This window comes from Mesoplodon mirus (assembly GCF_964341445.2).
Source record: "Mesoplodon mirus genome assembly, chromosome: 3".
Lineage (NCBI taxonomy): Eukaryota > Metazoa > Chordata > Mammalia > Artiodactyla > Ziphiidae > Mesoplodon > Mesoplodon mirus.
In genome coordinates, this window is record NC_138978.1 from 158,100,486 (window position 1) to 158,308,010 (window position 207,525).

The window sequence follows — 207,525 nt, forward strand, 5'->3', positions numbered from 1 at the left end:
GTGCCAGTACCATATTGTCTTGACTACTGTAGCGTTGTAGTATAGTCGGAAGTCAGGGAGTCTGATTCCTCCAACTCCATTTTTTTCCCTCAAGGTTGCTTTGTCTATTTGGGGTCTTTTGTGTCTCCATACAAATGTTAAGATTTTTTGCTCTAGTACTGTACAAAATGCCATTGGTAGTTTGATAGGGATTGCACTGAATCTGTAGATTGCTTTGGGTAGTAGAATCATTTTCACAATATTGATTCTTCCAATCCAAGAACATGGTATATCTCTCCATCTGTTTGAGTCATCTTTGATTTCTTTCATCAGTGTCTTATAGTTTTCTGAGTACACGTCTTTTGTCTCCTTAGGTAGGTTTATTCCTAGGTATTTTATTGTTTTTGTTGCAATGGTGGATGGGATTGTTTCCTTAATTTCTCTTTCTGATCTTTCATTATTAGTGTATAGGAATGCGAGAGATTTCAGTGCATTAATTTAGTATCCTGCAACTTTACCACATTTGATTAGCTCTGGTAGTTTTCTGGTGGCATCTTTAGGATTCTCTATGTATAGTATCATGTCATCTGCAAACAGTGACATTTTTACTTCTTCTTTTCCAATTTGTATTCCTTTTATTTTTTTTTCTTCCTTCTCTGATTGACATGGCTAGGACTTCCAAAACTCTGTTGAATAATAGTGGTGACAGTGAACATCCTTGTCTTGTTCCTGATCTTAGAGAGGAAATGCTTTCAGTTTTTCACCATTGAGAATGATGTTTGCTGTGTGTTTGTCATATATGGCCTTTATTATGTTGAGGTAGTTTCCCTCTATGCCCACTTTTTGGAGAGTTATATCATAAATGGGTGTTGAATTTTGTCGCAATCTTTTTCTGCATCTATTGAGATGATCATATGGGGTTTTTTTGTTTTGTTTTGTTTTTTGTTTTTTTTTTTGCAGTACGCAGGCCTCTCACTGTTGTGGCCTCTCCTGTTGTGGAGCACAGGCTCCAGATGCGCAGGCTCAGCGGCCATGGCTCAAGGGCCCAGCCGCTCCGCAGCATGTGGGATCTTCCCGGACCGGATGACGGACCTGTGTCCCCTGCATCGGCAGGTGGACTCTCAACCACTGCGCCACCAGGGAAGCCCGATCATATGGTTTTTATTCTTCAGTTTGTTAATATGGTGTATCACATTGATTGATTTGTGTAGACTGAGGAATCCTTGCATCCCTGGGATAAATCCCACTTGATCATGGTGTATGATCCTTTTAATGTGTCATTGGATTCTGTTTGCTAGTATTTTGTTGAGGATTTTTGCATCTATATTCATCAGTGATATTGGTCTGTAATTTTTTTTTAGTAGTATCCTTATCTGGTATTGATATCAGGGTGATGGTGGCCTCATAGAATGAGTTTGGGAGTGTTCCTTCCTCTGCAATTTTTTGGAAGAGTTTGAGAAGGATGGGTGTTAGCTCTTCTCTTAATGTTTGATAGAATTCACCTGTGAAGCCATCTGGTCCTAGACTTTTGTTTGTTGAAAGATTTTTAATCACAGATTCAATTTCATTACTTGAGATTGGTCTGTTCATATTTTCTGTTTCTTTCTTTTTCAGTCTTGGAAGGATATACCTTTCTAAGAATTCGTCCATTTCTTCCAGATTGTCCGTTTTATTGGCATAGAGTTGCTTGTAGTAGTCTCTTATGATGCTTTGTATTTCTGTGGTGTCCATTGTAACTTCTCCTTTTTCATTTCTAATTTTATTGATTTGAGTCCTCTCCCTCTTTTTCTTGATGAGTCTGGCTAAAGGTTTATCAATTTTGTTTATCTTCTCAAAGAACCAGCTTTTAGTTTTATTGATCTTTGCTATTGTTTTCTTTGTTTCTATTTCATTTATTTCTGCTCTGATCTTTATGATTTCTTTTCTTCTGCTAACTTTGGGTTTTGTTTGTTCTTCTTTCTCTAGTTCCTTTGGATGTAAGGTTAGATTGTTTGAGATTTTTTTTTGTTTCTTGAGGTAGGCTTGTATTGCTATAAACTTCCCTCTGAGAACTGCTTTTGCTGCATCCCATAGGTTTTGGATCATCATGTTTTTGTTGACTTTTTTCTCTAAGTATTTTTTGATTTCCTCTTTAATTTCTTCAGTGATCTCTTGGTTATTTAGTAACGTATTGTTTAGCCTCTATGTGTTTGTGTTTTTTATGTTTTTTTCCCTGTAATTGATTTCTAATCTCATAGTGTTGTGGTCAGAAAAGATACTTGATACGATTTCAATTTTCTTAAATTTACTGAGGCTTGATTTGTGACCCAAGATGTGCTCTATCCTGGAGAATGTTCCATGAGCACTTGAGAAGTAAGTGTTTTCTGTTGTTTTTGGATGGAATGTTCTATAAATATCAATTAAATCTGTCTGGTCTATTGTGTCCTTTAAAGCTTGTGTTTTTTTGTTAATTTTCTGTCTGGATGATCTGCCCATTGGTGTAAGTGAGGTGTTAAGTCCCCACTATTATTGTGTTACTCTCAATTTCCTGTGTTATAACTGTTAACGGTTGCCTTCTGTATTGAGGTGCTCCTATGTTGGGTGTGTATATATATATAAAATTGTTATATGTTCTTCTTGGATTGATCCGTTGATCATTATGTAGTGTCCTTCCTTGCCTCTTGTAACATTTTTTATTTTAAAGTCTATTTTATCTGATATGAGTATTGCTACTCCAGCTTTCTTTTGATTTCCATTTGCATGGAATATCTTTTTCCATCCCCTCACTTTCAGTCTGTATGTGTCCCTAGGTCTGAAGTGGGTCTCTTGCAGATAGCATTTATATGGGTCTTGTTTTTGTATCCATTCAGCAAGCCTATGTCTTTTGGTTGGAGCATTTCATCTATTCACATTTAAGGTAGTTATTGATACGTATGTTCCTATTCCCATTTTCTTAATTGTTTTGGGTTTGTTTTTGTAGCTCCTTTTCTTCCCTTGTGTTTCCCACTTAGAGAACTTCCTTTAGCATTAGTTGTAGAGCTGCTTTCGTGGTTCTGAATTCTCTTAGCTTTTGCTTGTCTGTAAAGCTTTTGATTTCTCTATCGAATCTGAATGAGATCCTTGCTGGGTAGAGTAATGTTCATTGTAGATTCTTCCCTTTCGTCACTTTAAATATATTGTGCCACTCCCTTCTGGCTTGTAGAGTTTCTGCTGAGAAATCAGCTGTTAACCTTATGGGTGTTCCCTTGTATGTTATTTGTTGTTTTTACCTTGTTGCTTTTAATAATTTTTCTTTGTCTTTAATTTTTGTCAGATGGATTACTATGTGTCTCGGCATGTTTCTCCTTGGGTTTATCCTGCGTGGGACTCTCTGCACTTCCTGGACTTGGGTGGCTATTTCCTTTCCCATGTTAGAGAAGTTTTCAACTGTAATCTCTCAAATATTTTCTTGGGTCCTTTCTCTCTCTTTTCTCCTTCTGGGACCCCTATAATGCGAATTTGGTGCATTTAATGTTGTCCTAGAGGTCTCTTAGGCTGTCTTCATTTCTTTTCATTCTTTTTTCTTTATTCTGTTCCACAGCAGTGAATTCCACCAGTCTGTCTTCCAGGTCACTTATCTGTTATACTTCCTCAATTTTTCTGCTATTTATTCCTTCTAGGGTATTTTTCATTTCAGTTATTTTATTGTTCACCCTTGTTTGTTTTTTCTTTAATTCTTCTAGTTCTTCGTTAAACGTTTTTTACATCTTCTCGATCTTTGCCTCCATTCTTTTTCCGAGATCCTGGATCATCTTCACTATCATCATTCTGAATTCTTTTTCTGGAAGGTTGCCTATCTCCTCTTCATTTAGTTGTTTTTCTGGTGTTTTATCTTGTTCCTTCATCTGGTACATAGTCCTCTGCCATTTCATTTTGTCTGTTTTTCTGTGAATGTGGTTTTCATTCCACAGGCTGCTGAATTGTATTTCTTCTTGCTTCTGCTGTCTGCCCTCTGGTGGATGAGGCTATCTAAGAGGTTTGTACAAGCTTCCTGATGGGAGGGACTGGTCGTGGGTAGAGCTAGGTGTTGCTCTCATGGGCAGAGCTCACTAAAACTTTAATCCAATTATGTGCTGGTGGGTGGGGCTGGGTTCCTTCCCTGTTGGTTGTTTGGCCTGAGGTGACCCAGCAGTTCAGCCTAATGGCTCTTTGTTGGGACTAACGGCAGACTTTGGGAGGGATCATGCCAAGGAATTCTTCCTAGAACTTCTGCTGCCAGTGTCCCTGTCCCCTTGGTGAGCCACAGCCACCCCCTGCCTCAGCAGGAAACCCTCCAACACTAGCAAGCAGGTCTGGTTCAGTTTCCCATGGGGTCACCGCTCCCTGGGTCCTCATGTGCACACCTCCCTGTGTGCACCCTCCAGAGTGGAGCCTCCACATCCCCAGTCCTCTAAAACTCCTGCAGTCAAATCTTGCCAGCCTCCAAAGTCTGACTCTCTAGGAATTCCTCCTCCCATTGACAGACTCCCCGGTTGGGAAGCCTGACGTGGAGCTCAGAACCTTCATTCCAGTGGGTGGACTTCTGTGGTATAAGTGTTCTCCAGTTGTGAGTCACCCACCCACTTTTCGAGGGGACTTGCCTTCATTGTGATTGCGCCCCTCCCACTGTCCCACTGTGGCTTCTCCTTTGTCCTTGGATGTGGGGCATCTTTTCTGGTAAGTTCTGGTGTATTCCTGTTGATGATTGTTCAGCAGTTATTTGTGATTCCGCTGCTCTCGCAAGAGGGAGTGAGCGCATGTCCTTCTACTCCGCCATCTTGAACCAATCTCGTATGATTCTTTTTTTTTCTTTTTTTTTTTTTTTGCGGTATGCGGGCCTCTCACTGTTGTGGCCTCTCCCATTGCGGAGCACAGGTTCCAGACACACAGGCTCACGGGCCCAGCCGCTCCGCGGCACGTGGGATCTTCCCGGACCGGGGCACGAACCCATGTCCCCTGCATCAGCAGGTGGACTCTCAACCACTGCGCCACCAGGGAAGCCCTCGTATGATTCTTTTAATGTATTTTTTCTTTTAGTGTATTGTTTAATTCAGTTTGCTCATATTTCATTGATGAATTTTGCATCTATTATCATCAATGATATTGGCCTTTAATTTTCTTTTTTGTGATACATTTGTCTGGTTTTGGTATCAGGGTTATTCTGGCCTCATAGAATGTGTTTGGAAGCATACCTATCTCTCCAGAAAGTGCTATTCTTTAGCTTCTTTGTAAACATGAAGTCATCAGGGACTCTTGTGTTTGTGGTCCTGAGTATGTGCTTATGTGTGTATGGGCAGGAGCAAAAGATAGGTGACCTATTGTAAAATATGAATGAGATTTAGGAAAAGGAAGGAATAATGATGAAAAATGACATTTTTCTAGACTCATAGACATAGAAACCAGACTATGGTTACCAAAGGGGAAAGAGAATAGGGAGGGATAAATTAGGAATTTGGGATTAATAGATATACACTATTACATACAAAATAAACAAGGACTTACTGTGCAGCACAGGGAACTATACTCAGTATCTTATAAGAACCTATAATGGAAAAGAATCTGAAAAAGAATACATATATATTACATACATATATATATAACGGAATCACTTTTCTGTACACCTGAAACATTGCAAATTCACTATACTTCCAAAAAGTGACATTTTTCCTAATAATAATTGTTAAGAAATAAAATTTTAAAAATATTTTGTAGATTTCTGTATGTTTTTGGAGAAATAAAACCTGCCAGTGGCTTCCCTGGTGGCGCAGTGGTTGGGAGTCCGCCTGCCGATGCGGGAGGCGTGGGTTCGTGCCCCGGTCCGGGAGGATCTCACGTGCCGCGGAGCGGCTGGGCCCGTGAGCCATGGCCGCTGGGCCTGCATGTCCAGAGCCTGTGCTCCACAGCGGGAGAGTCCACAGCAGTGAGAGGCCCGCGTACCGCAAAAAAAAAAAAAAAAAACCTGCCAGGATTTTTTTAAGTAACGTCTAGAAAATAGGTGTAGCTCATCAGCTAAAACACAAGTAAGTTTATTATGTGAAAAGCAATTTAAATGTTTCTTGGAGGTATTAAAATTACTTAAAACAAGTGGCACATTTTTTGTAAACAGTGCAATGCTACCTTAATATCTGTTCAACAGACTGAGGCACAGTATCTACAGTGGAGCTAACTGAATTCCTAATTTTGGATAAAAATATCCATAGTGCAAATGCGTGTAGAATGTGAAAAGTAGCACATGACAAAATTTTATTGTATTAAGGGCATAGGCTTTTGAGTCAGAAAAAAATATTGAATTTATATCAAGTTCTGTCATGTCTTAGCTATTTAATTTGAGGGCAAGGGGCAGTTGCTTAACCTCCTTCACTGTCATTTCCTAAATTATAAAATCGGTATGCTTATACTCACCTGCCACCAGATTGTAAAACTTGAAAAGAATATGCATCTAAAATGACTAGACATAATAGATAGCTAATAAGTGTTACATTTATCATTCAGCGTGTTCTTGGTAGATAGAGTAGCCATTCCAGACTCATCATAATTTGCTTACTTATAGCAAGTTGTCATTCTCACTGAAGGTTCTACTAGGTGTGAAGTAAACAATCTGTAGTTTGTGGTTTTCAGCTAATAATAGTTATCCAAGCCAAATGAAAATGGAGACTAAAGGTCCATGGGCAATAGAATAAAAAATAGCTCTTGGAGGGTTTTGAGGAAATGGATTCATTCAAGGCTGACATTTATTTAAAAATGAGAAATAGCATTAGATACGTGTAGGGAATTTTGTACTTTGAGCGGACATAGGTTAGTGCTAAAGCCTTTCATGTATTACATTTAATAGACTCATAATGTGTTAAATAGCTACATGATTTTTATTTTTATGTATTTTATGCAGCAAAATAAATAGCTATTTAAATGCTTTTTGATGTGTGAAGTAATGGACTTTTTAATTGCCACTAGTAAGTGTCTTTAATTTAGTGAAATTTCTCCCCTGTGTGTTGATGGTTTTGCTTCTCTGATAAGGCAGAGAATACTTACTTGCTTCTTGGTACCTATAGGTATTACAATCATCTTTTATCAGCATGGTGATAAGGGATTCAATAATGATATGCAAATAGGTAAATATGAAGATTTATATGAATTGTATCAAGGTAAAAAATTCTCGTTATAAGTGGCGCTGGAATTTATCTTAGGGAGGGAATTGTCTTACTTTAGGAAATACTTCCATCAGATTCTTGGGGTGGAAGGTGAGAATCTCAGCAGAGTCAGCGGGAGACATGGGAACAAAAGAGGTAGCAGACTGCTTGGTACAAGAAAGGAATGGTGTCCAGAGAAGCTAGGAGAACAGGAGCTGAGGAAGGAGAGAAGATGGCCGAACAATATAGCAAAAAGGTAAAGGGCTCTGTAAAAGGATCTATGATACTCTGTTTTAAGCATTTACTTTTCTGTGATGTAAATTACCTCTTTCTCCATCATGTTTCAGTAAAACTGGCTGTTCACACTAATTACTTGTAGAAGTTTTGTTTTGTTTTTAAGGAAATTAGGGAGAGGTATTGGGTTTTGCAACAGGATCCACGTGGTATGTGAAAAAGAAATGGCATATGTGGGACAGTGAGACCTTCCTTTACCTAAATTAACTCAGCGGAAGCAAAAATTCAAAGCAAAAATGAAAGAAAAACTTTGTACTGAACACTTGTTAAAAACAGCAAGACTGATTTTATTTAGTACCACTGCAGTAGAGGAGAGACCTCGGTATATCCTGAGCTCAACTCCAGCAAAACAAAAGGTGGGAGGCTTTTAAGTGCTGGAATGTGTGAAAGAAAAAGTACTGGACAACATCAGTGGGGAGGAGGTTTAGTCAGTATGATGAGGTCATCAGTTTGCTAAGTGATGCTTATTGAACGTAGGCTTCTACCCTCCAGAAACTGGGAGACAGGGGTTGTTGTATCTTTCCTGATGACTACATTTCAAAGAGATGGCTCCCAGGTACATGAGAAACACATTCTTTTTTTTTTTTTTTTTTTTTTTTTTTTGCCTCAAGTGTTTTAAAAGAATTCAGCTTCCCCTGAAACTATCTTTCCATAGTCAAAACAAAACAACAAAAAAACAGCCAATGTTAAAATCACTTAATAAACGTACAAACTTGAAAAATTAGACACTTCAGATAGATAGGCAATAAACTTCATTATTATGAAAGCAATATATTCCAAGTTTCAAAGATTTGACAAATTCTGTAGAATGTCGAGAAACACATTCTTGAGTGTAGAAGATAGGTCTCAAAGGGACAGAGAAAGCATTTATGATTGCAAGTTTTTTTTTTTTAAAGTAAATGCTCTAAGAAAAAGGAGGTCAGGGCCCTATAGTCAGGTGTTGGCTGGAACAAGCAGTAAATTCTTTTGGCAGCATCGAGATTTATTAGGCAGGAACTTAAGGGTGCTGGGGTCATCGTCCTAGGGACAGAAACTCTAACTCAGAAACTATGCTAGCGTTTCTTCAAGTCTTTTGGTGAAGGGGACGGGTGTGGATGAAATTGTACTAAAAGTTGCAGTTCTTACAGGCCAAGATTGAGGCCTTGTTGAGAGGAGGACTCAGAGGTGCTTAACTAAAGTTTGGTCAAATTTTATCAGAGCCAGATAACAACATGAATATGATCTCCCTAGAAATTTTCAGGAATCTTGAGGAAGATATGGGACTTTCTTTCTTTTCTTTTTCTTTTTTTTTTTTTTTTAATTTATTTTTGGCTGCATTGGGTCTTCATTGCTGCGCCTGGGCTCTCTCTAGTTGTTGCAAGCAGGGGCTACTCTTTGTTGAGGCACACGGGCTTCTCATTGTGGTGGCTTCTCGTTGTGGAGCACGGGCTCTAGGTGAGCAGGCTTCACTAGTTGCAGCACACGGGCTCAGTAGTTGCAACATGAGGGCCTTAGAGCGCGTAGACTTCAGTAGTTGTGGCGCACGGGCTTAGTTGCTCTGTGGCATGTGGGATCTTCCCAGACTAGGGATTGAACCTGCGTCTCCTGCATTGGCAGGCAGATTCTTAACCACTGCACCACCAGGGAAGTCAGGTATGGGACTTCCTAATAGTGCAGTGAATATTCGAGCTGATCCAATCCATATTTCAGTGGACAGGATGATCCCAACTGACATATCCTGTGCATGTAAAGTATTCCTGGTTTTGATTAAGTTTATAGGTAATAAATACACTGCAACATATTTGAAGAGTTATTGGGAGAAATAATCCTCTTAAATTAGTATGCTTACATAGTTAAATTTTATTTGTCTTAATTCTCTGTAATATTTTATGAATTTGTCCATTTCATCTAAACTTTCAAATTTTTGGCATAATTTGTTCATAATATTATCTTATTTTTTATATTTCAAATTCACAAGTGGCCTTTATTTCACAAAGTTTATATCCTCTAAAATAGCTTTTTATACAACTTTTACTGTATGATGCTATTTTAATGGAAAATAGACAAATGCACAAATTATGTTCTTTAAGCTATTTCTTCTACTTTGAGGAAATGTAAATGTAAGAAAGTATTAGTTCCCAAGCCTGGGTCAGTAAATTTATATTGCCTGAACTTGGATTTTCACATTAGATTGGGTATATATTACACCAAGGGGAGCTTCTGAATTATCTGTTGCCTTGCTCTGGTAGAGTGATGTTGCATGTCTTTGTATGTACCTTTTCCCCGGCTCTTTACTAAATCAATAAGCCATTCCCGGGGCTTCCCTGGTGGCGCAGTGGTTGAGAGTCCGCCTGCCGATGCAGGGGACACGGGTTCGTGCCCTGGTCCGGGAAGATCCCACATGCCGCTGAGCGGCTGGGCCCGTGAGCCATGGCCGCTGAGCCTGTGTGTCCGGAGCCTGTGCTCCGCAACGGGAGAGGCCACAGCAGTGAGAGGCCCGTGTACCGCAAAAACAAACAAACAAACAAAAAATAAGCCATTCCCTGAAAACCAGAGCTAATATTAATGAGGTCTATTATCATGAGGAAGGATGGAAAAATAAAGAATCCAAGCAAGAATTTTAGGAAATAAGGTAAAAAAGAGGGAAATTTCTACGTGAGACCTAAATAGTTCTAATAGTTTGGAGAACTGAATACACAGTTTCTTTTAGGGGAGAACCAAGGATGTTTGGCAAAATACTTAAAAAAAAATCTTGATTGAGATATGTACAGTTTGCTAGGGATACCATAACAAAATACCACTGACTGAGTGGCTTAAATGACAGATATTTATTTTCTCACAGTTCTGGAGGCTAGAAGTCCAAGACCAAGGTGTCAGCAGGTTTGGTGTTTTTTTTTTTTTTTTCTGAGGCCTTTCTTCTTATTTTGCAGATGGCTAGCTTCTCATTGTTTTCTCACATGGTCTTTTTCTGTGCACATGCATCCCTGGTGCATCCAAATTTCCTCTTCTTATAAGAACAGCAGTCAGATTGTACTAGGGCCCATCCTAATGACCTCATTTAACTTAATCACTTATTTAAAGGCCCTGTCTTCATATCTAGTCACATTCTGAGGTGCTGGGGGCTAGGGCTTCAATATATGAATTTTGGAGAGATATAACGCAGCTCATGTGTAATTTCCATACCATAAAATGTATCCATTTAAAGCATGTAATTCAACATTTTTAGTATATTCACAGAACTGTGCAATCATACCACAATCTTACGTTTAGAACATTTTCATCACACCCCAAAGATTTTCTGTAACATTAGCAGTCACTCCTCATTGACTACCACCATCCCTCTACCCCACTTCTAGGCAACACAAATCTACTTCCTTCTTATAGATTTGTCTATTCTGGATTTTTCATGTAAATGGAATCGTATAATGTGTTGTCTTTTGTGATTGGCTTCTGTCACCCAGTGTAACATTTTAGTGGTTCATCCAGGTTTAGAAAGAATCAACACTTCATTCCTTTTTATTGAAAAATAATATTCCATTGTATGGATGTACCACATGTAGACATACGGTTTCATTTATCTTGGATACCTATGAGAAGAATTGCTGGACCATATGGTAACTCTGTGTCTAACATACTGAAGAACTGCCAGAGTGTTTTCCAAAGTGACTGTACCATTTTACATTCCCACAAGCAATAAACAAGGGTTCCCATTTCTCCAAATCCTCACCAACACTTGTTATTGTCTGTCGTTTTTGATTATAGCCATCTTACTGGGTGTGAATTGTATATCAATGGGGTTTTGATATCCGTTTCCCTACTGACTAATGATGTTGAGCATCCTTTGCTGTTCATTAGTCATTTGTATACTTTTTCTTGAGAAATGTCTATTCAAATCTTTATTAACTTTCTAATGTCTGTAGTAACTATAATTTTGTCCCCCTTTTCATCCTGATATGATTATTTGTTCTTTCTTTTCTTAATCCATATCAATAGAATTTTATCAATTTTTAATTTTTTCAAGGAAACATCTGGTTTTGTTGATACTCTACTATATTTTTATTTTGGAGTTCCTTTTTTTTTTGTTGTTACTTTATCATTTTCTTTCTTCTCCTTCTTTGGGTTTATTTTGTTGTAATTTTTCCCAACATCTTGAGAAGTCTGCTTAGCTCATACATTTTCAGCAATTTAGATTTTATAATTTTTGCAATTAAATCTGTAAATTTTCTTTTGGATACTTAGAAGCATCCTCTAAGTTTTGATTCATGGCATTTTAAAAATTCCATATTTATTTCTTTTTTGATCCATGGGTTATTTAGAAGTATATTTTTAAATTTCTAGTTACCTTTTTTTTTTTTTTTTTTTTTTTTGTGGTATGGGGGCCTCTCACTGTTGTGGCCTCTCCCGTTGCGGAGCACAGGCTCCAGACGCGCAGGCTCAGCGGCCATGGCTCACGGGCCCAGCCGCTCCGTGGCATGTGGGATCTTCCTGGACCGGGGCACAAACCCGTGTCCCCTGCATCGGCAGGCAGACTCTCAACCACTGCGCCCCAGGGAAACCTCTAGTTATCATTTTTAAATTATTGATTTCTAGCACAGCCATATATGATTTCAGTCCTTTGAAATTTGTCATGACTTGCTTTATGGCTCAGTATATGGAGAATTTTTATAAAGGTTTCTTGTGTCCTAGAAAATACCTTGTTGTCTATAGTTGTTTGATCCAGTGTTCTGTATATGTCTGTTACGTTTGTTACTGTTATTTAGATCTTCTATAGTCTTCTATAATTCTTTGGCTTCATTATTCAGCAAAATTGATAGATTTATGGATTCAGAAGCCCAGTGAACACATTCACTATATGACAAAATTACATTATTTGAAATAGATGCTATATAATGAGAAACTTAATTTTCTCAACCAATAATTTAATAATTTGAGTGAGGGAATATTTATAATGTTCATCTGTAAGAATTAAAAGCATTCAGAATACCTTTTCCGGGGGGTCACGAGTTGTACTGTTATCTTTTAAGCCTTGGGGGCAAAAATATTAACACGGGGGCAATCAGGAATGATACATAGGTGCCCCAACTCTCTGGCATAAATATTTGGAGAACATGGTCCTGTACATTCTGATTCCTTTTGATCCAATTACTTATTCCTTTTGAATTCACTGTATCTCTCCAGTCTTAACACTTCTAAATGAAGCTGCCCTGGTCACACAATGCTTATGTTAATAGAATTTAGCCTCTGATGTTAGCTTCTGAGTATTTCACCATTGCATCTGCATATTCCTCTTCCTCTTTCACCTGGGTTGAGCCTGCCCTTCAGCTCCTCTGTCTAACTTTGCTCCGTGACCTGTTTTCTGATGTGCTTCTCTGGCTCATGCTCTTACCCTCCTTCAGACAGTAACTGTAGGTCACAGCCCCTTCCCCACCCCTTACCCCCTCCATCCAGGGCCTGTGGAACTGTTCAGGCAGAACTATTTCCACCAGGACTTCCCATCAGAAGAGGGGAATGTTGTGTTGGGTTCAGTCATCCGTCCAAATACACTCTGCTATCTGGTTCTCAGATGAAGATTTGCCCAGCAACCTCCAACTCCCAGATGCCTGTCTGCTCTACCACAGAGTTCTTAGCTAAGGGATCATGGTTTCTGCACTTAGCTTTCAGTTCTGGCCTCCCAGTTGATTTATCTCCTTCCTTTCTCCCTCTGGCAAGCCCCAGCGTGTGAGCCTTAATAACAGTCCTATTACACCCATATTGACTATTCTCCCTGTTTCTATTTCCTGATTTTAGGAAGGCACAATATATAAAAAGGAATGATAAAACATGGATGAAACTTGAAGACACTAAGCTAAGTGAAATAAGCCAGACACAAAAGAATGATTCCACTTATATGCAGTACCTAGAGTAGTCCAATTTATAGAGACAGAAAGTAGATTAGAAGTTACCAGGGCTTGGGTTAGGGGCAATGGAGAATTATTGCTTCATGGTTACCGGGTTTCTGTTTGGAGTAATGAAAAAGTTTCAGAAATAAATAGTGCTAATGGTTGTACAACATGGTGGATGTAATTAATGCCACTGAATTGTGCACTTATCATTGGTTAAAACGATATGTTTCATGTCATGTATAATTTGCCACAATAAAACAAAAAGGCACAGTAATATTTCCTTGACCTTCTTCAGCGTTCTCCAGGGCTGCTCCCTTTTGGTCTGCCTCTTAAATATTAGGATTCAGCAGTTTTGTTCCTTGGTTCTCTCCTTTCATTGTCCTGCCCTCTTCCTCTGGGGAATCTCATTCAGTTTGCTAATGAGGACTGAACTTAAATTTTTAGCCTAAACTCTCTCCCAAGTGGCAGACCCAGGTTACTGCGATTACTTGAAATCTCCACGTGGATATTCCACTAGCTCTTCAATCTCATCATTCCCCCACTCAACTCATCCTCTTCCTCCCGGAGCAGTTTATCCTTCTGTCTGTTTTTAGCCTTCTGTTTTCTACAGCCACAGTTTCCCAAACCAGACATTCGGGCATCTCTCCCCTTTTCCCACCTCCGGTCTCTCACTAAGCCCTATTTTTCTCATTTTATCGTGTACAGTGTCCCCCCACGTACCCTACAGGAAGGCTAGGCTGCTAGCCTGGCCCTAAACTGAATTCTGTGCTTTGGAAATCTCCTGCCTGGACTATTTTAGAATGACTTTCCTTGCTTTGATCTCTTTTCTCTTCACCCTCAAATTCTCTGCTCCTTCTACTTCAAGACCTGAGTGAAAGTTCTCCTTCTATCGAAGGCTGTTCTCTTCCCTTTGCAGTCAGTTCCCTTCTCTCTAGCACAGTCATCTTTCTGTCCTTCTTGCCTGGGAAAAGTGTTCTCTCAAATCAGTGTAAATGAAATAGTTTTATAAAGCATGTTGCAATTCATTGCAATTGCTCGTTTACTTGTCTGACAGTCTCCTCCACTAGACTCTAATCTTTTTAGAGGTGGGGATTGTGTCCAGCTCCCAGCCAGCACCCTGGTCCACGGTAGGTGCTCCTTAAAGAGCTACAGTGTCTGCCTCTATAAACTTGAGAGAACTAGACATTTTTTCAACACTTGAGATTCAAACACTTTTCAGAAGAGTCGATCCATTTTATGTTTTATTCTCTCTTTGCTGTTAGATTCTGCTAAGTGACTCTCACCTAACCGCTCAGAGCCTTGTTCTAATTGTACTTCCCTCCAGTTTTTTTGTGGCTGCTCCAGATGCTTTCCTGATAGTTCTTATTTCATATTTTAGTGGTTTTAAACTTAGGAAAGTTTAAAAGTTTAGGGGCACATCTAAATATGGATATTGCAACACAACCTGGATACAACCTAAGGATTGAAAAAAAATCCTACGGGATCCCTAAAATTAGTGCTTCAGGGTGTTTAAAGTTGCATCACTTTTTCATTGTGTGATTTAATGATGACCTTAGCACTTTATCAAAGCAATAAATCATGTGTTTTAAAAATTAAAATGACCTGCAATTAATTTTATTTTTTTAAATCTTGGGTCTTTTTGTACTATAATTAGAGACTGTAGGATTCCAAAGCAGATTTGGAGTTAATGTTTCTGAATAAATGCTACCAAAAGAGAGACACAGACTCCTAATTACTTCAGTCTTCTTAATACTAGTTTATTTTTGATCTGTTGCAAATAGCATAGCTTCTTTATCAGTCACGGTTCTCCAGAGAAACACGACTAATATATATTTCAGAACTAATACATATGTATATTTATATAATGTTTGTGTGAGCAGAGCAGCTTCATTTAGAGTTGCTGAGACTGGAGAGACAACAGGAGTGAAGTGGAGCAAAGGGAGTCAGGATGTACAGGACCAAGGTCCCCCAATATTTGTGCCAGATAGTTGGGGCACCTGACTGTTATTTCTGATTGCCCCTAAAGAGCACTCTGGGACCCAGTTTCAATGTGGGCAGGGGTTCCCCCACACATCTTGGACACCAGCAGTGTGTCCTACAATTCAACTTAATTCTGACACTATCTACCTGGAGATAGAATCAGATTCCACAGGTTAAGGGCTCAAGTCTGACAAGACTGTCCCCATCCGCCACTTCAGATGCAGATGTCAAGCCCAGGTTGTTACCTGTAGTTCTGAATAACTTGTTAAAAATTAAAGGCTCCCTCTATTCCCTCTTTGAATTTTATTTATTTATTTATGGCTGTGTTGGGTCTTCGTTTCTGTGAGAGGGCTTTCTCTAGTTGTGGCAAGTGGGGGCCACTCCTCATCGCGGTGCGCGGGCCTCTCATTATCGCGGCCTCTCTTGTTGCGGAGCACAGGCTCCAGATGCGCAGGCTCAGTAGTTGTGGCCCACGGGCCTAGTTGCTCCGCGGTATATGGGATCTTCCCAGACCAGGGCTCGAACCCGTGTCCCCTGCATTGGCAGGCAGATTCTCAACCACTGCACCACCAGGGAAGCCCCTCTATTCCCTCTTTGGATTCAATTAGTTTGCCAGAGTGTCTCACAGAAACACTTTACTTACTAGATCACTGGTGTATTATAAAAGGATGTAAATCAGGAACAGCCAGGTGGAAGGCATGTGGTAAGGGTACAAAGCTTCCATGTCCTCTGACCACCATTCTCCCAGCACCTCCAAGCTCTCTGAACCCTGTCTATTTGGTTTTTTATGGAGGCTTCATTACCTAGGCATGACTGATTAAATCGTTGGCCATTGGCAATTGATTCAACCTCCAGCCCCTCTCCCCTCCCAGGGGTCAGAGGGGTGGGATTCAAAGTTTCAACCCTCTAATCACAGAGCTGGCTTCCCTGGCAACCAGCTCCCCACCCACCGCCCCCCCACCGCCCCCTCCCCTTCTTTGGTTACCTAGGGCTTTCCAAAAGTCACTTATTAACATAAAAAAGACAGCTTTATCATTCTCACTCTTAGGAAATTCCAGGGGTTTTAGGAGCTCTGTGCCAGAAATGGGGATGAAGGCCAAATATATATTTCTTATTATAAATCACGTCACAGCCCCCATATTAATATTTTTACCCCCAAAGCTTAAAAAATATGAGTGCGACTTCTGATCAAAAGAGAAAGTATTTAGGGAATTCCCTGGCGGTCCAATGGTTAGGACTCGCCACTCTCACTGCCGGGCCGGGCTCAATCCCTGGTCGGGGAACTAAGATCCCACAAGCCTCCAGGTGCGGCTAAAAACAAACAAACAAGATTTTTGAATGCTTTTAATTCTTACAGCTGAGTATTATGAATGCTCTTCTCCCAAATTATTTTATATATAAATATATATATACATAAGTATGTAAATAAATATAAAGAGATTCATTTTAAGGAATTGATTGTCGGGGCAGGTAAGTCTAAAATTCACAGGGCAGGGGCTTCCCTGGTGGCGCAGTGGTTAAGAATCTGCCTGCCAATGCAGGGGACACGGGTTCGAGCCCTGGGCCAGGAGGATCCCACATGCCGCAGAGCAACTAAGCCCGTGCACCACAACTACTGAGACCGCATGCCACAACTACTGAAGCCTGTGTGCCTAGAGCCCGTGCTCCGCAACAAGAGAAGTCACTGCAATGAGAAGCCCGCACACTGCAACAAAGAGTAGCCCCCGCTCGCCGCAACTAAGAGAAAAGCTCGCGTGCAGCAGCAACGAGACCCACCGCAGCCAAAAATAAATAAATTTATTTAAAAAAAATTCACAGGGCAGGCCAGCAAGCTGGTAACACCGAAAAGACTCCTATGTTACAGTCTTGAGGCAGAATTCCTTCCCTTCCAGAAATCCTCAAGTTTTGCTGTTAAGGCTTTCAGTTGAATGAGGCCCACTCACATCATTGAGGGTAATCTCCTTTACTTAAGTCTACTGATGTTAATCACATTTTCAGAATAACTTCACAGCAATATTTAGACTGTTTGACCAAACAGCTGGATACCATAGCCTAGCCAAATTGATCCATAAAATTTAACTGTCACGGCTACCCTAGTAGTTATATTCATTAGCATAGGATGACAAAAAGCCATAGTATAATCATTCATTGTGTCTCTAATTTCTCCCACAAAACAGCTGGATAGAAAGTCAAAGAGAAGTCTACCAAGGTAGTCCTAGTGGAACTTTGGACTACTTTGTTACAAGTACCCTTTGAGCAGCTACCTTGGAGCTGTATAATGTTTTTATTTTAAAAGGTATTGCTGTATTATTTTTATCTTACCCTACAATTTGGCTTCCAAGTTAGAACATTTGCTTGAGAAAGATAGTTAATTTTGAACTTAGGCAGAGTTCAGGGTATTGAGCTATAGATGGAATGTTTTAGGATTTGCTAATTTCCATGGTTGAATAGTTTGTGTACTTCCTTTAGATAACCCCTTCCTTATCTACAAAATAGGAATAACATTTACCTCGTATTATTGTTGAGAAGTTTAAACAATGTATTGATGTGTCTAGTACAGTGCCTCATATGCAGTCGGTGCTCCATAATTGTTTTCTTCACTCGTCCTACAATAGTTCTCATAACTGCCACCAGGGAGAACCTCTGAGCAACAGCTCCTTGAGCTCATGCACTAGCTAAGAAGAGGAAACCTCTTTCTTTGTTGCTGAACTTTCCATGAACCCTCAGCATCTCATTCTCTTTCTTTTGACTCTGCAAGACTGCAGAAGTAGAAAGGAGATTACTTTCCCTCCATTTTCTCTCATGCATGCATGTATGCATTCATTCATTTGTCCATTCACTCAACAAACCTTTACTGAATGCCTTCGTGCTCCAGGCATCATGACAGGTACTGGGGATACAACACTGATCACTTACTGTGGTCTTTGTTCTTCAGGGGCTCACAGAAGATGATAGGGTGACCAGGATTGCTGACACAAAAAACCAGAGAGGACAGAAAGAGGTAGGTTTAGGATCTACTGATAGTTTCATATTTAATTGTGGAAAGGATAATGATGTCACCTGTAAGCATCCAGTAAATAATATTTTATAGCTTAAGAAAAATACCACATACTAAAAGAGAGAAAAAGAAAACAATAGATGAAAAAATATCTTAATAACAAAGTATTTGTCAGTTATTAGTGTTAGCATTTATATTATCCATCCATTATGTTCTATTTGTTAAATGGACTGGTTTAAATTACTTAAGTATCACTTGGAATAACAAAATTAAGACTTAGGAGAACAGCTTTTGCTTTAAAATTTCTGCTGCTTTGATAATCACAGCAAATTAGGAATGGTGCTAGCTAACCTTTGGTGTGGCCTTATGATGGGTTTAGCATTGTGCTAAGCAGTGCAAGCATTCTGTCCTTCAGTCCTCAAAATGACTTTATGATCCCCATCTTGGGAAACGGGAAAGCTAAGGCACAGAGAGTTTGAGTAGCTTACTTAAGGTCGCTGGTAGGATCAGAGTTTGAACCCTGAAAGCCTGACTCCAGAACCCTTTGAACTACCATCTTATAGGGAATTTATTTTAACTGTCCTAAAATACTGAGACATCACTATGAGCATGCATGTAGTCACATTTTATTTTATTTAAAAAAGTAGGCAATGCTCTTATGTGGTTCAAAATTTTAAAGGTATAAAAGGATATGCAGTAAAAAAGCTTGCTCCAAACCTCATCTGCCAACTACTTACTCCCCCTTCTCACAGGCAACCAATAAGTCATGCATATATTCATTTTTCCCTCTTTTTACATAAATGGTAGGCTACTATGTGACCCATTTCATATCTTTCTTTCTTTTTAAAAAAAAATTATTTATTATTTATTTGACTGTGCCAGGTGTTAGCTGCGGCACTTAGGATCTTCCTTGTGGCATGAGGGATCTTTAGTTGCAGCATGCTAACTCTTAGTTGCGACATGTGAGTTCTACGGCATCCCTGTAGTTCCCTGACCAGGGATCGAACCCGGGCCCCCTGCATTGGGAGTATGGAGTCTTAGCCACTGGACCACCAGGGAAGTACCTCATATCTTTATTTTCCCCCTTAAAAATGTATCCTAGAGGGGCTTCCCTTTCCTGGTGTCCCAGTGGTTGGGAATCCACCTGTCAATGCAGGAAACACCGGTTTGAGCCCTAGTCTGGGAGGATCCCACATGCCACGGAGCAACTGGGCCTGTGCGCCATGGCTGCTGAGCCTGTGCTCTAGAGCCTTCGAGCCACAACTACTGAAGCCCGCGCGCCTGGAGCCCGTGCTCCGCAACGGTAGAGGCTGCTGCAATGAGAAGCCTGCATGCTGCGACAAAGAGTAGCCCCCCTCACTGCAGCTAGAGAAAGCCCGCACACAGCAACGAAGACCCAGTGCAGCCAAAAATAAATAAATGAATACATACATAAATTTATATTAAAAAAATGTGTCCTAGAGGTCTTTCTATATTTTTACATAAAGTGCTTTCTCTTTCTCTTTTAACGCTTGCCTAGTTTTCTATGGAATGAATGTCCCATAATTTATTTAATCTGTCTGCTATTGGACATTTAAGTTTTTTCCAAACATTTGTTTTAACAAAAATAATTTGTATTTCTCAAATCATGAGTATTTAATAACAGAGATTAATTTGTCTAATCTGCACGTCTTTAAATTTATTTTTAAAATATATAATACATTTATATGCTTTAAAATCCAATATGTATAAAAAATATTGTAAAAGGTCTTTTTCCCCTTCCTGTCTGTCTCCAACATTTCTGCCATAGGCAGTCTACGTTATTAGTTTCTTGTGTATTCTTCCAGATAGGTATATGCAAGCAAGTATGTACATATATTTCTCCCTCTTTTTATACAAATGGTAGCATACTATACATACTGTATCTTGTGCTTTTTTTTTTAACTTAACACTAAATCATGAAGATCTTTCCATACCAGAATTTAAAGGAAAATTTCATTCTTTTTTTACTCCCAGCTACAATAGTGTTCAATTTTACAATTGCTCCAAAATTTATTTAACTGGCTTCTTGATGGACCTTTACCTGGTCTTCAAATCTTTTGTTTTTACTAATAATGCTACAAAGAATAACCTTATCAAATATAATTTTACAAGTGTACAAATAACTCCGTAGGGCACATTCACCGGGTGGAATTGCTACCTCTGGGAGCATGCACATTTGTAATGCTGATGGACATTGCCAAATTACCCTTCAGCTGTATCAGTTTGCACACTGGCCGGCAACCTATGAAAGGGCCTGTTTCCCATACTTTCCTGAACAGAAGATACGACCTGGGAAATAGTATTTCAGTATAGTTTTAATGTGAAGTTATCTTTTATGAGTAAGTTGAGCATTTTTTCATATATATATATATATATATATATATACTTTTTTTTTTTTTTTTTGCGGTACGCGGGCCTCTCACTGCTGCGGCCTCTCCCGCTGCGGAGCACAGGCTCCGGATGCGCAGGCCCAGTGGCCATGGCTCACGGGTCCAGCCGCTCCGCGGCATGCGGGATCCTCCCGGACCGGGGCACGAACCCGCGCCCCCAGCATTGGCAGGCGGACTCTCAACCACTGCGCCAACCAGGGAAGCCCCGTCTTTTCCTACATTTAAGAACCATTTGTGTGGGGCTTCCCTGGTGGCACAGTGGCTAAGAATCCGACTGCCAATGCAGGGGACATGGGTTCAGTCCTGGTCCGGGAAGATCCCACATGCCACGGAGCAACTAAGTGTGCCACAATGACTGAGCCTGCGTTCTAGAGCCCACGCCACAACTACTGAGCCAGCAAGCCACAACTACTGAAGCCCGCACTCCTAGAGCCCGTGCTCTGCAACAAGAGAAGACACCTCACACCGCAATGAAGAGTAGCCCCTGCTCGCCACAACTAGAGAAAGCCCGCACACAGCAACGATGTGTGCAGCCAAAAATAAATAAATAAAATAAATTAAAAAAAAAAAAAAAAGAAAGGAAAGAACCATTTGTTTGACATACACTCCATCAATATCCTGTATCATTTTCTATTTTGGTGGTGGTGTTTTTCTAGTAGACTTAAAGGAACTTCTCATATGTTAGGGAAGTTAACCTTTCATCTCTGGTTCAAATTGCAAATTTTTCCAACTTTTCATTTGTCTTTTGACTTGTACTTTTTTTTTTAACATCTTTATTGGAGTATAATTGCTTTACAATGCTGTGTTAGTTTCTACTGTATAACAAAGTGAATCAGCTATACATACACATACATCCCCATATCCCCTCGCTCTTGTGTCTCTCCCCCACCCTCCCTATCCCACCCCTCTAGGTGGTCACAAAGCACCGATCTGATCTCCCTGTGCTATGTGGCTGCTTCCCACTAGCTATCTATTTTACATTTGGTAGTGTATATATGCCCATGCTACTCTCTCACTTCGTCCCAGCTTACCCTTCCCCCTCCCCGTGTCCTCAAGTCCATTCTGTACGTTTTCATCTTTATTCCTCTCCTGTCCCTAGTTTCATCAGAACCATTTTTTTTGTTTTTTTAGATTTGACTTGTGATTTTTTTAAATGAAGAATTTAAAATATTTATATGGACATTAATCTTTCCTTGTATGGACTCTAGATTTTTTTGGGGGGGCGGCATTATATTGATAATTAGATCGACATCTTTAAAACAAATCAGAAATCTGAGAAACTTTATAGTAAAATAAAAAAGAACCCAATGAACATAGAGCCATATTCTTATATAAGGTATATATAGTGTGTACATGTTCTGTACATGTTGTTTACTCTCTTTTTTGTTCAGATAAACATTGCAACATAAAGTATCATGGCTTATTGAATCATTATTACATCCATATGGAGCCTCTAGATTTTGTGTTATGCTTGGAAAGGCTTTTCCTAATCCAGGATTATAGAAGAGTTCCCTCATAGTTTTGTCCAGTACCTTTAAAATTATATTTTAATTTATCTGGAATCGATTTTGCATAAAGTTTGAGCTTTATTTTATTTTTTTCCAGATGGCTACCAGTGGTCCCAATAAAATACTATATCAGTTAAAATGCTTTCAGCTGTGATTGTAACCAGCAAAAAACAGCTTAAGCAGTTGGTACATTTACCAAGTCACACAACAAGAAATCTGGGGTAGGGTTTTTCCAGAGTTGGTGAATTCAGTGGTTCAACAGTGATTTCAAGGACCCAGATTCTTTCCACATTTTCAGTGCGTTGACTTCATTCCTTTATTCAGACTAAAAATTTGAATTTTTAGTTCAAAGGGCTTTGTCTCTTCTACATTGTCCTCAAAACAAGGTTAGTGCTATAAGAATTCCATTTATGTCGATAATGATGCTTTTGTAGCACTGAACATATTATTATCAGATTTGCAGAATATTTTTCACATTGCAAATTAATTGAAGTAGGAATCACATCTATCAAAAGCTTCAGCTATTGTGTCCAATACAAGAAATATGACATTGTCATTCTAACGGAGGCTATGTATGTGGCTTCCCTCTGGAGTGGGATTTGACAAAATTGGATACAACTTTGATGGAATTGGCCAAGAACTGCCTCAGCTCCTTACCCAATCCTGCAGCTCACGTGCCTCTGAACTTAGGCATCTGTTTTTCCCTTGAGTTACAGTGAAAGAAGCATCCCTGCTCCAGCCAAGGCCAAAGGCCAATGCTTCCACATGGCTGTGTATCTTCAGTTCTTCCCTTGCTCTCATTTATCATCAAATTCTTTCTCTCTACTGCACTGCTTCCATTAGCAGTCTAACATGTCTCTTGGTGCTCCAGTCTCCTGCAATCACCACTTCATTTCTCTTCCCCACTCCACAGAAAAATTTCTGAAAGCCAAGTTTAACTTGCTACCTTTTTGTACTTGCCTCCCATTCCACCTCAACACACTTCAGTCAGGCTTTCATTACTCCATTCTCCCATCCCCACATTGATAAGAGACAGTTCCTATTAAGGCTGCCAGTGTAGATGTCCATGCATTCGGACTCTTCTGATTTTCTTATGACTGGCCTGGTAGCTTTCTCAGCACCTTTTCTGGCTGCAGACCTCTAACAATGCTCCAGGCTCTCTACCTGCACTCTCTCCTACAGCCACGCTTTAAATATCATCTATTTATGGATGACTTCCAAATCCACACCTCTTCCCCTCTATCCTGAGGTCTAGACTTACTTACCTAATTACCTTTTGGCATTTCCACTTAAGTATTTAATAAAAATGTCAAACATAACATGTCTAAAGCAGAACCAATTATTTTTCCCTTCCTCCCAATTTATTCTTCCCAGAGTCTTTCCCATCACAGTAAACGACATCTTCATTTGCCCAACTGCCCACACGCAATTATCAGCAAGTCCTATAGGTACTTAACAAAATATGTCTTTAGTCTGGCTACTGCTCTCCCTTCTCCACTGCTACATCCTAGTCCAAGTGACCACCATCCAGCCTGGATTACTAGGACAGTCTAATCAGTCTCCAGCTTCATCTCTTTTTCACCTTGGTCCATTCTCCATACAGCAGTCTCAGTGATTTTTCTAAAATGAAAATTAAGTTATATGACTTCCCTCCTCAAAACTTTTTAAATGGTGTCTCATCACCCTCTGTGATGAAACTCAACTCCTTTTCCTGATACCCAGGGTTCTGCAGTGTGTGGTATTTGCCCACCTAACCTCATCTCTGTCCATTTTATCCCCTCTTCATTCCAGCTGAAGCACTATGGCTATTTTTCTTTCCATCAAGCATACCAAGCTTGTTCCCATTTCAGGACATTTGCACTTGCACTTGGAATATTCTTCCTCCTTACATTTGTGTGGGTGTGTCCTCATCATTCAGGGCTCAGCTCACATGAGAGTTCTTAGAGAGTCCTGTGCTGAGTACTCTACTAAATCACTTGTGTCTTTCCCCACCCTCTGTCATTCTCCACCACAATATTCTATTTTAGTATTTTCAAAGCATCATTTATCAGGAACTGAAATCTTATTTATTCATTGACATGTTAATCATCATTCTCCACTGGAATATAAATTATTTTGAAGGCAGAGACTTGGGCTGTCTTATGCTCTGCTGTATTCCCATTATTTGAAACAGTTCCAAATATTTATCAAGTAGTGGGTACTCGGTAAATGTTTGTTAACTGATTTATTACCCCATCTTTGTTCTGGGCAGTCACTTTACCTCTTCTGATCTCAGTTCTTTCAATATTAAGATGAGGAAGCTTGAAGAAAAGGATACCTGAAATTCCTTCTGGCTCAGTCTGCAATGACTATGTCTTAAAACCTACAGTAATTACAGGAAAAATCTTGTTGCATCAAAGATTTGTATCTACTGAAGAACATTCTTTTTTTAAAATTAAAAAAATTATTTATTTTGGCTGCTTCTGGTCTTAGTTGTGGCATGCGGGATCTTCGTTGTGGCACATGGACTTCTTAGTTGCGGCATGCGAACTCTTAGTTACAGCATGCATGCGGGATCTAGTTCCCCGACCAAGGATCTAACCCAGGCCCCCTGTATTGGGAGCGCAGAGTCTTACCCACTGGGCTACCAGGGAAGTCCCATGAAGAGCATTCATTTATTCATTCATTCATTCATTCAACAAGCTTCTTCTGAGTGCTGACCATAGCCTGGTACTGTTCTAGGCACTGGAGGACAAGTCATTGCCATCAAGATTATAGCGCATCAGTCTCAACAAACAGAAAAGCTAGAAGGTTAATGCTATCCTTGTTCTCCAGCTGATTTTCTACTGATACTTCACTTTCACAACAGTTTTCTCAATTTTGCTTAGTTTGTCTACACTGGGCTCCCTTTAAGTTAAAGTTATTATCACTATTACCATAGTTAATTTCCAAGAATTCTAGGATAAAGTGACATAATTTATGTGGCTATAACTTTAATAACACCATGTAAAACATAGCCATTAAGGCTGCAGATTTTCTGCCAGTCTGATTTAGTTTTTTTTTTTTAATTTTAATCCAAACTCTGCCATGCTTCCAAATTTAATTGCAGCTTGACTTAAACTAAAATTTTGAATTTTATGAATCTAATTTTTTAAAAAAGAGATTAATAAGGAACAAAATTTGTATATATTCAGGTCGAGATGTGCAGAGGACTGCTAATTCTCTTGACAAAATTTGAGCCAGCTGGTTTTAAATTTGAGTTAGAATTAGTGTATATGTAGAGCCAATCATTAATCAAATGTCTAGAATGAAAATAAATCACTTTCAAAACTGTAGAGAATGAAAAATGATTAAGAAAAGAAAAGCAAATTGTTATATATTGTGCTAACTGCCATTTGTTGGCACAGGCTACAAATCACTCATAGAAAGCAGTCTACTTATATTTGCTTTAATCAATTATATAAAGAGATATAGTATAGCTATATAATGTTTTAATATTGCATACAAGCACTATATTTAAAGCACTATATATTGGTCAAAATGCTTTTGGTTGGGAAGGAAGACAGAAATCCAATTCAAACTTACTTAAACAAAAATGGGGAATATTTATTGTTTCACGTAACTGGGAAAGCCAGAACTCAACTAATGTAATGTCATCAGAGAATTCTCTTTCAATCAGGGGCTCTCCTGGTAACTAATGTTCACTAGCAGCTCAGGATTCATATCCTACCAGTTTATCAACCCAAGGGGAAAGGACCGGTTCTTTTTCAATAGCTACAATAGAGAAATCCTGGGCAAGATTCTGACTGGCCCAGTTTGGAAACAAACTAACAAAATGTGTTTCAAAGGTCCTCACACTCCTAGATTACTCTTTTTCTCTTTCAAAACTGTTATTCATGCAGTGAGCTGATCTTAGCTAAATTTTAGGAGAATGTAATCTGATTAAATTGATTCACCTTAAGGTATTTAAAATGATAGCTTTATCATTTGCAACTTATCAATAAATGAACTGATAGTTGGTACAATGTCAAAATAAGAAAAGGACTTAAGGCAGTGTGGATAAAGACAGTTTTAATCAGGTTCACTAAATCATGCCAATATAGAAGGATACATTCTTTCATACACAAGGCATAGAAATCTGGACATCTCTGCCCTTCTCCTCACACTATTTGTGAGTGCAAATATTTGGCAGTGTATTGGGAAGATGCTGAGAGAGTGGTCTGTCCTTGGAAAAGAAATAATATAACTAAGTCAGCTTGTATATTTTTTTATCATCATGTACAGAAATTCTAAACAATATCAGTGATGTAATATCCATCCCCACCTTGATGGACCAGTCCCACTGTTCCTGCATCCCCCTGGGGTTCCTTGCCAATACTTCCTCCCATCTCCCCATTCAAGCATGCCAGAATAGAAGTCAGAGCCCTGGCATATTACTTTTCACAACTATTGATACATGACTAGGGGAATTAATGTATTGGTGACTTGCATTATAAAGAAAAGAGTGAACTGAGACTGCAAGAGGAAAAATTCAAGAGACAGTGCTTTACAAAATGGATTATAATTAAGGTCAAACTGTGTGTTATAAACAGTAAGTATAACCTTAAAATATAAAATAATTGAATTAGCCCCCCAAATAAATTCGACAGGAAAAATCTATTCTGGAAGAACAATTCATTTGTCAGATGAGCAAAAGAAGCTTATAAGGAATAGCTGAATAATGCCAAATGTCTGTTAAACTAATTTAAAGGCAAGCATATGAATTTGATTTGGATCAGAGTGTCTGTCTTCCTTGCCATGAAGCCCTGGCTCGGGAGGGAGTATCATTGCTGGTCCAGCAGGTGGCACTCTTTTCTTTGTGCACTAGTACTAAACTAACAACTAACTTGTCCAAGTACAAGGTAGTTTAGAGTCCCGCCTTCAGAAGAACCCTATAATCTGTTTATCTATGGCAATAATATGGTTATAGATTTCACAAAGGCAACTATGCTGGTCTGGTCTTTGTCAAATTTTTTTCTTAAATCAAAGACTTGTTTTGTTATGGTACACGGACTGGGACTGATGTGAGGGGGTGGATGTAGTGGGCAACCACTGCCCTGATTAGCATCAGATGTCCATCCCGATGGCCATGAATGTGCCAAAGGTGCTGCCGCTCTGCATCATGGTTTTCCTGACACCGCCCATTAAACCCCGACCCCGTATTCCGATCCTGAGACAGGAAAAGATGCTGAAGAGCGCCCCCGCCGCCATGCCCGCGGTGCAACCCATCACAAAACCTATCTTCACGAGGTGGAAGCAGCTTGGCTGGAACTGTGCATAGGGACTCGAGGCCACCAGCATCTCGCTTGTGGCCTTGGTCACTTTTGGTCTTTGTCAGATTTGAAGATTGGTCCATACACATCTAACTGCCCCACTGGGTCTAGAGTTTGTCATCCTTAGTTTTAAGCCTTTATCGGTTTCTGTTAAAATACTTTTGACTTCTACTCTATGTCTAAGGTCTTGCACAATGCTGGAGGTCTACATAAAATTGTGATGATTCATATTTGAAAAGTAGGTTGAGCAAAAGTAATGTTTCTCAATTAAAAAAATATTTTTCTAATAAAAATTCCACACATCCTTGGAGCTTCTGAAACTTCCCCTCAGGAATCACTGATGAGAAGAAGTTGGATTCCATCTTCTACATATTCTTTCTAGAAAAGATTTTATCCAGTTAATTTTCTACAGTTTGTTTACAAAAACAGATTTTTGTGTCTTTCAAATATACAATTAAAACATAATGGGCACATCTTTTCCCTTTCAAAATTGATCCTAATGTCCTGCCTCCTGGAAAGTATGATTTGCTGGTCACAAATTAAAGGTACTATAATAAGAACAAGAGTAAAAAGAGCTAACATTGATATGTTAATAAAAGCAAATAATAACCAAACAGTAAAACACCTTTTCATTTATTACCTCTTACCATGCTAGCGTTTAGAGAGTGCTAAATATGTGCTAGACATATTCATATGTAATAAGTGCATTACATATATGATCTCATTTAATTTTCAGATACCCAATTTGAAGAAAAGAAATATAAAGCTTACAAACTTTATTTCCCCAAGTCATGTGGCAAGTCAGTATCAGAATGAGGATTTCTAAAGCTTATACCCCTGAAAAAGACAGAACGTATTAGAGTATTGCAACAATCTTGTTAGTAAGTGAAGGAGCTTCATTTAAAAAAAAACAAAAACAGTTCATAAAATGACTTTCAATAGTTAACCCTATTTTGTACAACATCCTATAACAGATATTAAGATTAGGCCTTCTTTAGAAATTGTACAAAGAGGAGAGGGGAAGAGAGTGTTAAGTAAAGGTGGGAGAGGGTCAGAGACAAATTGATTTTATAATTTGCCTATGTTTAGCACAATCTTCAAAGAAGATTATTCAGTAAAGAACATAAGGAAATATGTTTTAATAAGCCAAATGTGTTTAATTTGCAGTGTGTGTTAAACAGGTAAATGTCTTTAATATATATAAAGCTCTTACAAATCAGTAAGAATAAGAAATCACTGTAATAAGAAATTACTGTAGCAATGTCATTGATTAGGTGAGAGGGAATGGAAATTAGAGACTAGATTGACTGCACAGTGGTGCGTAGGTACTTGTCTTTAGCAGCAAATGGGAAGGCAGAGTATGTGGGTTTTGATGCTGATTCTTATTGCCTCAGTTTTCTCAATAGGAAAGTAGGAAGCAAGGTCAAAAACAGCTAAACAGCTAAAAGTGAGGATGAGAGAGAAGGTACTGGTTGGTTGAAAGAGAGAGGATGTGAAATAATCATCTGAAAGACTAGGCAAAGGAAGAGATTAGGGAAATATGGTATGATTGCTATACTGAATGAATGGCTCACCTGAAGTTCATGGTCATGAACTATGAGTGTGGATGTTCTCCAGCCATGTTCAGTTGCATGAGTTTAGGTGCAGAGTAGGTGAAGGGTTTCTTTAGCCATGGCTGCGGTTTTGTGAAGCAAGTACGATAGGAGGGTTGTGGTTGTCAAAGGTATATGCAAGAGTGATTATAGTCTCTGACCTTTGATCTTATTTGTAGACATTTACTATAAATGTAGTATTGTTTTCAATTGTTAAATGCCAATCAGATATTGTAAGATATTATAAAAATGATCACATAAATAACTAATGAAGGAAAAAAAAAAGAAATCAATAGGAAAATGGAAAAGTATAACAATAGCCAATTCAGAAAGGAACACATATGGCCAGAAAATCCATGGAAAAAATAATTAACCTTCTTGTTAAGAATTTCAAAATTAAATAGAACATTATACCAATTTCAACTCCCCAAATTGCCAAATATTAAATGGGATAATGAAAATAATAATAATAATAAAAGATATGCCAATGTCCAATGTGATTGAGGAGTAGGGAAATAGGTATGCATCCATTGCTCGTAGATAGGTGAATTAATTTACATTTATACAATGAACTATCATGGACCTATATCTAAATATTTAGATGGAAATATTCCAGATGAAAAATTATGATACAGATTACAGAATACATATAGAACATCATTTCATTTTGATAAACAAGTAATTATAAATGAATGTATATATAGTTATAAATTATAATTGCATATACATTTGTATGTAAATTTGTAGGAATCTACATCAAACTGGTGATTGGGGTTATCTAAAGATATTGATGTTGGGATTTGGGTGAATTTTCCAGCTTTTTTCTTTTTGTTTATCAGTAGTGTCTAATTTTTCTATAGTAAAACCTGGTTACTTATGTAAATAAACAAAAGCAAGATTCAAAATAGAAGAAGCAGTATCGTGGTTAAGAGGATGAACTCTGGAGTCAGGTAAGCCCAGGTGACGGGTGACCTCGATAAATTCCTTAAACTTCTTAATCTTGGTTTCCTCACCTGTAAAATGGTGATAATAATAGTGCCTACCTCAGTGGGTTTTTGTGAAGATTAAATTAGACAGCTGATGTGACCTACTGTTTATACTTACCAGTCAATCAAGTCATTACAGAGTTTATACTCCGATATTACAGGGAAGTACAAGGTACTTGGGGAAATGCACAGTTTGAGCTTGTCCCTGCTCTGTAGGCAGTTAAATTCCCAAATAGACAGATGTCAGTAACTCAAATGAGAACATGGCAAACAAGGGGTTCAAAGTTCTATGACATGCAAGGGAATCCCAAGACACAGTCACATTTTCAATGTGCTAAATGTCTATTAAACTAGTTTGTTCCTTTAAAAAAAAGGTAATTTAAATGGGCAAATTATATCTCAATAAAGATGTTAAAAAAAGGTAATCATTTTAGTATGTGAAACTTACCTGAAAGAAATGGTCTCAAGAGTATTTTAAGACCAAAAACACTGATGCAATACAAAAACTAACATTGCAAAGGAAATTTTCTAAACTAGCTGATTTGAATCATATGAAGTTGAATCTGGTTCATAAAGTTATTGAACTGCTTGGAGACTCATTTTAGTGTGTGATTAATAAAATGATTCCCACATAGGATTTGCAAATATTAAATACTATGACTAAAATAATGAATTCCTTAGTTTTTCCTGTAAACCGATTGGGGAAAAAGAGTTTTATTTGGGGAAAAAGGGGAGCAGAATTTCTTGCTTAATGTAACATCAGTGATTTTCAAGGTCCAATTAAAATACACTTTCTCTAGAAAACTGCCTCTTTGACCACTTTGTCCTTACTGATAATAACAATCCTAGTTTCCATTTACTGAACACTTATTATGTTCCTCGGAATATGTTAAGTGCTTCACAGACCCAATCAAATTTAATTTTGACTGTACTATGAGGTAAGTGTTATTAGCTCCATTTAACAGATAAGGAGACTAAGACAGGTAAGTTAAGAAACTTGACCAGGTCACATGGCTATTAAGTTATCTATCAGGTTAGGATTCCAAGCTGGAACTGTCTGGTTACAAAGCTTGTTAATAAGTACACCATACAAAGTCCTTCCTTGTACCTTGTCCATTCTGTGAATGTTACAAATGAGCACAGAATGATAGATCAGTGTCATCAGTCTTTTCTCAGTGTATTCCCAAATAAGAGCTAAAGAGCTAAGACAAGCTTAAATTGTACTCTGGCAGGAGATCCAGACTAGTTTTCTTTAATAACAATAACAGTATTCTGAGGCATAATTATAACAATTTATATAATGAAAGGAATTATTACTCTGAGAAAATATACTTAATAGAGCCAACTAGAATATTGAGAAAAGAGTTGAACATTGAATTGTTTAAATCATTGAATAGTTATCTGGAAATGCTGATTATCCACTGAGATCACAGCTTTCATTGAGTGCAGATTCTTATATTTTATATTTCACGCATTCACTTATTCAATAGCTATCCACTGAGCACCTACTATGTGCTAGGTGTTGTTCTAAGTAGGCATTTAAGATATATCAGAGAACATAAAAATCCCTGCCCTTAAAGAAAAAAATAATAATAATAAAGAAAACAAATAATTTTTTTAAAACCCCAAGAAACAACAGTATCAACAAAGACAATCCCTGACCTCATGGAGTTTCCATCTCAGTGGGGAGAGACAGACAGTGAAATATATGTCAGATGATGCTAGGTGATATGAATAGAAATAAGAAAGGGTAAGAGGCAGAGAGATGAAGGCTGATGTTTAAATAGGGGGTTAAGAAAAGCCTCTCGGAGGTGTTAGCATTTAAGAAGAGCTATGAATGAAGTGAGAGAATTGGAGAGTAAGCCATGTGAATTACCTGAGGGAGGAGAAATCTAGGTGAAGAAAGAACATGTGCAAAAAAGGCCCTCAGCTTGGTGTGTCCTAGAAGAGGCAAAAAGGCCAGTAGGGCTGGAGTAGAGAGAGCAAGGGGGAGGGAGAGTGTGTGGTAGATGAGGGCAGAGAGGAAGTCCTGCTGAGTGTCTGTGATAGACTTTGTGGTTTTTTCTCTGAAGGAGGGAGACCAGTTAGGAGGCTATTGTAATCATCCAGGTGAGAAATGATGGGGTTGATAGCAGTGGAGGGGATGAGAAATGGTTGGATATTGGATGTATTTTGAAAGTAGATTTGAAAGGATTTGCTGATGGATTGGAACGTAAGGTGTGAGAAACTGGGTGTGAGGCATGAGAAATCTTTGTGCTAAAATGCTAGATAACCTTGGAGGGAAAAGCCTTCAAAGTCCTCCACATGCCTGGTTCTTGTGTGAACAGACCATTTGACTTTGGAGGTTAAGTCAACAGGAATCACTAAAATCTGACTGCTAAGAATAGGAAGAAATGAGTGGTGACCCTTCTACCAAGCTGGTTCTTGTCTGGGAGAAGCTGCCAAGCTAAACAGTGGCTGTGGGAAAAGAACAAGTGCACTTTCTAATGAACTATTTCTAGTTTGCGGAGGGGAGGAACCGAACCTAAAGATGTTAAGAGCAGACTCTGATCAACGCCCAGCCTTCGGTTCTCCCTAGCTTTTTCTATTTCTCTCTTTTTTTCCCTTCATCCTCCACTCCCTCCTTGGTCCAACCTCTTGGCTGCAGGAAGGGACAGTTTACCACTGGTTCTCAAACGTCAACAGGCATCAGAATTACCTGGAGTGCCTGTGAAAACAGATTGCTGGGCTCCACTGCCAGAGTTTCTAATTGGGGCGGTGTGTGGGGGGGGGGTGGGGGGGGTGTGGCGGTAGAGAGAGGAAGGGTGCCGAGATTTTTCTAACAAGTTCTTAGGTTATAACGCTTGAGAAGAACTGTTGCTTCCGTACCAGAGAGGAGGGCGTGCAAAGCAAGGAGCTCTGGAACTCCGCCTTGTGAGATGTGAGGGGGAAGGTTCCAGCTCACAGAGGTTTCCAGTCGCTAGGGAAATTGTCCTCTTACCCCAAGGTGAAAATAAGAAGCCAGCGAAGAGAAGAAGCGGGAAGTAGTCCTTCCAGACCAGACATCCCCTCGGAGCTCCCCAGTGAAACGAAGGCGGGAAGACAGCCCCGGGCCAGCCCACAGATCCTCAGAGGGTGCGGACCCGGAGGAGGCGCCCCAGAAGGCCGCGCCTCTTGGAGGAAGTTTGCCCTTTAATTGCAGCTCAGATCTCCGTCGCATCAACTTCCAGGAGCGGGCAGCGGGCGCCGACGGGAGTATCAGTCCCTCCCGCCCGGGTCAGGCAGCCGCGGCGTTCAGCGTTCTCCCGCACCGTCGCCATGGGCGGCTCGGCCTCCAGTCAGCTGGACGAGGGCAAGTGCGCCTACATCCGAGGTACGCCCGCCGTGGGCTTCCCGGGAGCGCGACGCCCGTCCGCCCGGAGCCTTGGGCCAGGCTGGGCCCCCGGGTACTGGTCCCAGAGGGGGCGACCCGAGCGGCGTCCGCAGCGCCCCTGCCCGCCACGGCCCGCCACGGCCCGCTCTCCACCGGCGTGCGCGGGGATGACAGGGGCGCACGGGACGCTCAGCCAGGGTTCCCGCAACCGGACGGCAGCTCGGCCCGCGCGCCCTGGCCCGGGTGGGGTGCGGGGCAGCCAGGGCGAAGGGGCTGGGGGTGCTTAGGGAAGCGCCGCCGGGCGGTTGGGAGACGCAGGTGCAGGTTGTGGAGAGGAGGACCACCCAGCTCCCTCCACTCGGGCCGCCTCGGTGTCTGTTCTGCACACCCCGCCCGCGGCCCAGCAACACCGCGCCGTCCTGTACCTGGCATTGGACTCAGTTCTGAGCTCTTTCTGAACTTGCCGCAGAGAGAACAGTGGGGATGTCCCCTCGCTTCAAGAGATTCCCCTGGGGATTCCCGGCATATAAGGCAGAATTTCCCTGGCCTGGTTTTGTAAGACGCAGCGTCAGCCACAGCTTTACTTGAGCTTCATAGTGTCACTTGTGGGATGATTTCATCAGAGGCAGAAAGGACAATGTATCAGGCCCCCAGGTTGTGCGGTTCCCTTCTCTTCCCGGGGGTGAGAGGTTGGGGGAAACCGAAAGAGGAACACTGGCATATTGGGTAACAGTTGCTAAAGTTGTTTATGGGGAGAAACTCATTCGAGATCCTTTCTGGGATATAGTGATACAGTAAAGAGTGTGAGGCAGAAGAAAACAAAACCCAAACTGAGCTGAAACTGCAGGAAATCATGATTCTTTATCTCCTGGGTGTAATTGGCCTCTTTCTCTTCCCTCCCCCGCAAACCTTGCCGACAACCACTACCTAACAGTTGGTTATCTTGTGAATTTAGTGTTTTTCTGGCTTTACCCTAATTCTGCAAAAAAAAAAAAAAAGTTCTTTCTGGTACCTCTTTCTGGCCCCTGAACCATTTCCTAAGAGGAAAGCATTTACTTAGTGTCCTTATTCCAAATTTGCTTTCAGTCGCCACAACATTTAAAACCATTTAAAAAGGATATCAAATTAGGGCACTTGAGAGCAATTTAACTGATTTTCCAGACTTCTGCTCTGGTGCTTTGAGAGGTAGAAGATCATCAACAACCCTTACTGTCGGGGAATAAAACTTGGTCAAGTATCCCTTTGCTGTTGTTTATTTAAAATGGGGGAAAGATGGATGATTTATTTATATTAGAAAAAGAGCTAAACCAAGTCTGCCTTAATCTTACAAATTTGGCTACATGCTTGTTATTTACACCAATGTGCAGGGGACTGAAAGAACAATGTACTAGAACGTTGTGAGAAGGGGCTTGCATTTAATTATTAGCAAAATATGTTTATGGCATTTATTTTATAAAACTTTGTTTCACTAGAAAGCATAGAAACACATCAAGTTGCAGCATGGCCTCTACGGTAATCAGTGGAAGTCCTGCAGTGTGAGGGGGTTAACTTGCTTCATGGTTATCATGGATGTTGCTGCTGATGCAAGCATTGTACTCATGTGATAAGAAAATGTGTTACCTTTTTCATTCTGAAATTAAATTATGACATACAAAAATATGAGCTATCTAGTACACAGTAAGGACTTGTAATAAATGCATTCCGAATGCATAAAACTATGAGCAGATTGTGTGACAGTCATTATATCCTCTAGTCTTGTTCAGTTATATCTCCTCATTATTTGTTTGGGAGGGCACTTTCAAGGTATGTAGGCGTGGAGGGAAGAGAAGAGTTAAAGTTAGAATACCTCCAGAGAAAATGAGAAGTTGCCTCATTTGAGAATACTAGTCTTGCCAAAAAGAGAAAAGAGCACTGGAAAAATGCATGGTGGTGTGAATTGTTAGTGCATGAGCAAAAGAAGTTCATGAGGCTGTGATTTCCTGATGGTTTTGAAGCCCCAGATCCCTGAAAAAAACCATAACCCTGTCTTCACTGCTTTGCCCATCCGTTAGCCCACAAATATTCTCAAGCTTTGATTTAATTGTAAGCAGAACAATTGAAAGTATGACAGTAAAGTTTAAGCACGATTTTATAACCTTTCTCATAAAGTAGCTGCCAGTGAAATATTATAGATTTGAAAGCTCCTGTAGCTGAGAAAATAACTTTCTTTCAAGCTTTATAAACTTTGCCAACATGGAGAATAACTAGTCAATACATTTGGAGTGAATTTTGCTAACTTAATCTTGTACGTGTTATGAGCAGCAGTATTTCTAGTAGGCTAATGATTCTGTATCAGCACTTACTTTTGGCCAAATCATTTAACAGCTGTCACTTGGTTTGTGTGCCTCAAAACTTTGTGTTAATAGTGATCTTTGTCCCATGGATATTTTGAAAGTACGTTATTTCTTAAGATTTGGTAAATCTCTAGGTAAAGGGGCATCAGAAGTGTTAAAGGAGTTACTTCATTTCTAAAGATGTTAGTTTTGAAAATTAGTACCACGCTCATGTTTCTTAACAACAGAATACATTTTGGGGATGTGTCTATAAGTCTTTCAGTAACTTCCCTTGATGAGATGTTGCTATTAATAAACAATACTAAGACCAGCTTGTAATCACATGGGTAGTGTCATCTGTTAGCCGTCAGGAATGCTTTTAGCAGTGACCTAAAAGGGTCTTGCTTTAATGAGAAAGAAAGTTCATAAAATCCGGGCATCAGTGGTCAATTTAGGGCACTTTTCTCTTTTTCTGCCCTGTGTTTTTTTCCTTTTAAACTTTTGGTATGCCTAAAAGTGAACTACAGCTTCAAAAAGCACAGTGTTTTCCTGTTAAAGCAATAATTTTATTTCCTTTAAAAAATTACCATTGAATTTTTGATGAATCAAAAGAAAACAGACTTGAAAACTCTCTCACATATGTCCTGTGGAGGGCCGGAAAAGTACTGGAAAATCAACGCCGCGGCTGAGAACTGAGGGATACTTGGGTTCTTGGGGGTGGGCTGGGGGAAGCTGGAGGACACCTGTAGGCCTGGTAGCAGCAAATAGCAGTCAGGAAAACTGTTCTTCTCCTAGACTTACTATCGCATTGTCAGCCACACCTAACCTGTAAAGCAGCTTCCTCTGAAATACTCATCAGTGATCTGATGCTTATAAAGTAAGAAATGAGTTTCAGCTTAAAAACAACATGTATTTCTCTCAGAGGAATTTTCTCATATTTATACCATAAGGGTTAACTTAGGTGGCTGTATGTGAAATTTATGCTGATTATAGTGTCTGGAGTGGTCTCCCTAGACCAGGTGAATGGAAGATAGGTGCAGTCTACTCAACCTAGGTGCGTAGTTATTAGTCCACACATTTGCTTGTTCTTCAGCTGTAATTTATTGGTAGGAGATGGGCAAAAGAACTGGTCTGATGTAATCTCAGAGTTCAATTTATCTCTAGTAAAAGTACAGTTGACCCTTGAACAATATGGGGGTTAGGGGTGCTGACCCTCTGTACTGTCGAAAATCTGTGTATAACTTATAGTAGGCCCTCCATAACTGCGGTTCCTTTCTATCCGTGGATCCACATCCACGGATTCAACCAACTGTGGATCATGTAGTGCTGTAGTACTTACTATTGAAAAAAAGTAAGTGGACCCACGGAGTTCAAAACCATATGTTGTTCAAGGGTCAACTGTATATTGTAATGGAATTTTAGGATACAGAGTGTGGTAGACACTATTAGATGCCAACCCAGCATCCTTTCCCCATTCCTCTTTCATAACAGAGCCCCAATCTTGTTAGGGCAGCCCTCTGTTTCAGAGAGGCTGGCCCCACTTATGGCTTCTGAGAGATGGGTGCGGGTTGGTCCATGCCTATCATGGTGGTGTGTTCTTGTCAGTGATTGCAGTTGACCCTTGAACAACATGGATTTGAACTGCATGGGTCCACTTATATGCAGGGTTTTTTCAGTAGTAAATTCTGCAGTACTATATGATCCACAGTTGGTTGAATCTGGGCATGTGGAGGAACTGCAGTTACTGAGGAACGCATATATGGAGGGCCAACTGTGCAGAGGGTGGGCGCCCCTCACACCCATCCCCCCTGATGTTCAAGGGTCAGCTGTATACAAGGCATGGGATTGTGATGAAATCTGGCCACTGACGTTTTTTTTTTTTTTTTGGCTGCATTGGGTCTTTGTTGCTGCATGTGAGCTTTTCTCTAGTTGCGTTGTGGTGCGTGGGCTTCTCATTGCAGTGGCTTCTCGTTGTGGAGCATGGGCTCTAGGCGCGCGGGCTTCAGTAGTTGTGGCACACGGGCTTAGTTGCTCTGCGGCACGTAGGATCTTCCTGGACAAGGGATCGAACCTGTGTCCCCTGCATTGGCAGGTGGATTCTTAACCACTGCGCCAACAGGGAAGTCCCTGTCCATTGAACCTTGAAGGGAACTTTGCAGGCTGCTTCTAAGAAAACTTTCTTCCCTTTTCAAAAGAAGACAAAGGGAAGAGATGTATTCTTTCTCTCCTTCTTTTGGATTTTGTTGCATCTGAAATGTGATGCCTGGAACTGCTGTTTTTATCTTGTTGAGCAGGAGAGGCACTAGCTTAAGACATAGGCAACACCTGGAGCAGTGCCAGGCTGAGGCAGTCTCCGAGAGGAGAAGCTGGAGCCCAACAAACCTTGCTGATTGCCTGCCCTACTCTTGAGTACTTCTTGTTATGATAGATACTAAGTCCTCTTTGAGTTGGGCTGGTAGAGACTTCTAGTTATCGCCTAGTATAATTCTCTCTTGCTTTTTAAAATAATAGAACCTCCAAATGTTAGCTGGCCACACGAACTCCTAGAATAAAGATATTTCCCAGTCTCCTTTGCAACTAGATAGGGTCATGTAACTGAGTTTTGGCTAATGGGATGTAGGTAGAAGTGCTGTATGCAGTCCCCAGAAAGTGACCTTAAAGGGAAAGGGTGTGCCTTTCTTTGTCCTGTCCTCCATACTGCTGGCTAGATTGCGAATGTGACTGGAGCAGCCATCTTGGACTATGGCTTGTCCTTTCAGAAGGAATTCATGCAAAGTGGAATAAGTGGACAAAGGAGCCTAGGTTCCTGAGGACTTAATGTAGTAGAACTTACATACCAGCTTTGGACTACTTACCTCTGGACCATAATAAGGGAGAAATAAACTTCTATCTTACTTAAGCTAGTGTTACCTGTGCGATTACTGTTATCCACAAACTTATCCTAACTAATATAATTTTCTTCTGTTATTTATGGCCCAAAGCATTCTAGCCAGTACACTAAGTGCTGCCTTACTAGGTCCCCCTCAAGAAAAATTAATCCAAAGAAAGGAGGAAGTGGGTAAGAATTATCCCATTAGTATTTGTCTCAGTTCCTAATTTGTAGAAATAAATGGGTTCTCCTAAGAAGTGAGGAATTGCAGTGCCTCAGGTGGGAAGAGCAGGGACGGGAGAAAAGAAGAAGGAGAGGGCCCTGTGTAAATAATGCACAAAGGTATATTGATCCCATTATGTTTTAATTTAAAAAATGACAATCTACTAATGAAGCTGGCAGGAGTTTTGCATTAGGAAAACTATTGCAGATTAGGAATTTCGGGTGGCAATGATTACTTTCTACTACCTTTAGTCTTTGCGAATGGAAGTCAAGACTTTGGGAATTTAATGTGAATTGAGGTTCTTAGATTCATCAAAAATAAAGACCCTAGGCTGAGACAAATCAATATTTTCTCCCGTGCTTTTGGAAGAAAGAGTGATCTTCCCTCTTTGGTCCCAATTCATGTTTTGATGAACGCACAGAGTCAGGTGCTAAATCAAGATCTGATTTTGATGAAACACTTTTTTTTTTTTGCCTATGGACATTGGCTACAAGAGGATCACTTCATCACGGGTGCTTTAGTAATAGTAACTCCTAGAATGACAATAGTGATTTTTATTTATTTTTGCTGTGGACTACTGAACTGATTATGGTTTTACTCTGTTGTTCTCTGGAAAGATCTGAACTGGGTTCCCAGGTAAGAAGTGCAACAGGAGGAGCACAATTTGTGACAGTAGTTTCTAATTTAATTAAAATAAATGTCCTGTGAAAGTTTTACAAAATATGCAACGTGCATTATGACAGTGAGTTTTAATCTCCTAATCAGAAAGCTAACTAACACCATTTTAAGAAAAAAGGTACAAACAGCAGTTTGCCTTGTGAAATGGAAAATGAAGTCAGAGGTGAGGATAATAATGAAAAGGAAGACAAAAGAATAAAAGAGCACAATTCATCTGCCACAGTCTGTTAAAGGCACTTTAGTAAAACATAGGACATGAGGGCTGAAATTCTAACAGTTCCAAACTAAAACACACACACACACAGTCCCAAATGCAATACAGATTTTCTCCTTTGAAACTGGAAAATTCATTTTAAAAAGAGACTAGCAAGTTGCTGCCAATGAGAAATTGCAGGCCAGCTTATAAAAGTGCCTCTTTTTTTTTTGGTACTACATGTTTTTTCTCACAGGAGAGAAGAAAAGATCTAGATATATGAAAGAAATTAATTCAGTTTTGCAAATTGCAAGGTCTAAGACCCAAAGAAGTTTATACTTCTATGCTTGATGTTGTTTGGATATTGCTGTAGATAGGAACAGAATAAATCAAAAGTTTTTTACTAGGAAGCTTGAAGTGCTTTTTAAAAAGTCCATAGTCTGAAGGAATTTTGGAAAAAGAGTAAAAGTTTCTATGCCAAATCATGTGGATTTTTTTTCTTTTATTTAAAAATAAAACATAGGCTTCAAAACCATGCAAAACAAATGCATAGCTTAGTGCATCATTACAAGGCAAATGGCCTGTAGCCACCACCCAGGTCAAGAAATGGAAAGCCATCCCAGAAGCCTCCATGTACCCCATTCCAATCTGAGACCCCTTTGTCTCTCCAAAAAAAACTACCCCTGAAGATACTGGCTCCTAAAAGAACTATTTATTTCCTCGCAGTTCTGCTATCTGCCTCGGATTCCACTGGGTGATTCTACTTATTTCCTAGTAGTCAGTCCTGTGAGTCCGTTCAGCTGGCAGATTGGCTGGTGGCTGGTCTGAACTTGGGTAAGCTGTCTCTCCAGGTGGACTTTCTACATGGTCTTTCCAGTAGGGTCCTGAACTTTTAAAATGTTAGTTTAGGGTTTGCAAGAATGCAAAAGCTTCTAGAAGTTGCCAGAGCTTCTTATGGCTTAGCCTTAGGACAGCACAGTATTACTCTGCCACATTCTATTTGTTAAAGCAAGTCTCAGGGCCAGTTCAGATGCAAGAGGAGGGGACTCCACAAAGTCATGAATACCATGAGCTGTGGTTCGTTCGGGGCTGCCAATGTAACAGATGACCGCATTACTCATCCTGGATTTTATAGTTATGACGTTCTTATATTTCCTATAGTTTTATCACCCAACAATGCATTTTTAAACACTATAGTTTAGCCTTGCCCATTATAAAAATATCTTTTTAAGTTTTTTTTAATCTACAGGTTTCCCTTACGTCTCTGACTTTTACTTGCAAATGATCTGTTGACAGATCTGGGCTATTGGACATGTAAGGTTTTCCACAGTCTGGAATTTGTTCATGGTGCAGTTCCACGCATTTCTCCTGTATTTTCTACAGATCGACAGAGAGATAGTGAGATGTGATCAGACTGAGGATTAATACTTTTGTCAAGGCTATAGGTGGTGCTGTGTTCTTCATTTGGAGGCACCTAACATTTGGTTGTCTCTTTTTGTGATGTTAGCGGTTACTGATGCTCATTGCCAGGACCCATTAATTCACTGGGATTGAAGAATGGTGATATTCTAATTATGTCAGTTTGTTTTCACTTATTAGCTGGAATAGCTTTATAGAGTGATACTTTCCTTATTTACTATTTGGCAAATTTACTATTTGCCTCATATGATAGTTCATATAGGAAAGGCAGGATAAAAACTTTACCCTTTCATTTTATTTACCAGTTTTCAAGATGATTTGTTGGTTTCCTGTCATCCCCTGAAGGTGATCAATTAATTTAAAAAACATCATTGTAAACTTACGAATTCCACTGTAAGTCTTATCCTTGTTGAAGCCCGAATTTCCCCTCACTGGCAATGAAAGCCTCTTCAAGTTGGCTCCTGAGTCCTTTTGAAATTACCCTAGTAGTATTTGATAGCTTCCTTGCCTTCTAGTAGGTCAAGATGTTCTTGGTTCATCACATTTATTTCCTATTCCATACTTGGAATAAGCAATATCTATAAGAATCCCTGGTTTCTTTTACTGGAAAATGGTATTCAAGAAGACAGTTCGGGCCTAGAGAGGCTCATTGCTATGACTGGGTTGGCCATTGTTTCTGGACCTTTTTAGTGGACAGAACTGTGAAAAAAAAGGTATATCTCCTACATTATATTTTTATCTCCTTTTTCTTGGTTCTCAAAGGCACAATAGACGGTAGAATTAACTATCCTCAAATTGTTATCTATGTTATCCCACTTAATATATACAACTATTTCAGAGAATATACTACCACCATCAATTATGATTGTAGAAAACTGTTGAACAAGCTGATTTAAGAATTAGTAACAAAATTTTTGTATATGCTATCCCAATTCTCCCCCAATTTTATTTTATGATTTTACTTTGTCAGGGCATATAACCATTATGTTATGTTCTTTTTTTCTCATTTAATCTTTGTTTTCCAAGTAAGTATTACTGAATACATCAGTCCTTATGTTGATGTCTCATTGGTGTTTGAAGCTCTAGTAGATTTCTCAAGTAGAGCTCATGGGAACATGAAGAAACATGAAGGTAGGACTAATTTAGTGGCTCAGCGATATCATCAAAGGTCAGCTTATTTCTATCTTTCTGCTTTCTGTGGGCTAGCTCTCCTATGGTTGAAAGATGACTAGAGTAGCAAAAGATATCACGTTCTTAAGTAAAGCAATGTTCCAGAGGCCGAGAAGAGGACTATCTATTCTGTGAGTCTCTTTATAAGAACAAACCTTCTCCAGATGCCTTACAAGCAGACTTGCCTTTATATCCCACTGATGAGAACAGGGTCACACATTCCTTCCTAAGTTATTACTGGCAAGAGTATGGAATTATCATGATTTGGTTAGACTAATCCAGATTCACCCCTGCCTGGGGCTGGGCCCTATCCTCACTGAAGCACATGGCTATAGGGACACCTGAACAAAATAAGGCTCACTTGGCAAGGGAGAAGCATGAATGGCTATTAAATGGTAAGTAAGCAACATTACGAGTTTTGATAAATGTTACGAACGGAGTAAAAAGGGTATTGAGACAGAAAACGGATGGTAGTGATAGAGCAAGGAGATGAGATATACTTAAGATATAGTGCTCAGGAGGATGGGGAAGAATATTTTGAGTAGAGAGAACAGTGTATAGAAAGGGAAGAGGAGAAGGAACCTGAAGGAATTGAAGAAAGGGTGGTATGGGTGGAATGTAGTGAGCAAGAGGGAAAGGTTTTTGATGGAGGGGATTCCTCATAGCACTTATTACTAACAGACATAAAATATACTTATCTGTTAGTTTTTTATTGCCTGCCTATCAGCACTTTCACCTCCACGAGAGCAGGGTCTTTGTTTTGAGAGATCAGTGTTTGGTATATGGTTTGTTACCAATAAATATTTGCTTAATAAATGAATGAAAGGAGAAAAAAATTTTAACTATAGTGAATATCCTAAAAAATAAGACATGTATTGAGTTTGGAAAACAAGTTCAGGATGCAATGAAGAAATGACAATAATAGAATAAGAAATATCTCTTGGAAATTAAAAATCTAATGATCAAGAATTTTAAAAATCCAATCGTTTTCTGGAAAACAAAGTTGAGAAAATCTTGGAGAAAATAGAACAAAAAGATCTAAATATGGAAAATAGAAGAGGCAATAATAAAAAAAAATTCAAGGGTTAATCCCAAAATTTCAATATCTGACTCACAGAAGTCCTAGGAAATAGAGAACAAAGAAAATGAAGAGGAGAAAATGAGCAAAAAAAAAAAAAAAAAAATACAAGGGCTTCCCTGGTGGCGCAGTGGTTGAGAGTCCACCTGCTGATGCAGGGGACACGGGTTCGTGCCCCAGTCCGGGAAGATCCCACATGCCGCGGAGCAGCTGGGCCCGTGAGCCATGGCTGCTGGGGCTGCACGTCTGGAGCCTGTGCTCCGCAGCAGGAGAGGCCACAACAGTGAGAGGCCTGCGTACCACAAAAAAAATAAAAATAAAAAATAAAAAAAATAATAATAATACAAGACCATTTTCTAGAATAGAAGATCATGTGTATCTGGTTTTATAGAGTCAATTCCTGGCGCTCATCCAGGGCTGGGAATAGTTTACATTCCCATCATCCAAAACAGAAAGACCTTAAAACAACAACAACAACAAAATGAAACAGAAAGACCTTCTATCACATAGGGCATTGTAGTAGTGAACAGAAATTAGCCCTAGATGTTAACACTGGTCCGGACCTGTCTAATAAACAATGTAAAAGCAAACCTCAGAAGGATCAGACTGATCCTAAGTAACTTAACTGCATGCCTGAACAAAGTCCAACATTCTTTATCGGAATACAATACAATATACGTTCAACAATGTAAAATTCACAATACCCAGAATCCGATCAAAGATTACCAGGCAAATGAAGAAGCAGGAAAATAGTCATAACTCAAAGGAAAAAAATCCATCAATAGAATGGATTTAGGAATTACAGACATGAAGAAATTAGCAGACAAGGATGTTAAGGCAGTTTTTATAAATACGTTCCATTTCCTAAAGTAGAGGAAAACATGAACACAATGAGGAGAGAAATGGAAGGTAGAAATAATAATTCTTGTCTCCAGTCTCTAGGAAAGAACAATGTGAATACTGTGTTTTTGAAGTCTGTTGGAACATCTGTTGGAGAATGTAGCCGTACTACCTGCTACCAACATTCTCAGTAGATTTGGGAGAGGCGCAGAGCAGATCTTCGTGAAGAACTGCTGAGATGGCGCTGGTCTGGGGCCGGGACAGATGAGCAGGGTCAATTCAGAAACAAAGGGAAATGGTGGATGTTCTTTCGAAAAGGACACTGTTAGTAGTGGTCACGTACCATTACCTCTGGGGCTCACATAGGGCAAGTGACAATGTCTATGATTAGCTCAAAAGAACTCAGAAGTTTTCCCAATTTCGAGTGAACATGTTTGTTTTAAAAATTATTTCCTATGTAAGTCATGCTGAGTGAGTGAGTTAGGTATGTCTGAATAATGGCCTAAACAAAACAGATGTAGGCTTAGAGTTAGAATAAAGGTAAATTTTACTAGCAATGGTAATGATATTGTATAATATCTGGAGTATAAATATTTTAAATGGTTTCATTATAAAGAAGGATTAAATTAGTAACATTAATTGAAATGTACTATTACATTTTTTATGTTTATTAACTTTTTTTGATTTATTAACTTTTTGTGTATGTGTTAGTTTCTGCTTTATAACAAAGTGAATCAACTATACATATACATATATTGTACTATTTACATTTAAAGCAGATAATTTTAGAACATAACTAAGACCTGTGCATATCAACTGGGATGTCAATTCTTAACTAAAAATGATAACTCCTGGTCTGAGGAATGATAATAATAATAACAACATTAAACACTAATATTTATTGAGTGCCTACTATGTTCCAGGCAAGTAAATTTCTCAGAGAATAAACAATGGACTATCAAATGTTCTTCCAGAAATTACAGATCTTGTCCACATAGCTTTTTCTTGTCCACATAGCTGCTTTCTGATGGAAAGGAGCATCAGCTTGATAAGATTTGAACAGTCACTTATTAACTTTAAATGAGATAAGCCAGTAATTTATCCCTTGAAACATTTACTAAACCCTTGATTCCATATCTTAACCCCAAATGATTTGACTATTTTTTTGAAGTGAATATTTTTAGTGGATGAGATTATAAATAGCTTAATCCAGAAAGTAAAATTTGTCTAAATGTTAGCAAAACATAGCAGGGAATTTACAAATAGGTGAAAGCAGGCATAGTAGGTCACTTTAAATTAACTCTAATAAAATGGTGTATTTAAGCAACTTCTTCATTATAAAAGAAAATATTTATATTTGGGAAGTAAGGCACAAAAGACTCATAAATGGAGCTTTCAAATCTGTAGATTTTGGATCTGTCAACTGGCAGTGTTCAGTTTCTCATGTAAAATGGGGACAGCAGTAATGCCCAGTGAAATAAAGGAAGGTCAGAAATGAAGGTCAAGTAATTCTGGAATTTCCCAATCCTACTATTATGATAATCAATTTTTTTTACTATCAGGAACAGCATCAGGCTTTCCCAGAGTAAATAATTGGCTTTCAGGCACTGCTGAATAATACCTATCTCCCACATTTGTTCTGTAGACTAATTAATGTTTCAGAGTGTTTAAACACAATGCCTCTACAGAAGCAATGGCATTATAATTTGTTGGGACACTCTAGTACTAATTAGTACTAATTAGATTCTTTTCAACAGATTGTTGAAGGTACAAATGACTGCATCTAAGGTATTCTGCTTTATTTATTCATCATGAAAAAGTCAGATATGATGATTTAAATAGGAGCCTTTAGACAACTATTCTCAAGATTCTGCACACACCTCTCCCTCCAACCAGGGGAGGGTGATAGCAAGACACCCTTCTAGGAAATGTCATAGGGAGAGTAGTCCCAGTGATGTTCCAGGGGTCAACTCACGCTGGCTGGGCATCCTTCCTAATTCAGAGTTCAGTGACATCATATTGGTAGTTTAAAATCAGCCATGGTGAGGCTTTCCTGGTGGCGCAGTGGTTAAGAATCTGCCTGCCAATGGAGGGGACACAGGTTCGAGCCCTGGTCCAGGAAGAGCCCACATGCCGTGGAGCAACTAAGCCCATGTGCCACAACTACTGAAGCCCGCATGCCTAGAGCCCGTGCTCTGCAACAAGAGAAGCCCCTGCAGTGAGAAGCCTGCGCACCGCAACAAAGAATAGCCCCTGCTCGCCGCAACTAGAGGAAGCCTGCGCGCAGCAATGAACACCCAAGCAGCCAAAAATAAATAAATAAATCAGCCATGAAGGGGCCTTTTTTTTTTTTTTTTCGAGACCCAGTTTACCAGCTTGTAACTGCCAGTGCCTGTCTCTTCAGTGTATGGAATCTGGTCACAGTTGTAACCAGTTGGCATTGGCCTGAAGCCACATATTCAGTTGTACATTAGAGTGGGCTAACTGCTGAAACTAACATTCCTCAAATCTCAGTGGCTTGACATGATAACGATTTATTTCTCACTCATTACACAATCCAGGGTGATTTGGTGTGGGATAGAGAAGGGGGTTGGGGTCATTCAAGGACCCAGAGTCTTTCCCTCTAGTGCATTGTGCCATGGAGCCTTTTGGTAGTCTGCTGAAACGTATGGACCCCTTCTCAGAATAATATTTTTTAATTAAAAAAAATACACAGACTTACAAAAGAAACCAATTTTATTGATATACAGATATCGAAGTACATTAAAAATCTGTGACATAATAATATATGTGCTTCTTTATTAATGCAGCCAATGACAAGGTCTCGTGGTGGGTCTAATAACTGCTGTCACTTGGATGAAGTGCTGTTGTACGATACGCAGTTATGAAATGTGCTAAGAAGACATCTGTGATCTCTGTTGAGGATGAGGTCACAAGTACTATTGAATTCTACTGTGGTTTGCCTACATTCATAATTGAAGGAAATGCTGAATTTGAGTTGAAAGGTAATAAAAATAAAGATGTTATTTACCCTCATTCAATTTTTGGGCTCCCTGAATTCTATCTGAAGATTCCATAAACATCCATAGACCCCAGATTAGAAACCCCTGATCTGGTGGCTCTATTATTATTATGGCCACATAGATCTTAATGGAACACCTGCATATGTCAGGGACAGTGGTGAATTAGGTGCAAACATTTTATTAGGCCTGGAGGTGGCATACATCATTTCTGTCTAACCCTTGAATTTCCACATGACACAGCTTCCTTCTGTATCTTTCCATTTGGCAATTGCCATCAAAAGTCCTATCCCTTTGTTGATCACATCTTCCCTTACATCTTCAATATGTTGACCCTAACATTTTAATGAATAGCTTTTCTACTTTAAATGTAATCTCACTTTGAAGATAAGCTATATCTTTATCTTTAGGTAAGAAAAGCTCAAGCCCTCTAAACTTGACTATGAAATATGGCTAGTACTTGAAATATGGCTAGTCCAAATAAAGATATGATGCAAGTATAAAATACACATCAGGTTTTGAAGACTTAGTACAAAGGAAAGAATGTAAAATAGCTTAGTAATATTATTTAATAGCAATTACATATTGAAGTGATACTATTTTGGTCCTGGGTTAAATACATATATAAATAAAATACATTAAATATAAAGTAAAATTAAACCAATCCGTTAAAAATTTTTAACCTGCTACTAGAAAACTTCAGATTACATTTGAGACTCATGTTTATGGCTCACATAATTCTTTTAGGCTCCTGCTCTTGAATAAAGATTCACAGAATTGGAAGGGACCTTAGAGATAAACATCTAACCCAATCACTTTATTGTGATCTGAGAGACTGAGTTGCTCCTATCTGCATAGCTAGTAATGGCAGATGTGGGACTGGAACTCAGGTCCCCACACTCCTGGGACAGAGCTCTTTTCATAGTCCATGGTATTTCAGTCAAACCCAACCAAACCCAAAAGCTCTAACTTTAAGTTTCCAGTCCATACCAGAATATACTCTAATTCAGAGTTATACATAAAATCCTGAAAATGGCAAGTTTCTTCTTTCAATCTGATGTCTTGTTCAGCCCCAGGTCTAAAACTTAAGTACAGCTTCCTCTTGCTACTGAAGAATGGCAGGCACAGGTGGGCAGACAGACTGGCTCATACTTGACTTCCTCCCTCATGATCCCAGATAAAAGAAGTCCTGAGATCATTCTTCCTCCCTGTATTTCCCTCCGTTGAATGTTTAAGCTCATAAAGAAATGCTACACTATTCTCATCTCTTCTGGATTTTGTCTTGAAGGAATGGAAACATGTGGAACCCTAGTACTTAACATGATCACCCCTTTCTTCCAGCCAGGAGGGAGCACAGTGGAGAGCAATTAAAAGAACTAAATGGTGGGCTTCATTTTCTTTTCTCCCATTTTCTCTTCTTGGCTCCCACTGTGGATTCTATAGCCAAATTTGAGAGGATGTCTTGAGTCTTTACTGACCTTTCTGTTCCAGAATATTCCTTCCCCCAGGTTTTTTCCTTCCTCCAGCTCCTTCTCCCTCTATGATGCACTGATTTTCATAGGATCACATTTGGGCCATTGCATATTTAAATAATATTTAAGATAAGAGTTTAGACAAAAAACCCTTACCTTAAATGATGCATTGCCAATAAATCTTTTTTTTCCCCCTTTTAGGAATTTAAGAATTGCTGTTGCAATTGAAATAAATAGTCCCCTTACTCAGCACTCTTTGGAAAGTATTATGTGTCATCTAGACTCTGGGATGTCTCTAAACTTGCATTTCTCTGCATTTTCAGTGGTCCCTAGAATTGTAAGTTCTGGAAGAGCCATAAGGAATGCCTCTTGACCCATGACAACTTGGTGACCCTCTTACCAATGTGTTTCCTGTCTTGGCACTTCCTCTCTTCAGTGTTGTTCTGTGGCGCTTTCATGAGAAACTCTTGAGGCATACCATAACTACTTTGCTTATTTCAGATCATCACAGTTATTAACATCAGTGGATGTCTGAGAAAGAGAGCCCAAACTCTTAGTGTCTCTGTACGGTTTTTATGAAAATATTTGACGTCTTGAGATGTGTTGAGAGCCAAACTCATTGTTTCTCTAGGGATATTTTTTCAACTTTGCATTGTGAATTAAAAGGAGAAATGATATATTTTGCAAATGAGTGTAAGACGTTTAAGTTTGTAATAAAAATTTTCAAAACGGTATTTATAATTTGTATCTGTTCCATTTTCAGGAAAGTGGACAAAATAAAATGAACTTACAGAGCAGATAAATCCTTATAAAACTTTCATCAAACATGTTACCTCTGCAGCTTTTGTGATTCAACAGAACATTGGCTCTGCAGGCAGACTACTAGTTCAGGTTCTGGCCCGTCACTTTCTAGCTGTGCAAGCTTTTAAAGTTACCTAACCTCCTCTGACCTTCGTTTCTTCAGCGGTAAAATGGGGATCATAGTACTGCCCCAGATGGAGGTTGTAAGGATTCACTGTGTTAATCCTTGCAAAATACTTAACACTCTTAGGGACTTAGACTCTCAACTGTTAGCTGTTTTATCATTTACAATAGTTTATCTTATTTATTCTAAAACCAAAGTAAAAGGTTTTAAATAAACTGTACAGCATATAAAGTCTTTTCCCTTAAAATCCTTAGTCAGCCAGTTAGAACCAGAACTGAACTGATGCACATTTTCTATAATTCATGGAGTTGAGACTACGGCATGCTCCATACTCAATAGAAAGCATGGACTTTAGGGACAAGTGCATGACACTTGGTACAGAAGAACTTGTTTGAGTCCTGGTTCTAACACTTACCATGTGACTTTGGGCTTGTCTTTAGGCCTCAGTTTTCCTATTAGTGAAACAAGTCATAGAATTGATTAAGTCTCGCTGAAGAATCTTACTTAGGATGAACTTATAAAATGTCACGGAACAGACCTATTTCTTCTGGTGAGGCATTCACTGTGTATCTTTCCTTTTAGTCATCAAATAGAATGTGCCCTGTTTCATGAACTGAGATGAACAAAACACACTAAACTGCTCTTGAGGGACTTTATCATGGAGGTATTGGTGGGGAAAAATAAACAAATAATAAGATGTATGTGGTAATGAGTATTTTGAAGAAACATAAGAACAGAGAAGAGGAGGGTGTGATGAGGGCTGCTACTTCAGATAAGGGACCAGGGAAGCCCTCTCTGACATTTGAATGAAGTGCTAGAGTGGGATACAGGAATATCTGGGGGAGATACATCCTGGGCAGAGGGAAGAGCAAGTTCGAAAGCTTTGAATTTGGAAGGGAGCTTATCCTGCCTTAGGAACAGCAGGGAAGTCAGTGTGGTTAGAGAGGAATGAGCAACGCGTGCTAATGGAAGATGGAGGGCAGGGGGTAGGTGGGGCAACATCACAGAGGGACTTGCAGGCTACTGTAAGGACTTGGGCTTTTACTCTGAATAAGAAGACACACCATGGGGAGTTTTGAGCAGAAGGGTGAAATAATCTATTTCTCTGACTCCTGTGTAGAGAACAGACTGTAAGAGGGAAAAGGGAGAAAGCTGGAGGTTAGTTAGGAAGCTAGATCTGTGATCCAGGTTAGGGAAGGCTTGGACTAGGGGGTAGCTGGAGGTAGTGAGAAGTAGTTGCGTTATAAATACATATTGAAGGTAGACCTGCTAGGATTTGCTGATGAGGTCTATGGTATAGGAGGGGAAAAAAGCGGCCTCAAGGACACCTCCAAGATTTCTGACCTGAGCAACATAAAGAATGGAGTTGAAACTTACTGAAACAGGGAAGACTGAGGGAAACACATTTGAGAGTGAAGAGTTCATTTTTGGACATGCTACGTTTGAGATCCAAGTGGAGATTTCAGATAGACAATGAATGTCTCCTCTAATAATAACTGTTGTTTGTTTGTTTTAAGATTTTTATTGGATTATAGTTGATTTACAATGTTGTGTCAGTTTCAGGTGTACAGCAAAGTGAATCAGTTATACTTATACACATATCCACTCTTTTTTAGATTCTTTTCCCATATAGGTCATTACAGAGTACTGAGTAAGGTTCCCTGTGCTCTACAGTAGGTCCTTATTAGTTACTAGTTTATATATAGTAGTGTGTATATGTCAATCCCAACCTCCTAATTTATCCCTCACCCCCCCTTACGCTCCTGGTAACCATAAGTTTGTTTTCTACGTCTGTGACTCTGTTTCTGTTTTGTAAAGCCTTTAATTACCTGCCAGGCACTATGTTAAGAACCTATACACATTATCTCATTTGAATCCTCACAATAACTTTCTGAGAAAGGTACTATTATCATGCTTATTTTGCAGATGGTAAGACTGAGGCCCAGGGAGATTATGTCTGTGGTTAAGGCCACATGTGTGTTATTTAGTGCATGGAATTCCCTCTGAAGCCAAGGCCCTGCTCTTAACAGTGTCACTGTATTGCCGTGAGAGGAAGAGGCTGGGCTTCAGAATAACCTAATTGAGTTCCTGCTCCCAAAAGGAGTTTGCTGTATGGCTTGATATCAGTTGCCTCATCCTCTTTTTGTCTTAATTCTCATGGATACCTTGAAGGTTGTTGAATTCCAGTCAGAAATATCATTTATTATTTAAGAGCAGAAAGATGCTGATGATACATATATTTATAATATATTTTACTTCTGAGATTACAAATAATTTTTAGTGCCAAATACTATAATTTCAGAAGAGCAGTAAGAACTGTCATCTAGTGAAATTATTGTTTTCAAAGGAAATAAGCTTGGATGCTGATTTATGTCCATTATTGTCCTCTTTTACTGCTGAACTAGGAATTTGGTCATGAATTTTCCTTTCTAGCATATCCTAATCTGAAACCAGCTTCTTATTTGTGATGCTACTGAGCAAGTGAAAATTTTCCATCTATATATCATGATAGCCTTTAGATGAACAAGCAGAAGTGTGATCATGATGTTCTCATTTCCATAAGCATCTCCCTGACAGGTCATCAGATATCTTTATTGTTCTCGGGTACATTTCATGGGCTGCTGAAGGCGTGCATAATCATCTCTAGTAATTCATCTTCTTACCTAGGTTAATGGCCCCTAATACATATCAGGAGAATGATGGAGCGAAAAGGCAGTGTGTCCATTGCCTGCCTTCTTAAGAATATGGAGTAAATTATAGTGGGGAATAAATTACATTACTCTTTCTTATAGTTATCTTTTGCAAATTTCATCTTACGAGGCTAAACAGTGCTGGATGACCTGAAAAAAAGTTGTGCACCTTTTCACCAACAGGCTCAGATTCCTTGTTCAGCATCAAGCTAATAGGTGGTCAATCATGAGACCATCAACTTCTAAATTAATGAAGATTCCTCTTCACTGGTAACCTTGATCACTCCCCTATAACCCTTGATTTTTAAAAAACTATTTTGGAGATGAAGCAGATAAAAAAATCATTCTCTTGGGGACTTCCCTGGTGGCGCAGTGGTTAAGAATCTGCCTGCCAATGCAGGGGACACGGGTTCGAGCCCTGGTGCAGGAAGATTCCACATGGCGCAGAGCAACTAAGCCCATGCGCCACAACTACTGAGCCTGCGCTCTAGAGCCTGCGAGCCACAACTACTGAGTCCGTGTGCCACGACTACTGAAGCCCACGTGCCTAGAGCCCATGCTCTGAAACAAGAGAAGCCACCGCAGTGAGAAGCCCACGCACTGCAACAAACAGTAGCCCCCACTCGCTGCAACTAGAGACAGCCCGCACACAGCAACGAAGACCCAATGCAGCCAAAAATAAAATAAATTACAAAAAAAAAATCATTGTCTCGATTGAGTTGTTTTAAATAAACACTCCATTGAATTATCTCTTTATTGCTTCTTTTTTGTGTGTGTGTGGGGGGTGGTACGCGGGCCTCTCACTGTTGTGGTCTCTCCCGTTGCGGAGCACAGGCTCCGGAGGCGCAGGCTCAGCGGCCATGGCTCACGGGCCCAGCTGCTCCGCGGCATGTGGGATCTTCCCGGACCGGAGCACAAACCTGTGTCCCCTGCATCGGCAGGCGGACTCTCAACCACTGCGCCACCAGGGAAGCCCTATTGCTTCTTTTCTGGCCTCCACTCAATAATGATAACGGCAGTAGTGATGGTGATGGTTGCTGTCTGCCTGGTGGTGCTAGAGCCGTATATATGGCTGGTCTGTGTCAGAGCAGGGATCCAAACTCAGTTATACATAATTTCCTACAAATATTATCATCCCCAATTTCCAGATTACGAACTGAGACTTAAATTCTAACTTGTGATTTTACACTTGAATAGGTGCAATTCATGCCCCTTAGCATCATCCTAGTTCAGTTTTCATAGTTACTCTGAAGGACAGCATTATCACAAAATTAATAACTGCTTCATTTTGAGAGAGAAGTGCCGTGTGCCATTTCTGTGGATCGTATTTCGCATGCAAGTCTGTATACTGCTACTCCACATTATGCCGCAAACAATTCTCTCATCACCAAATGTTCTTCTAAAGCATGTTTTATTGGCTGTGGATGATATCAGCTTCTGTAAATTATATCCTATAATTTATTTAACCATTCTCCTCTGTGGGACATGTCATTTTCATTTTTAGTGAGCATCCTAATGCATTAATATTTATGTGCATCTCTGATTATTCTCTTAGAAATACTTCTTGGGTGTCAAAAGAGTGTGAAAAAATTTTTTAATTATAGCTTTAAAACAAAAGGCATAATAGATGCACAATGTATCACCCACACTGAATTTCTGGCAGTAAGTAATCCGAGCTCTTGGGAGGAGAAATTTTACTTATGCATTTTCCTACCCCCTTTGTATTCCATGGTATCTGTCCTCAAAACTTATTTATTGAATGAAATGAATAAATAATTGCTTTGAACTGGAGTTACCTGAATCTCCAGACCTTTTTCAGACAGAAATGTATCGGAATCTAAGCACCATTCTAAGCACCTTTCTAATCACCGTGTATACCTAAGGATCTCTTGAAAAAAGAATTCCATAGGCATATTTAATAGTGATTATTGTATTTGGCAATTCTTATTTTTAAGGATATTTTCTTCTTGCTGCATATTCTTGAATATCTTGATTGTACTTATCCAGGAGTAGGTTGAATAACCAAATAATCTGAGAGCTCTTTTTCCATCCCCATTATTTTTCCACTTCACCATTATTTGGGGGCATCACTGTATATGTCCCATAGTTTAAGGAGATTATGGTAAAGGAATAAACATCACCTGCTTGCCCCTTTGGAAGGGAATTTAAAAGTTATTAAAGGTCATCTTATGCTTGAATGCACTTATAAGGCTGTGAGGAGCTTTCAATACCTCCAGTAACAGGAAACTCATTATCTCCTAAAGCCAATTTATGCGTGTTTGCATTATTATTTTGTTAGTGAATTGTGCTAGAACTGAATTCTTCCTAGTTTCCACCCTCTGCCTCTTGGCTCACACTTGGCTCCTGGACCAGGCCCTCTGCCACCTCCTTTGCCCAGCCCCAACCAGTTCTCCCTGGTCTTTGGCCTTTGGTCAGCAGTCAGGCTCCTGTGTATATAAGAAGGGATATATTATAGCACAAAGAAATATATTCATTATTTTTAAAAATAAATTTATTTATTTATTTTTGGCTGTGTTGGGTCTTCGTTGCTGCGCACGGGCTTTCTCTAGTTGTGGTGAGGGGGGCTACTCTGTTGCAGCGTGCGGGCTTCTCATTGTGGTGGCTTCTCGTTGCGGAGCACAGACTCTAGGCACATGGGCTCAATAGTTGTGGCTCGCGGGATGTAGAGTTCAGGATCAGTAGTTGTGGCAAACACTTAGTTGCTCCACAGCATGTGGGATCTTCCTGCACCAGGGCTCGAACCCGTGTCCCCGGCATTGGCAGGCGGATTCTTAACCACTGTGCCACCAGGGAAGTCCTATTCATTATTTTTTAATAACTTTAAATGGAGTATAATATATAAAAATATTGAATCACTGTGTTGTACACCTGAAACATATAATATTGTAAATCAACTATACTTTGATAAGAAAAAACAAAACAAAAAGAAGGGAGCTCTCAATCTGTAAGAACCTAGGATTCAAACCCAGGTCTGTCTGGTCAAAGCCAGACATCTTTTATTTTTTTATTTTGGTAAAGTATACATAATACAGTATTTATCATTGTAAACATTTGTAAGTGTACAATTCAGTGGCATTAAGTACATTCACAGTGTTGTGTAACTATCACCCCTATCTACATACCCAAAACTTTTTCATCATTCCCAATGCAAACTCTGTGCCCATTAAGTAATAACCTTTATTCTACTTTCTGTCTATGAATTGCCTATTCTAGGTACCTCACTGAAGTGGAATCATACAGTATTTGTCCTTCTGTATCTAAAGCCAGACTTCTTTTTACTACAGCACCTAACTTCATAGCATCATTTGCTATTACTAATGCATTTTGCCTGTATAAATTTTCTTAAACTCATTTAATTCCGAGAGCTGCTGCATTTTTACAAAGATCTCAAAAGTTTTGACTGCATGTCGGTTGCTCCAATAGAAAGCAGGACAGGAGAAACAATGCATTTCTTTGTCTTGGACTCTAAACTCATCTTTAGGCAATTTCTCCTTTCTGTTGTACCAGATTCCCTTTTACAAAAATATGAAGAATGGAGAGAATGCGCCCCCCTCCCCCATAGCAGTCATTCTGATTTTGATCCTGCTTTTTAAAAGAAGTGCTTCTATTATTTCCCCAATAAATTTGATAGTTGCTTTTAGTTTGAAACAGATACTATTTATGATCTATTTTTTAATTTTGAAATTTCAAACTATCTCATTAATATTGACTCTGTTAGCTTTCCTGGTTTTAAAATTAAGCTCAAAGTCCTGTAGATTGCAAAGTCTGCATTCATTCTTCCTCTTTTCATTTTTTTGAGAATCAGATCTACATTTATCCATTCAACTCTTCCAGCACCTCTACTGGTCTGCAGCAGTTTAGCAATCTTTTTTTGTTTGTTTGTTTTTGGTTTTGTTTTTGTTTTTTTTTTGCCCGCACCACTTAGCATGCAGGATCTTCATCGAACCCATGCCCCCTGCAGTGGAAGGACAGAATCTTAACCACTGGACCGCCAGGGAAGTTCCAACAGTTTAGCAATCTTAATTGTGAATTTTCTCAGTACACTGGATTGTAGTTATTTTATAGTGTTCCACTGCTCACTTTAAATCTCTTTAACAATCTTGGGCTTTCTTTTTCTCTTACCATATTTAGTCTACTATTTTAAGTCCCCAAATCATTCTTGGAAGAGAAGACTAGGGCAAAAATAATAGTGGAGCAGTTGTTTCTCTTTGTTATTCCAGCAACATCACGGCCTTGGTGCCAGACATTGGGCTTATCTCTTCCTGATATTCCTTTTGTTCCTAACATAACTAAAAGAACCCTTTTTGTTGTTCTTATAAATTATAGGTCTCAATCTATCTATATTTTTATCCTAGGCTGTCAAAATCAGAGGTCATGATAGAGCTATGTAGGAACTCCCATCATTTCCCTTGGTGGAATCACTATCTGTGAATGTATAGACAGAATTACAGACTATGTGGACACGTAGGTGCCACTCAACCCTCTTTCAGAGTCTCTTGCCCCAAAGTCTTGGTTCTGTTTCTTTTGAGCCTTTTGAAGTCTGCTTTACAGAAGTCCAGGTTTTATCATCATATTTTCAACCACCCTCTACCTGGCTATCAAGAATGCCTTTTATCTGTTGCTGTTGGAATGGAGGGGAACTATTATCAAAAACAGTTAAAATAGAAAATTATAACAAGATACATGTACTTTGAATATTGTATTTTAACTTAAAATATATTAATGAAACAAATATATTCATTCACCAATCTTTGACATAGGGCAAAAGTTTTTTTTGTATCAGTAATTTTTTATCATCTATAATTTTTGTATCATTTATAATTTTTATAATTTTCAATTTTGAGTTCCTTTGAGTTGGGCAAGATCTTGTAAAGAAATCTGATCACAAAATCCATCTAGGTCCATTTTTTGTGGTTTTTAGGTTTTCAAACAATGTTTACTGTTGAATTGCTTTACACCTAATTTAACAACAATTCTCATTAGAACTCTATCAAAACTTTCCCAAACATTTAACTTAGTTAACAACAATCCTTTTCTTTTTGTACTAATATTTAGTCAGTTTGTATAATATTTAATTTAAATTACTTGTCCACAATAGCCAGTACAACTGGCATGAATAGGTTTGGAAGGAAACACAACAGATGTTTGAAAAGCACACAGTTTGGCAGGTGAAGTGGAGGTACTAGAGGGTAGTCTATCAAACCTGAGCCCTGGGATTCTGTGAATCAGCAAGTGTGTTTTATGAAGAGAGTGAAAAGCCTTGGGTGAGTGAAGGATGGTTAAGAGGGCTTTACATGTGATACAATGACATCATTGCCTTCACCCAACTTTCTTTATTTTACTTCACTAGCTGATATCTTGGTTGTTTAGAATAAGATTCAAGTAGCAATTCCCCTGGTTACTGCTTCTCTTTATAGAAAAATAAAGTTGCTATCCAGTACAGCCAGTAACTTGTCAGACATTCTGTTTTTAGTTTAGAGTCTCCAATCAAATGTTTGGGTAGTTGAAGTTTCCCATCACAACTCTTGTACCTCTGTGCCAGCACTGTAAACTAAATTAGGAACATATCATCCATTTCTTCCATTTGGCCAGATAGTCTGTTAATATGGATTTCATCAACAAGATGATATCTTTTCCTCTCATTTAATCCTCATTCAAATGCTTTTTCATCACCCTTACCGCCTAGGTTCATGGATTTTCACACAGATGATAAGTGATATTTCTTTAGCACCCTTCCTTACAGATATTTCTTTGGAATGCTACCAACTCCCAGTAATCATTATGAGGTTGTATTTACCATCTTACTCTCCAATTCCCATACTCTGTTCTGGTCCCATACAACTATGAGACCCTTGAGAGTATCATTTTGGGAACTTTTCCCTATTGTTTTCTTATAGGAGTCTCATGGCTTCTCCTGAACTGTTCTTCATTTTCCCATGACAAGACTGCAGACATTTCTGGCAACTGGTTTCATGATTTTGCATGAATATTGCTTTCTTTTTTTCTTCCATATTCAATTTAAAGACCACCTAATAGTCTCCAAGACTTTCTTCCACGTCCTCATGAGAGGTACTCCAGCCCTACCCAAAGTCCATCATTGTACTACATAAAGTCATCAAACAGAAAATGACATCCTGTTTGCTAAACACCTCTTCCTAGTAAGTTCACTTCCTTAATATTCTCACTTTTCCAAAGTCCTAACCATTGAAAGGAAGATGTGTGAGAATCCCACTTATACTCTTGGGTCTCTTAGTCTCCAGCCTGGGACTTCTTAGATGATGATGATGTTCCCTCTGTCTTCAAGCATTCATTCCCATGAAGATCCAAGGACTGAATCCTGGGTTAGTGGGGCTTAGTATGTTTCAGTAGACTATTATATTTCAGAACTAGTCACCAGAAAGATGGACAGCAAGCAAGATTGACTTTATTTTGTCTGCACAGAGCCTTTGATACCCCCAACAAAGAGTGATAACCATCACCCACCCTTTTCCTCCCAGGGCAGTAGCAGGTTTCTTTATTCTAGTGGTGCTTGGGTATCTTCTGGATGTGACTTGGTGCTGCACATACACAAAGACAGAAATCAGCAGTGGCTGTAGAGGTAACTATGTAGAAGTTGCTATACAGTGTGGTAGAGATAAATGTAGTAAATGATTTTTCCATATTTCTTTTTGGAATTTCATCCTACCCTCCCTACCTTTCTTTTTGTGGTAAGTTTCAAATGCTGAGCTTTCTTTTTTTCATTTGGAGCATAATCTTCCACAGTGAACTACACTCTTTCGTATCACCCACATTGTTTAACATAGTGTGCTAGATAATTTAGCACTTAATAAAGATTTTTTAAGTTAGTTAATTAATAAAGAGCCCACTAACTATATGAGCAAAGATTTTGGAATCCACTTTTGAACAGTAATTTGCAGTTGCTGGGTTATTGGTTTTGACTTGCTACATTGCATTTTCTTAGCAGGTTGCAAATATTCAAACCTCAAGATATGTGGTCAACTTCTAAACAGTATGGATGGCTTTTTCTGTGTTATTCAGCAGTAACATTTGCTAGCTTCATTAACAAACTTCAACTGCAACCTTTCTGTTTCCGTTAAGAAAATAGAATTTTCTCTCTTAAGAAATGGCGTTGATGCATTGGTATTATATTCAAGTTGCAGTGGTCTGGGGCCTATATTAATTCCAGAGAGTCACCATTTTAAATATTGAATTTAAGTCTGAGCTAAAATATTAATAAAATTTAGATGTAATCTCCTCTTTTCCTCTTCTCTTTCAGGACAAGCCCATTATTTTTCCATTTGTTGGCCAATGCAGGTTTCCCACAGAACTCATTCTGGTCTAATTTTGTAACTGAGAATATTAGTGATGCTAGCTTCAGAAGGATTCTTCTCAGACATCTAAATCAAAATGTCTTGACTTGGAGCCAGGGAATTTAAAGTGGCGTAACTTTGTGTCTATATACCTTTTTCTGGTATCCAAAACTTTCAGCATACTGTTAAATGGGCCTGTGACCCAAAAAGCTTAACCATTTTTCTAGATATGTTAGATTACAACAAAAAGTATCACTTTCTCTCGAAAATAAACAAAGCAGCTCACATTCTCATTGATGTTCTTATCTTCACATGTTTCTTTTTCTTGTTTTGGGTTGAGGATTTTTCTAAAACATCACTGATTTTCAAGTCACATGGAGGTGCCTTCTCATATTTGATGTGACAAATCACGGGGGCTGGCTGTTTTGTTAGTGCACAGTTACAGAGCTTGAGTATGAGAGACTGTTCCCACCAGTCATTACCTTGGTACTACATGTGGACAGTTAGTCAGGCATATCCCTGGAGAGCATCCAGGAGAAATGTGATTCTTTTAAAAATGGAACTTTTAAACATACTTTTACTGCACATATGTCTGAGATTAAAGTTTACCCATTAAATTTATTTATAAAGATTTCTTCTAAGAGGTGATAAAATTCAAGGCTCCTGTCTATTTCCTCCTGTGCTACAGATTTTCTCTAAAGCTAAGTGTTGTTGTATTTTATAACCTGCAAAATGCATCTCCTTTTTAAAGCTGAAAACAGCCAAATGGACTTAAAAAAGTGTAACTTTAATGCACACAGGAAGTGTAAACATACAGTGATTACTATGTTCTCTTTCTGATCGTTTACTGTTGTATTTCTTGGCCTACCCAGCTTTCATTATGAACTCTATAGGCTCCCTGAGAAATTATTCTACAGATCAATAATTTTTGTGTATTTGAATCAATGATAACTCGGGGACCTCAGGAGACTTTAAATTGTACCACTTAATTTGTTTTTGTAAACTTTAGGCCTTGTATGTACTATGCATTGTCTAAATATAGTTTCTGTTATTGGACTGCGAGCTGTGGGAAGTTGAGTCAAGATTGGTCCTCTATTTTAACATCCTTGCATTTCAGCTGTCTTTGTATCCTTCCCTATTAAAAATTTAAGTTAAAAACTTGAAAAGTTCCTCCTTCTCCTAAGAACTATGAACATCCTTCTTTTCGGAGACTCACATGCCCTCTGCACTTCCCCGTTTGAGCAACCGACCCCGTAAACCTAGCTGTAACCTCAAACACTTTAATTACAGACTTGGCTATCATCACTTACACTATTGTACACCTTTCTAGGTCCTAGAGACACAATTCATGGTGAGACTAATATCTTTACACAACTCCTTTCTTAAATAGAATTGGGAAGACAAGACCTGAATTAGGAGTGAGGAGGTCAGAGAGCTGCAAAATGAATGGTTGAAGATTTGCTACAAATTAGGGCAAATATAGTCTCCTTCATCTCCCAGCAGCAGACCTTAAGCCAAATTATAGATGCATCTCTGAGAATGTTGCAGGAACATGACAACAGGCACAAATCTATGATATCATTTAGCATGGGACATAAGGAAGCACTTCTAATTGGTTTTAAGTAACCACAGTAAAGTAACTAGTATTGTAAGATATATGTATTATGTCCCCACCCCCATCTGAATTCAGGAGGTCCATGGAATCTCTCCCAGATTCTTTAAATAAAAGTGTTGACATTTTAGAGGTTTAACTTTCATAATCTAGAACAAGACTTGTTGGCATTGAGAGGGAAAGGAATGCCGAAGAGCTTCAGTGGGCTTTAGTTTACTTGCCTCAATATCTTCTCTCCTTTAAATTCTCCTTTTTCCTTTTCCTTCTTCTGTTTGCCAAATCCCAAAGTGGTTTGGGTATTGTTCTAAGTGATGTCCAGAGTCAATAAAATGTTTATCACATTTTCCATAATGTGAACCAGGAAATAATTGGGACAAGAAAGGGTAGACTGAAGGGGGTGCAGTGCCTTTTCAGTTGTATCTATGTAGGCAGCCAGGAGATGTAGGAAGTAACCCCTTCGATGCATCTCAAGCAGAGTAAGTGACAAAATGTTGATGATTTCACTTATTTTCCGTTCAGAAATAGAAAGAGCCTTCTCACATTTTTACAAAGATTATCTATTTTGTCTATTAGAATGCAGAATGTGCCTGAGCATTTTTACTCACAGAACTAATGAGGACAAGTTAAAAAAATATTGTACAAGTATTTTGCTTAACTTTCTTGCCAAATGCCTGCTGTAATAGTAAGTTAATATGAACTGTATTACTGTCACATGGTCTTAAGACAATAGGACAATAGTAGTCCTCTCGCTCGCCCTCTACTAAAATAAATTAGGGTATACCAAATTTATACTAATTAGGATCCTGTATACCTATCACTGTGCTTTCATGAGAAAAACATTTTAAAGCAATACATTATAAATTGTTTTCTTTCCCATATTTTTAAGCTTCTTGCTGCTTAAAAGTGGTATGGGGGTAGTCTGGTATTACGTGATTTGAGGAACTTTCAAAGTTCCAAGTCACTGCCAGGTCTGCAAAAGTAAATTTGCTTCCTTGCTACCATTCACAATTGCTGATATCTTCAAAACCAGGTGTCCTGCAGTGGATGTGGGAATTCTTGTTTAGTCTCTGAGGTCCAGCTACAGTTCTGTTGGGCCAGCACCAGAAAGAGCTGTTCTAGTAAAATCCAGGGGCTTTGGCTTCTGGACTCTCTTGTCATGATGGTCTCTGAATGACCACTCACCCACACTGTCCTTTTTCAGGGCACGAGGAGTCTCCTTTTAATCTCAAGTTAGCCTAGGACCTGACCTCCTCATCCATTCCCTCTTCCTCTCTGTCCGGAGCCTTTCCCTCCTCACTGGTTTCTTCTTCTGATCTTGGAAACCGGCTAAAGCCTTTCCTATCTCACACACACCATAATCACCACCTCCACCTTCACCACCAGGAAATCCTTCCTTTGACCTTTTGCGTTGTTATCCCTTGAGCTGCCATCACATATCTCTCTTTTCCTTCACCACCAACCTTTTTTCAAGAGTAGAATTTTGTATTCATTGCTTTCTCTCACTCTCACTTATCACCCTATATTCCTCTTCCCACCTTCACTTGTCTACTAAAACTACTACTTTCATATTATCAGTGACCTCTATTCATGAAATCCATTTTTTTTTGCCTTCCTTTGCCTGTTCCCCACTGTTGAGATAATTGCTTTCATTTGAATCTCTTTTTCAACTTGGTTTCCATGAAGAAGGCTGTCCTATGGTTTTCCTCTTTCCCTAGTCAGTTCCCTTCTTGTACCATCCCTGTTTTTCCTTTCTTCTCCAAACTGGAAAATGTGAGATTATTCTAGGCTCTATTCTCTCTTTTTCTTTCTGTCTTTGTATTCCACCTCTTGATATCACTACTGTGTACATAACTCAAATCTACACCTCAATGTAGATGATTTTCTTTTGAGTGCTAATTCTGAATCACTATCTGCTTATTTGATATTTTCTCCTCAAGATCTTCTCGAGACACTCCCAGAATCAGGTATTGATGACTGAAAATTTTAATTTATTCAGCATTTCCCAAGTGCTGTGCAAGAGTCTGGAACTACAAAGACAAATAGGATATATCCTTACCCATCAGAGGTTTACAATCTAGTGTCAGAGACAGTTGTAAGTATGTGATAAAGCACTTTTTGAGCACTGACCTTTGACATAATTTACCCCGTGTAATCCTAACCAATAATATAGGTATCTCCATTTCATACATGAGGAAATCAAAGCACAGAAAGATTGAGTAATTTGCCCAAAGTCCTTTGGATGTCAAGTGGCAAAAGTGAGGGACTTAAAATCAGGCAGTCATTCTCAAATAATACTTTATACATGCATTTAAAATGTGTTTGGAGGGGCCTTGTGAGTTAAAAAGGAAACTTTAAATTCTACCTGAAATTGTCAGAGAAGGCTTCCTAGAGGAAGTAACATTTGAAATGAGATCAGCAGAAGGGAGAAAGGAAGGAAGGAAGGCATTTTAGCCAAAGTAGCCTCAGTGGGAAGGAGCAAGCTCTATTGGAGGAACTGAAAGAATAGGGGAGAAACCTTGGGCTTATTACCTTCTGCCTTTTTGTTTCTGTGGTTCTCTCTGCCTGAGAGTTTTTCTCCCTTTGTCTCTGCCTTCAGTTATTTGCCCTGAAAGTGTAACTCTCCTTTGAGCTCTCAGAGCCTTGTTTACGGCACTTACGTGGTGCCCAGTGCATTCTGCCTTGTACAGAACATGCTGTATCTCACCTCTACCTTGGCACCAAATTGTGTTCTTCTATATAATTCTGTGGCTTCTTGTGGGGTTGCATGTAATAGCAACCCAATACACATTTACTGAATACTGAATGAATGTTAATCAGGGCAAGAAAAGTAAAATTACTGGGAAAGCAAAAATAATCCAAAATCCTTGCCAGAGGTAGTGGTAATCAATTTAGTTCAGGAGTAAATTAGCCAGTGGATGTTTGATAATGTAACCTACAATGTAACTTGATTTAGCTGCTGAAGCTAACTTTTAAAGTTACAGTTTATCTGCCGTCCATGGGATGTTGGTCATGATTACTAGGGTGAACTCTAAAATTCTACCTTTAATATTGTATTTACATTTGGTATCTACAGCCTCTCAGCACTCTATAATTCCTATTAGTGAAGAGAATGCTTTAGCTTAAGAATTCCATCAGATGAACCAGTTTGCAGGGCAGAAATTGAGACACAGATGTAGAGAACAAATGTATGGACACCAAGGGGGGAAAGCAGCGGGGGGTGGGGGTGGGGGTGTGATGAATTGGGGGATTGGGATTGACATGTATACACTGATGTGTATAAAATGGATAACTAATAAGAAAAAAAAGAAAAGAAAATAATTCCATCAGAATAATTAATTTCTGAAAAGAAAGCTTAATGGGATTTAAAAATACATTTATAGTGCTTCATGCTGTCAAAACAACTACTTGAAAGCTGAAAAGTATGTTCAACATACTTTTGTATTTATATCTCAGTTTGAATTTCTTCTTTGATTCAAAAAGAAAGATTTTGTTTGATTTTATTAGGAAGAAAACATGGAAAAACACAGATATGCAGATGTCACTTGAGAATCTTGGAGCCATCCTGATCTCCTTACTCTCTGTTACCTGTCACGGACAATCCCCCACTAAATAGTAAATTCTACCTCCAGAGTGTCTTTAATATTCCTCCTCTCTTATCCTCTTCCATGTCACTGCCCAACTTCAAGCCTTTATGAACGTTTGCCAGGATTATTACACCAAATTGTAACTGATCTTCCCAACTCTCATTTTTGTGTGTACCCCAAACCATCCTTGACACGTCTGCATAAATCTGAGCATGTCACTTCTGCCTTAGAAGGTCTCCAGTGGCCCTTTGTAAACCTCATGACTGACTCCTGCCCGCCTCTCCAGCCTCACCTTGTAACCTTCTTTCTAATTACCTTGAGATTTTAGTCTTTGCCTGAACTGGCCGGACAAACCTTTACGTGCATGTTGAGTTTCAGTTTAAGCCTTACGTCTCTGTCAAGCTTCCCCAATTCCCTCAGGCCACTTAGATGCTCCTTGCACCTTGCCTTATATATATTATACTATTTAGTTCTCATGATAGTTGTTTAAAGTGAGTAGTCTTTGTTTCCATCTTACAGGTAAGAAAAGTGAGGCTCAAAGAGCTTAAGTAATTTGCCTAAGGTCCCAGAGTAAGGCAGTAAGTGGTAAGCTGGGATTTGAATCCAGTTCTTTCTGTTTCAAGAACCTGAGCTCTTTCTGCAATGTGTTGCTCCATTGCTGTAGCTTCCTCTGGTACCTGTATTTACTTTCATTCTGGCATTCATCACGTTTACTGTGCTGGCAATGCTCCATATCTGCTACATTCACTGGGGACACCAGCCCGCCTTTCATCTTTGTATCTGCAAGGATTAGCACAGTGTCTGGATCATGGTAGGAAGTTAAGAATATTTACTGAGGTAATGAATGAAACAAACAACATGCAAACAATATATAAATTTTAACTATCTGTGAAGGAAAATATAACTTGATCTTTTCTGTATGGTGGTATGGGGAAGCAGAAGAAGGGGAAGACTAATGAGGGCCATTTTCTAGAGTAGAAGGGCTATTGGAGGACAACAGAAGGGTTGTGCCATCTCCAGAACCATCTTAAGACGGATTTAAAAATCAGCTGCTAAAAGAAGTCAGGAATGAATACCTAGATAATTTTATTAGATTTTTTGAATGTTTATACTGCCTAACGTGCTTCCTTAGATGAACTTATAATTAATTCTTTCAAAGAAATGTGCAAGTAACAAAGGGGCATAGGAGAAATAGAAACAGGATGGAGTCTTGTAGTGTGGTTTCATATGAGACCATCAGTTTCTTTATTTGAAAATATTTTTATGCTAACAGTGGGAGTGACTTTTGTTAACATGGTGTAGTAGACTGAAGAATGTCCCTCAGAGAAGATATCAGGGCCTGACTCCTGAAATCTGTAATGTTAAATTATTTAAAATAAGGGTCTTTGCAGATGTGATTAATTATCTTGACACGAGGCGATTAAATGCAATCACATGTATCCTTATAAGAGAAAGGCAGAGGGAGATTAGACACACACACACATACACACGCACACGAAGGCAATGTGAAGACTGAGGCAGAGTTTTGAGTGATGCAGCCACAAACCAAGGAATGCTGGCAGCTACCAGAAGCTGGTAGAGCCAAGGAACAAATTCTCCCCTAGAGCCTCTGGAGGGAGTGTGACCCTGCCAGAGGGAGGGGAGCCTGCTGCATCTTGATTTTGTCCCAGTGCTACCGATTTTAGACTTCTGGCCTCTAGAACTATGAGAGAATGAGTTTCTGTTATTTTAAGTTTATGGTAATTTTTTACAGCAGCCATAGGAAATTAGTATACACTGGGAAGCAGCAATCTGGGAGTGTGATAAACATGAGACCCCATAAATAGAGAGCTCCTTTTTTTTTTTTTGGTCACACCACATGGCATGTGGGATCTTAATTCCCCAATCAGGGATCGAAACCACACTCCCTGCAGTGGAAGCACGGAGTCTTAGCCACTGGACCACCAGGGAAGTCCCAACAGAGAGCTCCTTTGGATGGTTCTCCATCCCACTTCCCTTGGAAAGTGTTCTACTTCCACTTTCCAGGGGGTCAAAAATGGAAAATGTCTGCCTCCAGAACTATGCTCCTGGACTTTGTGAGCTCTCCAGTAGTTCTTTTCTCTCTCGTGGTCCTCTGATCCCAGTATCCATCACAGTTCAGGCAAGGCATATATGCATTCCTTCTGGGTGCATATGGCTTTCACTGCCTGGTGATGGAATGTGGGAGCACAGCTATACTTAGATGAGGTCAGTTATAAGTGGGCAAGCTCATGTTACTTAGTTTAGCATAAGTGTAAACATTTAAACAGACTCAACTTTCTCATTTTTGTGTCTATCATAAGAATAGTTTTGATTAGATAGCAGTTATGGTCCCTTCCAGCTCTAAAACCCTGTCAGCCTCTCCCTAGTCTACATTTGCTTTCAACCATGAGCCTGTAGCTCTTTCTCACTGTGTAGCTGCTTCTACCTCCTGACTCAAATTGAGCTCTCGGAGTAACTTAAGATGTCTCTCAGCTACTTAAGTTCCTAGAGAAGGAAGATTGTTTTTCTTTCTGGGCCTCAAATCCTAATCAAGGCTTAAAAAACCCTTAGCTCTTGACTAATTTGGTGTCCCTGGATTCAGACTTTGAAATTTATTCAACTAGCCTTTCTTTGGTCCCCAGGATCTACATTTTACTCAGCATCTGTGAACAGAGCTTGATGAAGCCAGTCTGAATTCTCACAAACTTTCTTCCCTTGTTCACATTTTTTTCTTTTAATACTTTTTCTAGTATGTTACTTACTTTAGACCTTCCAGTCTTAATCAGGTCAACATATTTTCCCTTTTGTGAACCAATGATTTTCCCACATACACTCTGAGATTCTTCACAACCCTCATCTTTCCTCTCATTCCAACTTCTGATAAGGGTTTGGTACGTCCCCACTTCTCACAATGTCAAGGAGATCAGTTGGCCTAAGACCCTCATCTTTGCATCATTATGAACCATCATTGGCATTCACCAGAATACCTGGGACACAATTTTCCTTGTAAACACATTTTGAGTGCCTACTATAAGTCAGATATTTCATATAGGGTCAAGTTACACGTTAGAATGAGTAAGATTCAATTCTTGTTTTAAGATGTCATTGTAATAGAGAAGGTAAGATGACTATGCAAAAAACAAGATCAAGTGAATGCTGCTGAAATATTGATGGAAATAGTGCCAGATACAAAAGTCAGTAGAACCTGCTTCTGGTCCCTAATAGGACACTCGCCATGAATGTGAATTTATGAGCATCCGTTTTTTTCATATGACCAGTGGTTCTGTGGTAACACTATTTAGTTAGGCTGTTATATGGATTAAATGATGTAAATGCATATGCAAGTGCCCAGTATTATCTCTGGTATAGAATAGGAGATCAGTAAGAGATTGTTAAATTGAAATAATACTAGAGAAGAGGAGTTAAAGGAAGAGGAGATCACAAGTGGCTGAGTGGATCCAAAAGGGCTCTGTGGATGATGTAGCATTTAATATAAGTCAGACCGGTGGCTCCTCAGGACGGGAACCTTCCAAATTGCTTTTTTTTTAATGCTTAGTGTGCTACACTTAGACTGTGCTTAATATATATTGAATGAATGGATTTTGAAGGATGGGTAGGATTTCTGGAGTGTTGAGTTGGACTTGAAGAAAGGGCATTCTAGACAGAGGGCACAGCATGGACATGGGAAGGTGCAAGTCTTGTTGGCAGGACAGTGGTCTAGTTTGATGGGAGTGTAGGGAAGTAGCAGAAGTAAGAGTAAAATGCAAGCTGGGAATTTATATGGGTATTTAAAGGGTTTCCAGTGTTAGAGAGGGAAGTTTGTACTTAATTCAGTCTGGTTACTTTTTAATTTCAATGTCTTCAGTCAAATTTGGGGGGAGGGTTTTTTTTTTCCTTGTCATGCTTTCTGGGTTATTGAAAGTTTACCATTATAATGATCATCTGTTGTGCTTCTATTTTTTGTTGGCAGGGTTGTAGGTAGTCCTTAGTAGGGATAAAGGGAAAATTTTTCTATATGCTAAAGAAAACAGATATAAAGAGACTGGTACTAAAAAGGAATAGAGAGGCAGTTAAGTTTTTCTTTGATTATGCCCAAACTTTGTCTTTCTTAAATACTGTGCTAAACATTAATAACTTTCAAGCTTTTAGAAAATCATAAATTCAAGTCAAAGAAGCCAAACATACAAAAGGGAAGAATTCATCATGTTTGGTTGAATTGGCACTCTGCTTAGAACCACCAATAAGGGAATCAAATATATTTGAACCTATGATTTTCCATGTATTCTAGATGGTTTCAAGGAATAATGCAAAACAGTTTATAGCTTTAGCCAGCTGTGTCCATAACTTATTTCATAATTAGATATTATGTTTCAAATATTAGTATCTCCCAGAGATACTAACCCTAACCCTAACCCTAACCCTAACCCTAATGTGCAGGAACAGCTGGGAGTGTTTTGAGGTACCTGAAGAAGGGGAGAACCACGGAGAGGGTACTGAAGCCAAATCTAACTATAGTATTTCACTGCTTTGTGTATGATCTCAATTGTGAGTGCACAACTATTTTATGAAAAAAAAAGTGCTGCTAGTTATGTTTAATGATCATCCTGCACTATACACGATTTGGCCGTATTGGATTATCATTGCTTGGACATTTCTTGCATCTCTTCTGAGGTATTTGGCATTTCCACCTGCTCTCAGTTGTATTGCTTGGCATGAGGTGGACAGTCCTTTGCCTGTATCGTTGTAACAACATGCAACTCAAATTCCACTGCCTCCTGTTTAAATCTCATTTAAAAATTGATTGTTGCTTCACAACAAAATAAGGAATTATGGTCATTTCTCCAAAGGTAAATATTTGTTCCACTAACTTAAAATTTATCCTGCAACTCCATTTCCATGCCTATTTGTACAATGATTTTTTGTTTTGTTGTCAAATCAGTATAATCTTTTAAAGACATATAAAAATGCCAATTAAATTTAATGCTAACTGTAAACAAAGCTCAGTTACAGTGACAGCAGTGTGAACAGCTATGACCAAGTTTGTGTACATGCAGTCATGCCATGGGTGCAACTTCGTGGAAGGCAATTATAAGGCCCCATTGATTATAAAACACAGTCCCAAGTTAAAGATGTTAAAATATGAAGAAACTGTGCATTTTAGGAGCAATGAAATACACTTACTTTAAAACATGCCAGGGACCAATCTACCTCTTACTGAAGTATTGCCTCTATCACTAAAGACTAAATTAGTTGAGCCACATCCCTTTGTGGTTCTGGTTTCTTGAAATATACTAACACGTGTCCTAAAACCATAATGTAAATTTGTGACTGCAGTCATCTTACCAAAGGCTCTTCCAGGAGGGAGGCCAAAGCACTGAGCATCCATACTCCTGAACTCTCCTTCCCAAGTTGGTGGTTGTATGTTTACATAGAGTCATCATAGGCATATTTGCCCTTACTCCCTTCCACCCATAATATGCACTCGTTAGGAGTTATTTAATGGATGATTTTGTGCTTCTGTCTCACGTACTTCTTGTCTGATTTACTTCTTGTTGATTCCTTATTTACAAAAGCATATCTTTTCATATACACACAGGAAAGCATGTGTTGAAATCATATAATTTGCTCTTCTTGGGTCCATTTCATTCTTATTATTCTGAGCATGCTCATTTCAGGCCATCTCTGTACTAAGGAGTGTGCCCCACAGATAGATATGTGGGAAATCTGCCAAAAGAAATCAGGCTGTCAGTCTCTCTGTCTTCCAGGCTGAAGGTTGATAGATACGTGTGTTTTAGCAGCCTTCACTTTGAACTGAGCAGATTTCAAACTTTCCTCTCAGTAGTCTACCTGGAGTTTAATCTCCAAAGACTTTTATTTCATTGCTGATTATTTATTTGAAAGATGAATAGGTTTGAGTTTTACCCTATCCATTTTTCTCCAGTCTCTTACTGGTAAAATAGTCACTGAGTAGGAAGTTGTGAAAGAGGATAAAGAAAAGCCCAGTAAACCAGATAGTCCTGTAAAGTCTGTGAGAGACAATGTGTAAGGACAACACAGTAGTGGCTTTGGTTTCTGGCAGCCAAGGTCACTGAAGCATGAAGAGGACAACTGCAGCTTGGAGCTGGATGTACTGATCCTTTGGATGTTCCCTTGGGGTGGAGGGGTTCTTGATTCCTGTTTTTGATCTTATGCCTATTACTATCTCTGGAGGGTTGCTTGTGCTCTAACCTGCTGGGTGTGGTATTATGGCTGGTTAAGTGATGACATGTGATAATGTTTAAAGCACCAAGCACAATGTTCAGTAAAAGACAAATCGGGCTTCCCTGGTGGCGCAGTGGTTGAGAGTCCGCCTGCCGATGCAGGGGACACGGGCTCGTGCCCTGGTCCGGGAAGATCCCACATGCCGTGGAGCGGCTGGGCCCGTGAGCCATGGCCGCTGAGCCTGCGCGTCTGGAGCCTGTGCTCTGCAACGGGAGAGGCCACAACAGTGAGAGGCCCGCGTACCGCAAAAAAAAAAAAAAAAAGTTAGACAAATCTTATTCCTATTCACATTTCATGATAATCTAATCCATCCAGTACACTTTAACATTTTTTTTTTTTTTTTTTTTTTTCTTTTTGCGGTATGCGGGCCTCTCACTGTTGTGGCCTCTCCCGTTGCGGAGCACAGGCTCCGGACGCGCAGGCCCAGCGGCCATGGCTCACGGGCCCAGCCGCTCCGCGGCATATGGGATCCTCCCAGACCGGGGCACGAACCCGTATCCCCTGCATCGGCAGGCGGACTCTCAACCACTGCGCCACCAGGGAGGCCCCACTTTAACATTTTTGACTAAGCATTAATGGAGCTGATACAAATAGCCAGCATTTGCTATTTTTGTATTAAGAAAAACCCCAAAATGTAAATTTAAGTATAAAATCTGTTTGGTGGAGAAAAAGACATACTTTCAGAAGGAAATTCTTAAATCAGTGAGATTTCTTAAAAACTAAATGAGTGCTTTAAAACTTAATATTTCTTCTTCTTTTTGAAAAGAAATCTTCTAGTAAGTTGTTATTTACAAAAAATAAGTGGCATAGACCTTCTTTTCAAACTTTTAGAAACCAGACTTACTAAATCTCAGAAAGTCAAAGGACAACACTGTTTTGAATCATTTAAAATTATGATTTTAGAGTACTACAACATTTAAATGGGACTAAGTGTTATTATTTGTTGATGGATGGCCTGAATTTTTTTTTTTTGAGTCTTTGGGGATGATAAAAATATTTTACATCATGATCATGTGATAGTTGTACGATTATAAACATTTGTCAAAACTCATTGAATTGTGCTCTTAAAATTGGTAGCTTTTTTTTTTTAAACGTCTTTTTTTTTTTTTTTTTGCGGTACGTGGGCCTCTCACTGTTGTGGCCTCTCCCGTTGCGGAGCACAGGCTCCGGACGCGCAGGCTCAGCGGCCATGGCTCACAGGCCCAGCCACTCCGCGGCATGTGAGATCTTCCCGGACCAGGGCATGAACCCGTGTCCCCTGCATCGGCAGGCGGACTCTCAACCACTGTACCACCAGGGAAGCCCTAAACATCTTTATTGGAGTATAATTGCTTTACAATGTTGTGTTCATTTCTGCTGTATAACAAAGTGAATCAGCTATATGTATACATATATCCCCATATCCTCTCCCTCTTGCGTCTCCCTCCCACCCTCCCTAACCCACCCCTCTAGGTGGTCACAAAGCATAAAGTTGGTAACTTTTACGGTATGTAAATTATACTTAAAAAATGCTGACCAAAAAAATTAAGTGTCTTGGGAATTAGAAAAGGACTGGCTGGAATTCCAAGGAAGGGAGTTTCTATGGATAAACTATAACACCAAGGTCATAGATGGCAACAGAAATTATTATTTTAATTAGAAGTCAAATGTAATGAAACTATTAAGAAAAATGATTTAGTGTCATTGTATTTTACATGCTTATTATACTCCCCAGTATGTTTGAGTTCTCTCCCCAGTGACATTATAATCATTTGTATGTCTGGAGGTGGAATGGGATGGGGATGAGGGAGTGGGTGGTGGGTGTGCCTCACAGAAATGTGAAAAGAATGAAGAAGGTAAAAAGGGTAGAAAGTGGGGAGAATCATTCCTTCTACTCCTATCAATTCACTTACTATAATTATGTGCATATAATAAACATTTAATATATTTTGAAAGAATCGTGTTAAAACTGTAATATAGAAGAAGCAGTTAAAATTGCTATTATTATGTGATTACTTGTTTAAAATTGGGACTACATGCTTAAAATAACCACAGCACAGAATCATAGCTTAGCTAAATCAATCCCTTATTTCAACTGTATAAATATTCTTGAAAATGATGGCAGAATCGATGCTGTTTGAGAGATTACTATTGATTACTACTACTCTTAAAATGATTGAATTGATTATGCCATGCTTTGTCAGTTAATGGGACACCCATTTACCTTGATTTTCAAATACTAATTTAATAATATGTAATGGTTTTATTTGGGCAATTGTGTGCTCTCTAATCTGGTTTTTTAGACCTTAACTAAGCAGGTTATTACTTTGTATTGTTTCTCTAGAGAAAGTTTTCTTTCTTACCCATTTAAAAATAAAACATACCTACCAAGCATAGCCCTTTATATAAATAGATGGAAAAAACTCATCCATGAGTTTATTATTCAATAATAATCACTGTTATCGTTTTAGTAGTTTCTTTCAGTCATTTTTTCCCCCTCTGTCCAGCTGGGTTTCTTTGTTTTTGTTTCATTTGTTTACTTCTCTGTGAACTCTCTATAAAACTCTATGTTCACTTTTTGGTTATTGTTGCTTACTTTTATGACATGCATTTTTACATGTTAGTTCCCTTTCACAAATACATTTTCAGTGGTTGCATTCAATTTAAAATATACCATACTTTACTTCCCTGACAGTACCACTTTCTTATACTTTATTATGCATAATTAGATAGGGAAATACACTGCTTTTCAATGGAAGGAAATTTTTATTTGCTTCAACTTTTATATTATAACTTTAAAGCAGCAGATAAACTACCAAGTTTTATAACATTAAGATATCTGTTCAGACTACTGAATTTTAAATAATCCAGGAGAATTATATAATCAAAAAGAGGTGTTCTTATTCTACTTCTAAAATGTTTCTTTTAGATTTTTAACGATTTGATGATTTACATACATTTTAATGGCAAACTTAGAAGGTTTTATATATAATACACCTTCTATCTTCTTGGTGTCTCTTGATTTTCTTCTTATAGTCTCTTCAAATAGCCATAAAAGTCTAATATGTTGTATTACTCATCTTTATGATAATCTAGCCTTGGGCTTTGAGTTTCTCTTTTAAGATGAGGTCCTCGATTTACCACTTTTACACACCTTGTGGGTTTCCTACTCCTTAATCCACTCCAGTTGACAGCTCAAAACCACTTCCTCTTTAAAGTTTGCCTCATTTCCTGTGCCTTCATTTCCCTGGCTTTGGTTGGCAGGTGTTATTTATTTAAAGCCTTAATAACAAATATATAGAGATATTTTTTTCTAGCCCTGGGTAACTGAGAGAAGACTTTCATCTCTTTCCCTCCTAAGGGAAATTCCTTCAATCTTAAAATTATTTTTGAGTATGTTTGGTTAATTTTTTTTTTTTTTTGGTTATTGTTTAGTGTTTGTTTTATTTATCTGGAGATTTTTAAAGAGCCTGTGACTCATAGAAGGCATTGTGTGTAGAGATATGTTTTATACTCATTACCTAGGATGTTTGCAGAATTTCCCTCTCCCCCAGGGAGTCAATATGCAGCTGCTCTTTATTCCTCACCTGTTGCCATTACCCAAATATAGACAAGTCCAAAGCACCATAGAAACCTTTCATGGGAAACAGCAGAACAGATGACAGAGGAGCTCACTTCTTTTCTTCTTAAAGGTCTCTCTTTTAAAATTATTTCCAGCATAAATTTGGGTTTGTTTTTCCAATAAGAAGTGAATTTCGATATTCACACTGTTTAAACTTTATTGCCCCCTGCTTCATGCTGAATGGGATTAAATCAACTAAGTATTTTTGTGCCACCTAAGCATGGTCTTAATCTAAATTTCTACCTCACAACTTTCTTTGTAAATGGGTAGCTTTGATGATTTGTTCCCAGTAGAACAGTAAACTTCAGATCAGATTTGGAGAAAAGGAAAAAAATGCTCCCTCTGTGAGCTCCTCTTCTGGAGCCCCAGGCTGTGGGGAGCAGATCAGCCTGATTCATCAGGAGGTCACGACAGTCCAGTTTGTACCAGCTACCTAAACACTTAAGATAACCGATTTTGTTTCTTTGTTTGTTTGCAATTTGTCTTGTACTAAATCCCTGCATAGCTAAACATACTGCTTTAGAATGACTTTTTCTGACAAATTATTATTTAAATGAAGGCTTCCTCATCCTCTAACGAAGGCAAAATAAGCCCACAGTATGCAAGAAACAGAACAGTTTTGGAATGGAGCTTTCTAAAGAATTCTAGAGGTACTTACAAGTTTAAATGTTGGTGTAAATGTTCCATTTGTTTGCCAAATTAATTTTCTACTGGATTTTTCCTTAGTCCTGTGGTGATGGATGTTGGGAGGATGGGCAGAAAATGCATTCAAAATAGAGCTGATATCTGCAATATCCATTCCTCAGATATTTATCGAGGCATACTACATGCCTGGTACTAACCTCTCTAGGATCTCAGGAGTTTTCACTGAGCTGCTGTACTGGCGAAAGAGGGGATGTAAACAATTAACTACACTACAGTACACTACAGTGGAAAGGGGCAAACTGGGGGTTCAATTTGGGTTGTAAATATACAAAAGGGCGCAATTAATTCTGACTGAGGTGGTGGGTGAAGGAAAGTCATGAGAAGCTTCAGGGTAGGTTTTCAATTTGACTTTGAAGATGAATAGGAGTTTGGACCTACGGGTTCCGAGAAGAGTGAAGGGTAGAGCCTAAGGGTCAGAGATGCGCATGTTCAACAGCAGTGGGGAACGTGGCGTAGCCAGTGCACACTGTGCTCTGTGGATAGAGGAGAGCCTGGAGAGGAGGGCTGGGGACAACTTGAGAAAGGCCTGAAGAGCCCAGGATAGTTCTTACCAGGGGAGGGGTCTCATCAGTCACGCACTTTTCATGACGTTACCTTTGTTGGTGGTGTGAAAAACAGATTTGAAAAGGGAGAGGTCAGAGGGAGGAGACAAGATAGGAGCCCAGGAATTGTTCTTGCAGGAGATGAGGGTCTGAACAATCATTGGTAGCAGGGCTGCAATTGGGAGCGATTCCTGAGGTCAAATGGGAAGGATTTGGTGTCTGTAGCACCGAAAGGAGGAAAGGATGACTGAGATTTCTACTGCAGGCACCCAGGTAATGGTGGATCTGTTAAGTGACATAGGAAGCAAGTTTAAGTGCCTCTAAGGACGTCCATGTGGAGTCTTTAGGAGGAGGCAGTTGGAAATATATGACTGTTCAGGAGAGGGTGGGATGATAGACGTACATGGGGGAGTCATCAAGGTGTATAGCCTGTGGTTTGGGGTTGTGTTTCTAAGGGGGAAAGTGGCTGATTAAGAAGTAGATAGGAGGGGCTTCCCTGGTGGCGCAGTGGTTGAGAGTCCGCCTGCCAATGCAGGGGACACGGGTTCGAGCCCTGGTCTGGGAGGATCCCACGTGCCGCGGAGCAACTGGGCCCGTGAGCCACAGCTACTGAGCCTGCGCATCTGGAGCCTGTGCTCCGCAACGAGAGGCCACGATAGTGAGAGGCCCGCGCACCGCGATGAAGAGTGGCCTCCGCTCGCCGCACCTAGAGAAAGTCCTCGCACAGAAACACAGCAAAAATAAATAAATACGTAAATAAATTAAAAAAAAAAAAAAAAGAAGTAGATAGGAGGTGAGGGATTTGGAAGTGGATTTTTTGCTTTCGTTTCAGGACTTGAGCACATTTGTGGGCTTAGAGGTAAAAACCAGTGGAGAGGAAGATAATGACAATGCAAGAAAAAGGACATAGTTGATGGGGTAAGAGTTTGGAGGAAGAAGTTGGGATGTCTTCCTTTGAGACAGGCAGGAAGGAGGAAAGTATATTTGACAATGAGATGAACTTGGAAGTGGATACGAGAGAAGTGACACTTGTTATCTCTATTTTCTTAAAAAAAGGAAGTCTGAGAGTAAAGGGAAATTGGAGGAGGGAGTGAGGATACTGATGAAGATGCAATAGCTGCTGTGGAGAGTGGAAGAGGCAGTCACCAAGGATGAGAAAAGGTTTGCTGAATAGTGATGTGTCCAGCCCAGACTGGAGCTCATTTGTTTGTAGTGGAGCCAAATGCATGGCTTTGTGATGTCTTCTGTACTGCTGGGGAGGCTGCAAGAAGCAGCTGGAGAAAGTGGGCAGAGGAGTTGATCCAGGGCTAGAAACTGATGTGGCAGATTTTGTAGATAGTTAGGGGTAAGAAAATAAAAGGTGTTCCTGACTGTGGTATTAAAGGCTAAATCATGGTATCCCAGAGTGCTAGGATAGGTAGTGCAGGAAGTTAAGCTTGGAGGCATCCTAGGGGTTGGTTGGGAGAATCAGGACAGACAAGTGCCTAAGGGGTGGGAGGTGAATAGTAGAATATTAGGTTTAAACGAAGAAAGAGAGAGAGAGAGAGACAAAGAGAATATGAATGAGGAAGAAGGAAGAAAGGATGTTGTGAGCAAAAGAGTAGTGTTTTCATACTTAGCCAGTTCATTCATTCACTAAAAATATTTATTTTTGTTATATTATTATAATATAAAATATTAATATTTTGTTATTATATTAGATGGAACAAACAACCTCCAATCTTATCTTGGAAATTAAATATTTTACTTAAAAAAAACCTCATTTTAAAGCTTTAGACCAAATTATATATAATTTATTTGGTTTCTTTTAACATAAATCAATTATTTAAAAGGGATAAAGAAGAATTAATGAATTCTTTTACATTTTTGCTCATAGCTAGGTTATCGCCCATCTACTGTAGTAATAAAAGTCAAAATTTGCAGTTAGTCTAACATTATAATTTGAATGTTACAATTAAAGTGAAATTTAGAATGGAAATTCAAGTGAAGTTCCCAACCTGCGCTTCTTTTAGCTTTACACATATATATTTATTTACCTAATTGCAGCTTTCTTCTTCCCCAAATTACCATCTTTTATTCCTGTTTCTGTATATCTACTATAAAGCAGACCCAATGGTATCTATTTATACTATTCTAGATCAGTTTCCTTGATGAGAAGAGCCCACAGAGCAATAATAGACACATTTATTAGCTTATGATGTTTCTTCTACAAATAACAAACTTTCTTGTACTGTTTGTATCTTTTATTAGGAGAGCTTCAAGTACTCTGAAAGAATGTCATTATGTTCTCTTAAGGAAAGTAAATGAGCAGATGAATTCCACATCTGCAAAATGGGAATGTTCACAGATTTCTGGAACTATATTGAGATTTCAGAATTCCCTTTGGTGGTTATGTAATATATTTATTGAAACAGCAACAAATTTAGGAATGGACTAGAATGCAGGCTATTTGACAAAAAGCCGTCCTTTAATCCTACTGAGATCCTTCTTTTTTCTATTTCATGAAGTTAACAACTTTGACATTAAAGAAACTTTTTGCTATAAAAGATTTTCTTTCAACTTTTCTCTTTCCCCCATCCCTCTTTTACATCTGTTTTTCAAATTATCTTGGTGGTATAATTACATATTAGTTTTCTCTTACCTCCCCATTCCAACTTCCTTCACCAAATTTCCAAAATAATTTACCCCATCAAATAGTGCCAAGATCATCCAGCCTTAAAGCTACCATTAAGAGATTCATTGCTTATATTATTCTATTCTTTTCCATTACAACAAACAAAGGAAAACTGATAAAGTGCCCTCAGCCTTCTGGAATATCCCCCACCCCCAGAAGTACTACACTGTCTTACCATGTCAGAGAGCTTTGAATTGGATGCTGTAGGGGAGGGGAAAAAAGCAGCAACTTTCCTCTACCCTCTTAAATTCGGTGGCTGGGGCCTATGATTTAAACTGACAAGAGACAATAACAGGAGAAAAAATAGTTTATTTAAGCATGCAATTCACATACATTCAACTCAGTATTGCATATCAGATGGGTAGTTAGAATTTGGGGCTTTTATACCACCTTAACAAAGGGTGATAAATTTGTAGAGAAGTGACAAGACAAAGGAAAAGGGATTTGGGCTTCTAGGGCAGTAAACTGTGGGAAGGTAAATATATGGGGGAAAATAATGAAAGTTAAGGTTTATTTTATCTTTTATAAATTTATTTATTTATTTATTTTTGGCTGCGTTGGGTCTTTGTTGCTGGACGAGGGTTTTCTCTAGTTGCGGTGAGCATTGGCTACTCTTCGTTGCGGTGCGTGGGCTTCTCATTGCCCTCTTCGTTGCGGTGTGCCAGCTTCAATAGTTGAGGCATGTGGGCTCTAGAGTGCAGGCTCAGTAGTTGTGGTGCATGGGCTTGGTTGCTCCACGGCATGTGGGATCTTCCCGGACCAGGGCTCGAACCTGTGTCCCTTGCATTGGCAGGCAGATTCTTAACCACTGCACCACCAGGGAAGTCCCAAGGTTTATCTTAGTAAGGTTTGTTTGTACAGACCCATTTTGGTGCTAACTTTCTTTCTCCAGTGATAATGGTTGTTTTCTCCCTCTTGTATGGGAGATGCGAAGGGGAACACACTCACAAAGGGAAATTTATGTCCTGCTTTTAGGCAGATAGGGGAAGGGAAAAGAGCTCTTTCTGTGTTTGCTGCTTCTTAATTGCTTTCAGCTCAAAATAATCCTTATGTCAAAGTAGCATATTTTTTTGTTGCATATTCTGATCCCTTTCAGTACTTTAGATATTAGTGAGCACATGTGTTTACACAACAAACTGACTTCTCCAGAACCAGATTCTTCTCTCTCTGGGATGTGTACTGTGCAGGCATCCATATCTACTCTTCATTATAATGCTATTATTAAATACCAAACTCGTCTGATCATAAGAATCAACTGGAAGAAGATATTGAAGGTACAGGATCTCTAGCCTTTCTTGAGTGCATTCCAATTCAGTAGGTCTGATGTAGGAAATGGAATTTTCTGTTTGTTTGTTTGTTTGTTGTTGTTTTAATCAGGGAGCCTAGGAGAATCTTATGACCAGAAAGATGAAGGAAAACACTGAGATGGGTGGTTTTTAATCCCCATTTTGAGATGAAGACATGAAGGTTTTCTAGAGCTGCAGTACTTTTGGTAGCCACTAGCCATGGTTATTCAAATTAAAGTTAACTATAGGTAACTGAAATATTACTCAGTTTCTCAGTCACAGTAGCCACATTTCAAGTAATCAGTAGCCTCATGTGACTAGTAGCTACCATACTACGTAGAACAGATGTAGGACATCTTCATCATAGCAGAAATTTCTATTAAATGACACTGCCCTAGAGATAAAGTAACTTGCCTATGGTCATATAATGAATAAGTGGTGGAACCATCTTAATGGGTATTTGGATGCACACCTCTCTGAAACAGAATTTTTGGCCACTGTAAGTCCAGCCTTGCTCAGGAGAATCTGCCCCAGGGAAAGACTTGAGGATCTGCTCAGTGCTGAGACTGAGCCAGCTTTCTTCAGATGTATCTAAAACCCCAGAAGTCTCTCATTTAGGGCGTTAGTTCTGAAACCAAATGAGCCCTCTGAGTTCTTGGTGTAAACCTCAAATGGTGAAAACCTCAAATGGTGACATATTTGGGGGACTGCGGACAGATGACAGCCACTAATCTGATTACACAGTAAGTCAAATTTGCATCCATAGGAGCCGTCCACCTCTGATCTACATTCAGTCAACCACAGAAGTTCATCTTGTTCAAGACAGAATCTCCTTTTAAAGTGTTTCCCTTTTGCAAAGTGGAAGTAACAGTTTCTCTTCTCATATCTAGATAGTCCTTCATGTACTCCAAATGTTTCAATTATAAGTCAGTGACTTGGATTTAGGAAGGCCTTTCCCTGTAGAAACAACGTTATAACTGTTAGTTTGGTTTCCAGCCTGGCCTACAAGAATCTGCAATGTATAGAAAAGAAATGGATGCACCTAAATTGTAATAAGGAAGTATAAAAACAGTGTTAGTTACATATACCTACCATTTACCACTCTTCTTTTGTGAGACTGTACAGTGTACATTTTAATGTACATTCTTGCACAGGTACAAAAGACACATATAAGATGATTCATTACCACATTGCTTACACTAGACAGAGGAAACTGTCCAAGTATCCATCAGTAGAGGACTGAATAGACCGATGGTTCTAAACTTCACTGTGTTTCAGAATCACTTGTAGGACTTGCTAAAACACAGTTTGCTGGGCCTCACCCCTTGAGTTTCTGATTCAGTAGGTCTGGGACTGGGCCTGAGAATTTGCATTTCTAACAAGTTTCTAAGTGATGTTGATGAGGCTGGTCTAGGGCCCACACTTCAAGGATCATCAAGTTAAATAACTGGTTTATCCATATAATGGAACACCATGCAAAAGTTAAAAAAAGGAATGAGAACACTGTGTATTGATATTGAAAAGTCTTCAGGATATGCTGTTAGATGAAAGCAAGTTTCAAAGCAGTGTATAAATATGCTAACCTTTGCATAATACATAGGTAAAAATTAGAATACACACACACACACACACACACACAGGAAAGATATAAGAAACTAATAAAAGTGATTGCATTTAAGAGACAGGTGGAAACGGAATGGACAAGGATGGGGTGGGAGGAAGATATCTCAAAGTATATCTTTTTATATTACTTTTATTTTTGAACTATATGAATATTACGTATTTAATAAAATAAACACAATTAAAAATAAAATGAATGAAAGATAAAAAAGAAATCATTCAAGGTCAGTGATTCTCAATAAGGACTAGAAGGGCCATTTCACAATTTTTTTAATGGCACTTTTTCAAATATTTGCTACTAATTATTGAGGGCTTATAATGTACCAGGCACTTTGCCAGGTTTCACATGAATTATTCCTTTGATCCTCAGAATTCTGCTATTTCTGAGATGTGCAAGATTCAAAACAATTCAATTTCTACTTTTGCCCAAACTATAAGCATTTCTTCTCTGCTTTAATGTTCTCATCTGTAAAATAGGTATATTAGATAAGTTAATAACATAAAGGGTTTAGGATGCAAACTATTATTATTTTCTTAGTGCTCGTATACTTCTTTGAACATTAGTTTAGCTCTTCCTACACACTCTCATAAGCACCTGGCTGTCATACATTCTGCACTTAGGAGGGTAGAACAAGGATCCCTTCTATGGGGCACTCCAGGCTCAAGGATCTCATTTTGGGAGATATCTAGTTGTACAACAGTAGAAGCCCCAGAACTCCATATAATGTCAAAGGGAGTGCAAAGTTCATAGCTGATAATCTCATCATCTCCACTCCACTCACCAAAAACCTAAAAACTCTTAAATGGTCCAGTCAAATATCCCTCCTTTATGAAGCCAGAAACCATGTTTTTGATGCTTTTCTTTTAATGCTTCTCATAGTCTTCCTTATGTCATAGTCATTTGAATACAACTTATTTCTCTTTTCTAGGCTGTATGCTCCTTGACCTCATGGACTCTTACTTGGCTTTAACAGTTGTAGTACCTGGGAAGGACCTTAAGCATAAAAGGAGCTAATTATTTATCGGATTGAATTGGAAAGGCAATTGCAAGTGTAAAATGCAATTACTCTTTAGCCTAATGATACAGGGATAGACAATAGACAAATGGATCAAAGTAGAGGGTGCAAAAACAACCCATGATATGTATGGGAGCTTGATACATATCATTTGTGGTTATACATATTGGGAGAAATGTGGACTATTCAATAAATAGTGCTGGAATAATTAGTTATCTGTAGAGAAAAGTATGGATTCCTAAATCATATTCTACACAAAAATTAATTCCAGGTTGTAAAAGCTTAATGCTAAAGCACTTTTAGAAGAAAATATAGGAAAACATCCTTACAAAGAAAATAGTAAGGAAGGATTTCTTAAACCAGACCCTAAAATTACAAACCAGAGAGGATAGGGTAGTTAAATTTGACTTCATTAAACTTTAAAACTTTTGTTCAACACTATAATCAATGGGAAAAGGCAAGCCACAGACTGGGAAAAAACAACTGCAATGTTTATATCTGAGAAGGATTCACACCTAAAATTGATAAACAATGTCTGCACATCAGTAAGAATACATATGGAGAGAGGGTGTGAATTCACAGAATAAGAAACCTGAATGGCCAATAAATGTATGAAAAGATGCTCAACTCACTAGTAATCTGATAAATGTAAATTAAGGCACCATTTTTTCACATATCAAATAGACAAAGATGTGTAGTGGGACAATCCCTAGAGTTTCTAATGACGTGCGAGGAGGAAACTCTCATACTCAGCTGGTGGGATATGAATTCCACAGTCACTTTGGAGAGAAATTTGGCAATACCAAGTCAGGTAAAGATGCTCACATTTTGCTCCAGAATTCTACACTCAACGCTAGAGAAACTCTTGTGTATTTGCACCGTAAATATTCACGCCAGCATTGATTATAACAGCAAAGCAAGAGGAAACAAGTGAGAGATCCATCAACAAGGAGATAAATTGTAGTATATGTTAGAAGTACAGATAGCAGTTAAAATGAGTAAGAATTAAATACCTTATATATATGTATATGACATATGATGTCTATCTAGAAGTATAGATAGCAGTAAAAATGAATAAGAGTTAAATACCTTATATATATGTATATGACATATGATGTCTGTCTATCTGCCATAATATGGGTGAAGAAAACAAGCTGCAGAATGACAGGTAGAATCAAGTTTGAAAATATGCATAACAATGCTATTAGTTTCATATGGATACCTACACACGTTTGTAAGAGTCTAAAATGCCTTAAAGGAATAAACATCACTTTGAGCATAGTGGTGCCTAGTGGTGTTGTGAGGCAGGGTAAAGGGGCCTACAAATGTAGCTGTAGTGTTTGTTTGTTTTTCAGGGTTACTGGTTTATTTCAAGATATAATATTTTGACAACTGTACCAAATTTCAAAAAGATAAATAAAAACCATAGATAAAGTTGCTTAAATTACCAAGTGTATTCATTATAGCATTTACTGTGTGTTAGGTATTCAATTAAAATTCAGTTTATAAATCCCTGATCCTAGTATTTTTTTGAGAGAACACAGTATGACTGATTTATAAATTTGACCACACAAAATTATATACACTCTTATTTCTCCTCAAGTACATCTATCTATACATACATAAAGTAATGAAAAGGCAAAGAGCCACTTTGTTAAAAAAACTCTAATTCTTTGTTTGAAAGACTGCAGTCAAAATCAGGAGTAAAAATTCTCTGATCCTACTGTGTAAATCAAAGGACTCAGATAATTTGAGATAAAGTAAATGGCTAAAAGATCTACATATATTTTCAGATGCATGGGAAATAAAATAATTGCAAAGTAAGGTCATTAGCATACCCCCCCTTTTTTTTTTTTTTTTTTTTTTGCCGTATGCGGGCCTCTCACTGTTGTGGCCCCTCCCGTTGCGGAGCACAGGCTCCGGACGCACAGGCTCAGCGGCCATGGCTCACGGGCCCAGCCGCTCCGCGGCATGTGGGATCTTCCCGGACCGGGGCACGAACCCGTGTCCCCTGCATCGGCAGGCGGACTCTCAACCACTGCGCCACCAGGGAAGCCCAGCATACCCCTTTTTACCTCTTAAATTTTTTTCATTTATTTCACTGAAGACACAGTAAAATATATGTTTCATAGACTGTGAAAAATGTGTACTACGGTTGCAAGGATGTATTTGCAAGCATTCCTCATTGTGGATCTTTCTCATCAACATGGAAATATGGTCAAATATGCCCTGTCTTAAGAGTTAGAAAGAAATGCCTTCACTTCATTTTATATCCCTCTATAGATAATACCCAATTTCTCTACTCTGGTTAATTAATAAGGTACTTGGACATATGTTCTACTTTTACTGGAAGCACTTTATGATTCTCCTGCCTTTTCCTTCTTCTTTTTTTTTTTGTCATACAACAGCAGAAATTTATTCTCTTACAGTTCTGAAGGCTAGAAGTCCAAAGTCAAGGTGTCAATAGGGCTATGATCTTTGAAGGCTCTGGGGAAGAATCCTTCCTTGCCTTTTCGTAGCTTCTGGTGGCTGCTGGCAATCCTTGATGCTCTTTTTATTTTACATCTTTATTGGAGTATAATTACTTTACAATGTTGTGTTAGTTTCTGCTGTATAACAAAGTGAATCAGCTATATGTATACATATGTCCCCTTATCCCCTCTCTCTTGAGCCTCCCTCCCACCCTCCCTATCCCACGCCTCTAGGTGGTCACAAAGCACCGAGCTGATCTCCCTGTGCTATGTGGCTGCTTCCCACTAGCTATTTTACATTTGGTAGTGTATATATGTCAGTGTCATTTTGTCCCAGCTTCCCCTCCCCCCCAACCCCCATGTCCTCAAGTCCATCCTCTACGTCTGCATCTTTGTTCCTGCCCTGCCACTAGGTTCATCAGAGCCTTTTTTTTTTTAGATTGCACATATATGTCTTAGCATACGGCATTTGTTTTTCTCTAGCCGTAGTGTTTTGCTTAACATTTTTTTGAGGTAAATATGGGGTAATGGTAAATTTTATTTAGATGGATAGTGGGAATATATGTTACTCACTTTATTGTTCATTATGTTGAAATGGTTCATAATTGAAATATACACATATACAAAACCCTTGTTATTAGTGGTCTATGATTCAACATACCTCATCTCTTGGCTCAGATAAAGTAGAATATAGGGAATATAGGGAAGAGATGAGAGAAACTTTGTTAAAGACATTTTGAATATCCTACAGACGATGGGGTTGGTCCATAGCAGTAAGTTTTAACCTTGATTTGGTGCAAAACAGATTCTTAATCAGCAGATAAGAAAATCTACCTAATTAGTGCATTTCCCAGGAAGCTTTATGGTATTAGCCAATAGACACTGCAGCTTTAATTGAGACAGTGATACCACTTAATTGGAACACCTGAATGAGATTAAGGGGTACTCAGATAAGGTCAGCTTGTTCCCCCTCTACTCAGAGCTTTGCTGGGTCTCTGCCTTCTTGCTGGCAACCTCTGCCAGCTGGATGAAGCTGAGCCAAATGCTTTTACTGTCCTTCATAAATCACTTAATGGAATGTTTTAAGTACAGATTCCATGTGTTTCAGAGAGTATTCTGAAACACACTGGCTTGCAGATTCTACTGAAAAATTTAGAACTCATTACATTGAAGCCCTAGACATTTTCATTACTTTTATCTTGTTGACCCAACAATTTAATATACATTTAATGAAATAAATTGATCTTTTGTGAGGATTCAATAATGTATTTCAATTGATTATATCTGTATTAGAGTGAGAAAGAGAGAGAGACAGGAGAGATGTTTTAAATAAGGAATCAACTCACACAATTCTGGAGACTAACGAGTCCCGAGATCTGAGGGCAGCAAACTGGACACCCAGAAGACTGATGTTGTTGCTCCAGTTTGAAAGCTGGCAGCCTAGAGATCCAGGAAGAGTCGCTTCAGTCTAAGTCCAGGGGCTAGCAAAGACAAATGTCCCAGCTCAAAAGTCAGGCAGGAGGAAATTCCCTCTTACCTTTTTGTTCTATTTAAGCCTTTAACTGATTGGATAAGGTCCACCCACATTGGGGAGGACAATATTCATTACTCAGTTTACCTATTCAGATACTAACCTCATCCAGAAACACCCTCAAAGACATCCTCCTGAATAATGTTTGAGCATATATCTGGGCATCTCATGGCCCACTAAAGTGGACACATAAGATTAACCATAACAACATCTTTTTACCTAAATTTAAGATAATTTCACAAGGCTTCTTGACAATGTGGTTTTTATTACGAAAGAGTACTTACATTCCTCCATTAATAAAAAGGGAGTGCTTGAATTCCTCCATAAAAATCAGTGTAGTCTTAGTAGAGAGAAAAACTTTGTTAAAAACATTGACAATGATCATTAAAAAATTTCATAAATGTTCTATTACTAACTAGTTTTGTGACCATGGGCCAATTAATTTCTTGATCTGAAAATAGGAAAAGGTTGGAAATGACCCTTATGATCCCATCCAGCTCTAGAATTCTGTAATCTTTGGTCTTTTCATCAATATATGGAAGTTGGAATGTGACTGACATTGGCATGTCTGTGCTACTGTCCAGATGAACTCAAGTTGCTTTTATACAGGTTATTGTGGAGGGTAGTCTCAGTTATTTACAGTTCTACTTCATATTTAACCCCCTTGGTGCATATAATGCTAGTTTAGAGTAAGTGAATTACCTGTGAGGCTTGGACTCCAAGCAGAGATAGTCGTATGAGCTTTTAGCACATTTATTAAGCCCCATGCGAATTCACTTTATGGAAGAGCAATTCCCATAGTAAAAATGTGTGACTTTAAATAACCTGGTACTATTTAGATAGTACTGTTGGGGGTTTTGGTGGGGTTTTTCTGTTTCTGCTTTTAGAACATCGCATACAATAGCTTTTAGTTAATTTTTCACTAACGTACATTACTCAAGAATTTTTAAATTTAGTGATTAACTGATACACTGGCTGGCAATCATTAGGTTGTCAAAAAAGCAAAATTGAAGGTGTTTGAGTTATCATCAAGAAAATTGTATTCAGAGGACTCAGTGCCTGACTGAATCAAGTGGACAGGAGTCAGAACCATTTTGGCAGTTCTGAAATTTGTGCGAGGATAAGTTAGATCATGCTAAAATAACTTTCCCTAGTGAGTACTTTACCTACCTTGTAAATGGTTTCAGAAAGTTAGCTGGCCTGCAGAAATGTTGAATAGTTTATGAAGTTTTCCTGGACTTCCCCAAACCTAGCAATGCCACCTTTCATTTTATAACAAAGTCCACTCCTTCTTATTGTTACCTGTCTCCCCAGACTAACAAAGCACAAGCGTATCTGGGTCCCAAACATAGTTTTCTTGAATTTTTTCTTCTTTTTTTTTTTACATTAATAGCATAAATTCTTGAAGAGAAGAAGTAAAAACTGTAACAGAAAGCATTTCAGACAAACATACTTCTGTGCAGAAAGAAGAAAAGTGGAATAAAATAAGAAAAAAGAAAGGGCATAGTTAGGAAAATAAAAGAGAATCTGAAGGAGACACCAGAGAACCTATTATGTTGGAAGGGGAATCACTTAGTAACATTCCTAAGCTTGTTGCTTCATTTAAGTATGGCCTGACTTCTATTAATGTGCATGTTGTATTCATTTGCGTGGCTGCAATCTCAAAGCAAAGATTATCTTCAGGATTTTGGAATAATCTGAGAACCTCTGATAAAATATGTGCAAAAACTTTAATAACCATAATTAGACTCAAAAAGAGCAAAGGGAATTTCATTTTTTCAGTTTCTGCATTTCAGTTTTATATTTTCTTCAAAACCAAAAAAGTTTGTTTAATGGTCAAAATATTAGTATTCTTCCTACATTCATAGTTCTTGCGATGCTTTCTGAAAAAGTAGCTGTATCAGATTGGTTTAATTTTCTTTTTCACACTCTTCCCTCTCCTTTTTTTAAAAATAAAAAAAGACAGCCAATCTGCAACTTCCTTAGGGGAAATTAGACAATTTAGAGAAGTAGCAAAATAAACATGATTTATTCTCATCAAATGTGTCATGAGGAAATTGGAGACATGCTGTGAAGTAATGGCAAAATAATTTTGAAAATTTCCAAGCACTTTTCCCAAATGAAATGGAAGAAAATTTAAAGCTAGCTTCCATCTAATTATGGCTAAAGAAAAATGTGTGCATAGAAGTACAGGCATATGTATTTTTCTAACACTGCAGTTGGTTTCTTCCCCTAAAAAAGAGGAAACCAGACTTAAGGTCCTACAGGTTCTAAAGATCTGTTCTCTTGAATAGCTGACCACAGTAGGATTTTTATTTTTCCATAGAGTCAAGGTAGTGAGTATTGTAACATAATATGATAGTGTTTTTCCCCCCATAGATAGCTCCTCCCATTTCTCTTATATTAACCTGTCGAAGTATTGTTCTACTAAATATGTAGTGCAGATGGGAACCTTAATTCATTTCAGTGGCTGTGATCATTTGTAGAAAACACTGTTTTTGCTTCTGCCTCACCAACTGGAGCTAGTGCCTGGCCCCTTATGTAGCATCTGTAAGTACTTGTGGACTCCCTGAATGCCTTAATGGGCTAAGCTTTGTGGCTATATTAAAGATAATGCGCCTGCTTTTAGAATAGGGATTGGAAAAAAATGAGGGTCTCTAACAGTCCAAGGGCAAGTACACTCAGAGTTTAGGATTTCTATGAGTGTAAGTTTTGGAAACAAGGAAACTGTTTTATTGTTCGTTCCTAAGCATATCTGCTTTCTATCAGATGCTTTTTGAGTCCGGGGAGGGTCCTGGCATGACTCTGATATATTAAATAGAAGCTCTTGAGAGCATAAGTGTGTGTTTCTCTTCTGTGGATTAATATCTGAAGTAAATCACAGAGAACTTTAGTTGGTTTATATGTCTCATTTTTAACTCAAATTGGAGTTTCTGCCAGCTAGGATGCAGGGACCTGCTGGCATCAATGCTGCCCATGAAGAATTTTTATAGTAGAGTCTGTTAAGAAAACCTGTCACTCAAGCACCAATAATAAATGTGCTTTAAAAAATAAAACATCATTTAGTTCAATTATGGAGAATCCAATTTATCCCCATTCTCTAAGGCATTTACTAGAAGAAAGAGAGAGCCCTTGGGCAGTATTTTGTGTAATTAGATTTTTGCACCTTTGTATTGTGAATTGGGATTTCTGATATCTCCACCCTAAGGTGCAAAGTGATGGTGCTTAGAAACCTGAAACTAAAGCTGATGTTATAACTGATCAGGACTTTTAAACTTTTATAATCTGAGAAACTCTGGGGAAAATAAACAACAGTGGATATTATTATACTTTTATAAATATTAAAAATATTTTATTTTCAGAGCTACTTCTGTCATTCTCCCAAATTAATCTTCACCTGAAACCTCGAAAGGTTTTAAGATATTGTGCCAGGATGGACCTAGAGTCTGTCATACAGAGTGAAGTAAGTCAGAAAGAGAAAAACAGGTACCGTATGCTAACACATATATATGGAATCTAAAAAAAAAATGGTTCTGATGAACCTAGGGGCAGGACAGGAATAAAGATGCAGACGTAGAGAATGGACTTGAGGACATGGGGAGGGGGAAGGGTAAGCTGGGATGAAGTGAGAGAGTGGCATGGACATATATACACCACCAAATGTAAAATAGATAGCTAGTGGGAAGCAGCTGCATAGCACAGGGAGATCAGCTCGGAGCTTTGTGACCACCTAGAGGGGTGGGATAGGGAGGGTGGGAGGGAGACGAAAGAGGGAGGAGATATGGGGATATATGTATATGCATAGCTGATTCACTTTGTTATACAGCAGAAACTAACACACTGTTGTAAAGCAATTATACTCCAATAAAGATGTTAAAAAAAAAAAAAAAAAAAAAGGATAGTGCACCAAAGGCCTAGTTAACCCTCTTCTCATGTGTGAATTTGCCTCAGTTTTCAGGAAACAGCCACTTGGTTAAAAGGAGCCTTTTTTTTTTTTTTTAATTTCTGTATTTTTCTCCTTCATAGTAACAATAGAAATGTAACATCTGAAAAATGTAATTTTTTGTTTTTTGTAGTATCAGGAAAAACCAAAGGTGAAATGTTAAGTAAATAAAACTGGATACAAAATGTAATAATCTCAACTATTTAAAAAATAATTGAAAAAAGATAAGAAGGATATATAGCAAAAATAGTGCTTGGATTTTTGTATCTTGCTGTACTTATGAGCTACATTTCTAAAAGTGATTGAAACAGCATAGAATCTGAATATTTTGGAGAAGATTTTTTAATATACCATAGTTGTTTTGACCCTGGGAATAATGAAGGAACTAGGAATAATCCACTAGAAACAGTATCTTTCAAGGAAGAAAACTATTGATAAAGTGTAGAATTGAGATAAACTACTGAAGGACTGGAATGTTGACAAACAACCTTCTAGAATGAGAAAATATACAAATCTGTCAGGTTCTTCAGACTTTATATAAGTTTTACCTAGGCCCTTATATATTTCCCATGTCTACAAACTGGTCAAGAAAAACAAACAAACCAGTAAAAGCTTCTGTTTGTAAATAATTCCGCACCTATAATTTCAGGGACAAAAGTCATCTAAAAGCTTAAACGGAGTTAACCTGTGAGAGTCAATTTTTTTTTTTAAACAAAAGAATTGTGCTATGAGAGTGCATAGTTTTAATAATAAATAGTCAAGCTGAGAACTGGACCTTTCTCCTTTCTTGGGGTACTAGCATGGGTTTCATGATTGTGATGCACTGTAATTTGCTTTACTCTTAAATATTTACTTAGCCATTCTTTCATTCATTCAACAAATATTTGCTGAGTACATAAATACACTGTACCCCTGGAGGAGAGATAAGCTATATAAACAGCTGTAGCAAAAATGGTGCAGTTTTGGGAGAATACGAAAGAAGGTGAGTGTTTCCAGCTAGGGAGAGCAAAAAGGCTTCTTCTTGGGTTGGGATTGCCACCTGGGCTTTAAGGGAGGGAGAAATCATGGCCATGTACAGGGGATGAGGAGGGTTAGTCTGAGTAGAGAGGTGGGAAATAAAAGATAGTTGGAGCCAGATCACAGGGCCTTGGGTGCCAGGCTAAGTGGTTACTTTTCTAGGCAATGGGGAACCGTTGAAGGTTTTTACAAAGGAATTAACGTGATCTTGCAACAACATGTCAAATGAAACTTGTCAGGCGGGGATGCAGAGGATTGTGGTTCTACGACTATGAGGTGTGTCTCTTAAGGCTTTCAAAAGAGTTTCCTGGGAGCATTAATGGCAAGACTTGGTTCTGAAGGCAAGTTCCCCAATCTAACATCTGGGCCTTGATAACTCGTGTCAGCTTTCTCTTGAGTGGAACCACGGTGGCCAGATATGATTCAGCCTTTCCTGTTCTGCTCCATCAACTCTGGACTCGCTCTGGCCACTCCCTAGAATCTGCCTTTGCAACACAGACCAAGCTTTGTCTTTCTCCCATAATCCTCCAGGATTTATGTATCGGCAGTGGCACTGCCCCCTCCCACTCTGGCTCTGACTTTTTTGTTCCTCTTTTAGAACTGAAAGCTAGAAAGGTTTTTCTGATTTGTTTGCTATGTTTTGTTTTGCATTGTTGCTCTGCTGTGTTTCTGAGATAGGGCAGATTAAGAGACTTTTACAATGTTGTTTCAAGATAATAAAGACTTGATTGAAGTCATGAGGGTTGGGATGGGGAAAAGGAGATGGATTCAAGAAATATTGTCGAAGTAGAAGTGACAATACCTGATGACTGAATATGGGAGCAAGGGAAAAGGAATCAAATAATAGTGCTGAGTTTTGGAGTCTGTATGAATTCAAATGGTTTTAAAAGGTCCAGAAGATACTTTTCTTATTTTTACAAAGTTGAACTGAAGCTACGTGTTGTGGACAGACCTGTCATGGAGGCTTCTTTTAACTTTAGTGATGATCACCCTGAAGGGTGTTGAGAGCAGCCTGGTCATGTAAATGGTAGCAGCACCACACCCAGCATAGTATGCTGCAGTAATTGAGTAGGATTAGAAGAAATATGCCTGTGCCAAAAGCGCTTGTGTAAGAAAATGCAGAAGAAGCCCTTTGTGGCTCTAGTCTTTATATTATTGAGTAACTTCCTTTTAGAGAAAGACCTGGCACTGTGTTTTACAAACAATTTAGGAAAGGGAATATTATACTAAATAGTGGCAATTCAATACTCAAGCATCTTGGAAACTGTGGAAACAAGCTGGTTTAAGCTGAAGTTATTTTGTGTGGTGCCTGTGGGCTGATCCACTTATTTGAATGCTCTCATGGTGGAATATTAAATAATAGTAATAATAGTCAAAATTTATTGAGTAACTAAAATGTCTGACACTGCTACAGGTACTTTTTAACCTGTAGAATATCCCATTGAATCTTCACAAAATGCTATGAAAATGGGTGTCTTATAATCCCCATTTTACAGGTGACAAAATTAAGGCTCAGACATTTTTCACAGAACTAGAATAGATAATCCTAAAATCCATATGAAACCATAAAAGACCTGGAATTGCCAAAGCAATCCTGAAAAAAAAGAACAAAGCAGGAGGCATAACCCTCCCAAACTTCAGACAATACTACAAAGCTGCAGTAATCAAAACAGCATGGTACTGGCACAAAAACAGACATATAGATCAATGGGACAGAATAGAGAGCCCAGAAATAAACCCACACACCTATGGTCAATTATTCTTTGACAAAGGAGGCAAGAATATACAATGGAGAAAAGGCCATCTCCTCAGCAAGTGGTGTTGGGAAAATTGGGCAGCCACATTTAAATCAGTGAAGTTAGAACACACCCTCTCCTCACTATAAACAAATATAAACTCAAAATGACTTAGAGACTTAAACATAAGATGTGACACCATAAAACTCCTAGAAGAGAACATAGACAAAACATTCCCTGACATAAATAGTACCAATGTTTTCTTAGGTCAGTCTCCAAACGCAATAGAATTAAAAACAAAAATAAACAAATTGGACCTAATCAAACTTACAAGCTTTTGCACAGCAAAGGAAACCATAAACAAAACAAAAAGACAACCTACAGAATGGGAGAAAATATTTGCAAATGATGCAACTGACAAGGGATTAATTTCCAAAATATACAAACAGCTCATACAACTCAACAACAAAAAAACAAAGCAACCCTATCCAAAAATGGGCAGAAGACCTAAATAGACATTTCTCCACAGAAGACATACAGATGGCCAATAGGCACATGAAAAGATGCTCAACACCACTAATTATTAGAGAAATGCAATCAGAGCTACAATGAGGTATCACCTCACACCAGTCAGAATGGCCATCATCAAAAACTCTACAATTAACAAATGCTGCAGAGGGTGTGGAGAAAAGGGGACCCTCTACACTGTTGGTGGGAATGTAAGTTGGTGCAGCCACTGTGGAAAACAGTGTGGAGGCTCCTCAGAAAACTAACAATGGAATTACCATATGATCCAACAATCCCACTCCTGGGCATATATCTGGACAAAACTATAATTCAGAAAGATGCATGCACCCTTATGTTCATAGCAGCACTATTCACAATAGCCAAGACATGGAAACAGCCTAAATGTCCATTGACAGATGAATGGATAAAGAAGATGTGGTACATATAGACAGTGGAATATTACTCCACCATAAAAAAGAATGAAATAATGCCATTTGCAGCAACAGCAACATGGATGCAACCAGAGATTATCATACTAAGTGAAATAAGTCAGACGGAGAAAGACAAATACCATAGATACCACTTACAGGTGGAATCTAAAATATGGCACAAATGAACTTATCTGTGAAACAGAAAGAGAATCACAGACATAGAGAACAGGCTGGCTGTTACCAAGAGGGAGGGGATTGGGGGAGGGATGGAGTGGGAGGTTGGGGTGAGCAGATGTAGGCTTTTATATGTGGAATGGTTAAGCAGCAAGTTCCTACTGTATGGCACAGAGAACTATGTTCAATCTCTTATGATAAACCATAATGGAAAATATAAAAAAAAGAATATATATATGTATAACTGAATCACTTTGCTGTACAGCAGTAATTAACACAACACTCTAAATCAACTATACCTCAGTATAAAAAAATCGAGGCTCGAAGAGAGGAGCTCAATGTAACACAGCTACTAACTCGCTTTTCACTTTGACTTATTAAGGCTAATGTTTGATTTAGTTGATTTTAAGTCACGTTGCACTGAGGGCCTCTTACGTGCTGATAAGCATTCCTAAAACATCTATGAAAATGTAGGTTATGTTTGTCTTGAGCTTGCAGTGAGTAGGACGGCTGTTCTGTATGCAGCAGGGCAGGATGGCCCCAGTTAAAGAGTTACAATAGACAACTTGCTTTTGGCTTCTCCTTGATTCCTCAGTTTAGTTTAAGGACCTTCCCTGGGTGGTTGGCTTGGGTGCTTCATCATCAATTTAATTACTAGGGATTACCAAAAATTTTCTATGTGCCAAATGCAGTGCTGAGCACTTTTATTTTACTGTGTTGTTTCATGTGATTAAGACAGCACTATGAGATTGCTACTGTTTTTTTTTAATTGAAGTATAGTTGATTTACAATATTGTGTTAGTTTCAGGTGTACAGCAAAGTGATTCAGTATTTTTGCAGATTATATTCCATTATAGGTTATTATAAGATAATGGGTATAATTCCCTCTTCTGCACAGTATATCCTTGTTGCTTATCTATTGTATATATAGTAGGTTGTATCTGTTAATACCATACCCCTAATTTGTCCTTCCCCCTTCCCTCTCCCCTTTGGTAACCACAAGTTTGTTTTCTATATCTGTGAGTCTTTCTGTTTTGCATATACATTCATTTGTATTACTTTTTAGGTTCCACAAATAAATGATATCATACAGTATTTGTCAGTCTGACATTTCACTAAGAATAATTCTCTCTAGTTCCAGCCACGTTGCTGCTAATGGCAGTATTTCTTTCTTTTTTATGATTGAGTAATATAACATTTTAATCCATGAGATTGCTACTCTTGTTGGCTTCATTTTATATGAGGGAAAGTAACTGGTGTGAAGTCCCACTACTAGTAAGTAACAGAGATGGGACTCTAATTTAGAGTCAGCCCATGTCTGTCTGACTCCAGAGTCCATCCTCCTAACTACAGTGGTATTTTGCCCCAACACCAGGCTTTTCTCAAATTGTCAAGATCCCTACACTGGGCATTCCTTTATTTGGGTTTAGATCAGCTTGATCTAAAATCTAGATACATTTTGGGAATCGCTTTAGGTTCTTTTCCTCTTAGAACTTGTGATGTTGTTAGCTGTTTTATTTCCATTTTGAACCAGTCTTTAGGTTAATTCCCCTAGGAAGCTGTAATCTCTTTTTTATGAATGCTCCCTGGTGGATGCTGTGCTGATAGTATATGCAGATATTCAAATCACAGAAACATTTTTCTCATACATTGGGAGGGAGTGGTGGCATTGTTGCATCTCAGTAGAAGCAGGGCATCCTTGAGGGGGCTTGGTGATGTGGCAGGATGTCAGGTTTCAAGGCTTTGTAAAGCTCATCATAAAATGACATCCACCTCCTTTTATTTCAATCCAATTGCTTGCAAGAGTGTAAAAATTAATCGGAAATTAACTGGCTGCTCTCCTGCTAGACTAAATAGTGGTTACTTGGATCTTAAGGGCAAATTTTGTTAATTATTTATATGTTTCAGTGAGGTGAGACCATTCTCATTGTGGGGATTCTCAAAGATGTCCCATGCCTATACAAGAAAATTATAGACAAGTATATAGAATTTTATTCCTTATGCACTGTATAAAAGCTAAAAAAATAATAACCAATTAGACACATAAAGCCTGAGTCTATTAAAGTATTATGCAAATACTGATTAATAGTAATACCATAAACTCACAAAGCAAGCAAAAGTATACCTGATTCAAATTATAGGAACTTTTATTTGCATTTCTACAGAACCTATTATTAGTGGGTATCAAAGCACCTTACAAGTAATAATTATTAAAGCTCATAAATACAATCAGAAAATGTCATTTTATTGAGGGAATAAGCAAGAATTCCCCTTTACCTCATATGTATCATGAGATCTAAATGCCTGAACTAAAGAAGGATTTTCCTTATAGAGAGAGTATTTATACACTGTGGGTGTTTGGGGCAATGATTCCATAGGCATAGAAGTTGGCAGCTATGAATTCAAGTTTCTCATATTGAGTATCTTGATCTATGTGGTTAGAACCCTTCACTTATTTTTGAAATTTTACATGTGTAATAGCTGTAAACAGCTATACATAAAATTAAGTATAAAATGTAACATACAGAGCTATAAGTAGCTATGTACGTTATATTTTAATATTTCTCTGTTGACTATAATATCAAATTTGAAAACAAAAATTATGCCAAGTTCACATGAGAGTATTTTTAAAATATTTTGGAATGTTATATCAGGTTTATTTTTTCTCAAGCTAATATTCTTATTCCAAGGACTAACAGCTTGTAAGTACAGTCAGGGTGACCTGTATTTATTTGTATACTCTGTGGCAAGTCCTTGAAATGTTGTGAGGATTACTCATCTGCTTCAGAATGCCCCTTTGCCCTTTCTCCCCTATTTCTTCTTCTCCTTTCCTGCCTTCGCAATTTCCCTACTTTCTAAAGTTAAGCATAGGTTGGAAAAGCTCAAGAGTATTCCAGTGCCTGACTCTCCCTCTCCCTCCATCTCGAGTCCTCAAGCTCCTCCCACATGATTATTCCTCAGATTAATTTTCTTCTGGTGCTAAGAGGTCATATTGTAGTTGCTGGTCACAGTTGTGAGGCAGCTGTACTTCCATGCTTATATTTCACTGTCACGTAGATTCCAAGAAAAGTGTGGACTAGTGAGCATCTTCCTTTACAGTTAGGATGCTTGAGCCTAGAGAGAATGAGTGACAACTGAGGTCATACAGCTGGTTCACTTCTCTGTCTTCTAGAATTGGGGGACCAGAATTTAGGTCTCGAGACTCTTTTTTTTTTTTTTTGCGGTACACGGGCCTCTCACTGTTGTGGCCTCTCCCGTTGTGGAGCACAGGCTCCGGATGTGCAGGCTCAGCGGCCATGGCTCACGGGCCCAGCCTCTCCACGGCATGTGGGATCTTCCTGGACTGGGGCACAAACCCATGTGCCCTGCATTGGCAGGTGGACTCTCAACCACTGCGCCACCAGGGAAGCCCGGTCTCGAGACTCTTAATCCAAAGTTTTTACCTCTACACCATGGTAGTTATATCATTCTCTGAATCATAAAAAATTTTAGGGACTTCCCTGGTGGCACAGTGGTTAAGAATCCACCTGCCAGTGTAGGGGACACAGGTTTGTGCCCCGTTCCGGGAAGATCCCACATGCTGTGGAGCAACTAAGCCTCTGCGCCACAACTACTTAGCCTGTGCTCTAGAGCTCGCAAGCCACAACTACTGAGCCCTCGTGCCACAACTACTGAAGCTCGCGCACCTAGAGCCCATGCTCCGCAACAACGGAAGCCAACGCAATGAGAAGCCCGCGCACCGCAACGAAGAGTAGCCCCAACTCGCCACAACTAGAGAAAGCCCGCATGCAGCAACAGGACCCAACCCAGCCAAAAAATATATAAATAAATAAAATTAAATTTAAAAATTTAAGCCCAGAAACGTAGGAGCAGAACTAGAAGAAACAGTTTGTTGATTTTATCCAGGGCTGTGGATCAGCAGGACTAGAAGTGGAGCCTCAGGATCTGAAGACAAACGGAGTGATGTGTGTGCAGAGTTGAAATGGTGAACTCTGGGATTATTGTTGTATTGCTGTGTAGGAGAAGTTGAATGACTGGAGGTAGAAGATAATGAGCAAGTTGAAGTGGAGAACAGGGTGAGGTAGAATGGTGGTTGTAGAAGAACTAGGAAGATGGTTGAGTTTATGGTCATGGCAATGGGTTGTTAATGTAAAATGAAGAAAGTTGGTTACGGATAGATGGACCTTAAGGACCTCCAAGTCTCTCAGGACGATGCCAGAGGGGGAGGAAGTCATGGCAGCAGGTATCAAAGTTCTCAGGGCATGTGGGCTAATAACGAATCCCTAGGAGGCGGAGGTGTTGGGGAGCCTAGAGGGGTATATATAGAGTTATGGAGACAGATGCTACATTTTTAAATTCTAATTTTCATATTTTTCCAGGGAAAACTGAGGCTGCTATCAAAAACTTCAGTCCCTACTACAGTCGCCAGTACTCTGTGGCTTTCTGCAATTATGTACGCAGTGAAGTAGAACAGCAAAGAGATTTAACATCACAATTTTTGAAGACCAAGGTAACCCATGGAATTTGGTGTTCATATTTCTCCCACTGAAGAATGGTTTATAACTCATAATATTTCTGAAATAAACAATAATTTGAATGACAGTTTAAAAAATCTGTTCTCCAATCATTTCATGCTCAAAAAACTATTTGCCTGGAAGTTAGAACATATGATTTCTTGTTGATGGTGTAATCCACATAAAAAGAAAACTAACATGATTTCAGTCTTACTATGTTTTTCCCACATTGATGCTTTGACGTCAGAAATCTGACTTGCTGTGGTGAAGTACAGTAAAAAAAAAGTCATAATTTCAGTGCCTCATACTATGGGTGTTTTTATTTTGGTCATTGATCAAACGTGATTTTATCTTCTAAAGCTGTAACTTATTCTCTCTCCTTTGCTCCATTATAATAATTATCCACAACCTAAAAAGATATTTATTGACACTATGTGTCAGGCCCTAGTCTAAGAACTTGAGAACAAGACAAATTCTCTGCTTTCCTGTTAATATTCAAATAGAAGACAGACAATAAACAAATAAACAAATGAATATCATGTAATAAGAAATGCTACAAAGTAAAATAAAGCAGGAGTCTTATTTCAGAGAAGGTGGTCAGTGAAGCCTTCTGTGGAGATGATGTCTGAGCAGAAACTAGAGTGAAATAAGAGAGTAGGCTGTGTGAATATCTGTGGGAAGAGTGTTCCAGGCACATGGAACAGAAGTGCAAAGACCGTGCAGCAGTCAGAAGCATACCAGGAAGGCTAGTGTGCTGACAGCCATATAAGCAAGGGAGGAGAGCTGAAAAAGGAATGCAGAGTGACAAATAGGGACCAGATCATGGAGGCCCATAGACCACAATAAAGGTTTTTAAGTGTGATGGGAAGTTATTGGAGGGTATTGAATACAGAGTGACTTATAATTTTAAGTGATCTTTCTGGCTTTTCAATAGAGAATAGACTATGGGGAGGGACATGAGAAGAAACTGGAAACTGGCAAGGAAGACACTGTAGCAGTCCAAGAGAAGGATGATGGCCAATTGGACTAGAGTGGTAGTGGAAACAGTTGTGAGAAGAGTCCAAGTCAGAGCTGACAGAACTTGTTGATGGGTTGGGTGTGAGATAATAGAAGAAGAGAGAAATCAGTGATGACTTGGCTTTTAGCTTGAGCAAATAAGCAGATGGACTTGTCTTTTACTCAGAAGAGTCAGAGGTGGATGGGAATCATTTCACTTTTGGCCACGTTATGTTTAAGATACTTATTTCACATACACCCATGGAAATACTGACTAGGTAGTTGAATGCTCTGATTTGGAGCTCAGTGGAGAGGTTGAGGCTAGGGAGTAGACATTTGGGAGTTCTTAGCTCAAAACTGGTATTAAAGTCATGGGACATAATCAAGGGAAAGTATAAACAGAGAAAAGGAGAGCTTCCATGGCCAAGTCCTGGCCCCTCCAACATGTGGAGATCAGAAAAAGGAGAAAGATTCAGCAAGATGGACTGAGAAAAAAAATAGCCTGTGGAGTAGGAAAAAAAAAATCAGGAAAGTGCAATGTGCCAGAGTCAAATAAAGAAGGGGTTTCAAGAAAGAGGGAGTGATATTAGGTCAGATATTGCTGAAAGTTGACCAATAGATTTAGCAGCATGGCTTTGTAGGGATAACTGATTGTCATCCCCATAAAACAGTGATTGACAAAATTTTGGGAGTTTGATAAAAATGCAAGCTCTGGTCTGTACCCCCAGAGATTCTAATATAGTATCAGTATAGTATAGTATATAGTATATAAGTCTAAGGTGAAGCTGCATTTTTTTTGACAAATATTGTATGACTCCTGTTACATGAATTTCCCAGAGTAGTCAAATTCATATAGACAAAAAGTAGAATAGTAGTAACAAGGGAGTGGGGATGAGGGAAATAGAGAGTTAATATTTAATTGGCACAGAATTTCAGTTTGTGGTGATAAAAAGTTCTGGAGATAGATAGTGGTGATGGTTGCACAACAATGTGAATATAATTAATGCCACTGAACTGTACACTTAAAAATGGTTAAAACGGTAAACTTTATGCCATGTGTATTAATTTTACCACAATAAAAAATAACATAAGGAAAAAAGAATACTTAGGGATAAACTGAACCATGTAGTTGAAAGAATTGTACACTGAAAACAAAATGTTGCTGAAAGAAATTAAACAACACATAAATAAATGGAAAAGCATTTATGTGTATTTTACCACGATAAAAAATACTCAGTATAATGAAGGACTTAAATGAATAAGATTAAACCGATCAGGATACAGTAATATATGGTACGGTAAAAAGACAACACCAAAATCTCACTGGCTTACAAACAGTAGCTTGTTCTTCCCTCCTATCACATGCCCTGCGTGTCCACCGCGTAGATTGCAGAGGGCTGCTCTGCTCCACAGGGTCCTCGCTCAGGGACACAGTTTGACCAAGTCTCCACTATCTGGATGTTTGGTGAGGCGGCATTTTTAACAAACCTATCAGTTGATCTAAGTGGCCCAGGTTTGGGCTTCCCTGGTGGCGCAGTGGTTGAGAATCTGCCTGCCAATGCAGGGGACATGGGTTCGAGCCCTGGTCCGGGATTGGGTTCGAGCCCTGGTCCGGGAAGATCCCACATGCCGCGGAGCAACTAAGCCCGTGCACCACAACTACTGAGCCTGTGCTCTAGAGCCCATGAGCCACAACTACGGAAGCCCACATGCCACAACTACTGACGCCTGTGCACCTAGAGCCCGTGCCCCGCAGTGAGAAGCCCGCACACTGCAACGAAGAGTAGTCCCCGCTTGCCCCCACCCCCGCTCGCCACAACTAGAGAAAGCCTGTGCGCAGCAATGAAGACCCAATGTAGCCATAAGTAAATAAATAAATAAATAAATACACTAAAAGTAAATAAGTAAAAGAAAAAAAGTGGCCCAGGTTTAAGAAATGCTGTACCTAAGAACTATAAAGTTCAGCTTATATATGGTTGCAGTCTCATTTTAAGAGGAGGTCCTCTCACGTGTTAATGAGTCCATATAGGAGAGTGCCTCATTATCTGCCTCAATATTAAGCCCTGGAATTTATAAGGCTATTTATTTCAACCCTTAGCAGATTCTTAAAAAGATTAGCATATCACTCTTCTCTGTATGGTTCATGTAAATTTTACTTCAAAGGGGAGGCATGAGTTTCTAAAGCGACTATGGGTTTTTTTTGATTGAAGTATAGTTGGTTTACAATATTGTGTTAAAGGCACTATAGTGTTTGAATAACATCAATGTAAAGTCAGTGACATGTGAAAGACAGGAGGCTCATTCCTATATTTTGAGATAATACATGAGGTAGGATGGGAATTACCCCTTACACGGTTAGCCCAATAGAAGACCTAACTAGGTATCTAACAGAGACTTCCCTACAGCACGAATAATAGAAGAGAGAAATCAGTGACGACTTGGCTTTTAGCTGGGGTTATGAACAAGAAATCCCTAGACCTTTAAGTGGAAGAGGTAGAATGAAGGTTTGCCGGCTTGCCTGCTTGTTCTTTAACTAGAGAATAAACAGAGTCTCCTTGAAGAGCACAAAGGTGGGTTAAGTGTTTTTAGCCTTGGTTCCCAGACCTTTGGGTCTGGAGAAACCACTCAACACTGACTCTTGAGGCAGCCCCTGAAGGTTGACAAAGAGAGGAACAGCCTGTTAATTCCCCTGTTTTTTCAGGAATTAACCCTGAGGTATATTCAGGGTGTTGGGATAGATGTCCACAACTTACAGTTAACTGCCTCACTCTCTCTCTTCCACAGAGTTTACCAAGGATTTATTAAGTGCCACAGGTATGCAAGGCATAACCTTGCTACTATAATCCCTTCTAGCATATGCTTCTGTTCTTGTAGCATAACAAAGGGAATGCAAATCACAAAAATATCAATAAGACAAATATTTGCATTTGGTCAGAAGCAGGAAATGGAAATGTGGAGGGAGGTGGGGGGAAGCAACAATTTCCCCAGGATCTCAGCACAAGATAGTTTCTGAAAATATTCCTTGAAATACCACGAATAGTCTTAGTGGTAGCAGGATATGCTATCTTTTGTTGTGACCGTTAATTGCATTCATCTTCTTTAAGCCACCATTGGAGCCTGGAACAGTTTTGTATGAAGCAGAGCTATCACAGTTTGCTGAGGACATAAGGAAATGGAAGGAGAGATATGTTGTGGTTAAAAATGACTTTGCTGTGGAAAGCTATGAGAACAAAGAGGTAAGACATTTCCTTGTTACCACTGATTCTTGCAATTTTCTTAAATGTTGGCTGGGTTGACTGGCAAGCCCTCTCCTTTGAGACTGACTGATTCAGTGAGCACTAACAGATTCCGGTATTCATTTCAGTCAACAGATATTTATTGTGGGTTATAGTAGGTTCTAGGCATATCACTGTAGATTAGACAGATGCTTGCAGTCTAGTGGGCAACGTAGACTTTGAACAAGTAATTGCGAGTGTGAAGATAGAAGGTTATACTGAGTGGCCAGTGCGGGAGCCTTTCCTATGATCATTGGGCCTCAAGGCCTTAGTCACCTCCCTGATATCTCTCCCTCTCTGCTCTATGTCTCCATGTCTTCCCACTCTTAAGCTTCCTCTGTGGCAGAGGAATTATTTATTAAGATTGTGATTGGATTTGCATGGGTTCCTAAAAATTCAGAACTTTTCACATACTTTATTTCACTTACATGTATGAATTTTTTTCACTAGCTTTTTCCTGGTTATCTCATTATTTCCCTTGTCTGTAAAACGTGGAGAGATGAGATAGCATATGTACAGTGCCTAGTAGCACCTGAGAGGACCTTAGTTTTTATTGGTTCCCATTTCTTTCCCCATCAAGGGAGGTAATGTAGTGTAAATGGAAGAACATTGGGCAGAGAATTTGGAAAACTAAAGTTGAGGTCAGGCCTCCATTAAACTAGAGTGTGAGGCTGAATGATCCCACTGATTCCTTCCAGATCTCATACTGTACACATATTCAGTCTACATAGATTCTCAAGCTCCCTTTGAAATGAATAGTTACTATTTATGTGTTAAAGTTAGTAACATATTTAAAACTCTGCACTCTTTACTCTAAGTTCAAAACTAGTCAGGGCATCCTCTGAAGATACACTGAGTAATTACCCCTGATGCTAAACCTTTAGGAAGAGGCTTCAGGCTGACAGATAATGTGTCTCCTTCCACTTTTTGATGGAAAATAGAAATAAAATATAATACAAACTTATTATGCCATCTACCAGGCAGTACTCGAGTGCTTTCTTGGGTAGTCTTATTCTTTTCAACATTTGTTAAGCCAGTATCTTCTCTGCTTTATCTATTTTAGGATTTTAGTCAACATTTGATTTGCTCTCTGAAGCAAATGATCAATACAGTACAAATAATGATAATAATAAATCACTTTAGATTTCATATGGCCCGTTATACTGTCCTCTCAGGGAAGCTTGAGAAGAGGCAGTATAACCTAATGGTTAATATTATGCACTTTGAATCACACCTTTACTAGTTACCAGATATGTGTCCTTGCATAAGTTATAAATCTCGAGCCTCAGTTTTCTCATCTGTAAAACGGTGAGCATGATTCCTTCATCACAATGTTGTGAGGATTAAAGACATGAATGCATTGAAGCCCTTAGCATATGGCCAAGTGCTGGCAGAGCCCAATATACAGCAGTTGTCAGTATGACAACTAACTAATGTGGAGGAAACACTCATAGAACTCACTCTTGTATTTATTAAGGTTTTCACCACATTTGGCACTAACGGAAGTTTCATCTTGAATCAAATTTTGGTGTTTTTTTTCCCCTTTTCATTTTTTTACGCTTGCTCCCTCAACTTGCAATTTATGGACTAGATTGCTTTCTTTACTTTGCTCATCATTTTCAGGTGAACTTGTTCCAATTGTTAAGATATGGTCACTGAATTTGGTAATAACCAATTTTTTTTTAAACTTGGAAGAAAAATGCCCATGCAGTGTGCCGTAATTCCTTAAAGTTTTAATGATATCCTGCTTTTTAATTGCAGAAGGTTTTTTTAAAAAATTACACCTAAGAGTTATACATGAAGTATCTATCTATAAACTGCCTATTCTTTTATTGAGAATCCAGTTTTGGCTGGTAATTGAGGAGGAAAAAAATGAGCATTCTCATTCTCACTTCCTACTTCGTATACACTTGCGCTGGGGCTGGACAAACCCAGGTATGAATCCTGGATTTGTCACCTACTCACCACTGGGTCATTGGCAAGTTATTTAACCTCTCTGAGCTTCATTTTTCTTGTTTATAAAATGGAGATAATGTCTAATTCACAATGCTGTTTTTTTGGGGGTTTTTTTTTGCGGTACACGGGCCTCTCACTGTTGTGGCCTCTCCCGTTGTGGAGCACAGGCTCCGGACGCGCAGGCTCAGCGGCCATGGCTCACGGGCCCAGCCACTCCACGGCATGTGGGATCTTCCCGGACGGGGGCACGAACCCATGTGCCCTGCATCGGCAGGCGGACTCTCAACCACTGCGCCACCAGGGAAGCCCCACAATGCTGTTTTGAGGATTAAATAATATAATATATAATGTTTATTAAAGCCTAGATTAGGCCTGTTTTCACAGATAACACAATTCACATTTGAGGCCAGTCTTAATCAACCTGTTCCTAGACTTTCTCAAAATCACACCATTTTGGATTCTTCTCTCTTCTGCTCTGGGTCCTGATGTGCTTGAGCAGTTGATTAGTAGTTCTTACAAGAATGAAAACAACCTTCTTAGGTATACAAGAGTTTGTTTTGTTTGGGTTTCTTCAGTCACTATCTTATTGATGCAGAATGTGTTATTGTTACTCTGATTTTATGGCCCTGATCAACATTATTTTAGTTATTCCCAAGAGTACACTCCAGATTTTGGATCCCACAGTTTCGTGGTTTGTTCTCAACTTGCTTTTAGCTTGTTAGTCTCAAAATTTTCCCTTGACTTATGCCCTCCCATCAGATGCACATACTTACATTTTATCTTATCTGCATGTCCATGTGAGTATATCTGTTTAATCAACTGCTTCACTGCTTTAGCGCCCCTTTTACATTTCTCAAACAGCAGAGCTTTTTGTCTGCTGGCCAGAATTTGTTCTGATGTCATGTCATGATATTATACTTTCATCCCAGATCATTTTACTGCAAAACAGTCTCATGCCTGAGGGCAAAGTGGTGGCATAGTTTATCATGGTTACATTTTTATGTTTTTGGTAAAAATCCTTGGCAACCATACTTGAAGTTACATGTCCCACAGTCTCATTTGTCATTAGTCTCCAAGCATTTTGTGTGGTAAATGTCTGTATGCATCATCATCCTTTTGGTTATTAGAATGATTCAGGCGCTAGCATCTAAAATGATAAGTGTGGTGCAGAATTTCTGAAGTTACTGAGATTATGTTTCACCCCGTTTGAGAAACATATCTACAGTGAATCTCCCTGACATTAGGGACTCTGATTTACCATCTTGTGACCATCACACAAAAGTATTAAAGTACTACCCACAAGTAGCAAGGACGCAAAACATTTTTTTCACCCTTGGGGCCAGGAGGGGCTGTGACCCACATCAGGTCAAGTAAAGCTCTACCCTGACTGAAGTGATTGGTCTAGTCTAGAGCTGGTCACATGATCACAGCCAAAAAAAAAAAAAAGTACTTTAATCAAAACAGTGTGATACTGGCACAAAAACAGACATATGGATCAATGGAATAGAATAGAGAGCCCAGAAATAAACCCACACACCTATAGTCAATTAATCTTTGACAAAGGAGGCAAGAATATACAATGGAGAAAAGTTATTCTCTTCAGCAAGTGGTGTTGGGGAAATTGGACAGCCGCATTTAAATCAATGAAGTTAGAACACACCCTCACACCATACATAAAAATAAACTCAAAATGGCTTAAAGACTTAATTATAAGACCTAACACCATAAAACTCCTAGAAGAGAAAATAGGCAAAACGTTCTCTGACATAGATCATACCAATGTTTTTTTAGGTCAGTCTCTCAAGGCAATAGAAACAAAAGCAAAAATAAACAAATGGGACTGAATCAAATTTATCAGTTTTTTCACAGCAAAGGAAACCATAAGCAAAATGAAAAAACAACCTGTAGAGTGGGAGAAAATATTTGCAAATGATGCAACGACAAGGGATTAATTTCCAAAATATACAAACAGCTCATATAGCTCAATATCAAAAAAAGAAAAAACCAATCAAAATATGGGCAAAATATCTAAATAGACATTTTTCCAAAGAAGACATGCAGGTGGCCAAAAGGCACATGAAAAGATGCTCAGCATTGCTGATTATTAGAGAAATGCAAATCAAATCTACAATGAAGTGTCACCTCACACCAGTCAGAATGGCCATCATCAAAAAGTCTATAAATTATAAATGCTGGAGAGGGTGTGGAGAAAAGGGAACCCTCTTGCACTGTTGGTGGGAATGTAAATTGGTGCAGCTACTATGGAGAACAGTATGGAGGTTCCTTACAAAACTAAAAATAAAGTTACCATATGATCCAGCAATCCCACTCCTGGGCACATATCCAGAGAATCTCTAATTTGAAAAGATACATGCACCCCAGTGTTCATAGCAGCACTATTTAAATAGCCAGAACATGAAAGCAACCTAAATGTCCATGACAGATGAATGGATAAAGATGTGGTGTATATGTACAATGGAATATTACTCAGCCATAAAAAGAATGAGGTAATGCCATTTGCAGCAACATGGATGGACCTAGAGATTATCATACTCAGTGAAGTAAGTTAGAGAAAGATAAATATACAGTATCACTTATATGAGGAATCTAAAAAAAATGATACAAATGAACATATTTACGAAACAGAAATAGACTCACAGACACAGAAAACAAACTTATGGTTACCAAAGGGGGAAAGGGGAAGGGACGGATAAATTAGGAGTTTGGGATTAACAGATACACACTACTATACATAAAATAGATAATCAACGAGGACCTACTGTATAGCACAGGGAACTGTATTCAGTATCTTATAATAACCTATGATGGAAAAGAATATGAAAAAGAATATATATATATGTAACTGAATCACTTTGCTGTACATCTGAAACTAGCACAACATTGTAAGTCAACTATACTTCAATAAAACAATTTTTTTCTTAAGATTAAAAAAAACAAGAAAAAGGGGCTGGGATTGGTGGCTCCTGACTTGAAATCTCCACAGCACAGGTCCGGTTTCAGGCACATTTGGATCCACGGCTCCAGTGATATCAGAATTCAGTTTGTTCTTTCTTCCATCTCAAATCTTTGCCTTCATTCAGCCTGACTTCCCTAACAGGCCACAATCTCCACTGTCAGGCTCCTTCAGAGTCCTCCACAGTAACAAGATGGTGGTGGTGTCCTATCCCCACCTCCTCGCAGAGCTGAGGCTTTCCTGTTAGCCCCTCTTCCAGGGCCTGAAGCTCACTCTGATTGGATTGAATCAAGTCATGTGACTGACCCTGACCCAATCACTGCAGCCAGGATATAGCCAGTGGAAACTATAAGAGCTTTTCTCGCTGGCCCTGGGACAAACCCTAACACTCACTCTGATTGGACATGCTGAGGTCATGTGACCTTCCCTGACCCAATCACTGCAGCTAAAACATAGCCAGTGGAAAGTGTAATAGCCTTTCTTGCTTTTGGTCCTGGAGCAAGTCCTGATGCTGTATCTGACAGAGGCTTCCAGTGCAAAACATATTTTTTGAATAAATGACCCTTACTCGTTGCAATAGTGTGGGAATTTCTATCTCTGAGTATATTTGTCTATTTCTAATATTCCTGATATTTTCCAAAAATCCAATCATTTATGCCTTTCCTTTCCCAGGCCTATCAGAGAGGAGCTCCCCCTAAAAGCCGAATTCTTCCAGCTGGTGGCAAGGTGTTAACCTCAGAAGATGAATACGGTTTATTATCTGATCGGCATTTCCCAGACCCTATTGGTGAGTTGCTGAGCATTCCTTCCCAAGACAAAATTCCTAAACATGTTTTGTTTAGCTAGATCAGTGCTTCTCAAGGGAAGGGGTGATGATTTCACTCTCCAGGGACAGTTGGCTGTGTCTGGAGACATTTTTGGTTGTCACAACTTGGGAGGATCGTGCTATAGGCATTTAGTGGGTAGAGGCCTGTGATGCTTGCTAAACAACCCCTGACAATGAAGAATTATCTGGCATTAAATATCAGTAGTTGCCAAGGCTGAGAAACCCTGGGCTAGACACACATTCTCCATTGGCAAATGGAAGATATAATTTCTCTAATTCAGGTAAACATTGTAACAATTCTGTTACTTTAAATCATATTTGGTAATACACAAGTCAGTCACTGTGCTTCTAGCACATGGAAAATATACCATTGGTCAGGCATCCTGAAGCTTTGGAATATATTGCAAGCTTTACACAAGACAGCAGAATAAATATGTAGGGCCCAGTCTGTGAAATGTATAATCCCATCTTTCAGTAAGACCTGTCAGAGAATATTATTTTTCTAATTTTAGGATGATATGCAATAAAATATCCTAAATCAACAAAATATTTTTAACAAGCATTACAGTAACTCATAGCTACTGTGTAAAAAAGCATTTCATTAATTAGCATATCTTTAATAATAGCTGGATGCTACCATGGAAAGAGCATTGAACTGAGAATTTGAAGGCTGGATGTTTATCTAGTTCTATCTGTGACACTTATCAAGCATTTTCCCTAGCTGTTGCTGAACCTCTCTGATTTCTGTTTCTCCCAGTTCTAGGGCCTTGAAATTGAAAATCTAGAAGGATATTACCAGCTCTAACATACTTTGATTCTCATTCATTTCACTTTTTCCATGTGGAGAGTGTGATGGATAATATTCAGACGAAATAGAGCGTTTCATAGAGATTCATGAACTGTGGATAATGTAATAACACCATCTGGCTTTGTGTAAATCACACTGCACAGTAATTACTTAGTTTCTTGAAGAGAGCCCTGGTTCTTATTAATAGGTATAATCATTTCACTGGAATTTATGGGGACAATATAGAATTATTTTATCAATTGTTATTTCAGTGCAGAATGCTTAGCATAGTGTTTTTAATGACACTGTTATAGGATTAGTACATGAACCATAAACCTAGATTAACAAACTCTTACTAGGTAATTCAAGCTAAAACAACACTTTATGTACACTATACATATTATTATATTTTAACATCTACTTACATGTTATCTTGGCTTTGGAGCTGCCACTTAGAAATGGGGATGCCAATACGTTGACTCTTAGAGCCACTTCAAAAGAACTTTCCAATGAAATCAGTCAGAACTGACAATATGTTTATTGATTTATTGATGAAATATATCAGAAGGAATGAAAAGGAATAAAAAACACAAGGCCTGTGTGACTAGTGCCATTTGGCCCAGGGCTTCAGACTGGACATTTCAAAGACTTTTTAAATTGTATGTTGTGCCCTTCTCAGTTTTAAAAATAGAATATTCTACAGTAGATCATTTGTGATATCCTTATAACTCAACTCAGAAAAAATGCAGACTAATGGTATCTGGAAAATAGTTGTAAAATGTTAAATGAGTGACAACAAGAGGCTAATAGGAATGAATTTTATGGGGCTTCCTAAGGCTTTTTTAAATGTAAGGGGTGAATGTTGCTTTTAATTGTTTGTACAAAATTGTGACCTCTTGGAAAGGGCAAGGAGAGTATTTTCACAAAACTATGTTAACAGGAATCACACTGTTAACAGCAGTGTGATTCTAATTTTATTGGAAAGAATAAAGGCACAATAAAGATGGGAGAAATTAACCTCACTAGAGGTAAAGCACTGGAGGCTTATCAATATAGGTCTTCTTTACACAGTAGTGTGCTAAGATGATGTTCAAAAATGGTCCCATGTTTTGCTAAAGTGATTCACTTGTTTGGCGTTTTATTAGCTAGCATCTACTTTGTTGCACACCACAAAAATCTCAAATTAAATACATATGTTTTTATTTTCTTGCTAAAAATATTTGGATATTACCAGTACAGGCAGTTCCATAAATGTCAGGGACTGTTTTTAGCTTTCTGCCCCTTTATCTCTGGGTTTTGGCCCAGATTTACATAGTCCAAGGTAGCTGCTGGAACTCTAGCCATGGCTTTCTCATTCCAGACAGGAGGAAGGAGAAAAGATGAGGAGGCAGGCACATTCCCTCTCCTTAAGGATGCTTCTAGGAAGTCTCACTGCCACTTCAGGTTACATTTCATTGGCCAAAACTTAGTGGCTGTGACACACGAAACTGCAATGGAGGCTGGAAATGTAGTCTTTATTGTATGCAGGCACTTGCTAAAATAAAAATCAGGGGTTTTATTACTGAGAAAGAGGAGAGAATAGAGATGTGTTACAACTAAGAAGTCTCCACTACAGCATTCAATCATTTATTTGTTTGTTGTCATTCATGTGTTGATTCATTCTTACGTTATCATGTGCCAGGCATTTTGCTAGGGACTGGTGGGCCAAAGTTTGTGCTCCCAGTGCATTTGACTCTGTTACCTTCAGAAACAGAATTCCAATGTATGCCCCAGGAAATCTATTCTTTATCTAAGCCAATCTTGATTTATTCATTTGCCGGTAGCAAGACGCAGTTCTGGAGCCTTCCTTATGGTTATGATCCATTTCTTGGTATGCCCAGTGCCTCTTACTGGGTCCCTCTTCCCTTGCTTTCCTTGAGATTGTGCCCATTATGTAGGCTGAGAGCACAGAACTAATTTTTTCTTCTGCTTGTTTTCCGTGACTCTGGAAATAAGCTGGGGCTCATTTAACCTAGTGCAATATCATAGAATTGGAATGCACGGAGGGGAATAAAGTTTAGACAGGGGATCTGAATGATAAGGGGTTCACATGAGTTTCTTGGAATTGATCTTGAGGGAAGAGGTGAAAGTCCCATTGTTTAAGGCTTTTAAAATTTCCTCGGACAACACAGCACATTTATTCATTCAACAAACCGTAGTAGAACATCTGCTAGGTCCCGTGGCTCTGCTATGGGCTGAGCATACAAAGATAAGTAAGATGAAGCCTCCATCCTCTAGGAGCTCCGGGGCAGTGGTTCTACTTCCCAGGGAAAATCATTTGGCTGGGGAGGCTTATCTCACTTGATGTCTCTCACTCTGAGTGTGGGTACCAGACACGAAAACAGATCATTACATTATTTTGGGAGAACAAGGTAGGGAGCACCCAACTCTGTCTCTGGTGGCAGAGGGTGGTGCCAACAAAGGCACCCCAGAGGAGGTGGCTTTTGAACTGACTTTTGAAGGACGAATGAGAGTTTTCTATGCAAAAGCATGATGGAAAGGAAGGAGGAAAAGGAAATACGAGTTGCAGAAGCAATATGCAGAGTCATGGGAAGAATGAGGACACCTCAGGAGAGTAGAGACGAGAATGGAGCAGAAACCAGCACAGAACGGTAAAATACCAACACGTAAAGAGGGAGATGGAGAGAAGGGGCAGAGGAGACAATAAAGCTGAAAAGGGGAAACAATAAGGACATGAGGAGAGAGGGGCCCTGGAAGTCAAGAGAATGTTTTCAGAAGAAGGGGTAATTGACAGCAACCGATGTTTCCAGTCGGGTTGAAAGGGTGGGTAATGAAGAAGCCATAGGCCAGCAGTCAGGATGACATTAGTAACAGGCAGTTTGGTTTTGGGACTGGTGGGGCAGGAACAAGACTAGGGTGAGAAGAGGGGTTGATGGCATCAAAGCAGCAAATGCTAGTGTAGCAGTGACAAGGAGATGGGAGAGAGTGCAGGGCAGAGAGCAGACCTGGTGGGATGGGGGCCTGGGGGAGAGCAGGGTGAGCGCCTGACAGGTAGACGCATCAACTGCCGAGGACCAGTAGGGAGGAGTGAACTCTGTTTGTGGCTCATTCCTGGTGAGGAAGTTGACATAGATTATGTCTGATGGCCTTGGTTGTCCCTGTGGATAGGAGGTGAGGCCACCTGCTAGAGTGAGACAGGTGAAGCTGAACTCTTCTTTTCCCCCACCCTGTGAAGACATCTCACACCACCTTTCCATCGCATTGGCTGCCCCCCAGCCGGAAATAAACCTTCACAGCCTGAAATAAATATTTTAAATGAGAGATACACGTTTTAAAACATCTTTGTGTTTTCCATGTTTCTTCAGCATCCAGTGAGAAGGAGAACACGCAGCCCTTTGTGGTCCTGCCCAAGGAATTCCCGGTGTACCTGTGGCAGCCATTCCTCAGACATGGCTACTTCTGCTTCCAGGATGCCGCTGACCAGAAGAAGTTCAGTGCTCTCCTAAGTGACTGCATCAGACATCTAAATCATGGTATGGCACGGCTGCCCTCTGGTCCCCAGTTAGGCTGCCTTTTCTCAGTTGGTCTGGTCAGTCACCTGTTAGAATGATTCCTAGAAAGAGCCATGGATGGTGCTGCCTCTGGAAGGAGAGGGAAATCGAATGAAGTGAGGGTGTTGTACACAAAGAGCGTGGCCAGCTTGCTGGTTGTTCAGTCAGGGCAGGGAAGCCTCAGCGCAACAGGACGTGGAGTAGGTTTCTGACGGCACATGTAGACAGAGCACCATATTTATGCATATAATTTTGAGTATAATTCCTCCTCTTTTTCCTGATTTTTAAAAATCTCAGTGACAGCAAGAATGTACCAATTGTCCCTGGCAAAATCCTAGTCCTTATGACATTTCTTACTTATTTTCACCTTTATTTCTGAAGAAGTTACTCAAAACTTTAGGGTACATAAGAATCGCCTGGAAAACTTGCTAAACAGATTTTTTTTTTTTGGATCCACCTTCAGATATACTGATACTGGGGCCCTGATTTTGGTTTTCTAACGAACTGCCAAGGGATGCTGATGCTGTTAGTCCATGGACCACACTTGGAGTTGCATTGCTTCAGACTATGTTGCCTCTACGTACTGATTTAATTACTATTGGGTCCATAATAAAAAAGAGTTCTCTTTCCAGTATGTGATGTTTTTGATAAATTGATGTGAATGCTGGTTTTTCTGGACTCCGCAAAACCTTCAGGTACAGATAATTGAGCTCTTTGTTATTTGGCAGTTGGAAAGGTAACCAGTCAAATGTTACTGAGGACTGACTCTGTGCCAACCTATAAAGGTATTAGGAACAGAGTAATGAATCATGCAAAGTTCCCCTCTTTGGGGTCTACATTCAAACAGGAAAGAGGGGCAAACACACGTACAAATTCACAAGAAAACTTGATAGTTATCAAAGTTATGTGTCACAGAGTAACTAGAGGTTACTACGTAGGGAAGAAGGGAGAAGGCTTGTCAGGGGAGGCCTTTCTGGGCAGGTGACATTTGAGTTGAGTCACCTCATCCATCTGTGCCTTTACTGTATTTCCTAATACTTTCACTGTACATTTACTTTAAAGTTCTGAGGTTTCCCTGAGAGTGTCAGTGCCACTGAGCAAAAGTCACTAGTGATGCATCTCAGTCTGTTCTTGATTTTAGCTTGTGTAATGATAGAAGGCTAATGGAAAAAGATAATGTCACTCTGTTTTGCTCTAGCAACCCTGACCAACGTTCATCATAATATTGGCTCATAACTCATTAGAGACTTTATAAAAATGATAACCTTATTAATATCTTACCTTGTGGTTTTGATGTTTTAGAGACAAAGAATTCCCCAGCACTGACTGCACCATCTAACTCGTACACTTACACCTCTGTGTGCAGGGCCTTGGTCTAGTATGAACATGCACTTGGCACTAAACACAAGAACCATGAAGTTTCACTAAGCAGAGAATGTTTTCCACCCAGCCAGATGGGACTGGCTTCATTCCCCCTTCTGTGTACATAATAGGAGTTTCTCTGGGGAGTTTTTGGAAGTTATGTAGCCTGTATTTAGAGTCCATTTATGGAAGATTTCAGTCGATTCACAGCCCCACTCTGCTCTCCAGTATGTTATCAAAGGCACTGAGATAATGGGGTCTAGTCACATTGCCCTGGTTCTGTGTCACATTCCTCTGTCCAGAAACCTCACTTTATGCAGACTTAACGTGATTTGGCATAGCTTCCAGTGGCTCCAGTCAGAACCAGAGACCATCAAAACATTGTAGGGAACTGTCTTTGACTGTCATGGGCCAATGAGCTCATGGGTCTCTCCTTTCTCGCCTCTATTCCTTTGTTTTTGACGGCACAATGTACCACCCATCTTTACTGTGTCACTTTTTTTTTTTTTTTGGTTTCAATCTCTGCCTGTTACTCATTGTGGGATCTTGACTAAACCAGTAAGAGATTTCACAAACTTCCAGTTAACCATTATTGTTTCCATAATAACCAGAAGAATATAGAAATACGTGTAAAACTAGTGCTGTGATAAGGGCCAGAAACCCTGAGGGGGCTTTGGAGAGGCTGCTGACTTCTATTCCCAGGCGACCAGAGCCAGGGCCGTATGCCTTTGTCATTGCCCCACTGGCTCTCAGGCCAGCATGTGCTGCCGTTGACAACTAGGTCCAAGATATTCTAGCAGCTGATGCTGGGCCGCTATTGATCTGTCCATTCACAAGTCCTCAGGATCTTTTTTTCCCACTTTTATTAAGATATCATTGACATATAACGTGTATTAGTTTAAGGTGTACAGCATAATGATTTAATGTATGATCATTGCAAAGTGATCTGCACAATAAGTTTAGTTAACACCTATCACCTCACGTAGTTAACAAGAGTTTTTTCTTGCGATGAGATCTTTTTCTTTTTGCGGTATGCGGGCCTCTCACTGTTGTGGCCTCTCCCGTTGCGGAGCACAAGCTCTGGACGCGTAGGCTCAGCGGCCATGGCTCACGGGCCCAGCCGCTCCGCGGCATGTGGGATCTTCCCAGACCGGGACACGAACTCGTGTCCCCTGCATCGGCAGGCGGACTCTCAACCACTGCGCCACCAGGGAAGCCTGCTATGAGATCTTTTAAGCTCTACTCTCTTAGCAACTTTTCATATACAGTACAGTATTGTAAACGATAGTCACCATGCTGTACATTACAACCTGTGACTTAATTTATCCTATAACTGGAAGTTTGACCCCTTTAACCCATCCTTCCCCCACCTCCTCTGGCAACGACCAATCTGTTCTCTGTTTCTGTGAGTCCATTTTTTTATGATTCCACATATAAGTGAGATCATACAGTATTTGTTTTTCTCTGTCTGACTTAGTTTACTTAGCATAATGCCCTTAAGGGATCTTTCAGGGAAGATCATCTCGTTGCCTTCATGGTAAGTTCTGCCAACGATTTCTGTTACTTGGGGTTCCCAGGTGCTCAAATCCCACCACACAGCCCAGGCCACTTGCCCCAGGAGTTCTGGGTTCAAACGGTCTAAATACCCATGTCCATTCATTCTGAATCTGGAATCACTTCTCCTGTTCTTCCTTATGGAATGGGTTTTTTCCTATTTAACCCTGACAAAGGGCTTAATTACACCCTGCTCTTGGACAATAAGGCTATATCCTGAGGTAGGTAAGGGCAAGTAGAGGGCTCTCTGCTCCTCCTTCCTTCAAGTGACAGATCTTCCTCTGGGTGCCTCAAAGATGATTTACACTCATAAGGGGCATAGAGGGGTGTGTGTGTGTGTGTTGTTTTTGGCACCTCTTCACTGAGCAGGCATAAGAAAACTCCACAAGATTAATCTTCTGCAACACACTGGACTAAATATCAAGCCCATTGTTTGAGGGAGAGGGGAAATTTCCCCTTCCCCACCTTGCTTCTTTTGGCTGGCAATTAAAATGACACAAAGCAGGTTAACAGGAGAAAAATCAAATTTATTACATGTAGATGGGGAATTCACTTAAGTATGAAGAATTTCAAAGATATCAAGGCAAGGTGAGGCTTATATATATTCTGGACTAAGGAGAAAGAGCTGGGGGTCTGAGGCTTCTTTTTCCTTGAGGGAAAGTAAGATAATTCACAGGAAGATAGGAAGAGTTAATGTTTGCTGGGCCATCCAAAGACAGTGGGACACAGAGAGGACTCTGATCAAACAGCTTTGCTTAGGCTCCTCCCTGTCTACCACTACTAATTTCAATACTTTGTTACAGTTATCTATGGTGATAGCTTCTTCCTGGGACAGTCCTCCTACCTTAAATTCTTTTAGGCAGTAAAGGGGAAGTTCAGAGGCTCTTCCTGAGTCTTTTGGGCTTTGATTGTTTTCAGCTCAAAATAATCCTCATGCTAGAGTAGCACAACTTGGGGCAGCCTGCCCTCAACCCCATCAAGTGACATGTACCTAGAGCAGCTGCTGTCCTCTGTCCTTTTGGAATCTTACTGCAGCCCCTTGTCCCTGATGGGAGAAGTCCAGGGTTCCAAATGTCCACTTCTACAAAAAATGGGACTTATATAAAGCCAAAATGTTCTAAGACAGTCCTGTTGTCCAAAATTCAGTCCTATTCAGAATTGTAGTTTGCAAAATATGGTGCTTGTAGTTACAGGGATATAGCTAAAACTGTTAACACATATAGAAGACTGTATACATGCAATGTGGAATAATGATCATTATCAATGTGAATCTGTCCTTCCAGCTCAGGATAATCATTCCTTGGCATAAGAATTTTCAGGAAGGGGAAAAAGTGTTCCTGGCAGGAAAAATAGGATATGTTGGGGCCAGGAAGAGAGTCAGAGCATGGACTATTAGAGGAACTGAACGAATTTCATGTGGCTGGTGCTTAGAGAGGAGAGAGGTGCCAAGCAAGCATGGAGAGATGGGCAGGAGCCAGACTATAAGGGCTTTGTGGGGCATATTAGGGGGTTTGCACTTTATTTTAGCATCAGTAGGAAACCATTAAAGGGTTTTAAGCAGATAAGCAACTCAAACATATTTTCATTTTAGAAAGGTCACACGTACTGGCTGCTGTGTGGGCAGTGGATGGGAGGGTAGCCGCTGGGATGCCAGGAGGCCACTTAGGAAGCTTTGGCAGGCTACAGGTGGTGGTAGCTTGCACCAAAGAGGTGACAATGGAAATGGCAAGAGGTAGCTGAATAAGAGAGATATCCAGGAAGTAGAATCAATAGAACTTAAGGATAGATCATGTGCGGAGTGAGGCAGTGGGAGAACCCAAGGAAGAGCCCCAGTTTTCTGCCATTCTTTGAGATGGGAACCTTGTGTGAAGAGGAGCAGCCTCCAGGGAAAGGAAACGACGTGTTCAGTGTTGCAGATGTTGAGCTGGAGAAGTCTAGGGACATCCAGGTGAGGGAGTCTCATAGACAGATGCCTGGACAAGGCTGGAGAACAGGAGCACAATCTAGAGTAGAGACAGATGGGAAGTCAAGAACCTGTCTGTGGTCATGGAATTGGCTGAGGGCCTGGCATCTGGTACAGGCTCTGTAAACATGTCCACCCTCCATCCTCATGTATAGTTGCAAATATGCCCATGTGGGAGAAGCATGGGGCATGTGTGTTGAAGTAGGTTAAAGATGTTTGTATCCAAAATCTGTAAGCATTAATGTAAAATAGGTTGGTGACTTTGTGTTAAATACTAACTTCACTCACGACATGGGCCTATGATTTTACTGTTGAGTATTTAAACAACATGTTCCTTAGGAATACAAAGTCTGTGTGAAATTCAGTAAATCAGGGTCTCTGACTCACCCTCTTCATAGAGATAATACTCAAATGCCAGTGTCTCTTCTGTATTTTATTTCAAGTTCATTGCTACCAATCTGTTTTGGGACTCATAAGAAACATTCCCAGAGGCTTTTAGTTGATCTTACTTTTCCCAATGACTGCCACCTCCTTCCATGTGTAACAGTCAGGTAAATCATATTTAAACACAATTTTTGATTAAAATCCTTCAGTGGCACTGCCATTTTCAAAAAGATGAAAATTCCAAAGAGACTGGCTATTGTGTGCCTGATTTCCCACTATTCTCAAGTACAAGCCTCCTCTCCCCCAACCTTGCTACCCTACCCCACCCACCTGCTTTTAATGAAAGTTTTACCTAGACATTTTTTGGCCTTCTCATACACCTGAAACACCCACTCCTCACCTATTCGAATTCTCTCTTATTTCCTTAAGAACAAGCTTCAGTCTGACCCCTGCCATGAAGGCCACAGGGATAACTTCACTAGCACCTATTATCTGTTCCACTGATTGGATGCTCACCACAGTCTGCCTTACATTATTCATTTTCATGCCTAGTTGTCCTATTTCTCCAACTCTATGGCAAATTCCTGAAGGGGAATCTTGTACCATCTTTTGTGTCCCTCTGTAGCGCTCAGACAAATATCTTGTGTTTCATAAAATGGTTCGAAGACACTAATAAATTAATAACTTAGTACTAAAGTAAAGCTGATTTCAGAATTGAAGTGTGATTTTAGAGATGACAGTTATAAATGTGGTTTGGCCTAATTCATAAACACACTGGCATGAATAAGTGAGAGAATTGTCAATACAAAGCATAAAGGATTTGGGGAATAAAGGAGTCATATGTCAGGCAGCCATCACCAGAAGAAGGTGATTCTGGAATGAAGGTGGAATGGTGGCAAAGTTTTGTTCAGCAGTACTCTGCTAGCTTGAAGGACAGTCAGGACTGCCACTAAACAAACGCCAGTGGTTCCCATCATCATGAACACTAAGAAATAGGGCACAGTAGAACATCTGGGAAGCATAAGGGCACGTGCATTGGAAAAGATACTATTAAAAAAAACACATCTTTCTTGATGAAGAGAACACAATCATGTAAAGACACTTTGCAAACTTCTGCTTTAACTTGGACTAGTTCAATCACCTGTGACATTTAAGTTATTCAAGGGTGCATGTGATGGAGTGAGTTAGGCTGAATGTGGAGCTATAATAGATGGTTAAACTTTGGAATTGGTTGCTGTCAGGGTTGTATGCCTTGAGCTCTTATCCCAGAAATCCCATGTCAAATCAAATGCCTTTATTAGATTGGATTTTGACACTTACACGTTTTAGGTGTTCAATTAATGCTGCTGAATTTACCAGAATTTTATTTATTTATTTTTAAATAAATTTATTTTATTTTTGGCTGTGTTGGGTCTTCGTTGCTGCACACGGGCTTTTCTCTGGTTGTGGTGAGCAGGGCTACTCTTCGTTGTGGTGCACAGGCTTCTCATTTTGGTGGCTTCTCTTGTGGCGGAGCACGGACTCTAGGCGTGTGGGCTTCAGTAGTTGTGGCACATGGGCTCTAGAGCTCAGGCTCAGTAATTGTGGCACACAGGCCTAGTTGCTGTGCAGAATGTGGGATCTTCCCAGACCAGGGCTCAAACCCGTGTCCCCAGAACTGGCAGGCAGATTCTTAACTACCGCGCCACCAGGGAAGCCCCTAAATTGAATTTTAAAAGAGAAAAGTGTCAGACTTCCTTGGTGGTACAGTGGTTAAGAATCTACCTGCCAATGCAGGGGACAAGGGTTCGAGCCCTGGTCCGGGAAGATACCGCATGCCGCGGAGCAGCTAAGCCCATGTGCCACCACTGCTGAAGCCTGCGTGCCACAACTACTGAGCCCGCGTGCCACAACTACTGAAGCCTGCGTGCCACAACTACTGAAGCCTGCGTGCCTAGAGCCCGTGCTCCACAACAAGAGAAACCACCACAATGAGAAGCCCATGCACCGCAACGAAGAGTAGCCCCCACTTGCCAGAACTAGAGAAAGCCCCCACTCAGCAGCAAAGACCCAATGCAGCCAAAAAATAAATAAATAAATGAAGTAAAAAAAACCCCAAAAAACAGGAAAGGGTCGTATGATTCAAATTAGCTAGAGCAAATCCTTTTTGGTATGTTTATTTGAACACCCATTACCATTTATGAAACAAGTTTATTACTTGAGGGATTAAGTGTCTGACGTGGGCATCAATAAATTTTAACTGAAAATATTCAATGAATTTTCTTTTGTAATATATGAAAACATATGTCTGAATTTATGGCACATACTTATATTTATATACACACACACATTATCTATGAATTACAAAATGCTAACAGTACTTGGGCTCTTTTGGACACTTTACTGCAAATGAATAATGTTTGACTGGACATAGATAAACAAATACAATTTTTGTAAACATCTATCTGAATGCTTTTACTTATAAAAGGTATTTCATAGTGTATGTTTGTTTCAATGCATTAAAACCTCTATGCATTGTAAACAAAAATGTTTGCTAATTACTGTTTAATAAATAACTAGATACCAATTTCTAGTTTTCATAAACTGTTCCAAACAAACATATTTAAAAGAATTCTCTCTGCTTGGAGATTAGTCTCTCTTTGAGTTTAGTGTGTACTCTTTGCCTCACACAGTTAATACTCGACACATTATAAATATGTGACGTATGTGAATATGCCATTTTTTCTTAGGAAGTTATCATTTTCCGCTTTCTGACCCTTTTTTACTGTTCATAAAACTCTAAATTTGGAAGAGATCTTAGTGATTGCCTACTCTATCTCCTCAGAGTTTATTTGTGATAAGGCTCAGATAGTAACTTACTTGCCCAAGGTCCCAGCTAGTCAGTGGTAGAGGACCAGTTGTCCTGACACCTAGTCCTTGACTTCTGTTTCAGTTATACATTACCATGTTGTCTTTTCAACATTACTTTTTAAAAGAATTTTTCATCTTTGGTCAATTAAAGCACATTACTATTAAATCAAGTTACTCTTGTGATACATTTGTACCATTCATTGGAGGTCATCTGAGACCTGGGATATGTCTGTTATTTTCATAAGTAGCAACAACTGATAACTTGGTATTTTGTCCACTGGCTAAACATGACTATATTTTTTAGTTTAGTTTAGATATGCTCAGGAAATAAAATATTTGGTAATGTAGCTGTTTACTGGTTAAGTTTTGTGTAGCATAAAATGCAAACCATCATATAAGGCCTGAACCAAGATGGCAGAGTAGAAGGACTTGCTCTCACTCCCTCTTGTGAGAGCGCCAGAATCACAGCTAGCTGCTGGACAATCATCAACAGGAAGACACTGGAACTCACCAAAAAACATACCCCACATTCAAAGACAAAGGAGAAGCCACAATGAGACAGTAGGAAGGGCACAATCACAGTAAAATCAAATCCCATTACTGGTGGGTGGGTGACTCACAGACTGGAGAACACTTATAACACAGAAGTCCACCCACTGGAGTGAAGGTTCTGAGACCCACGTCAGGCTTCCCAACCTGGGGGTCCGGCAATGGGAGGAGGAATTCCTAGAGAATCAGACTTTGAAGGCTAGTGGGACTTGATTGCAGGACTTCAACAGGACTGGGGGGAAAAGAGACTCCACTCTTGGAGGGCACACACAAAGTAGTGTCTGCATCAGGACCCAGGGGAAGGAGCAGTGACCCCAGGGGAGAATGAACCAGACCTACCTGCTAGTGTTGGAGGGTCTCCTGCAGAGGCGGGGGTGGCTGTGGCTCACCGTGGGAACAAGGACACTGGCAGCAGGAGTTCTGGGAAGTACTCCTTGGCGTGAGCCCTCCCAGAGTCTGCCATTAGCCCCAGCAAAGAGCCCAGGTAGTCTCCAGTGTTGGGTTGCCTCAGGCCAAACAACCAACAGGGAGGGAACCCAGCCCCATCCATCAGCAGTCAAGAGGATTCAAGTTTTACTGAGCTATGCCCACCAGAGCAACAGTCAGCTCTACCCACCACCAGTCCCTCCCATCAGGAAACTTCCACAAGCCTCTTAGATAGCCTCATCCACCAGAGGACAGACAGCAGAAGCAAGAAGAACTACAGTCCTTCAGCCTGTGGAACAAAAACCACATTCACAGAAAGATAGACAAGATGAAAGGGCAGAGGGCTATGTACCAGAGAAAGAAACAAGATAAAACCCCAGAAAAACAACTAAATGAAGTGGAGATAGGCAACCTTCCAGCAAAAGAATTCAGAGTAATGATAGTGAAGATGATCCAAGACCTCAGAAAAAGAATGGAGGCAAAGATCAAGAAGATGCAAGAAATGTTTAACAAAGACCTAGAAGAATTAAAGAACAAACAAACACAGATGAACAATACAATAAGTGAAATGAAACTACACTAGAAGGAATCAATAGCAGAATAACTGAGGCAGAAGAACGGATAAGTGACCCAGAAGACAGAATGGTGGAATTCACTGCTGCTAGAACAGAAGGAAGAAAACAGGATGAAAAGAAATGAAGACAGCCTGAGGGACCTCTGGGATAATATTAAACACAACAACATTCGCATTATAGGGGTCCCAGAAGGAGAAGAGAGAGAGAAAGGACCCGAGAAAATATTTGAAGACATTATAGTTGAAAACTTCCCTAACATGGGAAAGGAAATAGCCACCCAAGTCCAGGAAGCGCAGAGAGTCCCATACAGGATAAACCCAAGGAGAAACACACCGAGACACATAATAATCAAATTGGCAAAAATTAAAGACAAAGAAAAATTATTGAAAGCAGCAAGGGGAAAATGACAAATAACATACAAGGGAACTCACATAAGGTTAACAGCTGATTTTTCAGCAGAAACTCTACAAGCCAGAAGGGAGTGGCATGATATACTTAAAGTGATGAAAGGGAAGCACCTACAACCAAAATTACTCTACCCGGCAAATATCTCATTCAGATTCGATGGAGAAATCAAAAGCTTTACAGACAAGCAAAAGCTAAGAGAATTCAGCACCACCAAATCAGCTCTACAACAAGTTCTAAAGGAACTTCTCTAAATGGGAAACAGAAGAGAAGAAAAGGACCTACAAACACAAACCCAAAACAATTAAGAAAATGGTCGTAGGAATACATATTGATAATTACCTTAAATGTGAATGGATTAAATGCTCCAACCAAAAGACACAGGCTTGCTGAATGGATACAAAAACAAGACCCATATATATGCTGTTTACAAGAGACCCACTTCAGACCTAGGGACACATACAGACTGAAAGTGAGAGGATGGAAAAAGATATTCCATGCAAATGGAAATCAAAAGAAAGCTGGAGTAGCAATACTCATATCAGATAAAATAGACTTTAAAATAAAGAATGTTACAAGAGACAAGGAAGGACACTACATAATGATCAATGGATCAATCCAGGAAAAAGATATAACAATTATAAATATATATGCACCCAACATAGGAGCACCTCAATACATAAGGCAACTGCTAATAGCTATAAAGGAGGAGATCAACAGTAACACAGTAATAGTGGGGGACTTTAACACCTCACTTACACCAATGGACAGATCATCCAAAATGAAAATAAATAAGGAAACAGAAGCTTTAAATGACACAGTACACCAGATAGATTTAATTGATATTTATAGAACATTCCATCCAAAAACAGCAGATTCCACTTTCTTCTGAAGTGCGCATGGAACATTCTCCAGGATAGATCACATCCTGGGTCACAAATCAAGCCTCAGTAAATTTAAGAAAATTGACATCATATCCAGCATCTTTTCTCACCACAACGCTATGAGATAAGAAATCAATTACAGGGAAAAAAATGTAAAAAACACAGACACATGGAGGCTGAACAATACATTACTAAATAACCAAGAGATCACTGAAGAAATCAAAGAGGAAATAGAAAAATACCTAAGAGACAAATGACAATGAGAACATGATGATCCAAAACCTGTGGGATGCAGCAAAAGCAGTCCTAAGAGGGAAGTTTATAGCTATACAAGCCTACCTTGAGAAACAAGAAAAATCTCAAATAATCTAACCTTAAACCTAAAGGAACTAGAGAAAGAAGAACAAGCAAAACCCAAAGTTAGCAGAAGGAAAGAAATCATAAAGATCAGAGCAGAAATAAATGAAATAGAAACAAAGAAAACAATAGCAAAAATCAATAAAACTAAAAGCTGATTCTTTGAGAAGATAAACAAAATTGATAAACCTTTAGCCAGACTCATCAAGAAAAAGAGGGAGAGGACTCAAATCAATAAAATTAGAGAGGAAAAAAGAGAAGTTACAACAGACACTGCAGAAATACAGAGCATCCTGAGAGATTACTACAAGCAACTCTAGGCCAATAAAATGGACAACCTGGAAGAAATGGACAAATTTTTAGAAAGGTATAACCTTCCAAGACTGAACCAGGAAGAAAGAAAATATGAACAGACCAATCACAAGTAATGAAATTGAAACTGTGATTAAAAAATCTTCCAACAAAAAAAAGTCCAGGGCCAGATGGCTTCACAGGTGAATTCTATCAAACATTTAGAGAAGAGCTAACACACATCCTTCTCAAACTCTTCCAAAGAATTGCACAGGAAAGAACACTCCGAAACTCACTCTATGAGGCCACCATCACCCTGATACCAAAACCAGACAAAGATACTACAAAAAAAGAAAATTACAGACCAATATCACTGATGAATATAGATGCAAAAATCCTCCACAAAATACTAGCAAACAGAATCCAACAACACATTAAAAGGATCATACACCATGATCAAGTGGGATTTATCCCAGGGATGCAAGGATTCTTCAATATATGCAAATCAATCAATGTGATACACCATATTAACAAATTGAAGAAGAAAAATCATATGATCATATCAATAGATGCAGAAAAAGCTTTTGACAAAATTCAACACCCATTTATGATAAAAACTCTCCAGAAAGTGGGCATAAAGGGAACCTACCTCAACATAATAAAGGCCATATATGACAAGCCCACAGCAAACCTCATTCTCAATGGTGAAAAACTGAAAGCATTTCCTCTAAGATCAGGAACAAGACAAGGATGTCCACTCTCACCGTTATTATTCAGCATAGTTTTGGAAGTCCTAGCCATGGCAATCAGAGAAGAAAAAGAAATAAATAAAAGGAATACAAATTAGAAAAGAAGAAGTAAAACTGTCACTGTTTGCAGATGACATGATACTGTACATAGAGGATCCTAAAGATGCCACCAGAAAACTACTAGAGCTAATCAATGAATTTGGTAAAGTTGCAGGATACAAAATTAATGCACAGAAATGTCTTGCATTCCTATACACTAATGATGAAAAATGTGAAAGAGAAATTAAGAAAACACTCCCATTTACCACTGCAACAAAAAGAATAAAATACCTAGGAATAAATCTACCTAGGGAGACAAAAACCTGTATGCAGAAAACTATAAGACACTGATGAAAGAAATTAAAGATGATACCAACAAATGGAGAGATATACCATGTTCTTGGATTGGAAGAATCAACATTGTGAAAATGACTCTACTACCCAAAGCAATCTACAGATTCAATGCAATCCCTATCAAATTAACAGTGGCATTTTTACAGAACTAGAATGAAAAATCCTAAAATTTTTATGGAGACACAGAGGACCCCGAATAGCCAAAGCAGTCTTGAGGGAAAAAGACGTAGCTGGAGGAATCAGACTCCCTGACTTCAGACTATACTACATAGCTACAGTAATCAGGGCAATATGGTATGGGCACAAAAACAGAAACATAGATCAATGGAACAAGATAGAAAGCCCAGAGATAAACCCACGCACCTATTGTCAACTAATCTATGACAAAGGAGGCAAGGATATACAATGGAGAAAAGACAGTCTCTTCAATAAGTGGTGCTGGGAACTCTGGGCAGCTACATGTAAAAGAATGAAATTAGAAGACTCCCTAACACCATACACAAAAATAAACTCAAAATGGATTAGAGACCTAAATGTAAGACCGGACACTATAAAACTCTTAGAGGAAAACATAGGAAGAGCATTCTTTGACATAAATCACAGCAAGATCTTTTCTGACCCACCTCCTAGAGTAATGAAAATAAAAACAAAAATAAACAAATGGGACCTAATGACACTTAAAGCTTTTGCACAGCAAAGGAAACCATAAACAAGACGAAAAGACAACCCTCAGAATGGGAGAAAATATTTGCAAATGAATCAACAGACAAAGGATTAATCTCCAAAATATATGGACAGCTCATGCAGCTCAATATTAAAAAAACAAACAACCCAGTCCAAAAATGGGCAGAAGACCTCAATAGACATTTCTACAAAGAAGACATACAGAAGGCCAAGAAGCACATGAAAAGCTGCTCAGTATCACTAATTATTAGAAAAATGCAAATCAAAACTACAATGAGGTATCACCTCCCACCAGTTAGAATGGGCATCATCAGAAAATCTACAAACAACAAATGCTGGAGAGGGTGTGGAGAAAAGGGAACCTTCTTGCACTGTTGGTGGGAATGTAAATTGATACAGCCACTATGGAGAACAGTATGGAAGTTCCTTAAAAATCTAAAAATAGAATTACCATATGACCCAGCAATCCCACTGCTGGGCATATGCCCAGAGAAAACCATAATTCAAAAAGACACATGCTGGGCCTCCCTGGTGGCGCAGTGGTTGAGAGTCCGCCTGCCGATGCAGGGGATACGGGTTCGTGCCCCGGTCTGGGAGGATCCCATATGCCGCGGAGCGGCTGGGCCCGTGAGCCATGGCCGCTGGGCCTGCGCATCCGGAGCCTGTGCTCCGCAACGGGAGAGGCCACAACAGTGAGAGGCCCGCATACCGCAAAAAAAAAAAAAAAAAAGACACATGCACCCCAGTGTTCATTGCAGCACTATTTACTATAGTCAGGCCATGGAAGCAACCTAAATGCCCATCGACTGACGAATGGATAAAGAAGTTGTGGTACATATATACAGTGGAATATTACTCAGCCATAAAATGGAACAAAATTGGGTCATTTGTTGAGACGTGGATGGATCTAGAGACTGTCATACAGAGTGAAGTAAGTCAGAAAGAGAAAAACAAATATCGTATATTAACACATATGTGGAACCTAGTAAAATGGTACAGATGAACCAGTTTGCAAGGCAGAAATTGAGACACAGATGCAGAGAACAAACATATGGACACCAAGGCGGGTAAGTGGCGGGGGGGCTTGTAGTGTGATGAATTGGGAGATTGCAATTGACATGTATACACTGATGTGTATAAAATGGATGACTAATAAGAAAAAAAAGCCAACTATGGTTTTTATACAATTTAAATAAAAACTCTTATTTATAGAGGAAGATTATACAGCTTTTGAGGACATGGGTTGGAATACTTTTTAAATGTAATTAATCTAAAATAAGCCAGGCAGAGGAAGACAAATACTGCATAGAATCACTTATATGTGAAATCTTAAAAAAAAAAAGTCGAGGGGCTTCCCTGGTGGCGCAGTGGTTGAGAGTCCGCCTGCCGATGCAGGGGACGCCGGTTCATGCCCCGGTCCAGGAGGATCCCACATGCCGCAGAACGGCTGGGCCCGTGAGCCAATGCCGCTGAGCCTGAGCGTCTGGAGCCTGTGTTCTGCAACGGGAGAGGCCACAACAGTGAGAGGCCCGCGTACCGCAAAAAAAAAAAAAAAGTCGAAGGCTAGAAACAGAGCAGAAAAGTGGTTGCCAGGGCGGGGGGTGGGGGAAATAAGGAGAAGTTGGTAACAGGGTACAGAGTTTCAGTTATAAGATGAATAAGGTCTGAGGATCTAACAAAAAACATGATGACTGTAGTGATAACACTGTATTGTATAATTGAAATTTGCTGAAAGAGTGGAACTTAAATGTTCTTACCTCCCCACAAAAAGGAGAAATATGTGAGGTGATGGATGTGTTAATTAACGAGATGGATGGAATCCTTTCACAGTGTACACATAGATCAAATCACCACGATGTACATTTTAAATGTCTTGTAATTTTATGTCAATTATACCTCAATAAAGCTGAAATAATAGGTCTAAACATGTTTTATTCATAGTGTTTATACTTTTGGATTTACTTAAATTACTTGAAGCTCTCAAAACAGTTTAAGAGTTGGACCTGAAAGAACAGGTCTCCATCAGAGACCAGAAAAAATAGAACTGCTCCTCTCAGCCATTTAGCATTTATCACCACCAGTTCATATATAGTCTTTGGTTCATTTGTTGTCTAAAGCTATGTTGCCATGGAACTACTCTTGAATATTTTTTTTGGCCTGTCAAACACACGCTATAGTTTCAGTGAAACCATGGACTGCCCACCTTCCCCCTCCACTTTCAAGGAACCAAGTAGTTATTTTGGTATGAAGGTCTAAAAATTTTGTTATTATGGTAGTTAAGGGTGACAAATTGGAGCAATAATAGAAAAGATTGAACAACCAGAGAGTCAAAGTGAATTCAAGCAAAAAATTTTTGTCTCTGCCATTTGGATTGGGTAAATTCAAAAACCACAGGACAGTTTTTGACATTATTATGACTGAAAGCTTGAATAGCTTTCCAGTTTTTTCACTTGTAGCTGGAAAATGGTTAAGACTGAAATACACTTATTAAAATGACAGAGCAAATGGTATGGTTGTTTTAATATGTGGCTAGATAATCAACATTATGGAAGAGTTCTATCTGACATGTATTCCAAATTTCTTTTAAAAATCAACATTCAGGAGAGCTTGGAGAAAATTCTCACCTATTGTTATAGAATGGTGAGCTACAGTACTCCTTCCTATACTGTAAAGAAATTTAGAGCATATGAGATGGAAGAGACCATACTAGGAGCTATTGTTCATTCTGTTAGTTGTTTTGAGGTTTTAAATTAAATATTGAGTAGCTATAAAAGAACGCTTATGAAGCTTACAGAAGATATAAAGAACATTACTGTTACCTCTGTTATTTCTTATGTGCCTCTCCCTGATCCTATTAACTTCTTTTCCCTTTGAGAGAGCACCATCCTGGATTTTGTAGTTCTGTCACATGTGTTTAATCATTTTGCATGTTTTTAGACTTAATCCTATGGAATTTTATTACATCTTCTTTCATGGCTTCTTTTTTTCAATATTATATTCCAGTGATTCACCCGTGTTATTGCTTGTAGCTGTATTTCATTGATTTTCATTGCTGAATACATTCCATTATGTGAATATGCTATAATTTCTAGTATCTATTTTACTGTTGATGGGCATTTGGGCTGTTTCCATTATTTATTATTAGCGGTGCTGCTGTGAACACTTTCTGTTTGATGCTTATTTATAGAAATTTACTTTTGATTTGATTTGCTAACGTCTTAAGGAATGTTCACATTGTGTATTTGACCTGTAATTTTCCTATTTTACAATGACATTTTTAGATTTTGCTATCAAGGTTATTCTTGCTTCGGAAAAGGAGTTAGAGTGTTCCTACCTCTACTTTTCCCTTTTATATAATCTGGAATAGTTTGTTTAAGACTGGAATTACTAGTGTATTTTTCCATTTGGTAGAGCTTGCCTGTAAGACCTTAATTTAGTGTGCTTTTTGAGGGAGGATTTTTAACTACTGACAGATTTTTAAATTGTTATAGGATTATTCAGTTTTTCTGTTTCTTAAGTCTGTTTTAGTAGGTTACAGTTTTCTAGAAATGTATCCATTTTCTTTATGATTTTAAAAAATTAGTGGCATAAAGTTATGTATAATATCCTCTTGTTTTTAAAGAATATACTCACAGTGCCCCCATTATTCTCTGTAGCATCTGTACTTGTTCCTTCCTTATTTCTCATGTTGTTTATTTGTACCTCCTCTCTTTTTTTTTTGTTCAGTCTCACTAGAAGTTTATCAGTTTTGTCAACTTTTTCAAAAAACCAAATTTAGACTTTGCAGATTATTGTGTATCTGTTTTCTATTTTGTTAATTTCTGATGTCATTTAAAATTGCCTTTTTTCTGTTTCCTTGGGCTTATTTTGCTAGAGTTTTTTTCTTACCTCTACAATGAATAGGTGCTCAGCTCATTGTGATTGTTTTAAAATGCTTTGACACCCTTTCCTTAAAAAAAAAAAATGGGACCTGATTTTCCTCCTCTTGTGAACAAGACTTAGTGACTCACTTCTCACAAATAGAATGTGTCAAAAATGATGGTATGTGGCTTCCAAGAATAGGTCACAAAAAGAATAGCTTCTGCCTGGCTTTTTCTCTTTGAATCACCCACTTGGGAGAACCTAGCCACCATCTAGTGAGAACACACAAGCAGCCCTCTGTGAAGGGCCACGTGGAGAGAAACTGAGGCCTCCCTGCCAACAGTTAGCACCAGCTTGCCAGCTAACAACCTTGGAAGTGGATGCTTCTGTTTCATTCAAGCCTTCAGATGATGTGACTGCAACCTCGTGAGACACCTCAAGCCAGAACCACGTAGCCATGCTTTTGAAATTCTGACCCACAAAAACTATGAGAGAGGATAGATATTTATTGTTGCTCTACACCATTAGCTTTTGGTGTAATTCATCTTGCAACAGTAGAAACTGTTATAATATATTCATTAATCACCAGCCCTTCTACCCTGCCATAAGCATTTAAATGCTATAAATTTCCCTCTACATATTGTTTTAACTAAATCCCACAAATTTGGATAGGCAGTATTTTTCATTATCATTAAGATTTAAATATTTTCTAATTTCCAGTATTTCTTCTTCTTTGACTTATGAGTTACTTAGAATTATGTTTCATAATTTCCAAATATATATTGTATATTTGTTATTGATTTCTAGTTTAACTGCATTTTGAACAGAAAATATAGTCTATATGGTATAATCCTTTAAAATTTGTTGCACCTTACTTTATGGCCCTGTATGTGGTCAATTTTTATGAAAGCTCCATAGGTAATTGAAAAGAATATATATTCAACAGTTGTATACACCCGTTGGCTAAAGTGTGTCAATTGTGTCATTCAAATCTTCTGTATTTTTACTAATTATCTTCTATTATGCTAAGTTTATCAGTTACTAGGAGAGGTATGTTAAAATTTGCCACTATGATGGTAGATTATTTTCATTTCTATTAACAGTTGAATTATATTTTGTTACATATTTTGTAACATATATATAACTAGATGAATACATATTTGACATTTTTTATCTTCCTAGTGAATTGAACCTTTTATCATTATGAAATGACCCATTTTATCTTAATGCTTTTTGCCTTCAAGTTTATTTTGTCTGGTATTGATGTAGCTACACTAACTTTCTTTTTCTTTAGGGCTTGCATGGAATATCTAGTTAGTAAAAACAACAATCTTTTAAATGGAGCATTCAGTCCATTTACATCTACTATAATTATTCATATAGACCTACCATCTTATTTTGTATTTTCTATATATCCCCCGTTGCCTTTTCTCTACATTCTTGCCTTCTTCTGGATTATTATCGCTCTACAATAGATATGTGTATATTCCACTTATATTTTGTTAGCTTGCATAACTTAACTTCTCAAAGTCAAAAATTAACCAGTATCCTTAATTTTCTCTCAAAAAGTACAGAGAACTTAAAATATTTAACTCCATTAACACTAACCCTCCCCGCCCCCCACTGATAGGCAGGCTATTGTTGGCTTGAATTTTAATTGTATCTTTTTATCTTAACCTTCCAGTATATTACTGTTGCTGCTTTATACAGTTTTAATGTTTGCCACAGCTTTACCACTCTTTGTTCATAATTCTTTCTTACATCTCAGACCTTCCATCTGGGAGCATTTTCTTTCTTCCTCAGGTATATCCTGTAGAATTTTCTTCACTTTGGGATCACACGTTCTTAGATTTTGTTTATCAGAAAATGTCTTTATCTCATACTTATTCTTAAAAGATATTTTCACTACATATGAAATTCTTGGGCGGCAGTTATGTTTCTATCACCACATCGAATATTTCATTACACTATCTTCTGGCTTCTGTCACTTAAGTCGAGAAATTTGTTATCAGCTTAATTGCTGTTCTTTCGAGAGTAATTTGATTCCTTTCTCTCTTATTTTTTTTTAAACATCTCTTTGTCTTTGGTATTCTGCAAATTCACAAGAATGTGTCTTAGCTGTGATTTCCTATTTATTTATACTGCTTGAGGTTATCTGTGGGTTATTATTTAATCAATTTTGGAAAACTCTTAGCCATTATCTCTTCTTCTCCCTCATTCTCTGTCTCTTCTCCTTTGGGGAATCTGATTAGATATATATTATATGTTCTTATTCCCTTAACCTTTTATTTAATATTTTCCATATTTTTTTTCCTGAACAGTTTCTACAGATCTCTATTCTCAACTGTAATCTGCTTTTAAACACATTTATTGAGTTTTAATTTTTATATTTTTTATTTCTAGTTTGATTTTTTTTCTAACCTGAATAGTCTTAAAATCATCTCTTTCTCTTCACTCACATTTTCAATTCCTTCTTTTATTTTTAAACATGTTAAACTTAATATATTTTGTATCCTGTGGTTGCTAATTCCAACATCTGAGATCTTTATGGGTTGTATTCTTCTATCTCTTATTTCTCTTCATTCTTGCTCATGGCACCTTATTAACTTGTGTACTTTATGATTTTTTATGATAAGCTTATATCACATTGAGGCCAACTGAAGGTGAATTCCTCTAGAGACGATTTGTGTTACCTTTTACCAGATACTTGAGGGCACTGCTAGGTATTTGGACCACTCATCTCATGTGAATTTAGGCCATAAAGCCTGTGGGCACAGGCTTATGAATATGCGTTCTCATGAGAAATATTTATCTCCTTTACTCAGTGCCAAGGTTTTGAGACAGGTAATTTTCCTTGTAATGGTCTAAGACCATTTGTATGCAGGTGGTTTCTGCAGTTTAATTTAGTACCTTATATGGATTTGTTGCCAACCCTTTTGAGTTGGGCCCCGACAAGGGTCCTCCTGCTTAGTGTCGCTTGTGCCAATAGAATGAGATTGATTTCGGTTCAGAAGCAAAGGAAAGCTTTATTCTTTGATCAAAGAATGGAGACACTTGCTCTCTACAACTCACGCTTTCCTGGACAGGCCCTTGGTGGGGTTGCTTTAGAGGGTCCTGTCTGTGGAGGGAGGGGGCAGAGTTCTTGCCAGTTGGCAGCACAGGCATGTTGCGCATGGTGCGCCAGACTGAAGAGCCAGGCAGGGCATCTCTACCCATGGCCTGCCACCACTGTCTTGAATTGCAGTATGGCGTGCAGGGCTTCTGCACGCGGCCTGCCGAGCCGAGGCATCAGGCGCAGCAGTCCTTCACTGGGAACTCTAATCCGATGTGTTAGGCACAAAGCGTCTGCACCTGGCCCGCTATAGGCACGTGAAACTAGACTAAGCACAAAAGAAGAGGTTAGACCTTATCACTTAGATTCCATCTTATTTTTCCTGGGGACCCCGGTAGGTTTTGCCAGTGACAGGTTGGGACTTTGTGGTCCTCAGCATCCTGGGAGGCTATGAAAAGAGTAGCTAAAGGTTATTAGCTTAAAGATAGTAAGGGCATTAGGTCTAATAATGCCTTCACTTTTCTAAAAGTGGCTTCAAGGCTTGGCTTACATTTTGGTGTTTTATATTAGTTTCCTAGGACTGTTTTTTGGGTTTTGTATCAGTTTGCTAAGGCTGATATAACAGAGTACCACCGACTAAGTGGCTTAAAACACCAAAAATTTATTGTCTTACCATTCTGGAGGCAAGAATATGGTTGGTTCCTTCTGAGGGCTATGAGGGAAGGATCCATTCCAGGCTTCTCTCCTTGGCTTATAGAAGCATCACTTCTATCTCTGCCTTTATCGTCACAAAACCTTCTCCCTATGTGCATGTCTGTGTCCAAATTTCCCCTTTTTATAAGGACATCATTGTATTAGGGCCCAACCAACCCCAGAATGGCTTCATCTTAGCTAATTTCTTCTACAATGACCTTATTTCTAAACAAGGTCACTTTTTTTTTTTTGCGGTACGCGGGCCTCTCACTGTTGTGGCCTCTCCCATTGCAGAGCGCAGGCTCCGGATGCGCAGGCTCAGTGGCCATGGCTCACGGGCCCAGCCACTCCGTGGCATGTGGGATCTTCCCAGACCAGGGCACGAACCCGTGTCCCCTGCATCGGCAGGCAGACTCTCAACTACTGCGCCACCAGGGAAGCCCACAAGGTCACTTTTTAAAATACTGGAGGTCAGACCTTCAACATATGAATTTGGGGGGAACACAGTGCAACCCATAACAGATTACTTACTTTATTGCCAGCTCATTAAGGCATTTTAAAATATTACTTACAGTGTAATTTATCCAACATATTTTTATTTTCAGTTAGAGGATTGGTTAAAGTAGAGAGCCTACCATATTGTTGGATACCAACAGATAAAATTTGAACAGTGTTCAAAAGTTAATTGTCTCTAATAGCAGTTTTACAAAGGCCACTTCCATCTTTTAAGCCCCCATTAATTTTGCAACTGTGTTTTATTGCTCTTGAGGTTCTGAAGCTGTACATTTGCCTCCTTGCCCTTGGGGAAAAGACTTAAAAACTAAAGCTGACACTTAGAACATTTTCGAGTTCTAGGGCCACTTTAGGAATCAGTGTTTTGGTCAACTCTGTGTTGAATGCTGTCTGCAACTATAGCACATATCAGCCATGACAATAATCATAAAGTCTTCTGTCATCAAGATTAAATTATACCCTATATGCTATGGGTAAGATGACAGAAAAATGTGGACTACATCTTACAAAGCTTTACATTAAAAATAGTTCAAACCTTTCCTGTATATAAAGGGTTAAGTCTCAGCTCTGAAAACTTTGCTTAATCTGAAGCTCTTATTTGTTTAGGGTTATCTGTAGACAAGGATTTTTAGCCATGTTTTTCAAAGTGTGGTCTGTGAACCACTTGTCCCTGAATGACCAGGTGTGGGATCAGGGTGGAGGTGAAGAGACTTAAAATTTCAGATTCCCTGGCTTTACCCCACACCTACTGAATGAGAATCTCTGAGGAGTGGAGCCCAGAAATCTGTATTCTAAACCAGCATCCCTTCAAAGTTAGAGAATGGTTACTGCCTAAGGTCTCCTCTAAAATGTAAGATATTTTGCTTTAAGCAACTTAATTTTTATTTTTCTTAAATTACATTCGTGATAGTCAGGATTTTTATAATATGAAATCAGTGTTTGAAATAACATTCAATTAATAGTTAAAAAGCAGAGAAGGGCCACAGTGTGCTTAGCAATTATGTGATAAAATTGAACCATTTATAATATTTCAGTTAGGGTACTACAACTTCATAGAATTTCCTTTTTGAAAATTATCTTAAATCTAACAGCAAGTAAAACTGGGATGATTTTATTTACTTACTGAGTTTTACATTCCCAGTGTGAGCCTTTTTCTTTTCTACTGAATTATCTAATTTTACTTGAAAGCTCCCTCTGCCAAGTTGTACCTTGAGTATGTGTGTATAGATGATCTTTAAAAGATGGACTCTTTCCCCTTCTGCCTGTGTTCTCTTCTTCTAACTACTGTATGGGAGAAAAAGCTTTTCTGCACCCTCTTAGGGTCCCTGGCTGGCTCTGAATATTAGACTGACAAAGACAGATTAACAGGAGAAAAGCTTATAGATTTACTTAATATAAGTTTTAGATGACATGGGAACCTTCATAAGGAAATGAAGACCTGAAGAAACGGTTAAACCTGAGTGTTTTTAAGTGTGATGAAGAGTGGAAAGTCATGAAAAGATATGAGCTAAATTCAGTAAACTGGAGGAACCTTAGCATGGTCTGTTTGTTCGGATTCTTCTTGGTGTCCCCCTGTTTTGGGGATAAGGAAGTTCCTTCCTCCGGGTATAGGGAAGGCACCTCTCACAAGAGGAGAGGAAACTTGGGTTTTGAAAACTTGAGTTAGCCTAGTTGTTGCCTTTAAATGTTAATGGTCTTGAGGGCTCCCTGAGTGCTCCGTGAGCTTGGGAACAAAGGGAACTGTGCTGTTTGCTTACAGGCATAAATTCAGTGATTCTGCAACTTTGGTGGCATCAGAATCCCCTGGAAGGCCTGTTAAAGCCCAGATTGCTGGGCCCCACCTCCAAAGTTCACGAATCAATAGGTCTAAGAATTGGGTCCTAAGAATTTGCATTTCTACCATGTTCTTGTGTATTGCTGATATTCCTGGTGTGGTGACCATACTTGGAAAACCACTGTATTAACTCATTTAACCCTCACAAGAGTCCTGTAAGGTAGACACCATTATCATCACATCTCCATTTTATAGATGAGGATTCTGAGGCAGCCAGGAAGACAGCTAGTGATCAGTACAAGATTTTAAACCCAGGCAATCTGACTCCAAAGTCCATGCTCTATCTCAGCCACTGTACCATTGTGGCTTCTCAGTGAGCACGTACTTATTAAGCACCTATTGTGTGCTCTTTATTTGACTAGCTGCTATTTAAAAAATCTAGTCCAATTCCTTATTCAGGCCCAGATGATTTGAGGTTAGTCACTTCTCACTGCACCATACCAGCATGGTTGATTTCCTAATATCTATCCGAGAGGGAAGTGAGCTTATGTCCATCTGTTGAAATTCAGGTAGCAATTGAGATACAGAAGTTCAGTCTTTTCTCTGCTTTAAAGCATGAAGTTGTGTCCTAACCCAGATGGGTGTTCCCATGGTAAACTGTGTACTATAAAAATGCTCTTCCGAAGTCAGAATTTTCTTGGCTTATGCAAATTCACAGCTGAGAATAATTTTGTGGGGTATAGTGCAGGGGTGAAAATGAAAATTCATGGTACTTCTGTATCACCATCTCCTTATGTTTTAAGTACTTAGCCTTTATATATTTTTTTCCTTTCAGCATTTTCTTATGCCAGCTGGATTCCTATATTGGCTTTTGCTGAAGGGAAGTCCTGACTTGACCTGATATGTTTTTAGTGTTTTCTTTTGGAGACCACAAATTATGCTTCAAGTGACCACCATCTGCCTGTTAGTGGGACATTCCTATTTTAAGGGGCTTAGAAAGGGAGTGAAAGAGAAGGAAGTCAGGGAGGAGAACTGACATCATAATACCCATTTTTGACCAAGCCACTCCCTACCAAGTTCCCTTTCCTGTGGGAGATCAGGGCACGACCTATGCCAGTACCAACTAAGAAAAGAACTGAGACTTCTCTTCATTTGTACTTCTCTGTTCCTTCCCTAGCTTTCCATAGAAGGTAGAGGACTGCCCAAATGCCTGGACTGGTATAACCAATTTTCTTCTAGTTTCGTGCATATATGCCAGGGATAAAGGACACCTTAAGTGACGAGGTAGGCAAAAATTGGAACAAAAAACCCTTATTAAGTGCCTACCATATCCAGAACATTGTCTTAGATGCTGGTGGGAGGAAACAAACCAAAAACATACAGCTGTTGCTTATAAGCAAGACTCTATTGTAAGGCTAGCCCATTCAATCAATAGTGGAGAGTTTTGGAATTATTTTCTTCTGACTGTCAAGGATAGGTGGAATAACAGAATTGGAAAGTCGACCAGGAACATCATTTTACCTCATTCCATCTCATTTCAAGGCCACTCCTGCCCAACTTGAAGTGGTTTGGTTCCCGAGAACATGGCGAATCAGCCCAAATGCGCTTCTGTAAGACATCTAAGCCACTGTCCTTTCCTTCTTCACTTCCTTGTGAGGAGGATGGTAGTTGAAGGTCTCCCCTCTTCTGTTTTTCTCCACTCGTTAAGACATCAAATTAGATATTTTCAAGTTTTGAGCACCAAAAGCCTTTCCACCAAGTTGTAGGCTCCTTTTGGCAATTGTAATGAGTCACTCTTGCCGAGAACATAGGTAGTTTGCATCCGTCTAGCACTTCTTGTCAGCAGAAGCTTAACATACACAGAGTGAGCTGTACTTCCTGGCACTATGTACCCTAGTCAGAAGCCACAACATTTTGCAACAAGGCCATTCATTAAGCGCATTCAGTATTACAGCTGGGCCACTTTTGATATGTGTAGTCTGTGTGTGTGTGTGTGTGTGTGTGCCGTGTGTAGTGGGGGCTACATCCCAGCTTTCTGGTTGGCCTCACTGATGTCGCAGCCTTAGTACAGGTACTGCACTGTGTATCTTTTCTGCAGATGCAGGTCATCATATTTAGTGTTTGACTTTAAAATAAATCAATTTACCTGCATTTGTGCTCGTCAATGAGCAACATATTAAAATGGAAAAGAAATTGAATTCTTGTTGGCTGAAACAAGTGCAAAACTTCTATTATTCCTTCTATAGCTACCTTGCAAACAAAACCTTCTTAGGACTGCCAGAAAGTTCTAAATATCATGAATATCATTAATTTTGTGATAGGTTGATTGACATTTATAGTTGGCTTTGGTCATGACGAAGTATAGAGAAATTCCCAGCATAGATGAGTAAGTTGCCATTGGATAGAGATGGTGGTCTAAAGTTTTTCCATTTCTGGTTCCTCTTCTGATTTCTAATTCCATATTTGGTGATTTTAAATGAACATGGTACTACTCTATTCAAACAATTTTCCTTTTACCAGGTTAGGAATCTCAGTCACTTATGGTCTAATTAAGATGTTCCTAGAAATGTGAATTTCTTTTTTTTTTTTACATCTTTATTGGAGTATAATTGCTTTACAGTGGTGTGTTAGTTTCTGCTTTATAACAAAGTGGATCAGTTATACATATATGTTCCCATATCTCTTCCCTCTTGCGTCTCCCTCCCTCCCACCCTCCGTATCCCACCCCTCTAGGTGGTCACAAAGCACCAAGCTGATCTCCCTGTGCTATGCGGCTGCTTCCCACTAGCTATCTATTTTACGTTTGGTAGTGTATATATGTCCATGCCTCTCTCTCGCTTTGTCACAGCTTACCTTTCCCCCTCCCCATATCCTCAAGTCCATTCTCTAGTAGGTCTGTGTCTTTATTCCTGTCTTACCCCTAGGTTCTTCATGACATTTTTTTTTCTTAAATTCCATATATATGTGTTAGCATACAGTATTTGTCTTTCTCTTTCTGACTTACTTCACTCTGTATGACAGACTCTAGGTCTACCCACCTCATTACAAATAGCTCAATTTTGTTTCATTCTATGGCTGAGTAATATTCCATTGTATATATGTGCCACATCTTCTTTATCCATTCATCTGATGATGGACACTTAGGTTGTTTCCATCTCTGGGCTATTGTAAATAGAGCTGCAATGAACATTTTGGTACATGACTCTTTTTGAATTATAGTTTAGAAATGTGAATTTCATAACTGAAGAGAAAGGAACAGATATGAAATTGAAATATTATAATAGGGAGCTAACAATTGGAAATAAATGGACTGTTACACATTATAATCTTGAAATTATATTTCTTGTATTCTTAATTTTCCTCCAAAGAATATATCCTAGAATTACAACACTATTTTCACTGCCTTTTGCTTCTTTCTGCCTTAGGAATAAATCCTGGGCAAGTAGCTCCCTTGGGGATTCCTTAGTTTCATCTTCTGAAGGCCTGAGCTTATGTGTTATTTCCCCTGGAAAGCCTTCCTTAATTTATAAGGGCTAGATGAAAGCCCTTCTGATATCCTTCTTCCAGTCTGTCCATCCTTCCTTCCTCCCAATACTAACTACATTATATCATCACTGACTGCTTACTTGCCTGACTCCCAAAATTAGAAGCTCCTGGAGGCTGGGCCAGTGCCCATCTACTATTGCATTTCAGCGCTAGCCCCAGGCCTGGGGTATAATAAGCACGCACACATTTTCTTTTTTTTTTTTTTAACTGAATGAATGACCTTAAGGAGGATGTCATTATTTGAAGAAGTATCTGAAAATGATGAGTAGCTATTAAAGCTATCCAGAGTGTTGGGAGGAAGGTACATTTTATTTGTATTAACAGCAAAGGCAATTTCCTTGGAAGACTCAGCTTTCTTCCTTGACTATCCACTTGACTATGAATTATTTGCTTGTTTTCCATTTCTCCAAAGGTGCATCAACTTTGCAACTTCTTCTCATGCTCCTTATCACTTCCTATGATCCCTGTTTAGTCTTTATTCTTGATATAGAAGAGTACCTTTAGCTTATTATTTGGATAATTCATGAAAATCTATCTTACTTGACTACTAAGACTGGCCAAGCAAAGTGAAATTTGTTGCATTGTGCTGTTATTTAAATTAATTGTTTTGCTGGTTGTGCCCCATTAAATATTCCTTCTTTTTGTTAAAAAAAATTATTTTGGGGGCTTCCCTGGTGGCGCAGTGGTTGAGAGTCCGCCTGCCGATGCAGGGGACACGGGTTCATGCCCCGGTCCGGGAGGATCCCACGTGCCGCGGAGCGGCTAGGCCCGTGAGCCATGGCCCCTGAGCCTGCGTGTCCGGAGCCTGTGCTCCGCAACGGGAGAGGCCTCAGCAGTGAGAGGCCCGCGTACCGCAGAAGGAGAAAAAAAAAAATTATTTTTGTACATTGGTGGTCATTTTACATATAATCCTTCACAGTTACATTGGTAATTGTAATTGGTAGAGTCACTTTGGAATAAGTAACTTAACAAAAGAAGAACACAAGAATGTTTCTTCACCTGCACAGACTTTTCTCTCACATTGAAGTGGTTTCTGAAACCCCTATCCTCCCTATAAAGCTTTAGTGGAGCTTCCCTGGTGGCACAGTGGTTGAGAGTCCGCCTGCCGATGCAGGGGACACAGGTTCGTGCCCTGGTCCGGGAAGATCCCACATGCCGCAGAGTGGCTAGGCCCGTGAGCCATGGCCCAGTACTGAGCCTGCGCGTCCGGAGCCTGTCTCCGCAACGGGAGAGGCCACAGCAGTGAGAGGCCTGCGTACCGCAAAGCAAAAAAAAAAAAACAAAACAAACAAAAAAAAGCTTTAGTGGAATAATGTCAGCCAGGCCAGACCATGTACTGGGTGCTTGATATATGGTCTTTCAGTCCCCATGACAATACTAAGGAGAATTAATTTTTAGCCCCCTTTTGCAGATGAAGAAACTGAGACTCATGGAAAACAAAGAAATTTGTTTAAGTTCACAAGACTATTAAATAGCTCAGCCTGATTCATGCATAGATCTGTGTTCTTGCTGCTGCAATGTATTGGAGTGTGTTCAGAGAGGTGATGAATAATACGAGGTCAGGAAACCAGGTTGGGTGATGAGAAAACTGGGTATGTGGCCTCACAATGATTGAGGAGAGGAAAAAAATCTTCAACTATCTTTTGTCACAAAGAAGAAGGATCAGGCATATTTTGTTTTGTTCCAGAAGGCAAAAGCATCTCTTGTAAATGTAGGCAATCCAGATTCTGAAATCACAAGTGCAGTTACTCGCTTCTAGGAGTTTTATTTAATTAAAAGTAGGCATTGAATCTATAATTCAAAATTACTAAAAATTAAATTTGAGCTCAGTTAAAGGCTCTGAGTGGCATCTATTACATGCATCTGCTAAGTATGCCATCACATTTTTCTTATATTAGAAGGAACAATACTTCCTGAATGACGGAGGTAAAGCCTCAAGTCTGTTTCATATCTGCCAAAATGAAAACAAAAATAATCTCATCTGTCTTCTTTTTGTCCTTCTATGAATAAGGTGTCAGTAGTTCTAAAGGAAGATAAAGTCAACTGGGGAGGTAGGAATGGAGAATTGCCTTAGTGCTCAAAGCCTTCATAAGGCAGAGGACATTGGACAAGTCAACTAATAACACCTACAATATTGTGGCGCTGAGGTGAGAGTCAACCACTAAACATGAAGTTCTTGGAGCTCATGAGAGGAGGCATGTAATGTTAAATTAATAAAACCTGATGAGAGATTGTGCACTGACTAGGAAGTGATGTGAAGAGGATCAAGAAACCCAGTGCTGGCTGGCCTGGTGGGTTGGCTAGTCTCTTCCCATCACAGTAGAGTGGCTGATGTTAACTGGGCAGGGGGAGAATTTAAGGATAAACAGGCAGCACCAAGGGAAGGTCTGCAGTTTTCTAATACTGTGTACTTTGGCATGGCCTGATGTTGGCTTGGTACATGGAAATACCAGGTGAATCTTATCATTCTTTCCTCTCCTTGAATGGTAGAATTAACTGTGGGTGCCCTTGCACCTGTGGATAAAAGGGTAAGAATCTGTTTTCCTTTCATGTAAAAGGATGCTGGGGCACTTTGATATCTAATGATACCATTAAGACTGCACAGGGTTTCCCTGGTGGCGCAGTGGTTGAGAGTCCGCTTGCCGATGCAGGGGACACGGGTTCGTGCCCCAGTCCGGGAGGATCCCACATGCCGCGGAGCGGCTGGGCCCGTGAGCCATGGCCGCTGAGCCTGCGCTCCTGGAGCCTGTGCTCCGCAACGGGAGGGGCCACAACAGTGAGAGGCCCGCGTACCGCAAAAAAAAAAAAAAAAAAAGACTGCACAGTGCTAGTCAGAGTGGTGCAGGGGAAGGTGGCTTTCTGAAGCACACTAATTCCACTCCAGAACACAGAAATACGTTAAGTATGAGAAGCTGCCATCATCCTTCCCCCCTCCCTCCCTTCCTTCCTCCTTCCCTCTTTCTCCCTCCCTTCCTTCTGCCAACAAATACTCACTGAGCACCTTTTTTATTTTGAGCACTTGCTAGGTTCTGGGAATCCAATGGTGTACAAAACAGATATGACCCCCACCTTCTTAGAGTTTACAAACTAGTAATAATAAAGAAAAAAATTACAAATTGAGATGTGTGTGTAAAAGATGCACCCAAACATTTTAATAGAAGGGCTTGATTTAGGTTGGTTCAAGGGAAAGATTCTCTGAAGCAGTAACATGGCAAATGAGCCTTGAAGAACGTGTGGTCTAAAGCAAGAGTTGGCAAGCTATGGTCTATAGGACAGATTTGGCTGCCACCTGTTTTTGTGTAAAACACAGCCACACTGTTCACCTAGGTATCCTATGGCTGCTTTCTCAATACTATGGTAGCATTGAGTAGTTGTGACTGAGACGATATGGCCTTCAAAGCCTAAAACATTTACTATTTTGCCTTTTACAGAAAAAGCTTGTTGACCCCTGGTCTAGAAAATACTTGAAAATAAGAGCTATGATATTTAGTTTGACCCATGCATTTTCAGACAATGTGGGCCATAGACTTTGCATGACTGAAATGTTTGTGGGCACAATTTTGTTTTTTTTTTGGACGTGATGGCGTATGTCTCTTCGTGAAGTAGGCTTTAAGCAAAAAAGCTTTCTCTGAAACTTGACATTGCATAATTCAAGTGGATTTTCTATTTGTGGAGAGTGTTATGACATAGTGATTGTGAGCTTTACATGGAATCAGATTATTTTGAATTCAAATACTGGCTTTACCACTTAGGAGCTTCACTTATGTGCTGTGTTATTTACCCTTATTACTCTTTGCTTTTCTCATCAGTAAGAGAGAAGTACTTATAGTTCTGACCTCATGTAATTACTGTGAAAATTCCATGAGATAATAATCCAAAAGAGTACTTAGTACAATGACTAACATAAAGTAAATGCTGAATACATATCATACATTATAATTATTTTTAAGATACAAAAACATTTTCATAAAATGACACATCAGTGTTTGTAATGTCATCCCATAAACAGTATTCACAGTTTTTCTTTTATTTTCTATTCTAATAAACACATTTTTTTCATGATGTCTGAGGATAAATAAAAGAGGTGACATCTAAGTCACAATTTTGCAATGATTGGAATTGATGTTATAATATTTTGAAAATTTTAGCATGTTCACAAAGTTAAATTTTTTTTAAACTCTGGAAATTTGAGGGTTTTGCCTGCTATGTCTCCCGCATCTCCCTCTCCCAGTGCTATATTTAGGGGGGGGGTGCTTCTTACTGAACTTCACTGCATATTCCCAACTGCCTGCAGCTTTGCGTATCTGTGAATGTCCATCGAGGCATGTCTTCCTTCTTACTGCTTCCTCAGTCTACAACTCCAGCCTGTATTAACCCTGTAGCTTTAAGTCCAACCCCACCCAACACAACAGTTCTTGGGTTTATTTTCAGCTATTCAAGAGAGGGCCAATTCTTTTTTTTTTTTTTTTTTGTGGTACGTGGGCCTCTCACTGTTGTGGCCTCTCCCGTTGTGGAGCACAGGCTCCGGACACGCAGGCTCAGCGGCCATGGCTCACGGGCCCAGCCGCTCCGCGGCATGTGGGATCTTCCCGGACCGGGGCACGAACCCGTGTCCCCTGCATCGGCAGGCAGACTCTCAACCACTGCGCCACCAGGGAAGGAGGGCCAATTCTTGTAACCTTTTCTTATTGTCTCTCTCTCTCTCTCTCTCTCTCTCTCTCTCTCTCTCTCTCTCTCTCTCCCTTTGTTGTCTATAGTCCCTGTTCTGATCTGTCCACTCCTCCCACCGCCATCTCACCCTAGCCCATTCTGCCCTAAATTTCCAGCTTTGGTTCCAGTTTCCTGTGACTGATGTGCCGGACACATGGGTGCTGATTGATTATCATCTGAAAAACTGCGAGGTGATGGGGTGACAACAGTGAAAGCTGATTGTCTTGCACGCACTCTGCTCAGCGTCCCTTCTGCTGTTCCAGGCCTCAGTTCCCTGCTGAGCAATGGAGTTCTCACCCTGCTGTTCATGAAACTGGCACCCAGCGCTTCCCTTAAAATGCCTATTTGGTGGCCAGAAGTCATCCAACAGAAATTCAGTGAACACTGCAAAGCACATCAGCAATGTACAGCAAGTGAGCCTGCTTGCACACCGTGGTGATGGTTTCACAGCAACATGAATATAAGCATTGGCCTGATTACCTAGTCAAGAAAAATTTTTAAAAAGAGAACGGGTAAAACAGAAATCAGATAGTGGGGTATAGTCTGCTTCTGCTTTCTGACCCTTATTGGTTTATTTCTGTAGGCTACATGGTTACCTGGGAAATACAAACATAGACTTGTGTTTTCAGAGGCATCAGATGATGATGCCAAAGCTGGAGAGAACCTTGAGATCATGTGCTCCACCGCCATCATTTGATAGATTAAGGACACAGGGAGGCTGGGTGCCTTACCCAGGATCACATGGAGGAGAAGCAGCATTGATAAACGTGGGTGGGAGGAGGACCAATTTGCAGGCAGCAGAGGGCTTTAGTGAACTACATGATTTTTTTTTTTTTTTTTTTTTTTTCTGTACGCGGGCCTCTCACTGTTGTGGCCCCTCCCGTTGCGGAGCACAGGCTCCGGACGCACAGGCTCAGCGGCCATGGCTCACGGGCCCAGCCGCTCCGCGGCATATGGGATCCTCCCAGACCGGGGCACGAACCCGTATCCCCTGCATCGGCAGGCGGACTCTCAACCACTGCGCCACCAGGGAGGCCCTGAACTACATGATTTTTTTGAGAGAAATGTTGTTTCCTCCTTTTTGTTTTATTTTATTTAAAATTCTCTCATCTATCTATCCATCTATATATATATATAAAAGACATATAAAGTTTATATAAATGCATAAATTGGATATCATAAATTCTAGGCTTTTTTGTTTGCTCTCTCCTTCCTATTCTCTTCATTTCTCTGTAAACAATATTAAAAACCCTATATGTATCTTTCCATATTTTTCTCCATATTCATATATACATTATAGGGGCTTTTGTAGTCACTGTTTATTTTTAATAAGACTGTATTAAAAGTATGTGATACATACTTTTCTGCATTTTTGTTTTTCTTACTCAATAGGGCCTCATGGAAATCTATCCAAGTCAGTTGACATAGTTATGATTCATTTGTTAGTGGCCATATAATATTTCATGGTTTGTGTCCTACATTATTCAACCATTCTCTTATTGATAGCCCTAACTTTGTTTCCTGCTTTACCACTATAATTCATGATGAAATAGATATCCTTGTGCATGTATCCTTATATTCTTTTTTCTCTGAGGCAGTGAAAAAAAGTAGAATTACTAACTTTAAAGGTAAATGTATTTTTAATTTAGTAGATGTTGCCAGATTAATTTTCTGATGAATTGTAAAATTTCACATTTCTACAGTGTATGAGAGCACTCTTGTTTCTGCATTGCTGTCACTAATAGGCCTTTTTGCTCTTTTTTCTGCTGTGACAAGCTGATGGGGGTGGGGGAGTGAATCTCCTTGATACTTAGAGTGCCCTTTCTTTGACTACCAGAGAGTCTAAGCATCTTATCCAGTATTTATTTGCCCCGCTTTTTCCTGCATAAGAAACCAATCAATTGTTGACTTCAGGGAGCTTTCTGCGCTCATTCTTAAATAGAAAATAACTGTCATTTGCCTGATAGTTGAGTAAAGCTTACATCATGAGAGAGGGGAAAAAGAGTGATAAGAGTATTTATTGGCCTTGTGAATTTCCTTTTATGTGAATTGTCCATCGATGTTCTTTGACCATTTTCATTCATTCATTCATTCATTCTTTTTTTTGTTCTCTACCCCCACTCCCTATTTTGGTTATTTTCTTGTAAGAGCTCTGTGAAAATTCAGATAATAACCTTTTTTTTTTTAACATCTTTATTGGAGTAGAATTGCTTTACAATGGTGTGTTAGTTTCTGCTTTATAACAAAGTGAATCAGTTAGACATATACATATGTCCCCATATCTCTTCCCTCTTGCATCTCCCTTCTTCCCACCCTCCCTATCCCACCCCTATAGGGGGTCACAAAGCACTGAGCTGATCTCCCTGTGCTATGCGGCTGCTTCCCACTAGCTATCTGTTTTACTTTTGGTAGTGTATATATGTCCATGCCACTCTCTCACTTTGTCACAGCTTACCCTTCCCCCTCCCCGTATCCTCAAGTCCATTCTCTACATCTGCATCTTTATTCCTGTCCTGCCTCTAGGTTCTTCATGACCATTTGTTTTCTTTTTTTTTTCCTTAGAATCCATATATATGTGTTAGCATACGGTATTTGTTTTTCTCTTTCTGACTTACTTCACTCTGTTTGGCAGACTCTAGGTCCCTCCACCTCACTACAAATAACTCAGTTTCGTTCCTTTTTATGGCTGAGTAATATTCCACTGTATATATGTGCCACATCTTCTTTATCCATTCATCTGCAGATAGTAACTCTTTTCTATCTCTTCATTAAAAACATTTTTCTCAAATTCATCATTTATCTGTTGTCATTAGCCAATCATATTGGGGTTTTTTGCCACCCATATTTCAAAAATGAGAATATTTCACATTTATTTAAAGATGTTTTTCTCTACAGAGGCATAGGGAAAGTTTTTGAGAAAATTTTACACTTTCTGTAATAGTAATCTTTCTTTTTTTTTTTAATAGTAATCTTTCTTAAATGAACCAGGATTACAGACACCAAAAGGAACCTGTCAGTTTACAGTTACAAAATATGATTACAATAGGAGACACACATGTGTCTGGAATGGAACCCCTCCAGATAATCCAGAGAAAAATGAAAAAATCTAATTTATTAGCACTGATAATACAGTTAACATATTTTGTCACCCACACTCTCTCAAAGGAGTTACAGGTTTTAAAGAAGGAAAAGCTGTGAAATAAATGTAAACAAGATATTTTCAGATTAGATGTGATACATCAAGGACCTATATAGGGATTTGGGAGCAATTTAATTATATTGTCATTAACCTTTAATTATGATATATTTTGCCATGCAAAGATGTCTCATTTTTATACAGTCAAATGTGTCTGTCTATCTTTTGTTTTATGGCTTTTGGATTTTTCTGCCTTTGTTAAGATTTCCCCTACCCCTAGCTTATTATGTAATTTCCCTTGATTTTTCTTGAAGTTTTTATATTGCTTTATTTTTAATATTTAAATCTCTAGTCTGCCTGAAAATCACGTGTATATATGTATATTAGTGGATAACCAGTTGTGCCAGCACCATTTATTAAATCTAACCTTCCCCATTGAATAACTGAATAAGCTACTATCTTTGCCATATAACATTGTATATATAATCTTTAGGTTATCTAAATATTCTCTTTTATTTTTCATTGATCTATTTATTCCCATGTTAATGCGATTTTGATTCTATTATGGTAGATTTTTGTTGTATGTTCTTATATCTGATAAGAGAAGTTTCCCCTTACAATTCATTCATGTTATATTTTTCTTGACTACTTTAGGCATATAGTCTTTTTTATGAATTCACACTCATTGTAGCTAAGTATCCCCTAATGCCTGCTGGAATTCCAATTGCAATCGCATTAATTTATAAATTACTTTAGAAAGTATTAACTTATTACATGTCATATTCAGTGGAGGATTATAAAAACTCTTTAAAGACCAGACTCACACTGATGGGGATACACTAGAGTGTTGTACAGCCAAACCTTGTTTGGTTGTGCTTTTGCTTTATTGCACTTTGCACATACTGAATTTTTTACACATAGAAGAAGGCTTGTGGCTATTCCTCATCAAGCAAGTCTGTTGGCACCATTTTTCCAACAGCATTTGCTCACTTCATGTCTCTGTGTCACATTTGGGCAAGTCTTGCAATATTTCAAGCTTTTTAATTATTATTATTGTTATGGTGATCTGTGATCAGTGATCTTTGTTGTTACTATTGCAAAAAGATTATGACTCACTGAAGGCTCAGATGATGGTTAGGATTTCTTAGTAATAAGATATTTTTTAATCAAGGTATATACATTGTTTTTTAGACATAATGTTACCGCACACTTAATAGACTACAGTATAGTGTAAACATAACTTTTATATGCACCGGGAAACCAAAAAATTCATGTGACTCCCTTTATTGGGCTATTTGCTTTACTGTAGCGGTCTGGAACCGAACCGCAGTATCTCTAAGGTATGCCTGTAATGTGCGCTTTTCCTGCCAAGTAAGCTCAAGGCTGCAGTTAGGACACTGAGTGAAGGAGAGGAAGGAAAGCTACTAGCAGCTGTAGAGAAGCCACAAGTGCCAGTCTCTGTCCTCAGTCCTTTGCACGGTGCCTCATACAACACAACAGCATCTTGGTCACAGTTAGGAAGCCCCTAGGCCTCTTGGACTCCAGAGCTCACTGCCTTGTACTCTTTTGGAAGCCTTGATAACCACATAATTTTATATCTGCACTTAATATAAATTTAAAAACCCTTTCTGCAGGCAGGTTTGAAGATTTCGTAGCTCAGATATTTGAAAACAGGAAATGCTGTTTGGTGAGGACAGTTCGTATGTGCTCTGTGTGGTTTGCCTCTTTGCTTTGGATCATGCTCCTCCGTTTGCCTTGAACACCCGCCACCTGCCGCAATTCAACCTATCCTTGTCCACTTAGCTCCCTGTTCCAGGAAAACGTTCCCATCCCAAACCAGAGAGACTCCTTTCCCTTCTTAACTCCCATGGCCCTTTGCTTTCTCTGATAGCATTTATTACACCCTTTATTGTCTTATGGATAATTAGCCATTCTTTGTACCACTTTTACCAAATTGAACATCTGCCCTGTGGCTGTTTGGGGTGCTGGGGATACAGTGGTGAAGAGATGTTGGATTTATCGTTATTTCCTACACTAAACTTCATGCCTATGAACCAAATCTTTTCCCCTTCTATTCAGAGAATTCTTCACGGTGACTCATACATAGAACATGTTCAACCAGTGTTTGGTGAGTGAGTGAATATATGATAGGGATTAGGCCATAGGTGCAATGATTCTGGCTGAAGTATGATTTTTCTCAGTTCTACATCAATCAGTTATCACTTTTTCCCTACTTTTAAATTTTTTAGAATACACTGTATTTGTTGCTTTTCCCCCAAATGTCTTCAGTCAAATTTTTCCTAGTTTGCCAGAGTTATTTTTCATTAAATAAATAAATAATTTAAGATTTCCCCCTACTATATTTTAGGCACCATAATAAGCATTGGGGATAAAATGGGGATCAAAAATAAACCCACATCAATAAAATTGCTGTTTAAAAAATGGAAGTTGGGTCTGTTTTCTCCAGATAGCATGTAGGCACAATATTTTTTAATCTAAAATTATGAGGTCTAACTTAAAATACAGGTAAAGGTGTTAGGAGCCTAAAATAGATTTAATATTTGATACCTATATTTAAATTGAGAAGTGAGTGAACATTAACTCTGAATATTCTAGATTTGTGGACTTAGTGTTCATAATTAGAAAAATATGGGAATAAAACAGAAATAATCAGTACTCCCAATCCTTGCTACTGAAGAGCAACAAACTTTTTAAAGAATGAGTACTTCCAGTATAACCCAGTTTTCTTCTCTATTGTAATAAAATAAACATTTATTTTAAATTTAGACATTTAATTGTGTCTTGCCCGATATACTTACCAATCAGCTAGAAACGTGTGTCTGTATGAATACTTATACATTAACTTAATTAGAAACTGTGTGAATTTACATTGATCAGGTCTATATTTATTGAGCATATACTGTGTGCCAGGGACTATTCTAGGAACTCAGGGTACAGCAATGAGCAAAACAAAGATCCCTGTTCTTGTGCATTTATATTCTAGTTAGGGACCGATGGGGGAGAGAGCAAATAAACCATAAATATAGTAAATGAGCAAATTATGAAATATGATAAAAGGTTATAAGTGCTATGGAAAAATAGTAGGGGAGATTAAGGGGGTTTAAGGGTGCTGGAAGTGAAAGGGTCAGGGCAGGCTGCAGTATAAAATAAGTTTATATTAAATAAGGTTATATTAATATTAAGTTAAATAGGGAGAACTACGCCCAGCCTAAAACTTAAGAAATGTGGAGTTGTAGAATGCTATCAGAGGAGATTCAAAAATGTAAGTATGGGGTTGAAAAATAAAAACTGCAAGGAATCTTAGAGATACTTGTATTACTCAGCTTGAAAGAAAAGGTCTGGGAAGACACAATAATGATTTTCCAATGGTGTTTCTAACTCCATTGAAGATGCTACTTGCAGAAATGTTCTCAATTGTAACATGAGAAATGTAGGTCCCCCACAAGGGAGAACTGCCTGAGAACGAGAACTCTTGTGTTCTAAAATGTGATGTATGGAAAGACTGAGAGAATGTCTTCTGAATGACTTAAACTTGATTAATTTTGATTTGTAAACCCACACATGGAATGTACTACTTAATAAGTATTAGCTTTTACTATTATGAATAATGATCATAGGTCTGGAATAATTTATGTAGTATTTCAGTTATTGAATAAATAAATGCTACCCTACTAGTAGAGAAATGAACTAGACATTAAAAGTCCATTCTAGTTCTATGATTCCATCATGTCTTCCTTAGTGGTAAAACTACCATTAAGAGCTGTGACTACTCAAGAGGTATTTGCTTATAACTAACACATCAAGGTAAGAGATGTGCATGCATGTTCTCTCTCTCTCTCTTTCTCTCATGCATTCAGAAGCTTTCATACTTCCAACACAGGAATTGAGGTTTTCTTTTTATTTCCTCTTTCTCTGTTTTACCATAAGAGAATTAGATCATCAGGCCAATTCTTTCAAATAGTTCCATGGAATGAGTTGATTACATCATGTCATTCAAGTCTATAGCAACTACTGAGATTGTCTACAATAGGAACAGGAGGCACCTAAATCCATCAGGCATTTTAGCTGTTTTTTTCTTTTTGGTGGAACATAAGAGAGGGGTGAACAATTTGCTGCTACAAATATAGCAGATTGTTGTAAGGCTGTATCCTGTTTGGAAATGATCTCATCTAATATGTCCGTTGGTGGTTAGCCACATGATGCAGAACTATTATGATACGGCATTGTTGTTAGAGAGCCCTCAAAGTTAAAGCCATAAGGATTCCTCACTGCCCATGGGGCAGGACTTATGAGTGAGATATAATTGTCAAGGGTCTTAAACTCTAACCTTACTCCATATAAGGACTTGTTGCAAGTCATCTTATTTCTTATTTTTGTGCATTGTTGTGCTCCTAGGATTATTCTAGTAGACGAGCTGTGCTCTGTGTGTAATGATGAATTAAAGATAAAGTCAGGTTTCTTCCTTCTTTATTGGTTTAGAGTAGGAATACATCTGAATACATCTCCTCTGCAATCATGCTGCTTGAATACCGTTCAGGCGTGCAGTGGCGTGCCCTCTTTTATTGCCTCCTTCCTCTGCCCCCACTCAGATAAACAATCGAACTTAAACCATGAACATTCAGAGCTGTGCAGTCTAACACGGTGGCCACTAGCCACATGCGGCTACTGATCACTCGAAACGTGGATAGTCCGAAATGAAATGTGCTGAAAGTGTAAAACACTCACCAGATTTCGAAAACTTAGTAAAAAAAAAAAGAAAAAGAAAGAATGTAAACTATCACATTAATAATTTTTATATTGCTTACATATTTTGGATATATTGGTTTAAATAAAATATATAATTAATCTTAACTTTCTTTTCACTTTTATGATGTGGCTACTATAAAATTTAAAATCGCATATGTGGCTTTCATTATATTTCTACCGGACAGTGCTGGTCTAGAGTCTCTTTGCCCTCCCACTTTCCCTTCTGTTACCCTGGGGGAAACCTTTAGAGCCAGTATTGATTACTTCACGCAGCCCAGGGAAAGATTTGTTTCTGGGTGTGTGTACACGTGTGCATACATGTGACTGCACATGTAGGGGTGGTGGAGCTGGGGAAGGAGCAAAAGAAGGAAAAGGAAGGGAGTAGTTTCAACCAGCATCGGTCTGAGATGCCATCACTTAAAGTAAGGAAGGAGGACAACCCGAGCACAAATTGGTTCCCCATCAGGCAACTTTGTTCTATGTTTTAATAGAGGGTGAATCACTGGGACATCAGACTCTTCTGAATTACAATGTAGACACAAAATACAGAAGCAGCGCTTCCCTGGTGGCGCAGTGGTTGAGAGTCCTTCTGCCGGTGCAGGGGACACGGGTTTGTGTCCCGGTCCGGAAAGATCCCACATGCCGCGGAGCAGCTGGGCCCGTGAGCCATGGCCGCTGAGCCTGCGCGTCCGGAGCCTGTGCTCCACAATGGGAGAGGCCACAACAGTGAGAGGCCCGCATACCGCAAAAATAAAATAAAATTACAGAAGCAAAGTTTTAAGAATTATCATTGTCGTCGCTTTCCTTAGTCAATAAAGATAATCAAGAACTGACCTATATCCCACCTGATAGTTCTGATTTGGATAAAGGATATAATATGTTCTGTTTTGCAGCATTTGAGACTCTCTCATCTCTTTGGAAGAGATGAGAGCATAGGTCATTTTTATCTCTTTGAGACTTTGAAAAAAATTAAGAAAAATGAAGTGAGATAATATATGCTGAAGAAAAGAAGGCTGCCACAGAAGATATAGTCCACATATCCACTGAGTACCAAAAAAGGGAAAATGAGGTTTAACTAGGGTTGCATCTGAGGATTTATGTCCAGACAATGATGATTGCCTCTGAAGTGAGTGGGAGTTCCCTTCCACGGGTAGAGTTCTAGTTGCATGAGATGATGTCCTTATGAACCTACCTAAAGTGGCTCCTTATCCACATACCTCTGATAAATCTTTGTCATAGTACTATTTTTATACATCACTTTGAGTAAGTAGAAGGGTTCATTTGTGTTAAATAGGTGAGCAGTTGACAGAGGGGACATTTCTTAACCTGATAATGAGGGAAAGCCCTCATTAAGACCCTAAGCATTCAAGAGCCACGGTCTTCTACTGTATCTCTTCCTTCTCTGTAATTTGTTTTCTCAAAATCTGGTCTGTAAACCACCTGCAGCAGAATCACTTGGAGAGCTTGTTAGAAATGCACATTCTTGGGCCCTAGTTCAGACCTGCTGAATCAGAGACTCTGGGGTGGGGCCCAACAGTCTGCTTCAGCAAGTCCTGCAGGGGATTGTGATGCTCACCAAAGTCTGAGAAGCATTGGGATGAGGACATCCATTTCCTTCAGAAATTCTTTACAACGGTAGGAAAAAGACTCAGTAAGAGAATGTGATTCATTTGCAGTGCTTGGGTTTTGTTTGTAATCAAGAAATCTCAGTTTAGAAGGAAATTTATAAGGAGATTTAATCCAGCCCTCTCTCTAGTATTTGAATCCCTCCCTTCCTCCCTTTCTCCCTTCCTCTCTTTCTTTCCTCCTTCCTTCCCTCATTTCTTTTCCCTCTTTCTCTTTCTGTCTTATGTGCCAGACACTAGACCAGGGATTGAGGATGCAGTGATGAATGCAAACAACAGTCTCCTGTCTTCCTAGAGCTTACAGTCTAGGGAAAAGGCATATTAAAATGATTATACTAACAACTATGAAATTATAATTGTTCTAAGTGCTATGGTGAGGAGGTACACAATGTCATGATAGTATATAATAGAGAGATTTAAGCAAGTCCGTACACCTTCTACAAGGTAACTCAGCCCTGATGGAGCACTTCCTCTTGGAGGGGAACTTTTTTTTTTTTTTTTTTTTTTTGCGGTACGCGGGCCTCTCACTGTTGTGGACTCTCCCGTTGCGGAGCACAGGCTCAGCGGCCATGGCTCACGGGCTTAGCCGCTCTGCGGCATGTGGGATCTTCCCGGACCAGGGCACGAACCTGTGTCTCCTGCATCGGCAGGCGGACTCTCAACCACTGCGCCACCAGGGAAGCCCGGGAGGGGAAATTTTGACAACTTATTGGAGCCTATTTCACTCTAAGATAAATCTAATTGTTAGAAATTTTGAGTCAAAATATTGAGTCAAAATCTGCCACACTCTACTTTGGACCATTCTATCCTGACTCTAGTATCTGGAATCTACAAGGAACAAATCCAGTCCTCTTTTACATTGCAGATCTTCACACAGATAAAGAATTCTTCCCTCTAGGTTTTTTCTTTCCAAGGCCGTGAGATTCCTCATTTACTTGGTCTTCTTCAGAATACTCCACCTTTTTTTCTTTATTTTTAAATTTTTTGTAAAATATTCTGTTGCTCAGCATGAGCTGGAAGTATATAATGATAAGCTCAGAGTAGTGTATCTCAGAATCTATCTATAACCGTCATTGTCTTTGGTATATTCCACATTCCTGTGGTCCAACCTCCCCTGCTTTATGTACAACTGTATCATACCACTGACTTGTACTGAGCTCACAGTTAAGTGAAACCCTGGTTACCTATCTATCTCTATCTGTCTGTCTGTCTATATATTACCTTTTCTAAGTAATTGAAAATGTTTTCCTCTAAGATGTCAGTAGCATCAGCCCTTTAACCAGCACCCATCATTTAGGCTGTTTACCTACTTCATTATGTTTGTTTGCATTATCAACTAATCTAAATTTCTTCAGTGTGTCAGTCAAAATTATGCAAAACTCTAATATTTGTCTTGCTAAAATCTAGATACAGGATGTCTCCAAAGTCAGTGGTAGCTCTTCTACCAATGTAATTTATTTAAAGGAAATGAGGTTAGTCTTCACTTGTTTTAGTAATCCCCACTTCATTTTCTGTGTTAATAAACAGCCTTTTAATATTTATTGACAAGTCAAAAATTCATGAGATGTACCACTTTTAGCTAGATGAGGCATACAGTTTTTCTGCATGGTTAAAACATTCTATCAAAACAATAGAAACACCTTTTTTCCATTTATTAAAGAAGGCTTTTATATCCTCAGAGTGAGTTCTCATATCTTTGTATTTTCAACTAGAGTAACACCATTATAATTCATTCTGGGGTCCCTGGATCTTCAGGAAGTGTACATTCTTTCTTGGCTTATTCCTCTTCTCTTCCTGGTAGATCTGTGCTCACTAACACAGACATGATTTGGCCAGTAGATGAATATTTTCATCTGGCAGTTTACAGAATACTATTCAGGGACTTCTAAGTAAACCTGGGGCTAGTTCTCATAAGAGTTATTATTTACAATTTGGTAATAAATATTTGCTTAAGTTGGTCATGAATAAATAAGTTTTTTAATAAAAATAAAAACTTTTATTACCATTTCATTAGAACAGACATCATTCATTTTTAATTCCAATGAGAGGGTTTTCTTTAATGCATATCACATTCTGTCTTGCCCTCAATCTGCTCACTAATTAAATGAGTGGTTTGGACTAAATGATCCCTGTGATATAGTCAAATTCCAGAATTACATGATTCTAAACTTTGAGAAAGAAATAAAATTTAAAATAACTTTATAAAATGGATAGCTAATGGGAAGCTGCTGCATAGAACAGGGAGATAAGCTCGATGCTTTGTAACAACCTAGAAGGGTGGGATTGGGAGGGTGGGAGGGAGACACAAGAGGGAGGGGATATGGGGATATATGTATACATACAGCTGATTCACTTTGTTATACAGCAGAAACTAACAACATTGTAAAGCAGTTATATTCCAATAAAGATATAAAAAAATAAAATAAAATAATTTAAAAGTTAAACCACAACACACACCCCACCCCTGTGCATGTAAAACTGATGAAATCTGAATAAGGTGGCTAGATTGAATCAGTGTCAATTTCCTGCTTGTGATATTGTACTATAGCTTTTGCAAGATATTTCCATTAGGGAAAACTGGGTGAGGATATATTGGATATCTCTGTATTATTTCTTATAAAAATGTGAATCTATGATTATCTCAAAATAAAAAGTTAAAAAAATAAAACCATAGGGGCTTCCCTGGTGGCGCAGTGGTTGAGAGTCCGCCTGCTGATGCGGGGGATGCGGGTTCGTGCCCTGTTCCGGGAGGATCCCGCGTGGCGCGGAGCGGCTGGGCCCGTGAGCCATGGCCGCTGGGCCTGCGCGTCCGGAGCCTGTGCTCCGCAACGGGAGAGGCCACAACAGTGGGAGGCCCGCGTACAGCAAAAAATAAATAAAAAATAAAACCATAGAGTGTTATAACAGGACATTAGAAGCAAATAGGCCTTGCTTGTCCATATACTAGCTTAAACACATTAGTTAACCTTTCTGAAACTCAGTTTCTTTGTCAACCTTAAAGTGGGAATATGAATTCCTACCTAATGGGATTATTGGAAGGATTATATGAGATAGTCTGTGTAAACATCTCTTATGGTTCATACTCCATGATAGTATTCAGTAAATGTTGGTTACTTTCCCCAGTGCTGCTTCTCTGCTCTGGAAGAGAAACTAGGACAAACAGCCTTGCCGCAGGTCTCCTAAAAAAAGACAACATATGACCTGAAGCGGAAGACAGTTTGGAAGCATACATTAGTGAGATGAACCCCATAGCAGTGTAGTGAGTAATGCTGTTACATAACTTTCACAAATCACCAGGCAGATCAGCTAACATGGCTTGGCACCATTTACCAATAAAATAAAATAACAAGGCAGCTTCCAAACCCAGCCCGAGTCAGGGAGTCCCGACACAGCAGCCAGAGTCAAAATCCAGAATGACTACATAGGCCTTGGAGCTTTGGCGTTTCAGTTGACTCAGACATGCAGTAAATCCATATAAGTGGAAAAAAACCAAAAACGATTTCTCTCTGGCTGGCCCCCTGAATAATTGTCCCCAAGGGGCCTAGAGAAGCTTTCTTTCCCTTGCAAAAGTCCTTAATCATGTCTCCCAAATATGAGTTTTCCATGCAGCTGCACAGATTAGAACTAGGGAGGGAATAAGGAAAATAGACATAGTCTATTTTCTATTTTCAATAATAGTCTTGGTCCCGAGGATGTGATTGTTGAGTGAATGGCCAAGATGTGTCTCCCACATGTCTCCTAAAATGTTTAGAGTTTCCCAGGGCTCTGTCCTCACCTTTGATCTGATGAATGTTTTTGTCAGTGAGTTGGATAGAAACACAGAAGGTTAAGCCCACCAAATTTTCGAATGATACCAAGGTAAAAGGGAGTCTGGGGACAGAATTACAATTTTTTAATGATTTTGGCAGGCTCTAGGGCACTGAACTGATCACGGTAAGTTGTAACTTAATAGGGGTAATGTTAAAGCCTGCACTTCAAAATCAAAAGCAGAAGTATGGGTTAGAAAAGGCTTAGATTGACAAGGGTTTTTTTATGAAAAAGTTGTCAGGATTTTATTGGACTACAGGAAATGTATGAGGCAACAGTATGCTATGGTTGATTAAAAAAGAGGTTAGGGACCAGAAAAAGGAAAGTGATCTTTCTACTTTACCTAATTTGCACTAGTTAGACAATACTCTTTGTGTTGTATTCAGTCTAGGTCCAAATTTAAGAAAGATATTGACAGATTCAAATTGGTCACTAAGGGAAGGAAGAAAAAAGGAGGGCCAAGTTTTTAAAAATCCCCAAACTATATTGTTTAAAGAATGATTGCAGGAAAATAAGGATACTCAGCTATCTTTTAGTTACCATATGGAAGAAGAGTAAACTTGTCTATTTTGCTCTGAAAGGCAGAAGCAGGATTAATGAGTTCATGGAAACAGATTTTGGCTCAACAGAAGGAAAAATTTTCAAATAATTACAACAGTTCAGTGACAAAAAAGACTATTTCATTAAATTGTGAGCCTCCTGTCACTGGAAATATTCAAGCTAAGCCTGGATGAGTGTCTCAGGGATTCTGAAGGCTCCCAGCATTGAAAAGAGCTTGGGGTGGGTGACCTTTGAGATCAGTTCTAACTCTCATAGTCTATGATTTAAGTAAGCATGAATGCCAAGGCTGCTTATGACATGCCAGAGCCACTTTTTCAACTCTTGGCTCTGACTCTGACCAGCTGTGTGACCTTCAGCTAAGAAATTAACCATTTCTTCTTCCAGTTTCCTCATCCGTAAATTGAAGGAGCTGCATTTAATGATGCCTAAGTTCTCCCCAGCACGTCTGTCTCCTTGAGCATCCTCATGACTACAGCATGTTGGAAAAGTAGAGTTTGAGCTGATGCCTGCCATTTTTCTAAGTCAGCTTGCAGGAGAGGGCCGAAAGATCAAAAACCATTGTTGATTCTGGGGGCCATGGAACTAACTCTCAAGTTCCTGTTGGCAGGAGCATGGGTGATTATGATCCCAGAATTTGTTCCCATGGGATCTGTGGCAGGAAGTAGATTAAATAACTGAAAATCTGGTTTCTTTCAAACACCTGTACATTCTGGCTGAGTTCAGCAATGCCTTTGCAAACAACTTAGAAGAAGTGAAGATCATATGAGCATTGCAATGTAGCTCTGTCCTTTACAAAGCAAACCTTTGTCTTTATTTCCTTAATGATCTGGCAGTTTCTTTTGGACTTTGTTTATAATCATGAGAACCAATATCCATAAAGCAACTTATTATGTGACAGGTAGTGTTCTAAAAGTTTTATATAAATTACTTTAATCCTTTTATAATCTAAAAATCTAATGATGAAATCAGTGATTAGGTCCTTTTTACCATAAGGAAAAAGAGTAGTTAAAATCCAGTGTAAGTCTGGCTTAATGGTAGAGTCCAGAATGGAGATTCATGCCCTTATTCTTTTAAACTTCATTACTACTGTTCAATGACTATAATTTCCTTTATGGTTCATTTGATTGCTAATACTTTTCTTCTCCGCCTATATTAAGATGCCTCATCCTGCACCACTGCTGCATTCTAGCTCTTCCACTTCTTCCTTGACTTCTCTCTGGCTCCCACATCATTGCCTCCAAATCTCATTTCTTCAGTTGTTTTCTCTAAAGGTCTTTGAAAAAGCAACCATCAGAGGGAGTGTCATAGTTTTCTTTACATATATATGTATATAGATATAGATGGTATGGCCATGATTTCAGATACCTCCTCTGGTTACTGAGGTCAGCTAGGGGAGAAAGAAGTAAATTGATGCTTCTTGTAAGGACTTGAAGAACTTAAACCTCATTCCCAGGCTCGTGGGTCTGGCAATACTCACTCCATCTAAGTACCACATTTTCTTCCATCTCTTTGTTTCCTTAGACTGGAAATGAAAACAGCTGTTAAAAATAAGAGCACATGAGTCAGTTTTGAATCTCAATGTAGTAATTACAGTTTCCATCTCAATTGGTATAGTTCCTCCCAGTGTACTGAGCCCCATATCACAGCCCCCTTGTTGTCAATTTTATACCAAGACCTTAACTTGTGTTTTCCAGACCTCTAAGATTAAACACTAAATCAATTGCCAAACCAAAATAAATAAATAAATAAATGACAAGGAAGAAAACACTTCAATTTGAAAACCTGATTCTTGGGACATGCCCTTTTTCTGATTTAGATTTTAACTAAATCTTTATGTTGATATTAGAAATGTCAGTTACTGTTCCACATTTTTGAAGGTGGAGCTTCTGGGCTTCATGGTATCTTCACTGTGAAGAATTTTGCTTGTACTCTTATAGAGGCTATTCCTTGAGTTGTATTTTCTCTTTTCCACGTTCCTGAGGTTTATGACCTAGAAAGCCAATCTCAAAAGAGTCATCTACAATCCATTAATTGATTGTCCCCTTTTAGAGCAGATTGATGCTCTTTTAGTTCTGCTCAGTCCCCAAATCAACCATTGAGTCCTTGACTGAGCAATCCTACTGGCTTAAAGCTCTGAACGTCCCCCCCACCAGTGAATCAGCTGCCTTCAACTGACCTACCTAATATTGTTCTATTAATACAGATCATATGCTATTAGCAAGAGAATTTTGTGTCCTATTAGGGGAGAAGCAGGAGGCAGGAGACTTGACCCTTTCAGTCACTTCACTTTGCCTACTTTATTTCCATTTTCTAAGATTTGATTTCTTTATTGTTAGATTAGATTATTTCTAAAATTCACTTTCCTGCTAATATTTCTATAATTCGGTTATCACTGTATCCTCCATGAGCTAGTTTTTTTTTTAAGATTTTTTTTTTTAATTTTTATTTATTTATTTTTGCTGTGTTGGGTCTTCGTTTCTGTGCGAGGGCTTTCTCTAGTTGTGGCAAGTGGGGGTCACTCTTCATCGCGGTGCGCGGGCCTCTCACTATCGCGGCCTCTCTTGTTGCGGAGCACAGGCTCCAGACGCGCAGGCTCAGTAGTTGTGGCTCACGGGCCTAGTTGCTCCGCGGCATGTGGAATCTTCCCAAACCAGGGCTTGAACCCGTGTCCCCTGCATTGGCAGGCAGATTCTCAACCACTGCGCCACCAGGGAAGCCCGCATGAGCTAGTTTTATGTGATGAAAATTCTCTTGGTCAGTTTGGGCTGCTCTAACAAAAATACCATAGTCTTGGAAGTCCAAGATCAAGGCAGTGGCAGATCCAGTGTCTGGACAGAGACAGAGAAAGAGAAGAGAGAGAGAGCAAGAGAGCGAGCCTTGTCTTATAAGGGCTTAAGTCCAACATGAGGGCTCTACCTTCATGACCTAATTGCCTCCCAAAGCCTCCATCTCCAAATATCATTACATTGGGGATTAGGGTTTCAACATATGAATTTTAGGAGACACAAGCATTCAGTCCATTGCAGAAATGAAGGTATTTGCATGCACGGTATGATTTGTGGAATTCTAGGAAGGCCATTTAGCATGCTTAAAAATCCTATACCATTAGGTATCTATTCCTTTGTGGTAGGATATTATCTCTCAGATATAACACCTTTTAAAATCCAATATGTTTGGAAAGGCAAATCAAAAAACTAGTATGTGAGGTAGTATAGTGTAGTGCTTAGAAGCAGGCTCTTGTGTCAAACTATCTGAGTTCATACCCTTATTGGTATATGACCTTTGGCAATTAAGTCACCTTTCTGTGCTTTCTGTGCTATAGTCTCCTCATCTACAAGCTGGAGATGATAAGAATACTCCCCTCAGAGGTTTTTGTGAGGTTTCAATGAAATATGTAACATGCTTAGAAGAACAGTATCTTGCTATATGTGTTAGCAATTATTATCCTTCATTTGTATAAATCAGCCTATTATATTGATGTCCTTTTGACAGAAAGTTGATATCAGGTCACAGAGAAATTGGAGTTTTATTTGGGAAACTGAGAGGGGATACCTTGGGTACATGAGGCACTTAGAGGAATAGTGTGCCTTACTGAGGTGTTATAGTTGGTGGCATAAAGCCACTAAGTGCCTGGGTGTCTGAGGGAAATACAAGAGAGATAAAGGGGGATAGATTTGCTCTGGTCATAACCAGCATGTCTAGTAACTGATAGAATTAATCAGCTGGTATAGTGAGCAAGTCACGTGATATACACCTGCAGATGAATTTGGAATTCAGTACTTGCTTAACTTTTTTGTGTCTCATAATTCTATCCCTTGTAATATTCAGGTAATGCCAGGTCTCTGAACCATGGAAAAATATAAAATAAAGTGGTTTTGTTTGCTAAATGCCCTTGCCTCTTTCTTTTAGATTATATGAAGCAGACGACATTTGAAGTCCAAGCCTTTTTAGAAGCTGTGCAATTCTTCCGACAGGAGAAGGGACACTATGGCTCGTGGGAAATGATCACTGGGGATGAAGTCCAGGTAACAAGGGGCTCAGAATTTTGGATCCTATTTTCCATCTGAGTGGTAGGAGGTCAGGGTCATAATAAACAAGCAAATTTAAAAAGTTGCAAGCATGGAGGATGTGGTTCCAAAGGCCATTTCTCTCATTGTCTAGAAGTGTTTGGTCAGCCAACTATTGGACACCTCTAAAGACCTCCAGACCAGGTACTAAATAGGGCAGCCCAGAATACTGCAACTGCAATGGAAGAGCTACTTCCAGTTTCTTTCTGGAAAATGCATATTCTCTCAAATGACCTCGTGCTTCCAGACTAGAAGCAAATGTGAGCAGTGTGGCATAGTGCAAATTGTGTGGTGGGGCTTTAGGTCAGAAGACTTGGGTTAAAGCCTGCCAACCTTATTTAACTTAGTCTCAGGTTACTCCTCTGAAAAAAATAGGAATGACAATGTTTGTGTTGCAGGGTTGTGAGAATTAAATGAGATGCTGTTGGAAAAGTATTTGGCCAATAGCTGTCTTTATCTATGGAATGATTTATAAATGAAGTAATTAAAGGAAACAAATTTCGAAAGCGTTAGATAGTTTTCTATATGTTTCATTTACCTTTTCTGGTACTCTATTCCCTGTGGTCCAGTATAATTTCCCAAGACCCTGATTAAATGTCAGTCATAGGCTAAGTGTCTTGGTTGGTTTGGTACCAGGCACTTTGTTACAAATCTACAAGGAGACTGTATTTCATGATATGACCTCATCCTCCATAAGGACACCAATCACATAGCTGATTCAGCCAGGAAGAGGAGGCTGAGTATGGGCATTATTTAATTAAAGGCATACAGGGTCCAAGAATGCTATTCTTTAATTTCCCCTCATATCCCAGAAAAACAAGTGTGAAATTTGTTATTAGGGAACAATATTTGGAAGATGCCAGATGGTGTCTTGCCTTTGTATGGTCATTAAACATCTAAAGCCAAAAACATTTACTCGTGGTAGTGGGCTGTTCTTTACTGTTTTACCATATGACTCAGAATCTTCTCCTCCTCCTCTCCCCCTTCTTTTTCTTCTTCTTCCTTTTTCTTTTTTTTTTAACATCTTTATTGGAGTATAACTGCTCTACAATGGTGTGTTAGTTTCTGCTTTATAACAAAGTGAATCAGTTAGACATATACATATATCCCCATATTCCCTCCTTCTTGCATCTCCCTCCCACCCTCCCTATCCCACCCCTCTAGGTGGTCACAAAGCACCGAGCTGATCTCCCTGTGCTATGCAGCTGCTTCCCACTAGCTATCTATTTTACGATGGTAGTGTATATATGTCCATGCCACTCTCTCACTTCGTCACAGCTTACCCTTCCCCCTCCCCGTGTCCTTAAGTCCATTCTCTAGTAGGTCTGTGTCTTTATTCCCATCTTACCCCTAGGTTCTTCATGACCTTTTTTTTTTTCTTAGATTCCATACATATGTGTTAGCATATGGTATTTATCTTTCTCTTTCTGACTTACTTCACTCTGTATGACAGACTCTAGGTCCATCCACCTCACTACAAATAACTCAATTCCATTTCTTTTTATGGCTGAGTAATATTCCATTGTATATATGTGCCACATCTTCTTTATCCATTCACCTGTCAGTGGACACTTAGGTTGCTTCCATGTCCTGGCTGTTGTAAATAGAGCTGCAATGAACATTGTGGTACGTGACTCTTTTTGAATTTTGGTTTCCTCAGGGTATATGCCCAGTAGTGGGATTGCTGGGTGGTATGGTAGTTCTATTTTTAGTTTTTTAAGGAACCTCCATACTGTTCTCCATAGTGGCTGTATCAGTTTACATTTCCCACCAGCAGTGCAAGAGGGTTCCCTTTTCTCCACACACTCTCCAGCATTTATTTGTAGATTTTTTGCTTATAGCCATTCTGATCGGTGTGAGGTGATACCTCATTGTAGTTTTGATTTGCATTTCTCTAATGATTAGTGATGTTGAGCATCCTTTCAAGTGTATGTTGGCGATCTGTATATCTTCTTTGGAGAAATGTCTATTTAGGTCTTCTTCCCATTTTTGGATTGGGTTGTTTGTTTTTTTTGATACTGAGCTGCAAGAGCTGCTTGTAAATTTTGGAGATTAATCCTTTGTCAGTTGTTTTGTGTGCAAATATTTTTTCCCATTCTGAAGGTTGTCTTTTGGTCTTGTTTATGGTTTCCTTTGCTGTGCAAAAGTTTTAAGTTTCATTAGGTCCCATTTGTTTATTTTCTTTATTTTTATTTTTATTTTTTTGGTGGATTCTAAACTCATTTATTTCCCATCCTGAGACTTACTCAAGAACTTTAATCAATTCTTGGTTTCTGATATTTGGAGGAAGCACATCCATTTATACATCTGAGAGGATTAAGGACTATCCATACTTATGCCAAAAAGAAAAATGAAAGCATAAGGGAGGCTGAACCATTTGCCATTGATTGGCCTGTTATATAAACATGAATATTTAATAGATGTACCAGTATTAAAATGCCATTGTATGGTACTTTTTATGTTCAAATCCTAACTCTGTTCATTTTTGTTTCTTTGTTTGTTTGTTTGTTTGTTTGTTTTAAACCAAAACCTGGTGTTATAATGTTTCCTTTTAAGACACATTTTAATTAATTAATTAATTTTTTACTTTTGGCTGTGTTGGGTCTTCGTTTCTGTACGAGGGCTTTCTCTAGTTGCGGCAAGCGGGGGCCACTCTTCATCGTGGTGTGCAGGCCTCTCACTATCGCGGCCTCTCTTGTTGTGGAGCACAGGCTCCAGACGCGCAGGCTCAGTAGTTGTGGCGCACGGGCTTAGTTGCTCCACGGCATGTGGGATCTTCCCAGACCAGGGCTTGAACCCATGTCCCCCACATTGGCAGGCAGATTCTCAACGACTGCGCCACCAGGGAAGCCCACTCTGTTCGTTTTATCAATCTCATGAGATATGTAGAGCAGTTATTATTTCCATTTTGTAAATGAGAAAACTGAGGGAAGAATAGAGCGATTAAGTGACTTGCCCAGTTGTATTCATTCAACAATTATTTATTGAGCTGCTATACTCCAGGCACTATGCTGGGTGCTAGTGAACCAGAGATGGACAAGGCAGCATGGTCCTTGCCTTGTGGAGCTGATTGTTTTGGTCACATGCTAAGTGGATAAATGGCAAAGGAAATGATGGCTTCCGACTTCTGGTCCAGTGAAAGATCAACATCAACCATGGGACTATACCAAGTTAAACAGTTATTTAGCTCCTTGAGTTTAGCTAGGGTACTTAATTTTTTCTTTCATTCAAAATCTCACATCAGCTCACATTCCTTCACGATTGCATTGAAAGCAGGTACTAAGTCCTTTCTGGGAGTTAAGTATTGAGTTTGTTTTCTTTTGTTGACTTTCTGCTCTTTACTTTGCGCTGATAGGTGTGAATTGCTGTAAGGTGTAAAAGCATGAAATGACTCATCCCTTGCCATCATGGTGAGGCAAGACATACCTAGAAGCATCCAGAGAACAAGGCAGCCTTAGAAGTGTGTGTGGGTACATATGTGGGTCTGTTCATATATAGACATCATAAAGCATTAGCACAAAGCAGTCACAGGAAGGTGCTAATTTTGCTGTATAAAAAAATACCTTACAGGGGAAAACAAAACAAAACAAAAACCAGAGAAGAAATCAGTAAAATCTGGAGTTATCAAGTGACCCAACATGAAGTTTTGCTCCCCCAGGAATCTAAGTTTCTTTGGTGAAATCACAGACTCATAAGATGTGAGCGCTGGAAGGGCATTTCAGGATAATTTGTCCAGTACCCTCCAGGCGAGAGAAAGAACATTCAGAGAAGTTGGCCCAAGTCACAAAGCCAGTCTGTGACAGATATGCATTCTGAGCCATGTCAGGTGATCCTTTAAGAAGCTGGTAAAAGGAAATAACTTCCAAGACTTTCCTGTGTGGGGCCTGGTGAGGGTAAGCTTCACTGTAACCGCTTGCACGTGGAGCTGAAGCAGTGTCTGTCCTACGACCCACAGGAAAAAGAGGTCAGCGCCCCAAAGAAGCTACCAAGTAGTTAAAGAAAAGGGCATAGCATAACTGAGTTTGAGAATATGACATCTTTTGTTTAAAGCGCTGAATTTATTTGCATTTTTTTTCATGTCTGCTAAGAACTTAATCATAACATTGTCCTAACCCCTTCTATCCTAGGGGACTGTATTCAGAAGATTTTCAGCATTGTTACATTATTATCTTCATAGTAATGACTCACACAGCAAGTATGGCATGCCCTCGTGGTGATGGCTATTTTAGGCAAGTGTCTAGGCAAAGCAAATATCTTAGAATAACTTGCCTGACAGACTATTAAGGTGAAAATATTTGTATACCAGTAAAAGCATCAATATATTTTCTACTTAATAAAAAATGTATCAAATGAAGTCATGAGGGAAAGCATTTTGTAAAATGTAAGTACAAGCTATGTGGTATACTTATTATTTGCCTTTAAATTAACCAGATGGGCCAAGAGAACAGCTCAAAATTCCCACAGATCAGGGTGGTTTCAAGACCAGAAGGCTATCCACATAAATTTTTTTTTTTTTTTTTTTTTTTTGCGGTACGCGGGCCTCTCACTGTTGTGGCCTCTCCCGTTGCGGAGCACAGGCTCCAGACGCGCAGGCTCAGCGGCCATGGCTCACGGGCCCAGCCGCTCCGCGGCATGTGGGATCTTCCCGGAGCGCAGCACGAACCCGTGTCCCCTGCATTGGCAGGAGGACTCTCAACCACTGCGCCACCAGGGAAGCCCTATCCACATTTTTTTAGGTCTTGTCCATAGGTTGGCTTTTGTCTAATGACCTTGAATGTGACCCTTTTAAATGGATTCTTTCACCCATGGTTGCTGAGTAACACAAAGGGCACAAGGCCAACAGCCTGATCAGACCATGGGGCCAGCCTCAGGAAGGAGGGCAGTCTCTCTGGGCCTCACACCTTCCTCACAGCTGCAGCATCTGGAAGGTAACATGTGATGTGGCCTTCAGGGAGCGGGCCTGCGTTTCTTGGTTTCGATCAACCTAATGCCAGGTTTGGTTTCGTACATGTGTGGTGGAATTTTAAAATCTCCCAGTTAAATCCCAGCAATTAAATTTACACACACACCCTTTTTTAAAGCACGAGAGATATCTTTAGGTTCCTCATGGTAAAACTCAGTGGATTCTATTCTGAAGAGGGAAGGTTGGGGAAACTCCTTCATTAGTATGATTGGTTTTATTAGATTAGCTACTTTCTTTCCGATAGCCCCAGGGCTTTGGACCCTGCTCATGGAGGGCTAACCAAGGTAGGGAAGCTCAGAGCAGATCCTGGACAGGTGAGGATCCTCACAAGGTCAGGATGTGGTGGGGCTGACGTTTACAGGAAGAAGAGCTGTTGGGATGAGACAGAGTTGGCCTCTGCCTGCCCCAGAGCTATTCCCTTATCACCAACCCCCTCCCCCCCTTTCAACCCACTCCCATCCCCCTCCTTTTTTTTCCAGACATATTTCCTTTCCAATCCCTTAAGTTATAAAATAGAACCAAATTTCTTGGAACATTGTATGGGAAAGACTAAAAGAAAACTATAAGCCCACCCAAATGGAATGTTCTTTTTCTTTGGACAGTATAACATTTTCATCTTTCAAATCCCTTACACGCTCATGCTCAGATTCAAGCCAATCTCTGCAAAAGGATGAATTTGGACAATTATTATGATTCTTGAATTTAATACTTTTAAACTAAGACAATATTTCCCGTTGATTTGAAGTTCTGGCTTCAGTGTCCTTACTCTCTCAGCTCACTCTCCCCATGCCAACACTTGCATCACTCTTGGGCAAATGTGTTCCAAACAAGAATTTACTCCACTGGGCAAGATGAGGTTCATGAATTATTGATTATGTACTTGAACCTGATTTTTGGACTTGCTGATTTCTATGGAGTTTGCACATGTCAAGTTCTTCTTAAACTCCTCAAAAATGCTGCTTCACCTCAGCATTTTAGGAAAGACTTGGGACCAATATTTTTTAAAAAAACACCCTGAAAACTGTAGACAACCCCCGCCCATATTCTACTCATCCCACCAATGTCCAGTTGTTCCAAAGTATTTGTTATTCCCTTCTTTTTCTAAACTTTAAACAAGATGGAGGTGGGATTCAGGGTGCAGTAGGGACAAAGAGCATGAAGACACTTAGATCCCAAGAAAGCTCCAGGGGAAATGATGGTGTCAGGGGATACAGACAAGAACTCAAGCCACCCAAACCAAGCCTGACCCCCGTCACAATTTTGCTAAGGATACCCTTATCTATAATTGAAGTTCCCCCTCTTATCCTAAATGGGCTAGATTCTTCTAGTTTGACTAGTAGAAGTTTGAATTGAGGAATTTGTCCTTTCCAGTGGGAAAATGTCAACAGGCGTGACTGTTCCTTGCAGATATTTAAGAACGTTTACCATCTAGGGTTGTCTTCCTAGAGATTTGTGTGGCCTCAGACCCAGAGTTAAACTATTAACCTAACAGATTTCATGTAGCACAGGACAATCTTATGTAGCCAGGACGGGGGGTGGCCAGTTATGACACCTTCAGTTAGCCTGATGCTGAGATTTAGGCGTCACCAACTGAACCAGCTCTGAGGCTCTCTTCCTCTTGACAGATCCTGAGTAACCTGGTGATGGAGGAGCTCATGCCAACCCTTCAGACAGACATCCTGCCTAAAATGAAGGGGAAGAAAAACGACAGAAAGAGGGCCTGGCTCGGTGTAAGCGATGATTTTGCTCTGCAGCTGTGCTGCTCGAAGTGAACATTCCTTTCCCTTCTCTTTTTAGGGTTTTTTTTTTTTTTAATACGTAATTCCTTCCCTGGGTGGAGAACTGCCCAGTCTGCTCAGTCTCACTTACATGAGGACTAATCCAAACAGACTCAAACTTTGAAAGACAAATGAGAATGTGTGTGCAGTTTTGTTTATGTTGCGATTGTCTGCGATTAACCCACCCGCCTCTACTTGAGTCCCTCACGTGCTGACGCACGACAGAGCCCCAATTTATGTGTTGTTCTCTGTTGCAGCTCCTCGAAGAGGCCTACAACCTGGTTCGGCATCAAGTTTCAGAAGGATTAAGTGCATTGAAGGAGGAATGCAGGGCTCTGACGAAAGACCTGGAAGGCACCATCCGTTCAGACATGGATCAGATTGTGAACTCAAAGAACTTTTTAATTGGAAAGATCAAAGGTCAGTGGAGATAATCCACGCTCCTACAAACTAAATAAGCTGTGTATCTAAGGCTCCATCACATAGTGAGAATTCCTAGTTTCAGAGGAGAGTTAAACGAGGGACTTGGAAGGAGATGATAACACTTGAAATAGGAGCGTGCTGGTGGTACTCTTAAGGGCCTCCGCCTGGAAACTTCAACGACACAGGGTGGAGGAAGCGTTGCTGCTTGCCTTGTAGTGGTGCCTGTGTATCCTGATCCTGCACCTCTCCCGATGTAGCACTTCTCATACCAAATTATAATGGCTCTGCTCCTGCCCTCTCCCTGCTGTAAGCTCTCTAAGAGCAGGGCCATGCTGCTCTGGTTCACTCAGGTATCCCTAGTGCCTAGTACCATGCCTGGTATATGCAGACTCACAGTGAATATCTGAATCAGTGAATAATGGGTTTTCCTTTAACAAGAAAAAAACTTTTGGCTTAGAGTCAATAAATCTGGATCCTACAGATCTTCCTCCACTTACGATGGGGTTACATGCCAATAAACCCATCGTAAGTTGAAAATGCATTTAATACATCTAACCTACCAAATACCATAGCTTAGCCTAGTTACCTTAAACACGCTCAGAACACTTATATTAGTCTACAGTTGGGAAAAATCATCTAACACAAAGTCTCTTTTATAATAAAGTGTTGAATAGCTCATTTAATTTATTGAATACTATACCAAAGATGAAAAACAGAAGGTTGTCTGGGTACAGAATGGTTGTCAGTGTATCGGTTGTTTACCCTCGTGTTGCGGTGGCTGACGGGGAACTGCGGCTGCTGGCACTGCCCAGCGTCACGAGAGAGAATCTTACTGCTTATCACTAGCCCCAGAAAAGGTCAAAATTCAAAATTTGAGGTACAGTTTCTGCTTAACGCCTGTTGCTTTCACACCACTGTAAACTTGAAAAATCGTAAGTCAAACCATCCTAAGTAGGGAACCGTCTATAGTCCCAACTCTAATGTTAGCTGGTCACGTGTGCTCAGGGAGGTCACTCGACTTCTATGTGCCTCAGTGTCCTCCTCTGAAATCACAAGGGCCCATGAGATTGGGGTCAGCAAACTGTGGCCCTTGGGCCAAAGCTGGCCTGCCACCTATTTCTGTAAATAGCATTTTATTGGAAGGCAGCTGTGCCCACTCATTTATGTACTGGCTGAGGCTGCTTTCATGCTACAAAGGCACTGTTGAGTCGTTGGAACTGAGACCTTAGGGGCGGCAAAGCTGAAAATGTTCAGTATCTGGCCCTTGAAAGAAAGAAGTTTGCGTGTTTTCACACAAGAGAACTTAGATGACCTCTGAGGAATCCGACAGGATAAAATTCTATGGCTCTGCATTCCTGCATCCCCAAAAGCACACCACACTGAACATCATTTCAGAGGGAAAGCATGCCAGCTCATCTGTGATTGTTTATCAGCAATCTTCTTATATAGTCAGTTTTCAAATTATTCACTCGCTCATTCATTCAAAAAATAGTCACTAAGTGCTTTCTGAGCAAGGCGATGGAGCTTTAGCAGTGAACAGGGAAGACCCAGTTCCTGTGCTCAAGAGACTTAGAACCTAATGGGATTTTCTGCTTGGTGGATTATCCTCTGCACTTCAGGCCCTGTTCATACTGCAGCCCAGCTCGCTCCAGGCTCTTCTAACAGGTCCTCCTGAGAGGAGGTTGGAGGAGGCATAACTAGAGCAAAGGAGTGTGTGTCTGAATCTGTTGTTTATCTGTTCAGGTGATGCCTTCTAAAGCCAGATATAAATTAACTTCAGAGTGTTTTCTGTTTCCTATTATCCAGATCTCTTATTCCTTTATTCGCTCAACAGATCTAGAGTTGACTATATATTGAAATGCTTTATACAGCTTAAAACTGCCAACACCCAGCTCGTGTCCCCGGATACATTCTGTTTGTCTGGAGCTGAGCTGAGCCTAACAGTGGCCATTCTCATGGCCTGAATTAAACCGGTCTCTCTTTCTCTCTTGCCTAAATCTCTGTGGCTCCAGTATATTTCACATAAAATGGAAAAATATACTGCCCTGGACTAGTTTTTGTTTCCTAAAGGAAGCCTTGAAAGGAAATTGTGATCAGGTCTTTTTAAAACAGAATGTCAGAAACACACTGTAACCAGGCCTCTGGTTCTCTCCCTTTAAAACAAGAAAGTGCACATCAGGCTGCATTGATAAAGGACTTTGGATTTCAAGAAAACAACTTTGGGAGTATTAAAGTAGCAATCTCTCCATTTCTTCCCATATGACTCTTGAGAGTGAAGCAACTGGCTTAAGTTCTGCCCCACAAATACTGACTCATTTAATAAGCATTTATTCTGCTCCTGCTGAATACAAGGTCTATGAAGAGTCAAAGAAGAAGACATGATTTTACAAGTAGAAGAGGATAAAAAGCATGTCACAGATACTGAAACAGAAGGAAATATATTACAAATGCCATAAAAGAGGCAAGAACAGAGAGCACAGCGGTTCCTAAGCAGGAACCATTTCGACTTCAAAAAACCATGTGGGCTCCTCACAATGAGAGTACTGTTTTAGTGTCAGTTGATGGTAATGCTAACAGGTATAGTAAGAGCTAACAGTTACTGAGTACTTCCAGAGGGTCACATAGGGTTCTGAGCACTTTGAACACAGTGAACTCATTTAATCCTCACCATAACCCTCAGAGTAATTACGCTTATGCTCCCCATTTTACAGATGAGAAAACTGAGGTAGAGATTAAGTAATTTGCCTGAGATTCCAAAGGTAGAGTGTGACAGTCAGGACAAACCCAGCCCCCAGCCCCAGCATTTTCTCTCTTAATCACTCTGCTCAACTGAATTAATGTATGGCTCTTGAATTAATGTGTCACAACACATGAATCATTACAGCAGCATCTCTGCATCCTTGAAAAATAGCGGAGCATACCTGTGTGGGATGTAACATTTATTCGATCATTAAGGAAACACCAGCAGACCATAGTTCAGGAAGCTGTGTGGTGGTTCCAGGCATTAGGCTGTCCTGAGTAGGTGAAATTTAAACTGGGCCTTGAAGAGGTGAGTAGGATGTTTACAAGCAGAGGTGGAGGAAGGAAGGCACAGGTGAAAGGAACACTGAATAAAGGCACAGAGAGGGGGCTGGAGCACATGGTGGTACATAGGCAAGGGGGGATCCAGCAGAGAGGAGCATGGCCTTCCACGACCCCTCCCTGTGTCTCTCTCTGCCCCCATGCAGCAGTGGACATCAGCCAGCTGCTAAATCTTTTATGTATATTACCCGTGTTCATGATTATTCTGAAATTTCAATTAGACACTTTTCAAATAGTTCTTCTCTCAGAGTTAATTTATAAATAATTCATTTATCTTCCTGGCAAACAATTTTGCATTTTGGTATCAAGTAAGTTATTTTTAGGAGTCATAGTTTGTTTCATATTTGAATCATACAATAGAAAGGGGTTTTTCCCTAGTAATTGCATGACCTGGTTAATATTTTATATCTCAAATATTTGTGAGTTACTCATAGTATCAATAGTATTGGTCATCTCAGATTCTCAGAGTAAGATGCAGTCTGATCCTTTGTAACTGTGTGAAATATTTTTGCAAATTGAAATAAGAACGTGGCCATTTGTCTCACCATAAGCAAGTTATTTGCCAATAAAAATAAAGAAATATATTTTAATTATAATTCTGGATCTGAAAATTAGAGTGTGACCTTGGTTGAATCAGCTAACATCTCCAGGCCCCCTTTTTCACATCTGTAAAATGAGGGCCTGGACACTGAGATGAGTTTGTACTTCTTTGATCCCGTACGAGGTTAGGTGACTTAAAGAGTTCCACAAAGCTAGACTTCCATCCACAGAGTGAGCTCAAGCCTCCTCCAACTCAAACTTCCTTTACTGCATTGCTGCTTCCAAACCTGGTTAATCATGAGAATCACCTTAGCACTTAAAAAGAAATGCAGATTTCCATGTCGTATCCAGACTTAATGAATCGGGACCTTTACTACGCTCCTCTTTTTGACCCACCTCCTAGAGAAATGGAAATAAAAACAAACATAAACAAATGGGACCTAACGAAACTTAAAAGCTTTTGCACAGCAAAGGAAACTATAAACAAGACCAAAAGAAAACCCTCAGAATGGGAGAAAATATTTGCAAATGAAGCAACTGACAAAGGATTAATCTCCAAAATATACAAGCAGCTCATGCAGCTCAATATCACAAAAACAAACAACCCAATCCAAAAATAGGCAGAAGACCTAAATAGACATTTCTCCAAAGAAGATATACAGATTGCCAACAAATACATGAAAGAATGCTCAACATCATTAATCATTAGAGAAATGCAAATCAAAACTACAATGAGATATCATCTCACACCAGTCAGAATGGCCATCATCAAAAAATCTAGAAACAATAAATGCTGGAGAGGGTGTGGAGAAAAGGGAACCCTCTTGCACTGTTGGTGGGAATGTAAATTGACACAGCCACTATGGAGGACAGTATGGAGGTTCCTTTAAAAACTTAAAATAGAACTACCATACAACCCAGCAATCCCACTACTGGGCATATACCCAGAGAAAACCATAATTCAAAAAGAGACATGTACCAAAATATTCACTGCACCTCTATTTACAACAGCCAGGACATGGAAGCAACCTAAGTGTCCATCATCGGATGAATGGATAAAGAAGATGTGGCACATATATACAATGGAATATTACTCAGCCATAAAAAGAAACGAAATTGAGTTATTTGTAGTGAGGTGGATGGACCTGGAGTCTGTCATACAGAGTGAAGTAAGTCAGAAAGAGAAAAACAAATACCGTATGCTAACACATATATATGGATTCTAAGAAAAAAAAAAAAGGTCATGAAGAACCTAGGGGTAAGATGGGAATAAAGACACAGACCTACTAGAGAATGGACTTGAGGATATGGGGAGGGGGAAGGGTAAGCTGTGACAAAGTGAGAGAGTGGCATGGACATATATACACTACCAAAGGTAAGGTAGATAGCTAGTGGGAAGCAGCCGCATAGCACAGGGAGATCAGCTCGGTGCTTTGTGACCACCAAAGGGGTGGGATAGGGAGGGTGGGAGGGAGGGAGACGCAAGAGGGAAGAGATATGGGAACATATGTATATGTATAACTGATTCACTTTGTTGTAAAGCAGAAACTAACACACCATTGTAAAGCAATTATACTCCAGTAAAGATGTTGAAAAATTAAATAAATAAGTCAATCAAACGACAGTATTTCCTCTGGGAAGTAAGAGTATGGTTACATTTTTTTTTAATCCCTCTTTATGATTTTCTGTACTCTTTATGTTTCTGTCACTAAGCATGTCATCCTTGATTAAAAAATAGCGTGTGTTTTAAAATTGGGGGTGGGGATGGGAGGCAGGGTGGCAAACCAGTTGGAATTTGTTTCCATTTGCCCCACAAAAAGATGGTACTTGAGTTTTTAAAAAGGCCCTGGAGAAGCAGGGAGGGAAATTGAATTATATCGACTGGTTAACTCTTAGAAAAATGAATTAAAACTTAATAAATTGTGTTTTTAGAAGACAAACGATGAATTTATAATGATGATGATTGATAGGAAATAGATGGGTCATTGGCATTTTCTTTTTTTGTAATAGGCATTATATAGTCATAGGGACCAAGCAGAAAAATGCATGTCATCCCAGGGGAGAGGTAATCTTGGGGAGGGGAGAGATTCTCCTCGTTCCAATTCTCAAAGAGAGATTCTCTTTGATGGTTTTCCATTCTGGTGACTGCTGGCACAGGACTCACTGTGTTGGTCTCTCTTGCCCAGTTGAGCTTGCCTTGGCTGTTAAATGGCTCTGTGGGGCACTGTCCAGCCTGGCCCCGCTCCAGTGCCTCTGAATCCAATTTTGCCATCACTCACAGTTTTCTGGCTATTTCCTACCTCAGCGATGGTGGCTCAGCCAGCAGAGAGAAGTTGTGCAGAGAGTGTGCAGCCATTCCTGGCATCCATTCTGGAGGAGCTCATGGGACCGGTGAGCTCAGGATTCAGTGAAGTACGCTCACTCTTTGAAAAAGAAGTGGATGAACTTAACCAGAACTTTCAGACCACCAAAGACAGTGCCCAGCTAAAGGAGGTAGGATATGAAGCCAGGGAGTGGAGTGTGAATTGTCTGCCTGGGACTGCTTTTTTGTGGGTCTTTATCTGCATTCATTCATTCTTTCCTCCCTCCCTCCCTCTCTCCCTCCCTCCCTCCCTCTCTCCCTTCCTTCTTTCCTTCCTTCCATTCAGCTGCCCTTCCATCTATTCATCTAGCCTTTCTGCGATTCATTCAAACACATTATTCATTCATCCATTCATCCATCCATCTACCTGCTTTCCTTTATTAATGGTTTTCAAGTCGCAAAAATAATAACATGCTTGTATAAGGTAAACAATATACAAAAATACTTACATAAAGGCAAAATTAAAAACCATCACCCATACCCACCTAATTTTAGTCCGCCCCCAACTCCTAAGCCCTTTCCACTTCCAACTCCCAGAAATAACTAATATAAATAGCTTAGTATGTGTTTTCATCTGCTTCTCCCTTGTTCATACAAATATATACACGTATATCCTCATTTATATAAATTCTGTTTGTTGGTTTGTTTGCTTCCAAAAGTATGGACTCATGATAAAAACCAATGTTTCTCAAAGTATGGTCCTTGGACCATCATCATCATCATCATATGGCTGCTAAAATGTAAATTCTCAGGCCCCACTGATGATTTACCAGATCAGAAACTCTGGGGTAGGGCCCAGCAGTCTGTTTTAACAAGACCTCCAGAGGACTTGATGTATCCTAAAATTTGAGAATCACTGACAGACATAACTGGGCAGCTTTGTTTTACACTTGCCGTATCACGATAGACATCCCTACAAGTCAGTGGATAAAACCAGACACCTGTTTCTTTCCCTTTCTTTTTTTTTTAATGCATACATACACAAAATTGTATATAAACAAGATCATTTGTAAATATTGAGGTTTCTTATTGTAGCCTTTTTTTGAACTTAACTTTACTCTCCCTTCTCCCCCCATATCCCCTCCCTCCACTCAAGAAACTAATGTTAACAACTTAGCATATGTTGTTCTGTGCTTTTCTCCATGCTCATATAGCCTATAAAACACACACATTTTGTAGGCTATGTTTTTTTAGGTAGTTTGCTCTTAGAAAAATGGGATTATATTATATATACTGCTCTGCTTTTCAGTTTTCTCATTCAAAAATACCTCATGAAACAATTTTTAAGTTAACTGTTCTAGCTCTAAATCATTTTTTGTAATAACCTCATAATATTTCATGTATGAATACACCATGATTTGTTCAATCATCCAAATGTTGCTAGCACCATGAGCAAAGCTGCAATAAATAATCTTGTTATATATATTCGTTTACTTTGATGCTTTTATTTCTATGGGATAGATGTCTAGGACAGGATTGCTAGGTTGAAAGGTAGGAATATTTCTCATGTTAACTGATGTTTCCATTTGCTTCCCAAAAAAAGAATTAAAATTTTACAATTCTACCAATTGTACATGGCAGAGGACTTTCTCCTTTATATTCCCGTCAGCATTAGGGAATCACTTGTTTAACTTCTGCCAATCTTACAGGAGCAAAGTGGTAACCGATCGATTTTTCCTCTCCTGTCTGTTTAATTGATATTTTAAAAAATAGACACATTACAAATTATATGTCAAGGGGCAAGTTTGACAGCATGCTTTTGGTCATTAATTCTACTTCAGTGAGGTTCTCCAGAACTCACTTCTTAAAGGGAGTAATATTTTCCTTTTACAAGCACAATGAAAGTGGGCCCTTGTTAAATTCTTTTTTTTCTTATAAATAACCAAGTTTCTGTATCTTTTTAAATTAATTAATTAATTAATATTTATTTTTGGCTATGTTGGGTGTTCGTTGCTACACGCAGGCTTTCTCTAGTTGTGAGCGGGGGCTACTCTTCGTTGCAGAGGATGGGCTCTAGGCACACGGGCTTCAGTAGTTGTGGCATGCAAGCTCAGTAGTTGTGGCTCATGGGCTCTAGCACGCAGGCTTAGTAGTCGTGGCATGTCCCCTGCATTGGCAGACGGATTTTTAACCACTGAGCCACCAGGGAAGTCCCTTTGTTAAATTCTTGTTTAGAGAAATCTAGAACTCCAGATTTATCTCTTTTCTGTGACCTGAAACTCAGACAGCACATCCTGTATTATTCACAATCACCCTGTTAACTGTGTTACTCCCCAGTTCTCCCTAGGCCTCCATTTTCAGCACCTTTCTTTCTGTCTTCTTTTTCTCCATCCACCCTCCTGTTTATTCTAGATCTCCAATATTCAATTTTAAAATTACTTTTAAATAAGCTTTGAAAATAAGATGCATTCTGTTGGCAAAAACACTCATAGTGTAAGACTATGTTGATAATACTTGAGGTCCTTAGTGGATGAGGTCAGTTGCTGTCCTCTTGCTGGAAGTCGTATGGCCTCATCGATCAAGTTATCACTTGTACAAACTAGAGGAGGGGGGACCTCAGGTTTTAAAACTGGCTACCTCTTCTAGGCTAGGCCTCTTCCTATCTCACCCGCCTCCCCATCCACTAGCAGAGGGAAGCCCTTGGGCACTGACAGAGCCTCAGAGAACTGTGGGGACTCTGGCTTTACCCTTAGAGTCCAGGGGGCATCCTGAACTCCCTGGGATTTTCTGAGAGGGATGTCACTCATTAAAGAAGCCTTTGGAGGCTTGTGAGCCAACAGCAGTTCATGTGCCAAAGAGCCGTCCTGACCTCTTGAGCTCTGGAAGTGGGTACTTGGAGTCCATCAAGAGCTTGACAAGACTGAGCCCCACTGAATGCGGCCCTGGGAGCTTCCGTCGTCTAGTTGGTTCTTCTACCAATCTCTATCCTAGCAATAGAGCTGCCCTAAGGACCCATCCAAGAACGGAAGTAAGACAATGAAGATGTCACAGATATAGTGATCTGAGAAGTGATTCAGTCTAATAACGTGTGATTGTTTAGAATTTATGTAAAATGTAATAGTCACGTAATATAGTTCCTAAGTCTGAAGGTGTGTCATTTTTCCCTTCACCAAAATGCAGCATCTAGACCGGCTTATGAATCTTCCATTGGATTCCGTGAAGATGGAACCTTGTTATAGTAAAGTCAACCTGCTTCAGGAGCACCTGCAGGATCTCAAGAGCCGCTTCAGATTCCCCCACATTGACCTGGTGGTCCAGAGGACGCAGAACTACATGCAAGAGGTAGGGGCGGTGAGGTCGTCCATGTGGATGAGGATGGGGGAGCAGAGAAACAAGTGCGGCAAATGAGACAGGTGTACTAGTGTAGCTCAGGGAAATGAGGCCCCTTTCTTTAGTCACCATGTTGAGTGAGGACATATTTTGTGCTGTTCCAGCTGGCTCATCTTTCTTCCATGTTGATGAGCATCATAAAGAAGAGATATCTCAGGGAAATAAAGTAGCATTAATTGATAATTACTTGATTTGTCAAATCAGTGCTATTAATGTTGGCTGCAGATTAGAATCATCTGGGAGCTTTTAAGAGATACTGATGTCTAGGCCACACCCCCAGTGATTTTGATATTATCTTTTTGGTAATTAAAAAAAAATTTCTTCCACTCCCATCCCTACTGCTTTTAATATGCAACCAGGATGGAGAACCAGTGGCTTGAATCAATTCCCTAACCTAGTTAAAAGTAAATCAATCAATCAGTCAATCACAGCTTTAAATTTGGATTTCTTGGGTCTCCTTGACAGGTTCCTTTTTTTTCCCACAAGAAACTTTTTCTCCAGGGCAGGAGTGAACAGCCCAAACTCGTTCCATATTCTAATGCTTTCTAAATGAAGGAAGGGTGTGATCATTGAAGCCGTTAAGAGCACAATTCTACTTCACAAATGTTCGAAGGGAGCTTCCTGTGGGTTGGACACTGTGCCAGACTCCACTCTGGGGAGCTTATAGTGAGACAGATTCTTAGATAAATTCGCTACAGCGTTGAAAGTGCCGAGAGAAAGGTATTGTGTTGGATGCTTTTGGATCACAGGCTTGGGGAAGAAAGGAGATTTTTCTTCTTAAAAGTTATAGGCAGGATTAAGTGGCACACTTTATTATCTAACCTCTGAGTTGTGAGGGATTAAAGACAGACAAGGAACAAAATAGGTCAACGGTTTGACTGAAGTCCCTTTGATAGTACTGGACCCTGGTGAAACAGGTACAGGCGCAAGTGCAGAGAATAAGAAATCTGAACTACTTCCGTTCCCTAACCCATGAGCATGTCAGCCACGGTCTCCACTGAGCTCTGACCCTGCCTCCCTTCCCAGCCTGGCAGAGAAAGGAAGAGAAGTAGGGTGGGAGGCTGGAAAATGGAGCGAGAGATGTGCTGGCATGGTTTACATCCATCTGAAAGTGGAGGTGCAGAACTAAAGGGCCACCTCATTTCATTAAGCCCTGACCACAGGCACCAGAGAACACAGGAGGGGGATGACCACAGGAAATGATGATATCCTCAACCCCACGGTCTTGGGTTTCTCAGTTAAGGGTGGAAGGAGAAGAGATGAGAAGAAAAGATACATACATGTGTACATACATGCATAGGTATGTGTGTGTGTGTGTGTGTGTGTGTGTGTGCGCGTGTGCGCTTCCCAGCCTCTTACTGATGCCACTGTGGCCATGGGCCTATGCGTCTCACAATCCATGTAGTGGGATGAGGACCTGTTGCCCTGGGTCACCCACAGGGTAGTGACCATCTTTGGTGGTCATCGTCTCCTTCTCTCCAAGTTGATTTAGACTTGGAGAGGGTAGTGATCCCAGCCTGTAACTGCGGTCTGTTTCTGTGTTGCTTTTGGTTTCTAGCTAATGGAGAATGCGGTATTCACTTTTGAGCAGTTGCTTTCCCCACATCTCCAAGGAGAGGCCTCCAAAACCACAGTCGCCATCGAGAAGGTTAAGCTCCGAGTCTTAAAGGTAAAATTGTTCTCTCATTTGTAGGAAGCACGAAGCAAGAATGTGACCCATTTGTTTTGTTAAGTGGAAAATACCAAGTTCTCTGTTTCACTTGCCTCCCCTTTTACAAATCTTTCCCCTTCTCTTTCCTGCCTGAGACACCCGTGACTATCACCTAGCAGCAGTTCCCCCACGACTTTCATGCCTATTCTGCCATCTAGTGGCTACTTTAGGGACCACAGGTCCTCAGCATCATTGTCACTTGCTCAGCCAGAAGTGACGTGTCCAGGCTTACTTGCATAGCAATTGGACTTGATATTTATTGGCTATCCACTATAAGCAAAGGATTGTGATAGGTATTGCATGGAATATAAAAATAAGCAAGGCACACCCTCTTTCTTCGAGGAGTTTACAGTATAGTAAAACCTATTTAAATTAACCATCATGATACCTGCTTTATGAAATTGTTTTTGGGGGGTTTTTTTTGTTTTTTTTTTTTGTGGTACGTGGGCCTCTCACTGTTGTGGCCTCTCCCGTTGCGGAGCACAGGCTCCGGATGCACAGGCCCCGGATGCACAGGCCCAGCGGCCATGGCTCCGGACGCACAGGCTCAGCGGCATGTGGGATCTTCCCGGACCGGGGCACGAACCCGTGTCCCCTGCATCGGCAGGCGGACTCTCAACCACTGCACCACCAGGGAAGCCCATGAAATTGTTTTAAATGTGCTTCATGCATAAGTGTATATTAAAATGGCTGTAATAATAGGAGCTTACCTATATAGGTCATACCTTTAAGCTTTTTTAAAAACAACCTGGACTTCCCGGGTGGTACAGTGGTTAAGAATCCGCCTGCCAACGCAGGGGACACAGGTTCGATCCCTGGCCCAGGAAGATCCCACATGCTGCGGAGCAACTAAACCCCTGCACCACAACTACTGAGCCTGTGCTCTAGAGCCCACGAGCCATAACTACTGAGCCCACATGCCACAACTGCTGAAGCCTGTGCGCCTAGAGCCCGTGCTCTGCAGCAAGAGAAGTCACCGCAATGAGAAGCCCACGCACCACAACGAAGAGTGGCCCCTTTTGCTGCAACTAGAGAAAGCCCTCGCGCAACAACAAAGACCCAACGCAGCCAAGATAAATTTTTTTAAAAACCTGTTTCATTTGATCCTCACAAGAACTTGTGAGATCATTGGAATATGTCTCCATTGTAGAGATGAGGAAACTGACTTCCTAAGATATCACATGACTTACATAAGCTCAACAGGCTAGTCCGTGGTGAGCTTAGAGCTAAAACTATCCCTAAGCCTAGTCCACTAATTTTTTATTACCTACTTCCCCTAAGCAGGGCTTTGGAACAGAAGATCGAAGTCTCACAGAGCCTAGGAGATGGTCCCTGAATTTCAGACCTGAACTTAATGCCTCACAGGCAGTAGGAAACTCTGGCAACCAAATCATTGAGATTAAAAGCAGTATTTGTCATGGTAACACACAAAATATTGAACCTGCCATTGAGAAAGAAAAGATGGTCCCAATGTCAATGCCACCTGCCACATCAACACAGTTTTTACCTCTCAGGACAGTCCATCTCTTCCCTGGACACTTTTTTTTTTTGTGTGGTACGCGGGCCTCTCACTGTTGTGGCCTCTCCCGTTGCGGAGCACAGGCTCCAGACGCGCAGGCTCAGCGGCCATGGCTCACGGGCCTAGTTGCTCCATGGCATGTGGGATCTTCCCAGACCAGGGCTCGAACCCGTGTCCCCTGCATTGGCAGGCAGACTCTCAACCACTGCGCCACCAGGGAAGCCCCCTAGACACTTTTAACTACAAGAACATACTTCCTAATGCTAAGCCAAAGTTCTCACCACTGGCAATTCTAGTTCTACCCTCTTGGTTCATGTCCTTCTTCCACATGGTAGCCTTTGGTTGTTTGAATAGAGCTATGATTTTGCCCCAAGTTATTATCTCCAGTATAAATCTCTTTAACCATTCTTTATTTGGCCTGACCATTCTGCTCACGTGCCTGTGACTATGCTCCAGTTTGTCTGTGCCTTCCCCACTTTAAAGCAACACCTAAAACCAAACCCTGGCCTCTAGGTTTGGATGTTCCACGTAGAACAGAGTGAATCATCATCTTTCCAGTTCCAGATACTGCACTTCTTTGGTTAACATGCCATGGTGCTAATGTAGCTGTGAGCCAGATGCTCTCTTTCCTTGTGGAAATCGTTACAACCTACCAATCCCGCTTTCAGGATGTAGAGTGAAGGAAGGAGATGATCGTGACTCCCATGGACCAACTCAGGATGGGGTGATGAAATAGTAACTCATCCTCCAGTTCTGTCTTCAACTTTCTAACACAGAAGTCCCTCTTTTTTTTAATCTTACTTCAGTTTCCACATGTGTAAGAGGGGAGGGTAAGATGGGTCATTATCGGTCATAACCTTTACTTAGAGTGTGAGAGAATTGCACAGAAAGATCTCTGAAACCTTGGAACACCACAAGGGTCCTCAGAAATTAGGGGGGGAAAGGGAGACGAAGTGAGTAGCTGAGTTTTTTGTGTAAGCAAAAGTGAACAGATTGTAATGTTGCTATTTAGCCTATGTTTCTCTCTCTGTATTGACAGCAATATGATTATGACAGCAGCACCATCCGGAAGAGGATATTTCAAGAGGCGCTGGTTCAAATCACACTTCCCACCGTGCAGAAGGCACTGGCGTCCGTGTGCAAACCGGTAAGGGGATGGGTTACTCCAGAGCCTGCTGTTGTTGCCTATGAAGTTCAAGCAAAATTTTTTTTGGTCATGATGTGCTTACAAACAGTATTTGACCAGGGAGGGGTCAACAAACTTTTCCAATAAATAGTCAGATAGTAAATATTTTAGGCTTCACGGCCATACTGTTTCTGTTACAATCACTCAGTTCTGCTGTTGTAGCACTGAAGCAGCCATAGGTTATACATACACAAATGGGCAGTCTGTGTTCCTATAATACTTTATTTACAAAAACAAGCAGCTGGCTGGATTTGCTGACCCTTGGACAAGACAAAATCTCAAAGGGTAATCATCAGAGTTTGAGCCAAGTGAAGAGTTGCCGTAGCATGCCTGAGGATACCAGGGGTTCCTCATTATGGTGTGACTCATAGGTCCAACGTGTCTTCTGAAACTTGACCTCTACATCCATGAAGAGACCTTAAGTAACACGATTACAGAAGGCTATTTGTTCTGTTAAATCCAGTAATGTACGCTTACTGAAATCAATGAAACTGAAACCATTTAAAGCTGCCACGAACGCTAGGCAACCAGTGACAGCCATGATTGTGAAGATGAGACTTAGTCTGTAGAGCAGGGTCATGGATGAGCCAACTGTGGAGACTGGGTCAAGACCTGGGTTCAAGTCCCAGCTCCTCTGTGTATGAGCTCTGGGGCCTCGGGCAAGTCACTTTTCCTCTCTCTTGGCCTAGATTTCATCAAGAAAAATGGAGATTATAATACTTTGCAGTATCCTTCTTAAGACTGAGAAGCCTAGGGTGATACAGTGAACATTTGATAAGTGCTTGCCATGTGCTTGGCACTTTGTATGGATTGTCTCCATGATATCATGACAACCCTATGAGGAGGTGCTATTTATATCCTCATTGCACAAATGAGGAAGCCTGAGGGGCTAAGTAACGGTCTGTAAATGCTGTTTTTCTTCAGAAAACCATGGGCATTTCTAGGACCTGGCACTTATTTCTGAGGGTATATTTCTTTCATAGAAAAGGATTTGATCAAATCAGGGCAGTAAAGAATCTGTCTATATGATTGTCTCTTGCCTGATGTGGATAGAAAAGTCCAGCCATCCAAAGGATGACTCAGTCCACCTTGGACATGTCTGCATGCAGATGTTCTGCTTATTTTTCTTTTCCAATTCCAAAGGCAGTTTGGGGTCCTTGGAGCCACGTCCTCCCATGAGGGGAGAAGAGTAAGGAAAGTCCCCCTTCCAGTCTGCTCCCCTTTTTCCAGGAATCTGCAGAGTTGTACCCAATCTGTAAGAGGCTCTTGTGATTTTTAATCAAGAGAGACTGGTTTCAAGAGAAAGGCCCAGCGTTTTCAGTAATGAAGGATATTGTATCAGGGTCAAGAAATTTAAAAACATCTGGATTTACAGAATAAATAAATTAGGGGAGCATCTGCTTCAGAGAAGGATTCTCTATTTTACTCAAGTGTGTTTCCCTTGGTCCTTTAAGTCACAGCTTCCAAGATCTGCGGTACTCAACCCAAGCTGCACCTTAGAATTGCCTGGGGAGATTTTTTTTTTTTAATTCTGATTCTCCCAGACCCACCCTCAGGGATTCCAATTTAATGGATCCAGGGAATTAAATATATGTCACAGTTTGATCAATTCAGTATAGAAGACCTGTTTTGTAAAGTTGTACGCATCACAATAAGTTCCCCTAGAAATGATTCCTCTCTGCAGAATTATTTAGCTGGTTGAAAGTTTAAAGGTCTACTGTTTATTTACTCAGCAAACATATATAAAATATGTATCAAATACGATCCAGGCGCTGTGCCAGGAGAGTGTCCCTGCTGTCCTGGGGTTCACAGCCTAGAGGCAGGAGACAGGTACACAGTGGACTTTGTGATGAGCACAGCAGAAGCCTTGTGGGGAAGAGTGATAGCAGAATTCAGAGGAGGGTGCCCAACTCTGCCTATGGGGGCAGAGAGGACTTCCCAGAGTCGTGTTTTCACCCAGTCCTGAGGGATGAATAACAGTCAGGGGACTAAGGAGCGGAAGACCACATGGGGAGATGAAAGGTGTTGCAGACATGAGCCTGTGCCCCTCATTTTGCAGAGGTAGAGAGAGGCGCAGAGCGGTGACCTGGCTTGCCTAGTGCCCCACAGCTAGTCCAGGGCAGTGTCCAGTTCCTGGGCAATGCTCTTCCCATGTGGCACTTTTCTGTGTGTCTGTTCTGTCTCACAGACCCTCTTGAGGTCATGGAAGCTCATGTCTCTTCAGTCCTGTGGCTTTCCCTAGGGTGGGTATAAAGGGGTCCCATTATTACCCACTGTGATCTGGTCTGGGGCTACAGACCCCCAAGTCCTAGCACTGAGAGTTGTCTGAATATGGTGGCTTCTGATCACCTGCTGTAAATCTTCTCCCTCCAGGCAAAAGGCATTGAATCCCACTGCTAAGTCCCTGGCTCTCTAAGAACCAGGTGTCAGGAGCCCTCCACCAGCACCATCAGGTGTAAGGATTACTGAGTTAACCATTAGGATATAATTTAGTTCATTCTGATCCACGACTTGACCTCATACCAATAACAGGCAAGCCAGGTGGAGACTCTTGGAAAGCAGGAAGTGTTAAAGGATTTTGCATGATGCCTGGATTGCCTTAGATAGAATCAGTGAGTTCCAGGGCCAGTTGGAGGGAAAGAGGAGAACATTTCTGAAGAGTCCTTGACTAGAGATTCTCCACACCTGAAAAGGGGTCCCATCCTAAGAGAGTTAAACATACCTCTACTCTAGGCCCCAGCAATCTCACTTCTAGGTGAGACACTCAAGATAAGTAAGTCCTAAATCCACAAAATCATGCATAAGAATATTCATAGCAGTTATGTACATAGCAGTCAATATCCATCAATAGGAGTATAGATAAACAATTTTAGTTTACCCATGAGTGCCATTTATCAATAAAAAGGAATAAGCTACTGCTACATGTGGAAACGTGGATGAATCTCAAAAAACAAACACAAAAAAAGAATATAGGATTCCATTTATGTAATTTTAAAGAACAAGAAAAACTAATCTATTGTGATAGACACAAGCTCAGTGCTTATCTCTTGGGGTGGGAGGAGTGTAGACTAGAAAAGGGTATGAGGGTGATGGAAGTGTTTTCTGTCTTGATCTGGGTTATGGTTACATGAGTATATTTATACATTTAAAATCATTGAGCTGTACTTTTAAAATATGTGCATTTTTCTGGGTATAACTTATACCTTAGTAAATTACTTTTGGCATTTAAAAAAAAAAAAGCAGAAGCAGAAGAGGGAGGAAATGTTTTGGTTATGATAAAAAAAAAAAAAAGGAGGGCCCCAGACCCACTGACAAGGCCTTGAGATGATCACAATCTCTGGTGTCTGCCCCTCGAAGGGCATAGAGCATGTCCCCAGTACACGGAATGGTGCCTGCGGAAAGGGAAGGGGAATGACCAATGCATCACACTCCAAGGGGGGGATCACAAGTCACAGCCGTCCTTTCCATAGCTCCTCTGAGAACTGGCATCTCATGCTTTGTCCCCTTTGTCTTCTTACCTCTTCCTCTACAGGAGCTTCAGAAATATGAGCAGTTCATCTTTGCAGATCACACCCATATGATCCATGTTGAAAATGTCTATGAGGAGATTTTACATCAGATCCTCCTTGATGAAACTCTGAAAGGTAAGGAAGCTTTCCCTGGTGCTGGAGAAAGCTCTAGATAGAGGGGAGTACCCCTGAGTGGACCCTGGGAGGCCAACTAGGTTTTATCAACAGGAATGAAAGGGGAAGAGGAAATTGACATGAGGAGCTGGGGAGACAGAGAACAGGGACAGAAGGGACGTCCCCTGAGCAGTCATGATTTGTCTCATACTCCACTGGCCCGTTAGATATTATTTCTCTTTCAATCCAGAGAAGGACTCTGTGAGATGAGATTTTTAAGCTTCATTTTTCAGATGAGAAAACTAAGGCTTAGAGAGATTAAACCCAGGGTGTCTCATGAACAGCTATCTTCCTCCAGCTGTTGCAGACAGAACAGAGGAAAAAGGGCTCTCTTCTTAGCCACAGGCTCACAACCCCTCCCGAGCCTGGAGGGGGTGATTCAGTCGCAGGGCTTCCCAGCTGCTCTGCTCTCAGCACATTCCCCACCTCCGCTCAGCTGGACAGAAAGACACTGGGCGACGACTCCGTCCTCTGTGAGTCTTGTTAAGACTCTAGCACCCAGTGTCCCATGGAATCAGTCCTTCTTTGGGATAGGAGTGTAGATAGGAAAACTTGGATAGAAATAGGCTGGAGAGGGCCATCGCTAAAACTATAGGCCTGAGACGTATATCTGGTCTCCACAAAGAGCATCACCAAAACCCCTCCACAAAGAAAGCTGGCCAAGCACAAGCCCCAGGTCCAAGTAGCTCCTCCAGTGAGACAAGGAGTATAAAGACGTCAGCACAGTATCTGCACAAAGGAAGGGCTCAGTCAAGGCCACTGCTAGTCCACCTTTGGGCAAATTAGAGAAAGGCTCCCTTCCTCCAGACGCCTGACTGCTCTCTGTCAAAAAATTGTCACGATATACTGATTTGGTTCGAGCAGGACATGCTACTGCTGCCTGCTGGAAAATTACTACGCTGAATACCCACATCTATGCTGTCTCTGATGTGAATGGCACCCCCTTGGGTGTGAGATCACTGGGCACTGTACAACCTGCACAGCCAGAGGTGGAGGCTGATTGTCATAAATGTCAGCTACTGGTTGTTATTGTTAATTTGACTCCTCTCAAGGCCTCTAGGGCTGAGTTAGAGGTACATAGGCCTTCAGTTTGGACACTGCAGATCAACAGAGCTCTGTCTGCATGCTCAGTACTGAGGACCCATTACACTTTCAGGACTGGACTTTGAGTAAAAGCAGAGAAAGTTAAGGCCTGTTCTGCCCTAAAGGAGTTCAGTCAAAGTAGGCAAACCGGAGCCACACATACTAGCAGCTAATGAAATGTGATAGGGACCTCCATGGGTGATACAGGTCATGCTGTTATAGATTTGAGCTCCTTGAAAGCCAAGGCCATATTTTATTCATCTTTGGATTCTCAGAGTCTGTCCCATAGTTGATGTCCAGTCAATGTGTGCTGTCTGAAGAAGTAAATGAGTGAAGGAATGAATGAATGAACATTACAGAGGTTCAGGGTTTGGCACGAGTTTGTAGGCTCTGGTCATCGAGGAAGACTACCTGGAAGAGGGTGGATATAAGCTGGAACTTGAAATTGGGAAATGTTGATGGCCAGAAAAGCTGAGAGGGGAGTTTGGCTTCTGGATAAAAATCAGAAAATCCGGGTTGGCCAGGGCAGAGTATTAACATTATGTTTTGTTTTCTGGTATCCCTCAGTGATAAAGGAAGCTGCTATCCTAAAGAAACACAATTTATTTGAAGACAACATGGCCTTGCCCAGTGAAAGCGTGTCCAGCTTAACTGATCTAAAAACTCCTGCAGGGTCAAACCAGGCCAGCCCTGCCAGGAGAGCCTCAGCCATTCTGCCAGAAGTTCCAGATAGTGAGATCCTGAGTAACGAGGTATTCCAGGAGTCAGGGGAAAAGAAACAGCCAGGGGTCCCTAGTCCATTGGCCAAAGGAGAAAGCCTTTGTTTCCCTGTGCCCAGCCCGACCCCAGATGGGGACGGGCAGATCATCATTTCAAGCACAGATGACCCTGTTGTGAATCCTGTGGCTGCAGAAGACACAGCAGGAGCCCTGAGCAAACACTCCTCAGAGCTGGAGTTTGGAGAGACTCATGAGGGCCAAGAGCCCACCCAGGAAAAGCCAGAGCCCACCTCCGCCTTGGGCTCCTTGAAAGAGCTCAGAAATTTGTTGACGGTGACCACTGAAGTACCAGCGGAATCTGCCACGCCTGAGATCGAAAAAGATACAAGTAAGGAGACCCTTGTTCCCCAAGAAATTGAAAAAGAAGAGGAAACGACCCAAATCTACACAGAGACCAATCAAGCAGCTGCCTCTAGTCAGGTCAACAGCGAAGAAAGTGAGGTCAGTGAGAGGGAGGCCCATCCTCCCTCTCCCGAGGCTGAGGCTGGTGGGGTAGAGTTGGGGGCATCTCCAGAGGCTCAGCCAGCCTGGGGGTTGCTCAGCGAGGGCGCCAGGGGCCCAGGCCCCTTAGAGGAGCCAGCGGAGGCCGAGGAGCCCACGGAGAGGGAGCTCACGGCGGGGTCTTCCGGACTGGACGCCCTTGAAGGAGGAGGGCCCAGGTGCGCTGTGGAGGCTGAGGCTATGCCCCAAGAAGTTTGCAAGTTAAGTTCTGACCCCGTCAGCCCCAGTGAGAGCCAGGTTTCTCTGGAAGAAGAGGCGGTGGGAGGGAGTCGCAGCACAGCCCAGGCTACCGCTAGCGTGGAGGCAAAGGAGAGTAAGGCCACCCGCATTCACGAGTGTCAGTGGGTGGTTGAGAGTGACGCAGACACCTATAGCCTAGACTCACAGAGAGAAGATCCCCCAGCGCAGCCCTCGGAGGAGTGAAAGGGACAATTTGCCAAAAGTCTTTCTTTGAACAAACTCAGCCAAAAGGATACAGCTCAAGGATACACTTAGGGGTTGCCTGCAGTTTGTTACCAGAACAAAAAGAAAACAAAATTATGAAGTACTTCCTTAATTTGTGTAATGAAGGTAGAGGGAATGCGCGTAGAGCATGAGCACTGAGGCAAACCTTTGTGCAGTGGAACTGTTCTGCCATGAATTACTGCTTTAGCATTTTGCCAGGAATTACAAAGGTAACGGAGTGTGTGGAGTGAGAGGCAGCTGAGGGTGTCCCGGGAGGGAGGGTGTTGCGGAGAAGACAGTCGGAGCGTTCTGCACATTCTCTTCTAATGCACTTCAAGGCTTCTGAATTGTTTGTAAGAATGCAAAGGCATGCAGTAAATGCAGCTTCACCGTCTGCTTACTATACCAGCCTCACGGTCTCTTAAGGACTCAGCATTCGTCCACATTCAGGCTGCAAGAAAGGGAGGTGGTGAACATCAGTCCCCCCTGCTGTGTGCAGCCCCACAGAGCCTGAGAGATCATGCCCGAGACATCTCAGGGGAAGCTGAGCAGAAACGGAGGAAGGTTGTGGTCTGTGCAGCTGTCTGGGCCTCTTCCCAATTTTGCTATCAATTTCTTACTAATTAATCTTGTTAATTCTTATAAATTAATCACTTTCTGGAGAAAATCAGATGAGACAAGGAAATCTCCTGGGCATGTTTAAGCCTGAAAACATTCCAAATTAGCCTTAGACTGTGCAGAGAAAGAGCTTAGCTGAATTATCGAGCATAAAGCCTACCAATTAAACAGACATCATTTGAACAGCTATTCTAGGCCACATGCTGTGTTAGGCACAGTCACAACAACAACAAAAAAAGAACGAAAGAAAGAGAAAAAAATGAAAAGATAAGGTGCTTGTCTAGTATAAATCAAAAGGACCAAAGGAATTTAATCTAAAAGGAAAAATATGACAACTTTCTGTCTTTCCATTGAAACAGTCCTGGTTTCTTCTCAGGAGGGAATGAAGTGAATAAAATGAATTAAAAAAGAAAGAAGAAAAGAGGGAAAGAAAAGGGAACAAGAAAGGAAGGAGAGAGAGAGAGAGAGAGAGAGAGAGAGAGAGAGAAAACAAGCTATAGATCATTAAATTCCAAAGATATTAGCAGAAATGGAAATTATTTGTTCAGTTGTTCGGCAAGTTGAATCTTGTTATGTCCCAGGTGCTGGGATACTGTGGTGGAAATGACTGCTCCTTTCTCCCAGAGCTTACACTTCAATGGAAATAGACGGAAATACGTCTTCTAAATGGATCTTGACCTCTTCCTGTTAATGTTAAAGGTGGAATGGACTTACTTGTAAAAGATTAAAAAGATGTGTCCTCTTGTCCTTCAGAAAAATACCAGATTATTTCCTGAAAGCTTTAGTCCCAGTTCCACATCTTGAAGTTTCCTTCCACAAATTTTAATATTAGATCCCAAGCTCTTGTCCTAAGAGCTTGTTTTGATCATCAGCAGCAAGTAGTTTATATCAGTTTTTTAAAGAATGTGTCCCATAGTTTGACCATTTAACCAGGAATTAAAATGTCTCCCTCTCCACCTCTCCATGAAGAATTGCTTGGATTTCTAGGTCATAAGGGATGAAAAATAATCAGTATCAGTATACTCTCATACTGAATTGTTTCAACTTCTTTTGCAGTGTTTAGATCCTCACGTTTGTGAAGGATCTCATCGTAGGTAAGGAAGGTGGAGGTCACTCCTCCCCTGGTCCCCGCGGTGCCCATGCTCACTCATGTCCTTGCGTTTGGCTCAGAATATTACAATTATGTTTACTTCCTGTCTCTCCAGGGGCTCCTTCCTTCAAGGACAGACACTAGGGTTTAGTCATCCTGTGTACTTCCTGCACACACAGCCTTGAATAATGGCTCCCTGCCTTCTCAAGTCCCTTGAATATCCCTAGTGCCTAACAAGGAACTGCTTGTGTCCCGCTGCTCAGGAAATGTGAGAACTGATCACCCACCACACCGCTGTGCCGGGGCTTTTTGGGGCTTGCTGTCAGGCAAGGAGATGTTTTTACTTGGGCTTTCTGCCCTTGGGGAGTCTTCTCTTAAATCAATTCCAAAGTCCAAGGGGCAGGTGGCCAGATGGTCCGATGTGCTGCCCGGTAAGGCCAGGAGCCAAAGGAGCAGTACCCAGCCTCGCCAAGGAGTGCCCTTCTCTCCGGGAGAATTGTGACAAGCAAGCGAGGAGGTCAGGGCCCAGGCTGAGCCCACACCGGAGCTTCTCAGCTTCCTCCCTTTGCTCACTTCGGGGCTTTTGGCGCACCTTGGAAAGCTAAGAGGTTTTTCCAACCCTAAATGAGAGTACCTGTCACTTCATTGGATGGATGAACATCAGTCAGTGCCCTCCCTTTACCCATCCGTAGACCAGAGGCGACCAGACACCAAGTGGAAGGATGTAGCTGAGAACACAAGGAATTTTTCTGTACATATTTCACAAAAGACGAGTCCACTAGATTAAGTCCGATGATTGTTCCATTTGAAGATGGAACAGGAAATTAAAGTGCATTAAAATTTCCTTATTTGTTTTAACATGTTGAGTGGAATAGCTTCATAGTACCATGAGGTTGTCTTGCTTTTAATACAGACTTATCTGTATTGCTTCAGTGGTTTCCAGGTTGGAGCAAGGTTATTGTGATTTAAATGAGCAGCGCAAAAAGCCTCTGCAGGCTGCTCTGGGGATCTCTCTTATGGGCAAATCATTTGAAATGCATGAAACCTCAAGACATGGTCTTCAGCAAAAATTCCATGACTTTAGTTATGTTACTATTGACTTTTCACAAAGAATATTTTCCTTGAAAAATAATTAGCTTGTCATTTTTTTCCTTTGCAGCTTAAAGACAGTAGTGCCTTGCATTATGCAGAGTAAACTCTTTTCAAAAAAAAAAAACGTATTTTAGAGACCACAAGGATAAGGTTCCAGTTTGTCCAAAAGCTTTATAAAGAGGCTGAGTGTGAAGAACTACAGGTCTTCAGGCTCGATCTTCTACATTTTATTACAGAGGTTCTCAAGTCTGGTTTTGTAACCCTCAGATTGGAGCCAGTGATTTCAAAGGGTTCCACAATTCTCTCAGACAAGTGATTTTATTTCTTTATAAAAAGCGATAAGTGATAAATGCTACATAGCAATTTTAATTTGGGGAAGAGAAGGACATCACTGACTAAAACAATAATACGATTTCACTAGGTAAAAAAGTTGGCTACATGTGCCTTCTTACTTTACCATAAACAAATGGGTTTTACGATTTGCCTTCTGAAGTCTGCAACCTCAGCAAAGAAATCTACACTGTGGATTGATTTTTCTGGTCACTATAGAAAGTATATAAACTTAAAACACTTTGTAACGACATATTTACCCTGCCAAGTGCCTATATTGCAATAAAATGTTTGTCCTTGAAGAAGTGTCCAATGTCATATTTATTTGGAATGGGGCTAGTTTCATCTTTGAAGCATATGTCATACTTGAGCTGGGAGGAGGAGTCCTCAGAGACAGAAAGGTGAGTCACTGTTGCTGTATCATGGAACTTTTTACTTTTCTGTCATCAGGAAAGAAGCCACAGGGAAGTCACTTAATGTCAGTTGTAATTATGCTTTTAAAATGCATATGCTAATTTCTCTAGGAGTTGGATTACGTCTATAATACAGCCATGGGCAATTATTCTTGATGTAATTGAAATGCTGTTCAAACAAATTTGTTTTCAATGGGCAACACTGAGCAAAATATTTATTCTTTCTATAATTATAATTAAAACAATATTTACTCACCAATATCCACAGTTGCTCATTCATCCATAAATTCATTCATCCAAAAAACAATGATTGTGTATGCAGGCGCTCTAGTGAGTGCTGGAGAAAGAACAACTCTCAACCTTTGCCACAGGCTCCCCTTTGTCAAGAATATCTGTCCCTCCCTTCCCCACCTGGCCAATTCCCACTACTTCTCCTGTAAGAGTCAGTACAAGTCAGGCCAGTTTCCCCATCCCACTCCCACCCCCAGTAACACTTTGCTGAGCTCTCAGCCAAATGTACTTGCTCACTTCTGCTCATCTCCTCTCACTGCTGCAGCCATATACCCGTCCTGTGCCTTGGGGCAGGGACCCTGCCTTTAATCTTTGAATCATTAGCACAGCATAGGTGCCTGCATATAGCAAGTGCTCAAGAAGTGTTGAATAAATGAATGAATATCCCCAATCCCAGATGTAAGAGACAAGTGGAGATATAGCTGGTGATCCCTTAGCACATAATAAGGATCTGTGATACTGGGAAGTTTACCCACCCTCAGTCTACTTAGATAGTTCTGTTTTAGTGATGGGACTCGAGCATGGGTTTTTGCACACCCATCCCTCTTGTGAGGGAGCATCAGAGCCAAGTTGCCCCCAAATCAAGCTAGCTACTATGATCCACCTCCTAGTTTTCAGGAAAGTAGCCTCCACTGGGTTTTCGTGAGGTCCCTATGAGGTCAACAATGCAAAAAGTTTAAGAAGTTTACCACTGAATGGCATCCAAATCTGTGAAGCATGAGCAAATGCCTGAAAATTAATGGACAGCATCTTCCTTCTAGCAAGCCCTCTTCTTGAGGATGGCCAAGGAGCAGGGAAGAAGATGTGGTCCCTGATTTGGGGGGATTCAGTCCAGCTGGGAAATCTGGGAAGAAAACGGTGGTTCTGCAAGAAGAGGAAGAAGGGTTCTGGCAGCAGAAGTGGCAGCTGAGGACTCTACTCAAGAAATTGCAGGTTTGATTGTTGAACCTATTCACGTTTGCCCTTTGTTTCTTGCCTCTTTTATTTTTTCTCTATCATGAGCTACAATCCAAAATCCAGCTGCCTACAGATTCCCTGAAGAAAATTTTTATCAAGATTGCTATCTATTAGTCTCTTCACACTTTTCCCAGGAACCTTGAGTCCTCTGTGGAAGCTGTTCCAGACCTTCTGCAGATCCAGTTGTGTTTTTCCCCCTCTGGTCTCTACACAAAGGGGTATGCATATGTAGTAGTGAGAGCTCTCTTTGTATTAGCAATTCCAAGTGTAACTGTTGGGGTAGGAAAGTGGGTTTATGTGTTGGAGAATTTCTGCAAGGCATTGGGGTGATTTTGAAGCTAAGAGCTGACATTTCCTAGTAAGACTTCAACACCTCCACTCCCTGCCTCACCCTCCTTTGTGCTCCTGCCTGAATCACGTGGGGGACAGTTTTTTCTGCACAGTTTGAGAGGGATCGTGTGAGGGAAAATGAAGGTATTTTCATTTCTGTCTGCTGGACGCTTCAAGTTTTGAACCTTAAATTTTTGATTCAGATTTTAGAGTAAATGATGTTTTCCGTGTACTGTCAGGATTCATTCATGGATTAATTTTTTTCAAAAAATATTTATCGATATCTGCTAATGTGCCATGGACTCTGCCAGACCCTGGGAATAGTGATGAACAAAACAATCAGCCCCTGCCAGCACTACCTTCAGTTTGGGGGTTATGTTTTCTGCACTGAAATTTTCAATTATTCCATGTAAGGAATACTCTTAATGTTCATGAACCTTTCTGCCTTTCAGATCACAATTTAGAATTCTTCACGAAGTTTGCTTATAAACTTGGTTTACTTGCTTTGAAGTCCTTTATGAGAAAATTGTATGGCTGTCAACGTATTGTGTGAACTTGGGCTAGCCACTTAACCTTTATAAGAATTAGTTTGTTTGTGAAATGGGAATAATAGCACCCAATCACAAGGTTATTGTCAGGATTAAAAGAGATAATGTGCGTTTAAGCACAATGAATAAAAGGAGCCTCAAAGAAGTTAAGCAACTTCTGAAGGTTACACAGCTAGTAACTAGTTGAACCAGGTGTATAATTTAGCAATCTCTACAAAATGAAACCACTCCAAAACTCAGTGGATTAAAGCAGTAAGCATTTATTATTGCTCAGAAGTCTATGGGTCAAACACCAGGTAGACGGCTCTTCTCATCCTGGCTGGCTCTCTCAACATGTGTGGGAGGTGACTGGCTGTATGTTGGTGGAGCCTATCCATTGCTGGGCAACTGGGCTCTGCTCTGTGGGGTTTCTCATCTTTCAGCAGGCTGGTTCAGGCGCATTCCTGTTGCAGTAGCCAGGAAAAGAGAGGGAGAGAAGGAAAGAGAGAGAGAGGCAAAAAGCTTCCTGAGACCTGGGCTCAGAACTGGTGCAACATCACTTCTGCCATATTCTATTGGCCAAAAAGTCACAAGGCTGGGCGAGATTCAGAGATGGAAGAGCTGCAAAGTCACACACTGCATTGGGCAAGAGTTCAGGGGAGCCATTAACTGGGGCATCAGTGCAACCAGCCTGCCTCACCAGGATTCAGATGACTTCTGTTTGATTCTAAAACGGTACTCTTGCCTCCGTAGGATACTAACATGAACACTCACACAGAACGTTGGTCCCTCTCACATCCTTCCCCAATGTCTATGTGCTGCTGTAGCCCCACTCTCCATTAGGTGAACAAAACACAATCATTCCCAACCTTAATCCATTGATCTATCAAAGAATCTTGATTTTTGCATGGGTTTGGAAAATGAGTCTTCTATTTAAAAGTATTTTTTAAACTTACAAACCTTATAAGAAGAAAGGTCTAAAAGAGATTCCCCCCATCTTAGCAATATATACTTTATATAGTGCTTAGATTAATTATAACAAGGTCATTGGTCATGATCAACGTTAATTATCTCAGGAGAGTGAGAAAATTTGACCTGTGACAAGCAGTATATAACTTCATATAAACAAGCACCATTCTCTACAACAAACATGCCCATAATAGATGCAGTTTTTCTATAGCAAATAATGGTAGTCTTCAGGAAAGGTTACAGTCCTTGGGGGATAATTATAAACACACACCCACTTCTGAAGGAAAGTTCTTTTCCCTTCTCAAAAGGAAAATAAAAGTAAACCAAAATTTTAAACCAGCTAGAAACTCTTATTTCCTGCCACAAAACAATTAAGTAAGGATAAATCTTACTTAAAAGTTTATCCTACCTGGTTAGTATTCTATATTCTTTGTAACTCTAAGGTAACTGATTTGTAAATATTCCTAATCCCTCTCCTTTTCCTGTTTAAATATGATCCCCAGGATATAACATTTTAAAAGCACTTGTATCAGATTTTGCACTTCCAGCTTTCTTGCTAGAATATTGTTGTACCTAGTGACCCATGGTTTCTTTTAAAATTTTAATGAAAGCTGAATAAAAGGTTTTGGGGCTTACAATAATTTCCCTTTACATCTTGTAGTATGCCATCTCACCAAGAAGGTCTTTTCTTGTCTGTCCAGCACAAAGGACTGCATCAGGACTCACATTCTGCTCCCTGCATCATTTCAAGCCTTTTTTTCTCAGAATTCCTTCAGCTTTTATGCTGACAACTTTTGGCACTTAATCATGTAACACCAAGAAATTTGTTAATGATTTCTAACATGTTTTGAGTCATAGCTTTGAGAAGAGAGGGAGTTTTCCCTGCATGCCTAGATACTCAATATATTCATAGAACCATAGTCTCTCAGGGTTGGAAGATACCCTAATGTTCATCGAGTGCAAATGCTTCCATAGTGCTTGCATTTCCCCTTTAAAACCTCCTGCTGGTTGGTCATCCTCTAAGGGTGGGGAGCTCACTGTCTCCCAAAGGAGATCATTTTGTTTTCAGACAGCTCTGATGTTTGGAGAGCAGAAATGTTACTCTCATGCTCTGTTCCTCCTCTGCCACCATCCTTAATTATAATTTCCATCCCATGAGTCCAATTTTGTCCATCAGGGAAATACACAGCGATCTGAGCTCTTTTCCTCCTGACAGATTTCAAACATCTCCAAATAACTGAGATCCCTTTTCCAGACTAAATATCCCCCAATTTGTCTCTTTTTATGTAATAATGGCTTTGACTTCCTTTGTTGAGTCTTTTTACAGCTCAATTACCAACTAGTTCTTTGTGTTTTCCTTTCTTCTTTGAAGCTGGCTCCTCAAAACTCCCTTCTCCCTCAATAGCCTCATAGCCTAGAATGCCTTCTCTCGAAAATCTTCTCTCCCCTAGCCCAGTCCAGTAAGGCACATTTTTGTCACTTCCTCCCTTCCTTGTTATCTTCAAAAGGAAGCAAAGAGCATTTTTTTTATGGTAAAGTTTTTGCTTTCAAGCACTGTGGGAAGATACATGAAATAAAAATAAAAACTCTAAAAGTTACAAAAAAGTTAAGTCCGTAGATTTAAGTTCCCAGGTCCACCATTTTTGAGTCCTTTTCAGAAGGTAAAAGGAAGACTGGTTAATTGTCAGCCCACTACTTATTTCTAAAGGTGGGGCTCGTCCACGTTCCCACTCCACTTCTGACCGCAGCTTAGAGAAGGCCATAATGAACCCATTCCTGCAAGAAGCATCTCTGCCCAGAATGTGAATCAGGCAAAGCAACTGCCTCAGTGGTTAAACATCTAGAAGGAGTCCCAGATTGCAAATAATCTCCACTAGATTTGTCCTACTTTTGGAAGTCTATCTCCTTTTAACATTTTATTTTTCCCCTTAGAGACCTTTTGTTGACTTCTGGGCATTTACTGATCAAAAATTTTCACCAAAAACAAAGAGGATATATAGAACAAGATTTCAAAAAAAAATCAAGGCTAGAAATAGGGATCTGGGGGAAATAGTCCCCAGAAATAGTCAATGGCATATATTTGGTAATTGAAGCTACAGAAATGATAGGATCTCTCTTGGAGAATTTATAGAAGAAAAGTGGACTAGGAAACTTAGGGAACATCCATATTTGTAGAGCAGAAGGAGAAAATGTAATGGTCAGATAAGTGGTAAAAAAAGTAAAAGGGTATAATGACAAGCAACCAGAGGAGAAGACAACTTGAGGGAGGAAGGAGTGGTCCATGTGTCAAATACTGCAGCAAGGTCAAATAGGATAAGGCATGAAATGTGTCCACTGGCTCACGAAAAATTCACCAGTGCCTCGGTAAGACAGAAACCAGACTGTGATGGGAGGTGAAGGTGGATACATTTCAGTTTGTCTTTGTCTGTCTTACTGTCTTAGAGTGTGTGACCCAAAACTGAACCTGATATTCCAAGCATGGTCTGACTGGTGGCATAAAGTGAGATCATGTCCACTTTGACCAATTTACTCTGTGTCTGGTAATGAAGCTTCAGCCCACATTCAGTTATTTTTGGCAGTCCCACTTATTTCACCACTCCAATGACTCACATGAAAGTAGTCTGCTTAAACCTTATGCTATTTCCATATGTGGCAGAACTAATTCATGACTTCCCATCTCATGCTTGTGCAGCTGAGTTTGAAAACTAAGTTCAGAACCTCATTCAGCTACAATTCACCTTATTAGTTTCAGTTCTTTATTCCAAACAATGAAATATTCTTTGTCCTAATTCTGTCATCCAACATATTAGCTATCCTCCTGGCATTATGGCATCCATAAATTTCATTTATTTTGGTGTTTCCATCCAAGTTATCAATAATGTCAAGTCCCAAGCATTCAGGCAAGGGCTGGGTGGAAACTGGAAGATAATGGCTGGGTCTGAAGCCAATAACAAGTGTCTAAATGCTGACACTAGCAGGTCTGAAGCCAGGGGAGTTAGTGATTGTGGTACTAGAGGTTGTTCAAGGGGGTAAGGGCAGTGGATAAATAATGGGGCAGAAGCCAGGAACTGAGCCAAATCACAACCTAGATGAGCAGATTCAATACAAAAGGACAAATCTAGAAGCTAGAGAAATTAAAAGAATATCTAAAGTTATAACAGGCTCAAGGGGGAAAGTGCATATATAGACACTGATTTTTGGACTCCCAGGTGGCTTTTATTTCTTCTCTTCCATGTGCAAGGGTGTCTGTCCTTTAAAATTCTAAGGGTTGTGACCACCTGGAGGGGTGGGATAGGGAGGGTGGGAGGGAGGGAGACGCAAGAGGGAAGGGATGTGGGAACAGATGTATATGTATGACTGATTCACTTTGTTATAAAGCAGAAACTAATAAAAAAAATTCTAAGGGTTTTTTGATAAATAAAAATATGGTACAAGACAGGTCTTCTGGCTCTTTCCTAAGTAGCTTCTCTCATGTGAAATGTGTTTTGGGTTGGCCAGGTAACCAGCTACTACTAATTCACCTAACTCTACTGGTGTCTACTTCATATTTCTCTTTCTGTCCCCAAGGAGACGAAATTTTATAAGAAAAGTTAATGGGGAGCAAGAGTAGTTGAGCAAAGGGGAGCTAGGGAAGGAAAAGAGAATGACTTTTCACTGGGGTTCCCATGTTGTATTTATTTTCTGTCCTGGAATTTCATCAAAGATTAGGATCAATATTATTTTTAACACATATTAGCATAGCTAAAATGAAAACAAGGCTGGGGCCGGGGAGGATGCAGCTAGAACTCTCATACACTGCCGGAGGGAATGCAAAAAAGAGATGTCCACTTTAGAAAACAGTTCGGCAGTTTCTTGCAAAGTTAAACATACCCTGGGGCTTCCCTGGTGGCGCAGTGGTTGAGAGTCCGCCTGCCGATGCAGGGGACACGGGTTCGTGCCCCGGTCCGGGAAGATCCCACATGCCGCGGAGCGGCTGGGCGCGTGAGCCATGGCCGCTGAGCCTGCGCGTCCGGAGCCTGTGCTCCGCAACGGGAGAGGCCGCAACAGTGAGAGGCCCGCGTACAGCAAAAAAAAAAAAAAAGTTAAACATACCCTTACAATATGACCCAGTAATTCCATTCCTAGGTGTTTACTGAAGAGAAAAACTCTTGTTCACACAAAAACCTGTATGCCGATGTCTATAGTTGCTGTATTAATAATTGTCAAAAACTGGAAAACCCAAATGTCCTTCAGCTGGTGAATGAATGAATAAACTGGTACATCCATATAATAGACTACTACTCAACAATGAAAAGGAATGCTCTACTGACATATACAATAACATGGATGAGTCTCAAAATAATTAGGCAGAGTAAAAAAAGGATACATACTGTATGATTCCTTTTATATTACAATCTGGAAAAGGAAAAACTATAGGGATAAAAATAGGTCATTGTTTACCTGCAGGTGGGGTCGTGGGAGGGACTTACTATGAAGTGGCGTGTGAGGGGATTTTGGAGGGTGATGGAACTATTCTATATCTTGATTACGGTGGTTGCTCCATGACTTTATGCATTTATCAATACTCATAAAACTGTGTACTGAAAAGGGCAGATTTTAGTAGTATGTAAATTATACGTCAATAAACATGACTAAAAAATATGTTTTAAGTGGCCCAAGTTTTCAACAACAAAGTAATTATTAAACATATTATGAAACACTTATACAGTAAAGCGTTACACAGTTGTTTTGAGTTTTGTTATACTTTTTCTCTGCCCAGTAGCTTATGAAGAGCCTTTACATATGGGCAGAATTTCTCTGTTCCTAAGTTTGAAGTCACCAACTTGTTTTTCCACTTTCTCTCGCAGCTAGGGCATGGGTATGTGTTGTATGTTCCTCTAGTCAGATTCACTCTTTCAAAATGTCAATTCAAAATAATGGTAGGAAAAAAGAGGTGTCCATGAAAAAACTCCATTCTGCTGAGGGTGGTAGGTTTTGGCAGAGATATCCAGCTCTCAGAGGGGCAGTGACAGAGGGGCTAGCAGCAGCGTTCGAACTCCAAAGTCAGTGGTGCAGTTAAATTCCTGAAGCATCCTGGTGCTCTAACTTTTTTTTATTTTTTATTTTGTTGCGGTACGTGGGCCTCTCACTGTTGTAGCCTCTCCCGTTGCGGAGCACAGGCTCCGGACGCGCAGGCTCAGCGGCCATGGCTCATGGGCCCAGCCGCTCCGCAGCATGTGGGATCTTCCTGGACCGGGGCACGAACCCGTGTCCCCTGCATTGGCAGGTGGACTCTCAACCACTGCACCACCAGGGAAGCCCCTGGTGCTCTAATTTGAGCTGTATATTCCTCAAGCCGGTTCTTGGGCCCTCCAAGAGATTAACATATTTACATTGATTTAAACTTTAATTAATTTAATTAGCTAGAGTGTTGTTTGCAGCCAAGAACCTCGAATGATAGAACAATCATTAAAAATTATGTTTACAACCAGAGCTGTACTAACATGAGCTAAGACTACATCATGGATGTGGTGGCTTAGACCATCATGGAGAAATGTGATGTGTGCCTGGCAATGACTTCCGCACCATGAGCACATGTAGGAGGTGAATGTCCTCATCCTTGGCAAGAAGCTCTACAACAAGGTACAGCCTACATCACTCTTCTAATAAAGTGGATTCCGAGTCTCCATTTAAACTGCAGGAAGAAGAGAGAGGAGAAAGAACTGTCTTCACCTATAGGTTTCCAAACTCATAGCTGCATTGAACTTCAGAACACTGAAAAGAACCATTTAAATCTTTCTGCTGAGCTATTTTATTTTCAATATATCTAGGTGTACCATCCTTGAAAAGAATCATTTATAAAGAGTTTGCAACAATGTAGGAGAGGCTTAGCCATGGTTTTGAGTTTTAAAAAAAAAAATCACAAGGAAATTAAATATATATGTATAGGCAAAAAAGCCTGGAAGAAAATTTGCTGAAATGGAAACAGTGGCTTGGGCTGGCGAGATTATAAATGGTTCTTATTGTCTTTTGCATCCGCCTCCCTTCTCCCCCTCCATGTTCCAAAATGAAGATGTCTTACTGTTAAAAATCAGAAAAACATGAATGTTTTGAAATATCTTAAATTTGAATTTAAATTCAGCAAAAGTGTCCTCTGTTTTCCTAGAATCCCATATATTAACGGATTCTTTGGGTGCATTTACTCCTAGTCTTAAGCCCGTTGACTCCCATAACTGGGAATGATATATCAGCAAAAGGGAGAAAGTCACTGGAAACCTTTGCCAATTTAAAATTGGCCTCACAATAACCATTTGATGAGTACTGTCCTGAAGGGCTCATCTGCTGCTTTTGAAGTTCTGATCTTGACGCAAAGTTTCTTCATCAGAATCCCTAAGGTGATGCCCCAGCATCTGCCAGACCACCTTGCCAGCACTTTCTTCCCACCATGAAGAGCCAGGCGCCTGGGTGTGCAAGATCTGACAGACTGTCCCATGGGAAGTTAGGACCTCCTAGGTTCTATTTTTAGCCGTGTATTACTGAGGGATCCCCCAAGAGGTCTTACATGAAAGACAATTTCTTTAAGCCCATTACCGCTTGCTTGTTATGCTTGTTATGCCTTAAGGAATTGCAAATACGAAAGAGGTCACACTCATTAAAGCACAACGTGACATGCTATGAAAAACACAACATATGGTCACTTGAAGTCTGAAAAAATTGCTGAATTTTAAATTTTTCATCCGAATATCCTTTGGTGTATAACCGTGTCCTTTCTAATTCTTTGAAAAATAAGGATTTCTAGATCAAAACCACAGATGGAAACTTTTCCCTCAGAGGGTAAAAAATGCCTGAAGATAAAGTTGCTAGACTCCAGTAAAGGGATGACATTAAACACATGGACACAAAGCATTTTTTTAACATCTTTATTGGAGTATAATTGCTTTACAATGGTGTGTTAGTTTCTGCTTTATAACAAAGTGAATCAGTTACATATACATATGTTCCCATATCTCTTCCCTCTTGCATCTCCCTCCCTCCCACCCTCCCTATCCCACCCCTCTAGGTGGTCACAAAGCACCGAGCTGATCTCCCTGTGCTATGCGGCTGCTTCCCACTAGCTAGCTATTTTACATTTGGTAGTGTATATACGTCCATGCCACTCTCTCACTTTGTCACAGCTTACCCTTCCCCCTCCCCATATCCTCAAGTCCATGCTCTAGTAGGTCTGTGTCTTTATTCCCAGTCTTGCCCCAAGGTACTTCAGGACACAAAGCATTTTAAATACTTCTACATGAAAAAGATAATCTCCTAATCCCTCTTTAAAATTTAGTAAACCTATAAAATTTGTAGGGACACTCCTTTAAATGAAATATTTTTTTTACTTCTAGTTATACAATGGCTATCATGGAAGCAGTAACCTTATTCCACTTAATTAAAACTGGTGACCCTTTATCAATTACACACAGCTGTCCCTGAGACTCTATTGGGATTAATACTAGTTTGGAATCAGCATTATAGTAAAATCCCCGAGAACAGGGATTATGCATTAAATTTTATGCTAGACCTTTTGCTAACGAAATTAGTGCTAAAATGTAAGTGATAAAGTTAATTGTGAAGTATGCAAAATTTGCTTTCTTCTCCTCTTTATTTGGAACTTTAATTCCCATCCCTAGGCCTTCAGCTAGGATTCGTTTTGCAGTACTTTTTCTCTCTGTAGTATTTTAGATGCACCAATAAGATGTTAGTTACCAAGTGCTAATCTTCCTGTCTCAGTAAATGCTATTTTGGATGCAAGTAACAAAATCCTACTGAAATTATGTAGGCAAAATGAAGAGAGTTGATTTTATGGTTATAGAAGTATCTCGCTGGAACTAAAGAACGCCAAATCCATCAGGAGATAATTTCTCCATTTTTCCCCGCTCTGGGGCTACCCGAGCTCCCATTTTTGCCTCTCTGTTCATCTGCTCCATTATCATCTGTATGCAGAGTAGCTTTCTCCACTTTTCTGTACATGGGTAGGACTGTGACTAACTAATGGCCCCTGAGTTTATTTATCCCCATTTCTAGGAACCAGCAAAGACTATAATTTCTGGGCCCAGTTTGCTTAGTTGCCTTAGTATCCAAATCAGCGATAGCCAGGGGGTAAGGTGACATAGCAGACATCTGGCCCAGAGCTTCCTATATTTATTTGAACACAGAACACGACCCACCCCCAGTCCCTGGCTCTGGGTAAGGGTATTGTGGGGTATACCCGTTTATATCCTTCAAAAGAGAATTCCTCAAGATAGCGGTTTGGGATGTTCTGATCTAACTTACTCCTTTAATTTTAGGGAGAGGCAAACATAGACCCAAAGAGATAAAATAACTTGCTTAAATTATCAAGGTAATGGCAGAGTAGGGATTATGAGTAATGATTATTATTCAGTAATTAGTATGATTAGGGCTGAGTAATTTGACATGTTATACCTTCAATCCAACCTTGATACCAAGAAAAAGTATAATGGCTACCTGGGCCAAAAGTGAAGGTTGAAAGTTGACTATTTCCTTCCCCCCTCCTCAGCTAGTTTACAAGTTAAGGCTTTTTATCACAAGCAAGGCTATACTAGTGTCCTAAGGCTGCCATCACAGTTTCCACAAACTTGGTGGCTTAAAGCAACAGAAACTTATTTTCTCACAGTTCTGGAAGCCAGAAGTTGGAAATCAAGGTGTCCACAAGGCAGTGCCCCCTCTGAAGGCTCTAGGGGCAAAGCTTCCCTTGCCTCTTCCAGCTTCTGGTGGCTCCAGGTGTTCTTTGGCTTGTGGCCACCCAACTCCAATCTCTGCTTCAGTTTTTACATGGCCTTCTCCTCTGTGTCTTCTCTTCTGTTTCTTTTAAGGATGCTTATCATTGGCTTTAGGACCCACCAAAGAATCCACAGATCCTTAATTTAATTACATCTGCAAAGACCCTTTATCCAAATAAACTCACATTCACAGGTTGCAGGGGTGAGGATATGAACATATCTCTTGGGGGCCACCATTCAAACCACTACAAAGACCTTATAAGGTACCATATGGTACTTAGAAACATCAAGAGGGTGGCAAAAGGGAAGGGATGAAAGGGTAATGATTTGGTATTTTTCTTCTCAGAAATAAAGAATGCAGAATGGAGGAAGAAAATGTAGTAGAATTTCAAGAAAATACAGAATCCTATATTCCAGGATATAAAGTTTACATTCCTAGATATTTACTAATTCATTAATTAATCTAACATTTGGGCCATGTTTTCCCACCTATCACACAAGTATGGTGCTGTTTTTTGTTTGTAAAAAAATTTTCCTGACAGAAAAATTGTTTGATAGTATGAGAGACAATTTGCATCATATGAATTTTGCTACACCATCATAAAAAATCATTCTTTGAAAGGGCTTCATCAATTTTCCCCTGGTGCTTCTCAATCCTTTGGTATTTAAATCACTCCTTTTGGAAGAAACTATTGTGTCCTAGAGACACCAGTGTTAAACTGAAAATGAAGTTAGTGCAGGCTAACATTTTTAGAGGTCAGTTCATTAGTGAATATTTTTATCTTATAACGGCTCATGCTTTTCTCCACAAACTTGTATCTGTAGAGATTGAATATTCTGATAAAAGAACTTCTATTAACAAATGAGAATGTGTCAAACAAGTAAAGGGAACAGGAATTGCTCTGTTTGCTCTGGGGTGGAGTCGACTTGAGCTGAGGCAGATGAAGGGGGCATGACACTGTTTACAGTTACTTATACAGTACCTTACACTTTTTAAGTTAAATTAAATGGTAAGACTCATATGGCAAGAAGGATAAGATTTATTTTAATTATGCAAAAGGAGAACGTCTTAGAAGAAGTTGAAATTACAGAGAGCCAATATTGTTCCCACTGTAAAGAAAGGGTTTCTGATAGAATTGTCTGTAAATGGAAAGGATCATCATGCAGAATAGTAAAACAGCCACCATTAGAAAATTTTCAACCCAAGGCCAATGACTCTGGGATACATTATCAGTGTCCTTCCATTGATTTGGGGAATGAGAGAGTATAGGGTGGAGAGGCTGTTGGTTTAAAACCCTATAACTTTGAATGAAGACAATGTGCCCTAGACTAGATCAATTCAAGCCTGGAAAAAGAGATTGTCTATCCTCTCCCTGATGTAGCTTCTAAATCAGCACTGTTCAATAGAAATATGGTATGAAATCATAATATAATTAAGATTCTTCTAGTAGTCACATTTAAAAAGTGAAAAGAAACAGATCAAATTAGTGTTCATAATATAGTTTATTTAACCCAATGTATTTAAAATATTATTACTTAAACATGGAATTGATATTTAAAAATCATCAGATAGTCTACATTATTCTTTCATAACAGGTCTTTGAAATCCAGTATATATAAATTACATTTATGGACTAACCACATTTCAAGTGCTCGACAGCCACACGTGGCTACTGGCTACCATGTTGAATAGCACAGTTCTTGAATTTGCTGTTAATGAAATCACAAATCAGATTTCTGGGAGTTGGAAAAAACTTCATAAATGCATAAAAATGGTTCTAAAATCTAGGTTTCCTGGCATACTGGAGGAATGCAAGTGTTGGGAAAACACTTCTGATTCACACTTACTTGGGTGACTATTCTCATAATTTCCCTGCTTTCTTACGAAAACCTAATATTAAGTAAAGTAAATAACTTTGCAAACCACTAAGTTTTCTTATCAACTTCCAACAGGATCCACCATCCAAAAGTGAAACAGTAAATAACAGCCCTCTAGTACTTTTATGTTAATCCTACTATATTTAATTCTTTTATTCTTTTAT

The 207,525-nt window shown here is 39.8% G+C and overlaps 1 protein-coding gene across 1 annotated transcript; it reads left to right on the forward strand.

Annotated features, from left to right (window-relative positions):
- Window positions 1-33,220: 33,220 nt before the first annotated feature.
- Window positions 33,221-193,542, forward strand: NIBAN1 (niban apoptosis regulator 1). Its single transcript, XM_082613765.1, has 14 exons — window positions 33,221-33,376; window positions 98,687-98,817; window positions 102,922-103,053; window positions 108,695-108,809; window positions 113,001-113,168; window positions 162,567-162,682; window positions 169,313-169,417; window positions 169,723-169,885; window positions 175,815-176,002; window positions 178,992-179,153; window positions 180,760-180,870; window positions 183,471-183,578; window positions 187,150-187,261; window positions 188,951-193,542. The coding sequence occupies exons 1-14, from the start codon at window positions 33,322-33,324 to the stop codon at window positions 190,084-190,086; spliced, it is 2,802 nt and encodes a 933-aa protein (XP_082469891.1). The 5' UTR covers window positions 33,221-33,321; the 3' UTR covers window positions 190,087-193,542.
- The last annotated feature ends 13,983 nt before the right edge of the window (window positions 193,543-207,525 follow it).

Bases quoted from the DNA above. Each gene is read 5' to 3' on its own strand.
- NIBAN1 (XM_082613765.1), top strand. From the start codon at position 33,322: ATGGGCGGCTCGGCCTCCAGTCAGCTGGACGAGGGCAAGTGCGCCTAC. The intron at 33,377-98,686 runs GTACGCCCGCCG...ATATTTTTCCAG, and splicing joins CAAGTGCGCCTACATCCGAG to GGAAAACTGAGGCTGCTATC. The intron at 169,886-175,814 runs GTCAGTGGAGAT...TTCCTACCTCAG, and splicing joins TTTAATTGGAAAGATCAAAG to CGATGGTGGCTCAGCCAGCA.